General features: G+C 35.8%; 35 protein-coding genes, 5 long non-coding RNA genes and 2 other non-coding genes across 60 annotated transcripts; 20 read left to right on the top strand and 22 right to left on the bottom strand.

Annotated features, from left to right (window-relative positions):
• The first annotated feature begins 1,344 nt into the window (after positions 1-1,344).
• PHYD (phytochrome D) lies at positions 1,345-6,540 on the top strand. Its single transcript, XM_011102453.3, has 4 exons — positions 1,345-3,821; positions 3,988-4,795; positions 5,113-5,403; positions 5,911-6,540. The coding sequence occupies exons 1-4, from the start codon at positions 1,679-1,681 to the stop codon at positions 6,104-6,106; spliced, it is 3,438 nt and encodes a 1,145-aa protein (XP_011100755.2). The 5' UTR covers positions 1,345-1,678; the 3' UTR covers positions 6,107-6,540.
• LOC148786786 (uncharacterized) lies at positions 6,006-7,499 on the bottom strand. The gene is made up of 2 exons (XR_016068027.1): positions 7,347-7,499; positions 6,006-6,240 (listed from the first exon to the last, which is right to left on the bottom strand). It is a non-coding gene; the product is annotated as an uncharacterized LOC148786786 (long non-coding RNA).
• An 88-nt stretch (positions 7,500-7,587) lies between these two features.
• On the top strand, positions 7,588-13,710 carry LOC105178885 (uncharacterized). Its single transcript, XM_088886270.1, has 14 exons — positions 7,588-7,731; positions 7,966-8,537; positions 8,863-9,277; positions 9,344-10,016; positions 10,427-10,467; positions 10,848-10,916; positions 11,344-11,444; positions 11,647-11,725; positions 11,846-11,944; positions 12,051-12,119; positions 12,241-12,290; positions 12,380-12,461; positions 12,636-12,730; positions 13,138-13,710. The coding sequence occupies exons 2-14, from the start codon at positions 8,089-8,091 to the stop codon at positions 13,262-13,264; spliced, it is 2,349 nt and encodes a 782-aa protein (XP_088742396.1). The 5' UTR covers positions 7,588-7,731; positions 7,966-8,088; the 3' UTR covers positions 13,265-13,710.
• Positions 13,711-13,993: 283 nt separating this feature from the next.
• On the bottom strand, positions 13,994-15,286 carry LOC105178886 (DNA-binding enhancer protein-like protein). The gene is made up of 4 exons (XM_011102457.3): positions 15,052-15,286; positions 14,886-14,941; positions 14,338-14,404; positions 13,994-14,252 (listed from the first exon to the last, which is right to left on the bottom strand). Exons 1-4 carry the CDS (start codon positions 15,178-15,180, stop codon positions 14,172-14,174), a joined length of 333 nt encoding a protein of 110 aa, XP_011100759.1. The 5' UTR covers positions 15,181-15,286; the 3' UTR covers positions 13,994-14,171.
• A 92-nt stretch (positions 15,287-15,378) lies between these two features.
• Positions 15,379-18,112, bottom strand: LOC105178929 (Pectin lyase-like superfamily protein). The gene is given in 7 exon segments (XM_088886265.1): positions 15,379-16,003; positions 16,061-16,324; positions 16,455-16,507; positions 16,510-16,666; positions 16,911-17,073; positions 17,169-17,370; positions 18,103-18,112. Coding segments are annotated over 7 exon segments (1,035 nt in total). The 3' UTR covers positions 15,379-15,817.
• On the top strand, positions 18,106-20,029 carry LOC105178883 (Peroxidase family protein). Its single transcript, XM_011102452.3, has 3 exons — positions 18,106-18,429; positions 18,625-18,988; positions 19,532-20,029. The coding sequence occupies exons 1-3, from the start codon at positions 18,202-18,204 to the stop codon at positions 19,894-19,896; spliced, it is 957 nt and encodes a 318-aa protein (XP_011100754.2). The 5' UTR covers positions 18,106-18,201; the 3' UTR covers positions 19,897-20,029.
• Positions 20,030-22,068: 2,039 nt separating this feature from the next.
• On the top strand, positions 22,069-23,927 carry LOC105178928 (GDSL esterase/lipase At4g16230). Its single transcript, XM_011102520.3, has 5 exons — positions 22,069-22,378; positions 22,472-22,602; positions 22,848-23,093; positions 23,229-23,490; positions 23,647-23,927. The coding sequence occupies exons 1-5, from the start codon at positions 22,138-22,140 to the stop codon at positions 23,880-23,882; spliced, it is 1,116 nt and encodes a 371-aa protein (XP_011100822.2). The 5' UTR covers positions 22,069-22,137; the 3' UTR covers positions 23,883-23,927.
• A 1,112-nt stretch (positions 23,928-25,039) lies between these two features.
• Positions 25,040-27,189, top strand: ECHIA (enoyl-CoA hydratase/isomerase A). The gene is made up of 3 exons (XM_011102450.3): positions 25,040-25,523; positions 26,333-26,615; positions 26,926-27,189. Exons 1-3 carry the CDS (start codon positions 25,108-25,110, stop codon positions 27,028-27,030), a joined length of 804 nt encoding a protein of 267 aa, XP_011100752.2. The 5' UTR covers positions 25,040-25,107; the 3' UTR covers positions 27,031-27,189.
• Positions 27,190-27,518: 329 nt separating this feature from the next.
• On the bottom strand, positions 27,519-31,838 carry LOC105178881 (stachyose synthase). The gene is given in 5 exon segments (XM_011102449.3): positions 27,519-28,328; positions 28,443-28,810; positions 28,897-29,074; positions 30,097-31,271; positions 31,274-31,838. Coding segments are annotated over 5 exon segments (2,541 nt in total). The 5' UTR covers positions 31,521-31,838; the 3' UTR covers positions 27,519-27,755.
• A 1,193-nt stretch (positions 31,839-33,031) lies between these two features.
• On the top strand, positions 33,032-39,083 carry LOC105178880 (uncharacterized). The gene is made up of 16 exons (XM_011102448.3): positions 33,032-33,410; positions 33,661-33,855; positions 34,428-34,502; positions 34,592-34,759; positions 34,939-35,102; positions 35,270-35,482; positions 35,604-35,730; positions 35,904-36,092; positions 36,299-36,385; positions 36,528-36,688; positions 36,888-37,007; positions 37,773-37,998; positions 38,139-38,198; positions 38,271-38,444; positions 38,524-38,633; positions 38,784-39,083. Exons 1-16 carry the CDS (start codon positions 33,225-33,227, stop codon positions 38,947-38,949), a joined length of 2,421 nt encoding a protein of 806 aa, XP_011100750.2. The 5' UTR covers positions 33,032-33,224; the 3' UTR covers positions 38,950-39,083.
• A 537-nt stretch (positions 39,084-39,620) lies between these two features.
• LOC110013294 (uncharacterized) lies at positions 39,621-40,821 on the bottom strand. The gene is made up of 2 exons (XR_016067857.1): positions 40,539-40,821; positions 39,621-39,842 (listed from the first exon to the last, which is right to left on the bottom strand). It is a non-coding gene; the product is annotated as an uncharacterized LOC110013294 (long non-coding RNA).
• LOC148786787 (small nucleolar RNA snoR118) lies at positions 39,987-40,075 on the bottom strand. Its single transcript, XR_016062278.1, has one exon. It is a non-coding gene; the product is annotated as a small nucleolar RNA snoR118 (small nucleolar RNA).
• Positions 40,182-40,256, bottom strand: LOC148786788 (small nucleolar RNA R66). The gene has a single exon (XR_016062277.1). It is a non-coding gene; the product is annotated as a small nucleolar RNA R66 (small nucleolar RNA).
• An 883-nt stretch (positions 40,822-41,704) lies between the features above and the next one.
• Positions 41,705-42,518, top strand: LOC105178879 (Ca2+-binding protein 1). The gene has a single exon (XM_011102447.3). The coding sequence runs from the start codon at positions 41,802-41,804 to the stop codon at positions 42,258-42,260; it is 459 nt and encodes a 152-aa protein (XP_011100749.1). The 5' UTR covers positions 41,705-41,801; the 3' UTR covers positions 42,261-42,518.
• Positions 42,519-42,774: 256 nt separating this feature from the next.
• Positions 42,775-45,491, bottom strand: SLD5 (DNA replication protein-like protein). Its single transcript, XM_011102446.3, has 6 exons — positions 45,175-45,491; positions 44,273-44,395; positions 43,950-44,032; positions 43,773-43,882; positions 43,378-43,453; positions 42,775-43,298 (listed from the first exon to the last, which is right to left on the bottom strand). The coding sequence occupies exons 1-6, from the start codon at positions 45,343-45,345 to the stop codon at positions 43,199-43,201; spliced, it is 663 nt and encodes a 220-aa protein (XP_011100748.1). The 5' UTR covers positions 45,346-45,491; the 3' UTR covers positions 42,775-43,198.
• Positions 45,492-46,611: 1,120 nt separating this feature from the next.
• On the top strand, positions 46,612-47,440 carry LOC110013296 (uncharacterized). Its single transcript, XR_002288471.2, has 2 exons — positions 46,612-46,811; positions 46,945-47,440. It is a non-coding gene; the product is annotated as an uncharacterized LOC110013296 (long non-coding RNA).
• A 1,934-nt stretch (positions 47,441-49,374) lies between these two features.
• Positions 49,375-51,303, top strand: LOC110013298 (uncharacterized). Its single transcript, XM_020699480.2, has 3 exons — positions 49,375-49,704; positions 49,781-49,903; positions 50,642-51,303. The coding sequence occupies exons 1-3, from the start codon at positions 49,609-49,611 to the stop codon at positions 51,098-51,100; spliced, it is 678 nt and encodes a 225-aa protein (XP_020555139.1). The 5' UTR covers positions 49,375-49,608; the 3' UTR covers positions 51,101-51,303.
• A 3,328-nt stretch (positions 51,304-54,631) lies between these two features.
• On the top strand, positions 54,632-56,398 carry LOC105178877 (sequence-specific DNA binding transcription factor). The gene is made up of 3 exons (XM_011102445.3): positions 54,632-54,893; positions 55,251-55,873; positions 56,155-56,398. The coding sequence occupies exons 2-3, from the start codon at positions 55,307-55,309 to the stop codon at positions 56,251-56,253; spliced, it is 666 nt and encodes a 221-aa protein (XP_011100747.1). The 5' UTR covers positions 54,632-54,893; positions 55,251-55,306; the 3' UTR covers positions 56,254-56,398.
• Positions 56,399-59,772: 3,374 nt separating this feature from the next.
• On the top strand, positions 59,773-63,104 carry PFD3 (prefoldin 3). Its single transcript, XM_011102444.3, has 6 exons — positions 59,773-59,970; positions 60,753-60,810; positions 61,253-61,324; positions 62,026-62,145; positions 62,235-62,336; positions 62,750-63,104. Exons 1-6 carry the CDS (start codon positions 59,843-59,845, stop codon positions 62,828-62,830), a joined length of 561 nt encoding a protein of 186 aa, XP_011100746.2. The 5' UTR covers positions 59,773-59,842; the 3' UTR covers positions 62,831-63,104.
• A 7,415-nt stretch (positions 63,105-70,519) lies between these two features.
• On the top strand, positions 70,520-72,668 carry WRKY48 (WRKY DNA-binding protein 48). The gene is made up of 3 exons (XM_011102442.3): positions 70,520-71,172; positions 71,486-71,629; positions 71,830-72,668. Exons 1-3 carry the CDS (start codon positions 70,661-70,663, stop codon positions 72,281-72,283), a joined length of 1,110 nt encoding a protein of 369 aa, XP_011100744.3. The 5' UTR covers positions 70,520-70,660; the 3' UTR covers positions 72,284-72,668.
• Positions 72,669-74,790: 2,122 nt separating this feature from the next.
• On the bottom strand, positions 74,791-88,173 carry FCA (flowering time control protein FCA). 8 transcript variants are annotated; one of them, XM_088885707.1, is made up of 19 exons: positions 87,294-88,173; positions 86,295-86,362; positions 85,754-85,832; positions 81,877-81,959; positions 81,749-81,800; positions 81,525-81,592; positions 81,064-81,130; positions 80,673-80,752; positions 80,511-80,575; positions 80,174-80,233; positions 79,902-80,064; positions 77,940-78,020; positions 77,301-77,831; positions 76,710-76,913; positions 76,431-76,637; positions 76,313-76,351; positions 75,666-75,731; positions 75,540-75,576; positions 74,791-75,344 (listed from the first exon to the last, which is right to left on the bottom strand). In XM_088885707.1, the coding sequence occupies exons 1-19, from the start codon at positions 87,979-87,981 to the stop codon at positions 75,337-75,339; spliced, it is 2,646 nt and encodes an 881-aa protein (XP_088741833.1). In that variant the 5' UTR covers positions 87,982-88,173; the 3' UTR covers positions 74,791-75,336. The 8 variants fall into 8 exon arrangements, with proteins under 8 accessions (XP_088741833.1, XP_088741831.1, XP_088741832.1 ...); XM_088885705.1 differs by having other exon boundaries at positions 75,540-75,585; XM_088885706.1 differs by having other exon boundaries at positions 80,174-80,236.
• A 1,622-nt stretch (positions 88,174-89,795) lies between these two features.
• LOC105178872 (galactokinase) lies at positions 89,796-95,552 on the top strand. The gene is made up of 13 exons (XM_011102436.3): positions 89,796-90,256; positions 90,617-90,804; positions 91,910-91,956; positions 92,197-92,291; positions 92,405-92,487; positions 92,725-92,793; positions 93,010-93,195; positions 93,399-93,533; positions 93,718-93,852; positions 94,253-94,323; positions 94,737-94,814; positions 95,018-95,159; positions 95,241-95,552. The coding sequence occupies exons 1-13, from the start codon at positions 90,094-90,096 to the stop codon at positions 95,349-95,351; spliced, it is 1,503 nt and encodes a 500-aa protein (XP_011100738.2). The 5' UTR covers positions 89,796-90,093; the 3' UTR covers positions 95,352-95,552.
• A 1,857-nt stretch (positions 95,553-97,409) lies between these two features.
• LOC105178871 (uncharacterized) lies at positions 97,410-100,844 on the top strand. 2 transcript variants are annotated; one of them, XM_011102435.3, is made up of 4 exons: positions 97,410-97,752; positions 98,890-99,622; positions 99,833-99,995; positions 100,109-100,844. In XM_011102435.3, exons 2-4 carry the CDS (start codon positions 99,133-99,135, stop codon positions 100,146-100,148), a joined length of 693 nt encoding a protein of 230 aa, XP_011100737.2. In that variant the 5' UTR covers positions 97,410-97,752; positions 98,890-99,132; the 3' UTR covers positions 100,149-100,844. The 2 variants fall into 2 exon arrangements, with proteins under 2 accessions (XP_011100737.2, XP_011100736.2); XM_011102434.3 differs by lacking the exon at positions 97,410-97,752 and adding an exon at positions 97,892-98,466.
• Positions 100,845-101,259: 415 nt separating this feature from the next.
• LOC110013293 (uncharacterized) lies at positions 101,260-106,827 on the bottom strand. 3 transcript variants are annotated; one of them, XR_016067769.1, is made up of 4 exons: positions 106,693-106,827; positions 105,815-105,969; positions 104,296-104,355; positions 101,260-104,183 (listed from the first exon to the last, which is right to left on the bottom strand). It is a non-coding gene; the product is annotated as an uncharacterized LOC110013293 (long non-coding RNA). The 3 variants fall into 3 exon arrangements; XR_016067768.1 differs by having other exon boundaries at positions 101,260-103,934; positions 104,026-104,183; positions 104,296-105,969; XR_016067767.1 differs by having other exon boundaries at positions 104,296-105,969.
• On the top strand, positions 106,774-112,514 carry RWA2 (O-acetyltransferase family protein). The gene is made up of 16 exons (XM_088885712.1): positions 106,774-107,024; positions 107,370-107,461; positions 107,862-108,002; positions 108,073-108,129; positions 108,233-108,305; positions 109,270-109,428; positions 109,955-110,104; positions 110,196-110,451; positions 110,537-110,655; positions 110,791-110,877; positions 110,952-111,040; positions 111,148-111,210; positions 111,340-111,396; positions 111,670-111,766; positions 111,865-112,023; positions 112,235-112,514. Exons 1-16 carry the CDS (start codon positions 106,992-106,994, stop codon positions 112,238-112,240), a joined length of 1,638 nt encoding a protein of 545 aa, XP_088741838.1. The 5' UTR covers positions 106,774-106,991; the 3' UTR covers positions 112,241-112,514.
• Positions 112,515-112,993: 479 nt separating this feature from the next.
• LOC105178869 (Rab5-interacting family protein) lies at positions 112,994-115,421 on the bottom strand. Its single transcript, XM_011102432.3, has 5 exons — positions 115,282-115,421; positions 114,664-114,812; positions 114,299-114,494; positions 113,641-113,660; positions 112,994-113,309 (listed from the first exon to the last, which is right to left on the bottom strand). The coding sequence occupies exons 2-5, from the start codon at positions 114,777-114,779 to the stop codon at positions 113,279-113,281; spliced, it is 363 nt and encodes a 120-aa protein (XP_011100734.1). The 5' UTR covers positions 114,780-114,812; positions 115,282-115,421; the 3' UTR covers positions 112,994-113,278.
• Positions 115,422-115,527: 106 nt separating this feature from the next.
• Positions 115,528-118,229, top strand: LOC105178868 (Pentatricopeptide repeat (PPR) superfamily protein). The gene has a single exon (XM_011102431.3). The coding sequence runs from the start codon at positions 115,926-115,928 to the stop codon at positions 117,918-117,920; it is 1,995 nt and encodes a 664-aa protein (XP_011100733.2). The 5' UTR covers positions 115,528-115,925; the 3' UTR covers positions 117,921-118,229.
• A 201-nt stretch (positions 118,230-118,430) lies between these two features.
• On the bottom strand, positions 118,431-120,836 carry LOC105178864 (Translation elongation factor EF1B/ribosomal protein S6 family protein). Its single transcript, XM_011102422.3, has 5 exons — positions 120,413-120,836; positions 119,716-119,770; positions 119,522-119,578; positions 119,197-119,274; positions 118,431-119,019 (listed from the first exon to the last, which is right to left on the bottom strand). Exons 1-5 carry the CDS (start codon positions 120,695-120,697, stop codon positions 118,577-118,579), a joined length of 918 nt encoding a protein of 305 aa, XP_011100724.2. The 5' UTR covers positions 120,698-120,836; the 3' UTR covers positions 118,431-118,576.
• Positions 120,837-121,035: 199 nt separating this feature from the next.
• On the bottom strand, positions 121,036-126,129 carry LOC105178865 (Chaperone DnaJ-domain superfamily protein). 2 transcript variants are annotated; one of them, XM_088885711.1, is made up of 10 exons: positions 125,821-126,129; positions 124,120-124,930; positions 123,618-123,747; positions 123,042-123,496; positions 122,776-122,856; positions 122,567-122,665; positions 122,110-122,268; positions 121,865-121,951; positions 121,684-121,755; positions 121,036-121,487 (listed from the first exon to the last, which is right to left on the bottom strand). In XM_088885711.1, exons 2-10 carry the CDS (start codon positions 124,768-124,770, stop codon positions 121,176-121,178), a joined length of 2,046 nt encoding a protein of 681 aa, XP_088741837.1. In that variant the 5' UTR covers positions 124,771-124,930; positions 125,821-126,129; the 3' UTR covers positions 121,036-121,175. The 2 variants fall into 2 exon arrangements, with proteins under 2 accessions (XP_088741837.1, XP_011100725.2); XM_011102423.3 differs by having other exon boundaries at positions 124,120-125,016; positions 125,821-126,128.
• A 338-nt stretch (positions 126,130-126,467) lies between these two features.
• On the bottom strand, positions 126,468-129,122 carry LOC105178867 (beta-mannosyltransferase-like protein). Its single transcript, XM_011102429.3, has 3 exons — positions 128,961-129,122; positions 128,222-128,503; positions 126,468-126,913 (listed from the first exon to the last, which is right to left on the bottom strand). The coding sequence occupies exons 2-3, from the start codon at positions 128,399-128,401 to the stop codon at positions 126,740-126,742; spliced, it is 354 nt and encodes a 117-aa protein (XP_011100731.1). The 5' UTR covers positions 128,402-128,503; positions 128,961-129,122; the 3' UTR covers positions 126,468-126,739.
• Positions 129,123-130,476: 1,354 nt separating this feature from the next.
• LOC105178863 (agenet domain-containing protein) lies at positions 130,477-133,827 on the bottom strand. The gene is made up of 4 exons (XM_011102421.3): positions 133,055-133,827; positions 131,922-132,404; positions 131,366-131,848; positions 130,477-131,164 (listed from the first exon to the last, which is right to left on the bottom strand). The coding sequence occupies exons 1-4, from the start codon at positions 133,496-133,498 to the stop codon at positions 130,688-130,690; spliced, it is 1,887 nt and encodes a 628-aa protein (XP_011100723.2). The 5' UTR covers positions 133,499-133,827; the 3' UTR covers positions 130,477-130,687.
• A 176-nt stretch (positions 133,828-134,003) lies between these two features.
• On the bottom strand, positions 134,004-137,074 carry SCPL33 (serine carboxypeptidase-like 33). 2 transcript variants are annotated; one of them, XM_088885787.1, is made up of 10 exons: positions 136,603-137,074; positions 136,378-136,485; positions 136,134-136,229; positions 135,945-136,037; positions 135,751-135,839; positions 135,407-135,679; positions 135,142-135,302; positions 134,942-134,980; positions 134,605-134,710; positions 134,004-134,421 (listed from the first exon to the last, which is right to left on the bottom strand). In XM_088885787.1, exons 1-10 carry the CDS (start codon positions 136,883-136,885, stop codon positions 134,275-134,277), a joined length of 1,395 nt encoding a protein of 464 aa, XP_088741913.1. In that variant the 5' UTR covers positions 136,886-137,074; the 3' UTR covers positions 134,004-134,274. The 2 variants fall into 2 exon arrangements, with proteins under 2 accessions (XP_088741913.1, XP_011100722.1); XM_011102420.3 differs by having other exon boundaries at positions 134,942-135,037; positions 136,603-137,071.
• An 875-nt stretch (positions 137,075-137,949) lies between these two features.
• SFR2 (Glycosyl hydrolase superfamily protein) lies at positions 137,950-142,492 on the bottom strand. Its single transcript, XM_011102419.3, has 11 exons — positions 142,242-142,492; positions 141,333-141,684; positions 140,974-141,112; positions 140,554-140,720; positions 139,895-140,116; positions 139,507-139,663; positions 139,172-139,405; positions 138,930-139,079; positions 138,713-138,842; positions 138,333-138,554; positions 137,950-138,176 (listed from the first exon to the last, which is right to left on the bottom strand). Exons 1-10 carry the CDS (start codon positions 142,420-142,422, stop codon positions 138,358-138,360), a joined length of 1,929 nt encoding a protein of 642 aa, XP_011100721.2. The 5' UTR covers positions 142,423-142,492; the 3' UTR covers positions 137,950-138,176; positions 138,333-138,357.
• A 1,123-nt stretch (positions 142,493-143,615) lies between these two features.
• LOC105178860 (uncharacterized) lies at positions 143,616-145,000 on the top strand. The gene is made up of 2 exons (XR_849186.3): positions 143,616-143,940; positions 144,238-145,000. It is a non-coding gene; the product is annotated as an uncharacterized LOC105178860 (long non-coding RNA).
• An 11,980-nt stretch (positions 145,001-156,980) lies between these two features.
• LOC105178859 (gibberellin 2-beta-dioxygenase 4) lies at positions 156,981-159,974 on the top strand. Its single transcript, XM_011102417.3, has 3 exons — positions 156,981-157,427; positions 159,006-159,342; positions 159,532-159,974. Exons 1-3 carry the CDS (start codon positions 157,033-157,035, stop codon positions 159,808-159,810), a joined length of 1,011 nt encoding a protein of 336 aa, XP_011100719.2. The 5' UTR covers positions 156,981-157,032; the 3' UTR covers positions 159,811-159,974.
• Positions 159,975-164,563: 4,589 nt separating this feature from the next.
• On the bottom strand, positions 164,564-166,496 carry LOC105178858 (transcription factor MYB108). Its single transcript, XM_011102416.3, has 3 exons — positions 166,089-166,496; positions 165,589-165,718; positions 164,564-165,463 (listed from the first exon to the last, which is right to left on the bottom strand). The coding sequence occupies exons 1-3, from the start codon at positions 166,276-166,278 to the stop codon at positions 164,815-164,817; spliced, it is 969 nt and encodes a 322-aa protein (XP_011100718.2). The 5' UTR covers positions 166,279-166,496; the 3' UTR covers positions 164,564-164,814.
• Positions 166,497-179,038: 12,542 nt separating this feature from the next.
• Positions 179,039-196,379, top strand: UPL6 (ubiquitin protein ligase 6). Of its 2 annotated transcripts, none has more exons than XM_011102414.3 (26): positions 179,039-179,315; positions 181,229-181,326; positions 181,519-181,646; positions 181,781-181,892; positions 182,939-183,119; positions 183,849-184,025; positions 184,288-184,467; positions 184,966-185,044; positions 185,192-185,310; positions 185,407-185,711; positions 185,808-185,904; positions 186,515-186,658; positions 186,809-186,892; positions 186,974-187,060; positions 187,219-187,359; positions 187,515-187,640; positions 188,325-188,423; positions 190,356-190,423; positions 191,225-191,291; positions 192,124-192,294; positions 192,491-192,580; positions 193,306-193,386; positions 194,409-194,482; positions 195,269-195,340; positions 195,435-195,524; positions 195,761-196,379. In XM_011102414.3, the coding sequence occupies exons 1-26, from the start codon at positions 179,157-179,159 to the stop codon at positions 195,825-195,827; spliced, it is 3,096 nt and encodes a 1,031-aa protein (XP_011100716.1). In that variant the 5' UTR covers positions 179,039-179,156; the 3' UTR covers positions 195,828-196,379. The 2 variants fall into 2 exon arrangements, with proteins under 2 accessions (XP_011100716.1, XP_011100717.1); XM_011102415.3 differs by having other exon boundaries at positions 184,966-185,038.
• Positions 196,380-196,667: 288 nt separating this feature from the next.
• LOC105178854 (small ribosomal subunit protein bS1c) lies at positions 196,668-200,429 on the bottom strand. Of its 4 annotated transcripts, XR_849185.3 has the most exons (8): positions 199,950-200,429; positions 198,868-199,143; positions 198,564-198,644; positions 198,002-198,325; positions 197,815-197,925; positions 197,482-197,568; positions 196,851-197,019; positions 196,668-196,757 (listed from the first exon to the last, which is right to left on the bottom strand). XR_849185.3 is itself a non-coding variant. In XM_011102411.3 (7 exons), exons 1-7 carry the CDS (start codon positions 200,253-200,255, stop codon positions 196,918-196,920), a joined length of 1,287 nt encoding a protein of 428 aa, XP_011100713.1. In that variant the 5' UTR covers positions 200,256-200,429; the 3' UTR covers positions 196,668-196,917. The 4 variants fall into 4 exon arrangements, 3 of the variants coding, with proteins under 3 accessions (XP_011100713.1, XP_011100714.1, XP_011100715.1); XM_011102411.3 differs by having other exon boundaries at positions 196,668-197,019; XM_011102412.3 differs by having other exon boundaries at positions 196,668-197,019; positions 198,002-198,283; positions 199,950-200,423.
• Positions 200,430-200,782: 353 nt separating this feature from the next.
• On the bottom strand, positions 200,783-211,993 carry LOC105178853 (Translation elongation factor EF1A/initiation factor IF2gamma family protein). 2 transcript variants are annotated; one of them, XM_088885730.1, is made up of 19 exons: positions 211,769-211,991; positions 211,622-211,663; positions 211,342-211,416; positions 209,926-209,991; positions 209,523-209,618; positions 208,856-208,967; positions 208,061-208,106; positions 207,892-207,963; positions 206,512-206,574; positions 206,243-206,397; positions 206,093-206,157; positions 205,262-205,412; positions 204,641-204,746; positions 203,367-203,502; positions 202,724-202,788; positions 202,464-202,628; positions 202,170-202,242; positions 202,000-202,076; positions 200,783-201,191 (listed from the first exon to the last, which is right to left on the bottom strand). In XM_088885730.1, the coding sequence occupies exons 1-18, from the start codon at positions 211,800-211,802 to the stop codon at positions 202,024-202,026; spliced, it is 1,575 nt and encodes a 524-aa protein (XP_088741856.1). In that variant the 5' UTR covers positions 211,803-211,991; the 3' UTR covers positions 200,783-201,191; positions 202,000-202,023. The 2 variants fall into 2 exon arrangements, with proteins under 2 accessions (XP_088741856.1, XP_088741857.1); XM_088885731.1 differs by lacking the exon at positions 211,342-211,416 and having other exon boundaries at positions 211,769-211,993.
• Positions 211,994-216,462: 4,469 nt separating this feature from the next.
• LOC105178852 (dihydrolipoyl dehydrogenase, mitochondrial) lies at positions 216,463-219,724 on the bottom strand. Of its 2 annotated transcripts, XM_088885733.1 has the most exons (3): positions 219,234-219,374; positions 218,022-218,731; positions 216,463-217,929 (listed from the first exon to the last, which is right to left on the bottom strand). In XM_088885733.1, the coding sequence occupies exon 3, from the start codon at positions 217,906-217,908 to the stop codon at positions 216,679-216,681; it is 1,230 nt and encodes a 409-aa protein (XP_088741859.1). In that variant the 5' UTR covers positions 217,909-217,929; positions 218,022-218,731; positions 219,234-219,374; the 3' UTR covers positions 216,463-216,678. The 2 variants fall into 2 exon arrangements, with proteins under 2 accessions (XP_088741859.1, XP_011100710.1); XM_011102408.3 differs by lacking the exon at positions 218,022-218,731 and having other exon boundaries at positions 219,234-219,724.
• Positions 219,725-221,951: 2,227 nt separating this feature from the next.
• Positions 221,952-262,690, bottom strand: LOC105178851 (calcium-dependent lipid-binding family protein). The gene is given in 64 exon segments (XM_088885732.1): positions 221,952-222,653; positions 222,655-222,750; positions 222,930-223,217; positions 223,337-223,495; positions 224,037-224,393; positions 225,848-226,069; positions 226,599-226,725; positions 226,821-226,963; positions 227,041-227,218; positions 227,384-227,923; positions 228,767-228,951; positions 229,031-229,183; positions 229,833-229,919; positions 230,004-230,457; positions 231,658-231,734; positions 231,844-232,650; positions 232,749-233,258; positions 233,347-233,477; positions 233,731-233,785; positions 234,317-234,523; positions 234,625-234,894; positions 234,985-235,165; positions 235,271-235,434; positions 235,528-235,686; positions 235,804-236,122; positions 236,229-236,936; positions 237,676-237,760; positions 237,941-238,236; positions 238,626-238,729; positions 240,014-240,232; positions 240,834-241,451; positions 241,547-241,822; positions 242,414-242,557; positions 242,635-242,743; positions 243,678-243,862; positions 245,091-245,204; positions 245,288-245,419; positions 245,612-245,935; positions 246,034-246,438; positions 247,378-247,446; positions 247,632-247,772; positions 247,870-247,968; positions 248,873-248,969; positions 249,159-249,268; positions 249,352-249,579; positions 249,669-249,878; positions 249,957-250,077; positions 250,727-250,794; positions 250,915-251,010; positions 251,492-251,605; positions 252,193-252,538; positions 252,763-252,855; positions 253,201-253,356; positions 254,092-254,249; positions 255,381-255,581; positions 255,713-255,814; positions 256,095-256,212; positions 256,399-256,502; positions 257,380-257,430; positions 258,412-258,459; positions 258,573-258,665; positions 259,379-259,482; positions 260,161-260,242; positions 262,433-262,690. Coding segments are annotated over 64 exon segments (12,816 nt in total). The 5' UTR covers positions 262,448-262,690; the 3' UTR covers positions 221,952-222,449.
• Positions 262,691-268,798: 6,108 nt separating this feature from the next.
• Positions 268,799-271,410, top strand: LOC105178850 (Pectin lyase-like superfamily protein). The gene is made up of 6 exons (XM_011102405.3): positions 268,799-269,473; positions 269,622-269,789; positions 269,952-269,996; positions 270,083-270,290; positions 270,383-270,464; positions 270,719-271,410. Exons 1-6 carry the CDS (start codon positions 269,033-269,035, stop codon positions 271,218-271,220), a joined length of 1,446 nt encoding a protein of 481 aa, XP_011100707.2. The 5' UTR covers positions 268,799-269,032; the 3' UTR covers positions 271,221-271,410.
• Positions 271,411-275,122: the final 3,712 nt, after the last annotated feature.

Here is a 275,122-nt window from a genome sequence, read left to right on the forward strand (position 1 = left end):
CTCAAAAAAAAAAAAAAAAAGAAAAAAAGAAAGCTTTTTTTGATAATTTACCTTCCCTATTTAAATTCCATTAATATTCCAAAATAAATAATTGAAGGGCAAAAGATTTATTCTTTTGTTTCCTTTCATTTGCCAAGTTCTTAATACTGTATATATTCAGTCCTTAATTCTGAAAAGGGAAAAGTGTAATTTTACCGAGTTTTAATTTTGATTCTGTATAAAATAGCTTTTATAATGTAGTCCTGTAATTTATAAAAAATTACAATTTTGGTCCCATCTAACTTGAAAACCTCAATTTTAAAAGTTATGTGTCCAGTATATGTATTTTTTCTATCAAAAAGGATTAAAATTATTATTTTTTAAAGTTACGAAATTAATTCGTGGTTGACGAAAATTGGTGGGATTAATTTACATGATGAAAATGGCAAATTTCCCATTCTGAAATTCTAACACTTATTCATTCTCCAACTCCAACACAAATTGTCTATATAATTTACTGTCTATATTGACGAGAAAGTGCAAAAAACAATCTGTAAAAAAATAAGGGGTGAATTGCATTTTATGTTTTTTACGGGATTTGTTTTGCACTTTTTCATTAACAAAGGAATGTAAATTATATTTTAACCCTTTTCATTTTATTGCTGCTTTAGCAAGATTCAAACGATTAATCAAATTTACTTGAATCTCAATTCATGTTATTAATAATTACGGTGAAATTTCTTTGACATATTTAGAAAAGATTAACCGAAATCAAGAGAATGAGGAAAAGCTGAGGAATATGATGAGGTCCCAAAATTGAGTACCCTATCAACTTAAAGCATAGAATAACAAACTACTTTTTCCATTGGTCCATCTTTATAATTTTTCCACCCATTCTCTTTTTTAAGGTATCCAACAAAATCCCACAAAAATAATTAGAAAAAAAAGACACACGTAAAAGAGAAAAAGAAAAAAGAAAGATCCAAAAATTAAAATTTTCAAATATACATTAAATTGTGTTAGAAGAAAAGAGGAATAATAGAAACAAGAATACATACTCCGTATGGGAATGGGTATCCCAAAACTCTCAATTCCATGAAAACTATCCTTTCTCGCCGATGGAGAAACAAATCTCTTTATAAGGGGAAAAATTCTTTCAACAAGAAAATCAAGATATTGTCACAAAAGAAATGTCCAAAGTAAAATCTGTCAAAATTGTTGTAAAATTCAGCAAATTACAGAAACACTCTTATTAAACAATTTCTAGCTCTGTAAATATGGTAGATAAAAGACGAAATAGTATTTTGTCTCTACCTACCCTAAATAATGTAAATTTGGAGTAGTATAAATACCTCCGCTCATTTGAAAAGGAGGAGAATGATTTTTTGGGAAAAGAATTTTAATGTAAAATGTGTTGAATTGCCCTCTTAATATAAATATAATCAATTTCGTTTTTTAGCAACACCACCCATGATTCCCGATACCATGAAAATGATCTCTTCCCCAATTTCTCCAGAATTTCAGGCCAAATTTTGCTGGAAATTTGAGTGACATGGAGCTATGCTCAAACTGTTTGTGGAACAGTAATTAGCAGTCAGAGCAACACATGCAAAATAATATAACTGTTCCAAAAGTTTCCCTTTTCAGTCATCATAATACTCTTCTGGATTTCTGACCAAATTTTCTTGAATTTGGAGAAATGGCTACTTCAGGAAGCAGGAGAACTCATGCAAATGATTACTATTCCCAAGCTTTACCTGAAGTTCAAACTCAAGCTCAATCTTCAGGGACAGAGCAAATTCATAGTCAGCATCACCATGCTAACAATAATATTACCAGCATAAACAGGGGTGGTGGCGATTCCATGACCAAAGCTGTAGCGCAGTATACTCTGGATGCAAGACTTCACGCTGTTTTCGAGCAATCTGGTGAGTCTGGAAAATCCTTTGATTATTCACAGAGTATTAGGACTACTAATCAATCTGTTCCCGAGCAGCAGATCACTGCTTATTTGTCCAAAATGCAGCGTGGCGGCCGTATTCAACCCTTTGGTTGTATGATAGCCGTCGATGATTCGAGTTTTCGTGTATTAGCTTACTCCGAGAATGCCCGCGAGATGCTGGGCTTATCGCCTCAGTCGGTCCCAACTCTTCAAAGGCCGGAAATTTTGACTATCGGAACTGATGTTAGAACACTTTTCACCCCCTCCAGCTCTGTTTTGCTGGAGAGGGCATTTGGGGCGAGGGAAATTACATTGTTGAATCCAATTTGGATTCATTCAAAGAATTCAGGGAAACCCTTTTATGCAATTTTGCATAGGATAGATGTAGGGACAGTGATTGATCTAGAGCCTGCCAGGACGGAGGACCCTGCCCTTTCTATTGCTGGCGCTGTCCAGTCGCAGAAGCTTGCAGTTAGGGCTATTTCCCATTTGCAGTCACTCCCTGGTGGGGACATTAAGCTTTTGTGTGATACAGTTGTTGAGAGCGTGAGGGAGTTGACGGGGTATGATCGAGTTATGGTTTATAAGTTTCACGAGGATGAGCACGGTGAGGTTGTGGCAGAGAGCAAGAGACCAGATTTAGAGCCATATATCGGTTTGCATTACCCCAGCACGGATATTCCACAGGCTTCAAGGTTTTTCTTTAGGCAGAATAGAGTTAGGATGATAATGGACTGTCATGCTACCCCCATCAATGTCATTCAGGATGAAGCATTGATGCAGCCTCTGTGTTTAGTAGGTTCAACACTCAGGGCTCCTCATGGTTGCCATGCCCAATACATGGCAAATATGGGGTCAATTGCTTCGTTGACACTTGCTGTTATCATTAATGGAAATGATGAAGATGGCATGCGAGGAAGAAATTTAATGAGGCTATGGGGATTGGTTGTTGGCCATCACACTTCTGCTAGATACATTCCTTTCCCACTACGTTATGCTTGTGAATTCCTAATGCAGGCATTCGGTCTTCAACTGAAAATGGAATTACAATTGGCATCACAACTGTTGGGGAAACATGTTCTAAGGACACAGACTCTGTTGTGTGATATGCTGCTACGGGATTCACCCACTGGGATTGTTACACAGAGCCCTAGTATCATGGACCTTGTGAAGTGTGATGGGGCTGCACTATACTACCAAGGGAATTATCATCCTCTTGGTGTCACACCTACTGAAACACAGATAAAGGATATTGTGCAATGGTTGTTGAAGTTCCATGGGGATTCAACAGGTTTGAGTACTGATAGTCTAGCCGATGCTGGTTATCCAGGGGCAGCCACTCTAGGCGATGCGGTTTGTGGAATGGCTGTTGCATTCATCACTTCAAGAGATTTTTTGTTCTGGTTCCGGTCCCATACCGCAAAAGAGATAAAATGGGGTGGTGCAAAGCATCACCCACAGGATAAAGATGATGGTCAGAGAATGCATCCCCGTTCCTCATTCAAGGCGTTTCTCGAGGTGGTCAAGAGTCGAAGTCTGCCATGGGAGAATGCTGAAATAGATGCAATTCACTCTTTGCAGCTGATACTAAGAGATTCGTTTGGGGATGCTGATGCAGGCAATTCTAATGCAGTTGTACAGGCCCAGGTTCGGAACTTGGAGTTACAACGGATGGATGAACTCAGTTCTGTAGCCAAAGAAATGGTTAGGTTGATCGAGACAGCAACAGCTCCTATTTTTGCTGTAGATGTTGAAGGCCGCATAAACGGGTGGAATGCAAAAGTTGCAGAATTGACTGGACTATCTGTTGAGGAAGCAATGGGAAAGTCCTTGGTTCATGATCTTGTTCACAAAGAATCCGAAGAAATTGCTGATAAGCTTCTGTTTCATGCTCTGGGAGGTGTTGCCCTTCTACTTACTTTCACTGTTTCTTATGTTGATCAAGAATTGGATTCTAAATTCTTTTACTGAAAACACTATAGTTTAGAGTTAATGTCATTAGAGTAAATGACACCTAGCTTCTTTGGTTTCTCTTCATACATTATCTTATAGTGTAATCAATGCAGGTGAGGAGGATAAGAATGTTGAATTAAGGTTGAAGACCTTTGGCACTGAAACCAGTAAGAAAGATGTATATGTGGTGGTCAATGCTTGCTCTAGCAAAGACCATACAAACAATATCGTTGGCGTCTGCTTTGTTGGTCAGGATGTAACTGAGCAGAAAGTCGTGATGGACAAGTTCATCCACATTCAAGGTGATTACAAGGCAATTGTACACAGTCCCAACCCTCTGATCCCACCTATATTTGCTTCAGATGAGAACACCTATTGCTCCGAGTGGAACACTGCTATGGAAAAGCTCACCGGTTGGAGTAGAGGGGATATCATTGGGAAGATGTTAGTTGGGGAGATATTTGGAAGTTGTTGTCGGCTCAAGGGTCCAGATGCCATGACAAAGTTCATGATTGTCTTGCACAATGCAATTGGTGGCCAAGATACTGACAAGTTCCCGTTTTCTTTTTTTGACCGAGACGGTAAATATGTGCAAGCTCTTTTGACCGCGAACAAGAGAGCAAATATGGAAGGCCAGATTATAGGAGCCTTTTGCTTCATGCAGATTGCAAGTCCTGAATTGCAGCAAACTCTGACTGTCCAGAGGCAAACTGAAAAGAAGTGTGTTTCAAAGATGAAAGAGCTGGCTTATATTTGTCAGGAGCTAAGAAATCCATTAAGTGGTATCCAGTTTACTAATTCACTCTTGGAAGCCACAAATTTGACAGAAGACCAGAAACAGTTACTTGAAACCACTGCTACTTGTGAGAAGCAAATGTTAAAAATTGTAAAGGACGTTGATCTGGTAAACTTTGAGGATGGGTATGTCTTCTTTGAGTTAGAGTAATTCTATTAATACCATAACATCAATGTGCAATTTTGAAAATTCAGATAACACTAAGGATATTTTGTTTCGATAATAAGTTATGGTTGTTATAAATTCTGAAGAGATGATCAAGGATGGAGTTAACTTGGACATTTGGTAACTCATGAAGTTTGAAAAAACTGACTTTAGTCACTTTTGATACCTATAACTACCTTGTCAATACTAGAAGCTTGTTATAGTTAGCATTCTATAACAATTCTATCACTGATCTGCTGTTAATAGGATGAACTAAATTTACCTCATTGTCTGGTAGTTCAATGGAGCTTGAGAAAGTGGAATTTGTACTTGGGAGTGTAATAGATGCTGTTGTTAGTCAAGTAATGTTATTGCTGAGAGAAAGAGGTCTGCAACTGGTCCGCGATATACCAGAGGAAGTCAAGACCCTGGTTGTCTATGGTGATCAAGTTAGAATTCAACAGATCTTAGCTGATTTCTTACGGAACATGGTGCACCATGCACCATCTCCAGGTTGGGTAGAAATGCAACTTAAACCAAGTCTGAAGCAAATTTCTGACGGTATAACCGTCGCACACAATGAGTTCAGGTAAAAATATTCTCACTTTGCTTCTCTGAAATGTTAGGCATCAAGCATCTTGACTTTCCTTTTCATGAACACATGTTTGCTGTTTGTTACTTTGCTTTCTTTCAAGTAGTAGTAAAGAGTTCAAATACCTCTCTTGCTCTATTTGATGAGATTGGATCTCCTTAAATTTGTTTATAACTACTGCTGTAAATCAGTCGAGCTCAAGTGGAGCTTCTGACAATTTTAGGCTCAAACTCAAATGCGATTTGGGAAAATTGAGCCCGAGCTTGTAAAGCTTGACTACTTCCAGAGAGTTGATTATACGAGTGTTTTACGTGTCTCGTTCATTCTAAGCTCTACTTGTGTTACTCGACAAACTAGAACAGGTGCTGGTAAACTACAAGTTTGATCATTGAACTAGTCTTGTGATGTCTTCTTTGTTCCTTTTCTAACCTTGAGACACTCATCCATTTTCTATCATCAATTACATTAACTTGGTGATATAATATTGTGTGTTTGGCTTTGAAGAATTATATGCCCCGGTGAAGGTCTTCCACCCCAACTGGTCCAAGACACGTTTCACAGCAATCGATGGGTGACTCAGGAAGGCCTAGCACTAAGCATGTCCAGAAAATTTTTGAAGCTTATGAATGGAGAAGTTCAATACATCATAGAATCAGAAAGCTGCTATTTCCTTATCATTCTTGAGCTACCTATGCGTTGAACTGAACAAGACGCGTATTTAGTCACAAACAAAATTTCCAACTTGACAACAATCTTAGTGCTGGTCTCGGAGACACTTCCTATGGCCCTTACTTGGAAGGAGATATATATAGAGAATGATCTCCAGCACTCAACCTGCGAAGCCATTTATGGGTTAGTTTTGGCAGCCTAATTTTCAAATGTACATGTTGTATAAAAGCACTGAGATTGCATCAAAAACTGATACTGTCTTCATCAGAATAAACCTTAAAAAACAAAAGAGAGACAGAAAGAAGAAGAAGATGAATTTGTTGTTGTATGGGATAATTGGAAAGCATGTGTATAGTTTATTGAATGATTGGTGTCTCTTCTGGAAGTGCAGTATTGTACATACATAGAGGAGATGATGAATCTGCTAATGTTGTGTATATCTTTAAATAAAATATTGTGGTTGAATTGTTTGTAGCCGCCCATATCAAACCTACCTTACTCTCAACATTTTAATAAGAGAAAGGGCATATATTTATAATTCTTGATTCTAGATAATGGTTTGACTTAGGTAGCAATTATTTATTGGTGGCAGTGATAAGGTAATAATATGGGGTGGAGGAGTTCATGTTAAAAGTGTCAGTTGCATTTTCTTTTATTTATATTGTGTACTCAAAAACAAAGATAAATTTGCACACCATTATCCCGTACTGCATTGTGGCTCTACGTCATTCAAACAACAAGGACCCATCATTATTAATATAAATGAAGAAGAAGAAAAATGATTCTTTGTTATTAGTAATATTAATGAAGGGAAAAAAGGATTTAAACTAAAAAAAAAAAACACAAATGTATAGAATGATGGTAATTGGGTTTGGGTGATGTGGCGGAGGCATTAATATAAACAACTCCGAACAAATTGACTAATTAATAATCATTTATTAGGCTATTAATTAGGTGGCCTTAAAGACGCCTCAAATACCAAATACCAAATCCCCATTTACAAAATTAAAATTATCCCTTCAATATATTAATAACCTAATCTTTTTTTCAACTTCTAAATCAATAAATACATTAAAATAATAAACTACTACAATAATATGTATATCAGATTGGGGGTTAATAAATAATTGATGAGTTGAGGAAGGCTCAATGGGGAATTATTTCAGCTGTGAGGAGACTTGGAATCCAAAAAATATAAATTAAATGATTAATCTAAAATAGAGAAGGAGGGATGGGCAAATAGAAAAGTGGATTGGAGATAGTTTTCTTACTTTGTTTTGTGCCTTTCTGAAAGTAGCTGAACAAAATGATGGGCCACGCTCTAAAACTTATCGTGTCTGTCACAGCGCAGATTCCCTCGCACATTATCGTAAAACGATTGGCTGTTATGACACGTTTGTTTCACGCTCCAATTTTGAGAGTGGTCTTTGAATTTGTCGGTCAAATCTGTGTTTTACAGCAAATAAAATGGAGAACCGCCCCCCAAGGCAGAGCTCAGCTGAGAATGCAGACATTTTAGAGGGAGGACGGAGAGGGAGAGGCGGAGAGCGAGAGAGAGAGAGAGAGGGAGAACAATAAGTTAAAAGAGAAAACAAAGCTGAGCAGAGTGTAAATGATAGGAAAAGGCCAAAAGGGTGATGCTTAGAGCTCTCAAAGGTCGCATTTTTATTCGTTTTGGATGCACATTAGACTCATAAATCGCGTAAACACGTAGTTTATGTATAAAAAGAAAGATAAAAAATACCCTTTTTAAAAAAGGAAAGATACTAGTGATCTTAGTCATAGATCCATTCTTGAGGTATACAGGCAGGCTGATAGAAAGAAGAAAGTAAACTAGCCAAGAAATTCTTCTGATTTCGTTCGTTATTGGTTGAATTCTCTTGTTTTCAGGATTGGGGTTGTAAAGAGTGCAAGTTTGAATTTGCTGCTATGGGTGTAAGTCTTGCTGGTTGAAGTTGTTCTTTTCTTGATTTTCAAGATTCAAATTTTGAAGGGTTCTGGGAGTTTGTTCCTATGGAGAATACTACAACAGAATCAGTGCCGCCGCGGTCGAACGACCTGCCGCCAGCTGAGGAGCTGCTGAAGAAGATCCAAGAACTAGAAATAGGTCACGCCCAGTTGAAGCAAGAGATGTCTAAGCTCATCACTTCATCCACAGCTGAAATTATGGCTGCTGATCGTCATCACAAGCAGAGGTCACACTCCATTTCTCCTCAAAGAGCTCCGCGGCGGAGAGCTGGCGGCGGAAATGGCAACGTGATGGCAGCATGGAAGAAGGGCTCCGCCTCGTTTCGGCATTCCTCTCCATTGCAGAGGGAGAGTCGTAATGGGGATGCATGGGGTGGCGGCGGAGGCGGGGAGCCTGCAGCAGTTAGGTTTACGGATAAGCAGTATTTGAACATATTGCAGGCTATGGGGCAGGCAGTGCACATATTTGAGCCTAATTATCGGATCATTTACTGGTTAGTTAGTTCACTGAAGTATGCTTTCCATTTTTCGACATATACACTTTGATGCTCGTTTTCGTAAATTACATGTTCATATTTAGGTGAATTGGTAGTTTTGAATGCCTCTTCCTATTCTTGATTGAGGATACTGAGTTTATTCTGGAGCTGCATATGTAATGCATTTAATTCCAGAACATATAGATTGACACGGAGTTGTTGATGTGAGTTCATATTTCATGATTTTCTTGTTGCTAATCGGCATGAATAAAAAAAAGATTTTATTGCTTGACAAATCTTTCCAACCTTCTCTAAACTAATTGTGCGTGTTTATTTAGTGCAGGAACAGAACTGCTGAAACTCTTTATGGGTATTCTGCTGCAGAGGCTCTAGGGCAGGACGCCATTGAGCTATTAATAGATTCTCGAGATTTTGCTGTAGCTAGTAATATTGTGGATCGTGTGACAACGGGCGAGAATTGGACAGGGCAGTTTCCAGTTAAAAATAAGAGGGGAGAAAGATTTTTAGTTGTTGCAACTAATACCCCTTTCTACGATGATGATGGTACTTTAGTTGGAATTATATGCGTATCAAGTGATGCCAGACCTTTTCAAGAAGCAAATTCTGTAATGGCTGTGCCAAGGGACTTGGAAAATGATTCAAGTTTCAGCAGGCCCCGAAATATTGCTTCGGCCAAACTTGGACTTGATCCTCAGCAGCCTCTACAAGCAGCAATCGCCTCCAAAATATCAAATTTGGTAAGTGCTACTGGTGTGAGTATTTTTTCACGTGACATTTGCTAACTTCATCTTAATATCTGATAGGCTTCAAAAGTAAGCAACAAGGTTAAGTCAAAAATGAGGCATGCAGAGAACTACTCAGATCGAGAAGGTGGCAGCGGCGATAGTCATCACTCTGATCATGGTTTCTCAGATGCAGCTATGTCTGACCATAAGGAGGATGCAGCTTCAAGTGGAGCTAGTACGCCTCGTGGCGATATACATCCTTCTCCATTTGGAGTGTTTTCTGGAGGTAGCCACGAGGAAAATTCCCCTGGTAAACCATCCCGAGATTCTGGTGACGAGATTGAAGGGAAAGCTAGGATTGCTAGGATCCTTACCTCAAAGGCAGAGGCTTTGATTGGTAAGAAAGGTTTAACATGGCCATGGAAAGGAAATGAACGAGATGGAACAGAACCAAAGTCTTCCCGTTTTGCCTGGCCTTGGTTACAGAATGACCAAGAAATTGAAGTGGGACAGCAAAAGAGTGCTGCTCCCTCATTGAAATCAGAAAATCAGATTACTGAAACCAATCGAACAGCTAATAATGATGCTTCAGGATCTTGGTCCTCTTCGGTTAATGTTAACAGCACAAGCAGTGCTAGTAGTTGTGGAAGTACCAACAGTAGTGCTGTTAATAAAGTTGATATGGATACCGATTGCTTAGATTATGAAATCTTATGGGAGGACTTGACTATTGGAGAACAAATTGGGCAAGGTGAGTGTATTTCACTTTATATGTGGTTATTCCGGAATGTTAGTTTCTATGCAAATTTCCTTTTCTATAATACGGATGGATCCCTTGATATTAGGTGGCATAAAATATGGAATTTTAATTTCCGACATTTCATCAACATAGTTATCAGTAATGCTTTACATATCTTTAAAAATAAAAATGAAGATGAAACCATAGTGATGTCTTTCTTGCTATGTTTTCATGTTATAAGATTCGTGAAGGAACTGTATTAGGATCAATAAGGGAAGCAGATTTGTCTTCTATTTACGTTTGGAACTTTTTTTGGATTACAATGTTTGGATTTGAAATTTCTCTGCTGATGTTCACTGCAGTGTATTTCTCCTTATTACTCTTTGGGACCTCTTACTTAACATTTTGATATGTCTGTGCAGGTTCTTGTGGAACTGTATATCATGCTCTGTGGTATGGATCTGTATGTTCTTTAGCTCTTCTTTTAAAATGTTGCCCTATTCCCATGAAAATTGCCACTAAAACAATTCTATGCAGAAATTATTGGATACCATGTTAGTCCTCCTCCATTAGTCTTATAAACAATTTCTTCCTTGCAATAGAGTTTTTCACTAGATGGATCTAAAAGCTGTACCTCTGCAACCTTTTACTGAAAATTTGAGCGATCAAATATGGTGCTGCTTACATAACATAATTTCAAGTAGAAAGTCTTGAACCAGAAACTAATTATGAACGCACATCATACCATTTTTTCTGGGAATTTCTTCTTTCTGTACTTTTAAAAGGTCTTCATAGCAACTTCCAGTCTCCTTTTGTAATAGAATGAACCTCTATATCTTCCAGGATGTTGCAGTAAAGGTATTCTCCAAACAAGAATATTCTGATGATGTGATATTTTCCTTCAGACAGGAGGTCAGTGTGTATTATGTCTAAAATAACTCTTCCTCTGTGTTACTCATTGTACTATAGTTGATTGTGTGTGTTTGTAGATCACCTTCTACTCTAAATACCATGTACCATGTGGCAGATGTGACACTACTGTACTCATTTGTTGTTATGGAAAATATTCCTTGTGACTTTAATATAAGCTTGAATGATCTATGCTGACTCATGAATAATAAACTAGTCTTATGCTGGATGTGATTTTTTTCTCTAATTGCTTTCTGTCTTGAACTCACCAGTCTGGAGTGCTAAAGACCTTTTATTTATTTTTCTTAAAATTCATTTATCACTGAGACAAATAAGAAAAAGGAACAATGAAGAAGAAAAGAAACCTGAATAATTGGATTAATGTCAGGTGGATATGCATCTGCTTTAAGAGATCTTTTTGGTTTTGAAGGTGGCACTTATGAAAAGACTTCGACATCCAAATATTCTCCTATTCATGGGTGCAGTTACTTCTCCTCAACGTCTTTGCATTGTAACAGAGTTTCTTCCACGGTATTCTCTGCTTGTGCTATACTCTGTCCTTTTTTCTTCTTTTTTTCTAAATATGTTTTTTTTTTTTAAATGAGCTTTTGCATATACTGTATGTTAATATTTAATTCTAGTGCTGTGAACCTATCTTTATTGTTTTGGCATCCTCCCATGAGCATTTGGAATGGTGACTTGTATTCAATTTCCACTCTTTCATTTGATTCAGTGGAAGTCTGTTCCGGTTATTACAGAGGAATACACCAAAATTAGAATGGAGACGGCGCATTCACATGGCTTTGGATATAGTAAGTGCCATAAAAGTTCTCTGTTTTGTTATTCTCCTTTTGCTGCTAGTGAATTTTCACTTGGAGGAACCAAAAATTCTTATATATTTTTGTTGTGTTGTATTGCCGATATGAATACAGGCACGAGGTATGAATTATCTTCATCACTGCAATCCGCCTATTGTTCACCGTGATTTGAAGTCTTCAAATCTTCTTGTTGACAAGAACTGGACTGTCAAGGTCAGCTTACAGTCACTTTTCTGTAGCGATTGGAGTTGCCTTGTTTTGCCTTACGTGCTTTTGGAAAATGTAAATGACATTGAGAAGTATTTGTGCTCTTCAACAGGTTGGTGACTTTGGTCTCTCACGTCTTAAACATGAAACGTATTTGACAACAAAGACCGGCAAGGGAACGGTATTCAACTGTCACCCAGATTTCTTCCTCCTTATGTGCATACATTTTTTTCCAATTGATTGTGCTTAATGAGTCTCACATTTATATAATAGTGAAAACCTTCTTATTTTTGTAAATGCAGCCTCAGTGGATGGCTCCAGAGGTTCTTCGTAATGAGCCTTCAGATGAAAAGTATGGCTAAGTGAATAGTGTAATTAAATCTGGTTTAAACTGGATATATTCAATTCTACAACAGTTTGCTTCTTGTTTGAGATGATCAGGTCCGATGTGTATAGCTTCGGGGTGATACTATGGGAACTTGTAACCCAAAAGATTCCTTGGGAAAGCCTCAATTCAATGCAGGTATTACTAATTCTTTTAGAAACTTATTTAAATGGGGGTCTACTATGTATTGTGGCATGATACATGAATCACTGTAATGAGTTAATTTTCAATAAGAACAGAGGAGGGGTGGGGGGTGGCTGGTTGCAGTAATGCCTTTTATGTGCATGACCAATTTCTTTAGGATTCTTGCAGGTAATTGGAGCTGTGGGATTCATGAACCAACGCTTGGAAATACCAAAGGACGTCGATCCACAGTGGGCTTCTATTATAGAGAGCTGCTGGCATAGGTTTGTTCTTGCGTGATGCTTGCCATCCAATTGATATTGTTCTATTAGTTTTCTCCATCTAAAGAGTGAAAATTCTCAGTAATAGTTGCATCACTTATTATGTTATGTCAACCGGTGGATCATTGTATGTATGTGTCTCATGATTTTCAATGATTATGTATTTCTATTATCTGCCTTCTATGTTTGAACTACTGAAGTGAGTTTTGGAATGAATACTGTTGATTCTACAACAGTGATAGAGACTCTTGAAGTTGGGAAGTCATCTTTTGTTATACTGTTGACAACTTTTCCCAAGTCCCGACTTTAGAAACTTCCAATGTTGAAAATTCTTCCAGTACTAGAGCCATAACTTCAAGTGTACGCAGTTTAGATTAAACTGATTGTGCAAATTACATTTTGTTGAACAGCGAACCACGACGCCGCCCTTCATTCCAAGAATTAGTGGAGAAGCTAAAAGACCTACAGAGACAATATGCAATTCAATATCAAGCTGGGCGTGCTGTTGCTGGAGATGCCAGCCATAAAGAACTATAGATACAAAGGGCGTGTGCAACTTTTACTTCATCTTGCTCCTGTAATTGTCAGCAGATGACAGCCAGAGCTGATTGCAGATTGCTTGTGGTGTCGGACTGAAACATCTGGAGGCGGATACAACAGAACTCCTTTTCTGATATAAGCCAATGACGGATAACTCTTTATCTCAGAATTAGGCTATCATGGATTGAATGTGTCAAAACTCGAAAGTAGCACTCAATTGTGTGTATGTTATGGTTTCGTTGTTTGTATGTTGTCACCATTATTTAATAGGATCTAACTGTTTGAGTTCACAGACATCGTCTTGGGTCGATTTGGGCTGATAATGTTGGAGTTCCAAAGTCCAGCTGTCGAGTTCCAAATGTAAGATAGTGAAACAGTTCTCTTTTTTGAGACTTCTCATCATTTTGGATGTTGTTAGTGTGATTCCTGGTGGTTTGTCTTTACATGCTTGACGGTAGCTTTGTACAGGTCCAACCAGACAATTTCACCCATGTCCAAGGGAAACTCTCAATTTATAAGCATTTGCTTTTGTACAATTTCTGGAGTATCTAGTTCAGGGATAGGAAATAGGTCTCAAAGAACTTGAAGTATAAAACTTGCTGATTCCAATAAAACTGGTTGAGATGCTAACCCATGGATTGGCAACCACATTCTCTTTCAGACACACAGGATGTACCAAGTCAAAGATTGCAATTGGGAAGAGGGGGGAAAAAACGGAAACACGAATACAACATAATTCAAGGATTTAACAAGTGAAACAATGAAATTTGCACAGAAGCAGGTTTTTACAAGCAATACCCAAAGCTTTGAGCAAATTTTATGATGATGACCACAAATGGTGACAAATTTCTTTGCAAGCAAAGTAAAACTTTCTGTTCAGTTCTTGATGGGAAGTGGTTACTACTTAGTAGAGCAAGGATCTAATGGCCGCAACAGCATCACCTTTATGCTCCCGCAATGTTCTTTCAGCCACCTTCTTGTCCAGCTGCTCCAATATTATGGCGTTCGTGTTAAGTATAATTATCATATCAATTGAACAAACTCAAGAGTTGATAAACCAGGAACAATACCTCTAATTCATTTGCAATGATATCAACATCTGCAGCATTGATCTTAACAGCTGCCAATTCTTTCTCCCTGTTAAGAAACCAAACACCATTTCTACAGTCAGGGAACTGATATAAGCACCATAAATTTTGGGACAATGATTGAAACCATAAATTAAATAATTGAAGTAAACACCTTTACATGCTTCATCAGCCAAAAGATAAATCAATGATTTCTCAAGAGCTTCCAAACTATTTCGAATTCATAACGCTGAGACAACATTACGGTAATTGACAAGACGGCCTAAATGTAATGTAGAACCACTTCTGATACCAGTAAAACTTTGACAACCTAAGCATGGGCATATTGAACAACTACACTCTCAAAATTTAGGTTTGGCTTCAAAACTAAATTTCAATAGCTCGATCAATCTCATTTCTTCAATAACATGGACTGTCAAAATTATCCCAAACAAACCATGATTCTTGTGTACCCAGAAAATAAATTCGAACAACATAAAATCTCACTCCACACCACCATAAAGATTAGGAGATAAAAGTTAAAAACATACCTCAATCTGGCAGCTTGAATATCAGCTTCTTTTGACGCAGAAATTGAAGCCATAGCCTGAAACAAAAGAAAGCGCCGCAACAAATTAAAAAAAAAAAAAAAAAAACATTAAATGATTAGCTCACATCTCTAACTGCAAATCCTCTCGTAAAAACGAATCATCTCACCTCCTGGACTCGGGTTGAGTCGAGTTGGCGATCCTCAACCCGGTCGGTTAGCTTGTCGAGGGCTTTGCTCTGCTGCTGCAGGTCTTTGGAGTCCACCACTCTCTCCACTCCATCATCTCCTCCCTCCATTTCCTCTCTGCTGGAAGTTCAACAAGTGCTCTTGTCCAGTGCTTTGTGTGAAATTGAAAGAAATGTGGAAGCCCTAGGATTTTATTGGTTTTGGGCTTGAATGGAGTGTCGGTCCAGTTAAACTCCAAGTAAAGGCTGTCTAAATTGACAGAGCTCCAAAGGATATAGATGTAAATCTACAAATAAGATACATAACATACCCTATGTACTAAATATTAATTAATATGGTAAATAAAAAAACTGTGGAATTCGGTTGTTCTGAATCCTCTAGCTGCAGTCGATTATGTATCATAAATTAAAACTAGACTGAAAATTTTTACTAAAATTCGGCCTACATTAAAATCTTGATCATATTCCAAATTTGTAATGATGTTTGATGATTATAAATCAAGAATAATTCTATCACTTGCCCTATCCCTCTTGATAAGATCCCTATTCTAAGAACATTCCTATCTCGGATTTGGAAAGGGATAATTACTTTAGTTCAAAAATTTACAATGCTTTACACATCACCGAGCTACTGTGCTTTGTAATACTACCAAAACAAAAGATATGAAATGACGGATATTGAAAATGACTCCATCACCACTCACATACTAAAGAAAAACAAGGCCGTAGTTGGCATCAATATTGTTGATCATAATAACCATGCAAGCAGCCATTCCTTGCCTCTGATGAAATCTATGGAGACCAACGGAGCAGCTTCTTTATCACTCAGTTGTTTCGACCAGTGGGCTCGATTGTTTGAAGCTGATCCCGGTCCATAACACTTATACTCCATCAGAATTTTGATCATTGAATTAGATGGTAGTGTGTGCATTTGCTTTTCATAAAATTATTAGGAATGTATAGTTGAATATAAATGTATTATTGATCAGACAAGTTTGTCTTACTCAGTGCTGCCTGAATATCTCCAGTTTGTCCACCCATGATGGATTATACTCCTTGACAGGTATGTGTTCGCAAAGACAACCCTGGAATGTGCCCCTTTGGCTCTACCCAAATGCACGTCTCGCCCCATCCCATAAACCTTCCCCTTCACAAACACAAACCCGCTGCTTTCATCATGCCTTTCCCTGTAATGAGCTGCAATCGATCCTCCTATTTCCAACCTCCCATCACCAACCACAAATAACTCGCACTCCTGCACACACGCATACATACAATAAACATAATTATTAATCCTGAATAATTAGGACAAGATCAAGATGCCATATGTGCCACATTTAATTTCTCTTGCTGATGTTGATTCTTGATTCTTAATGGCGCCTCACATGTAAAATGGATTGGCCGTGTCCAAAGATGAAGTCTATGGAGCCTTGAATTAGCAGTTGTTGTACAAGTGCCTACCCTTGTAGTCAAAAAGAGTGTTTTGATTGCTGAAGAATGCACACTGGTAGAAGGTGGCCTTGTCTGCTCCTACAAATGCTGCTACTGATGACTTATTCTTTGCACTGTAATGGTTAATGCCGGTTGGAGCTATGTTCTGCAAAATTTCACATTCATTGAAACTATTCAGATTTTTTAATTCAGATCACAGTGATTGGGTAAAGATGAACTAAATGATGGATATTGGAAATATATAAATGTAACGTTAGCCATATATAATCAGTTGGGAATCTGTATAGAGTTTAAAATATATCAGACTGATGTAAAGTATAGTATAATTTTTCAAGGGAGAGATTTTTCAAGTTATGTCAAATTTCGTATTGAACAAAAGATAGTATAACCTTAAAGCTGATACCAAAGGCAACAAAATGTGGAGCTTCAACTTTGAAAGTGGCAGAATCATAGTCCTTAGTTGAGATGTTAGAGGAGGCAATGGATGTTCTCCCTCTTCCACTCCCTCTCATGAATATGTAAGGCTTGTTAGCAGGTATTCTAACCTTCTCTCTGCAACAAAATTCAAAACAATATTTAGACAAAAAACTGAAAAAGAATCCAAATTAAGTACTGGAGCAGGATGCCTAGGTAGCTTGATTTTCTACCTGTAGACTCCCTTTATGAGGTGAATGACAATCCAATTAGAATTCCCATCCGGGACATGATCAACGGCAGCTTGTACAGATTTGAAGTCCCCCTCTCCATTTGCATCGACTGTTATGACACGGTTCGTTCCAATTCTTTTAGTCAGAAGAGCGGAATCAATTGTATTTTTCTCAGAGAAGGCGCATGCACGGAATCCTGCTGCTGGAAGATTACTAATAATGTGACAAGAATAAATGCAGAAGTTAAATTCATGGCTCTTGCAGAACGGAGGATATAATTATAAGGTAAATTCATTTTTGTTTCTTTTCTCCAGGGATGGTACTATATATATGCAGTTGAATCTGTCTGGTAGCTTATGTTTTCATGAAGGTAAATGGTGTTAAATGCATGCAGGAGAATCAAATTATTGGCGGATTTGCATCAGCTTCTGGATGTTTGTTATGCATGCAAGTTTCTCATTTTAATTTTAGTTACCTTAATTTTGTGTAATGACTAAAATTAAGAGGGAGGTAAAAGAATAGAACTTTGTTATGGTTGATTGCTCATTCTTGGTTTTTTTTCCCTTTATTTGTGGGTTGCCTGTGCAAGAGAAGCAAATTAAGCATGTCTTTGTCGTCCCTGCACTCAAAATACTACCACTCAACTCAAGTATTTATTAAAATATCATTGGTGCCCAATTATTTAACATAATTTTAATTTTTAATATTCTCTTTTCTGTAGAAAAATTAATATTTTATTTTACAATAAAGTAAAATTCACAAAGATTTGCTTTCTATTGGTTGAATGGTACTTAGACCTGATTCAAATAAAAAATGTCTTGTCCCCACATGCACGAGACATAAGATTGGTTAGAAGTTGCTGTGTGACTGTGACAATGAATTGAGGAAATAAATGTGAACATTGGCTTCATTTAAGCTGGCATAAAATTCTAACTCGGAACCATCTAAGGATAGGTGTATCTATAAAGCCCAATTCAGGTTCTGAAGGTCATCATCATATACACTGCAGAACCAAATTGACTACAGAGAGTGGATGATGAGGAATATAGATCTGGAAATGGTTGCAGTAATTTTGTTGCTGGCTTTCAGTTTTCATGGTGAAGCAGGCGTAGGATCATCGGGCCTATCTTTCAATTTCTACGATGAATCTTGCCCACAACTGGAGAATATCGTCCGAGCAGGAGTTGGATCTCTTTTTCTCGCTGATCCTACCACCCCTGCTGCACTTCTAAGGCTCATGTTCCATGACTGCCAAGTTCAGGTACACACGATGTGTGTGTTCGTCAGTATGTGGGGTTTTCTGTGTTTATTCACTCTTCAAGAACTGGAAGATTGTTTATACCTTTCAGCACTAGGGCTACTACGATGCTTACACACTTTATCACTGTGTGTTTTATTGATTCTTGGTTGATTTTCCTAGTTAAAGAACACATTAATTTATGCATTACGTTGACAGGGCTGTGATGCCTCCATCCTTCTTGATCCAGATGCTGAAAAAACACACTATTCGGAGATAACATCATCTAAAAATTTCGGGATTCGAAAGAGGAACTCTATCAGCTTAATAAAATCAACTGTGGAAGCTGTTTGCCCCGGACAGGTTTCATGTGCGGACATCCTAGTACTTTCTGCACGCGAAGGGGTTGCCCTGTCTGGAGGACCAGGAATCAGTGTCCCTTTAGGCCGCAGGGATTCTTCCAACCCTCCAGACTTTAGATTGGCTGATACTTTAATTCCTCCAGCAGATATTGGAGTTGATGGCGTGCTCCAACTTTTCTCAGAAAACGGCATGACAGTTGAAGAAACCGTTGCCATTTTAGGTACAAAATGAAACAACATTAGAGTAAGACATGAGTACTTATGATTGATCGACGACACACATGTGTATAGTTCATACATGCAGGAGCATATACATCAGTGTTATGTAGCAATTGTGGAAACAATTAGGACTAGGCTCCATGACGTTTAAGACTGGTGCAACTCGCAACTCTTTGAATATTTAGGATTAGTCTATCAGTACTAAATTTCTCTACATGGGAATATACTCGATAATTACACCAACACGCTCTTAATTAGTATAGTCAAACATTGTAGTATAACTATAAATAAAAGCATAATAGGGTGTTACAAGTGTAATAAAATTATCACTGGTATAAGTGTTGGCTTAGTTATAGGTGAGTGGGTGTAAATGTACGTATATATGTATATCTAACGCTAACATCTTAGGTACGTCGGGTCCATAAAATGCCTCATGCACGTTTGATTGCTGTAGCAGACGGTACTTGGTAACATTATGTAAGGCACGAGCTATGTCGACCATCAACTACCAAACCAAAAACTGATGATTGCTTTTTGATTGGCAGGGGCACATACCCTCGGAATAACCCACTGTTTGAGCCTTGAGAGCCGTACAAATGCAACGAATCCAGCATTTGCAAATACACTGAAAATGAGTTGCCGTCTGCCTCTCGGCTTTGTGCAAAACGACCTCACACCACTACTCTTCGACAATCACTACTTTGTGAATTCTATGAGTGGCGGAGGAGTGTTGAGAATTGACGCAGAAATGGCTTTGGACTCGCGAACCAGAGCGTTGGTGCACAAGTTTGCTGATGACGAGGAGGCGTTTTTCCGGGCTTTTTCGTCGGCTTTTGTTAAGCTATCGTCTTCTAATGTTCTTACAGGGAATGAAGGTGTGATTAGGAGTAACTGTAAGGCAGCGTACTGAGAGGAATTGAAGAGATAGAACATGCATTAATTGAAGCAACTCCGATCCAACGCCACTTAATAACTTTTCTAATAATCATCTCATAATTATTGATCATATATATATGGTAATTATGGAATAATGATGTTACAATTATATGTATTTTCTGTGAAATTAATTGATTCCAAGTCTCGTGTAAAATTAATTTACATAATTTCATTAAAATTTAAATATATCAAGAAAAGGAGTGAAAATCTCACAAGAAAATAAATAACTTGTTGAGTGCCGTAACATGTATGTATGTCGTGACATAGACTACACCTACCCTTCATCCCTTGTTGATGCAATACAAACTAGTTAGGTACATAGCATTATCCCAAATTAAAATTAAAAACTAGCCCCCCAACAACCCACCTACTCAATCCCCTCCCCCATTCTGCCCCCCTCATAGAAGAGGGCGACGGCGAGAGAGGAGGCGACGCGGCTTTGCCCCAATTTGCGTGACATCCGTAACCCAGGCACCTCGCCCCCCTCCAGGATGGCGATGTGGAGGCAGGGCATGGTGGCGAGGGTGGGGGTGGGGGGGGGAGTGGGTCAATTTTTTTTATTTAAATTTGTATTATTTTTATTTTATGATTTAAAATTTTCTATAATATTATAATCTAATATTTTATAATTTTAAGTATTTATATTTTAAGTATAAATATTTAAATGATATATTTAAAAATGTGTAAAATTATGTATAGACACTCAGTGACGTCGTGCCACGACAACTAGCATATAAATTAATAAAATTTTATTTTTTTTCCATTTTATCCATTATGCGGTAGAAGAGAAATAAAGAAAAAATATCCAATCAATAAAAAATATTTTTTTCCGCATCATTGCTTATATGCAAGGGTTTTTTTACTGAAACGCTTAGTTGACAGTTGATTTTATTTTTAAAAAAAAATCCAGTTAACAAAAACCCTAAAATAAAAATCCTACTCTTTGTCAACATAAATAAATTTTGACCACTTTTCAAAATTCGATGACTGAAGTCTTACAATTGCCAAACAAAATTAATTCCAGGGTAATTTTTGCTACTCTTATATTTAAAGTCCTAGTATTATCACCCCCTATATACGGAGCAGTAAATGCAATTAAATTATATTTATAATATATCTACATTTATAAAATTCGAACTCATAATCTAGGTTATCAATGACAGCTCCATTTTAAGTAATATGAAATGTCAAAAACCTAAAATCAATGTACTAACATATTAAAAACACATTAACACGAAAACAGTGAGGAACAGTGATTCATGAGTGTACTAATTGATTTGTTACAACAGTGATTTGGGTCAAAATCTATACGACCTTTTTGATCGGGTGAACTGGTCATCCAAATCACTTAGGATCAAACAAGAACCTCTCACATATTAATTCATGAAATGGTATATCTGCGACCAACATAAAATCAAAGTGGGCTATTCCATGAATGGCAACGTACTACATTAAATTCCCGCATACCATTTCATCCTCTTTTCTCTGAATTTTTTAGTCTGGCAGTTGAAAACATTAAACCCTTGTCCCAATATAAAATCCCACTTATATATTATTTTCTCCAAACTCAAACACCCATTCGACCGTTTCCTGCACAAACTTCAGTAATTTCAACCAACGCTTTTATTTTTGGCACTAATTATATATCATTAATAGCATACATCAAATTTTAAAATATGGGCTCCAGAAAACTGTGTAATTTTCACGTTCTGCAGCTGATTTTGTTGAGCAGTCAGTCTTTTCGTCCATAATCTTATCTCCCATGCTGAGAACAGATCACATCAAGTCAAAAAATAGGCAACATTGGTGGCAATTTGCAAGTAACACATAAGCGACTTATGTTTTTCTAACATATAATAAAAAAAATTACAAATTACCTCCTTAACAACGATTTAGATAAGAGGGGTAATTTGCTTCATTTTTCAAATTATATGAAGTAATTTGCTAAAAGAAATTTCATAAAAAAAAGTTGCTCATTTTTCATATTACAAAAGTAACCAGGATTGAATTATCAAACTTTTTGTTAAAAAAAGAAAAAGAAAAGAAATAAACTGTATTAACTCCTTTCCCTTAGCTCATGCATTCTCTATGCTATAAAACAGTATGCTCCTCCACAGAAATTTCACTGCACAAACTCTTGGACAGAGAAAACATCATGTTTTGTGTTTCCATATAGTTCAACTGCTACAGACCATAAGTTTGTTAGATTTCTGTAATGGGAAATCTTTCATTTTGTGTTTTATGTCAATTGTTGGGTGTAGTAATACTGGTTGGCTCAAGGCTGTGTTTGGGCAAATACGTCCCAGCCAATTTTGTTTTCGGAGATTCTTTGGTTGATGCAGGCAACAACAACTACATTTTCTCTCTTTCAAAGGCAAATTTTGCCCCAAATGGGATTGACTTTGGGATGCCGACAGGCAGATTCACCAATGGCAGAACCATAGTCGACATTGTAGGCAAGTTTTCCACTTTTTTTCAGATTCTTACTCAGTTTTTGTAATAATGCATGCCATATTAATTAGTGTGGTCCGTCGTATTTGCATAAGCAGGACAGGAAATCGGTTTAATTGGCTTTACTCCCCCATATTTGGCACCAACCACAACTGGAGCAGCAATTTTACAGGGTGTGAACTATGCTTCTGGTGGAGGGGGTATCCTAAATTATACTGGAAATGTTTTTGTAAGTCCTACTCTGTGGTTAAAATTAACATAATACAAAAAGCTCCTTCGATTTTAAAAAATTATACTTGCACCCTCTACTATCATATTTTAACTACTAGAGATTCCCGCTTGCCACATTGTGTTCCAAGAAATCTCTTATAATATAACTAAATGTCAAGGACTACCAGTGTTAATTATTTTTTACTTTTATTCGACAAACTTTTGTTACATGGCCTAAAGTTCGTTTTGATTGTAAATCAACAGGGTGGAAGGATCAATCTGGACGCGCAAATAGATAATTTTGCAAATACGAGACAAGAAATAATATCAAAACTAGGTGAAGTTGAAGTCAAAAAGCTATTTGAAAATGCTGTGTTTTCAGTAACAATTGGATCAAACGATTTCATCAACAATTACCTCACACCCTACGTTTCAAAACTCGAACAAAAGCTAGTGCCCCCTGAATCCTTCGTGGGAGCCATGATTGCAAGATTTAAAATTCAACTCACGGTAAATATTTCTACAAGTTCTTCTTTTTCTTTTTATTTTATTTTATTTTTGTTGTTAAAAAATGTAAAATTTATTATTTCAATTATAAAAATGTATTGAGTAACATAATCTCATTTTTTACATAAATATCTACAGAGGCTTTACGATATGGGTGCGAGAAAAATAATAGTGGCGAATGTTGGGCCGATTGGGTGCATCCCATTTCAAAGGGACATAAATCCATCTGCAGCTGCTGGGGATGGGTGTGCTGATTTCCCCAACCAACTTGCCCAGCTATTCAACGCCCAATTGAGGGCTCTTCTCACCCAACTTGGTGCAAATCTTCACCAATCAAATTTTATTTACGCAGATGTATATCACATCGTCAATGATATTATTCAAAACTATTCCTCATATGGTATGTTTGCTTCCTCATATAATAACTCCAATTTAAATAAAATATAAGAATTCATGTGTTATCGTAGTACTTTTAGAGTTTTAAGGTCTCAATTTTACCATTTAAATAAAACTTATTATTATTATTATTTTTTGAATTGTTGGTTGGCGCGTGCAGGGTTTGGCAATGCAAATTCAGCATGTTGCAGGGTTGGTGGTAGGTTTGGCGGCCTAATCCCATGTGGTCCAACATCAAAAGTTTGTGAAGACAGATCCAAATATGTGTTTTGGGATCCTTTTCATCCTACGGATGCAGCCAATTCTATCATAGCAATGCGTTTGGTTGATGGAGACTCTGCTGATATCTGGCCCATCAATATACGACAGTTAATGAGATCAAAACCCTTGGATTAAAGCAATTCAGATCTGTTTATTTTCTCTTTGGTTATCAACACTTGAAGGAAGTACACAATTTATAACTAATTTTTTCAATGTATCTCAACATTTTCTCATATATATTGTGTATCTGTGAGTAATAGAATATGTTACATGTAAGATCCACAAGTTTTCATATCTAATTGACCAATTAATCAATAAGTGTTAAATAAATCTAATTGGTTGATAATAAATTATAGGTTGAAGTTTGAATATATTATATACAATATGGAAGGGACTAAATTGAAGTTTTATTAAATACTTGGGTCAAATTATATAAATTGAGAAATTAAGAATCAAATTACGATTTCAATAGAAGTTAAATTACAAATCAAATAAGATGTAGAAAAGTATTTAATAAATAAATAATTTAAATTACAAATCAAATAATAATTTAATATAATAAATACAAACTAAATATAATATTTTGCAAAGACACTGACAATATGCTTAACCAAAAGTTGAAAACGTTTAGGAATAAAATAAATAAATACATTTATCATACTTTTAAAGAAGATATATTTGAAAAAGGGACATGTAATTACTCATTTTATCTATAAAAACTTAAAAAGTTAATGACTTAATTTTATTATCAAATTAACAAATAATTTTTTGTATGAAAGTTCTTATATATTTATTGTACTCATTAATTACTTAATTTATACTTTTTAAAATTCGAACTAATTAATTTATTAATTATATTTTATTTTATTATAATTAAAATATAGTTATTCAAATTAAGAAAAAAATAATTGATTTTAAGATGCAAAATATTAAAAATAATCCTTTACACTACAAATATATATATATATACATATATGTAATATAAGGACTATTTTATTTAAATATTTAGTCACGAAGTAAGTTCTTATAAAAAATTTATCTCTCAAATTAAATATGGTCGAATCAAATCGATCATGAAATAAATAAAATATATTTATTATGTAATTAATTAATTTTTTATAATTATATAGCAATTCGATTTAAATTAAAAACATTTAAATCAATTATGGACACATCTGAATTTTGAGAGTGTTGTACACATTCCATAACTGAAAATACTTTTGTACACATTATTACCCATACCGTCGGTCACCGATAAGGCTTATTGCTTGACACGCATTCCAACACCTACACATACAGATTCAAACCAATATATACTATTCACAACCATGCCGTCCAGAGGAGAAAGGTACAACCCAGAATGGAAATCCCACTCCCCCCGCCGGAAAAGCTCATCTTCGTTCACCGCCAACCAAACGGCGTCGCTTACGTCATCATAAACAGGCCGAAATCCCTCAACTCCTTGACCCGGCCCATGATGGGGGACTTGGCCAAGGCAATCAAGAGCCTGGACTCAGATAATTCTGTCCGTGTTATTGTACTTTCCGGCTCGGGTCGGGCGTTCTGCTCAGGCGTTGACTTGACCGCGGCCGAGGACGTGTTTAAGGGAGACGTCAAAGATGTGGAAACCGACCCTGTTGCTCAAATGGAGCGGTGTAAGAAGCCGATAATCGGAGCTATAAATGGGTTCGCGGTGACGGCTGGATTTGAGATTGCTTTGGCTTGTGATCTTTTGGTGGCTTCAAAGGAAGCTAAGTTCATGGACACTCACGCCAGGTGGAGTTTTTTCTCCTTTGAAACCTTATACCATCGAATTCACCTATTTCTAGTAGGAATTTTATCGTGATAATGTTAATTGGTATGGGATATCGTAGGTACAACTGTCAACCCCTAGAGTATTGGATATAGAGATCTAAATCGGTTGAGTTTAGCCGATTAATATTGTTTGAGTTTGATTTGATTTTTAAGTGTGTGAATTGATCTCTTTGATCTTATTGTTGAATGAGTTGAGCTAGGGTGAGTGTTGATTGAGCTAAACACAAGTAACAATCATAAATATGCTTCTTAATGTTTGCTGTGGATATGCGAATTATTATGTTATCAAGGTGTTGGAGCTGATCTAGTTTTCTTAATTTGCTTCCGAGAAGCACAACTGTTTGCTATTGTTCTTGCATGCCTAATGAGAAGATAACATGTATTGCTTGACGATGACTTCATTAAACACATTGTTGACAATATATTATGTCTATATGAAGATAAATAACTTAGTAACTCATCTATTTGATAAATCTGCGGTTTGCTTTAGCATTTTCATGTAGTATATTGTATCATTTCACTCGTCTATTTGATAAATCTGCGGTTTGCTTTAGCATTTTCATGTGGAATATTGTATCATTCCGGGTTGCCACTGTCTTTTACAGAACTTAATAGCTTTTTCTCTTGCTGTGTGCTATAAGCATATCTCATTGGTGAAAGAGAGTACTGTGAGTTTATTTCGTATTTCAGATCCCGTAATCATCTAGAGTGCTTGTGCTTTTCTTGAATACCTCTTCTAGACCTGCCTTATTTTGGACTTGATTTATCAGGTTCGGTATATTTCCTTCGTGGGGTCTGTCTCAGAAACTTTCACGCATAATAGGGCCTAGTCGAGCTCGTGAAGTGTCTCTGACTGCAATGGCTGTAACGGCTGAGCAAGCTGAAAGGTGGGGTTTGGTTAATCATGTTGTTGAAGGAAGTGAACTTTTGAAGAAGGCCCAACAAATAGCAGAAGCTATTATCAAGAATAATCAAGACTTGGTGTTGAGGTACAAAGCAGTTATAAATGATGGATTTAAACAAGATCTTGGCCATGCACTTGATTTGGAGAAGGTAATGAGTTTTGCCCTTATTTTTGTTGCATTTTCCTTTACTACCGTTTCCACTAAACTTGCACTTTTCTGTATTGACTAACCATTTTAAGATCAGATGATGGAATTTGTTATGGTCTAAGTCTTACTGCATATGCCAGCATCCATATTTAGATCTATCAGTGTAAGAAAGGATGAGATGCATTTTGTAGATGAACTTTGTCGTCATCAGTGACAGAGAAAAGAAAGAAAATGTGTTTGGCAGCTCTGAAACAGTCAAATTAGGTTCTCCGTGTAATCTGAACGCCCCTTTCGACCTCTATGACTTTCAGGAAAGGGCTCACGAGTATTATGCGGGGATGACTAAGGAGCAGTTCAAGAAAATGCAGGAATTTATAGCAGGTCGGAACTCAAAGAAAACACAATCAAAATTGTAATTTTCATCTTCCTTTTGGTTAAATAACTTTGGTGGATAAACGTAAGGCGACAAGGAAGGAATATAGATGTTTAATATTATACTTGTTCAAAGACTTCGTACGAACTGATCTAAGTATCAAGCCATAGTTGATGATCATGATATTTTGTCTGTTCTCTGATATCGTGTTCTCTTCTCAAAATTATTCACGCTTCTTGGCCACTGTTTGAAGAGTCCTCTGTATTCAGCAGAGTCGTGATTAATAGGATTTCTTGTATGTGGTGGTCTCTGACTGTGTGGCATGATATCCGTCCACACTTCTGATAAACCACTAGTTTTTATTTACAATGAAAGAGCCTTTATGTATTACTTCATTACAAAAGAGATGCTTATCGCAAAGGCCTCCAGGTAAAGTCCGAGTTCTTGCAGAGGGACATTTTTGTCAGAATTCACGTGTTTGCATAAACGGCGAACCTACCGTAGTGAGAATCTTGAGCATGCTCTTTCCAGTTAAAATGAACAAGAAGTCGATTTTCTCACATCAAATTGTGGCAGAAAAAACTGATATACATTCAATGTTACATACATAACAAGGCAAAATTTCCGGGTTAACTGTATATATATATATATACACACACACAATTAAGCCTCACTCTTGCCATTTCTTTTAAACAAATACGTGGAAAAGAAGTTGTAATAAAAACAAAACAAACAGTATAACCAGAGATCTATACGTGCAACAAGAACTTAACTGCTGATTATTATTCGAGCATCCGATAACTCTCCTCCAGTCCAAGGCACTTCAAACTTCAGGACTCCATCACTACTCCACTCAAATTTAATCCTCTCATTATTCAACATAACCTTCACGGGCTCAACACTTGAATAAGCAAAGAATTTTCCTGCCCCCTTAATCTTTACGAGAACAGTAACAGTTTTCCCATCCAATTTGTGCTGCAGAAACTCAACAGCCCCGCCACTGTTCAGCATGTTTTCGAGCCCGACTGCAGCAAATTTGGCCTTCTTACTGATCTTGTAAACCGGCGAGATGGTAACTATTTCGAAGGTAGAGGGCTGGAGAGTTATATCTAGTTTTTCACATGCCTTCATCAGGTGGAGATTTCCTGCTTTGTGAAGGTAAATGGCAAACAGTTCGTTGTTCCTGAATTTAGCAGTGAAAGCTTTCTGTTCCCACTCAACATCGTCGGGAGACACAAAACCAGATATAGTCTTGTAGCATTCAGGATGTGCCTTGCATTTGTGTTCTTCAGGGTACCATCCAGCTCCTTGGCAGTTGAATACTCCTATTACCCCTCCAAACTGCATCGAATCCAGAAATGACGCATGTTATGGTTTGTCTTTTGACGATTTATGCTTTTAATCTAGATATGAATTTTAATAAGACATAACTATAATGTAGACTTTTCATTGTACCTTGTTTACGTTCCAAAGTTTGAGCAACGTCTTGCCATCAAAGAGAGGATTCTCAAACAGGCAATCCCTGGTTGGAAGTGCATAGTGCTGGCATCTGAGTATGGTGCCATCAGGTAGCACTAGCTTTCTCAGAAGGTCGAAATTATGTCGTCCAACTTTGTCACTAACGTACACCGGCCCCCCACAGATGGCTCGAGATCCAGCATGGAACTCAGCACATAGATGGTCTGATTGGAACATATCCCAATCAGGTTGGATGAACTGGCCCTGCCACAAGCTGTTATAACTACAATGTACCATGTGAACCCCTTGTAGCCAGTAAACTCCCATGGGGTCGCCATTAGGGTCCTCGAACCAAAAGTCATCACCTGCAAATTTGAGCCCACAAGAGTTGAGCACTTGAGTATAAGTTGTTGCAGAAAAGAAGTGAAGGAGTGGAAAAAGGAAACTTTACCAACTCTGCCCATGGATATTTGGTTTGTAGCCAGGAAGAAAAAGTCATTGCACTGCTCCATGCTAGCTATAAGCCCTGTTCCATCAAAATTTTTTCTAAGGGATTTGGTTAGACCATCGTAGTATGCCTTGGCAAGCTGTACTCTGCCTCCATGCTCCTCGCACACATACTCCAACGACTATTCATATCAAAAGCGGAAACCAAAACCAAAAACTTCAGAAGGAATCGGATGGAAAGAAATACGAAAAATGACATTAGTGCTTTGTTTTATTACTTTGATTGAAATTTATGTGTTATTGAAACTTATTAGCCAAAATTTGATGAAGGAAATGGTTTGATGTGTATATGAAATTAAATGCTGCATAAGTTTGAAATAACTTTAGTAACTTGTCGGATTTGGATCGAAAATTACGGGAACATCAGCTCATGAAATATTACCAGATGAAACTTAAGTTTGGCATGCGTAATAATAACCCGGTATGTTTGTTTATAAATATGAGCATAGAACTTAAAGAGAGTTTGTTAGATTCCTCGAGGAGTTTCTGCATTTATTGGGCCAAGGAGATGGATATAGTTGGCATTGACAAAAAACTTAGAATTTTTTGAAAAATCAGAAACATGGTAAGTTATATGTAAGACTGATCTGAGAATACATCTGTCAGATCAATCTGAGGGCTTTTAACAATGTGAATAAATGATGAATCTAAGGTTGTAAGAAGCGACCTGATTTAACTCGTATTTATAATAGTTGCAAGGCTTACCTGATAATGTTTCTACTCTGCAGTTCAGAACAAAAAAACAGGCGGCGCTTGTCTCATAAAGAGGCTTCATGCTGATGGATCTTTAACTTAAGTTGTTAGGCCCCTATTAGTAAAATGGATATTGATGATGATGCTGATAAATTTGATCCTAACAACACTACTTCTGATGTGAAAATGACATGAATCATAAAGAAGCGTATGCAATATAGTAAAGATATTCTCATCATCTAGTCTCTATGCAGTCAGTAAAGACATTGTAAACCAGCAACTTACTCGTGATGATTCCTTAACTAGATTCAGTTCAAATGAAGATATACACATAAGTAATATCTTAGAATAACATTGCCAATAATTGCAGTGGTTTTCTAAGTATGAATTAATGCATGAGCTTATGCATGTTTAGGTGATACTAGGAATCAAAAAAGATTAAGGAACTTACATGAATAACATCCACATTCACTCCAGTAATACCCACATCAGCTAGATACGAATGCATAGCCTCGTAGTAGTCTGCAGCTTGGTTAGGATCGACGAGCCCGATCCCACCTTTTTCGACCATAACGACAGCCAAATCATACATGGTTTTCTCGAGCCCAGCAGCCATCTTTGCTGGAGTCATTTTGCTGTTCAAATGAGTAGTTCCAGGCCTGACTCCTCCCCATGCTCCACACAAAGCATGCCATACATAGATGTCGTCTAAACTTGGAAATTGTTTCTTCAAGTCACTGATTAATGCCTTTAATCCCCCTCTTTCCACTCCCTCCTGCTCACTCAAATACTCGATAACGGTTGCCTCAGGGAGAGCAGAATCATCTCCTTGTGCTTCTTTGAGGGCCTTCTTTCTCTCTGCTAGCTCAATCATCTCCTTAAACATGTTGTCGTGCTTTTCTTGATCGAATTGTGGTGCATCGGGCCTTAACATGGTTCCAGCCTGATATTTGGCGAACTTCTCGTTTTCTTTGAACCGATACAATCTGCAGAGCATTTGGGAGCCAAGACCTGTCAAGTCTTTGGAGTCTTGAAAAGGGTCCTCGTGATCCATGTTAATGCTTTGCCATCCATCATCAATGATCAGAAACTTTGGGGGGATCCCGTTTTCAGCTAAGCTTTTGACTCCATGCCACACCCCAACTGGCTCCACTGTTAGATAAAATGCATCCCAAGTGCACCAACCAAATCTATCTATGATTTTTGGTGGTTTTTTCTCTTCCAACAGCCTAAACGTCCCCAAATGAACACGAACAGCTGCAAAGGCATCCCTCATGAGGTCATAAGGGTTGTTACCGATGTGCAAATAAGCACAAGAAGTGAAAGAACTGCCCTTCACTTGTGTGGAGCCACTCTCGACCGAGAGTAGAACTTCCCCGTCATTTCCAGGATGAATAGCTGACCGGAAATTCCCTTCAATCAAAGGGAGGATTAGTACATAAGAGTTGAGCTCGGGAACCTGTAGGATGACAAGTTGAGTCTCCATTTGGAGATCCGACCCGCTCGAACCAACCCACATAGTCGACCACCACGTTTTAAACCGGAAAATACTCAAGAACTTCCTGTTGCTGAACTTTCCAATGGGATTAAGTATTCTGTCAAGAGGGTCCTTCATAGAAAGGCCTAGAAAGCACCATTTTCAGCATTGGAATCAACTGACTTCTGCATGTATTCTGGAGGTGGGGAATCGTTATGAGATGAACGCGGAACAGAAGAGAAACTTGCAAGAGTTATGTTTGTAGGAACATCAGAGAGAAGGGTGATTCCATCTACAGAAATTTCTCTGTTTGGAGACAAGAAAAACCTGCAAGAGGGAACCTTTTCTTTCTGAAAATAACTGTAAATTTTTTCAAGAATCAAACTTGGAGGTGCCATCAATCAACTCTAATACAAGGAAATGAAACAAAACAATGGGACAACAATAGATGTAAGGACTAAAAGCAAGAACCAAAGTTAGATATTCCTATCAAGTATGAAAAATGTTTGATCCTTATGCGCTGTACAGAAACTTAAAATGCTGCAGAAAAGAAGAAAATGAATAATTAGTATAGAGAAGAGGAGTCAAGAATTCACTAGAAGGAAGTTGAATAAACCAAACTCCATTTGCCTGAGTATGTAATGAACAATTCTAGAACTTGATGGAGAAAGTGGTAGGTATTTATACAAGCATGGAATGTTGCCTAAGTAAGAGGGAAAATGCTACAACACAGACTGATCATGACCCTACAAATCAATTCATTAACTCATCTAAATACAGTTGTTTACTCAATTTTATTCAGTAGATTCAAATTGGGACCCAGTTGTTATCCTAGACGTGGCACGACACGATTGGGCTCAGGGGCCATTGGTCGGTACGAAAGAGAAGGGGCAAAGGAGAAATTCTTGTGTCAAACTTTGCTAAATCTGTTTAAAAGGGTACCCGTCAGCTTTGCTTTTAAAGATTGGTCGGTTTGAACACCTAATCACAAATTTAATTTTGTTCGCCATAAACTAAAAAATTAAATTTGTGATTACGGATAATATTAACTATGGAGGTGTAACTCATTTTCAAGTATAACCATAGTTATATGTGTTACAAAGACCGTTTCAATAACAATTAAATCAAAATTAATTGAGTCATTCCAAAAGTAGATCCAAATTTATTTTTTTCATTGGACTAAAATTGTAACGTTTAGGCCTGGCTGTAAAAACCCCGTTACAAATACTTTGTAACCCCCAAAAAAGTCGTACTATAAAATAACTTTTTCACTGTGTATATTTAAATAGATGAATTTGAAGTTATGTATTTTAAATTCTCGAGACTCATCGAAGTTATGCATTTCAAAATAATTCAATTTTAAATTTGAACTATGTTTTATTAATATTAATGAATTTCAATTTTTTCTAATGTGAAGTAATCTATTTTTTTTTTAAATTTAAATTTATCAATTCAAATGTAATATAATGGAATTCATTTATTATCAAATATATAAATAGATAGATAGATAAATAGATTGATAATAATGAGTAATGTATATATAGATAATAATGATCATAGAAGACTTACTCAATAGTTCCTGCAGATGCTGTCGTCAAGTGTTTGATGATGGAAAGAAACTACAACAACAAACATCATGCTCATGTTCATGTAGATATACATAATTACAGTGTAGGAGATAATAAAATTCAGATCTCAAATCTTACTTAAAATTGGGCCAAAATAAACTGAATCTAAAGCCCAATTCGCTGAATGAATTTGGGCTGTAGACTTTAAATCCAAACCAAAATCCAATCCTCCAGCAAGCATGAGTTTTGGGCCTACCCACATAAACTTTTGGGTTAATAATTTAACAATAATGGGACCAGCCCATATTCAACCGAAGCAGACAAAAGTAACCAAAAATTACCAGGCTAGGCTAGACTGTCTTCCTGGAATTCTGCTCACTTCTCTCTCAGTCAATCTACTATCTCCGAGTGAAAACGATTATACAGCAAGGTTTCAAACTTTCAATTCAAAACATGAAATAGGAGTTCGAAGAAGCACAAATTACACGAATATTTGTTGGAATTTTGTTCCATTTTTCATTTTTTTGGTGAAGCATGAAACGGAGGATTACAATCTCCTACTGTTTGTTAGGAATTTTACTCTGCTTGATATCCGTGGAATCTGCGCCACAGGCGTATCGCAGAGACCCGGGACATCCCACCTGGCACCATGGGGCATTTCATGATGTCAAGGATTCCGTTCGATCTGATGTTCGTCAAATGCTCCACTCTCGAGCTGAGGTACCATTTCTACTATTATTTTCCCCTGAGAGTGTTTTTTTTTGGTTGAAAAATTGTTGTGTTTGTTGAGTTTTTGATTTATGCTTATGTTTGTCTTCTGTAGCACATTAATTTTTGTGGGTGTGCATGTGTTAGTTTATTCTCTATGTTCATATTATTTGCATTTTATGTGTATATACATGTTAAGCCTGTTTCTATGGTAAAACATATCTCCCTTGTTTGATTTCTTACATCCTTGCCTCTCTTGCAGGTTCCGTTTCAAGTCCCTCTTGAAGTAAATGTGGTCCTTATTGGCTTCAATGGTGATGGTGGCTATAGGTATAGTGTAGATTCTCAAAAGTTGGAGGAATTTTTGAGAGTTGGCTTTCCAACTCACAGACCTTCATGCTTAGAGACTGGTCAGCCTCTTGATATTGAGCATCATGTTGTCTTTAATGCATTCCCGGTAAGCCTCTTCAATTTCTTCTTGGCCATATATCTGCCCCTTGCTTGATGTTGTTATAAATCCAAGGCTTTCATGTCATTGTGTTATTGTTCCCTATCAGCGTATCCTACCAAGAGGGAAATAATACAATGTCAAGCTAGTCATATTGAATATCCCTCTTTCTCTCTTGTTATGAATATATATGTTGGTACAATTATATCCCAGTTACATGAGTAAGAGTAATGCAGGATTAGGTTAAGGAATCAATCTTGCAAATAATGTGGTTAGTTTCCGTGAAAGAAGCCAATATCTTAGATACAACTAATGATGTAGTTTCTATAACAAGGAATTGCCTCTTTGGTGGGTAATTTAAAATGAATGGACACAACCCTTGCCCAAGTAATCTGTTTACACTTTAGCAAATCGCACCCCTATGAAATAGAATCAATAGTGCCGTGATAATAAAAACTTAAGTTGACTGCTATACACTAAAGCTAGATGTCACCAGCAAGTAACATGTTTAGGAAAAAGTATGGGTTGATAGCTTATCCTGTTGACATCTTTGCCATGATCTTCTTCACTTCCTACTACAGGCGGGACAGCCAGAATTGATAGCATTGGAGAAAACAATTAAAGCTGCCATGGTTCCAGCTGGCACTGCTAGAGAGGTGACACTATATGAATATTTTGGCTAACCATGAAGGGTTCATTTTTTCTGGAGTTCATGTGTTATTCTCATTAACTTTATAGCTTACAGGTAGACTTTGGAAGGGAAGTTCCTCTGTTTGAGGTGGAAGCAACCTCTGTTGAAGCAGAATTTGAGAAGCTTTATTCTTACCTATTTGACGTAGAACATGAGGGGTACCCTGTTGAAGAAATGGACAGACCTAGGCCAACTGCTATTTTTGTGATTAATTTTGACAAGGTCAGTTGTGTATATCTTGACATTTCTAAGCTTTAAGCTCAGAAGTTAATGAATGCAAATGCTGTTTCCTGTATGGCTTTTGAGGATTTAAGTTTGTACTCTCAAAAACTGCTTGTAGTAGGTAGGTTTTCTTGGAATCTTGCAGTACTGAACACCAAATGTTTTCTACTTCTTTACAGGTACGGATAGATCCTAGAAACAAGGAGCTTGATCTTGATAGTTTAATGTATGGAAGAATCACACCTCTAAATGATGAAGATATGAAGAAGCAAGAGGGGGATTACATATATCGATACCGGTACAATGGTGGAGGCGCATCTCAGGTTTGGCTTGGATCTGGCAGGTACATGAAATCAGTCATATGTCAGAAGGAACTCTGGTCAAGTTAATTTGACTAGTAATTGAATTACTTTTTTCTATTTTCCAGGAAAATAGCTTTTTACTTTTCATTTAGTTCCTTCCATTTCTGTCTTTTAAAAAATTCTGATGTTCCCTGATCTCGATACCCAGGTTTGTTGTGATTGACCTCTCAGCTGGGCCTTGTACGTATGGGAAGATTGAAACTGAAGAAGGAAGTGTCAATCCCAAAACACTACCTCGATTGCAAAATGTGTTGTTTCCTAGATCAGGGGGTGGTGAGCAGTCTGCCCATGATACTTTTGTTGGCCAACTTGGTGCTATCATTGCAACTACAGTGGAGCATGTTATAGCCCCAGATGTTAGGTAAGCTCTTCTTATGCCCATTATACAAGAGCCCCAGATAGATAATGCTATGGTTTTGGTTGTTCGGATGGATGTTTCTCACCTCTTTCTTCAAGTGATATTTTTCATCTCTTTGAACCAGGTATGAAACGGTTGATATGACTACTAGGTTACTTGTACCTATTATTGTCCTTCAGAATCATAATAGGTACAGTATCATGATGAAAGGCCACAATTACAGCATAGATATTGAAGCAATTGAAGCTGAGGTGAGAATTCACCGATTTTCATTCGTGGTTTGTGGTTTCTTTGTTATAGATATAAGTTGGTAGGCCAACCAGAACTCTGGAATTTTCGATTCTTGGATTGTTGTTTTATTCTGGGAAGTTGGGCATATACCTTAGCGGTCGCATAGTTATTGTGCTATGCTTGATTATCTCAGGTTAAGAAGATGGTTCACCAAGGACAGGATGTAGTAATTATTGGGGGTACACATGCACTGCATCGTCATGAGAAGTTGGCCATTGCAGTCTCAAAAGCAATGAGGAGTCATTCCCTTCAAGAGACCAAGAAGGATGGACGTTTTCATGTTCATACAAAGACATATCTGGATGGTGCCATTCTTAAGGAGGTAGATTGAAGGATTTTATGTCTTGCTCTAGGTTATCTGTCAAATTGATTGGAAATGGACCACCGCTTGTGTTTGATTTTGATAAGATATTGGAAAACAGTAATACTTTAAGTGACAACCTTCTTAATTCATCTCAATTAATCTCTCAATTAAGATTTTTGAATGAAATGGATCTCGCTTTGATTTATATAGCCCCCTAATTGCAGGAGATGGAGCGATCTGCTGATGTGCTTGCAGCGGGTTTGCTTGAGATGTCTGACCCAACCCTTTCAAGTAAATTTTTCCTTCGCCAGGTAGGTTTTCCTGCTTATTTATTGTACATTCAAGGATCTGGGTGGCAACTATTGTTAAGTTTTGCGGGCATCTATGTTTGTGGTACACATTATTTCTCCTCCTTTTCCATCTACGTGCTTCTGAATGTTAGTTTCTTACCAGACCTGGATGGATGACTCTGATGGAACTGGTGATTCTATCTTAAAGCATAAACCTCTTTGGGAATCTTATGGTTCAAAGCGTCGAAAGGATAAGAGGAGGAAGTCAGAAAAGAAGAAACAAGGAGACTTCTACCGAACCTATGGAACTAGGGTTGTTCCAGTGTGAGCAAATTCATCCTCTTCTAATTTCATGAATGATTTACATGATAAATCCTTAATTAATCAGTATACTCACTCGATAAAAAAACATATTCTTCTGTGATTGATGATGCACTACAAGTTCCTTCTTGCAGTTATGCTTTTATTATACCATTGATTAATGTTTTTAGTGTAACAGATTAATGACATTTCCATCTTGCAGCTTTGTTTTATCACTGGCTGATGTGGATGAACACCTTATGATGGAAGATGATAGTCTTGTATGGACAAGTAATGATGTCGTTATTGTGCTTCAGCATCAAAGTGAGAAAATACCTCTTAGGTAAGCATGCTGGCAAAACTTTACGAGTTTATTCTTCATTATTTGGTGTTTAGCCACGATTCTTTGCAGTTGTGGAACATAATATGAAAACAGATCTGTATCTCTCCAGCATCTTTATGGTCTGCTTTTGTACTCTGTGGATGTCTGGTTAATATCCTCAAAAGGGTCCTGTTCTAAGCATCAGCTGTTCAAATTTCTTCCGCAACTCCAAGGCTCGAGTTTATGTTTCTTAACCACAAGAAATTGTTCTTTTACCAGCATAATGACCGTTTACTGCGACTTATGCACAGCACTGCATGTTTGCATTCCCAGCAAAATAGAGCTGCCTCTGATTTCTCTCTAACTAATCTCGTATTTCCCTCGGCATTCATCCGATCTTGAGTATCAATGTTGATTAATCCTGTACCTGTTGTCTATGCTGCTCGATGTTAAATGCGTGCAAACTGTGTAATGTGCATTAGTGGTAATTCTGTGAGTGCAATGATAATCTTAGCTGGCCCTTTTCTTGCATCATTTTGTATGAATATGGATTTTTCTTTCTTGGTGTGATCTTTTCCTTTTGAATTTTGTTTATTAAATATGCCTGTTAATATTGTTTCTATTTCCTGTAAAGTTATCATTTCCTGTTTAACCTTCTTATTTATGGCATCTATGGAGTCTGGGTTGAGGCCTCGGCCATATCATTGTATGTGATGCATTTTTCTCTCTCTTTTTTTTGTTGATATAAGAATGATCTGATTGAATGTCCTTTCCTTGGTTGGACAGTTATGTTTCTGAGTTGGAGAGAAGACATGCTATACCTTCACTAGCTCAGAGGCATATATTGGCCGGGTTGGCATCTGTTGTAGGTGGATTGAGTGCACCATATGAGAAAGCTTCTCATGTTCATGAGAGACCTGTGGTGAATTGGCTCTTGGCGGCTGGTTGTCATCCATTTGGACCATTTTCAAACACTTCTCAAATTAGTCAAATGCTACGGGATGTAGCATTGGTGAACCTCACTCTCTCTTCTTCTCTCCCCTCTTTTGCTCCTTTTTTACCCCTGAAAGCTGCATGCTGTTATCAAAGGCTCAAGCAAAGAGCTGACAGATTTCCGACAACTGAATTTTTTTTATGGACTTAATTCTGCAGAGGAACACAATATATGCTCGCGTGGACTCAGCCCTTCACAGAATTCGAGATACATCAGAGGTGATTTCATTTATCATTCAGCCAAGTTTGCCTTCCTGGATTTTGTACCTACAAACTTGATATCTTTGCCAGGCAGTTCAAGCTTTTGCTGCAGAACACCTGAAAACTCCACTAGGGGAACCAGTGAAGGGTAGAAAGAATAAGTCAAGCACTGAGCTCTGGCTGGAGAAGTTTTACAAGAAGAAAACCAACTTGCCAGAACCATTCCCACACGAGTTAGTTGAACGATTAGAAAAATATTTGGATGTAAGTCTTTTCTTCAGTTATAAATACAGTGACCAGTTCTAGCAAATTTCATTGATGAATATTATCCCTTTACTTCCAGAGCATCGAAGAGCAGCTTGTAGACCTGTCTTCCTTACTATATGATCATCGTCTGCAAGAGGCACACTTAAACAGTTCAGACATTCTTCAAAGCTCCATTTTCACAAAGCAGTACGTTTTCTTTTACTCATTGATTTTGCTTGCTACGAGACCATTTTTCTTTCTTTTTTTTTTTTTCTCTGTTTTGTGGAAACCTTTTGAGCCTCTTCTTTTCGAACTCTGGGAATCTTGTCATCCATTTTCTTGACATCTAATGTACAGGTATGTGGATCATGTTTTGACCAGCGAGAGGGAGAAGATGAAATGCTGCAGTATTGAATACAAATTCCCCACACACTCTACCCAGAATTACATCTACGCAGGAATTCTTTTAGCTGGTTTCTTTGTTTATTTTGTTGTGATCTTTTTTGCATCTCCTGTGCGCTGATATCATGAACTCCTTTCTCTGCTCTGTAGGTGCATTGGTATGTAAAAATCTTTTAAGTTTTGACACAAGGGAGAAAATTTTTAAACATAAACAGAAACCATCCTTTAATCTTTAGTTATTTGAATTCTTGGAAATCATGGGACTTTCATAGTTTCGGACCTGTGCTGCCCTGCCCATTCATATTCCCGGCTCCAAGGTTGAATATTTATGGGATTGAACGGACTGTTGTGTTCAAATTCATAGGTCTGTCTGTGTTGCAAGAGTTTTTCATGTAAGTGGGTTTGGGAGCTCGTCCCGCGTCCCTACAAATTGAATCATGTTCAGCAATTTGGGCAATTGTCAGTACACTGATGATGTCGGCCGTCTATTATTCTGTTTGATGTGGAAAGTAATCACACGTGTTGGAAATTGAGCTTCGGTCTAGTAAGGGAATATGAGACACGTACATGTATTGCGGCTTCAGTATATATACTACACAACGGGAAGTTCATATGCTTGTTTGTTTGTTTTTCCTTATTTTTCAGTTGTTTTATGTTGAGCATGTTATTGTACCAAACATTGATCAATCAATCAGGTAACCACGACCGCATTATAATTGTTAGAGGAGGTCCACCTGAAAGAAAAGTTGGGGGGGGGGGGGGGGGGGGGGTTATATTCAATTTACAATCAAGTGCTTTTAAATATCTTCTTTATTTATCAAAAAGAAGAAAGTGTCTCCTACATATTTCAAAGCCTATAACTATAAGCAATTGGTTAGCGACGAGGAATTGATTATTAAATCCCTGCTCTATAGAGTGCAGTAACTTGTCCAGTAGCTCCCAAGTACATATTGCACACATCAGAACCAGAAAAGTGCAGCTGCCTTGAATGATTATAATCTTTATAGCATTTGCCTGCAATGACCATTAATTCTCTTTAACTATAGTACCTAATTTGGTGAAAATCAAATCGGAAACCACATAAAAGAAATTTAATCTTGACAACTGTGAGGACTATATCCAACAACAGAATTAACACAGAAAATGTGAGAGGGATTAAGATCAGATATAGCTTTCTAGGCTGCATTGTCCATCAATACCGCAGTTTGGATATAAACTACTCAGAGCCCAGTGCGATCATCATCTCCAACCCCGTAACTCCAATTTCATCAACAAAAAAAATATTTCCAAATCAAAATATATAAAATAAAAAACGAGTTTTAATCCAAAAATAATAGTGGTAGGGGTATCCTTATCCTCAGCAGAAAATGCTTATAATTGTCATCAAATTAGACAATCAGGTCTCAAAGATTCCATGCCATCATTGGAATATTAGCAGAAACTCACCAAAATCCAATTGTTTTTTTTTTTTTTGCAGAAACAGTAATCGTAAATGAAGAGAAACGAAGTAAATAAGCTGGAGTAGAATTTAGCAGGAATATTATTCACTGCGCCTGTCTTGAAACTAAAGCGAAGCGACTCAACTCTCCCGCATAAATTTCTGCCTCCGTCGTATATACCAACAGCGAACTGTGTGTACATATGATGGAGAAATCCTAATTATGATAATTCGACAAGGATTCCACATCAAGAGGCAAATTTTGATCAAACCTGAAATTCATTGATAAATTCAGAGATTGTGATTGTGTGGGCGGTGAGAGAGAAGAAGCGAAGGACAAGTAGGGGCAGCGTTGGGTTTGATTTAAATAGCTGAAGTTTTAGGAAATTAGGGTTTTCAACAACTAATTTGGTTGTTGGGTATGGGCTCTTCGTTAGTGGGCTTTTATTTGGTTGAGCTGTGAATGAGTCCAAGTCCAACCCAGGAGCTCCACTCGAAATGTCCTTTTTGTCCCTGCTGCTGATAATGATTTTAATTTGCTATTGTCACTTGTAAGGGCATAAACAGTCAATTTTGAATTTTTACTTATTAATTTTTTTACTAAAAAGTAACAAAGTTAGTATAATATTAAAATAATTTTAAGTTACTAAACTTATTAATATTCATCAAACAAGAATAAAAAAGATCATGTGTCAATATCTCAAATAAAATGAGTATCGTTCATTTACTATATAGAGTGCAGTGTAAATTAAATAATTTTAAATTACTAAAAAGGGAATTATAATCTAAATATACTTGAAACACGTATCAAGTCTTGAACTAGAATCTCTTCTCCTCCTCAACCAAAAGAAAAACAAAGTGTATTTATACTACACAATGCAATTAGGTAGATAAATGATAGATGAAGCCCATTTTATGTATTATTATATTGATATTTATGTCATAAAAGGAAGGAAGAAATTCCCTGCAAAGATGGACCACAAATATTAATATTCATGGATTTTATGCCTATAAAGAATATACCTTTCTTCTTCTCAAATATTCCCTCCATTTCTATCCACAAACTACGCCAATGCCCTATATATATATGGAAAAACTTTATGTTCAAATAAATTATAAAATACAGTTCAAATATTTTTCCCCATATACAGTAGCAAGTCAAATATTAGAATAAAAGAAGTCATGTGAGGCAGCCACCCAATCCTCGCAATTCCAACCATTGCTGCTGGATACTGGACACCCATTCATTATGTGAGGGTTCCATTCTATTCTCGCATGGCGTCATCACATACGCATACGCGCCTATCAATCAAAGATATATACGTTTCCAACCATAAACAATAACAATTACAAGACTTGCTGCCCAAACTCTTTAAAATCGGGATGGGCCCCCAAGAACCCAGGACGACGTCCACGCTCCATCTATATATATACATCCCCCCCCCCCCCCCGATATTCTCATACACACACTATCGCATTTCCATTTTCTCTATAACCCCCAAGTTTCTCCTCTGCACATTTACCCCCACCCAAAAATGTGCCCAACCGGAACTTCATTCCAAACCGTGTCCACATCCAATTTACGCTCCGCATTCCAAGTCCTGGACGTGGATGGCGATGGAAAAATCAGCTACGACGACCTACGGGCCTTCTACGGGGGATTTTCGGGCCCGGAGACGTCTTCGGAGGACGTAATTGGGTCTATGATATCGGTGGCCGATTCGAACAAGAATGGGTACGTGGAATATGAAGAATTTGAGAAGGTTTTGAATGGTAGGAAGAAGAATGGGAAGATTGGTGTGATGGAGGACGCGTTTCGGGTTATGGACAAAGATGGGGACGGAAAGGTAGGCCATGAGGACTTGAAGAGTTATTTGAATTGGGCTGGATTTGAGGCCTGTGATGAGGATGTGAAGGCCATGATCAGATTGGGCGGTGGGGATGAAAATGGAGGTGTTACTTTTGAGGGTCTGCTCAAGATTTTGGCCGTTTGATTTTCACTTCTCATGGATGATGATAAACTAGGAAGATTTCTTCTTTTTCCCTTTTGCTTTGTAGTATTCATTCTCGGTCGGTGTACTAGAAAATTCGAAATAGCAGTGTACTGTCATTTGCTGGAACTTTTGTCTGCATACTCGACCTCTTTTTCTTTTTTGTTTAAAAATTGTTGAACAATGTTTCGTGGCTTGATTTGGGGGCCTGAGAACCCAAAGAACATTTCTCTGAAAATTATTCCGTGTTTTGTAGTGTAATTTCTCTCAGACATTATTTTTTCGCATTAGCTGACTTCGTTGTATCCGAGTGCCATTTTTACGTTATTGTTTTGATCTCATCGTAGTGGAAGACTCCAGAATGTTTTGAGTGTCAGCCAAATATGACAAACAAATGTTTCGGTTCTTCACGGCTTTTGGTATGTGTAAAGGGTTAGCTAAATACTAGCACGAGTTGTTTGACAATAAGGTACATACAATATGAAAGATATATGGAACAAGAAAATAAAAAAGTCCATACGGGTCAAAGGTAGTCGTCTTGTTCATCAAGAAACTGCCCTACCTACCTTGTAATTAATTTAAGCATCATTGGGGCCATAAGAAACACGAGGAAATTGATGGATATCAAGGTTGCAAGGGATGCTGCACAAATGCTCTCATATAATCAACTTATATGAACCTACCACGTTCTAATCTCATGCGCAATCATAGAGCCATGCTTGAGAAGTGAGAACTAATGGACTACTAGGTGAGACGGTGGAAATTCAACAGAAAACAAATGCCTAATATACTTCCATTTTAGGTGGTGCAGCACACAGTGAAAAAGAACTTGATGTTTGTTATAAGATCTTTCCGCCACAACAAGCACAAGTCACAACATCATGTATACGCTGCAATAACTTGAGGGCATTCATTTTCAGACACCAGCAGCTTTAAAGCAGTCAGACTAGATCAATTTGCCCACTCTCCACGAGTGGCTTTATAGACTTGTATGGTAGAGCATATAAATCATCAGCCTCAATGTTAACAGGCTCCTCCCCCCTACAATATGATCAAAATATTAGCAAATGTTTAAGCAAACAACTATTGACTTTGAGAAAGTTGCTATTTGGTGAATTACCCGTCATCAAGCTGGAAGGCTCCTAAATATCTCTTGCTTCTGCAGACAACATAGATGTCCAGCTGTGGCTCTGGAACTGACATAAATTGGGACAAGAAAGTTAGCATTTCATATGGCGCCATGCAAAGAGCTAGACTAATTTTCGTCAAAAGGCATTCATAGAATGTCAAGAAGATATATGCCATAAAAGAGGTTGCAATCATGTTCTTATTTTAACAAGATGGTTACGTTCTCCCTGAACCTAAATCTCAATTAGCTGGGTGAATTTTCTCTTTGTTGCCTTTTCATGTCCTATTCCATTACTTTTCCGCTCATTGGCATTTCCATGTTATATTTAGTTTTTATATCATCATTTGTACCCAAAACCATTTTCCTCTTGTAAGTAATCAACTCACTCATGTCGTCGTCTTCACTTGCCGCAGATTGCCTTAAATGAGATTGGTATTGATCTGGCAATTTTGAGAGTGCAGATTGTTCTAGGTGATGTTTCAGGTCTCCAGCACACCTGTACTTAAAAGTTAAAAAGAGTGCTTTTACATACAACATCAATTGCAAAGAATGAAAGGACTCACCTCCGGGCGAACTTTTGTTCCTGTTTAGAAAGCCGGTTCCATAGTTCCACAGTTTTCTCTACGTGGAAAACATATTTTTCAATCTGCCACAACATTGATCACAAGTGAAAACCAAAGTTAGTTAGAAGCTTCTCAGAACTTGGGAAGTGTAAGTCAGATAACTCTTCCATTGGAAGAATTTTGACATCTATGAGCATTTCCTCCACCAATAGAAGTTCAGATTCAATAAAAAAGCATCAAGCTCCAGCAATAAAATTCAAATAAGAATAAACCATAAAAGAATAGCCCCAGCATGAGCCGCCAAACGACTAGCACATGGTTACCTTTTGAAGACGAGTGCGGAGATATGATCTTAACAGGAACATGGTCCTATCCAAGTCCATCTGGTAAAGGGACACCGTGAGTGGATCAACACCATTTTTGTTAAACTCGTCCACCATCTCTTCCTAAAACATAGAAGTAAGGTGACAAATTTGTCAATACAGACTACATCCAATGTGTACATGATGGTGACATTAACCTGTAGCTCATCACAATTCAGTAGAAATTGATTCCATTTCTGTCATATCCAAGTAGGTCCAATTTTCCCAAGAAAATAATAGCTCTGTAAAAGGTTTTTAGACATCAACTACAAAAGTATTCAATATACTATCACACTTTTGACCACACATCATAAGATAACAGTTTCGAATATTAACTTAGGTGGAATGAAGTTAAGGGAGAGGACCTATGTTGCTTATTCCAGGTATGTATTATAAGTAGGTTTCTCGGGCTGAGACAAGAATCCCAAGGAGACCCTTCATATATGTATTGCATAAACAAGAGCTCCAGCCTTCACACTCAACATAATCAACAGGCGACCGAGTTGCACGGTTGGTAAGACATTCATTTTTTCCATCTACAAATTAAAACATTTCAGCAGCAACAACTTCCACATAATAGTCAGGTTTCAGCACACTACATCCTCTCATATATAATACTCACAATGAAAGCTCAGCCCATTAGTAACAGAACCATAAACAATCATGAAATCCCTTTAACTATTTGTAGAGGAAGGAAAAAAAATACAGAGAAAAAGTGGCCGTAGTTTCAGATTCATCGATTAGTTACATAAACAATAGTATCTGCAAAGTATCATGATATAAAATAGATAAGACTCCCAGCAAAAAGGACACATCCAGTTGAAAGATTATTAGGAGATGGATTATTAAGAAAGTTGCTCAACCATCAGTTGGATCTGCTGGCGGGACCTCTGAACTAAATCAGCATCGAATTTGAGAATCTCCGGCGCCGCCTTCTCGTTCCGCCACGCGCTCTTCAACAGCTCCGCATCAGTCGTCGACATCAACGACTCGTATTCGTCCGCAGCAGAGCTTTCCCCAGCACCTGAATCCATGGGTTTATCCCTTCTTTGTGGTTCGCTTGATTGTGGAGAAGTAAAAGAGTTTTTTCTTCCTTATTTTTTTTTCCTCTTTTCCCGGCTATTTTGAGTGGAATGGGGTGAGAGGATAAAGAAAATGGCGCCAAAATGTTGATGATCTACACCGTCCGATCAAGCGGTAGGACGACGAGCGGCTCATGTATATTAGGCTGCGTTTGGATCCAAGTAATTTAGTCGGACGGCAGGATACAATTTGGGCCTATATGGCCCAAACCTTGTCCATCTTATTCGGCCCAAATCAGCCAACTTTACCGTACAGCTAAGAAATCGCCGACTTAAAGACATTACTATTAAAGTTGAATACGACCAAAAAAAAATCATTTATAAATTCTATAAGTAATCATCTCATATTGATTGCAATTTGCAAACAATAATTTGAGCAATTATACGCTTGAAAGGTTTCCTTTCACTAGCGAGGCTCTTTTCAAAATAAATTTATGATGAGATTCATAATAAATTAATACGGATATATAATATTTTACATGACGGAACATCGATCAAGTCGCAAACAGTATAAATATGTATATAAGCACAGTACTTCCTTTAACAAAAATCCATTATTGTTCTGGACATAATTTAAGGTCCAAAAAGTAAGTTCCCATCGTGTGCTAACCTGGACACTAAAACATGTATGTCTACCACCAACCAGCAAAAGAGTAGTCGTAAAAGCACCCAACAAGCAGCATATCTCTCTTCACACTGTACATATAATTGTACTTTTTCTCTTCATATTTTAATGATATATAAAATTAAATTATCTAATTTCATTTATTTACTTATTAGTATAGAACAATATTTAGAATTTCAATTAATATAGAAAAAAATCAGTCCATATTGATGGTGTTTATTAAATAAAGTGAATTATGTGCATATTTTGAAGTATATAATATATATAATTAATTATTGCAGTACTATTAGCTAATTAAAGTAAAAAAAAAGTATTATTATATATGTGTAGTTAATTAATAAAATTGATAATGATGATGAATATATACTTTAAGTCCAACATTTCCAAGTCCTCCACTGTCTTGGTGTTTTTTAATTTGCAAAATTTAAAAAGAAAGGTAATAAAATAATTGAAAAAAACGACCAATAATGAATAATTATTGGTCTAAAGAGTTTGGTGGAGAAGCATAATAGATTAATTAACAACCAAAAAGAAGGGTTAGCAACTTAGCATAATTACATAAACATGTCATTAATTATATATTGTGTGGAGGGGAAACCATGAAAGATGCTTCCCTTCATCTTCCTTAATGTGATCAATACGTGTCTATTACTTTATTATTTTATTCTTAATCTCGTTAATGTTTTTTCATTCCATTTCCACTATATATACCCCCCACTTGCCAACCCTTTTTCTTACACATAACTACTATATACTTACCAATTCTCATTCTTATAACATATATCCCTACCTGGTAATTAATATCTATATTTACAAACGTGTGGATACCTGTATATATAAGTTTGCTATAATACGTAATTATTGACATTTTATTCTGGAAATTTTTTAACTTTTTTATTTAACAACTCTAATGATGTTTTTTTCAGGTAATGAAGACTTGTGTTGTTCTCCTTTTTGCCTCTCTACTGATTGTCGGATTTATGGGTGAAGCCCATGCAAAAATCTCTAACCGTAGGCTACTTGGTCCTGAAGTGAACCGTAACGTTCCTGGAGGACCAAATGCCTGTTATCATTGCCTCGCTGGGGGGAAAATTCGCTCTCCTAACGCACCAGACCAAGTTCATGCTGACTCTGAAATCAAATTTGATCACAGCTCGTTCCGCCACTAGGTGTGTGCTATACTGCTAGCTCATCCTATACTCAGTGTGTGTTTCTCGATCGCACTTGTGATTCGTGTATATTGTGTAAGGACGAGGAGGTTGAGGTGTGTGGTTTGCTTGGAAATTACTAGGTACGTGTATAATGTGAAACCAACATGGGTTTCACGATTTCAGGAGTTTTGTGATTGTCTAAGTTGGTCATGTGCGTGTTTGTGTGTAGTAATTAAATGAAGGTTTTAAATAAAGCGTGGTTTGATGAGCATATATGTTACACTGGAACGATGAAGTGGAGGAGAATCATCAGAAGAAAATATTCATTAATCGCTTTTGTGTTTGCTTTTTGAATTATGTGAATCACGCGGGCAGGCACTGCCAGCGTCGGAATACAATATAAAATGACCAACTTTCTCAATAACATAAGAGAGAGAATAAACCTGGTGAGTAGGGGGGAGAGCTCTAGGCTCTAGCCTTTTTACCAGGATCTGTGTTGCTAATTCCACGAATATAATTGGCTGCAAACTTTTGTGCATGAGCTTGGAATTTTCTCAAAATCAGCAATCTATCTCCCATCAACAAACTGCCCAACATTTCATTCATATCAACCACCACCTCAACCCTCAAACAAACCAACAATACCAATTCTGATTACATCCACCTCCATTCAAATTTATTATTTGTACCTATTTTTTATAATTTTATCCTATATTTCTTAATTTTGTTTTCAATAGATAAATATATCATTTTGTTAATCAAAATCCACCCAATTTATTGATATTATAAATAAAAATTCTTATTTAGCTCCAATTTACTTATTCCAAGTCACAATTTTTTTTTTACCAAACGACTCTTATACATTATTCACACACTAATGTATGTAAGAAGTTTCATTTTCATCTTTATAAAAGGTAGTTTGATCACGAAAAAAATTATTTGACCTGTAATAAATTAAGTGTCCCTCAATATGATTTTTTTATTTAATCTTTTTGTTAAATTTCATTAATTTTGATTAATGTATGGATCTATTTGTTGATTTTTATCAAAATATAGAGGGTTTATATGTAATTACACAAAACGTTAGAAATGGTGGTGTAATTATCCTTTATGATTAATGATGTCTTATATATAACTTTATCCAGGCGTAATCATTAAAATAATAATTTAATAAATTGAATTAATAATAAAGCAAATTGATATAATTATTTTTTTGTATTAATAAAGTAGATAAATATAGTGAGAGTGGAATAATTCAAAGTTATGAAATGAAACTTTACTATACAACACAGAAGTGTAGCAGTAAGAGATGAAGTGGAATTGGAAGAAGCGACAAAAGTTACCTGTACTTTATATTATTTGTCACCTTCCTTGTGTGCAGTTGGAGTTGGAGCGTATTGGTTTTGGGAACTTCACCATATATAGTAAAGTCACTCATCGGGTGAGTGGGCAGTCCAATGCTTAGCACTAACTACTCAAAGTGGAGCACTTAATTTCCCCTAATTGTGTACCCATCAATCCCCTAATTATGATTAAAATTCCTACTTTGATGCTCATAACCATATGAGTAGCAGCAAGCTCCTCAAAATTTTGCCTAATCACTATATTATTATTATTATTATATGACTAATTATTCAACTTAAACTATAGATTAAATGTAATAAATTTTTTTATGGAATTATTTTCTAGTTGATCGAAATTTCCCATTTTTTTTTTTCAATGTTGGATTTTCTATTCTAAATATAATTCAATTTTTTAGTTCATTAAATGTATATTTTTCTTTTTAAAAAGTTAAATTGAATAATTTTGTTTTTCATATTCAGGTCGTGTATATATTAACTTGAATAGCATATGAAATTATATCTGAGTCCAACTTTTCTTGACTATGTATTGTCTAATTAATTTTTCATAAAAATATAGGGTTAATTACACTAATACTTCTATAAAAATACAAAATTATATATTTAATTAAAAAAATTAAAATTATATTTACAGTTCCTTTGAAAATTCGCTATTTACATTTAATATTATTTCATTAGAAAACTGTTGATATAAACAATAAAATAAGATCAATTTCTAATTTTACTCTCAATTTAACATTCTTGTATAATAATTTTATACTTAAAAAGAGAAAAATATAATAATGTTCATGACATTAATACAAACCTCAAGAACTAATCTAACTGCAGTTACAGTGTTCATCTTGTTTCTACAACAAGAAAAGTCAAAGTACGGGTTTAAGTTCATACAAAGCGTTTATAGTTGAATTGGAGAAGCGAAATTAAACTTCTTTACTATAAAAGTGTGGAAGAAACGATTTTGGTTGAAACTGTACAACATTGCTGCGATTGATACAGGAGCTGACTTGACCCGGGAAATATCAAATATAAATATATTCTCGGCATATTTCAAATTTCCCGCTCAATACACACAGCAAAAATGAGAGATTTTCAACTTCAAACGCCACAGAGAGATCAATCTTCTGGAAATCGCCGATTGAAATCCACTTCCGAGAACAATAGAAATCTGCGCAAGGTACGGTTTCAATCCATTTGGCGTACTGCATAACCGTTGAGATATTTTAATTTCTGACCTGGAAAATTGTTGTTAGGTCACTAAAAAGAGTTTGAATCCGGCATTTAAAGCCGTTTCAGAAGAGGATATTGCGGTTTTGGAGTCTCTGAAGGAATTCTCTGAGGTTCCTGATGATAATCCGTTTGCCGAATCTGCTGAGGTAGTGTGATTGATATTTTACTTTCATTTTTGTTTTTTCAACTAGGAGGAATATTCATTTGGCTTATTTGTGATTGGACATGATTTGTTTCCTTTTATCAGCTAAGCACGCAGAACTTGTTTGTATGAAGTATTATTTTTGGTGTCACTGGATATATATACAGTAATTCTTCAAATACAACTTTGTTATCTTATTTTATCTTTTAGTTTGTTTCAGATATAAAATTCTCTATTGAGTTTTATTTTGGCCTTAAGGTTTTTGCCGATACAGAATTTTTTGTTTTCAATTTTGGTAATTTTCCAATTCATTCCCGCTTCCTTGTAACCTTTAGGAGCGAAAGTTCATAAAATATACAGCAAAATCTGTGATGATGCATTATCTGGTTGCTCTTAGATTGCTCTGGTGTATTAAAGACTTTTATCATTTTATATGCGTGACAAGGAATAATGTCATTCATTTGTCAACACCAGGAAAACTCTTATGCACTAGTGACTAACTTGCTGGACGTAATAAGTTCATCTAATCAGTCTGCGAGCAGGAAGCTCAAACAACCCTGATTGTCAAGTTATCATACTGCACTGTTTGGATAATTTCAATATAATAGTTCGTTGATCCTTGATATTCATTGGGAAGAATAAGAAAATTTTCACTATGCTGCAGAACACAATAGTTTCATTTGGATAATTAAATGTTTTTCCAACTGATTTCACAAGTTTGATAGTCTCGTTCTCTTTCCAGAACTTTATTATTTCAGTAAATCCAGTGGAACCACATTCATCAGAAACAGCTGCTATCTCAGATATTACTTCTCCATCATTATCCTCCTCCTCTGTAGTTACTTCAGACGCGCATGTAACCATCAGTGCCATGCAGAACAAAGGTAAAATTCCTGTAGTAGATTCTTCCAAGAAGATGGAACCTATTGAGGCAGAGGTGGTAATAAAACATCTGAGGGAAGCTAGAATTCAGGTCTTGAATTCAAAAGACGTGGGGCCTTCAAAGAAGCTTCTGGATGCTCTGATAAATATCATCATTGAAGAGTTTTATGGTGGTCTATATGATGAGAAGGAATGGCTTGATAAATTTCTATCAAACAAAGCTAATCTGGTTTTCCTGAGTTTAATGCTGGGGATATTTGCCATAATTATGTGTGGATTCTTACATTATGGATTTCTCACGGGACCAACGCCAACTTGATGTTCTACTTTTGGATATGTATACTCTTCCACTTACAGCTCATTGTTACCCCTTCTCCTTTAGCTGGGTTTTCCTAAGTTTTGGGCTGGGACTGGAGCCCACCATAACAACTAATCTTTGAATTGCTGCCTTACAGAGGATATGCGTGTATACATCTTTTGATGATAACTAAAAATTATGGCATGGGCACGATGTTATGTAAATTCTGATTTGTTGTGAAAAACTGAGTTTTCTGTTTTGCTTGAAATAGGTATTGTTTATATGCTTGTGTTAGTTGCCCCCACCCCTAGGTTGTCTATATGGATAGATGACCAATCTCTGCTCTGGACCATGTTCAAGATTACAATACTGCTAAGCATTTATTAAAAGTTCATTTCTTAAATGGAAAGGCTGTTAAGGATCATCTTGAATTTTCATGTGATGGCAACTCATCCATTCAAGTCCTGCAGAGGGTTAGCTTGTTCAGTATAATCCTTGATCATTTCTCATTTCTCATTTGTTTTTGTGAGAGTTTATTCCTTCTCAAAACCTCGCAAAGATGAACAGCCCTTTATATAAATTGAGTTTAGGAGTTCGGCTAGAAAAGTCCTTACATGGAGCTTTTTACTGCATCCTGTCTTTCTGTGTCAGGTATAGCTAAATTCTTTTTCTATATCATGAAACTATGTTCCTCTAAACTGTAATATGATTCTGTGTTTAGAATTAATAGGCTCTGCATGCTTGAAATTGCCTGATATCTTTAAACGAGGTTCTTTCACATAACTGTTGCCTTATATACTGTTTCTTTCATATATCCCCGAGCTAACAAAGAGGAGTTTATGTGCACTATGTTGGTAGGAATCCATCTGTTCATATGCATGAAGTCTGAGCTCACTACACTACAAATGCTCCAGGCTGTCTAGAAACAACTCTGTTAGCATGCCATAAAGAGTTTAGCCATATCTGATCAGATACACTTTGATCATTGTACAGCAACTTATAATTATTGTCTTGTCATAGTTTGCCTATTGTGGTGCTACATTCTTAATATTGCTAGAGTCCATCATATTGTACCTTTTTTTCTTTTTTTTGATTTCCTAAGATAAGGATTAATTGTCAATATCTAAAATAATGTAATGGGAACAAAATATACTGAACTAATGATTTCATTGATCTGTTTTTAAATGCATTATATGTGTCCGCATCCAAGAAAATAAACAGTGTTAAAAATTAAATAAGGTTCAAAATATATTGCCATTCTCACACTTGCCAAGCACTTTTGCTTTCTTCCTGACTTCTTCTTGGTAATCTGAAATGTTGGAGTTTAGTTGCTTTTGTTTTTTTGCCCCTTCTCATTGGGCCCTGGTATATTAGGTGGCTGCACCTTTAAAAGCAACTTGACCCCAATTTAAAAACCTCTATTTGAGACAATTATTGAACAAATTACATATTTTTCTGGATGTAGACCTGGTTCAGAGCTTGGGTGGACTGGATTTTCCCCTTATTTTTCCCAAATCACGCTGTCTACTCAAACTAAAACATGTGCTGTAACAGGAACCATATACTCTATAATATTCCCAAATCACGCTGTCTGCTCAAACTAAAACTTAATATCTAGATGGCTACATATTTTATGATCTCCCACCTCAATTATCAGGTGTGATTAGTGAAAGATTTCCACCAGTAGGTGATTTCCGATTCCCAGCCATCAAGTAACCACATCAAATTTATTAAGAAGGTAACCTGTGACTTCTACTTGTCGAAAATTCTGTCAGAGATAAGAAACTGACAATTCGCTGTTACCAACTCAGTCAATGGGATGAAATAGGACAAATGGAGATGGAGTTAGATACAGATTTGGACATGATTCAACCATTGATCAACAAAACATATGTTGCATTAAGCTCTAATCTGAAAGCTTCTTAATTCTTTGATGGTGTCTCTTGGTAAGGGGGCAGAAACTTGTGGCTTATGATGATCTCTGCAAGTGTTCACACATTTTTATGCAATTCTGAATGTTATAATGTAGCGCACATGGTACCATGATCTTCTTGAGAATTTGGATTGGGCTTATGATTAGAGTGCCTTGTTTCAGGTTTGGCCAACTCATAATTACATAGCCATTTGGAAATATCTTCTATCAATAACTGTTTGAGTCAAATTATTTGTTTAATTCTTTTCTTGCATAGCCTTCACTTTGATTGAAAAAGAAAAGCTCCTCAGTAGGCTCCTTCAGCTGTTACCCTACATATTTTGGCTGTACTACTTTTCTTTTTTTTTTTTTCCCCAAAATTTTCAGTGGTAATATAAGAAAATTAGATATAAACAATCCAGCTATTCCAATATTATTCTAACCTCATTATTAATTAAGAGAATTTTAGAACTATTTTATTACTCCATCTGTCTACTTTTATAAAGTAAATTGCCATATTTGTTAAAAAAAAGAAAAAAGAGATCCCAAGAGTCTGCTGATATTATTGTAAAATTCATCATATTAATTAATGTGAATAATCCATTGTGAGCCTCTTAAGGTACAGCTAATCTAAGCTTAAAATAAAGTAATTAGTGATTACAGCAAAGCATGTGCCCCAAGAAGATGGAAGTGACAAATAATGAGAGTGTTGCTCAAAGTGGGGAGCCTTTGGTTTGCATCTACAAATTGCCATCGGAGCCTGCACTTAGCTGTAATGCTTAGGGATCAAAAAACAGAGTAGGTGACAGAGAATAGAGATAAAAACCACATGCATTGTCTTTTGGGTTTTATCATTTTTCTTGTTTTATAAGAAGAAAATTGTGCATAATCATTGATCATGAATTCAATTAATGATTGCACGGAAGGAGAAGAAGAAATTATGGAGGGCCCTGATAGCAGTCAGTTCTTGTTTAGTGGAAATCCCTTGCACCCAATCCTAGTATATATCATTATAAATTGTCAATCATCATATCATATGAGAATAATTTGTGTATTAGAGAGAAATATTTTTCATTTTGAAGAATGGATGGAAGACAATTAGAAACATGTGAATTTTGAGGTTTTGGGAAGCATTTTGGAGTTTGTTTGAGTGATGATTATGTTGTCAAATATTATATGGATTTGGATTTTGTTGGAAATGGGATTAAAAAGAAAATGAGTGGGTTCAAAACTTATATGTTTTTGCCTTTTAAGGTAGGGAAAGCAAAAGCAATAAGGGAGTGAGAAGTTGTAAAAAAGGACAGTAACGGGGACAGAAAGCGCACATGAGAAGGGGGCCTGGACAAGTGCGCGGGCCATGCTAACCACATGGGCCGAAACCCAAATTTCATATTGTCGCATACAAGAAAAATAAAAACTATATTATAACTGTGTTGGATTCAGCCTAAGCCTATCGTCTCTTTCTTCAATTTAAGAATTACTTACATAAATCATTAATAAGGAAATAATTACTTCACCACTAAGTTAGGAGGTTCATTACCATTTTATAATATTTTAAGAAATAATAAGCAGTATGATATGAATAAATAAATAAGCTGATTTATTTATTGTATGTCACAAACACAGACTCACCCGCAGGCAGATAAAGATTCATTCAATATTGAAACGACAGGCTCAGGGCTGGGGTTGGGTTGAGTTTTCCCCGTGATTCCTATAAAGCTTCCTCCTCTTCCAGTCCCACCATTTCTCCTCCACCCCTACCTTATAATAACCCCCCTCCCACCTCACAACTTCGTTTCCATTTCTTTATTTTGATACATAGATAGATACGCATGCCTCTGAATATCGCTGCTGAATCCATCCCAACGTAAGGCCCAGCAATCGCTTATCAAGCTTCTTCAGGTGATCATCCATTTCATCATTTTCGATTATTTTAAAGCTACTTCACAAGTTTTATTTGCCAATTGATTTTCTTTTTCCGCAATTCATTTGATTTGTTTCTCTCTTGTCTTCCCATTCACCATCCGCTTCTTATTTGTCCTTATGAAATTTATCTTGTTTGGTTAAATCTATTTATTGGTATTCGTCTGTTACCTGGAATCTCATGTTTATCTCAGGCTTAATCATCATTTATTGATAGTTGATAGTTGATAGTTGTCAGTCATTAATTTTGTATCGCCTTTTGGTACTAGCTTTGAATCTACTCGGTACTTCTTCTGATTCTAACTCATAAATTTATATATTTCATTGTATCTGCAGCTCCAAATTTGCGAACCGATTATTCGTTTATAAATCTAGGTAAAAATAAGAGAAAGATGACGTCATCCCTGTTATCATCAAATCCAGCAGTGAATTCCGACAGATCATCCACCAGGAGGAAGAAGAAGAGGAAAATCCAAAACCAAGCAGAAAATCTCCAACACAATTCTCCACTTCAATGGAAATCTGAGGCTCAGGAGCAAATTTACTCATCGAAACTGCTTCAAGCGCTGCGGCAAGTCCGGGCCAGCAGTGCCTCATCCGGAGCTCAGACATCGGCTCCAAAGCGAGTGCGAGATGCCGCGTATAGAATTTTAGCCGCCACGGCGAAAGGCCGGTCGAGATGGAGCAGAGCCATACTCACGAACCGGCTCAAGCTTAAGTTTATGAAGAAAAATAACATCGTGAAACGAGAACGGAAGCTTATGACAGTAATAACCACGGGAAACAGCCGGATGCAGAAGAAATCGAAGGTGAGTGTTTTGCGATTGAAATCCAAGGGTTTACCGGCAGTTCAGCGCAAAGCGCGCGTCCTGAGTAGGTTGATTCCCGGTTGCCGGAAACATCCATTGCCAGTGGTTTTGGAGGAGGCGACTGATTATATAGCCGCACTCGAAATGCAGGTAACATACATATGCACAGACACATACGAAAAATTCCATGAGTTAGTTAGTTCTGTTAATGTGATAATAATTGTGGGCACTATTTTGCATAATTTAACTTATTAACAACTTGAATAAATTTGAGGCGATTGCTATTTGTCTGATTAGTTAAGTAATTAAAACCTCACATTTATGCCTTTGTTCTTATTTCATATGATGTTATGAAACTTTTTTTTATGATTTTTCTATTTGTATAATTAATATGAAAACTGCTGATAATAATCCTGGTTTCGCTATTGCAGGTGAGAGCCATGAGTGCCTTGGCCGAGCTGCTTTCTGCTTCTGGCTCTTCTTCTAGTGGAGCTGGTCAACTCAGCTCAAGTAGAATGCCCCCTAGCTAATATGGGTTATTCTTTTTTTTTTTTTTTTTTTCTTTTCTCCTTTTAATGATTCAGATATTCTCCCACCTTATGAATATCCTAATGTGAATTATATTTTCTAATTTCCTTTTTCTTTAGAAAATGAAAGTTTGTGGTGGGTTTTGTATCTTAAGAATAATTATGAATGGGAGATGATTAGGAGGAAATAATGTGGGTTAGGTGCAAGGAATCGAGGTCACAATCTTCTTTATTCACGTGGTTGCAACTTTAAAATTTTGCAATGGGGTCCTTTAGAATAATTGAGTTTCGAATCTTTGCCCTTTTATTGTATACAACGCTTTAACTTAACCCCAATAAGCTAATAGGAGGAGAGTAGCTGCTGTTGATTTCATATTGTGATAAAAGGAAGTGAAAGGCTGGCATGTGGTTTGTTACTTTAGGAATTATTGTCCCAGTCCAGTGCATCCACTCTTTTGATTCAAGCGTTCGCACATGGTGTGTTGATCGATGCTGCGTAACATGTGGTATGTTGATGCCAAGTTATATGACCAAAAACGAAATTGACTGTAGTATAATATCCATTTGGAGAAGTTTATATTCCCATTATAATCTTGCATGTAGTTCCTATTCAAGAATTTGGAGGATCTCTCTTTGCGTTCTGGGGTTGCAAATAATATTGATAGGGGGGGTTGGGTTTTGGCTTGTGAAAATTCTAGCATCAATTAAGAAACCAGCTTTTTATGCCACTCCACCTTATCATAAGCCAGAAAAAGTTAGAGAAGAGTAATGAAAATGACACATGTCTCCGGACATTATTGACCTCTAGATACATGAATGCTTGGGTTTTTGTCTGAGTTACTGAAAGAGCATAATTCTTAGAGATGGCATGGCAGGAATAGGATAGTTAAATTTGTGGCCTTAAAATTGCTATATGGCAGTACCAAGAGTGGTAACAGCTCCTTTCCTTCATTACCCTATTTTGGGGAGTACTACTACTGTTAACACAAGAGAAGAGAGGAGACTTTATGGGCTTCTATAACCGTCGGATCACTCATTACTGATTTGTTCACGTCATTTTTTGAGATGTATCATCAACTGTCCGTCATTTCATTTATATATTTATTTTTTATTTTGAATGTCCAAAATTCTAACAAGCTTCAAGTTTTATCACAATTTTATATAAATGTAGTAGTGGTAGGAGAGGAGGGAGAAGGACAAATTGTCCCCCATCATCTGTGCCAGATTCATTCGATGTGGAGTGATGTTGATTTCATCACTATACTCGATTGGATTTATGGGTCGGGTACATAATTTTGAGTAGCAACAGTGATGATTGAGTAAAGGACCACCTACATGAAAATGGGAGCACGTAATAGGGAGGGCTCTAAAGTCAGACAAATCATGACACACAACACTTGCACTTGCACTTGCACACACCACAGTCCATTAATTCAATTAGACCTCTCAATGCACCAAATTAAATACCAGAAAACATGTACGTTCACCAGTACCCATGCCATCCCCCTCCCCTCACTAATTCTAGTAACAACTCATCATTTTCATTTTCTGGTTTTGACATTCATGAATTTATTGTGCAGAAAAAGCTAAGCGTTTTGCTGTAAGGACACTTAATTATGTCGCAACCTTTAATTTAGTTGCTGGCAGGCACATGTTGGTAGTACGTAATTGGTGGTCAAAAAAAGAAAGAGGGCATACCATACTATCCTACCAAGTACCAACCAAATTGTGTCTCTCCTCCTCTTCCTCTTTAGGCTGCACAAACAAATTATTCAAAACTATTATTAGATGTTTGTTTAAGATATTGTGCACTACACTCTTCCCTAATATATACCCAACTTACATCTACTAATGAAGAAAGAGAGCATGATTTCCTTTATCTTTGTTGTTGAGACTCGATTTTGAATCGTCTCTATTTTAATAAGAAGAATCGAACTCAAATATATAATTGTATTGCAATGATTATATATTAAATAATAATTTATGGAACTTGATTGAATAAACATACTAACAATTTTAAAAGTGTAATTTTATATCCACTATTGAACACACAATATTGGTTCTTTTAGGGGGTTGTTTCTCAAATATTAGATTATATATAATTAAAAATCCTGTCCTTAATTTAAAAACCTAGAAGCCAGCCATAATAGCTTCTTGATCACAAAAGCTTAAGATAAGACAGCATCACTAAACCTGTCCTTTAAATCTTAATATCCCCCACTTGACATGCATCATCTTATCTTATTAGCTTAATCATCACATCTAATTCAACATATATACATTAACAATATTAATTATACCTAAGTGGGAACTATAAATATAAATATAAGTGGTTTGGTCCAATCAAAAAGTGGCAAGGCACATGGGCACTCCACCAAATTGGGTCCCAATCCCATTTCATAAAATTAAAGTTTTGACAGTTTCAAACAAGTGCGAATTAAATTCCAGTTAGCAGAAACTATAAGAAATGTGTCGCAAAAGAGGAATATGGGCTCCACCCACCATCAATTCTATGGTGGCTGCCATGTGCTAAATGCACCTACACTAACACACCACTGCTTCAAATTCATGTTGTGAAACTCAGATCCTTCATTAAATTAAAATAGTAAGTGGATTATAAGGTAGAAGGGATGACAGAAATATAAATATATATTAAATTAGACATACATTAGTATATATATAAAAATGGATTTGTGAGTTAATTGATAAGGTTGGTTATTTCATAATTAATAGCAGATGATGAGAGTGGCGTGCACTTAGCATGATGATTTGATTGGGTTTCTTAATTAAGTATGTGGGATTATGATAGAGCAGCATGGAGATGGGCATGAGATGACTTGTATTGTTAGCAAAAGGGATCCTGTTATCATCTTGTCTCAAATACCTGCACCCTGCAACATATCAATGAACAATAACTCATATCAATCACTTTGATTTTACATTTTGGAACTATTCATTCTTCTTCTTCTTCAATTCCCATCCCTCAAAATCTACTAAAAACACATCAGTTCATCCTACACTAAATGATTATGGCTACATTACAAATATTTTTTATATTTTTGTAAAATTATAGATACACACTTTGAGGGATATTAATTTAATATACTTTAACAAGTATTTGTGTAAAAAAGTTTCTCACTGAATAGGAGTGTACTTCTAATTACAATTACAATATCAAGAAATGAACTTGTAATATATATAATGATTTATTCCATACTTTCTATAACTTAATATATTTTAAGATTGACACCACTAAGTAACAACTATACTGTACTCCATTCTTTATTTTTTAATTCTAAAATATAATATATAATACATATTTCTTTTCTGAAGAAACTATAGAAGATTATAATCTTTATACTTAAGCATCAATAATAATCAGCCCGCTGTAATTGTAATGGGCCATTAGTCTTTCAAGCCCATTAAGAAACCAGCCAATGGTAAAATTGAGGCCCACAAAGATAATAATCAGCCCATAACAGAAACCGGAGCCCATAAAGAACGAACAAGGAAAATGGAGGCTGCACGTTGACCCTGCTTCGTCCTTGTCTTCCGACACACACAGACACACAGTGGAAGAACTCAGGCAGAAATGTCTACGTCGGCTACAGTGACGGGGAGAAGGGGAATTCCTGCGGCAGCGTTTGTCGAAGATGTGCAGACTTACCTCTCTCAGTTGAATCTCGACGTAAACTCCGGTCTCGCTTTTCTACAGGAGAGGTATTTACGATTTTATCCTTCTATTGATACGTATCTCTAGTTTTGCGGTGTGTATAATATGTTCCGCTATTTAGATCACCTTTTTTGTTGGCGTATATTATGCAGTGTGTGTGTTGTGCTTTTGTTATCATTGGGCAAGCTTGGTTTTTCGGATTGATGTTTACACCAGGAAGTTGATTTTTGTTTTCTGTTTGCATGTATAAATGTAGCCGTATTGCTGTTGACTGTCAATTAGTTCACTATTCGAATGCAATGTTGAGTAGTTTAGCTTATACATAACAACTACACGAATAATTATAGAGAAATACTAGTAATGCTTTACTGTTTTAAATCAATGTTGTAATTTTGTACAAATTGGAGTCCAATGATTTGGTTTTGGTGGAACTTCTTGTTCTAGTAACTGTAATGCTGGCACTGACTTGAACTCTAGCACTGTGACCACTATTATTTTCATTGGAAAGGATCATCTAACTAAACCGATGAAGTGGAAGAGATCCAATTGAATGGAATAGAGAGTTAGAGAAATGGGTTTATCCATCCTTGTCTTTTTAAAATACAGAAGAAAGCTCTTTTAAGGAAATGCAATAAGGTCAATAAGTAAGGTCTTCTGAGCCATGCCATATAAACTGAAAGTTTCTCGAGCTCTTCAGCAACTTAACAAAAAACTTGTGGTGTATTTGGTTGCCAAAATCCTCTGCAAGAAGTCTTATTATTGTTTGCGTTGTTAACTTCATTGCATTCGCCTTTTACCAATTCTGTTTGGGGCACAAAAACTTTGACAGACTTCAGCAGTACAGGGTTGTGGAGATGAAACTTCTTGCGCAGCAGAGAGATCTTCAGGTGTGCCAACTTTTTGTTGACTTGTGTGCGTCAAGTTTGTATATTTCCTTGAAGCAAGTAACTGAATTCTGAGTTGTTGTAATATCCATTCACAAATAAATCTGATTGGCAAAATGAACTGGTTATTGCATTTCCTTTTCTAACAGATCTATTGCAATTTAACTTCTGGCTTGAGCTTTTGCTGTCGTCTAGTAGTAGAGTAGCTGGTATTTGTTACTACTAAAAGTAAGAAGTTGCCTAGTAGCCAAAGCTCATGCATATATAGGAATCTTACTTTCTGCCAAGTCTCGAAGTTGTGAATATGCAATTAATTTCCCATTATTTGAAACTATGAAGCTGTAGCTGGATGCTGCCTGATCATTCTTGTGGTGCTACTTTGCCGTCACTAACATCTACTTTTCATATAAATTTGATGGTGCATTTATGCGTTGTTACACAACAGGCAAAAATTCCCGACATTGAGAAGTGCTTAGACGTTGTTGCAACTTTGCACGCTAAGAAGGGTACTGGTGAGGTTCGTTTTTCATCTTTTAACTGCTTCTTGGAGGATTTTGTATTTTTCTGGTTTTGAAATTTTGGTGTAGACGAATATATATTACGAATAACAATACAAACAAGGTGCATCAATAAATGTTAGGTAACCTGCATCCTCGTCATGGAAATATACTTACACTTTTTTCCAAGTAAATATGACTTTCTCCTTGATGTCTCACATAAGTTGCATACTGCAAATAGTCGACCTTGGGCTGGCTTATGTTCTATCATTTTGAAGCTTTTCTCAGATACTGACGCTTGAATAAGTATGTCTTGGGAAGCAGTGACCTTCAAATGGATCGGGATTCAACTAATAAATGAGCATTATGATAAGACTATCTTTTGTTTCAATTTTTCTGGTTTACCAGTTGAGTTTGAATCCTCCTAACCACTATTCTTGAGTTTCGTTTACCATGTTCTTATTTTAATATATGATGTTGTGTTCTATGTCCACTAGTGCCTGTTAGTATTCGTAGCTCGTTGTATCACTCCCCTCCCACTTTGGTTGGGGAAAGGTTTCTGAATCCCCTTAGATAGCGTGGTTCTCTTCCCCGTAGTAATTGGTGTACTAGGGGTAGACCGTGCTGTTTGTGCTTCACGACCATTTTGTGATTATGATCATAGCTGTCTGCTCTTGATATTTTCAGATGTTTGTGTTCTTTACCTTGATATTGGTTGCAGCCAATAATCGCTGATTTTGAAGTGTCTGAGGGCATTTATTCACGGGCTCGTGTTGAAGACATGCGTTCAGTTTGTCTATGGCTTGGAGCAAATGTCATGCTAGAATATTCATGTGAAGAGGTAATTAATTACCCATTGTCAGCCGAGGCCTTGAACTTGGAATTCTCTTCAGCACATGCCTTTGAGATATATATTTTGAAATAGTGCAGGCAACTACCCTTCTTCAAAAGAATTTGGAGAATGCAAAAGCAAGTTTAGAAGTTCTTGTTGCTGATCTACAATTTCTGAGGGATCAAGTGACGATTACACAGGTAATTAGTTTATAATATCTTTTAGTATTTCTGGGAACATGTAGAGGGAAATCAGGAACTTAGGTTGGTTACTCAGTAACTGGTAGCATATTCTTTTCGACACATCCTGAGCAATTCCAACGGATGCATTTTTCTCACCATAAATATTAATATTGCACTTCACTTGTTAAAATTCACATCCGTTGTTCTTTTGTCTGTTTCTGTTTTGTTATTATTTCTTTGCAGTTCAATTCTGTGGTATTGGTCCACATAATCAACATGAAATGAGTCTTAACCAAAGTTTTAATTCAGTGTTAGAGAAATGATGGTATACAACATGCCTGTGTATAATAGATCATTGCAGGCCACTTTGCTTGGAGTTTAGATGATATTTATTTAGCCTTTATATTTGTCGTTGCTGGTCATTTTGCCAGGTTACTATTGCTCGAGTATATAATTGGGATGTACATCAACGTAGACTTCGGCAAGGTTCTCCTGCTGCTTCTGAGTCGTGAGATTCTTGATGGGGCTGAGGTTCCTGGTCTAGACTATGCCTGAGGTCTTCCTTCTGATCTCTTTTTTCCCAATTATCTTTATCAACATAACTCTGGAAAAGTCATTTGAGCTTCTATGCCAAATTTTGTTAATTTCAGAATATCTCTGTCCAACTAAGAAAAAGAATATATACTTAGTCCTGTTTGATTCTCAACAATAGTTACCATTCTCTGTTGTAAGTAACATGATGGAATCTTAGCATCTTGATCTGTATGAATGATTTTTCGTCCTCTCGTTGCTGTCTGATTCTTTCACACTAACATTCCAGTTTTAATAGCTGTACCATAGACCACTGAAGTTGAGACTTTTTGCTGAATGTTGAATGTATCTAACTAAACATTAGAATGAGCAGACTTGTCACAATGTCTATTAATTCGTGGTCACTTGTGATTCATATCGATAGTTGTATCTTTCAAGAAAAGTAGGCACTTGGATCTTTCAAGTATTACTTGAGGCTGGCTTTCATAGGGATAGGAGCTTATGTTATAGGCATGATACAAGACTTAGGTTCTCAGTGGGATGAACCTTGACATAGTCTTCAACAGCCGGGTAAAACCGTCTTCACTTTTTGACGTTGAAACTCTTCAAAGCTTGATTCTTGACTACAGGAACGATTACACTATTGAAAGATGAACCCAAGTTTGAACATGTTGGTTGTGCATGTTGGCATAAGATTACACATCTATCTCAGAGTTTCTTGACTAAGTGTGTGTCGGTCATACCCAGAGGACACCCAACTGTGTTGTATAACGCGGTGCCTCGATATTTGGTAACTTTGCCAGTGTGTGTTGAATCTTGAGGCATTATGAAAGATTGGAACCGAGTTCAAATTAAACCCTGATGGAAGTGTGAAATCTTGAGATGGATAAAGGTGCAATGGACACGGGTCGATCTGACGTCATTATGGCATTCAGGGGTTTATGTGGTGAAAACTGAACACTGAACACCACCATCCCTACAATGTCGTGGCTGGTAAATCCCCACCCCCCTAAAACTGACCACTGAATCTTTGGACACTTGCATGGTGGGTTTCCTTAATTTTCGCTATAGAGATTTGGATTTGATACTTGCACAGTAAATTCCAAATGCACAAGCAAAATACAATAAAAGGAAGGCGTTTAATATTAAAATTGTAAACAAGGCAGAAGAAGGGCATAATTTTAGATGGATAGGGCAGGGAAGGGAATGGGGCCGTGTTGACATAGAAATGCGTTCTACTTGGGTTTCTAAAAGCGTGTTGACAGTTGAATGGAACTGGACTTGTTCACATCATTCTTGAAAACTCGTCTACTATATATATATATGAAATAATGTATAAAAAGAAGAGGGGAAGGAAGGCCTCTACACTGTACACTGTACAGCGTACTCGAAATGTTTTTGGGACCAAGTTAAAAAAAAAAAAAAAGGTAAAGAGAGATGCACCAAAAAAAGAATAAATATATTATAGAGAGGCGTACACGCAACACGAGGCTGATTTTGTCTTCTTTTGTCTGACGCGTTAACCCCTTCAAAATCAAATATATTTTTTTCTCTTTTTATATTAATAAAATGAAACAAAAAGCTGTTGACTTTGACCTTTGATCATGTGCTGACACAGTTTAGACCATATTTATTTATTATTAAAAAAAGAAGAAAGAGAGAGATGAATGTTTTTGAGGGATAATGGGCGCAATCATCGGGTGAGTGTTCAAACTTGTAGAGGGATTTCAGGTCAACCTTTCTCCTTCAAATCATACCCTTTCTTGCTTGCTTGCTTGATAATATACATGTACATATATGTGGTATGAAGAATACCACGAATTGAAGTCCTTCTTCTTCCTTGAATTTGATACTGTCTACTAGCTAGAACAAAAAACATTTATAATAATAATCTTTAAACCTACCTACATAGAAAGCGTTAATATTACATATATAAAAATATTATTTTACAGAGAGAGAGAGAGAGAGAGATTGATGTAGAGTAAAAATCAATTAAAATTGTGTCATAGAAATTGTTGTTTACTAAAATTGAGGGTTTTCAAGTGTCAAAAGTCAAACAATTAGTTTTTGGTGATCGAGGAAAAATATTTGTTCCCTATCCCTCCATTATTCTTTAACACATCTAAATAATATTTGGTATGGGGGTGGAATAAATAGTAGTTGTGGGAGGAATGTGTCCACTTATATTTCTTTATAACTGCATCTGCATGCCCTAACCTACACATTATTATTTTAGCAACCATCACTATGAGAAACCATATCTAGACATCATGAGAAGAATAATGCATTTTGCGTTTTATTGTATATTAAATTAAAATCAAAAAAGGAATACGATGAAGCGAGTGATCAGTCAGAAAACACTAACACATTTTTTAGGAAAGCAACATTTGAACTACATTTGGGATTGTTATTTGTTTTGCATCTAAATGAATTAGAGAGACTTATTCTTGATTAATATTTTTTTGTAGCAACAATTAAATCCATCATATATATGGAATTAAGTTATATATACAACAATTGTGATGAAATGGAAATAAAAGAATTGAGATGGAGATGGATTGGTCCATGTGAAAGTTAGGAAGATGATATTGGATCATCCTAGCTACTACCTACTACTCTATAACCCTATAAATATATACTCCCTATATTAATATATTTATAACAATTAATATATATATTAATGAATAGTCAAATATATGTAGGAATATTTTTTCAAAATTTAATTTGTTTTTTGACCTTAATTGATCCATCTTCTTCTTTTAAATATAAACTCCATAATTAGGTGTGTAATTAATTAATATATATAGAAACTTGAAGTTAAACCAACACATGATTAATTGACCTTATACCTGATTGCTCAATTATTTAACGTTTTAATATGTCAGTAAATTGATAGATTATGGTGTGAAACAATATATATGTAATTATAGGCCATACTCTTTTTGTAGTTAGAATGGGAAAAGAAAATTAATATGTAGTTATTACGTACCAAAAAGGGATATATAGTTAATATTTTTAAAGTTGATAATATTATTAATAGTTGAATATGTTAGTGAGCATATATATATATATATGGATAATTAGCGTAAAACATATATAGGCAATGGTTATAATTAAATCCGTATGCTTGATTTTTCTTCTTCTATCAAATATATATTAACCTAAATTTGAGCATAGAAATAAATAATAGTCAACTTGGTTAATTCGGTGAAAAGTAAAAAACTAAATATTTAATTAGTTTTAGTCATTAATTAATATTGATTATCGATCATCAATTCCCTACTCGTGTTTATTAATTATTTTCATAAACAATATTATTATTAGTGTGTACATGCACTACTTATATAATTTCAGCACGTATAGAGAATAAGACATTGATTAAGGTATGATTATCATAATTCTAGTTTTGATTAGGTAAAAGAGCATCAGTTTGATGTTAACACATTCATTTTTATCTTGCAAATATTGAGATCCATGTGGAGCTACTAATTCTTATAATGAATCCAAACCCACCTACAAATACATGCAACATATATATATATATATATATTTCTATCCTTCTTATACCACCAAAAGAATAAAATATTTTTAAAAATAATTAAAATTATAATTTATAGTCTGCATGAATTTTTTGGTCAGTGCACCATGCACAAAAAATTAAACAAAATTTAAACAAGACTAACATATTGAATTACTTATCGAACGAGCTTTAAAATCAAAGGGTATTTATATTATTTATAATTATGTCAAAAATTTAGAGAATTCGTTAGAATTTATCCTATTTAAATATTAGTATTTTGTTTATGAATATTACCATGAAGTTTCTGGTGTTAGTGTATAGTAATTGCAACAAAGACTTCTGTTAAAAGATTAATCTATGAGAAAATAAAGTATATATATATATATATAAAAAAAGGCAGACGACGCACACATATATATATATATATATATATTGTTTTTGGTTGGTCAAAATTAGTGAAAAGGAAGAAAGAAGAATTATTAATTATGACAAGAAGCAAGTGTTGAGATTGATGTAGAGAGTATGTCAACCCCCCAAATAGATACAAAAATGGTGACAATATATCTACCTTAGACTTTTTCTCTCATTAATTCAAGACCTCCACCATGCATTTATATGCCTGCGCTAACCTTTTCCAAACCTATAGTTTTGTTATATGATATGTTTGTGATCTGATTGGTGTTTCTTAAGTAAAGTAGCGTCTATATTGATTTTGCATAAGACTCATAATTTTGCATTGCTATGGAAATAAGATCTTAAGGTTATTAGCTCTTTGTCTGTAATTAATGTGGAATCAGATTTGGATGAATCAAATAAATCACAGAGCAAATGTACCGCACATGCCATGTAATTGGTTACTTCCTCTAAATTGTACACCAATCACACGACAAATATATTGCACTTATCATATGGTGGTTCAAATTTGCCAAACTAGGTCCGTGTTAGAATTTTTCATATATATATATATATATATATATATATATACACACACAATAAATCATTTATTAATTATATGACAATCACTCCTAGTAGGGCGAAATACTTTTTTTTAGTCCAATAACACAAGGGTAGAATTTGTGTTGGTACCACACTACTGCAGCTGTTGTTTTTAGTCCCATAAAACTTATAATTATGCATTTTTAGCCCCAAAAAGCAGCGTGTATTGTGGTTTTGAGACTAAAAAGTTCCAAATCATATTTTTTGGGAACTAAAAAGACGTGATTTTTGAATTTTATGGGACTAAAAGTGTCACCTGTCATAGTTGTGGTACCAAAAAAAATTCTACCCTTATTTTATGGGATGAAAAAAGTATTTTCCCCCTTCTAGTAGTATTTAAAAGAAACTAGCATATTTGAAACAAAATTAGACTTGAAAATTTTTCAAATACAATGAGTATACCCCTTCTCGACATTATTATATATCCACCACAAATTTCGACGAATCTCGCTCTAACTTTATTGTTTTAATTTACAACATGAGATTTATAAATGTAATTAATACATAATTAATTGAAAGTGTTGGGAGTGGAATTTAATAATTAGAGAAATAGGAGGAGCTCGAAAAGTGTGAAACGCTAAAAAAAAGAAAGAAATATTAACGTGTAATGTAAGAAAACATAATTAATAATTTAGAGAGGGAAAGCGCGTTAAATTGCATGTGACCATGTCGCCCAGATTATGCTAATCAAAAACTAGTCTTTTATCTATAAATTGCTGTGATCTAACATCACATGCAACAGGCTTTACTGGTTGTACTCTGACGCTTGCGGCGGTGGTACCTTCATCCGACATAAATTGCTGGTGATGGCTACGGAGACCTGGGCCGTGTATCGCGCTTCTTTGTTTAAAATTTCCTATGTTTCAACTAAATTAAATATAAATACATAAGTATTTGTAATTAAATTAATTATAGGGATAATTGTACTTATAATCTCATCTTCTCAAATTTAATATAATTGTACATATATATATTATTTGATTTAAAAAATTACATTTAGTTTTCAACAAATACATTCATTTATTTGCAAAATTCATGAAATTTATTGATATCACAAGAAAAAGTGAAATAAAAATATATATTTGTACCCAATTGATGTACTTAGACTTATTATAGGTCAAATAAATCTTATCAAATCAAACTGTGTGCCCTTAAAAGAGTGAAGATGTACCTCTCTCTTTACGTATATTAACGTGTGAAGATGGATGTAAATTTGAAAGGGAGGAGAAGGAGATGGAGATGTAGAATTTAGTGGGGTGAATGGTGTGTGCATAATGGAGAAATATATATGTAGGAGATGAATTATTTAGGTGAGAATGATTTGAAACAGATGCTGCTCAGAAAATGTCCAAATGTTTAATCATAATTTGTTGGATGCATTGCCTTGTCTGTGCTGCAATTATAACATTTGGATCACACTTGACACTACTGCTACTACTACTACTACTCTTTTCATCATTGCATCCTGCTGCTGCTGCTGCTGCTGTAAGGACGAGCAATATATATATGTATAATGTATTATGTAGGTAGTCCGTGTCTGGACCATAAATACGTACATATTCCTCTTCCCATATTTACATGTATATGTTTTGATGAGATTAATATATGATTTGATGGGTGCAACTACCAAATTTGGGACCCTTTCTCTTTCCAGTGATTAATATATCTATCACAATTATTATTATAACTTGTCTAATTAATCATGCTTCCTACCTCTATATATATCATCCAACCATTAATTATCGCTTATAAAGGTGAGGGCCCTTTCCCCATCTATACACCATGCATTGCATGCCCCTAACTTTACCAACTAATAAATCATGCACACAATTTTAATTACTAATTACAACCTAATTATTAATATGATTAGTCTCAAATCAAATCCACGCACATTAATTATCAAGGAAACTTTCTTTTTCATTTCTTTATATATATATATATATATATATATATATGGAAACTATTAGCTAGTGATGAGCCCAAATAACAAAGAACCTTTAAATCAGAGAAGAAGGAGAGGATATTTTCTATTCTGATGGATTTCACCAAAAAATCCCATGAGAGATTTATAGGGGGAGGCCATTGATAATTACAGTAAGAGAAAGAAACGGCGAAGGGGAAAAACTAGAAAAGAGAAGTCGGCGGCGAAGATTTAAGAGAGGAGAGGGAGATGGAGACGACGAGGTGAGAGAGTAAGGGAGGGTTAGATTAGGGTTATATCTGCAGAAAATAAGAAATTTTTCTTCAATAATTGCTCAAAAGTTCTTTGTGAACTTAGTTTTTTAGTGGAAAAACTTGAGCGGTTGTTGTGATTGAGCCTTGTGGCTATTTTGAGTGACTGGGTCTGGGTGGTGAGTTTTGGGTTCAAACAACCGGTATAGTAGTTGTCGGTCTTGGTGGTTTTTTTTTTTTTTTTTCTATTCTTGTTCTTTATTTACTGTTTGATATTATTATCTACTTCTATAATTATATTTTATTACTTAGATCTGTATATTCTTTTAAGTTTTTTGTAATATAGTTCCTGTTAATATTCTTTTAATTTTTAGGTCTATAATATGAAGGTTTTTTTGCAACCCACTATTGTCTGTAATAATTGAGTTAAAGTTTAACTTCTGGGTTCATCATTTGAGGATTTTCACCCAACATATATGATTTATTATACTATTTAATATGTTCAAACGATTATTTCAATAAATCGATAATTCAAGACAACTAATGTATTCAAATGAGAGTAAAAAAAAATAATTATAGTAATAATTATTAAGAAAGGTAGAGAGATGTGTGTGAGTGGAAATTACAAAGTTTAAGTTTGAAAAATGGAAAAGAATAGGAAAAAACAAAACAGTGGTTGGGAAAAAGGTAAAAAGGAAGAAACAAATTCCCATGCACTTACGATGGAGCAGCCATTCACACCCGAGAGGGTTGCCGGTCCTATGAAAATGTCGCCGGTCCTATAGCCATTTAATGCCAACAGGCAACAGTCAGTCCCCCATCTATATATTGCCTCCCCGTTTATGTTTTCTTACCAACTGCCCACCGGCATTTCCCGGTCAACTCATCACAAAAAGCCTCTACCTCTATTCATAAAAAATGGGATAAGATGAAATATATAGAAGAAAACAAAAAACAGTAGGCGGGGCCAAGCTGTTGTCCAAAAACCACCCAAGAAAAAGCACCTTGTGAAACTCTCTCTTCATTTCATTCACACTTCAAAACCCCAAACACCAAATCTCTTCTCTCTCTCTCTCTCTCTCTACACCATCGAATGAAGAATCTATGCTTTTAATCAAAACCCATGGAGCACAAGAGAAAAGAGTCCACAAAAACACAGAATTCACTCGAAAACACAGCATTCTCGAATCAGATGATGATTCCTGCTGAAAGCAGCTTTTCCATTTCCATGCTCTCCACCAACACCGACACCAGCTTGTTTGACATCTCATGTGCAGAATTTTTAGCTGATCATCACAAAAGCTCTTGTGGATTCATAGACATGTTGAGCGTCCAAGATTTTAATTTCCCTTCTTCTACATTTGATGATTTCCTTCAAAATATTACATCCCATTTAATTCCCCTAGAACCACCGCAGCAGCAACTCTCGTCGCACCCACTCCCTTCGCCGCCCTCCACCCTGCCGGAATATTCTGAGGTGGTCAACACCCCCGCAACACCAAACTCTTCTTCTATCTCTTCTTCTTCAACTGAGGCCGCTCCAAATGATGATTTTAAGAAGAATAAAACTACTGTTGAAGAAGAGGAGGAGGAAGAAGGAGAAGAAGAAGATAATCAAGAAAAGACTAAGAAACAGTAAGCTTTTTATATATCTTTTTTGTCTTTTCTCTTCATTTTATTTTATAAGGGCCATCATCATATTACCTTTTTGTTTATTTTTTTCCTCTTATCCAAGGTTTGCGCCGTAGGTAATAATATTATTATATGGAAAATCTTTATCAAAGATATGAATAGATCTTGGGGTTAATGGGGTCTCTGTTATGCATGATCTGATTACTGTAAGAAAAATCCAGAGGATTTGATGCTTCATCATCTTTTTTCTTTTTCTATATGTTGTTGTCCTGAGCAAGAAATTAAAGTTGGTGTTTTAATCTGTATACGAGTTTAGGTTGAAACCCAAAAAGAAGAACCAAAAGAGGCAAAGAGAGCCAAGATTTGCTTTCATGACAAAGAGTGAGGTTGATCACTTGGATGACGGTTATAGATGGAGAAAGTACGGCCAGAAAGCTGTGAAGAACAGCCCCTTTCCAAGGTATTCTTTTCACACTACTGATCACATATATACATGTATGTATATGTTTTCCTTCTCTAGCTAATTAATTGATTACTTGTTTGTGATCAAAGGACGTTGCTTAATTAATTTATCTAGAGTTATATATATATATATATATATATATGATCATGGAGACTTATTGGTTGCTTTAAAAGATATCTTGTTTCTTTGTGTGATAGGAGCTATTATCGTTGCACTAGTACAGCATGTGGTGTGAAAAAAAGAGTTGAAAGATCTTCTGAGGATCCATCCATTGTTGTCACAACCTATGAAGGTACACATACACATCCCTGTCCCATTACTCCACGTGGCAGCTTTGGAGTTATGCCGGAAGCCACCACATTCGGTGGTCTTGGTGGCGGAGTAGGAGCGACAGGTGTTAATTCATCCCATTTTGTCATGCCTCATCAAATGCTTCAGTATCAGCAGCAACATCAGCAAGAACCCTATTTTCAGAACTTGTCAGCACCGCTCATGAATTTGAACACTGCCACTAAAAATCCTACCTTTCCTCCACCATTTCAATTAGAAAGACCCTTTTGCCCCTCTCCATCTTCTGTAGCAAGAGATCATGGTCTTCTTCAAGACATGCTGCCATCTAAGATGTTAAAGGAACCAAAGGATGAAGAGTAGAAATTACAAGGGTTTTTGAAGTAATTAATTAATTTTGCCATAGCTAGCTACCTTTATATATATATATATATATATATAATTAGTATGTTTTTTTAATTATATATATATGTATGGTGTTCTTTACTGACTCATGATCAATGTGAAGTAATTGGGGTTCTCTCTAATTTATAAATGAACCCATGCACTTGGATCATAGTTAATTACTTAAGACTCCTTAATTAATTTCTATATATATTTGTGTATGATGGATGCATGTAAAATCCAGTACTAGTATAGTTAGGTGCAGATGATGAAGGGTCGACTAGCTACCTCTTTTAATCTATGTTCTTTTGTTATTTGTTGTACTAAAATTTTATCTACCAATAGTGACAGAGAAATTAATGGATATTTTGTCTCCCTTTCTTGAGTGATATATATTCCCTTAACAACTTTTGATATATTCTTGTAATTTCTATTAAGTGCATGCAAGTGATGATCATGTGCATTACTCTTTTTGTGTGTGATTTAGGGTTAGGGTTTTCTTGCTTGGTTATATATATATATATTATTATAGGGTTGTAGTGGCTTTAATTCTAGTTGTTTGTTGGAGTGAATGCATGTAATATATATACATATCTCTGAGTGTAGAGAAGAGGAAGCTATGCATGTAACGGGATTGGTGGTTGATGTTGGATTAAGTGAAAACACAGGATGCTTCCATGTACGTACGTGGTTGGATGTGAACACTTTTCCACCATCTTCCGCATGCATAATTAGCTACCAATACCATCCTCACCCGTAACCAAAACTCATCTAAACTACTACTCCAATCACTTAATAATCCAAACATCAACCTGATCTTTCTTTACAGCTAGCCTGATCACAAGTAAGGGTGAGATTTCTAGCCTCATTGAAGGGTCTGAAAACAATTATCAATATCATATCATATCGCGATTGAATAAGAAGCTGGATGATATTGATTCTTGGAGATGCGAGCTGATGAAGTAATGAGGTCCACGCAAAGTTTGGATATCGCAATTTCAGTGATAATTATTCAAGGGTAAAGATGGATTCTGCAGGTTGAAAATTCCATAGGCTTCTTGTTGGTTTCTTGGGTTTAAGAGATAGGAAGACGCTTGTATATGCGTATATTATATATATATATATATATATATATATAGGGGTTTATTCTCCTAGTTGTTCGACTATTGCACCAGCCATGATTTGAAATTTTCATTTTCATCAAAACTATATATAAAAAAGTTTCTATATTTTTTGTTGTATGAAAATACAAATATATGATGCTTTATTTTTCTTGATTTTCCTACCAAATTTTTAGTATTTAATATGTTTAGCTACAAACAAGACTTTAATCCATGACACCAAACCTTACTGGAACGAGAGTTAAAGCAAACATTTTTTGACGTGCCTTTTTTATTCAAAACGTAAAAGGCACGTACATCGCATGTTAATCAGTAGTAGAGGTGTAAAGATTGCAAGTAACTATGTTAGGATCCAAACCAGAATTTATGTAACTTTTCGTCATCTCTAATATGGTTAATTTCAACTTTTGTCCAGTAAATAATAAACAGCTTGTCAGTAAATTAATCTAGTAACCATATGCATACTTTTAAGGTAATGAAATTAAACTTTCCAATGCTTAAACTATGAATTATAATTATACATATCCGGTTGTAGAGATTGTTTATTGCTGTAAGAGAAGGCTCTTCCAAATACTATTTATTATTTAGGATAAATTACAATCTCCTGAAATTTGATATAATTATAAATTCTTCCTCGTTATTTGATAAATACAAATACCCCTAATGTTCGATAAAATTATATAACGCTTGTATAGAGGTATGAAATTATCAACTTTGCTCTTACTGTATTTTTTTATTTTTTCTTTAGAAAAATAAAAATTTACAAAAAGAAAATCAAACCAGATGGATGAAAAATTTTTAAAAATTATCATAAAAAATAATTTTTTTAAAAAACTAAATAAATTTTTAATTTTTAATTCAGGAGTGCATCTTGATCAATCAACATAAAAAATTAATAAAAACCTAACAGATGGAATTAATTGTTAGACGATCGTTAAAATCAAATAACTTTTCAAATGAAGGAGTATTCGTAATTATACCAATCTCAAGAAAAGTCGTTTTAATTTACCCTATTATTTACAAATGAAACCAACATGTCGAACGAATTTTAATGGCAGCCCAAAACACAGTAGTATTGTATAAAAGTCTAATCATTATTCTATAGTTGAATTGAGTTGAGCAAAATCAGGTTTTGGAGTATATATATATATATATATATATAGCCTAATATACTTATTTGGAATGAAATGTTCTGTTTCTTGGGGCTTGTGAATCAATTCAACTTAATAATCCTCAAGATGAAGCATAAGCAATGCTAAGCACATTTAGGGAGCTAATCGCAGTTCAAAAATCATAAAGAACAACCAAGTGTTCCAGCATACGCTCCTGGATTTTCATGCCTTATGTCATTCATGCACTGAGATATCATGAACAAACCACATTGGTACATACGTCATTCACCTCAGCCTAAACTGGTATGATACAAGACGCAGTGGTGCAGTTTACAGAGCTATTGTCCCTCAAAGGCCTCAACCTTGTTCCAGGGGCAAGTGTTCAAATTATGCTTCCACTACCTGCTAAATACCCTATCCAGCAGGAGCTTAGTCTGTCTCTACCCATACCATCAAGTTCCTCTTGAATATAAAGAATATCCATTGCTAGCTCAGAATCTACTATTAACCCATCTGTATATCAAGATAAGTAAATCCAGAACTGAGAGCAAATACAACAGCACCACTCCTAGTAACCTAAAAGAGAAAAGCTCTGAGTTTATAACATTAGATCATGTAACACTAGAATTCTTTAATGGCAGCACATCCCATAACCACGAAGCCAACACTGAGAAAAGGTCCAGAATGAATCTGCTTATGTCCGGTACTTGATCACTCTCTTCTTTCCCAACTCCATCTCTCAATGTACTTTAGCTTACCCGCTTGAATGCAGCAAGTAACTTCTATTGGCTAATCTGGATCAGGTTCCTGCAGATAAAGCAAAAATAAATGTTTGCTGGGAAAACAAAACAAAACATCAATCCAAGAAATTCACCAAACTTCGGTATTGGATATAAAGATAACATGATTCTTTTTTCTTTATCTTTATATTAGTATCCAAAAACACTTTAAAGAACGAAAGACCGGGCAAGAATAGTCCTTCCAATTAACAAAAGCAGGAACCTGAATTTTTAGTCTTCCACATCCATTCCTGAGATGCCTGGACACCCTATGAAACAGGATATAAGACATTGCAAAGTAAGAGTATGAAAACCAGCAATAAATAAATGTAAATTTCCCAACTCTAACCTGCTGATATCGAGCTGGATCATTAACCGAACCAGTGCCTGCAGGTATTTGTGCATAGCCAAGTTCCTGATCCAAAAGTCAAGAATTTATAAATCAGCTTTAGTTTTAAAAAATTGGGCAATTACAAACCCGCCAAGCTCTGAAACACGCAGAGTTTGGCATGTAATACAAAGGCAGGTAGCAACCACAAGAAGGATCTCAAACCTCATATCACATATCTTATGCTAGCAAACCATAATGTTGCAACATTTGTGAAGCAATCATTTATGCTTATTAAAGCTCAAGCGCCCACAATGAAGTAGAGAGACAATGCAATACACAGAAAAGGACGATAATCAAAGATATAAAACATAGAACACCAAAAGATGCCACCTGCCTTAGTAAATCATTTTAAATGGTTCAAGAATTGGGCTAGTGACCCATATGCATTCATGCTATAGTACAAAGGTACAGGTGCATCTTGTATACTTTTTAAGCCCTAAAAGGATACAGTTCTCAGAATAAATATCAAAAGCAAACACAAAGTTCAGCTTGATAGCAAATATGATGAGGGAGATTCTCAGTTTAGTTAAGACACATTGGTTTCAAAGAAGCAAATTATTTCCAAACAACTAGACCGAAATAATAAATTATCTGGTCATTTATACCTTAGCACCTTGTTTGGCAGAAAGTCCAGGAACCTGATACTGAAATATTTAACACATAGTGTAAGGAATGCAACTGTAAAATTTCAAACGTCAAGCATGAATGCATAACAAAACTGACCGAAGATTGAGATGTCTGCTGCAATGGCTTGGTCTGGTTGTGAAGCTGTGCATGATGTGGAACTTGAGGGTGTATTTGCATCTGAGGAGTCTGTTGTATGGATGGTCCTGGTGGGTGAGACTGAACTTGGGAATGTTGGTTAGGCGGCTTCTGTTGTTGCTGTTGCTGATGCCGTTCATATAGTGTCAACTCTTCAGGTTTCTCCCACTGCGGTAACCAAATGATAATAAGAAGGCATATACTTCTGAATAAATCATGTATAGATGATAAGACATTTACCTTGCTTTCACCAGTCAAGCTGTTATAGTAGTACTTGTATCCATCAGGAGACATATGCTCAGTCCAATTACAGTTAACCGGAGCAACAGCAGGACCCATGGCTTGGGCAGTGGGTGAGGCAGAAGTAGTACTAGCTAAATCTCCTGCTGGCTGCATCCCAGGGGTATTGGCTATAGGCTGTGACAAAGTTCCAGCCCAAGGAGACTGGCCAAACAAAAACAGTTTCTTTATGATAAGCACCCCATTACTACAGCAAAATTAAGTGGTAACAGGAAAATGGGGCATAACAGTTTTAACTGTCAAATACACTGGCAAAAGTTGAATTCTAAGTAATGCTGTTGGTGAGTCATAGAATCGTATACGTTGTACATTCATTTACTAAAAGATCTCCTTATATCTCAAAATCAGGCAAATGGGCTTTATACTATAGACTACATTACCCCGACTCAATAACATTTACAATGTGGATGGCAAATGCCAAATTCAACATATGTGCCAATGTTTGACCAAAATGTGGTACTGAAATTTCCTTCCAACACAACACTGCTAAAGAATAACCCTGAATTATTTTCAAGTTTCAAATATTGATACCTGCTGTTTAGCAGCTAGTGGACCCTGTTGAGCTGCTAAATTCTGATTTGCTGGTTGTAGCTGCTGCATCTGCTGTTGCAGCTGATTCAAGGCTTGTTGTGATGACTGGAATGTAGCCTGTAGTGTTTGTTTCTGTTGTGACAGCATTTGAGCCAACTGTGATGGTGATTGGGAAAGAGGTTGAAGCTGCTGAGCAGGGGGTTGTTGATTTGCCATCCCAGGACCTTGTCCAGGAGCAGTTGATGCATTATGCTGCACTTGAGTCTGGGGAACCGACAGCTGACCATTCTGTCCTGGTAACTGTGACAATGGAGTCTGACTATAAGGAGCTTGGCTAGCAGCGTAAGGTGTCTGCACTTGACCAGGTTGTATGTGTGACCCCTGCAAGTTTTGAACATTGGAGAAAGATGCTGCATTTAATGGCTGCGAGTGCAAGGAAGATGGCAAATGCTGTGGTGACTGAAAAGGTTTCTGTACAGGTGATATTTTTGAGCCAAATGATGGCACTAGTGACAAAGACTGGTTATAATTCTGGCATGAAAATTCATCAAAAACAAAGAACGGAAAGAACGAAAGGAATCAGCTCAGTTTTTCAGAATATCAGTCACATTCACAGTAAACCTACATTTTTCCACTTACCAGCTGTGAAATAGTAGCAGAAGAAACAGTAGGTCCAGGAAGTGAACCATCAGCATTGCCAGGAAGGCCTCCAATAGGACCCTGAGAGTTGACAAGAAAATATAAGAAATCCTTGGAAGTGGCAAGAAAACAGCCATGCTCCATATACAATTCCAAAATTTCTTAAAGGAAACAAACACCAACATGCCAATATAATAAATGCACAAACTGTGAAACACTTATAATACGCTGTGGTTCCAACGTCTGCTTACTACTAGTATTCTTTAGACATAATTAAGTTTAAAGAGCAGCAAACATATGGAAATAATGCATCCAGAAAAAAAAGCAAGCCCATACTGAAACCACAGAAATTTTTGGACACAATAAAAAATGGGCTAAAATGCTTAACCCCGCCCCCCTCCCGCCCCCATGTTTCTTAAACGTAGCTCAATCGCCCCTCTCCATTAAATCTTAACTAACATCGTTAATTTTTATTATAAAATGACCATTATACCCTTAATATATATTATTTCTTATTTAAATGACTCTTGGATCATCTTTGATCAAATAGATCGTTAGATCTAATCAATTAATCTCAACCATTAGATTTTAAAAAAAATGAAACGTCTAGATTCAACAAATTATTTAACTTATATTATATATAAATAATTTAAAATTAAAAACATATATTATTATTTTATATATGAAAAAAACTAACTACCCTACCCCACCCCCACCCCCACCCCGCCGGCGGCTCAAATCTTTAAACCGTCGGATCTCTGCAAATGCTTTACCAAAATGAGTGAGGCTGCTCTCGTTAGAATCGTCTTGAAGAGACGAGTCTGATGATGGTTGTCTAAGACCGAGATTCATCCGGATGGCAACGAATCGACGACAAACAAGTTTGGCGGTCATGAGCCCAGTCTCTCCAGTTGGCGAAAACTCAAATTGAAGGTATGAAAATATTCCTCTTGAAGAGAGGATTCGAATGGTACCGCTGGCAATCGAAAACTGTCGGTACTCTAAGTTCCGGCGAAAAGGGGGCGAAAAATGCATTTTATCCTTAATTTTAATGAACTTATTTATTGATTGTAGTTACTTTTATTTTTTTTAATTAACTTAATTATTAGATATTTAATTATAATTTTGTTTGATATATATATTGGATATCTTTTTTCTTTTAAATATATACAATACTAATTTAAATATAAATATCATTTATAAAAAATAATATAATTAATAAAATATTTAACCTAAATACTAATTAAAATTTAGTATATTATTTAAAATTATTTTTTAAAATTAATATATAAAATATTTTTTATAAATTTAGTATATTATTTAAAAATATTCATTTTTCTTTTAAATACACCCATTAAAAATATTTAACCTAAATTTGAAAAATAAAATTTAGTATATTAAAATTATTTTTTATAAAATTTAGGACATTTTTATTTTTTTTTGTACTTTATATTTATAAATATATTTTTAAGAAATTTTGAAATAAAAAAATAATGTATATAAATATGTATAAAAAATATATTTTTATCTTTTTGGTATTCTTAAAAATTTTTGAAATAAAAAACAATAAGGTATAATTTTTATAATGTAATAAATTTATATATAATTTATTTAATAATTTAGTCATAATGGCAAAAAAAATGCACACAAAAACAAGGCAAAAAAAACCTTATTTTATTATGTAGACATATAAACGGTATTTTAGTCCAAATAACATAAAACATTGACCAAAACAGCAGAAACAGACAACCAAGCGCACCACCCTTGCGTTCATATCACTTCCCCTCAATTGTTAACACAACGGGGGTTTTTTGCTATTTCCAAAACACAAGGGGGTTTTAGCTTTTTCAACAAAACACGGGGAGATAAAATGCATTTTAGCCTAAAAAATGTCACATTCTAGCATGCTGTTGCGACCAAGAAGATTCGCTATATAAAATGCTCAGGAAAAAAGGTAATTACTGGAGCTGAGGAGACAGCCATATGTCCAGATCGAGCAGGAAACTGACTACCAAAACCATGATTGCCAACATGAGAATCCGGCCCTAGGTTTTGCGGGCTCACCGGAGGCCAGGAATTAGAAGGAATGGGGCCACTAAGTGGCATACCACGATCTGGCACTGCCCTATATTTGAGTATAATATAAAAAAGGTCAAGATCAATATCAGAAAACCAGAAAATTTAAATGCTAAAAGTTCAACAATATCAACTAGAAACTAATCATAAGCATTTACCTGATCCCAGGGGCAGAAAAACGAGGACCGAAACCAGGTCCACCAAAAGTGGGACCCCCTCTACTATAGGATAAAAAGAAAATTGAATGAGATGCACAAAGTCACTAAGGCATCAGGATCTTAATACATAAAACAGCCAGAAATCATAATTAAGGGTCTACCAGATATCACACCTAAGCAAAATGCGAAATAAAACATTTCTTTCAGACCACAACATGTTTCATGAGCATGGATGAGTAAGCACCCAGAACGATAAGATAAACCCGAAAAATCAAACAAGTCACCATGCGATCTGAAAAAGTAAAAGAACAAAAAACTAGAGTTTGTGCAAAGCTACCTCGACTCCCCAGGCCTGGGCCTTTTAGGATCAGCAAATCTAACAGTTAATGGCTGATCACAACCCTGCGATTAAAGAACCAGAGGACATACAAATTGATCATAATTGATTATAATAGGGAATCGAAATCAGAGCACCATTAAGAAGATGAAAAAAGCTTACTCTCATAGTATATGTTCCATTAAGTGCATTTATGGCTGCTTGTGCCATCTCTCTTTGAGAGTACTTGACAAATCCACATCCTTCAAACGTTTGTACCATGAATTAGGGGGGGGAGAGAGAGAGATAGATAGATAGATAGATAGATATAGAGAGAGACAGAAATAGAAAATGTCAAATCTGAAATGTCAGTGCCAGCCATAGGTCATACATCCCATCATTAGGGCACCATAGTAAAGTAACATAAAGGACAAGGATTTTCTTCCCCTCTTTATGGACTCTAGCCATGAGTTAGTCTTGTTCTTGAATTGGGGAAGATACCTAAAGTGGCTGCCTTCTCAAGTATTTATTAGAAAATCAAAACATGGCCACAGAAAAATGAAAGGGCACGTACCACGGCTCTGCTTCATTTCATCACGCATAAGATAGACATCTTCCACCCTACCATAAGGGGAGAAAATCTGGAGGAGATAAACCAGTAGAACCAGTCATTCAGATTGTTCCTTCAAGTGAAATTCTGCTCTCCCAAAATAATAGTAATAGTGTACAAATATTATTATGAGGAACTTGATTCAAAAGATAACCCAAAAGAAATGATGGCAAAATTACACTATTGTGTGTTATTAGATTTCTTGATCAAATGTAGTGATCAAGGACTAAAGAATCATAAAGCAGAAAACCTAGACTCCATCATCAAACAAAAGAATAGGGAAATAAAATATGCATGTGAATAGGAAGTTCCTTCGTCCCAAAACCCTCATAACATCAAGCGTTCTATGTAATCATAGAAGGTAGATATCAACAAGGTTATGTTTTAAAACAACAAAGAGAGGGGCTTCGAGCAACAGAACATACTTCTTCAACCTCCTTCTCAGTTGCTTGTTTGTTCAATGACCCAACAAACAACTTGTATTCAGTTGCACCTGCAATCAGGTAAAAGACCAGAAAAAAGATATAAAAAAAAAACTAGTACACCACATATTACAGACATATCTCACAGCAGAGAGTTGATGGCAAGAAGAATATTTCACAAAGGAATTATCTAAGCATAAAAAAAGAACAAAAATATCACAAAATACCAAGTCGTTCTCGCTCTCCATCCGCATATCTGACTTGGATAGGACCCACTCCCTGTGTAACTCATAAATAAATAAGAAATATGGGAGGCCAAGTTATCAGCAGAAGAAAACTGAGCAGAAAGATATACCCCTGGTAATGTATACTGGTTATGCAGTGCTCTAATGGCTCTATCAGCCTCTTCAGAAGAAGCATACTTAATGAAACAGCATCCTGCGTAGGCCAAAAGTTGGTATCCAGATTTTATCAAGATATTCTACCTTCACCCCAAGTTAAAACACAGTTGCAGTAACAGTAAATCTCAAAATAAATCATTTTGGGTACAGACTGAAGCTCAAAGTTCTAATTTAGTCTAGGTGCATCATGTGTATGTAGATGCAGTCAACGGATTGAGACACAAAACCACAGCACTCCAAGGTCCACACTTCACATGTTAAACAACCAACATCTTCGGAACACCAAAGAAGAAGGCACTTTGGCTGCCGACCTTACATCTTTACGTAGCTTAAGACCAGATACGGAGACCAGAATGGAAGTTAACCACAGCAAAAAATTACCTTAACCACCACAAAAAATTATAGTGCCTCCACAATATTTAATGTTCTAAATTCTACCTTAATCATCAACAAAAATTAAAGTGCCACCACAATACTGAATGATCTCAAATTCAACAATCATAACAAGATAACTTTGTATACAACTAGTCAACCACACACCAAGGGCCTCAATACTATTAATTTGTCAGAGAACATTATCATTAGGATAGAAGAACCATAGAAAGGGAAAGATTCAAAAATAATAATCGAAAAGTGATACTATTATATTATATATAGGCAAAAACAAGAAAAAATTAAAGCGCAATCCAGGCCAGAGCCTTCAGCTTAGGCACCAAATTGATTGATCTCAGGAAAATATAAGATTGTCCAATGTAATGTCGACAGCAAATCAATTGATGGACAGGACTACTTGCCTGCCATATCTCACATAAATCCATGAGCATCCACAACAAAAGGATCAGAACATATAATATTTATCATGGCACATTGGCCATTGTAGACTATGATTGCACTGACAACTTCTGACAAGCAACTTTTAGAAATACTAGCAAATTAACTTCTACCACTACACCACCAACAAGAACGTCTGGAACAGTTTCAAGAAATAATGCCCATGCGCCCTAACTGAAAGAAAATGGCATCACTCAATTGTATACACTAAGTATTAGACAGATTTATCTTTCTTATAATTTTAGAATCACTCTGCATAAGCCAATAAACCAAGTCATCTAGTAGAAAAGAATTCAGAAATATGCCATGCCTGGGCCGTAGCACAAAGAGCACACCATATGTATCAAATCACATACCAGAGGAATGCTGGTGAGCTAAGAAGAAAATAGAATAATCATTGTAATCCAACCAACCCAATGTACATAATGCAAGAAAAATATAATCACCAAATGGACATTGATAATATATGGAATCATAGCGAAACACAAAAAAACCACATAACTCATAGCATATGTCTGAACAAAAGAAATCCATTCATTCACCACAAGAGTCGCCTGAAACAGTTCGAAATGCCATGAAAACTACTTGGGAACACGAACCCTCGTATCTCCCATACCCCACAAGAGGAAACGAACAAGAAAACTATGAAGGCAATCCATGCAACAGAAAAACTAATATAAACAATGAAACCATAGATGATTAATTGATGAAGAAAAACTAAATAACAGCGTTAAGCAAACAGTGAAATATCAAGTAAAGAGGAGTGCCAGCATAAGTTGGATATTAACCGGCTATAAGCTCACAACTACAACAAGTGCCTATCCAACAAGGCATACAGAAACCTTTTTCTGCAGGGGCAAAAAGTATCCATCGCCTTTCTCTGATCACATGGATATTAAAGGGTAATGAAAATGAATCAATGGACCCACTCCTGGATTCCAACAAAAATTCAAAGAAGCAATTCCCATCTATAAAATATGCTAGGTATAGAACTAGCCAGAGTGTCTGCATTCTTACATACACAACAGGATCAAAGGATAGGGGGGAGATGATAAATTCAGTCACAGTTGAAACTGACAAGAAAAAGTAAAATTAGTAAATCCAAGGTTTTCCATCAATATTTAAGAAGTGCTCTTGCAAAACCAAGCATCGGCTGTCAACAATCCGTAATATGAAAAATGAAATGCAGAAGAAAACATCCAACCACATGTTCCCTTAGTAACTCCAAAGACAGAAGAGTGGAATTTCAAGCACATAAAAGATCTCCAAATTGAGATTAGAACATGTCATGTATAAAACTATTTAGCTTGATCTCCCATCATACGCAAGCTGTTGCATCATGGAGCATAAATTATATAATAGACGATAAATCAACATTATAACAAAATTAAGTAACTGTCTAGATCAATATATCAAAATATATCCGGAGTCGCTGAATGCACAACTCTAGATCTACTAATTATAGTTCCATGTTCCTCGAAACTTTTAGCATTGCGATGAACCCAAATTAGCCAGCTCACATGCACGTGAACTCATACCCAAAACTCCTACATACACATCTTCCGCAGCATGACAAGAAGAAAGAAGTAAAGAGAACAACCTCTCGACATATTGGCTTTTGCCTCAAAAATGTAGATATCATCCAGACATCCAAATAGCCATCCATTATTCTACCAGTATAGCTCAGATCACATCCAATCAACAAATCAAAAGGTTGCAGCTCATCTTCACTTGAGCACATGGTTTTGAACATAAAATGCATCAAAGCAAAGAGCCAAATCTATTACTAATGACTCGTGTGAAACCAGGAAGCTAGTAAAACAGATAACACGGAATCTTGATTATCTAAAGTTCCAGCAACCTATGTAACATCCACAAGATATGTATGGCATTGAGATTAAACATAGTACAGATGAGTCAGTCCATTACCAAGCATAATTTTAGGCTAAACCAAACAATATATATCAGCAAGAGCGTCAATAGGATAACACGGTAGCACACTGTCTCACAGAAAATTGGTCCAAGGATCAAAGAACAACCTCGCCTGTATTGATTAACTAGTCAGTTCAAATCACAATCTAGAGCGATTTATAACGCTGATAGGCATGTCCCACAACACAGAAGTTAAGCGGTAACTGTACTCCATACACCATTTTCCAAGCAAACAAGTACGTGATTTTGATAAAGTACCAGAGTTTGGCAGGTAATAGTAGAAACAGCACAACTTTGCCACAACCCATTGAAGAATGAGTTAAATTGCTCAGACATATAAAAAGAGGAATTAGTGCTATGCTGGAGCGAAATGCAAAGCGTATTGTTTCCAACATAAGTTAAACCACACTCCAACACCAATTATGTCCATCACTTCCTAACGACTCAATGCTCTATAATTATGTTTACAATTGGCATGATCCAACCAACTACATTCAAGTGATGGATATATCACACATGGATTAGCACCCACAAGGCAATAAACAATTCAATCTCATCAAATAGCTTGGAGATGAAGATGAGATAACTAGTAGTTTAAACTCATATCAGCCCATTTGACTGATCATTCCATAACATTTCCAAAATCTAACCCCAGCTTATGAAGAACCAAGTCATTCAAAGACATCCAAGAAGGTGAAAAAACGACTGATTTACAAAGAATATTCTAAAGCCGTTCATGAGAACTTAACATCGTATTGCTGTCTCCCTTGTACAACAACAGATTTTCTGGCACAACTTAGTGGAAAGAAAAATAAATGCTGTCCTAGACTAGGCCACAACTCAAGAGGGTACGTAAACGCGAAATCTATTTTTTGCTGATCACTATACATGGATCAATTTATAGAATGTCTTCTTCTTGGATGATGGAGTATGAACAGAAAAGATGAGGGCGAATGAACAACTGACGAGAAACATAAGGTTAACATTGGCTTCCTTCAGCACCCCAAAGGACCTGAAAAGAAATTTACATAAAACATATAATTGCGTAAGACGCAGCACAGCACATACCTTGTTGTTGTCCAGTTCTCTTATCCTTGATCAAAGCAACTTCTAGAACGCGTCCATGTTTGTCAAATAGGGGTCGTATCTAGAATCATCAGACCAAAATATCAAGCTAGAATACACAGTAAAAAAGATTAGCAAACTTAGATTAACACATTGGATAAACTGGAAGTGTATGCTATTACAATAAAAACTTGAACATCCACTGTTTCTTCAATGGGATAAGTTTATGCAAGCTTGATTTATCATATCAAAAGAGAAGCCTTTACTATTACGAAAGTAAATTGAAAACATCAACTAAGTTGTCTTCCAAACTGGATAAACCCCTGGAAATGTTATAAATACACTACTACAAAAACCAAGATATTGATCTGCTCATCAATAAAACAACAGAATCAGTTCTTCCTAGGAACTGAAGGAATGGTGCTATACAGAATTTTCATGAAACAGAAACATAGGACATAATCATAATGCAAAAAAATCCTTAAAAAATCACTGCTGGAGCTTGAATTAAGCACTTTCAGGGAGAGATTTTGCTCCAACTTACATCTTCTTCAGTTGCTGTCCTTGGTACAGATCCAACAAAAAGTTTGGCAAAACTAGCTCCTTCTCTGTCTGGAGAAAAGTGAAAGAATAGTGATAAATGGAACTAATCTATGACCAGTAGGTGGCAGCAAACCAAGAGCGATAAGTTAGAAAGCCATGCAACAAGAGTATATGGATACAAAGTAGCTTAAAAATATATCACCACTTGAAAAGTTCTAAAGCATTCATAATAATACAAACAGGTCACAAAAAATAGATATCATCAAGAATCAAAATGACAATGAAAATATGAAAAGAGTTCTAAAAGGTGAGAGAATAAAAGCTGGAACCTCATGATATCCAATTAAACTTCACTGCCAAAAATTAGTCGATGTTCCCAAATATTAAAGAAACGGATCTTCAAAAAGTTCAAGGCTAGTATTAAGCTTAACAGCACCCTGTTACTTAATTTATCTTTCAGCTCAACGCTTCCGGAAATCAAACTTATTCTGTACTTCAATATCATACCCGTTGTATTCTACCATTATGAAATGATCCAACAGTAATTTCAAATTATTGTCTTAATTCCACTAAATAAAAGAAAACAAGCTACAGCAGAAGCCACTTAGTTTCTAGACATAATTGGCAGTACTGTTATTTCAATAAGTTCCAATACAAACAACTAGGCAGACAACATCTTATGAAAACAAACAAAATCCAGCAATATCCATATTGGACTTATTTACAAAACGCAACAAGTACTATCTATATCAATTCCAATAAAAACAACTAGCCCACATATCTGATAAAAACAAACCATAAAATCCAGCAGTAAGCCATAGTTAACTTATTTACAAAATACTGCAAGTAATTATGGTATATAAAATAAACTTTAGAAATAAAGTCAGAGTCTCATGCTAATTTTAACAACTCACTGGACATGAAAGTATCATCAAATGTAAAACAAATTCAAAATTTTAAGCTAGAACATAGTAAAACATCAAAAATCCATAAAAGATACCTGGGGATCTTTCTCTACTGGAGAAAGGGTACCCTCGCTTCTGGCCTGTCAGAGGAGGTGGTGGCATGTGGTAATTATCCAAACCAAACCGTCCACCATCACTGCCAGTACCGCTCATCGGTCGATATCCTCCACCCTCCCTGCCTCCACCACCAATCCGGCCAAACCCTCCACCATCACCGCCTCCGCCACCCAATGGCAGAAACCCTCCACCATCACCGCCGCCGCCTGATGGCCTAAACCCTCCTCCATCCCTAACTCCACCACCCATCGCCGGAAATCCATCACCATCCATCGGTCGAAGCCCCCCTCCACCTCGAAACCCTCTTCCACCACTGCCTCCCACCGGTCCAAACGCCTCCCCACCAACCGTGGGTCGAAACCCTCCCATTCCATCACCAATTGGTCTCAACCCTCCGCCTCCATCACCACCAGGTGGCGGAGGGTAGCTCGGGGGACTATCAAAAGGCCTGTGGTTTTCCCTTCCACCACCGCTACCCGAGAATCCGCTGCGATAGCTACGGGGACTGTTGCGCCCTCCTTCCCCACCTCGGTAATTGTCCTGGCGGTGGTGGTGGAACGGAGGGGCGGCCCCGCGGGAGTGCCTGCCGCTTGAATTATAGTGATGGGGGTCTTCGCTGCTGTTGCTGTATCTATCGCCGCCTCTATGCCTATCGAACTTATCCATGGAAGTACAAAATCGGAATAAACCCTAACCCTTCTATCCTAAAGAATTGAAGACGAAGATTTGTAAAGAGGAACGGGTGAGTGAGCGAGCTCCGCAGCAAACCCAATAATAATGAAAATGATTGCCCGTGCCGGTGAGGATTATCTATGCATCCCACGCAACGACACCGTTTAACTCCATCCCGCTTTCTGAAATCATAATTGTTGTTTATGAGAACATCAAGTCGTGAATTACTAATTTATCCTTGGAAGAAAATACTACCAAAAAGAATTAACTTAATGGGCTGCAACAAGCACGTGTTTATCGGGCCGTATGTCAGCCCAGTAACATAATTAGCTGATTCGACAAGGCCCAACATCCTAGAAAATGGGCTCTGAAAGAGATATTTAAATTTGATCTGGATGTAGAATAATAGCCAAGAAATAGTTTTTGGTCAGGGAATCTGCAAAGGTACTTTAGGTAGATTTGTTTTTTGGAAGTGGGAACAGACAGACGCCTGCATAAAAGTGAAACGACAAAAGAGAATGCCTAAATTATTCATTGAAAAAGTGTAATTGCCTCTTCAGACCTCGGAATCTTCACTTTTACATGAACACGAGATGACTGAACAATGGCAGAGCAGAGTTTCTGAGTTTGTGTTAGTGTTAGGTGGAATAAAGAAAATGGGATGAAGCATGTGATTGTGGGGTGTGGGTGTGTGTTGTTTCATTGGATCTAATGCATGTTCTTGGTTGGTTAATTTTCTCCAACACATCAGATTCAGAATCCCAGTACGATGATGATATTGTTGTTGGTTGTTAGCTATGTGATGATGCAGTAGATCTATTTTCTTGGCATTTTCAATTTTTCATGACTATCTGTGTATGTTTTCTTAATTAGAACGGGTCATGATTCGTGAATTTGTGCAGTTAGGTGAAATTTAGTTTTCAGATAATAAATGTTGTCCTCGCATCAATTCGAGTGTAAATAATTTACAAAAGATGCGATCAAAAAATTTTGACGGATATAATAAAATCTTTTAAATTTGAATACTCTTAATATATTATTTTAATTGCGAGATTTAATGCAGGGATGTGTCCAAAATTAAAAATTCAAAATGATCAAACAAGATTTTACATTTATATATTAAAATTGCTAGTTTGGATTTATATTAGCACGTTGACGGAAGACATTAAAATAACTGAAGGATCAATATATACTAGAAAATCAAAATTTTTATATACTTGAAAGAAAAAATAATAGAGTTTTGCCCCTCTTAGATCCGTCAGTGATTTAATGAGTTATAAAAAAAATTCTTAGTTTTTTCTTCATTTTAATTCTTACCGATCGACCCAACAAAAATTATTTTAAAGGACCTAACTGTTTGTGTTTTTATTTCAATTTTCAACTTTAAGTGAAAATTTTATATGTTTTTAAGTTTGTATTAGATTGCATGTTAAATAAAATTGTATTTGGGTTAGTTTGTGAAATTTCATAATGAATTATGGTATCAAATTAATATATTTTGAATGACAATATATATAAATAAATATATTGTTACTTTAATTACTATTTACAAAACTGAAACAACACAAACAATAACGCCCTAACTTTGTGGAGACAATCATATTCATCTCAAATTTTAGTATAGAAGGTGGTAAAATATCAGTAGGTTTTCTACACAATCAGCTGCTTCTAATACTACGAGCCATGAATCCATCCACAAAATTTGACCTTTTTCATTAATTTTGATATGTATAATTACATCTTTGAAGTAGATACTTAATACTTACATGAATCTACATTATTTTTTACTGTGTCAAGAAAAAACTTGAGTGTCTGAAGGAAGAGTAGAAAACTGTTGAGGTTTGAAGATCCATGAGAAATCAATGATTACCCAGAACTTTAGGAAAATCCCACAAATTCATCATCCAGAAAAATTTTATGGTTTCCCTTTTATCCCAAAAAAGTTGACAACTTTTTGCAAAAAGAAATACTCTCACTCCCTATTATCACTATAAGACGCCTGCTAAACTCCAAAATCTACGACTCTGCCTCTCTATATCACCCCCCCCCCCCCAACCACTCCGGCGCAGGAATATCCCAAAAGAAAAACAGTTGATCGGTGAATCAATGGCCAGACATGAGGAGTTGCCGGTTCCCATTTTCACTTCGCTTGAACCCGTTTATGGAACTGGGTCACAGCTGGAGGAAGCTGAGCTGCGATTCAACAAGTTGAAATCCAAATTTATTGACTTCTTTGGCCAGCCTCCTGATATTTACGCCCGATCTCCAGGTGATTACACATGCACATCTTACGTACTTAATTTATCAATGTTGTGGTTTGATCTACACAGTCAAGTATCCGATGATTGTGCTTGAATGCAGATTATGGTTTTGGTGGGATTTTGAGTAGTTAGAGTGAGGTTTAATGTAGGCGTGTTCTCTTGGTTGATGATTGCTGGCTAATATTTGGGCATTTTCTAATTCTTTTTGGTGGGGGTGTTTTTGATGTGGAGATTTTTGTGTGCTTTTGATAGTATAATGAAACGCATGGTTTATCAAGGTTAATTATATTTGCGATTTGATTTAGGAATCACGTGTTCTTGAAGATTGTGAATTGAAAGTTTAAGTCCTCTGGACGTGTTCTATGCAGGGAGGGTAAATTTGATTGGAGAGCACATAGACTATGAAGGTTACTCTGTGTTACCAATGGCCATCAGGCAAGATACCATTGTGGCGATACGAAAACGTGATGCAGGCGAGGGGGAGAAAGTGCTTCGGATTGCAAACGTTAACAGCGAGAAGTATACTTTGTGTACTTACCCTGCAGATCCTGATCAGGTATTATGATATTTGATCTATTTGTCTGTTGTGTGTCTTTATGTTATCTGTTACGCCAATAGCAGGAGCTGTTGCACCTGTACTCTGTATCAGGGATACGGTATTTAGGTCTTTGCGTGCGTACTTGTCTGATTATGAAGCGGAATAGTGAAAAATACTCTATGTGATTATTCCCCTGATCCTGGTTAGTGGTACTGATGTTTCCTCTGTGTGTGGCTGTTCACCTGTGGAGAATGAATTCTTATTTTCTTTACATATCATGTATTTATGTTGTTTGGGTTCAACTTATAGACTTTCAAAATTGATTTTTTTTTTGTGTGCTGACACATGTATGTTTTAGTTTTAGGTGAAAACTTAGAGCTTGTTTGGTTGTGTTTTCAATGAGATTTTTTCCACTTTTTACTATTTGGGTAGGTGGAAATTTGTTTGGTCAAGTCATTTTTAGTGAGAATGCATTCCTATTATAATTCTCAATTTCAAATTTATATAAGTCACATGGGCTTGTCATAGTTGTCTTTCTGTCACATCAAAAATATATATATCTATATCTAACATTCTCACACCTATATACCTATATTTGGAAACAACTAATCCGGACATATTCTCAATTTTCGCACAAAAATCAATAAAGCATTTCTACACATTTCCAATTTTTGGAAACTGAAAATGAAAATGAAAACACAACCAAACGGGCTCTTAGTTTCTTTGCATTACTTCAATTTCTTGTACTTTATCTATTATGACTTTTGAAATGGGAAGTTTGGCTAATATCGCCTATTGATTCTTGTTCATATTGAGATTTAAGATGGAACTCTCTCTACATGATTTGGATCAGTCAAAGTATTTCCAATGGATCTACATAAAAATTTAGAGTTTCTATTTTTTATCATGGGAATAGATGTCATATTGATATGAAATGCATTTCATGAATGCAAGCTGATAAAGACTAGTGTTTAATTATATTAAACAAAGCTATGGGCCAAACTGTATATAGAAGAAATTTTCCTTTGTGGATAGAAAATTGAACTAGGGCAACTTGTTGTATTCATACGTCAATCTTTTTGTCGACAATAGCTTTTTGAAAGAGACCAATGTTGTTTTGCAGGAAATTGATTTGAAGAATCATAGATGGGGTCACTATTTTATCTGTGGGTAAGATGCGTTTTATATTTCTTGAAGTGGCTTTCGAATTGATTTCGAATATGCATATGTTGGATTTTCTAGTATCATAAATGCTCCTTGCCAAAGGGCAAAGTGCTGTTCATTGTTTTAATCCATGGTATTACTTAAGGCAGATTTGGGTGATCTGCTTCATGATGGAATATACTAGTGCAAAGTTATGTACACAACATTAATATGGTTTTCTAACCTTTTTCGTATTTTATCTCGCAGGTACAAAGGTTTCTATGAGTATGCCAAATCAAAGGGAATAGATGTAGGTGAAGCAGTTGGACTCGATGTCGTTGTTGATGGTATTGTTCCAACAGGTATGTTGTCCTGTATAATAGGTGTTTGAGTCTAACCTGAGGTATCAGTGAAGAGGAGGACACTGATTAATATTGTAATTGATACTTGAATCATGTCTTTCCTTCTCATGTAGGATCTGGTTTGTCAAGTTCTGCTGCATTTGTTTGCTCGTCAACAATAGCCATAATGGCAGCATTTGGCGTCAACTTTCCAAAGGTATTGCGCATTGTGATACTTTGCTTCAGCTTTTTCTTATTTCCTTTTTCTTTTGTTAAGCCTCACATCAATCAAATCCAAATCACTGCCAACACTAAAATATTACTGTGTTCGCGTCTATGCTCATTGGTGTCTTTTGCAAAGGAGTAAGGAATGGAAATAATTGATCTTGATTCTTCCTTATCACTTTTTCTTTTTTTGTTTTAATTAGTAACTCTTTAAATTTTAAATTTTCAGAAAGAACTTGCTCAACTTACTTGTGAATGTGAAAGACACATCGGAACACAATCTGGTGGAATGGACCAGGTAATTGAATTCATTCCTCGAAAGTATACCTTTGTCATATGGCTCTCTCTTTCTCCCAGCGTGCAAAGAATTTAGGAACAAATTTGGTCTCTTCCATTCATGCTCAGCATGCTTTTCATTCAGTAGTTTCTACTTCTTGCACTTTCTTGGCATGTACATATGGTATTTCTCTCCAATACTTGTAGCCTCCAAGAAATTTCATTGCTTCCTTAACAGGCTATCTCTGTGATGGCTCAATCTGGATTTGCTGCACTCATTGATTTCAACCCTATCCGGGGTACGGAGGTGCAACTCCCTGCTGGGGGAACATTCATTATAGCTCATTCACTGGCTGAATCTCAGAAAGCAGTTACTGCAGCAACTAATTACAATAACAGGGTTGTCGAATGCCGTTTAGCTTCTGTGAGTTACTTGGCTATTGATTCTTGGAGTAATCTGAGCAAGCTTCTATATTCCATGTATTTTATGCGATATTTGTACCTGGTCCTTTTCTTTTCCTGTGTTTTGGGATGATTGATCGTGTTGCACAGAATTTTCAAATTATATTATTGCATTTTCCCTTTGTGACACTATCTGCTGTATAGACTAATTTTTCGGGCATGCAGATTGTATTGGGCATAAAGCTCGGAATGAAGCCTGAGGAAGCCATAGAAAAAGTCAAGACACTTTCTGATGTTGAAGGATCGTGTGTGTCTTTTGCTGGTAAACATAACTCATCAGATCCAGTTCTGGCTGTCAAGGTAACATTCTTTATCAGAAAATTTTGTTGCACAATCCAAAATTTCTTCTTGCTATATTGCCATACCAGTGCTTTTTTTACGTCATCCAGTGGCTATCCTCATAGTACATTACATATCCAGTGCCTAGATTTGAATTTATGGTTTCTTGTCAATATTGCGTTTTGATGGTTGATCGTGTCATTAGGAATTTTTGAAAGAAGAACCTTACAGTGCCGAAGACATTGAGCAAATCACCAATGCAAAGCTGGAAACTATTTTTGCCAATTCTCCTTCTTCCTTGGATGTGCTGAAAGCTGCCAAGAACTTTAAGCTGCACCAGGTAAATTTGCAACTCTCTTAAGTGTCTAATTCTGTCATTTTGCCTTCTTTCATTAGATTGTCAACACATTGTGCTAGTTATTTCCGTTTTTCTTCTTGATGCATGACCATTTTGTTTCCTAGTGTTAAAGATATATCTCTGCCATTGTGTATTCCAGGCTAGTAGAAACACCTGGTGGTCGGTGTCCATGTCAGATTGTTTTCTTATTGAATCCTGATTTTTATCTTCCAGAATAAATTTAGAGGAGGATAAAAATGATTTGTGATATATAATTAGTCCATTCAGTTTGGTTGCCTGAAATGTTTATTGTCCCCTGCACTCTCTGGATAAAATTAGCAAACGTCTCTTTATCATTCTTTTACAGTCTCTTTTGTAACATTCTAGTAAATTATTTTTTCAGAGAGCTGCTCATGTCTACTCTGAGGCCAAACGTGTGTATGCTTTCAAAGATACCGTATCATCTAAATTAAGGTCAGTTAAGATATTGATATGCCTAAGTTGTTTTTTTAAATTTTACACTATGGCATCACCAGAATTGGTGAGAGATAAAGAAACATATCATCAGACTTCAGCTACTACGGGAGAGATTGTGAAAAATCTGATTCAGAGCGGTCTTCCTTTTCTTTTTCTTTTTTTTTTTTTTGGGTGTGGAGCAAGAAGAAGATAAAACACCTCAAAAGAACCCAAATGAAGATTGAAACTGGTGCTTTCCTAAGAGTATTTCTTCATCTTTACAAGATTTTCTAATATGTCGATCCAGAATCTGTTCTGGTTTTTGGGTTCTGTCCTGTCATTATAATGCCATTTTTGGGTACCCGCAGATCTTTAATGCCCAAAAGTTTGTCAAAGTTTGAAATCACTAACCTCTGGAATTCTTCTTACAGTGAGGAAGACATGCTGAAGAAGCTTGGGGACCTCATGAACGACAGCCACTACAGCTGCAGTGTCTTGTACGAGTGCAGGTACATATCCAGCTCACATTTTGTGAATTATGGAGAATTGAACTGTTGTTTTTAGTCTTTATTGGAATCTTTGAGTTGCTTCTTATTCTGATTTGCAAATATATAGATGCATTTCTGCCAACCCCTCCTTTCTGTTTAGCAAATTTTCAATCTCAAGTAAAATCAGAACTTGTTATTCGCCTAATCCAAACTTGTATTATCAGCTGTCCTGAATTAGAAGAGCTTGTAAAGATTTGCCGGAATAATGGTGCTCTTGGGGCAAGGCTCACAGGAGCTGGATGGGGTGGTTGTGCCGTTGCTCTTGTGAAGGAAAACACTGTTCCTCAGTTCATCCTCAACTTGAAGGTTAGCCTCTTTTTACGCAAAATCACCATAACTTCCAAAACTGTAATTGGATATCTAATGCTGTCCTTTACTGTGTTGTAGGAGCAATTTTTCCAAGCAAGAATCGACAAGGGTGTGATCAATAAGAACGATCTCGGGCTATACATTTTTGCATCTAAGCCATCAAGTGGTGCTGCCATCATCAAATTTTAACTGCTGCCCACTAGTATCGGCTGCTTTTCTTCATCTTGATCCGAGAGGATCACTTTTACATTTCCTAGCTGAAAATAAATAACTAATTGGTCCGTGCAAATCTGAACCAATTTATGAAACCGGGATCGATCATTCTGCAATGTTTTATTTTACCAATGTCGAATGCAGCCGTGAAGAAGCATCATGGCATTTTTGTTACTACACTCCTGCCAAATCTCATTACATACTGTTGGCTCTTAAGTTGAACTAACTTAATGTCATGAACTTATACCCCAACTGGGTGTGGGTGTGGGTGTGGGTGTGGGTGTGGGTGTGGGTGTGGCGATGGACGCCCACCACTTTAATTGACATGACATGTTACGTGAGTAGTGAGCGTATCCTATAATCGAAGAGATGGGTCCAATCAGCTCCCTACCTACGAAGCATGAATGAGCCTTCTTTAATTTCCAAGACATTGCACATCTGCAACAATGGTTTTTGTCACGACACTTTGGTTCTGCAAATGTAAGAACAAGATCATATGAGAATTCTTATATTCTTATCAACTATTTATTTGAGTTGTCTTGCAGCACAACTCTCATAATCACCTTTAAATGCGTCTACTCTGATTTTTGACAACTCAAGTTAATGTGATACAATAATCAATATCCTGAAATTTTTTCAACTCGGATATTTGATAAAAATCAAGTTTGTCAAAATCAATTACGTATCGTTACTTTACCTACAAGTCTAAGAATTTGCAAAATGCATTTACTAAGTTTTTTTTATTTATTTTAAAAAGAGAAAAAGAATATGAAAGTTTAATTCCATGATGGTAATTAAGTTAGAAAATGGATGCCATAATTCTATAAAAAATAAAAAAATACTCCCTCCTAGACCTAATTATTGTATTCACTAATTAGCCGCCCACGTACGTCAAAAGACTTGAAACAAGTAAAAATATACATAAAAATATGAAAGTAATTACAATATTAAAGAGTTTTACAAAGTAAATTAAATTGAAAGATTGAAGCCCTAGGGTCCCAACACAATCCTATCTCATCATCAACACTCAAGCGACGATCCTTAAACAATTCCACACACACCAATACATAATCACCGTTAGGTAGCATTTCAATGTAAAACCCTTCATTTCTGTACCTCTTGGGTTTATTGTTTATCTTTTGATCTGTGACGTCCCAAAGCACGACCTTAACCTTGTGTCCTAATATCACATGATTGGCCATACAGATGTTCCAATACCTAAAAACGTGCTCAAACATGTCTGAAAATGAGACGATAAGCTTCCCGGCCATTACTTCTTGGTGGGTTAGGAGTTTCTTGATTTGCCATGGACTTTGAGATGGAGGAGGGTAAATGTCCCGTATCTCAATTAGAGCTCGAGTAATTTGATACTGGTTGGTGTTGGCGTTATGACGACCTTGTTCTTCTGCCTTAGATAGGATGAAACTGTGGTAGAAAGCTTTCTTCATGGTGGGGGGACATTAAACCAATTCTGAATCAAAATCCTTCTGATTAATTATATATATATTTGCATGTATGTATGTGTCTGTAATGTTTTAATTGTGTATATAATTACTGGAATGTGTTGGAATATATATTGGGCTCTGAAAATCTCATGTTTAAGGTAAATTGGGATTGCATATCAATTATTATATTTGATGTGATCTCTTTTCTTTTGGCAAAAATGAGTTTCTTTTCGAAGAGTTTAGGCACAGAAAATAGTGATTTCTTTATAGTGAGATCATTAATAAAGAATAGATCTCTCTTATAGAGAAACAAATACATATTCATATGTATAATTTAGAACTCTTGACATGATGAGTTATGGTAATAATATGGATGAAGAAGCCGGCGAACAAGGGGCGGAGCGGTAGACTTTGAAGATGGGCAGGCCAAGTGTGCGTCGGTGGGAAAATTAGATTAGCAACAAATAAAAGAAAAGACAAGAAATAGAGGCACGACTGTGGAGGCAAGTATCGCGCTTTCAGTGCCAATAGGCTGTCGCTTTCAAACTAACTTCATAAACTACTCTTACATACGATGTGCATTCCACTCATTTAAACAATCGCCAAAATTCATTAAACCTCAACCTTCCTTCTTGTTCTGTCTCCATCCAAATGCCCAAATCCTCGTGCCCATTTGCTTCTTTCTCTCTCTCTTACACATACAAACACATGACTAAAGTTTGATGAGAGAGAGGGGGGGATAAGACTTGAGAAACGAGAAAGATTGAATCTTGATCAGCCCACGTAAGTTTTTTTCTTCTATGTTGTCGAAATGGCAGTGGCAGCTACACAAGAGGGGTAGACAGGAGAAAAATTGAGTTTTAGATTCAGAATCTTGAGGATTTGTTGTTGACAATCTGGGCTTTCATTGGGTCGAGGATTTGTCTCAAAAGGTACTTCTCTTTTTCAAGTGATTTTCTACTTATGTATGTTTGTGGAGTATCGGAATGAGTTGAACGTGTCGGGAAATTCTTACATCCTTCTTGGGACGGTAAAAACTCACAAAAGATTTTAATTTGATATGATGGATAGAATGCGAATATGGAGTAATTAAAGTATTTTGGTATGATCTAATACCCGGAAAAAGATACCATTTTTAACTGTCATAAAAAGACAATACCACCTCTCGCCTCTCAAGACTCTTCCACCTTCCACGCAGCTACCCTCCGCCCCCAAAAACCGACCCCATCCTTCTTTCTCATATTCTCTTCTCTCTGAGCCCGCCTCTCGCCGCCATCAGCGGCCCACGCTGCAGCAACCACCACCACCCTTTTCCTTTATATCTTTCTCTCCCCATGGTTCCCATTTCATTCTCTCTCTTTTCTCCCAACACCAAGAAGGAAGCAGTTCTCAATCCTCTATCAGTTTTTGGCTTCAATTCTTGGAAGAAAGATAATTTTGAATTCTTCACCATTAAATCTCTTCTCGCCTCATAAAAATCTCAACTTTCTTCAATCTTGTGCACTTTCACCCTTCACTTCTGCCGAATTTGATCAACCTCCGGTGGCTTGATTTTAGTGAGTGAGTAGGTCTTATCCGGAAGCTCTCATCCTAAGCTTTCAGTGGCTGTCAGGATCATTGCATTTCGATTTTTGTACGACTTTAAGGTGAGGAAAAAAATCGAAATTTTCAAGCTTTCTTTGATTTCAACTATCTTTTGTCAAACATTTTTGAAATTTCAGATAATTATCTGAGGGGGGTGCGGGGGAAGTGCCTTTACATGAATTTGGTGATTCTTTTCTCTGCTAATGGAAATGGTTGACTACTATTTTGTTCTCTTTACCCATATTAATAATTGGATTTTGTAGCCTGTTTTTGTTCTTTTCTCTGCCGATAAGCAATTATTTGAAGAATCAAAATATCGTATTCATTGTCTTTACTATCATTGTTGTATAGTGGCTTCTCATTGTAAATTAATTTCATTATCTACCGAGCCTGCATTTTTATTTTCTGTGCAAAGGGAAGAAGGCTGTTCTTGGAATGACTAATCATATTTCTCATTTGTTTTACTTCCTTTCTGATGCACGCAGGTTTGACTTGCAAAACTTCTGGGCTTAGGCTGAAGAATTGAATTCTGAGCACTAACTTTTTGCAGTTGGGCCTAGAATCTGGTGCTGTACAAGTAGTTGGTTTTACTGGTTTTATGAAGGATGTGGGAAGTGAATCGAGTTTGTCATTTCTTTATTAGATTCTAGTGGAACGGTGTTTTGTGTTAAAGTTCACGTTTAGCTTTGCAGTATAGAGACTTACTAAGGCTTAGGAGCTTCAGGAGTATGGACGGCATGCTAGTAAAAGAAAGAGACACCGTCATTGATATTGAGAGCTGTCTATGCGCAAGCAAAGAAGTAGGAAATCCTGCCTGTTCAGATGATAAAAGTGGAAATACAGATTCCTTTGTTGTGTGTGGTGTGCCGATAAGTGCACATGAAATTGTCAAGGCTGAAAAAACAGTGTGTGTTTCCAGTAAACCAAAAGATGCTGATGAGCTTTCTTCGGAATCAGGAAAGAACAGTAAGAGGGAAAAGCGCAAGGCAATGAGTGCTAAGAAGCCTCCTAAACCTCCACGGCCTCCAAGAGGGTTGTCACTGGATGCAGCTGACCAAAAACTGATCAAAGAGATTTCCGAACTTGCCATGATGAAACGTGCTAGGATTGAACGAATTAAGGCTTTGAAGAAAATGAAAGCAGCAAAGGCATCATCGAGCGGAAACCTGATAGCTATGTTTTTCACCATTATCTTTTGCATTGTCGTCCTTCTTCAAGGTATATTTCGTCACTGAATTCTGAACTTCAGTCAGCATATATTGATCATGAGTTTTGAAGCTCCATGGGCTCATTTTGCTAGGAAATGTAGAATAGATTTGGCAGTAACCAGCCTCAATTTCTGTTAAAAGCTTGCATACTTCCTCCATAACTTGGATAAATGAAAGGGCTTGCTCATAATTTTCTGACTGGAAAATGATGTCTGGTTAGGTTGCCACTCCTGGGGAATTTCTCCTAGGACTAGATCAGCCACTCCTATTCCCGGTACACTGGAGCCAAATGGAGTAGGGGCAGCAGGAAATATTGTTGTGGTACAGGACCAGCTGAACTTGTCAGCCATTGGTGTACCATTAACCAGTGTTGAATCTCCAAGGTATGTTCTTGTCTTGATTTCCTTTTACTTTGTCGTAAGAGAGTATTCTCTTTGGAGAACGATGTTGTTCTTACAGGTTGTCAAGATAATAGAGCATTTCTTGATTTTTGCAGTCAAACGGAACTGGTTCCTGGTTCAGATAGCAAGGGTTAAGCGCGTTAACACCAAGTTCTTTTTTGGAAAGAGGGGTGTGAGACACATTTTCATGTTCATGTGAGTTCATGCTTGTAACACAGCGTAATACTGTATAGGAAGTCTTCATGGTTTGCTTTGGAGCTTGTTCAGTGCTGGCCACTTTAGACCAGTAATTTTGCCGACATACCTTTGTACAGTGAAACTAAAAGCAAAATTCTTAATAAATGTATTTGCTGCCGATGCACAGCTGCTATGGGATCAGGATGGTTTTGCTTCCAATCAGAGCTTCTGCGGTGTTTGTAAACTGTAGCTCTGTTTGTGGGTTGGAATGCCTATGAGCTCTCTGAGATGAAGTTTGTTGAATTGCGTCGGGACCATAGATCATAAATCAGTCGTTGGGATCATAGTCATTGGATCAAATACAGTAGTCGGTTGTGGTCATAGATTAGTCGTTGAATCACATACAATATCCGGTTGTGGTCATAGATCAGTCGTTGGATCACATACAATAGCTGGTTGTGGGCTCGTGTGAATCGATCAATGAGCCACCACAAGCAAGAAATATCATTTCTTCTGGTGTTGGTGCCGATCTTGAGCTACCTATAATGTTACAACCCCCAAAATATTCAAGTTATAGTTGTTATACGCGCGCGCGTGTGTGTATATATATAGCAGTGAATTATGGGTGTCTAAATGAAGTGATTTTTAGTTGGATTTTCTGGCCCAATTGAGTTTAGATTTGTGGGTTTTCAATTGTTACAATTAGGTGTATGTAAGGTGTTGGGGGATTAGTGCAAATAATGACAGTACCCACCCATCACATGCGCTAATTATTTTCATTATATTTCGTAATTAATGGTCACAGTCCCATCCCATGTGCTACTGTGAATTCCAGCCTATTAATGGCAAGTCCTTGAGTTTTGAATTTTTTGACCCTGCAATGACAATTTTATATATATTATTGTTTAAAGCTGCTACATTCAAATCGGAATAGGAATCAGGTGGGCGATGATTAAATGGGTGAATGGTGATGATCTACATTATTTTTTATGTTAAAACTCCACAATTTCTACCAACACTTACATATAATAGAGTTTGTGGGACTCTACATCTAATCTATCTGCAAAAATTTCAGAAAATAATAATCTTTGATTCTTTAAAACTAAATCTTAAGTAACTAAAACAAATAACCAAATAAAAGACGATTAAAAATCTAATACCAAAAAAATACATTAAAAAAGTAGTACTCCTACCTATATATCCTTATCCTAATCCTAATCCTATACATACCAATATGAATATGAATGATTCATAAAGTACAACCACAAAATATGAAGAAATAACAAAGCATGGTAGCCAAAGCTAAGTACTCCACCGCTGACACTACACCCCATAACACCTCCTCCATCCATACACTCCATCCACCCCTGGAGAAGTAGGAGAAATGGAGTTCCGGCCACCGGAATATGGATGAAAGTACTGTGGAAAGACCAAATTCCGGCCACCTGAAAGCTGACCAGTACCAGCTCAATCCTAGGCACATCCCTTGAGACAAGGGGCCGGCCGGGCTTTGCTCCTCTGATTCTGCAGCTGGATTTAACTACTTTCCGGCACTATATGGTATGAAGAAAATATTCCATGGGAGAGGGCTGTTGATGGTGAGAGAGAGCAATTATATATATGCATATCTTGGATATATGATGATTCTGACGTACTTGTGATTGTGATTTTTAAGTAAAATTTTAGTGGTGATAAGGCTTGGTAACACGCAAATACACGTGGGCCGTAGCTGACTTTGTCAATCAATTAAGCCCATGTTTACTGTTTAAGTGTCAAAATATTAATTTGTGATTGACTACATATTTAATAACTGTTTATTAACTTAGGATAGATTCAATAATCCAAGTATTTTGTATTTACTTGTTTTATATTATTTAAGTGATTGGAAACTACAATTACAATTTTAACTTCAAATAAAATAAAATTGATGTCAAATCAATCTAATCCCTCATTTCCCATTCACCTTCTCTCCCTGTTTTCATTTTGTGCTCCAGCCTCCAGGTTTGCTCAAAATATGTTGAATTCAAAAGATGCATGATGTTGAATGATTAAAAGTATCCAAATTTCTTTATCTAAAAACATTTAATTATTTTTGTACATTTCTATGATTTTCTGAATATGATTCTCAAAGCCTGGAAGCATCACACATTTAGATTGATATAGCCAGAAGCCAATTCAAGAAATCATAAAATCAATACCAATTGATATATATCAGTTAGAATGAAAGCAGCAAAATACATCTCTTTTCCCAAGCCATCATCAGCACAATTGTAAACCAATTGAATCATCAAACAATAGAAACAATCTTAGACAACCATGATGGTATCACAAGGAAGACAACTGTTGGTTATCAACTCCAGCAATAAAGCTCAGAAATCAACTTCAATCAAACTATTACAAAAAAAATAAATGGGTTTGATACTCTTACACAATTATTCAACAAGATAAGAATAAAAAATAAAAATAATTATAGATCTATATAAGTACAAACAGATTTATATTGTAAATAATATAGCAGTTAAAGGAATAAGAAAAGATAGAAGATCTTAGTTTCAGAAAGCCAGATTCGGATACTGTAAACCCAAACGCCACAAAGGCCTGCAACCCAACTCATAGTTGCTTAAAACATAGAAATACAAAAGCACATATCAACTCAGGATCGTTATCAACCACAAAGGTTAGTTCACTAAGAATTTTTAATTGGGAGCCCATAGGAGATATTAGAGTATAAGATTTCAGGTCTAGTTTGAACCAGAATGAAATCGAATATTTAAGGGACTAGCCATTAATAGCCAGAAGGGATGATCGAGAAAAGAGGCGGTGGAGGGAGAAACGAGAAATGACGGAAGAGAAACCAAGACCAGGGACAGAAGGAGATAGAAGACGAAGAATCTAAGCTTCGGGAATTAGGGCTAGGATTTTTACTAAGAGCGAGAGAGGCATCATATTTAAAGAGGTGGTACCGGATCAGACTGGTGGCCAAGTAAGGGAAGTGGGCTTGGATAGTTGATATGGGCCGGGAAGCTAAGTAGGCCGAGATGTTTTAGCCATCCAGTGCGATGGGCTTTAGGCCTCAGGCAAATTTGGGCCACACAATTTTTACAACAACCATCATCAGAAGCAAAAACAACCCATGATGACGACAACATTTCATCTATCCCTCATCTCTAATTCCTGAGGAAATCGGAGATGCTTCCCTTTAGGCGTCGATAAACCTTTCAAATGCAACATCCCACAACTAGGTGAAGAAGCATCCATGAGTGGTGATTCACATGCATCATCACTGCCACACACTTGCTCCTCGTCTTGAATCTCATCATCGTTGCTGTAAATAAACTAAATGTGTTTGCCCTTAAACTTTGGCCCCTCCTTCACATTATTCTTGTTGATTCCTTTATAAAGCTTGTCAAGCAGGTCAACATTATGTTCACCAAATTCATGCCCTTCTTATTCTTCATATTGATAATAATTGTCATCACATTCTTCCTCGGGACAGTTCTCTCCCTCTTCTTCTTCATCGTCATCCCTAGTGCTGCTGTTATCCACCGGAATAGACCAAATCGACGAGTCGTCATCATCAGTCTAGGGTTTCTCTTTGCTACTCTCTATGTCTCTGTAGACTACTCTTTAATAAGTCACCACGAAGAGCACTCATATGAATCAGATTTCTCAGAGAAATCCAGCAACAGAGACCTTGCGATCAAATTCTCAAACTCAACTCTCTTGTTTCTTATCAGCAAACATCTAAAATCAAGAAAAAGGGATCAACATTGTACGCTCAAAACTCCAATAACAGAATCATTATACATTCACAAAGTTTCATTCTTTTCTTTACCAAGAAAGACCAGGAGTCAAACTCGATTAGGTGTCTACGATCTCATTCCCTTGAGATGGGGAGCACGATCTCCCTACGATGGAGTAGCCGGAGGTGGTTGTGAAGAACCAGCTCCCGCAGCAATGTTAGTAGGTAAAGTGCCTTTCTTAGCACGAGCTCTGTTAACAATTCAAGCATTTATTATGATATGATCTGCAAAGAGGTGTCAGATGAATATTATATACATAAGTAGAAGAGGGAGAAAACAACAAGCTAGTAAAAGACCATCACCTAACGAACCTCGGACTTGGAGAAGTGCTGGAGACAGATCAACCAACTTCAGGATGCTCTCTGTCAAAAAGCTTATCAGCCTTGTACCAATAAAGGGTGACACTATTAATTACATCGTCATCTAGCCCCCCCCCCCATAAGTCTCGGGTGCTTTAAATCACCCCATGCGCAGGGAAAAAAGCTAGTTTTAACCAGATGGGGGACGAATAAAAAAGAACTTATCCTTCTAGAGGCCTACATTGGATTTAATTTTATCTAAGAACCTACAGTTTGACCTAGAGGTAAGATAGAAAAATCCCCGTTCACCAGACCTCTTCGAGGTCGTGAATTTATAAAGGGATCAGAAGTTATCAAAATTGGGTTCAAGTTGACGATAGTGCATGACTAATATAAACGCAAGTATATGGCGAATTCTAGTTGCATCGGACACACCTCCAATTGGCTTAATATTTTGGATACAGGTTGAGGGAGGGGAAAACGGAGACCTGCCTCTAGGTGAGCAATGGATAAGGGACAGAACCCTTCAGGAGGATGATGCATTCTATCAAAAGATCGAGTCAGGAGTATATCAAAATCTCTAGGGATATAATATTTTTCTCTAATCACTCTAGAGGCAATGTTCAGAGTACTAACGGTCCTATCCCATGAGTCCCTAGACATCATAACTTCATATTATTCAAGGGTATTATTTGTGGGACTCATAATTTCTATATCAGTTTCTACCCTAGGAGGAATACTAGAAGGACCTATCTTAGCAAGGGGTTGGGGCGAGGTCACGGATGACCGTGAAGAATGGGAGTCGTAGCTAGACTCTGAGCTTGAACTAAAATTATGAGACATGAGGAAAATTTAAAGGAGATTGAGAAAGAGTACCTAGTGAAAGAGTATACGGAAGCCCAACTGATCGCACTTCGAAAAGCAGCTCACAAGAATAAAGTGAAGAACAAGTCAAATGACAAGTGTATATATGCGGTAGATCATGAAAAGGGGTGCCCAAAGGGACAGTTGGATGTAGAGTACTCTAAATGGATCCTATGGCCCAAAATAAGCGACTATTCAAATTCTCTTAGTGCATAATCATACACTAAGAAGAATTGAGAAAGTAATGATGGGGGATTAAGAGTACTACCATGAAAAAAGGCAAAAATATCCCTGAAACAATTCAAAACTACAAGATTACCCAAAGATATGAGATCTATGGGTCAGTATATCGGGTCGGTTTCGGGTCACAATCCAGATCCTTGACCCGACCAAAAAATCTTGCCCACTAAGACAGTCGGGTCGGGTCACGTGTTATGATCGAGATTTGCAACTCGACCCGAAACCCATATTTATAGACTGTTGATCAAGATGATGTCATTGAGTTACGATGGCGACACGTGGCAGAATACGAGTGGACCTCTCAGGCATGCTTAGGGACCCACTGGGGCATTATAAATACCTTGCGTTTAATCCATCTATGGTAAGATATTTTATTACACTATAACTCACTTTAGATCACTTTGAGATCGCATTTTACCTTCTTTTCGATCTCGAATACCTCACTGTCTTAAGCATCAGAGAGTTTTAGATGGGGGCCACTCAATGAGCTTAACGATCTGCTTTCTTTTCTCAGGTCCGCTACCCTTCTGAGGAAGCAAGGTGACCAATAATCTGCGACCCTGATCAAACAAGCTGGCCAAAAAATATGTAAACAAGTTATTATATGAGATTATGAGGGATATCACTCTTTATCACAAGAAGTAAATATGACCTAACTATAAATATCCATTAATACTCCCTTATTTTTTCATTAATTCTATTTTATTTTAATTATAATTAAGTGGAATAACATGAAAAATTCCTCAGGTCCTGCTTCTTTTGACCAGAAAATTGGTATGTACGATTAATATAGTATTGTTGATGTGAATTAGTACATGTATAATATTCAAACCAACTACACGGAACAACATAGATGCAATATTAAATAAATCCCAGTTGTAAGTTTGAGTTATCTTGTACTAATTGTGATTTATCACTCAATTTAAAATAAAAAATTTATGAGAAATCCCAGTTGTAAGGTCCTGTTTCCAAAATTTTGATACAAACTTTAATAATTACACCTAACCCCACAACCATCAGAATAAATATTAAATACTCAAGGATCACAATAAATAAATAATTAGATAAAATAAGCAAAATGGTTATTGAAAAAATACATCCAAAGGAGTACACGGCTACGCTTCTTCCTAGTGATTGTCACAGTCGCTGCCGCTGCCGACACAAAATTCCATCTTCCCCATCAAAACCAATAAATTTCTTTTTATTTCGGGCTATGAATATTTTGCTGCATAGGGCCCAGAACATATGGGCCCGAATATAGAATATTTGGAAATAGAGAAAGTAAATAAAACGCACCCGATCACTCACACGCTGAAGCTGAATTGTGATCTGCCAACCACCTGAAGTATACTCCTCTGCTGCTGCTGCTGGCTGCTGCCGCTTTGTTTGTTTAATAATTATTATTTAATATAGACACCGAATCTAACTACACGCCTAGAATATAGCACTTCTTATCCCACCGCCAATTGCTCTTTTATCCATTTTCACTCAGATCTGTGTTGTTTTTACCTTCGATTCTATTTCATCTCCTTTTTCCCGCGCCATTGTTGAGTTTGTAATGCTCGTTGAGTCGTTGTGAAGTGACTGCCGAGAAAATGGTGATCTACGGACCGTTAACGCCTGGTCAGGTTAGTCGATTGTTACTTGTTCCTTTAAGTGTGCACATGCGTGGGAATTTTATGCGAGATTTGAGCTTTTTTTTTTCGATATTATCGGATGTGATTGTAGTTTGGCAAGTGTTTTGGTAGTGTTTGAGTGGCATAATGGGAGGATTTTGTGAGTTATGCAGTTGATCTGAAGATTTTTAGTTGGAAGTAGATGTGGTGAAATGCTTGTGATGTAAATGTGAAATTTTTATGTGAATTTTGCGTTTTTTTTTAAAAAATATTTCCGTATTTTCATGCTTTTGTGTCTTCACTATTGAAATATAAGCTTCATGATCTTTTATTTATTTCTTAATTTTTCCAATGCAGGTGGCATTTTTCCTTGGAATAGTTCCAGTATTTGCTGCTTGGTTATACTCCGAGTATTTGGAGTACAGGAAAAATTCTTCATTTTCCAAGCAGTAAGTTGAAAGAACACTGTCACTTTGATCTGATTTTAATGCATTAGTAAATGCACAATGACACTTGGAACGTTATTTGAGAAGAATATTAATCTGGTGCGCATGTCTATTGGAAAATATTCATGAGATAATAACGGAGTTGCATTTGCTGAATATATTGAAAAGATTAGGTCTGTCTCTGCAATGGTTATTGAATCATCATTAGTGAAACTTTGATATGTAGAAGACAAATACTTAATTCACGGACTTTAATGAGTTAGTGTGCTGTTAGGTGACTTCTGAATGATCTTGAGACAAGATTATACATGCCTTTTCTTTGCATTACTACTTGAAAATGGATATACAGTTCCCTGTATGTTGCCTGCTTTTGAGTTGCTCGCCCTAAATTTCCATACTTCAGTGGCAGGAATTCTGATAGCAAGTTGGTTGAGTTAGCTGGAACAGTTAAAGAAGATGACAGAGCTGTTCTTTTGGAAGGAGGTGGCCTCCAATCGGCCTCTCCTAGAGAGCGGAATTCATCCGTAACATCCCATGTCATTAGGTTTGTGAAAATTGTACTATACTTTCATGGATTGATAAAGTAGCTGACTGTGAATTCACTATCTAATCAGGTTTCTTACGTTGGATGAGTCCTTCTTGCTGGAAAATCGATTGACTTTGAGAGCTATGTAAGCATGCAGTTTCAACTTCTGAGCTATAGATATTCTGATTAAAGATGAGATTTTTAAATTTCTTTTCTTCATTCTTATTCTTTTAGCTTATCTCCTGCAGATCTGAGTTTGGTGCCCTTTTAGTCTACTTTTACATATGTGATCGCACAAATCTTCTTGGTGAATCAAAAAAGGTTTGGATGTGATTATCTTTTTTTCTCTTTCTTTTTTAATGCATATCTTCACCCGTTTTTGGCAGTAGGACCACACATTCAGTCATTTGTTTTGTGTGGATTATGTGAATGATATAAGGGAATTGGTATCTCATATATGAAGGATACAACAAAGAACAATAACCATCTAATTATGTATTCGCTATCTTTGGACATATAATCAAGCAAAGGTACGGGAAACACAAAAAATTTCAGGGAAATATGAAAATAAAGGAAAATGCTTGACAAATTGACAAGTTAATGGATCTTTGGTTCACAGTGATTCTATCTGCAATGTTGTTGACACATAGAGGTTCCTGTTTTCTTCTGCATTCCCTCAGTCCACCATCTCATGAGTCCCGTGGGGATATTTAGCAGCTTGTAACTCATACCTGATAACCTGGAACCATGTGGACAATTTAGCAGCTCGAAACTCATACCTGATTTTATCGGATCATGTGGGCAGTTTAGCAGCTTGCAACTCATAGCTGAGTTTCTAGGATCGTGCTTGAAAACCCAAATTCATGTGTTGTTTTGATAATGTGTTTATAGGGTAAGTGATTTCCACAACAAATGTTATTACTGCATCCAAACTACACTGGGTATTACCACCAACATACAAGCACGGAAACAATTCTCCAGCTTGGATTTGCATAAAATGAAGGATTCCTGAGTGAATTCACAAGAATACAAACATATCTTCCCTGCATGGCTCTTCTCAAGTGATCCGTTTTTTCCCGACTTGCATTGGTTCTTTTTGGGATGTGTAATGAAATGGAGAGCTTAAGATTTTTTCCTCCTGTTTTACTGGTTTAAATGATCTTAACCTGCAATGACACTGTACATGATGCTTTACATTTTATCTGCTCTTGTATGCTAATTCATTTGATAGGTTTATGTATTTGTTGATAAGCTTTTCCAACGAAATTGTCATTTGTGTTGGCAGAGTTATAACCGGGATCTGTTCTTGTTCCTGTACTTCCTTCTCATCATAGTTTCAGCAATTACTTCTTTCAAGATACATAATGACAAGTCACCATTCTCTGGGAAGTCAATAATGTATCTAAACAGGCATCAAACTGAGGAGTGGAAAGGTTGGATGCAGGTAATTTTCTGACAAATCATTTGTATTTCCATCTTTAATTTTGATTGGTGAACTACTGTGTTTACTTCTAGGAGTGTCTTTACCCTTACAATTTGACGATATAGGGAGCACTTTATCATATTTAGATTGTTGTAACCATTTCAACGGGTTGTGAGTAGAACTATAATTAAATGAAATGATTTTGATTTATGTTCAGTTATGCATTGTATAGCTTGGGAGCCTTGTTATTATTCATTCTGTTTGGATATCTTGCCAAATAACAAGGAATGCTCCCTCAAACAAATAGAAAGCAATGGAAAATTTGTCATTTTATACGTATGCGGTTATTGCTTCTGCAAGCTTAGAGGCCATTCAATCTTTTAGGGGTTCTTGTCCACTAAAAAATGAGTATGCTTTCAGTTCCCAGAATAAATTTCAGCTGGATGTATTCAGCTGTTTTTTGGTGACATTTTGCACATACCTAGTACTTTCATGGCATGTTCAGGCTGGAATAAACAGTTTCGATTATTTATCCCTGTATGTGCAGGTCTTATTTCTTATGTATCACTACTTCGCTGCCACAGAGATCTACAATGCCATAAGGGTCTTCATTGCTGCATATGTGTGGATGACAGGATTTGGGAATTTCTCATATTATTACATTCGCAAGGATTTTAGCCTTGCTAGGTTTATGCAGGTATGATTTCTTTCGCAAATGTTTTCAGTAATTTCCTTTGTCGAACTCTTGGATTCTAAATTGATTCTGAGAGATCGAGATTGGCTGACAGATGATGTGGCGGCTTAATTTCTTGGTGTTCTTTTGCTGCGTTGTGCTTAATAACAATTACATGCTATACTACATATGCCCCATGCACACTCTCTTCACACTGATGGTGTATGGGGCCCTTGGTATTTTCAACAAGTATAATGACCGGGGAACTGTTATAGCTGCAAAATTTCTAGCTTGCTTCTTGGTGGTCATTCTTATATGGGAAGTGCCCGGGGTATTTGACCTGTTCTGGGGTCCCTTCACTTTCCTGCTAGGTTAGTCACTAGCTGTACTACGAACTTTGTGCCTTCTGAGTGTGAATATATGTCTCACTCTGAACATGAGAAATATGTGTTTCAGGTTACACTGACCCAGCCTCAAAAGTCAAATTTCCGCTTTTGCATGAATGGCATTTCCGCTCAGGCCTTGATCGATATATTTGGATAATTGGGATGATATATGCATATTACCATCCAACGGTAAGTTTTTGGTCCATTGCCCACTCTTGGGTTTGTACGCCGGATACTGGGCAGTCAGTATTTGTCTTTTCTATCCATTTTGGAGTTTATCTTGTTGATCTTTTGCCATTTTGAGCCGTTAGAATGGTTTTTCAGGTGGAGAGATGGATGGAAAAATTGGAAGAAGCTGAAACAAAGCGCCGGATATCAATCAAAACTATTATTATTATAATTTCTTTGACGGTATGCATTGCTCTCTCAGCATGTTCTTGAACATATGAAGTTCATGTTACAGTGTAAACAATTTTTTGATTCAGATTGGGTATCTATGGGTGGAATTCATATACAAGCTTCCGAAGATTACTTACAACAAGTATCATCCTTATACATCATGGATTCCGATAACGTATGCACATTCTCCAGACTCTTTATTATTCATACACTAGATATGTTGCAAGTGCTCTGGGAAGTTAATGTTGATCAGGATTCTTCTTTCTGGTTTCTGCTCATCAGCGTATACATATGCTTGCGAAATGTGACCCAGCATTTCCGCTGCTACACATTGACACTTTTTGCGTAAGTATCAATGCAGTGATAAGATTATCACATCAAAGCAGTTCGATGAAGAATATAATTTGGATTCCCCCCCCCCCCCCCCCAAATAAGATCACTCAACCAGACAGTTGACTTTTTTTTTATCAACAGGTGGCTTGGTAAAGTCACTTTGGAGACTTATATCTCACAGATCCATATATGGTTAAGGTATGAATGTATCAACTGTGTATGTATATTCTCAGTAATCATCTGAATTCTATTGGAACATACATATGCAGGACTACAGAGGACAAAGGCAAATTTAGAAACTTGATAGAATCATGCTTCTCTTGTTTACTTGATCACCGATAATATATTTACTTATTTCATAAAAATTGTAGAGGTAATTATAAATGCCAGAAATATGGTTCTAAGCTGTTCAAAACTGTACATTTACCCCTGGGTTATGAAAAATAATAATTTTGAACTGGAGCAATGCAGGTCCGGTGTGCCAGATGGTCAACCAAAGCTCTTGCTTTCCTTGATTCCTAATTATCCACTGTTAAACTTCATGCTCACTACGTCCATATACATTGCGGTACTGTCTCTTCCATGCCCTTCTTTCTGTTAAGTCTAATTTTTGCAGTGTAAGCTAATGCATGAACTGATAAAGGATTGATCTGCTGAACCTTGCAGGTATCTTGTAGGCTTTTTGAATTGACAAATACATTGAAATCCACATTTGTGCCAACTAAGGACAATAAACGTCTGGGACATAACTTAGCTGCAGCTGTGGTGATAGCAGGGATTTTATATATCTTGGCAGTCATATTAGTCAAAGTTCCTCAAGTGATGGTAAGTCTTCACCCAGATTCCTGTTATATCTTTTAGCCTGCCTGATTATTGGCTACTTCACCATTCTTGATAGCGCCATTAATGTTTACTTTTATAGCTGCTTCAAAATCAAGAACATGCACTCTAATCAATAATGTAATATTCTGCCCCTGTGAGATTTCACTCCGATTATTTGTTATTTGTCTAACTACTGGTATATGTGAAATTGCAGGTGTGAATTTTTCGACGGTTATAACGAAACAAGACTACCAATATGGTCCATGCAACAGAAGGTTTCTTGATGCAGTATAGACACCTAACCGATCATCAAATCAAGCAATTTTTAAATTGTTGGCTTTGGCGTACGGGAGTTTCTCTTAAATTGTATAGTTATAGTTGGGCTGTTTAAGCCATTATTGCCAATAGTTTCGGTTTTCCGATTATAAAAAACCTAGCAATTGAGGTATAGGATAATAATTTGGTTGATAATTATTTTGAGCCATTTCAGACTATTCTGTTTAGTATCATTGAGTGTCAGCGTAGAAACTGCTGCTTAATAGATGAATGGTAGAAGAATTTTTGGTTGATCTTGAGAAAATAAAACCCATAATACAAATTGTCAATTCTTGCCAATAAAAAAGGGAGTTGTGGACTCTCGTCCTTTTAGGGTAAGGGTGCATTTGAATTGATGGCTTTAGAGTTAAAAGGAAGAATTTGGGGAAAAAATTAAATTACTCGAGTTGAAAATAATTTAAAATTCATCAATATTAAATAAAACATAGTTTAAAATTAGAATGAAAAGATTAGAAATATAACTTGTCCAAACAAATTAAATATCAATAATTTCAAATTGTCAGATAACTTCAGGTCAGGGTTTAATGGTTAAATCCAGTTATTTTAAGCAACCACAAAGTTATATACATTCTTGGCTCTCACACACGCCCTGAGAGAAATGTATACAATCAACCATTACAGAGATGTGCTCTGTATCTAAGAATAAACACGAGAGACAATTCATCAAGACGCTGAAGTACATAAGCATTCTCTGATGGAAAAATTAAGTTAACAGCTGATGCTATTTCTGCAGACCAGCACTCTTACACTGCTAAGAAAACTTAAAAATCATAATGAGCATAAAGCAATGTTAATGATTTAATGGTGAACATTGTGAAATCAAAACTGAGTCCTCTTTCTTTGCTCCAGTGCTTTCATGTGCAAGTTCATGTACCATTTCATTGCAGGCAGCAACTTAGCACAAATCTTCATTCCACATTCTTCAGAAAATATGCACGATGTCATAGGCAAATCTATTCCGATGTCAAGGAAAGGGTGCAATATCTGGTACAAATGAGAGAATTTCTAAGCACAATGCTACTTGAGAAAAGAAGAAAAAAAAAGGTAGACGTATCCTTGTCCTTGGTGCTGCCAACAGAAAGCACCAGTTTAGCAATCAAATGCTACAATTAGTTAGCAGGCTAATGGCTGCAAAAGATTTCTGTTAGTTTCGGACACAAACATAAAGGTATCAAGGCTTAGTTTGTTTACGTTCTTTAAAGTTCTAATTAATTTTTGAGAAAAAGGAATAGAGAAAAATTCGACAGTTGTCTAAACACAAAGAAATTTAGAGAATAAGGATACGTCCAGAATAGCACGAACGACTGCAAGAGATAAAATAGCCACAATTAGAGATATATTATGGTGAAAATGTGAAAAGAATCATAATGAATATCAATAAAATAGGAAAATACATGCACCACAAAGATTTTTATATTCTTGTAAACTGTATAAAATGGTCAAGATAATACAATTTAGGGAATCAGCAATCTTTTACCACAAGTAACAAATGTAATACTTATGCTATGACAACTTCTGAGAAAGATCTACTGGAACCAGTTTGTACTGCTTCAATACTATACCAATCCCATAGAGAGGCAAAAGCAACGATAAAGCTGGCATCTTCTGCTACATTATCGTAAGATTCATAACAATCCCACTCGCATTTTTTTCCATACACTACCAATACCAATGTAACTACCACAGATCATATTACAAGTCTATGTTTGGAAGAACTAACAACCAGTCTTTCCTAGATCATTCACGGAGAGATGAATAAAATACTTCAACATGAACCGACGATCTTATACTGCAACTGCTTTATTATGGAGGGAAGCCATGTATTTTCCCACATGAACTAGTTTGCTGAAAGTGCATATCACAAGAATGCAGTTATGTATAAACAGTCAAGACATTTCAGCTTGGAAGTTAATCAGCCAAGAAATATTGAAAAGGTACATACCAGAAGTCCACCTAAAATGCCATCAAGAACAATCCGGTTCCAGCTATCGAAATAAGAATGAACAGCAAACCCTGTCTTGGCAGCAAGTCCTACAGTTGTAATTGCCATGACAAGGAAATAGAAGATGAATCCCATCAGGCCAGTGAATCCCAAAATTCCGGCAATTACTCCACCTATAATAGACATGAACGTGCGGCTGAAACAGAAGAAGTGACCATGTCTCAGTATGTTTCCAAGCCGACATTTTTATTAAAGAAAAGAGTAATAACTTGTCATCAAAGTTACATAATGTAACTCTTTAGTAAATTAGGCACTGCACAATTGCAATTCTGTGAAATGACAAAACAGTAAGGCAATAATCAAACCTATAATTAATAACTCTCGTGTTGTTTTGCATGTTTTCGACATTGAAAGTCGGTATCTCATCCAAGGCATCACTTGATTTCTTTTTGTGCGGATTTGAATCTTCATGGACTGCCATGGCTTTCTATTCTTCCAATTCTCGGCAACAATTCTGAAGGACAATAGGAAAAGAGAGAAAGACAATTAATTGATAACAAATGTATTTAGAACAAGCAAGCACGGTACATAACAAATCTACAAAACCATAAAACTGCAATCCCATCAGGAGACATTTAAATGTCAATAAGATTACAAAGACTTGCACAGTGAAAGACCCAAAAAAGTTAATAACAATAATACAATGCAGCAAGTATTTCGATTTATTCAGCCACAAGTAGATGCAAAATTCAAGTAATTTTTTACCAACCCACAATAAAGATCTCAGCTTTCAAGTGGGTCATGAAATCACAAACCATTAAAAACCAGTGATACAAAAAAATCATGCGAAAATAAAAAGAATTCAGAAGTTGAACAGATCTGCATAAAAGGCAGTAGCTTTTGAACATCACAAATTAATCTTCTGAAAACTACAACGGATAAACGTAAAGGCATCAGTATACATATTAAGGCAAAGCAAGTACCTCAGCAGCTTAGGGAGACGAGAAAGATCGGTCAGCTCTGGGTGAAATTTTCCGCTTCGTAAAACACCCCTGATTCAGAGATATACGGGTTAACATGTTTTTTAATTAAAACCAAATTTGGGTTGACCCGAATTATGTTGGACCCAAATATTTAGGCCCAATAGGTGGCCCATTTAAACCCCTATTGATTTTGGGCCTGAAGCCCATAAGACCTGTTCAGTTCATCAACCAAGATAGAGCTGCGCACAAAAGCAAGAAAAATTTTCAAGTAAACAGAAAATTAAGAAGGGGGCCTAATTTGTTTACTCCAATTCAACTTTTTTCCTTTTTGAGGTAATTTCTGACTATTTTCGTTTATTTTATAGCTGAAAGATTGATCTTTTGCTTTCTTTTTGGCCAAAGATTGTATCTTTTGGTTTCCTCTCTCTCTTTGACAGTTTAAATTTGTAGTATGCTTGCAAACGCAACTGCAATTGAGCTGAATCGCACTTCTTAGAAACCCTCAGAGATTTATCCTTTATTTTTTCAGTTTCTTGGACCTTTTCTTCTTTTTGGCCAGAGAATTCGATTATAGTATTTGAATTGTTATTGAGTTTGTCACAATTTTACTCTTTTTAGTTCTAATTTTGTATGTTCTAGCAATAATGTATTTGAAGGAGGGGTGCTCTTTATTGTTAAAAGTGCATAAGCCTTCAATCCCGTTTGTACTTAGCACAAACCCAAAGCTTGATTTTCAGCCGCAGAGTGAACAGAATGATAAAGGTAAAGTTTTTATTGAAGAATCTGAAGTGTTGAAGAGATTGGAAAATGAAAATGATATTGCGGTAGCAGTGGAGTACTTTAAATCCATATCTAATTCAAGCTCTTTTAAGCACACCCCTTTAACATATGGCATGATGATCGAAAAACTGGGGCACAGAGGTGAGATGGATGCTGTGCAATACCTTTTGCAACAGATGAAGTTGGAAGGTATTAGTTGTTCAGAAGATTTATTTATTAGTGTGATCAAGTCTTACAGTTGTGTTGGGGCGGCTGAGCAGGCACTGAAAACGTTTTATAGGATTCGTGAATTTGGTTGTGTTCCGACAGTCAGGATATATAACCATCTATTGGATGCATTGCTTAGTGAGGATAGGTTTCATATGATCAATCCACTATATGTTAATATGAAGAAAGATGGGTTAGAGCCAAATGTGTATACGTATAATATTCTGTTGAAGGCACTGTGCAAGAATAATAGCTTGGCTGGGGCTCGTCGGTTGCTTGGGGAGATGTCGAACAAGGGATGTGAACCTGATAATGTAAGTTATACAACTATTATATCGTTTTTGTGTAAATATGGTAAGGTGAAAGAGGCAAGAGATTTGGTTTTGAAATTCATACCGAGTGTGCCTGTGTATAACGCATTGATTAATGGATACTGTCGAGAAGGAAAGACCAATGAAGCTTTGGAGTTACTGGATGAGATGATGGAAAGGGAAGTTACTCCTAATGTCATTACATACACTATGATTTTGAATACTCTATCTGATTCAGGTAACATTGAGCTCTCTCATGCCATCTTGGCCAAAATGTTTGTGCGAGGATGTAATCCAAATACCCACACATTTACTTCCTTGATAAAGGGGCTATCCTTGAAAGGTAGATTACGGGAAGCTCTTGATGTGTTGATTCAAATGTTCAGTGATGGGATTTTACCAAATGAAGTCACATATAACACGCTAATTCATGGCCTCTGCTTGGCTGGTAATATGAATGAGGCTTTGTCTATTCTTAAGAAGATGGAGGCAAATGGCTGCCTTCCAAATATAACAACCTATAGTACCCTCATTGATGGTTTTGCTAAGTCAGGGGATTTGATTGGCGCGACTGAGATATGGAACAAGATGATATCTCTTGGTTGTCGTCCAAATGTGGTTGCATACACGTGCATGATAGACGCACTCTGTAGAAATTCCATGTTCAACCAAGCTTATGATCTAATTGGAACCATGGTAACAGATAAGTGCCCACCAAATACAGTTACATTCAATGTCTTTATCAAGGGTTTATGTGAGAAAGGTAGAGTTGATTGGGCTATGGGTTTGTTTGATGAGATGGAAAAATATGGGTGTCCGCCTGATATTACCACGTATAACGAAATGTTGGATGTTCTATACAAAGTTAACAACAATAAACGTGCATTTGAGCTCATCAGCGACATTGAGCAAAGGGGAATCAAGTTTAATTTAGTAACCTACAACACTATTACACATGGTCTGTGTTCATGTGGGAAGCTAGAGGAGGCAGAGAAGCTTGTTGGGAGAATGATAATCCAGGGAGTCGAGCCTGATACTTTTACACTAAACATGCTAATTCATGCTTACTCTAAGTGTGGCAAGGTTGGGTCTGCCATGCAACTTCTGAAGTCGATGAGCAAGGTAAGCTTGCGCCCTGACATAGTTGCTTACAACAGCCTTATATGTGGGATGAGTGAGCAGATAGATTTAGAAGCAGCCAGCGTTTATCTTCATAGAATGATAAGAGAAGGAATCATCCCGAATATTTCGCTGTGGAATTTCTTGGTCCGGAGTTTGGTGAGCAAGATTGGGTATGCTGGAGCAGTGAACCATATGAATGTTTTGTTGGCAAGTAAGTAAATATGATTATATGAAAAGGTTATAAAAGTCTCCAGCTCTGTTATAGCCCAAGGCTGACTAACAAAGGAATATATCAGGACACCTTTGCTGACCACAGGGGATGCAAATTTTTTGACTAGGATCTTGTTAATGGACCTTCCTCAAGTAGTTGTTGCCTGGATGGCATGTTAATCCAGAGTCCAAGATGCAGCCATTGATTATTCAATGGCGTTTGTAGATGATAATCTGCAGTTGTGTGCCCATTACACTAGTGCTGTAGTGATTCTGTTGTTCTTACACTTAGCCGAAGGCTGCTTATTTCTCTTTTCACCTTTCTTTTCTTCTCCTTGTACATATGTCCTGGGGTTTGGGCTTCCTGGATGACGCCATGGATACAATATGAATTCCACATAATTTACAAGCACGTTTTAATATGATTTCAGTTAAATAAGAATAGTTTGTCGATGCACTTCACTCAGTCAATATTCATTTTTCTAAATCAAATGGTTGCCTGAATGCAACAACCGAAACTGAGATCTAATTCCTTTGTAATTACTTGAGGAGAACTCAACATAAAAAGAAACTGTTTTCCTATAACCAGCTATCTATCGCAGGAACAACTGGATGTTACAAGCCGAACCATACATTAAAAGTTTCACTAACATGCGTACAAGAAACTATCGTCCTACTTTCTCAGCTTTTTGCTTATTTCTTCCAAGATTATCACTCATCTCTAAATCACCTGCATCATCATCAACATAGATAATACCTCCATCATCCTTGTATGCATCACCCTCATCATCCCATTCTTCATCATCATACTCATCATAATCTATATCCTCCTCCTTGCCATCATCATCCATATCAGCACGTAACGTGTGGAACTCAGGAGGTGGAGGACAATCTTCAGTCTCCGCCTTGTCCCGCTTCATTACAAGGTGTCGTATGACCCTCTCGTCTCTGTCTAGAATGCTCTTGAAGTCGTTAATCCATTTGGCTTCCAGCTCAAAGTTCATTAGGATATAGTGAGCACTCTTTGCCTTCTGTATCTTGTACGCTAGCCTACGTATACCCCAGTCGCTGAATCTCCATATCTTGCCCTTCTTTTCCCTCAAGAAATCTATATAAAAGTTTAATAATAAATGAGAAAACATCGCAAAAGAATTGGAATGTCCTATAGCTTCACGCTATAGTGAAAACAAGGAGATTAGTGACAAAGAAGAGAGGGAATTAGAATTACAGCTACTATTACCAAATGCAGAAAGTCAGATTTTTTACATAACCCAGCAAAAATCACCTTGAACTTTGTTGTTGACTTTCTCAACCTCCTCCTTGTAATCCTCATGAATTAAATATACCACTTCATAGTGTCGCACTGACCGGAAAAAAGGGAAAAAAATTAATCATTCGAGCCCATTCCATTCAGCAGCAAAGATAAATAACGACTTGTAGGAACTTTTTGGGTCTGACATGGTTGATGCCAAATGTTTTTCTTTGATTGTAATCAAGTGCACATTAGCCTAAGGTTTCAACTATCACTCCCTCCCAAATGTAAACAGTCTGTTCACATTTTCATTACAATAAGCACAAAGAAAATAAGAAATAGTAATGCAAATTCTTACTTCGATCAAAATCCATATCACTTTCAAGCTGCAGATTCAAAGCCTCAAAGAGTTCGCCTGCAAAGAAAAGTTCGATCTCATAGCTTTAGTTTCCATATACCATGTTTCGTTCCCTCTTCTTTGTTAAACAGATACACTATAAAGCAAACACCAAATAGAATGAAAAGGGAAAAAGAAAAATAATAAGAACTCACGTTCTTCTGCATCTGCAAAGGCTGGCATAAGCCTACCATCTTCCTCAACCTCCCTCTGCCGCAACAATCGACAAATCAGCCAAAACCAATTGGGAAAATGTGGAATAAGGACAAGTTGATTATATATTCTTCTTTAGACACAAGAAATCATCAACACTTTTAACAACTTAAGCCTCTATGCATAAAAATCTTAAGGAATAAGAAACAAAATCCACGTTCTATTACTGAATCACTGAGAACTGAGGTTCCCATGTTTACAAATTGGTTCAATTAAAAATACTCCCACAGCTGATGACCTTCTCCAGTCCCCACCATAAGCATATTCGTAGCTACGAAAATCCCCTACCGATAGCTCTTCTCCTTGGTATACTAATATAAAAGAGCAACCATATTTAAAGAAAAAGAATATTCAAAGAACTCAACTTTAAACAAAATGAAAACTAACATTTGCTTCTGAACTTGTCTGTGGGTAGACAGAAAAACAGAACATACAAATGAATTCTTGAAACGAACACAAGAGATGCGCATGCTGTCTTTTCCATATTACAAATATAAAAAAAAAGCACCATTACTACAATCAATACGAGAAAACAAAAGAACCCAACATTAAAACAAACCAAAAACAGAAACCCCGAAACACCAAACAATTGTGCGCTCGCGCGCGCGATTAATCTATAAAAGCAACTAAAAGAATAACCTCTTTGAGAAGCACGGCTTCAGGAAAAGGGCCCGTGGCTTCATCAGGCTTGGGAACGAAGTTATGGCTGTCTCCTTTTTTCTTTTTACTGTTGTTCTTATCTTCTTTCTTGGCAGCAGTCACTACAACTGAATTGTTCCTGAACCTCAATTTCTGTGAAAAGAATGGTAACAAGCAAGAAAATGATGACGAAAAATAAGGGCATCTGCGTCCATTATCTGATCCCCAGAAGTAATTTCTGCTGTTCAATGCGAATTGAGGAGATTTCAGTGCGATGGCTTCCATTACACTGTTCTCTGGAGCAGTAGTAGATAGGAGAGAAGGATTTAAGGGGAGAAGGGATTTTTGGGCAATTTGAAGAATCTATTGGGGCTGTTAGGGTATTTAAGCTCCGTACACTCCCAAGTCATGGAACTCTCCTCTTGCATTTAGTTTCCCTAATATAGTAACGAATAATTCTGTTGTTATCTGTTGGGCTGCAAAAAAGACAATACTCTCCTCACAACAAAATGTTAATTACTTTATGGGAGTTCATTTCATGCCCATCTTGTGGGCAAATCCGTCCACGGGACGATTTTTAGGCAAAATGCTGTACAATCTCTTGATTGATGCGAGCTCAAGAGTAAGAATTCAATTCATCTCACTAGGAAGTAGGTAGGTATACAATTAACTTGGCCTTGTGTTGTGTTTAGTACACCTCTATTTGGCCTACAAATAAGAAATGTAAAGTATTTTGGATTGGTGGGCAAGAGAGCAAATATAATCACCATTGCTTCTTTCCCTTTTTCTTTTTCTTGCTACTAGCACTGCTGCTGCTGCTGCCGCCACTGTTCTTGGGGCTAAACCCGGTAGGACTCTCGGATGTACTGCCTTGAAAAGTCTCAAACATCCCACTTTGGACTGCGTTTTGTAACCATTCCAAGAATTCCTCCTCCGTCATTGTCTCTTCCATCTTAGGTGCTGGAATCCCACCCTTTTGTCCTGAATTAGTTGCCTTCCCATGGCCGTTCTTTGAGGTGACGCTTGTGTTCACATGAAAGGTTGGCTTGTGAGTATTGACAGGACATCTCAGTCCCTGTGTTTGGAAAAAGCAAAAGAAATGAGTCAACTTCAAACCGTCAGATAGTTACTATACAGATAGACTGCCCAATTACATCAAACAAGAGTGTGCTTCAGACCTTCAGTTTCCATCTAGAAAAGACTTGCTTTTCATGATCACATGGAAAGTGCAAGTAATGATTTGAGGTGCTGGCAGAGAAGAAAACTATTACCTGACAAATGTACCACTCAGTTGCATCATACACCTTGCCATCAGCACACACATACGCAGAGGGAGCTCCAACCTGAATATATTATTACTAAAGAAGTTGGTAGCAATATATGAAGGTAGTAAGAAACTTTTATCAGCTGCATGGTTTTGAGAGAACTGCAGCATCATCCTATGCTCCATACCTGCTGGAGTAATCCAAAGAGAAAGGGTTGTGAGGACTGCTCGACCCATCCATCCCCATCCTTGGCCTGATGGAAATCTTTGCATTCCTTCAATATAGCATCAGCAAATAGCAGAATCAGAATCCAGAGAAGATTTACTTCTGTTGAAATCAACAAAAGAGGCTAATACAAAACAGACCAGGTTTCTTTAGTGACTTACACATTGATGGCATAAATTTGTTTATGTTAAAAGGAGGGTGAAGTACCTGACACCATCTTGCTCTTGATTTTGATTTTTTAGTACAAACCCATAAATGAAAAAAGCCACACTTTTTGCATGCAATTCGTCTAGATTCTCCCAGTAGGTCCTCACTGTCAGCTTCTGTACGAGTAAAGCTGGACTTAAAGAAGCCATGCCCCTTATTCTGCAATGAATACAAAGCAAAGCCTAAGCCAAGTACAATTCTAAGTGTCCTGTTTAATCTGCTATTTAAGTTGGAATAGCAAGCAATTCCGTCAAACCAAAAATGATTACAAAGTAAAGCAAATTGCCATCAGAGTCTTATCCTGTACACTATAAGAATGTGAAACGATAACGTTCACCAGGGGTTTGGTTACTGCCTTAACAATATCACAAAAAGTGCATTTCTCTAATGGAAGTGCAAGCAAGAAAATAGCCATGGAAGTTCTATCCTGAAAAGGAGAAATAGGTAAGGCTCAAACCTCATGGGAAGTATTCTGGAATTTACGGAAATAATTCAGCAGCTCTTCTCTTCTCAACTCATCATCATATTCTTTGCGCTTGAAGGAATCTAGCAAAACCTGTGGAAACAATTGCATCTCAAATTCAAGAATCACAATTTAAAACATTTTAAATTAACCTGATCTGGAAAGAAAATAAAGGATGAACGAAAGATACCAAGAGAAAGTACCTCATAAGCATTCTGAAGCTTCTTGAAAGCTTCAGCAGCCTTTTCATTGCCCATATTTTTATCAGGATGAACAAGCATTGCCTGACAACCAAAAAGAATTGGTCAACTGGAAAAACTTCTACTTCTTTTATGCAGTCTTAAGTTATCATGTCTATAGGTTGTTAAGCACTGACTGATACTGGCCAGCAAGCACATCTACTCCTTAACTTCTTAGGTAATTATTACTATGATTACAAGCAATCATATCAAGCTAAGCAGACATTCACCTTTTTCCTATACTCCTTCTTGATAACTGAGACATCAATATTTTCAAATCGGGACAAGCCCAGTGCTGCATAATGATCTGTACAGTTCAACAACCTAACAACTTCATCTTCAGATGTCATTTCAGAATCAGATCCACTAGTTGAAGGCGCTCCTGCGCTACGATCAGCCCGTATGCCAGTAGCATCAGTGTCAGTGGGAGAATAATGTACTGACTCATTAGGAAAAGAGGATGGCTGCCCTTGAACTCCAGCTGCTTGTTCTGTGGAGCTGTTTGGTGTTCTTTGCTCATTTATTATGTTCCTCAAGAGAAATAACAGAGCATCACTTGATATAAATGATAAGTTTAACCCCAAAACTAAACCACGCCATCCAACATAATTCCATGCACAATATATGGAATATGCACTTGCAATAAAGAGTGCAAGGCGATCATGAGTAGTTGTGAATGCCAATCCTGCATTTTCACGAACCGCCAATCTCAGTGTCAATATTACTTGAATTTCAAATCTTCCACATAAGAAAACAAGATGACATTTAGACGATAAAGAAAACTACTCATTCCAGAAAATAGTCACCTCCAAGGAAGATAATAAACCCCGTTGTCAAAAAGCTCCCATAAAACCATAGGAAAATCAATCCAACAATGCCGGTCAGTACAACTGTGAGTGTCAGCCCAAGAAATAGTCCAACTGCAGCAGCTACAGCCTGCATAATCCATGACATACAGATAAGAGACACAAAACAAAGGTACATTCATCAACAAGAGAACCTAGGGAATCTTGCTGCATCCTCAGAGCATAATTCTGGGCCACTTATTACACCATAAAATTGGAGTTCATTACAATATGACAGATATATCTGTTGGTTAATACCATCAATTCAAAATGATCCAAGTTAATTTTCATTAGTGAAAGGGAAGCTATATGCCTAAAAAATCTCAGAACATCAGAGCATGTGGGGCTATAAACTCCAGAAATAACTCTGCAAGGTTGCATGGTGTACTTCTGTAATTGTAGCTCTACTACAGCAGGAGAAATGTATAGGCAATCCATTTAAGATAACGTGCAAATGACATACCAGGGCAAGTAGAAACTTTGCAATCCCAACCATGGCAATTACTGAAAGAACACTACACCATACAACCGAGAAAAATGATGTTGTTCCCATTCGCAGAAAGGAATCAATGCCCCTTAAAGCACAGTCCAACCAGACCATAAACAAAAGAAGCAGTATATTCCCAATATGCACAATCCACCTGAATATGATAGGTTGTGCACGTTGGATCTTCATTCGGACATGATCACGGGCCTTTAGTGTCTTAGATTTTAGGGCGACAAAGGTAGGTTTATGTCTCACTACCCAGTCGGCAGAGGACCTTGCTACAGAAAGGGCTGCAGTCCTTAAGTATTTAAAAACCACTGTCTCAGGGAACTCCGCTTTTCCCAACCCTTCTTCTGTATCCGGGGTATCAGATAAGTTCCCAAAAATGTTCATATTATTTAAAATAGGAACATGAGGCAAGTCGCTTCTATCTTCTATATTTGAAGCTTCAGCTGTGGATATATTGCTCTTGTCTACTTCAGTATCACCATTACATGGCACCACTTTGGCCTTAACTGTCTCATCCATACTTTTTCTCTCTCTTCTTTGAGACTTCCTAGACTTTTTCTTACTTTTTTTCCCATCTTGGACATGATCCATGTCACTGATGCTCTTTGTGGAAGACATAGAATGGCTATCATTTGGAAGATCTTTGCCCAAATCCACCTCTTTGTCATTCACATGATCTCTATCTTTAGTAGTCAAAGGTGAAGGAGGAGGATCTGAAAGTCCTCTTTTATGGGTTGGTGACTGCTGATCTAACCCATTCTTTTGTTGGTTTCCTTTCCTAGCCATTAAGCGTAAGATGTCTCAGTTATAGGCAAGTTGGGAATTCAATTTAGCTCATTGCCAATGGCATCGTTGAAGATAAAACTGTCACAATAATAATGAGAAAAGTTAATATATACCAATGGGCGTACGTAGAGTAACTGAAGGAAAGTAGAAATATACACACACGAAATAGCACTTAAGTTGATAGCTAAATTTAACAGAAAAGAGAGAAGCTGGCCAAATAGGTAAAAACTAAATTGTAAGGAAAAAGGGCGACCAAAGGATCAGCTAATGTTAACCCTCAATTGGAAATTTGCCTAGGAATGTACAGTAAGTGCATGTTAAAACTCTATCCAGAAAAAGATGAAGAACCTGTGATGCAGAGCTGAATGTACTTCAAATAAATATGGAAGCATAGTAGCTTCATCATCTTAAAAGCCATAAAATTCCAATTTCTTCAAGTTCGGCCTGAATTATGATTAGTGAATAACAAGCAGAAAATGAGATTAAAAATAATAATGGGAAATTAATTAATGAGAACAAAGCATAATAAAAAATTAATCATTCTGAACACATGTTTTTCCCTTTTATAACTGCAATTTTATCCATTAATTTGATACGGCCATGAGGTAAGAATGCTCAAGATGATTGCATGAGCAGAATTCCAAAGTTGAATAAAGCTTTTCTGAGTTCCATATCCTTGAAGCCCATTCATTTTTAGGGGGTTCATCTTTAACCAAAAAACCCTAAAGCCGCAGAAAAGATGAAACAAACTACAATGGAAAAAATTACATGCTTGAATCATTATAAAACCATGTAATAAGGCCCAAAGATAAGAAAAAAATCGCTGAAACGCAACAAAAAGAGAGAAATTTTTTAGAAATAATAAAACTAAACGGAACTTACCAGATAAAGATGCTGCGGAGAGGTTGCGATAACACAGATGAGCAACAAAACTAGGGAAAGAGAAAAAAACAAGAAAAAGATTACGATAAAAATTGAATAGAAACGCAGCAGTAAAGATAGATAGGCGCAGTCTCTGCCCCTCTCTCTCTCTCTCTCTCTCTCGCTAATTCTCTTCCTTCCCAAGGACGACAGGAACAGTCGGCCACAGCAAACACGGCTGGCAAATCAGCCAGTCAAGCCAAAATTGTTCATAGTACAGAAACAACAGTGTAGACTTGGTGTTAGTTTTTCCATTTTGCTCCCCAAAATTTGATTAATATCACTTTTACCCCAATTTTAATGATGGAAACGTGCTTTTTTCACCGTGTACCTGGGCATTCGGCTTATCATATAAATAAATCCGTTATTTTCCAAAAGGAAATTCATTCCTTTCAATATATATATACTGAAAGTTTCTAAAGGAAATATTTTGATTTAAAGATTGTAAAAAGTGAAATATGGGCCGATCAAATAGTTGTTTTTAAGTAACTTTATAATTTACAATAAATCCATCGTATTACAATGGCATAATTGTTTATAGAGCTCTCAAATCTTCATTGCTCTTAATGAAGCTAAACCCCTCACGTTCGTCCACGGCAACACCCGACTTTGAACATCAATAAAACAAAACAATGTATTTATAGGCTTTTATGACATGAGATGATAGTGTTTGAAAAAAATGAAGTGTGTGTTGAGAATATCATGCCTCTGGAGGACAATCTTTTTGATAACATGTATGGTTAAGAGTCATAAGTCCCTATTCTTGTTCTCCTCCAATTGACACGCAGCTCATCATCATTCTCAATTCGTCCTTCACACAAATTGATTGGAAATCAGCAAAAGCCAGTATCAGAATTCAGAAATCTGAATGTTGGACGTCTCATTTCTTCGCCTTTGCGAACCTGAGGCACCGATACTTCTCTCCACTAACAGTTATTTCAAGAGCTCCATCTTGATTGTCTTGATTTGATGCAGTTCCCATCAGCACACTCTTTTCTTTCTCAAGATTTTCTCTCTCCATCTTTAACCTTGCTTCTTGCCGAGCAATCTCTGCCTGAAAACAAGTAACCTAGATGTAAGAAACATTAGGAGAAGATGCAGCAAGATAAGCAGGAAGGGGTGTTAAGAGGACTGCTGCTAAAAGTTCAAAACAAGGTCAGCCATTGACAAAGTTTATCTTCATTAAATGTTGTCGAATTTTGTTGGAGGCACCAATAACATGCTGGAGTCAATATCTATGATTTAGAACAACTGGAAAAACGGACTAAATGGGTCTTGCAGACATGAGGAACACTCAACACTAGGAAACAGGAACTGTGTGGAGTATTACTAACCATATCCAATCAAGCTACATATAATAACTGACAAACACCCGAATAGCCAAAAGAAATGGAAAGCCATGTCCCCCTCAGGCAATATGTATTTTGCAAAGATGCCTTGAAAAATATGAACTTTATTGCAATTTAAATAGTTGCATTTTCTAGAACCAACCACTATTTTCCTAGAGCTGATAAAAGCAACAGAAAACAAATAACCTTTTCACCCTTGCTAGACAAAGATGAAACCTCGTCTATCTAATCTGTCTTGTTTGGAGAGGGAAGAAGGCATCATGACTGGAAAATAATGGTGATATCTCCATACTTGGTCTAAAGTTGGTTCTTTGCCTATCCATCAATACTAACTCCTTATAAAACCTGCATCACCACTCATAAACATACTATATCCTGTTTAAAAACCAACAAACCAATATACATATCAACTGACAAGTAGCTCACAGTATTTGGGATTGACAACCATTACTCTTTCAGCTCGCCAGAAATTATATAGCAATGAACCTCATGAGCTTACACCACAGCAGGCATAAATATTGGAAAGTTGTTTCAACAAAAAGGCAAATTTAAATGAAATCCGTGAAGCAGCAACCTTTGTTGCAGAATTAATGCTACGTGAGATCCAAGAAATAAACAGAGCAGGATGCTAAGGAGTGACATGATAAACAGGAAAAGAAATACAAGTTGCTTTCCCAGCACTAAACATAAAATATCTTCCATAAATTTCAATTTATCAAATCAAGACTGAATTCAGAATAATCGTTTTGTTTCTTTCTTGGGTTAGGGGTGGGAGGGCGGGGGGAGGGTACATCATCTAGGAAAATTTTTTGCAGAGTCTCTAAAAGATATAAAACTAAAAAGCCTTGTAGATCAAAGAAGCAGGTTGAACACAATAAGTTACCAGCGGTTAGAATCTCTAACAAGTTAATATTTAGAAAATGTGTGTAGTTCTAGTGATTTGGTGTATTCACAAAAACCTAGCTACCCAAGAGATACATTTCCACTTTCCCAAATGAGGGTGAATCGAGTACCTCACGACGGGAGAGCTCAGCCTTCCAGGCAGCTTCGCGCTCCGCAACTTCACGTTCACGCTCCTCAATGTAACTCTGCATCTCCCTTTCCTTCATAATCCTATCTTGTATGTCTGCATCCAGAGCCTCCTTCAGCTCCTGCACAAACTTATCTACAACTGCTTTTATCCTAAGAGACATCCAAATAGACCCTTTCCTCTCAACAGATGAATTGATATTTTCTTGCTACGCCTAAATTGCAGTTCTCACTCTTCACTCTTCTCCCACCAACACCACAAACACCTGCAGCACAAATATTCCATTTATTTTCTGTTACCAAAAGAATTAATACTGGGACCATTTTTCGTTACTTTATTTGCTTATGCTTCACAAAAAAGAAAGTTTATTGGATATTCTACAAACCTAGATGTCAAATTTCAAAAGAAAAAAAAAGTAAAAAAGAAAATTGCAGCAATGAATTAACTGGTTTCAACGAACAGAGTGCATGTTTCCAGAACACAAAAGAATATACGTGGTCCAAAATTCATCTGCGTCAAGGATTCTTGAACTCAAAAACCCAAAGGATTCATTTTCCTTCTTGTCCTTTTGTTCGGACTGGAAACGAATAAAAAGGAGACCCCATGTGATGGATTGTATATGCAAACAATTTCAAGCATTTAGAACTCGAAGAGAAGCACAATCAGATCACAAACAGAGAAAAATTATACAGAGAAGGACAGGAATAGATAAAAGAACCTACCTTCTAAATATTGGCAGAGTAAAGATAGTTGGATTGCCAGAAGGTCACAGAACACAGACGGGCTGCGAGTTTGTGTATGTGGAGAGAAGAGAGAGAGAGAGAGAGAGAGAGAGAGAGAGTTGGAACTCAAGTCCACAAACCACAAAGCCCACCAAAAATTGCTTCTTGTTCTTTACTAGCAATTTGCAATCGCTTTAGCTTTATTTTATTTCCTTTCTTTTTGTCACTATTTTTATGGGTTTTGGGTGTTTTTTCTTCTCTCCTCTTTTCTCTTTTCTTTTTTCTTTTTTCTTTTTTCTTTTTTCTTTTTTATTTTTTCTTTTTTCTTCATAAACATTACAAAAAGAAAATAACAAACCTATTCAGCAATTAGGCCATAAAATCGGAAACAGAATCTGAAAACTGGAAATCCAAAGATAAATTCTGGCATTCGTTTTCTCTTTTTTTTTTTGGTTTTCGGATTTAATAGAACTTGAAATCTGGTTTTATTGTACAGCTATTGAAAATTGTCCAAAAGGATCACATGATTAGCTTTTAATCTTAACTAAAATGGTTGTTGGATGTGCCCTTCTTGGGATTAAGAAAATGGCCCTGGGGTTTGACCAAATTTGTTAATGTCTCAAGCCCAAGATTGAGGCTCCCTATTTTCTAATATTCAAAATTTTTAGGGATGTAAGGACACTATTGTAAGGCAATGCTCTGTCTGTGTTTGAGATACGGTTTTTGTTAACTGTATGAATCCTGCTTTATTCTTAGATTTAACAGCATGAGCATGACCTTTCGCTCTTGCGCCCGGAAAGAGTTGACAGAATTAGATAATCTGATGAAGCAACAACCATGACACTACCACCCATCTTGTGGAAAAACGGTTACCTGCATATTTCTGCTATATGAGCCAATTATACTGTTATCTATATATCACACATCAGAAATTACGTCCAAGTCTAAACAAATAATAAGCAGATACAAGAATCTATTCTTGGATTGAAATCCACGAGTGTGCAAAACTTATATGCTTATGAGTCAAAAGAGGCAAGCAACAAATGACATAGAAACACATAATATAGTTAGGTAAGTGATCCTTAGCTGTTGGAACCTACATATGGGAGGCATACACATGCTTCACATCCATATACAAGAAACTGCTACCTTGGAGGAACATCTTAGTATTAGTTTGTCTCAGAAATACCAGCAACAGGATGGTTGGCAACCATCGGATTTTTTTGGCAACATTAAAGTATCCTTGGTAAACACTATAGCATCATCTTACAACATAAAAAGGCAAAGATACGAGCTAGGACTGCCTATCTGTTCAATTCTGATTTGAGCATGACTTGTGATCATGCAAAGAAGAAAAAGATTATTGGTTCTGAATAAGCATATATGTCCGTGTATTAAATAGTACATACCAAAAAACAAAAGAAAGTATTTGTGAAATTGCTATAAACACAGTAAAAACAGATCATAAGAAAGTATAGATGGATAATATTAGATACAGAAATTCATGCATAAACCCTTTCCGGAAGCTGACAGATGACTGACTTTCTTTGTAGAATCAACATTATGTGGGAATTTCATTCTCAAATTAAAAGCAGCAATAATCCAAAAACATGGGCCCGTGATTGGTTCAGGGGTTTTGTGTGGTCAATATGCTCTTACGATTATACATGATAACTTCAGATTATGATAAATTTATGACAATGGCTACATCCGAAAGACATAGCCTTTTAGCGAGAAACCCACTGCCCACGAATCCAATCTTGATGAGGCCTCAATTCAGAATGCTGAAATTCCAATGTCTCAGTTGTAGAATTGAAATAAACTAAGTACTTTCTGCCCTTGAGGACTTTGCAGATCTGACCAACCCACCACCCGTCGTTGTACCAAGCATCAACTTCTTCAAATTGCTTAAACCGATCTTTTCTTTGAACTACAGGAGGGCATGGCCTTATGCATAGAGCATCAGCTTCTTCTTTGTGCAGTTGGGTACCATCATCAGTTTTCAGAGTCTGGTATTCTACCAAATACTTGCTGCTTCCTATTGATTTCGCAATAGCAGCTGGGTACCAAGAACCCCTGTAGCCTTGTTCATCACTTTTTACCTCTACCTTCATTCCATTTATCAAATTTGGATCCAATCCCAGTCCGTCATTCTCTCCTTTATACTTCCCTAGCTTGTTCTTCACTAGCAACTTCGACTTTCTCTGCATTTCAGAAAATCATAAATCAACACATGTAAAAAAGGATGGTCTGGCAACCCAGATAAGATCTGAAAATTGTGTGTGCTTGTGTACATCTTCCTAGAGTAGAAGCATCCATCCCCATGGTTGCAAGACTTGAAGGGTGCTTACTGAAGCAAAGTTGGTGTTAAAAATAATTTAACAAAAATATCATCTAAGTCATACCCTGAATGCAACAATCCATTTGCCACCAATCCATTCTTGATGAGGCCTTAGATTAAAATGTTTGAGTATAAGTTCCTCATTTGTAGTCCAGAAATATACTGCATATTTTAGACCATCAAGAACTTTGGAAACAAGGCCAACCCACCATCCATCATTATACCATGCATCAACTTCCTCAAGCATTTTGAAACGGTCAACCCGTACAATTTTAGGGGGACAAGGCCTAATATATGAAGCAAATGCCTTTTCTCGAAGCAGATCCGACTCATCATCTGTTTTAAGTGTCTGGTACTCAACCAAATACTTGTCACGGCATAAGGAGCACACTATTACAGCAGTATACCAAGAACCCTGGTAACCTTCTTCATCACTTTTGACCTCCACCATCATTCCATCTCTGAATGTTGGCTCTGATGCCTTCCCACTATGTTTCCTTTTCAATTTCACTTTATTGGACTTCAAGCTCACATCAGCTAAATTTACCTGCAATAAATATGTTAAAAATTAAAGATAGAGAAATACATCAAATGCAAGCAAGAAAAACAGAAGCACATACCTTAGGGACCACAACCCATTTACCATCAGTCCATTCTTGATGAGGCCTCAACTTACAATGTTCAAAAACCATCTTTTCATCCGTGTTTGTAAATTGAACCATGTACTTACAACCATTGGAAACTTGGACAATGTGACCTTCCCACCAACCATCATTATACCAAGCATCAACACGTTCGAGATAGTCAAAAGGTTTAACCCGTTGAATAGAAGGAGGACAATGTTTGATGCATGAAATATCTACTTCTTCTTTGAGAAGTTCAGTCTTGTTCTCCGTTCTCAATGTTCGGTACTCCACCAAGAACTTGTCATTTGCCAGTGGTTTAACAATAACTGCAGTAAACCAAGAACCCTGAAAACCTTCCTCATCACTTTTTACCTCCACCAACATCCCCTCATTGAATTGCATCCCAGATGCTTTTCCACTGCACTTTATTCTAAGTATCAACCCCCTTGATTTCACCTCTGATTCAGATGACTTGTTCTGCAAGTTTAGATATCTTAAAATTAAACACACACGAAAATCAAGAGAATAACCAGAATCACCTACCAAAATGTCAGAAGTTTTATCAGCTCAAGATGATAGGTCAATTGAGACAGTTGGCGCGAGGTTGACGCTTGTATCGTCAATCACCAACTCACCACAAGGAAAAGATGGTTAAAACATTCATTCTTTATCTTTTTTACTTTTTTTCCTTTTACGTATTGACAGGAATTACAGGTTCAGAAAAAATTGAGAAATGTCTTCCTATAAATTAAAGTGTCATGCGCGTAATTGTTTGCATAAACAACTCTTGAAATTATCAGTTAAGTTGTTTTGCTAATTAATCAAGATGCTCAAACAAGAACATCGTATAAAATGCTGAAAGCATCTTTGTTTTGCTGTCTGTCTTTAAGATAAGACAAATGCTTCTTCCTGTTGTTTATAGTATTATCAGGGCAAAAACGTGCAATAGTGATTGCGGTAAATCAACATGCACATGCAGATGAAAAGACCAACAGTTAAATTACATTTAGCTCCAGCTTCCGATGAGTAGATAAAAACATCAACATTTAGTCATTAAAATAAACCAGTCATAACCAAACAAGAACTTAAAATCGATATAGGCGCGCCCCACCTACAAGGACACACACCTGAAGCACTTCTTCCAGTCGAAAAGGGGGGGACCACGAACCATCAGCCCACTCCCTAACCGCTCTCAACTCCCACTGCTCCATTTCAGCAAGAGAACCCTTTTGCCCCTCACCCTCAAACGACACAGCATACCTCGACTTCTCTAATATCGCCGCAACTGTGGCCTTTCTCCACCCCTTCTTCTCTCTACAAAAACCCTCCACAATCTCCCCAACCTTAAAGTACCTGTGCAGCTCCAGCGGTGGTGCCGGCCTGACGTCAACGGGACTGACGTACTCCCTCCTCAATGGTGACATTGAGCCCTCCATCTCGCTTAAGGTGTCAAATTGTACGTAAGTTTGGTTGAGGGAGGAGCGGAGGAAGGTGGAGGGGTACCATACAACGTCGCCAATTTGCTTCCTCACCTCGATTTTTTCGCCTTTCTTGAGTGACTTTTGCGGCATCGTAAGCCTGCGTTTGTGTGTGTGTGTTGTGTGAGGGGATGCAAGGACGAGTGAGCCCTAAAGAGAGAGAGAGAGAGGGAGAGGGTGAGAGGTGGCAGTGGCGGGAGAAGAAGGTGGTGCCCGTACTGACAGCGTAGGGTGAAAATTGTGTTTTCCTTGTGTGTAAAAATGCGAGGGTCAGTGAAATCGGAGAGAATTGCAGAGGAAGTGATGGGATTGGGGAACATTCATTTGGTCTTAAATGTAGTATTTTTTGTGATTTGGAGAAAAAATAATTTTATTTTATCGATTTAAATTCTTTTACTAATTTTCACATCATGTAAATTTTTTATAAGAATAATTTTAGTCATAATTAAATTAATTCAATAACATGGTGCACACGCTAGTATATATATATATATATATGTGGGGGGGGGGGGGGGGGGGAATTTATACGTACTTCCATCACTTACGTGGATTGGATTATGTAGAGAAGACGTACAATTTTCCAATGATAAGCAAATGATTATACGGAACCAGAACCCAAAAATGGACATTCAATATTTAAGCACTAAAAGAAGTAAAGAGTATGGATACAATGATACACCAAGTCCAGAAAATAACACAAAGAAAAGTAGTAGTGGAGATAGGCGTCAGAAAGACATGTTGAAGTTGTTTTCACCACTTATTTGATCCTCAAAAACCTTATTCTACCAATATATTTGTATGTTTAATGTACTTCTGTGTTTAAATCTTGTCACCACCTACGTTTCTCAGAAGCAGTAACAACAAGAGCTTCATCTGTGGGTAGGAAGAGGTTCACCAGACAAGTAAGAATGAATGAGGGCCAATGCCTCATTAGGCTTGTTGAGGGGCACAAGATGACCTGCCCCTCTCACCGTCACCAAGGTCAATCCTTCATACTCCACTAGCCTCCCTCCTACCTGCAACTTCACAAGAAACTGCATTATTCCTTTTTTTTATAATCATAATGTGTGATTGGAAGAGTAGCACCGCATGATTTTTCAAACTCTGAAGCTTTTCTTGTGACATGCCTAATTTTCAGGGGTGTTTATGGTTAACTCATATTCATAATGTTGGTTAGTTTAGGGAGGTGATGGAGTAACCTGATTCTTGTAGTACCAAGATGTCCATGGAGTCTTGAGAGGCAGTTCAAGAGCTTCAATGCAGTATCTTGAACCAATGACCGGGACTCTACCATCTGCGTCTCCACTGTTACAGAAGCATTCCAGAACAATTAGCACAAAAGAAAACTTCAGCACAGAATATTAACAGAAACCGGACTAGTGAAACTTTTGTGAACAAGCTATCTTTTTTCAAGAAATCAAAGTTTGAGATACGGACATTTCCCTACAGAGCGATTGTATGTAACTTTCTAATAATTTGTTACAAGATGGCCTACAAAGTAACAGAAATAGGTGTAGAGAAAATTGAACGTGGTACCTATACATCCAAATCTTTAGGCCTTCTTTGATGAGTTTCCTGTATATTGGCAAGACGGAGAAGACAGTATAATTGTATGATCTGAATACTGAATCACTGCAATAATAAATTTAGACAGACAAGAAAGTTAATTATTAGACAATTCTAATGACCGAGAGATTATATTGCAATTGCAAATGAAATATAATCTAACAGCTTACTTGCAGACTGTCCATCTTACGGTGCCACTTAGCCCTCTAGAATTTATATGTAAGGCTTTCTGAACATCCATCCTGTTGAAATAACCTTCAGCATATGTCGAGTAGCAGGGATCATATCCTCCCGGGACCAGTTTCATTCTTCTGAACCCATGACTTTGTGCCTACTTTTTTTGTTATTTTTCAAAAAAAAAATATATGTTTAACAATGTGGTAAAAGAAAAGGAAAATGAGGAAAAAGAGAAGTTGTTCTTGGTATAGGGAGTGCCTTGGTGTTTGAGAAATCATTTTCACTGGCAATACCAGCAGAAGTATTCTTAAGAAGACATGAAGGGGCATAGATGTTATAGATGTCAATCTCCTTGTATCGATCAAACACTGTTGTCATGGCATCAACACATGCAGTGGACCAGTTCTCGAGCTTGAAATTACATGCTCTTCTGGCCTTTTTGTAGTCTTGATCTGATACAACTGAATGGCTCCAAGCATACTCAAGTAATCCTTTATAATCAAAATAATCGTTCGTTTCAGGATTTCCCACCTGCAAACCATTTAAATGATTATTTATTTTTTGTAATTAACTGCTCAAGTCAGTAGTTGGTAGAAACTTACTATGAACCCTTTGAGATTAATATATGGATACTTCTCTCTCTTCTTATTCCTTTCATGCACAAGTTCAGCCACCTGAGGCACATAATGACCTACAAACAACAGAGATTCCCTGCGCCTATTGAGATGACAGATTAAGAAAATGAACAGAAAAATGGTTTGGTGCAAGAAAATGATCTATTTGAAGCTCTGATAACCTGCATAGCTTTCTCCTGAAATGAAAAATTCATGATCCTTGAATTGTGGGAACCTTTTCAGCCATCTTACCAAGAAGTTGTAGGTATCCTCAGCTGGAAAAAAGTAAAGCTAAAATAATTATACAAGTTACAAGGAATTATTATTAGTAGTAAATAGAAAGATCTACACTTGTATGGACATTGAATTACCTACAAATCTGTCGTCTATATCGTCAAAATCAGAAGATGTGTTGGTGTATGAGAATCCAACACCAATTGGAGATTCAACAAACAGCAAATTTGCTTCTGCAGGACAAATTCTTGAAAATTAACATAGTAACTATTAAATACTAGTCATTCTTTCTGTTTTCTTGATTATATACTTCCATTTTTCTGTTGCATTAACCAAACTAAAACAGATCTTAAAATCAGATTCAGGGAAAAAAACTGAGACCTTTATTCCAAGAATGAGGATTAAATTCAAGAGCAGCCCCCTTTTTAGCAACTCTCAGAGGGCCCAACTCCACAGCTGCTCCATATCCAATTGATGAGCAACCAGGCCCTTCAACACACACCAAAAACAGAACTCAACATTAAACCCAAAAAAGAAGAAAATACGAACTTTGTGACAACACAAAAATTGTGCAAATTATGAAAAGAAGTGAATACGTATATATACCTCCATTGAGCCAAAGGAGTAGAGGCTTCTTATTTGGTTGAGATTGAGCCTGAAAGAACCAGTAGAAGAGGGCCCTCCCATGAGCTTCATTAACTGTGATGTATCCTGAGAATTGTGATATAGTTGGTGTGGATGGTTGGTGGGGTAGTTTCATTATTCTATCATTTTCATATTCCTCAGAGAGTTTCAGATTTGCTGCTGCATTAATGCTTGTATTCAATGCTACAACAAAATAAAATATAAATAACAAGATTTTGTTTGGAAGTAGACTTTCAGCAGCCATGTTTTTTCTACTTCACTTCATCAGTGTTTTTCAGTGTGGGACAGTGTGTATATGTGTGCGTCCGCTCGTAAAAAGATAAGAGTAAGGAGTGATGTGATATAAGCAGAGGAATCCCAGAATATAAGATGTTCTTGGCTTACTTTTTTCTCAGAAAAGAACATGGAGATGACTCATGCTACAAAGGTACTGTTTTGGGGAAACAACTGAAGATAAGACAATATATATTATTGGGACTTTGTTTATCACTTGTTTAATTTTTTTTACAAAATTTGAGTGAATTAAGACCAATTCTTAATTTACTATTAGTTGTATCATTAATTTTTGTTGACGTTAAGTTCTTAACGAATTTTATAAGATCCCCTTAACATTCATTTCAAAACACTTTTGGAGAAAGATGAATATGAAACCAAGATGGAGAATTCAAAAGGCTTATCCTGAACAATGATGGGGTTGTGTTAAAATAATAATTGTTGGTGGACGACGAGCCTACCGTGATCACTAGTATCATCACTTCACTTGTCTTGTGACATATATTTATTTCTCCACAATAGTTAACTAAAGAAATAGGTTTGTCGTTTTCTTGGTGGATATTAAATAAGTTGGTCATGATGCAACAAATTAATGGGGATGGATGATTTTCAGCCACTCCTGCTTGATTCAATGATACAAGTCTCGACACATTTGATCCATTCAAGAATTCAATAAATAAATTGATTACGATAGTAAAAAACAAGTGAAAATCATCTCCCCATAAATAAATTGTCTTACTTTTTGTTTTCTTTTTCTTCTTGTTTTCTGCTTATTACACTTTCTACAGTTTAGCCTTCACAACCATCTCCCCATGAAAACGAACATTCAAACAGCAAATTGAGACTTTTCTGTTTCTAAACCGAGGAAGCATCAAAGTCGTTAGTCCAAAAAGCCTTCATTTGATGCCCCTTTCATGGCATTTGCACTCATTTTAGTACCTTCTGTTCTATTTTGCCCAATTCTGGTTAAATGAAGAGTTTCCTTTGATAAGACCATTTCCAGTGGACTAACACCAGCAGCAGGACAAAACCACAGGCAGCAACCCATCAACCTTTTATCCGCAATCCAAGTATTTACATAAAAGCCAAAAGAATCAAGTATGACAAGTAAAATTGGTATTTAAAAAAAAAAAATGGATGACATTTAGGATAGCAACGTGGTTGCAGAGTCCAATGAGATGGATGAGAAAACACTAGCTCCGGCACTGCAAATATGCTATATTAACAACTTGATTCCCAGTTGATGAGAAACTGTGCGTATCCTGGAAGACATAAAATCTGCATTTCAGGCTGATATTGTTAAGAAAAGTAATAGTTATGTATGATGATAATCAAAAACAGCAGCAGGAAACAAATGAAGATGTAATTCTAAAGGTTGGGAAAGAGTGGGAAGAAGTTACAGAAGCAGATAAGATTACGTTGTGAGTCTTTTTGTATCTAGAATCAAACACTTGACATAAGAGGCTCAAGAACCAAATCTTCAGAATCTGAATTGGGATTTGTTTTCTTTCTGAGGGAGAAAGGCCGGAGTAGATATCGTGAAAACCGACTCAATGGGTCCTGCAAACCTTCCATTTCATAGTGTCCAAACCGCCAGTCTCGTACAACATAAGGTCGCAGAATTGGTTTGTCAAGGCCTCCTGAAGAAAGGAGAATTTTCAGAAAAATGAATGTTACCACAAGCATGAAGTGACATACATGACGTGCCCAAAATATAAGGACAAAGCTGAGAGAGGCATTTCATAAACATTTTCCCTGTACTTTGGTGGGAGAAAAGTGTAAACAATGGTGAACTGACCAGCATACATCAGACCATGTTTGTTAACTGCCCTGTAAAATGGCCTTGTTTTTCCTTCTTTAGCAGCTGTTTGAAGTTCATTCCATGCTCGTGCTCTATCTGTCCGTGTTATTTTACCTGACGTTACAACCTGTAAGTAGGACATCAGTGACTTCATTGCTTACAATAACCCAATTATCAATTATCCTCATGACAAGAAGCAGCAAACAACTAATACCTCTTTAAACAAATGATATGACGGGCGTGGAATTCGTGCAAGATTATTTAAACGATCAACTGCTACCAACCCAAACTTTGGACCATACCCATCAGCCCATTCCCAGTTATCAGATATGGTCCAGAACAGGTAACCAATGATGGGTACACCCTAAATGTCACAAAAAATGCAGGCCTATCTTAGCTCTTGAATGAAAAATTATGATTATATATACACACATATATATAAGTTTAGTTCGAAACCATGGTCATTGCTGCATGAGTTGCCAATAGATGTTCCAACATGTATGGGCGCCTGATCAGATCTGTCTCATCGGATACACCATTTTCAGTAATAATAAATGGTACGCCTAAATGTTTATATCTTTCATGAAAATGTAGTAGTACACGGTACAAGCCATCAGGATACACCCCACGCCCGGATTCACTATACTCATCAGTATCCACCAGCTTCAATCCGGCACCAGAAACCACTTCCTGTGCAAATAATTGAAATTTAAACAAAATAAATTGTCAAGATCAGCCAAGATTTACAAAACCGTTTTTTCCTTTTTATTTTGATTAAAAGAGTAGAAAACCTGTCCATAGTAGTTTATTCCGATGTAGTCCAATTTTTCAGAAATACTATCCATAAAAGGAAATAGTGTCAGCGAATTAGCTACTGATACAGCAGCAATGTCAAAAAGTCCGTATGGCCGCATGAAAGAGACATGGTGTGCGACTCCAACAATTGCACTGAAACAAAACCAAAACAAGGCAAATTAATAACTCCAGTCATAAGTTTGAAATAAACAAAATCTTGTTTTATTCATAACTCAACAATGAATAAAGATTTTGGTATTGGATCACGAAGATCACATACTTCCCCAAGAATTCATGACATGACCTAAAACCCTCAATCATGCAATTGACATTTCAGTCACCACCAATTTGCGAACACACAGAAAGTATTATATAAAAGATAACCTTTTCTCATGGATATAATCATAAGCCTTTGAATGTGCTATTGCCATCAAATGCATAGCCTGATTGAAGACACCAGTAGGCAAAGCAGAAGTGGCAGCCTCGAGCATGTCAGGATTACCACCAGGCCAAGCACCAGCACAGTAAGTGAGCATACAGAAAACATGAGGTTCATTAAAAGTTACCCAGTAATCCACCAGATCAGATACACAGTCGACAACAACTCTGCACAATAGAGGAGCAGTGTAAACAATAATTTTAATTTTGACAAAATGGCAAACCAAATCCTGCTCCTGCTCTTTGAAACACACTTATACCGACACCATTAACACCATTTAAGCAATAAGGAATTTGGAAAATACAGGAACTGCAACTGGAATATCCTATGTTATATCTAATAAGATACGTGTGTCAAACACTGAGATTCATCTAAGTGCTGGTGTCTTAAAAACTAAACATTATGCGCTTAAATTAATGACATCGTTTGCCAAGAGTCTACTTGAGCCTCAACTTGATGGCCTATGTTGATCTATCTTTATTAGACTAGGATTTAAAGGTGCATCATACCAATTAATGACAAAAAGTTTTTATGTGATCAGAAGCTCATTATAACTAGTGACTTAGTGATAAAGCCAAACGTTAATGACTTAACAAAGCTGAACCTGGTAAATTCCATAAAATATTCCACAGTCTTCTCCAGCTTCCATCCTCCGTATTCTGCTGCCCATGGTGGCAAAGAATGATGGAACAGTGTCAGCATTACTTTCATCCCATATGAGTGAACTCTGTTGATGATCCATTTATATCGCTCCAATGCTGCAAAGTTAACCTAGAGAAAATAGATGGATAAATCAGTTCCTTTATGTCGAGAAGATGTGCAGGTATCACATTGAAAGCAACTGCTAATCTCGCCAAAACTCAAATTGCTAAGCGTGCGTATGGCATACGGCTTTTAGACACACGAGCAAAGTACAATATCAGACATCATAATGGATGTTTTATGACGTTGGCATAATGTCTATAGTCTATTCTGCACAGAATCATGTGGTCAGAGTTCCACTAATTCCAAAATCCATACTTACAGCTGCACTAGGACCATTTATGGGCTCCTCAGGCATGACCCTTGTCCAATCTATTCCCATGCGAAAAACTTGAACACCAGTATCTTTAGCCAATTTGAGCTCTGTATCAGGATCAGACCAAAATCTCAATCTCTCCTCCCTGAAAATGTATTAAAATGCATTTGCTCTTAGATTGCATTTTCCAGAAGAAAATTACAGGTTCATGACCGACATTCTTAAACCCAGAGATTTCATGCTTATCGAATATCTCAGAGAAGGCTTTTACTGGCTTCATAAAGCTAGAATTATACAGCCCCGTGAAACTGCATTCAGCACTTATAATTCTAAAATGGCTTCCGAGATATGCATGTGGCTCTTACGGGTGTGGAACATTATGCCAGGAGGCAACCGTATGATGGCATTCTTCACCCGAGTTTGGTTCTTCAATTTCTTCATATTTCTCAAATCCTCGGATTTTTGCTTCCATTGCTATCCTGAGTTGTTTCTTTCTCTTCATGCTCTTATTGGCTTCTTTATCTGGCATTCCGGCCAGCTGAGCGCCACCATCTCCCGCGGCGGAAGCCATAACTGCATCAGCCGGTTGAGTGCCTTTTTGAGACTCTGGTTGATCACAGGGATTTTGTTCTGCAAACTGAAGCCAGGCATCATTGAGCCGGTCCTCGACGTGTGCTGGTGCTGTTGCTAATCCAAAAAAGAAGCCTTTTTCTTCTTCTACAGGAAATCACAAATGGATCAAATGACATGAATGTGGATGAAGTTGATGTCCCGCAGGGACAAGGGCATATATGTTCAAGCTGAAGTATAATTTATATTCTACTATTTCCAGCTTCATTACAGTCATAAACTGCACGTATTCACGATCAGATGCACCTAAGGAAAATCATATGGCTATCTGTATTTCTCATTGTATCTCCCCCAAATCTTTACGAGCAGTGCCACCTTCAACTCAAGCTACTATTACAAGTTACAGCTGATTCCGTTTACCATAAAGTTTCACCATAGCCAGCTCAAGTGCCAAAACCAACAACAGTTTGCTCAAAATGATATTCAATCATAGACTGCGGCTATTCCTATTCAAAAATATGCCATTGTTAATGAGTTATTCAAATAATTTGAACCAACGAAATGGTTCTTGAGTTGACGACGACAAGTTAATAGCAGAAACAAATACACGAGGTACATATGTGGACGAAATTCCCAAATATTTGAAAAGAGACAGTAAAGGAAAAGAAAAACCGGGAAACGTAGAAATAAAAAGTAAAGAATACCTGAAGTAGGATTGACGTTGAATTGAGCAAGAATATCAGCAGAGTCGTGGATTGGAGATTTAAAGGGAGACAAATGCTTCCGTTTATAGCGTGAGAAGGAGAAAACATTGGCGGCGACGGTGACGGAGAAGAGAGCACCGGCGAGTTTGGTGGCGGTTACAAGTAAGGTGGCGAATGTCATTATTGTGGGAGGTGAGGAGAGGGGCCACGTGGAGGACAGGCAGTGGTAGGCGGATATTGAGGTTGAGGGTAGAAAAGAAGTAGAAGAGGAGGAGGGGAGTAGGGGTTGGGTTGAAAGTGGAGCCCAAGTCCAAAGTTGGGCTTGGGCCAAGATGAATAGATGTTTGTTTGGTGGTCCAAATAATGATTACAAGAGTAGGAGGAGTGAAGTGGCAGTGATACATCATTTTCAGAATAAATTCTCAATTGCCGTTTAAGTCGCCTTTTCAGCTCCCATCCAAAATGTCCATACTCCTTTCTCTTTTCCTCTCTTCTTCTGCTTCTATTTAATGCTTTTCACTACTCAAAATATATATCTATTTTTTTTATAATAATTAGGGAAAATTTTGGAAATTGGGATTGCAAGGGAGTTAGAGTTGGGCAAGTGTGGAGTTGTCAATTTTATTGGGAAGCAGCCATTAATATATATATATACATATATATTAGGGTTATAAGTCCGTATGGGGGGGTTTGGTCGTACTTTGTTTCATGAGAAACTCTATATAGTCTGAAGCTGTAGGAACAATGGAATGGAGGACCACAGAGAGAGAGAGAGAGAGAGAGACAGACTGTTGCAATTAATTAATACAAGGCATATAACTTTGAAAGCAGTGAAAACAGCCCCATCTCCTACCTACCTACCTACTTCAATACAAGTAGTATATATGTAATAAATTGGTAATTCAACTCCCATGAAGAATCATTATTAGTTGATGAGAGACAAAAAAGATGGTAATGAGAGGCCCCTTTCACATTAAAACCCCCTACCCCACCACATTAATTAATTATTCATATTCCATTCAACTCCTTTTTTTCTTTTTACATCAAAGTAAATTGTAATTATTGTAGAGCATATGGACAATGACAATTATGGTAATGGCCGGCATTCAAAACCCAATACAATAGAAAAATAGTTGCCGGCCCAGAACCAAAGTTTGACTGTGTGTGTGTGTGTGTCTTAGGAAAATGTGAAATGAAAATGAATTCCCAGGACCACACCCTAATTATATATTCTATTAATTCCATAAATTATGAAGCATGTCAGTCACTACACTACACAATGCCTGCTTAATTAACCTACACTACATCATCATTAATATAATTGTGAATTAAAACTAGTTATATATAGTGGGAGATGGGAGATGGGAGGTGGGAGGAGGTTAGGTTTGTTGGTTTTTACTGCGGTGGGGCGGGGCGTCCACGTGCTTACTACGTAGTTATTAACATTCTTTCTGGGCCTTCATATTGTAGCTGTGACAGTCAGGTCCGTAAGGACACCCCACTGCCTGTGCCTGTCCATAAAATCCCCCCCTTCTCTCCTCCTTACCTTTCTTCATAATTCCTTTTTCTCTATCTCATTCTCACCACCATCAATCTCTCTCTCTCTCTCTCTCTCCTTGTATTCATCTAGTATTTCCCATGGTAGACAGAGAAAAGATTGCAAAGCAGAAAGTAACCCTGGAATTTTCACAACTACTAGGTATGCACAACACACACTCAGAGCAACTTAAACATATATATATATATATAGAGAGAGAGAGAGAGAAGACATATATGCTTCCATATTTACTAGTATTGTTCCGTTTCTCAAGTTTTTGCAACTACGTACTTTCTTATATGCATCACCTTTTTCTTGCAAGTTTTATGTATATATGCATTAGCACACAATATATATATATGTATAATTATTAGGGGTTGATTTGTATTTTGAGTTAGGGTTGGTGGGTTCATATTCATCTCATTTATAAATTAAAACATGTGTTGGTGGATGGTGCAGGGTATGAGTTTGATGAAATCACTGACTTTGATGGGCTTACAAAGGGAGGACAAGAGGAGAAAATCTTGGTTCATATAATTTGTATGATGAAGATTAATGGGCAATCGGTTTATACTTGTTCACCCTAGTTCACTGGGTGCTATCCTACCTGAGCTTTTTTTTCTTTTTATTTTTATTTTTTGACTTGTTGCCTTTTATTTTTCTCTCTTTGATTGTTTTCTTGACCTTGTAAGACCTTTTCTTGACCTTGTAAGACCCCATTTGTTGTGGTCTTTTCCTATTTTTTATGTGGTTTTGGATGCCACACCGGAGTATTTTGGTGTTGGCCTCATCTACTTTTTTTCTTCGTTCCCGTCCAACTCACGTTCTCCTTCCTTGTCTATCCCTCCTGAGCTATTCAAATTTACAAGTGTTTCTATGTGGATCAGTATTGTCATCAAGAAACACCTTTGGGAAACTTGACTCTTTATTTGTTTTTTGGTTGTAATAAATTGGGATTAGTGTTAGAAATGTAATAAAAAAGAAAAGGTGGTGTTTGTAATTGGATATATATATTATGTGATTGAGTAAAAGCTGGACAGTGTATATTCTTGTGGTAGGGCCATGAATTTGAATTGTATTAGATGGGCAGATAGCCAAATATAGAGATGGTGTGGGGGTTGAGTCCCTGAGTTTGGTTGTTTTATATGTTGTTGGGGTGAAAAGTAGTATGAGAATAAATATTCTTGCAGTGATGTGTGGAAAGAGTTTTTTTATCTCGTGACTGCTTGCACTCCATGTACAACCAATTACCATATACACTGTATTATTGGATGTGGATCCATCTTCTTCTTCCCCCTCCATCCCATTAATATATATATATATATATATTCTCACTCCTTTTAGTTAAAATCCTTTTGATTGGACACAATGGAATGAGCTTTTTTTTTATTTTATTTTTTTTAATAATAAAAACCACCTAGAGGTGGGGGAACTTTTCGGAGTCCCCAATCCTTCTATATTAAAATTCATAAAATAGTTACAGCGGGGAGAGCTACCTCCCTTGAATTTCTAGCAAAGCCATAAACAAGGAGTACTACTCCCTTACAAATAGAGCAACAATGAACAAAGAGTACTACTCCTTATCAACAATGGAATGAGCTTATTAATTAAAGTTTTTTTAACTATCTACTAATTAAGCTTGAATATTTTTGTACTAACGAGTTGCAAAAAGTATATGATATGTGTTTTACAATCTTGAACATGATGAATGGGAATGTTTTTTGAGTTTGATGACCCCTTTAATTATAACCTCCTTTGGACTGCTAATTCTTGATTACATATATTAGTCATAATTAAAATGTTGAAGAAATGAAAATATATAAGTGAGTGTTAATTTGAGAGAAAAGAAATGGTAATTAAATAGAAAACACAATGATGCAGCATAGATAGAGCATTCATTTCCAAGTTTGTGGTATTTGATGTGACAGAGTGAAAGAAAAAAAGAAAAATCCAATTAGAAAGAGAGAAGCATATTATATATTTAGAATAAATAAAAAGTGCAAAGGACAAAGGGGGTAGAGTTGAACTCCAGAAAAACAGGGTCAATAAATTGTACCCAAAAAAATGAGCTGTCCCAAGACTGAAATCAAAAGGTGTTTCTGAAAATAGTGGGGGTGGGGGGCCTGTTACTGTGTTCACACTTAATTCCATTACTAATAATATTGTTTCAATTCTGACCATTTTTCTGAAATAAAATCACAAGTAGAGTTTGAAAAATTGAGGTTTGTAGACCTTGAAACAACAACAACAATTTTAATGGAGAGTAGTGCAGAGGTTAATGATGGTGTCTTCAATTCCAAGTTGCAAGGGTAGAAAGACAAGTTTCTTTATGTGTATAATTAATTACTTGGACAGAATGAAACAGATGAAGAAAGTAATTGAAATACTCATCGCTCATGGGCCGGGGATATATACAGAATCCTTTAGCCCAAAAGTTAGATACTGGGCTGGCTCCGACACCCATTATTCTTAACTCTCACGAAAACACACATTGGATTACATATGCAACAAACATCATTATTAGTATTCCCAAGATGTCACACCATTCCATATATCATCAATGACACATATCCCTTTTTATATAATAATACGTTGCCTTCAAATATTATTAGTAAAATTACGTATATCATACCATTTTTTTTTTATTTTAATAACATCTATCCCTAGAATCAAAGATTAAATCAACATACATACTGTACCATCACCAAATAATTAGAATAGGTGGAGCAGGGCAGGGCCTAGTTTCTATTTAAAGAAATAAACCTCATCATGATTTACAATTCTTGAAAATAAATGAATGGGATTTGCAATCATAGGATGCTTTTAATTATGCAAACAATAATGGATGCATGTCAGCCGGATGTATAGCCATCATGCCTAAATCAATTAATACTCATAATATTGTGCTGCATAATTCTAATTAACCTTTCCTCCATCTATTATTAAGTGATTGTGAATTGTTTCTTCATGATTTGGGACAATGACAATAAGAAGCAAATATAAAATGGAAATCTTCACTAATTTATTTTTATTTAATTTTTTTATATTTGTACAAGTTTAAGATGATAAATCTATTTAATTATAATTTGAATTCATTTACGTATTATAGAAAATCTAACATTTATAGTCATCTTTGAAAAAGATATTAGATGGTTACAGATATACACACACAAAAAAAGAACAAAGTGTGTGGAAGTGATAAATTTTAAATTTTAAGACCCACTCAAATTATATATAATTAATGATGTAAATTTTAGTCCAAGATATATATATATATATATATATATATATATAGGTGTGCATGGTAGCTATAGATGCAGATATTAGCATAAGGTAAGTAGGATTTTATTACCCTACATTTAACCGCGAGGTAGCTATTAGTGAGTGTCATTTTCTAAGTTAATAGGTACAGTCATAATGTCATCTAACCTATATAGTCAATGCCTACATACCCCTCTTTTAATATATATATATATAGCACATAATATAATTATGCATTTTATGCTCATCATCCTGGACATGTATCTACTTTTAATATATATAAATATTTTTTTCTCTATTTTAATAGTTATTATAAATTTGTACTATATATATATATATATTAATTCTTTTATTGTTGATTATTTATATTAGAATGATCCAAAATTAAAAAAGAAAAGAAATACATAATCATATATCTAGCATATATATATATAGATATTTTTGCATTCAATTATTGAAAGCAAGCTAGGTAGCTAGTCCCACAAATTCTAAATTTCATATATAAAATCCATCTGTGGAGTACTATTTGTTGAAAATTATGAAATGAAACATCACAATCAAACACTATTATATATCTTGAAAATGATGTTAAGTTGAGACACTATTTTAGTCTTTGATATAAATTCATGAAATTATTGGTAATTAATTTCAACATAAATTTGAAATAATAATTTTTATAAGTCATCAACTTTATTTGATAAGCTAATTAATTAAATCGATGGAGCCCGCTAGACATAACATAAAGAATTAAATTATCTGGAGAATATTTCCCCAAATATTGATTAAGTAATATTCCGCAAATCAAATGGAGAATGAGAATCATATATATATATAGGGATGAATTTAAGGTGGTAATAGTGAAAAAATCAGTATGGTTCAGGACTTGACAAGAATGCAACGCAAGTATAAAAATAAATATATTTAAATTTTAAATCGAAAGGAACCAGTTCCTTAATCCCGGGCGTTTGGCACTCAACAAGCATAACACAAGTTTAAAATAAAACAACCGACTATTGTAATATAGGGTGACAGAAATTTAATCACGAAATTTTACCTTTCTGATTTGAAGACTTTCTTCAAACTTTTCTCCTCCAACCGTATGCACGCTCAAAGATCAACGAGATCTCCTCCACGTGGAACACACATTACACTGAAGGTGGTCTACATCAAACTTTGCTAGATGTAGCGTGTATGTAATATAAGAAACTTGATTATACTATTAACTTAGTATATCAAACTCAAGAGGACTTCACTCTAACTTAAAATTAGTTCAAGAAGAACAATAATAGAGAAAAAAAGAGGGAGAAGAGAGTTGTCAAGATGATAAGTGTGAAGAAGAAGTAGTGTTGTCTTTGGTATTGTATACAAAATGATATATATATATATATATAACACTATACACACACAAACACACACAAGAGATATTTCATGTACTTATTGTATGTATACCACTACAAAAACAGGCGAGCTATTTGGCCATCTTGGGACGGTAATGACGTCTTCTACCTTTTTTTGGGATTATAAGTTTGGAATAGCCACACTGTTCTAAGATGAGTTCCATACACTAATTCTGTTTCAAACACCGTTCCAAAGTAGTAATCGTAAATAATTGAAACTCTATTTAGAATACTATATTAGAATTAGAACGTTCTTGAGTCAACTGTTCCTATATGTGTTGCAATGGATGTAAATGACAGTTCAAAAATGTATTTTAAAATAAGGTACAATTTGAAACAATTTTGGAACACACTTAATCAATTATACGAAAAACCATTCCAAATTATTAGTTTTATTTAAGAAGTTATGTGTTTCTAAAAGTGTTCCAAAACTCAGTACACATTGGAACGATTTTTTGTATCATTTCTTTAGTGTTATTGAAACCGTTCTAAATGAAATACAACGACTATATTTCAACAGTCAGAATATAAATTAACAATTATTTTTTAACGGCTAAATATGTGTTTCTGTACCCGTTCCTAAAAGAGCTCCAAAGACCATCCTTAAATATGTCCACAAATTGCTCGTTCAGTTCCCGATTATGATATCTCAACATCTGAGATCCTGATTAATTTCAAATTTAAATGTATAACAATATTTCCATATGTGAACATATCTAGCGATTGATCTAAAATCAAATAGTCTGATGGACAGTTGCATCATTTTTAACATCATGAATTGTGCATCAGATCTGATATCTCAGCATCCATATAACAAAAATATCTTAAACTTGTTGAATGTAGTCTTTTCTAGATTTGATAATATTCAACGGTCTGATTAAAATTTTAACGGTCTTATTACGCGATCCAATACAACAGTATAAGATGCTATTTACATCTATGTAAGACTAATAATTTTATATATATACATATACACGTGATCTCTTGAACATTTATGAATTAATTTATAGCATTATACATTTTCAATGCTCTTAATTAATTGTTGGTCTACTTTTTTCTGATCAATAACATGTCTGTGACGATTTTTTCTATATTTTTTATTTTTCTGAATTTTTTGAAAAAATAATTTTGAGACACAATTAGGAACAGTTTGTAATAATTAGGAACGATCTCGTTTCAAAACAAAACGATATCGATTTGTTTTTTTGGGGACGGTCGTCGGGAACGGTTAAACTATAGGGACGATTTTTTAAATAATGCTCGTCAACAGAAAAGGTGTCGTTTTTATTACTGGGAACGATGTTAGGAACGATTTTTTTTTTTTAAATTGCCCGTTCCAAAGCTCGCTCCAAAAATCAATATATATACAACTTTTAACAGATTTTTTCCTTTCTCCCTCCCTCACTCTCCTCAGTCGATTGCCTCACCTGGTACTCAGCTTCACCGCCATGCAGAGGTAAGTGGAATCAAACGGCTGTTGTTGTTTTTTTTTTTTTTGACACCCCACTTTTCTCTTTGATACCCGCTCCCCCCTCCACCATTTTACTTTTTCTTTTCTTTTTTTTTACCACACTTTTATTCTATTTTTGCCCCCATTTTGGTATAAAAATAAACCCCTGGTTTTTTTAAACAAAATTTCAGCTAGTTTTCGCAAAAAAATTCGGCTGTTTTTTTATATTGAATTTTGGTTTTTTGAAAAAAAATTCTGAATTTTTTTTGAAAAATTTAATTTCGTCTAAATAAATTTCTGAAAATATTTTTTTTTAATTTTTTGTAATTTCCTAATTTTCTATAATATTTTAATTTTTCTAATTTTCTGTAAATTTTTTTATAATTTTTAAATATTTTCTGTAAATTTTTGGTAAAATTGGAAGATTTTTTTTAAAAATTGGAATATTTTTTTAAAAATTTAATTTTTGAAAAATTGGAAGATTTTTTTTTTAATTTTAAAAGTTTTCTATCAATTTTTTTTATTTTTAAAAATTTCTGCAATTTATGTACAATTTAAATGAGTAATTTATGCAATTTATGTGCAATTTAATTGAGTAATTTATGCAATTTATGTATAATTTATTGAGTGATTTATACAATTTATTTTTAATTTATTGTGTAATTCATGGAATTTATGTAAAAAAAATTGATCAATTTCACCAATATTTATTTTACATAATAAATATAAATAATCACAGAAATTGGAACAATATTAATAATTTTTTTACATAATAATGACATTAATAAAGTTTTTTTGATCAATTTCCACAAGATTAATATTTTTACATAATATATAAATAATAAAAAGAATTGGAATAATATTTGCATTAATAAATTTTTACATAATAATCACATTAATAAAAAAATTTTGATCAATTTTACCAATATTAATATTTTTACATAATAAATATAAATAATCGCAAAAATTGGAACAATATTTTCATTAATAAACTTTTACATAATAATCACATTAGTAAATTTTTTTTGACCAATTTTTTCAATATTAATATTTTTACATAATAAATGTAAATAATCACAAAACTTGGAACAATATTCCAATTAATAGATGTTTACATAATAATGTCAATAATAAAAAATCTTAGACCAATTTGCTCAATACTAATATTTTTGCATAATAATCACAAAAATTAGTATATTTTTTTTTATTTTCATATTAATGTCAATAATCAGAAAATTTAGACTAGTACTTCTCAATAATTTGTTTGAATAATGTCTACTAGTATGCTGCTAGTACAGCATGGTCGACGGCGTGGTTGTGGTTGTGGCTTGCCATTTCCACCAGTATCGTCAGATGCTTTCCAGGTTGGGGAAGCAGTTCTTCAACCTCCCACACCACCTGATACGACCGCACCGTTCCCCGCCTCGTAGACTCCACATAATGTTGGAACATCTGCAGTTGCACAGGTTATTGATGACACGTTACAACAGCTTGCCACCACAGCGGGTGCTCCACTACCACCATCAGGCCCCCCACCATCATCGCGTGGTAAATTTGTTTACCTATTTTTTTTTAGTATTAATTATTTTAACTTGAAAATGTGTAATATAACATGTTCTTTAAGGACCGACTGCTGGTTCCACGAGTACATCAATGCAGGTGCGAGGACATTTGCCCCACCCATGGCCGTGTTTGAGGCACGTGCCATCAGAGCACCAGCATTTATGGGTTGAGAGCATGAAGATAATAAAATTTAAATTAATTTAATTTTACGTAATAATCTAATTATGTAATAAATTTTACAAATATTTTGTTTTTTTTTTTTCTGCAGATGACCTACTGGTGCGACTATAACGGTGAATCCATGTTTCGGGTCTTCCACATATGCGCTGGCAAGTACATTCGAAAGACCTTTTTTGTGGCCGGATCCAGCCTGGTCAGGCCACTCTCGCTGCCCAACGAGGTGTGGGGAGAGCTCCAGACATACTGGGCCAGTGAGAACTTCCAGCATGAGTTCTCGAAGAATAAGGTCAATCGGAAGGCAAATTACACTGCATCCTCGATTGTGTACCAGGGGGAGAGGGTCTTCTTCAGTCGGCATGCACAAGAAGAAGTTGGTAAGTAAATACGATGATTTATCTTTATTTTTTAAAATCGATACTAACTATTTTTCCTTCTACAGGAGAAAGAGCTCGATCGGCTACCCAAACAAATGGAATTATTTGAGTGACGCTACAAGAAAAAAGAGGTTGGCGGCTGGAGTGGGCCAAGGGCGCTGGGGATGGCGGTAAGTACCTAAATTATTATTATTATATTTTTTAATAATTAAATTCTTCATTAAAAGTACTAACAAATTTGTTTGTTTTGCAAGAGACGTTTCAGAAGATGATGGAGGATCGTCAGCCTCAGCCCATGGTCGAGGATCACGATGTCCTTGTCGAATCAGAGGCTTCGATGGCAATGACGAAGCAATAGATCTGGCTGGCTGTAGTAGGGGGCAAGAACAAGGGCCGAGGATTTTGCCTTGATTTTGAGGTCCACGTCTCCAACTGCACATTCACATCACCATCGCCACCCCAACTGACACCACCACTGCCACTGCTAATCCCGGCCATGGAAAACCGTATCAGTCGCCTCAAGCTCATGATGGCCATAATGAGGGAGATGCGGGCCTCCTCCTCAACCGCAACACTACCTCCAGCGTACCCCCTCGAATGAGGACGACATGGACATCACTAACGAGGAGGAGTTAGATTAGATTTTTATATTTTTATAATTAAATATTTTTTGCATTGATATACTTTTTTTAATTATTCATGTTTTATAATATTTATTAATTTTTATTATTTTATATTTATTCAATTAATTAAATCTATCCAATTGACACTTAATTCAAAAGCACCAGTCACCATGTGTGGCCGTCTAGTAATACTTATGTCATATTAGAGAATAGATGAAAATGGCGTGAACTTTAAGGCTACCGAGTGTCATGCGGGTACTGTCCTTTCATCGGCCATCTCCCGGTCTTAGCTAGGGCATGGAATTGGTCATCGGTTCTCATCCTGGACTAAACATCTATGCTTAATATTTTGATTATGTTTCTCTACTTGATCAACATAAAAGAACACGTTCTTATTTGATCACCCCCCGTGGCCATAGACTCCCGGAGCACAATATACATCAGAACGCATAGGAGATCGGTGTCAACATCTCGATAAGCGACGGATCCTCTCTTGGAATCAATCTTCATACACGTTCTAACTGCACTGGAACAAGACTTATAATAACCAAATCAGAACATGGTCATCTTTCACTAGGCCCTAGATACAGTCGTCCCATATTGACTGCATGGATCCTCAAGATTGTGGACTAAATCTACTATTGGAGTTGAGGAGTTCAAGTCATATCGACTAAACCTTAAGGGATTCCATATGACGACTTCGCGCGAGTCAGTTCAGTCGGCTTGACAACCTTATATAGACGTCATACGTCTATCGTCTATGAAACACGACACCCATCTTATGGACGCAATAGTTAGTGCAAGTCTCAATAGAACCCTCGATGTCCATTCTTAGGGCTCTCGACTTGAAATATTTCAGATTCAACCCCTGAAAGTTGGTTTCATGGTTGCCATCAAATACACAACCCAACTTCATTGGTTGATTAGTGATCTGTGGGCTTTGTTGCAATGTATGAAAATTACAAAAATAAGAACAACAAAGTAAGGTCAAATGAATACTTACTCTTATTAATTTAATTTAATATTACAAAATAAAAAAAATTATTTAAATAGATTACAAAATAGCTAATTTAATTAACTTGTTTATCACCTATTTCAAAAAAATAATAGTTGTACTTGCAGGTGCAGTGGACAATTATGAGTTGTGGGCATCCAAATTAAGGTATATATATATATATAGGTATAACTACCAACAAATATGCCTTAATTATTAGGAAAGAAACATGGGACACTACTACTACTACTAGAACATTAAAACATGGTTATATATATATATATATAATGTCACACTTGCTAATTATACGTACTATAATAACGAACCACTTAATTTTCCACCATTCATTCAACTCTTCTACGTACCATATATATATATATATATATATATATATATATTTAGGGTTGAATGCAATTTAATCTTATATAATATGTAAAATGAGCAAATACCTCCCTATAAAAAAAGAATTAGTAAATTATCTCTTTGTGTTTCAAAAAATAAAGCAAATTACCCCATTTATGATTTTAGATATGGGGTAATTTACTTCTTTTTTTAAAATACAGGAAGTAATTTGTTATTTTATTTTTCACAAAAATATTTTTTTACTCAATTTTCAAATCACAATGGGGGAAATTGCATTTTCCCCCATATATATATATATATATATAGATATATGCCTAACTCCTACTCCAGTCTCCAATTATTTCACAACTACGTCATCTTTTTTGTTTGAAAAATAAAGAATATTGAGCCATAACTGATAATACAATTGAGAGAATGTGACAGTTGAAGGAAGCAACCAGATTTATTTTTTTTTTTCCTGTCTTTGGTCCTCATACCCTACAAACAAATAAAAAGAAAATCAAAGGAGTATGGGCTGATTGTTGTAGAATGGAGTGATGAACAACTGTTGGAGTATTAGGGCATTGGGGGAGAGGACCCTTCCCTCCCTCCTACCTTTTTCCTGTTTTTGTTTCTTTTCTCCTCGTTTATTCAAATTCTTCTTTGTGGAACCCTTTTTCCTTTCCACCATATATATCTACTTCTACTTAATATCACCGACGCACACTTGACACCCCCCCCCCCCCTCCACACACATATATATCTATATGCTAAATTGTATCCGTCTCCTCTAAAATTTGATATAATTACAAATGCAATTTCATTGTTTGAAAAATTATAAAATTCTCGTAATTTTTGATAAAATTATGTAATCCCTGAACGAATGTATGAAATTGTCAACTTTGCCCTTACAATATTATTTTACTTTTTAAAAAAATCAGACGAGGTGGATGAAAAAATTAAGAAAAAAACTATTTACTTAACCCATAAAAAAAATAAAAAATATATAAACTAATAATTTTTAATTTACAAGAGCATTTTTATCAGTTAATCACAAAAAATTGATGAAAATCGACCGATTAGGCTAATTGTTAAATAATCATTAAAATCAATAGGGTAGTGGTAATTTTTCAAACATGAGAGGTATTCGTAATTATGTCAAACCTCAAAAGAAATTTACCCTATATATGTATATAGAAATGCTAAAATTACGAGGAATATATATATATAATTTTTAAATTGAACATATCTATTATCTATTTTGTATTATTATTTATATTTGACCTCAATTGTTCAATTGCAACTAAAATTATTTAATTATCTAAAAAAAGTCTAATTGGTTGGTTTAACTTTAGAAAGAATTAATTTGTTGAAAAAATATCAGTTAACAAAGAAACTAAATTCATAAAATTATTTTGCATGAAAATCTAATTGATTGATTTAATTTTTCCAAATATTCTGATAAAAAATTCAACGATCAAACTAAATTTATATAAATTTTATAATTATTTTTAATTGTAGATAATTACATCTCCAATCGTGCAAGAAGTTAAAGAAGCATAAAGCTCACATTGATCTAGAATGTTATTTCAAAATATTTGATAAATGTTTTTAAATTTAGACATTTAATAAATGAGTAGTTATTCTTGATGTTTGAGGTTTAATTTCTAAACTATTTTTTAATATAATTTTGTATTTATTGTTGAAGTTTTCATTCAAATCTCAAACTCCATAGCTAATAAATTAGAGAAGATCACTCGTCTTGATATGTACATTTTTAAAAAAAATAAAAAATTATTAAGTATTTCATAAGAATGTTTGTTTTTATTATAGATAATTACATGTCCATTTATGCAATAAAATAATTGATCTGAAACACTAATTAATTGTTTTTTTTTCCTTTATCAGTTATTGTAATATATGAGTTTATGAAATATGTATATAGAAATTTGATGTGGATCCTCCACTAACTTTCATTTTTAATTATTTCGTTCAATAATTATGTTAATTAATATATTTGCTTAACATTTGATTTTTATATTAATTAAAAAATTATTTTTCTTTTGAGAGGATATTAATTAAAGATTTGTATTGATAACTTCCTATCTAGGTATTAATTATTTCGTTATAATAAGTTATTTGATAAGTTTCCTAAAATTCACTTTTTCCTTTTTCTCTTTAAAAATAATTCGTGAAAAGTTAGCATAAGATTGAAAATTATGTTGTAAAATAAGATTATATAATTAAAAAAATATATAATATTGACTACACAGTAGTATAAAACTATTATTTTATGTTACACCCAACAAATAGTAAAGTCAATAAGACATAACAATTAATCAAATTTAATTTTATTGGAGTATCTCTTTCATTCCTATTTTGATGATTTCAAATTTTTGTAAATTCAATTGATATTGATGCATATAATTTAAAGAAAAAATTAAATTATATTAAAAAAATATAAGTAATTAATTAGGTAGATGAGAGGGAAATACAAAATTAAAAGATTGGAATGGTGTTAATGGTATGAAAGCATAAATGAATTAATTATATATATGAGATATGATGTTTTCTAAGCATGTCATCAATTATTGATTCACTTGATTGATGCTACATATGTATTATGTACAATCAACACTAGTCAACAACAAACCCCAATTATTGATTCATTTTCAATCATAACTAATTAATTCCCCCCTATCAATAATATATATATATATATATGAAGGTCATTTTGGATATTTGTTTGGGGCAAATTAATGAAGCTCATCATATATAGCATGAGAATCCAAAATGAAACGAATTTGTAAGCTGAAAGATAATTGGTAAGATAATGAGGCGTGTGTGTGGATGAAAGATGACATTCAGCCAAAAAGTCAACCTTCTTGACTCATGACATAAACTTGTTAGTTTGAAACTCCTCATTCACCCATCCCATAATTCCCATTCCCACCAAAAATAACAAGAATATAATTAAAACACATATATAATACTCTCTCTCTCTCTCTCTCTGTATATATATATATATTGCTACCTTTCTTCAGAAAAACAAACAACCAAAAGCATATAGATGGTTGTGGGTTTGAGAATGGAGGAGAAAATAAGAGATGACTTTCAACTCCCCATAATAGACCTTCTCTCATCAAAATCAAACCGCTCAGCAACCTCAAAACAGATTGTCAAAGCTTGTGAAGAATACGGTTTCTTCAAAGTGATCAACCATGGCGTCCCACACCACATTATTACCCAGATGGAAGAAGAAGCCCACAAGTTTTTCTCCAAACCCCTGTCCGAGAAGCAGCGGGCGGGGCCCGCCAACCCATATGGTTATGGATGCAAGAACATTGGGTTGAAGGGTGACATGGGAGAAGTCGAATATCTTCTTCTCCAGACAAACCCTCATTTCATCACTTCTCTACTCCACAACTCTAATAAATATATTTCTCAAGATTCAAACAACTTCAGGTACACGCACACACACTCCTCATCATCACTCATTAATATATATTCTCCACCTCTATCCATCCTCATACGCACGTTGCAACACATATCATCATATCTATTACAATAATCTAATTAAATGTGCATATGATATGATAGAGTACGTACATAAATTAATAATATAAGATGCAAATCAGGTTTTAGTATTTATGTACATATATATGTATATATTTGTTTGTAGCTAGCTTGGTCCAGATGGTCTTGCTTCTCTCTCTCTCTCTCTCTCTCTTCTCAATTAGTTATTGAAAGAATCATGAGGAATTTTGTTGGGAGGTATACAAATTAAGGTTTTGATATGTATCATCAATAATTTGCATGTAGGGCGTTGGACAAACTGGTGTATACAATATGGGGACCCAAGCTATAAGGATATATAGGGCAGCCATGTGTTTTTCCAACTACGTACTCTTTTAGATTAAGGGCGCCCACTTTCTTATATATATGGTACTAAAATTTGGTTGCATGGTGGATATATATTTATATTTATATACATATATATATAGATATAGATATGTTATATATGGTTGGTGTGTATGTAGAAGGGGGACATATACAGATACATTAGATAGATCATAGTGAAATTGTTGGACAGACAGTGGCTGCAGGGGTAGGAAGATTGTTTCAGGAATCCACATCTGCACTCCTACCTCCTTGTATTTTTCATTGAAGTTCCACTACCACATTTTGATATATCAATTGTTTCCCGTTTCGATCCTCCACATATATATCCTTAATTGTCAATTTCAACCTAGGTAGGCGAGGATTGATGGATAGATGGACGATCACGTCCGGGGTGTTTTTTCTATTAATATTTCGAAAAATATTACAACATTATAGTTCAAAGTTTTTCTCAAACTCCAACTTGGATCAGCTTAATTGTGTACTTGTTACCCACTTGGAAGATAAGTAGGGAACCAAAGTAGATGATATTAATTTGGTGGAGACTATGTGGACCGAAAAATTGATTTTGGTTCGATTTAAAAGGATAATGAAAAAGTGGATTAGGATAATAGGATACACTGGGAAAGAGGAAAGTGGTGTAGGTGTGTGAGTAGCCGGTACGGTGTATGAGAGTGGGAAGGTACTTAATCCAAGTGAGAATTGAGAGAAAGATGGATGGATAGATATGATGATGCAGTGGGACTGTGGGTGTGGGAGTGGCAGTGGCAGTGGGTGGCGTACTCTTTTTAACAATTAGAAGAAGAAGAAGAAGAAGATGAGAGAGAGAGAGAGAGAGAGAGAGAGAGAGAGAGAGAGAGAGTGGAGGAGCAATCAAATCAGAAAAAACTTGCCAGATGTGGGGGATAACCTATGTCACCATTTTTTACCAAAACAAGCACATTGCACACTGCACTCTCCCTCCCATCTCTCAAATCTACTTCCATTTCCCAAAGTTGATTATCATCAGAATTAAATCCAGACCATCAGTTGACTAGCAATGAAATGGAGTGTGTGTGTATATATATATCTATATATCGATGTCTGAGATTAAAAATCAAAATAAAAAAGATGGGTGTTGATTGATGGGAATTGGCATGGCAGGTGTGCAGTGATTGGTTATGTGGAAGCAGTTAGGGAGCTGGCATGTGAAGTACTGGATTTGATTGGAGAAGGGTTGGGTGGGGCATACCCACCCTCCTCCCAGTTCACAGGGCTAATCAGGGACGTTGAGAGCGACTGTGTGCTGAGGCTAAATCACTACCCACCCTGCGATGATGTTAGGATTGGGTTTGGGGAGCACACAGACCCTCAGATGCTGACGCTGCTGAGATCCAACGGGGTAGAGGGACTTGAAATATCGTTGGAGGAAGGGGTGTGGGTCCCAGTGAAGCCACACCCAGAGTCAGCCTTCTGTGTCAACGTGGGTGACGTGTTGAAGGTAAGTGAAAGATAGTAGTACCCTTGGTTTCTTTGTTTTAAATTAAACAATGGGGTTGGGGTTGGGGTTGAGTGAGGGATATGCTGAAACTGAAACTGAAAAGTAATGTCTACCCATTGAACTCAAACATCAAAAAGAGAGAGAGTGATTCAGTTGAGTACACTAATTCTGAATTTGTGATGTGATCAGGTAATGACTAATGAGAGGTTTGTGAGCGTAAAACACAGAGTGGTGATGAAGTCGTACAAGGCGAGAAGGTCAATGGCATACTTTGCAGCTCCACCATTGGATGCCACAATAACATGCAACACCCACTCCCACAATAATCCAAATCCAAATCCAATATATAGAAGCTTTACTTGGGGAGAGTACAAGAAGGCTACATATAGTTGTAGATTAGGGGATGTTGCAGCCCGTCTTAATCATTTCAAAATGCCTCTATCACCTCTCCCTCTCCCAGAGGATTAGCTAGTTGCAGTAGTAGTAGTAGTAGTAGTGATGCAGATTTTGTGTATGATGTAGCAGTAGCAGTATGATCCTATCCCTATTGTTCTCTATTGCTTTTTCATTTTCATGTTTTACTACTAAACTTATCTAACTTATGATCATTACATCACCCTCCTCTCTTTCACATCTTCATTTATTCGAGCAAAACCATCATTTCATTTCATTTCATATATGAGAATCAGAAAACAAGTGTGCGTGAGGTGGAACAACAGACCACCCTTCCAACCCACAACACTACATACCTCATCTTTTCTACATTTTCTTTTATAATGCATTTATTATTCAACAAAATTAAATAATCATTTTATTTTCACTAATGCCTAAATTTAAAACAAAAGGGCCGGCTGGTGCCTTCATTTCGACTTCTACAAACAATCACACTTATTTACTCTACTCCCTCCTCCAATTTAATTACATATAACTACACTCCCTTCATTTTAGACTTGATGTAATTATACCTAAACCTTTGTAGTTTAAAACATTACCTCTAACACCCTTTTAAATTTCTTTCATTTTAACAAATAAGTCCATTGATTGAAAAAAAAAATTAAATTTGTTGATATTAACAAAAAAACTGAATAAAAATTTATATTTACACTCGAGTAACTAATTACTGACTTATTGTAGGTGAAATATTTTTTTTTTTTCAAACTAAACTACTTTTATAATGGTAAAGATATATATATCTTTACATGCATTAATACGTGAAGACGTGTGAGGGTGATTTGATACAAAAAGATTTATTTAACCTGCAATAAGTCAAGTAATAAATTAATCGACAATTAATATAGATTTTCTTATAATTTTTTGTTAATATCTACAAATTTAATAAATTTTAACTAACACAAGTACTAATTTGTTAGAGGGAAATAATTAATGATACCAAGCATTACTGCCACCATATTCCACGACTTATTCACAATAACTATATCTTCTCTTTCACCCCCTGCTTAATTTTAAGTAGTTTATATTAAAAAATTTAATTATTTATAAAATCTCATGTCCAGTCAAGTCAACAGATTAATTAGGGTGCTAATTCTGATTACATTACCCCTATTACTAATATAATCTTGTTCTGGAATGTCAAAATAAAGTTCCTAAGACGACTGACTAGCGTGTCCATTAATTAATAATTAGATTCGTGATTAGAAACAAAATCTAGATTTTCTTAGCCGTTGAACCATCCACTAATTAAGTAAAACTGTTGACTCTATTACTGTGTAATTAAACCCCATTATCAATGTTGATTATGATAATGAGCCTTTGACCTTGAGTTTTTAAGAGTTTGAAATGCAGACACGATGTGTTTGGGCTGGATCCGCAAATTGACCCCCTCTTTCTCTCTTTTTCTTTTTCAAAAAAAAAAAAAATAAAGAATTGAAGAGAAATGTTTGACTAAATAAGTTGTGGTACTAGATTTTGAATCAAACAAGACTGATTTCTTAATTGAGAAGTCAATCCATGTTTAAATTAATTATAATGCAACTTCCCAAATTATTTAGCTAATTTAGCATATGTAGTTCAAACCCTCCTAAACTAATTAAGGAGGATTGGGCATCTTACCACTAAAACCAGCTTCCAAGTTGTCATTGCACACTATATATATGTACGTCTCCACAAATCTTTTTTTTTCTCTTTAAGGAATTTTCATTTAAGTCACATCTTGATCCCTCATTTTCATCAGGAAAAGCAAATGCCTGTTTAGGTAGAAAAAAGATGTAAATTATTATTGAAGATAAGATATGATCGTCAATGAACTATCAACATTCATACCGAAAATGTAATTGATTAGACTCCTTACCAGTCTTCATTTATCCTCAAATAGTGAGAATATGTAATTAATTGATGGGAATAGTCAATTATCTGCAGTATTGATCTTGTATTTTTTTAATACAAAAAACAATTATTCAAATTGGATATCAAAACGTACAGTGTATAAATGAATTGTATAATTATATCTTAAAGATTAGAATTGATATATGCAACAATTTCATAAATTATTTTATAGAGTATATAAAGCTTCTCTTGAAATTTTGTCATAAATGTAAATACATTCTTACTATTTGAAAAAAATACAAATATTTTTTACAATGAATGATTAATTATTTAATAAATATTTTGTATAATAGAGTGTCAAGAAAAAATGTATATTAGATGATTGAAAGGGTTGGCATTAGCAATAGGAGCAAGTCTGCATGTATTTGATTGACAGTAACCATCCACTTTTGAGATGCAGATGTCACGTGTTACTGTTCAAAAGTCTCAAGGGCTGCTGAAATTCAGACTCCATTTCTACTCTATCCCTACCATAAATCAGGACTTGAAAACAATTTAAATGTCGCAAGTAAGAAAAATCAACTGGACATGTACACAAGTGGTGGAAATGGAAGCCAGTTGCACATTCATTGTGTTGATGGATACACACATCATACATTGCCGTTCCTTACGTGTATGTATACGTTTTGTACATGTCATCATTAATCAGGTGCCTATTCTTATCACATTTTTTACTTGACATCATTTCAACATTAATTTACTCCTACTTTTTCATTTTTTATATCCTCATACCCCTTTTTTCTTAATTCTTCAATTTTTTGCATCCATATTTTTATTTACCTCATAATTTTGATTCATGTTATGCACGATTAAATATTTTTTATAACACATCGCGCTATAAAAATATCCTTTACATGAATAACATTAGTACCAGATTGGACTTCATTTGCACAATTCTTTTAATTGAATAATGTAAAGGTATTCAATCCTGATACGTATTTTATTACAATACAAATTTCAAATGAAACTTTGAATCGAATATATCACTTATGAGATATTAATGGGTTATGATCTAAGGCAAACTCAATTTAGTTGGGGCAAGTTATAAAAGTTGGAAATTGATGTTGTAGACTCGACTAATATTAAGTTGTAATATAAATAAATGAAAATAAGTTTGTCCAAAATGGATGGTATTGGTATAGCTTATCGAGTAATTTAAATTGGAAGAGGATATATATATATATATATATAGGAAATGAAGAAATAGGGGGGGAGGGAGAATTTAACATTAGAAGCTTTCTGAATTTCAAGAGTTGCGGCTTTGAGTGCTTCCGTCTAGGAACCCCAAACTCCAAACATATTTTCCTTTTTCGTATTAATAATTAAATAGGTGTACACGTGGACGCTCCTCAACACCTCTTTCTTTGGGGCCACTTCTGCTGGTTTCTCTCAAAAAGGCACGCGGCCTACAAAGATTCCCGCCGCCACCTCCTCTTTTGTCTTCCCCTTTCTCTCTCTCTCTCTATATTTCTCTATGTATCTACAATATCATTATATATCTATCTTCTTTTATTTCTATTGGTCTTCAACCATTTCACCACGTTTTTTAATCTTATCCCCATACCATTATATATGCCGTCTAATTTAATCTCTATAATATACAATGATTCATAAGAATTAACTTTTGCGTTTTTTAATTTGTTGTACGATTTTATTATTATTATTTAAAATTTCAACTATAATTAAAAACCTCTTAACAATGAGTTATCTTTTAATAAATTCCGTTGATTTTAGGGTAGAATTTTATAGTCGATCCGATTCATCAAATCAAAGTATTTTCACTTAAATTTCTGTTCATTAAAAGATTATTTGGCAACCCTGGAATTTGTACTAGATTGTTCATTAAATGGGGGGGGGGGGGGGGGGCTAGGCTAACTAGATTGTTCTATAGTATGTAAATACAAATTTTGAAATATTGACACTGCTATATGTATGTAATTGGGTATATAGGTTGAATTTAGATAATGCATGATGATATTCCAGTTTATAAAAGTATTGAATGATTAAATATATAAGAGGTAATTAAGACTAAAATCAGTACGTAATATACATATTCTAAAACTCCCATCAAAGCTCATTTATGAAATAGATAGAATTTTATCTACTTAATTTGTATCAATAACAAGTTATTGGCGGTATGTATAACATAACCAAATAATTAATGATCATCAGCAACATATAACAATAATAAATAAGATAACTTATTCAAATTATAAACAACTTAAAGTGGCATACTGTGGATTAATGCAATATAAAGCTTAACTTATATAATTAAATAACCCCAACTTCAATCTCTCTCTCTCTCTCTATATATATATATTAAATAATCCAATATGGTAGCAAGACACACAGACACAGACAGACAAAAGGAAATTGTATAGTTAATGGGATCCGTACAAATAATTAGAGACAATGGAAAGCAAAAAAGAGGTTTTTGGATAGATATAGGATGAAGTTGTAAGGCACTCATCACGTGCCACTTCAATATATATAACATCATCATCGTGATAAGATCAAGAGATTAATTAATTTGTTATATATATATATATAATAAAATTCAGAATATTCCATCTCCCTAATTAATATCATTGCAGCTCCATTACTTTTTGTTTTTTTGTTTTTGGGTAATTATAATATGTAGAAAGGACATTGGGTGGGAGTGGGTTTTGAGGCCCCAAATCCAATGCTTGCTGCTCTGTTACCAAAATTCCACAACTCATATACAAAACATTAAAATATAACAAGCAACAATGACGTTTAGTAGAACCAATTATGCAAACTAACTCACAACATCCATTTTTTTAATTATATATATATATAACACCTTAATTATTTTATTTATTAATTAATTTCTTTCAAGTGAATTAATATATAATCATATAATAATATCTTTCAAGACTTAATTACTGAATTCCAAAGAATAAGATGATCAAGTTACATTTCTTCTTGATTTCTCCCTCAAACTACAAATTACGGAAACAAAAAGAAATGAATACAACCATAAACTTTAAAATCTGTCCCTCTCCACAAATTCTACCAATTATAAATTTATATTTCTAGCGCTAGCTAGGGTTTTTTATCTTCTTGATTATTATTAATTTTAATTATGTTCATTAATATAAAACTCATCTAAGCATTGCTGTTGAATTGCTGCTGCTGCTGCTGTAAGAACCACATGTCATCAACATTCCACAAACTGTCCAATCCATCATCTGCACCGTCCATCCACTCACTGTTTTGCTCCATGAATTCCAACCCTTGGCTAAAGTAGCCTGCTGTAGTGGGGCTGGTTAAAGATTGATCACCATAACTATAAGACATATTCTGATTCCCCGGAAAATAATCTTGATTATTGTTGACTACTGGATAGTTGTTGTAACACTCCGTCAGCTCAGAAACCGGCGTCCCCAAAGAGTCTGAGGATGCGGCGGCGCTCGAGTTTTCCGGCGTCAATGTATTGGGCTGCCCCAGTGTATTAATTGTAGATGAGCCCATGTCAAGAGTAGTTGTGCTGTTTTGATTGTTGAAGAGGTAAGCACTAGTGTTGGTGGAAGAGGAGGCCACCGCAGCCGTGGTACCTCCACCAGAGGAGGAGGCGGCGGCAGCTTGGATTCTCTCAACTAATCTTGGCATCCAAAGGTAACGCATGGTGTCCTTGAATTGCTTGCTGTTGACGTCACATTTGAGCTGCTTAGCATGCTTTTGGACCCGTGTCCGCCAGTAATTCTTGATCTCATTGTCAGTTCTACCAGGCAAATGTTGAGCTATTTTCGACCACCTATATATATAATAAACATGAACAAATGAATATATAACTCTTTATATATATATATATATATCCATGGATAGCTAGGATTGATGAATATTATTTCTACAAGTTAGTATAAATTTATAATGAATTACCTATTGCCCCAACGAGAATGGAGTTCAAGAATCAAGAGCTGTTCTTCAAGAGTGATATTTCCACGACGAACGTCTGGACGCAAATAGTTCAACCATCTCAATCTGCAGCTCTTCCCAGTTCTCTTGAGGCCTGTACATAATACATGAGCTTGTAATCATTTCATCACACCCACAACACACAACTGTTAAAAAAATTTGCAAGTGCTGCTGAATAAAGGAAGAAGAAGTGGGGTTTTAATTAATTGGTAAAGTTTCACACGTAAATTCCTCAATCGACTTTATGCTTTTATCAGATGATGACTATTGTATTCTTTTCTTGTACTGACACTTAACCACATCATCTTAATTATGTATGTATATATCTTGGAAAGAAGGAAAATTTTGCTTCTCTTTACATACATAAGATTAATGAAATCTTTTATAAATTAATGATCAGATATGGATCATTTGCAGGATTATATATATTAACAATTAAAAGTAATATTTAGATAGGTGGGTACCAGCAGATCGAGCAAGAGAGTTCCAGCGACCTTCTCCATGATGAGCTATGTAGTTGATGAGGGTGAAGTCTTCATCAACAGTCCACGGCCCTCTTCTGATGTCCGTCAATTCCTCCTCTTGATCATCACTCATGTAATTCATTCTTGAAACTAGTTTATTAGCATCCTGATGATGATGATGATGATCCATCTCTCTATTTTTCTTTCTCCTTTTGTAATTCTTCTACAACACCTTAAATAAGTAAAAAGAAGAAGAAGAAGAAGAAGGAGAAGGAAAGGTGTGATTGATTGACAGGATGGAGATTAAAAGTTGATGATGGATGGATTGGAGATATTGTTTTTGGGAGAGAGAGATGAGATGAAAGGATGTTGAGAGGAGTGGGGTTGGATTAGTACAAGAGGATAAAGAAGGAGGGGCTTTATATAGATGCAAATAATTAAGAGATGGAGATTTCAAATAAATAAATAAAAAGATGGGATGTGAGAGAAGGGAAGTGGCACAAACCCACAATACTCACTTCATTATTTGCTCTTAATTGTTAATTAATTAAGCACACACGCTTATTTAACTTAACTATTATTATATTAATATTATAGTTAACCGAGTGAGGGCTTCAACTTTGACACTTTGACTTGGCTCATTTCCCTCCCTGGAAAATGATTTTCTTTTTACTATTTATATTTCACTTCCTTCTTTCTTTTTTTTTTTTATCAATCAACTTGTCTTGGAATTTTGACTTAGTCACTTGTTTCGGCCCAAAATTATAATTTTAGTCCCACATAATAAGGGGTTTAATATTTTTTTGTTCTCTATTATATGGAATATTTTCAAAATTCAACACACATTTGATCCTATGTTTTACAAGATTTTTAAAATAGTTTCAAAATTAAGAAAACTCAACACTTTTAGTCCCATAAATCACGTTAAGCATATGACTAACTGTGTCTAATTTTATAATTTTTGAATCTTTTTGAAAATTTCATAAAATAAATGACTAGTCAACTAGATATGTTAAATTTTTTTAATTTTAGAACCATTTTGAAAGTCCTTTAAAATAGAGGACAAAAATATTGAACCTCCTATCGTATGAGACTAAAGTGTAATTTTACTCTTGCCACAGTATTGTGTTGCAAAATTCCTCTAGAATGCACTGTGTTAATAAAATAATTTTGTACATTTATCGGACGTTTGGTTAAATTTATTTAAAGAAATATAATATAATTTCAAAATTTTAAATAAAAATATGGTAAATTAATTTATTAAATATTTGAATAAAATAAAATCATGAAATTATATATTTGTTGCATATTTTGTAGATAGAGCGTGATATTTAAGAAGAATAATATATATAAAATATGAGGATATAATGCAAACATGGACTAAGTACTAAGCTACATAATGTATGAGGGAGGGGATAACTATATTAATTAACACAATTAATTGTAGCCAACGCCCTCCATTTCATTTCAATGGTACTTCAATTAACTGTATAGTTCATCTACTCTACTTAATTGCACGATTCTATATAAAAATTAAGATCCCATGCAAGAATATAATTACATCTAGCTAGGAATGCAACTTACAATAAGAAGACAACAGTTGCTTGTTTATTTTGAACAAAGATATTATTAACTTGAACAATTTCTTGCCTCATAATTCCCTGCTTTTGGCTATGAAATTTAGTTTAGTTGGCGAAACTGAGACCTCATGACCTAATTAGAGATTAAGGGTTCCAATCATGCTATGTGAGTTTGATGTTGTTTCTACTGCATAGTAAATATTGTGTACTGCTACGTTAAAAATTTACTACAATTTAAATTTATAGTGATTAATGTAATGTAATATAATGAAAACTATTATTACAAAATATATATATATATATGATATAATGGAACATGAATAATCATTAATTTATGTATATGGTACGGATCATAATCTGTGACGGATTATTCCTGTTTTAAAATTGAATCTCTATGGTTGTGTTGAATTTGTTTTCTACAGTCATAAATACAAAGAAGCCCCTTTTTAGCGTATTAATTAATGATTATTCGTTGAGCAATAGCCGAAAGGGTGAAATTAAACAAGGTATATATATATATACTAATCTTCTTCGGTTTTCCCTATATACATATATTAATTAAGTAATAAATTAATTCTTACTTGTAGCCAGCTACAATTTTAGAATCTGTCCCTATAAAGTAGTTAGAATTACTCTTGGGTTGAATTTTTCATACTAATTTAATGATAATTCTTTAATTTGCTAACACATATTAATCTATATATATATATATATATATAGCCTTTTCAAGTGGAAGATATATTATTAAATATATATGAAATAAAAATTTCACGTGCTTAACACCTTAAGTAAACTATAGCTAGCAACAACCCTCCCAATTGATTAAATACATATATATATATATATATATATATCTTTTATTTCCCTTAATTTGATTGCTTAAAGATAAGATAGAAATGGATAATCGCATCGATACGAAACCTCAAAAATAATTTAGATGTGCAATGAAATAATAATTGAGATCGATTTTCCTTATATATATAATAAGGATATTCCTACTAAATATTTTGCATGTGATCCCAAAAAGACGATACCTAAGAAATTCTCAATCCATACATAGATGAGGATGTAATCAGGTCTGAAATTGTCTCTGTTGTAATTAATTATCAAACTTTCCACCATTTTAATTTCTCAAGCTTCTACCAATATTTAAGCCTAATTAGCTCCTCCATTTAAATTAATTATAGTTTATCAATTACAATTTAATTATGGTGCGTTTTTTACTTATATGGAAAAATATACGCATTTACTTTCACGAAAATGAATTTGATTCTCCCACATAAAGCTAATTATTTTGGCCCTCGATCGAATTTTCATTGTGAAAGATAACTCATTAAATTAGTCATCACACTAGAAAAAAAATTATTATTGACTATGGTTAAAACTAGTCGTGATAAATGATTATTATAAATTATGATTTAACAAAATTGTGTCATCATATGTTGTCCTATGTATGTACCGTATTTTGTGTTAGCTGGGGAACATCTTTTCTATCTCTAGAAATATTCTCTAATGGAGTAAGGTGTTTCATGTGACTCTATATATAAAGACCCATTAATTAATTATGCCACTTTGATCGCCAAATCTTGTTCACTTTCATCATATTAGTGCATTATTAAATAGAGATATATATGAAAGATTTAATGATGTGAGGCAAATAAATAGCGAGAGTAAAATTAGTAAGATTGAGTCGTAAACAATATAAAAATCGAATATAATTGTATATATATAGAGAAGCATCTATTGAATTTGGCACACCATAGATACTTACCTATAATTATATCATTCATTTGGATTACATTCCTTCAATCATTATTATCTCTAAAGTCATTTCAATTAGATTCATATTCTTTCAATTTTTTTTTTCTTTTTGTTAGTATCTTCCCATACTTCATCCATATATATATATATATATATATATATGTATATGTTACACACAATATTGTGATACATAATAATTAAGTAGTGCAATTCGATTCAGATGGCCCCATTTTATATATATTCGCCACGCAGCAAATCATACTTAAAAGAAAGAAACAACTTTTATTTTTTATGTGTTACATTGTTTAATGATTCGAAATGAATTATGGATTATTAATAATGATTGAGATATGTGGAGAAGATATTTGATGGTAAGAATCAACCCAAATACCAATATTCCACATTTGTAAAATATTAAATCTAACTCCAAAATCGAATATGTATAATTATTCTCCCTTTATTATGTTAATTTTGTTTAAGTCTCAATATTATGGAAAGATTAGTATAGATTGTAGTGAATTAAACGTGGATGGATGAACCCATTAATCAAAGTTGATGATGATGAAGAATTAGGAGGTAGGACGCCCCTAGACAGTGTGAAAAGAGATTAATTAACATGTATAGAACAAAAAGCAAAAAGAATGAATTAGAATGATGATGGTTTTTCTAGAGGGATTCCAATTTCCACACATTAATTCTATATATAATATAAATATTTAAATAATAAAATGGGTGGGGGTGGGGGTGGGGGTGGGGTTTACTCCCCAAATGGAGACTTGGGGAGAATGGAGGGTGAAAAGCAACACAACAACAACACACATATATATATGCGCATGTACACGTGCCCCATCACCTCAACGAATCCTTTTCTTCCAAGACTCAAACTCTCATCTCTTTAACCATTCATCATCACTCTTTCTTTCTAATTCGACTATTTTCATTATCTGGCACCCTATAACACCTACCTCTCCCTCTCCCTCTTTTTTTATTTTGCAATTTCGGATTTTACTGTTACAATCTGTCTTCAAACTTGTCCATTTTCATGGAATTGAATGAAAAAATGTGTTTGAATTTGGTTGGCTATACACAAAATTAATTTAATTAAAAGATTAGTTGAAAATGATGATGGAATTGGAGGGTAATAATCATTGACTGAGAGTAGGGCAATAAAATTCTTCCAATATCAGTAACATCATTAACAGTGTTACCCATTCATTAATATAATTCAGGATGAAGAATTGATGATGAAGACCCCATCCCCATCCACACCCACATTTTTCAAGCAGACTTCATTTTGTCACTTAGTTCCTTGGAATAAATAAATTAAAAAACTAATCATCATCATTTCAATTAGTAGCATATATAGATATATATATGCAGAATTAACAAGACTATTAATTATATATATCTGTTCCAGAATGGGGCGTTTACCGATCCCTTTTATAATTTCAGTACATTAATTAAAGAATAGAAATAATTAATTGATGATAGAATTAACAAGAAGAAGAATTGAATTGAATTAAGGGCAGTCGTCGTTGTTTAAATAGATTCGTAGAGAGCGACGGACAATGCATATATGTAGTCTTTTTTTTTTTTTTGAGAGTGAAATGCATATATATATATATATGTGTGTGTGTGTGTGTGTGTGTGTGTGTGTGTGTGTTGTTTGTCAAAAAGACGATGGCCGTCTCATGATCTTGTTTGTGCTGGTTTTTGGGCTTTTGACATTTCCCCAATTGGACAATTAATTTACATCACCATCATCAACCCCTCCCTCACACTTCATCTCTCTAATTTTCTACCTACTACGTACTACTGCCCACACACTAACCCATCTTCTCTTACATCCACTACTATACATATAACTCTTAATCAACTCATTCATGACATATATACCTTCAAATTCATTATATATATACACTCATTCGAACTAATTAAATACATCAATTTCTTAATTCACATCCAATTTATTTATATTTATTCAACTAATTAAAACTTTGCATGCATGGATCGATCCATTAATCAAATATTGTAGGATCGATTTCAAAAACTTTCCTATCAGTGCTTCAACACTTGAAGATGCACACTAGATCAAGTACGAGGAATGAGATCTCCAAGGCCTAGGAGAACTTGAAGGGATCTCCGAACACGCGCCCCAAGAGGAAATTCGACTCATATGCTACCAGAAACTATCCAACCCAGAATCAAGATTCCGAATATTAGCTAGCACAACTCGAAAAAAGACCCCAAGATCATTTAGATCGGTTCCTAGCAAAAGCAAATTTACTAGACATTAGCGATCCCGCGTACTGTAAGATCTTTCGGATGACCCTAGCTGGAAAAGTCATGACCAGGTTCAACCAACTGTCTAATGGAACGATAGACAGTTTTGAGCAACTATCTGAACGTTTTTTTGCACCACTTCGAGATTAGCAAGAGATATCCTAAAACGGTATCATACTTGTTCACTGTGATCGAATGAGAGCACGAGAGCTTGCAAGACTACGTGCAAAGGTTCTCTGAGGTTGTTTTGGAGGTCCCTCATGTTAACCCAGAGCTTCTAGCAAGTATTATGCAACAAAACTTGCGTTGGGGAAGGTTTCGTGAATCTATAGTCGAAAAACCCCCAGCCACACCGGACGAATTGTTAGTACGACCGAGAAATACATCTGAATTGAGAAAACATCAGGCATAAGAATCGAAACCCCCTCTAAGTGGAGAGCTGAAAAGGAAGGTCATTCCAAGCAACACACGCAACCCCTCTAACCTGATATACCCAATTGAACGCTCCTCGAGTAAAGATTCTTGCCGTAGCAGAACAACAGGGGATAGTCCAGTGGCCACTCGCATAAGGGAGAATCCAAAGAGGATGAAGTCGGACAAATATTTTCTTTTTCATAAAAACTGCTGTCATAGAATCAAAGATTGCTTCGATTTGAAAGATGAGATAGAGAAATTGATCCAACGAGGATATTTGAAGGAGTACATAGATTGCAACAACCAACCTCAGGAAGGCAGCTCAAGACCTCCCCGAGAGGGGCAGGCGAGAGAGACAAGGCAAAATAAACTAAAACCCAAGATAACCTTCCAACCGCCAGAGTTATCTGGATGATATCTAGGGACCAGCAAGAGGAGATTCGGTTCGAGTGAGGAAAGTCGTGCCTAGAGCTATAAAAAATATTACACACAACCAATTTGGGCCAGAGATGATTGATGGATGAGGAAACATCGGGACGCTAGATGTCAAGTAGGAAGGCCCATACTTGAAAATATACTAATGATATTCAGAAATTGAGGGGCTGTTGATGGAGGAGAAACGAATCTCGTCATAAAAGGAAAAATTATTCCAATAAGGAAAGAAAGATATTGCCATCAAAGGAAGGTCTAAAGTCAAACTTGCCAAAATCGTTGTAATTCAGCAAATTCTAGCCATATAAAAGGAGTAGGTAAAGGACGAAATAGTATTTTGCCTTTACCTACCTTAAATAGCGTAATCTTGAAGTAGTATAAAAGCCTCTCCTCATTTGAGAAGTAAGAGGATGATTTTTTTGGTGAGAAGAATTTCAACGTGAAGTGTGTTGAATTACATCTCTATAATACAATCTAATTGATCTCGCTTTTCAACGACACAAAAATCAAATTAAAGTTGATGCCTTTATATTAGCACGTACGTATGTACTGATCTAGCTCGTCCATAGATAAGTTTGAAGTGTTTTTCTTAAAAAGCAATTTTATGTACCAAAGTTAATTTAATTAATATAAAGTGAAAACATATTTTCACACTAGATCATCCAACTCCTCCTACTAGAATTAAGTAAGTAATTAATACTCTTGAGTTAATTATTCTCCTGCATGTCCTATATATATATATATATATATATATATGTAGCGTCTTTGACCCAAACTTAGACTGCTAGCTAGCTAGCTGTTGCTGCATTATTGTATATATCTTATCGTATATATATAAAGATACTACTATTAATTTTTGACTGCGAAACGCATGCGTATGTATGTGTAGAAGCATTTCCATGTCCATTCATTATTATATATTGTTGTTATTGTGTAGTATACGTTAGGTACATATACAAAATTTGTAGTGGATCTCTCCATCTTAATCAACCTCCAAATACCACCATTCCATGCCAAATTACTATATATTTATATATTCTTCTACATATATAGTACGCTATGTTTCTGTGAATATTTACCCAACTAATTAAGTATTTGTCGTCTAAAATTGAAAATTTGGTGATGTTTCATACATAAAATAGTCAAAAATCATAGACGTATATATGTTCCTGTACGTGGATGCCTCACCAATTTCAACTTCTCTATTAATTAATGCGTATGTGTGTGTGTGTCTCTCTCTCTCTCTCTATATATATATATATACAGTAAAACCTCTATAAATTAATAACCTTGGGACCATGAAATTTTATTAATTTAGAGAGATATTAAATTATCGATAAATTAATATTTTATTAATTAAAAGAGAGACTTTTTAAATTCAGCAAATTTAGTACATATGTATTGAAAATAAATAAATTCATATATGTTTCATTGATTATATTCATGCAACAATGAACTATTATATTCATAGACACATGTATCAATTCATTGAAATTACTTAAATATACATGTTTATATTAATTCATTGCACTTAAATAACTATTATAACCAATTAAATATATTCATGCATGATGAATGAAACATATACTACATAAATCTCAATATGATAATAAAATAGTTCATAACACCCAACCATGTCTTCTCATCTAAAAGGCATCGCAAAATCATCCATGAATGATCAAATGCGTAAAGCATTACAAATTTCATATTTTAGTAAATTATCATAATATTTATAATTGTAATATTTATGAATTATTAATTTAGAGTTTTAATGGGACCTAATATTTATAAAGGAATTTTCTGAAAAATTATTATTTTATTATCTTATCGAATTTGATGATTTTTTACAAAGGCCCAAGTCGGGACCGGAGGATTTTATTATTTTAGAGAGTTTATTAATTTATAGAGTATTAATTTATAGAGGTTTTACTGTATATATATATATGTATGTATGAATATTGTTTTCGTGTGTAAGAAATTAAAGTCCATCTAATTAATTAATTAGCAAGAATTAGAATTTTGGAACAAACAAGAGCTGCCAATCTTTTAATTTCAACTTCACAGCGCATATAATTAATTAATTACCACAGGTTAAAGTGATAACTCCGACACTTGAAGAAATTTAACATTATAAACAGTAGTTATTAATCACGATTATGTAATAGTTGTTGGCAATAATTTTTGTGAGTGTGGCCAAAACATTTACTATGGCTCATAATCATAAAAAAAATTAATTGTCATAATAAATCATTTAAAAATTTAGATTGATTTTGATTTTGTAGCCAATAATAAATTTGATTCTAGCGTGAATTACAAACCCATGAAAGTGGTAAAGAGTAGTGTAATTATAAGGAAAGTAGAGTGCAGTTAAACTGAATAAGGAAAAGGCAAAAAGAAGAAGCTTCTTTGCAGGAAATTATATTATATTATATAATTTACCAAGATTTGAATAAGAGATGATGATATTATAGAAATTGGGTCCGGTTTTGATGAAAAACTCAAGTAGCTAGCTGGGTGCAACCCATTTCTTAAATGTAGTATGATAATTGATATGATGTTCCCTCCGCAGCTATGTATGAAAAAACATTCGTCAAAAGCATATACCAAAATATTATTTTTATATATTATAATGACTTGCTTTAATTTGAAGTTTATGTTGGCCTCCTTCTCCTTATTTTCATTATTTAGCCCTTCTCTAATTAATTAATTAGGGTTTATGTTGTTGAATCATCTTCTGCAAACTTTTAGTTATATTTTCAATCCACTTAATTTTGTTTTAAGTATTGATTTCTTTAAAATACAGTTAGTACCAATTTATTAGACTTCAAATTGAGCAGATGCCTACCAATTAAGGAAGATGATGTTAGTAGCTCAGCAACATTTTAATTAGTAATGTAAATAAATGGCTACCAATCAAAAAAATATATAAAGTTATGGTCTATATATATTTAGATGATGATTTGGATTAGGCAAAGCTCATTTTTTCGACATTTGGAATGAAGAGAGGAGGAGGGGACCAGTAAGCCACTTCTTATCATGGCTTCCACCATTTGAATTGATCCATCATTTTCTAGTAATTATACAATACATATACGTATGATGTCGTTATTAATATAGGTGTGTGGTCGGATGTCAATCAAAAGATATCATGAGTAATACCTTGCAATTCAGTGACAACAATATTAGTTCAAATGTGACTAACACACACACATGTCGATCATATATATGATTGATTGTTCTATCTTACTTTATATAGTATTGGTTGGTGATATGATATTTCATGATTTCCAAATATATATACTTAATAGGGTAAAACTAATATTAATAAATTCTAATACTCCAACTTTAATTTTTGTATTATGTATGTATTTATACATGAGATTGTGATAGTACAATAACTTAAAAAAAAATTGATAGGTACGTAGTGATTGAGTTTGGGTGATGAAATATATAGCTAAAACAGTAGTACAGTATAAGGAAAATTAAGCAAGAGAAGAAAGAGAGATGTTGATAGGGAAGAATGGAAGAAATTTGAAGTTGAAAGAGAGGCAAAGGATCCAGATTCATTGGATATATACTCAGATTCAGATGTGAAGTCCACCCTTTGAAACCATGTCTCATTTTTCTTTTTTTACAAGGAAACCACGTCTCATTAATCACATGTTCTTTCCACATATATATTAATAACAATTACTTCATACAAACAATTATTTAATGTTGCAATTTATCACCAGTTCCTTACAAATTATGCTGTAACAAGTACTTAATATAAGTTCCTTTTCCTCTTTTTTTTTTTTTTTTTCAAGTAAAGGGTGTGGGTCATTAACGATCAAAAGCCTCTCATGGACTAACAGTACAATATTCAGGATTTGCTAATGAATTTGATGGTCTTTTTCGGTTAATTACTGAAAAGGATTTAATTAGTAAACTGCCCAATTTGAGCACATCAACATTAATATGTTGCTTGTGAGTTGAGTATGAGAAGACTAATGAGTGATGACTCCAATCCTACTTACAGCTAAATATATGATGAGATGCTGATGAGTACCTTAATTCCGTACTTAGTAGCTATATAGGACCCTATTTACTTATGACAGTAATTTCCATAGGAAACTTTATATATATATATATATGATGCGTATTAAAAATTTGGCCACACCATAAAGATTAAAAGATCTTTAAATTTTTTTTAAAATTATCAGAGAACTAGCCCTGCAAAATAGAAGTTAGTACTCCATTGCTTGAGTAAGTAATGGTTTAAAAAAGAAAATAAAAGGAAAAAATTTGAATTAAAGTAAGATAAGAGTGAAATATTATGTGAAGGGGGCAGCTCGAGCCCTAAGTCTTGTGGCCTCCCATCTATTATCTGGGTAGTGCCTCTCTTTGAGCCATCGGATAATGGAGGTCCTCCAATCTTCCGAGGAGGATATAACTTGAATATGAATTGGAGCTCTTTGCTTGGGGAGGTACTGTATGGTAATATGTCTCGTCCTAGAATCTTCTAGAGCACTAGCTAATTTGGAGAAGCAATCAACTTTAATGTTTTCTTCCTTTGGAATTTGGACAATTTGAAAATTTTCAAATTTTGTTTTTAATTCTACTATCTGTTGTAGATATTGGATCATATTTTCGTCCTTGGCTTCGTATGAGCCCTCCACTTGTTGGACTATTAGCTCCCAATCTAAATAAGTTATTAAGTGTCTGGTTCCTACTTCATGCGCCATCCTGAGCCCCATACGAGTGTTTCGTATTCGGCCTCATTGCTGGAGGCCTTAAAACCGAACTTGACAGCTAATTCTAGATCATCTCTTTGGGGTGAAGAGCAGACTATGCCCGCACCACTGCCTTAGAATCGTGGATGATCCGTCTACGTGCAATAACCATTTTTCGGCTTAAGGGGTGCCTTCTTTAGACGTCCCTACTATTTCGGAGAGGAAGTCTGCTAAGGCTTGGGCCTTGATGGTGGTTCGAGGTAGATAAGAGATATCGTACTCACTTAATTCTACCGCCCATTTTACCAATCGTCTTGCCTTACCCAGCGTTTGTTTCAGAGGCAGGTTAGTTTTCACTCCAATAGAATGTGAAAGGAAATATGGATGTAGCTTTCTAGCAATGATCCAGTGTAAGGACCATTTTTTCTATAAGGGTCTAGCACCCTTCCATTTTATTGAGCACTTTACTGATATAATAGATCGGCATTTGTTTTCCATTATCTTCACGAATGAGGACGAAACTGATCGCTTAGGGGGTGGCCGATAGATACACATAAACAGTATCCTTTGGAGATGGCTTCACTAGTAGAGTGTGTTCCGCTAAATATCGCTTGAGTTCTTCAAAAGCTTGTTGACACGAACTGTCCCAATTGAAATTTTTCGCCTTTCAAAGGACTTTAAAAAAGGGTACGCTTTTTTCTGTCCACTTGGAAATAAAACGACTAAGTGTTGCGACCCTCCGAATTAACCTTTGTTGGAAGAGTAGGGCTGAGCTATGGGAAGCCTTGTATTAGGCTTCCTTCTTGAGTCGAGCTTGGTATATTGCGCTTCGTTGTTGGGCTGCCCTCGTCATGGGCATGTGGGCCTGAGTTGGGCTGTAAATCTCTCATTGGGCCAAGTGCTTTTGGGTATACATCAAATATATAACATTTGGAATAATTAATATTGTATAATTAAATTATTAATAATTTGCTCGTGTGTGTCATATATATATATATACAAGAATATTAATTATAGTGGTGATGAATACTATTTCGTTAATCTTCAAACTGAGACAATAACAACTCGGTATCGCAAGAGCAGAATATAAATTATATGGTCATATTTGTATTATAGTAACCTAATAGAATATTTATCACATATTCCAACATGTAGTCAAAGATAGATGAGGCAGGTGAAAGTTTTGGTTCAAATTCATGAGCCTCATAGATTAATCTGTTGGCAAAACCCCAAAAACATTCACTAATCACAATTAATATATATATATATATATGTTAAGGTGATTGATAATTGCATTTGAATTGTATAAACCATTAATCACGTTATTCATGATTCACCTAAAGAGACGAGAAGAAGAGATAAAAGAAAGGCAAGTGTTTAACAATTCATTTGGACTATGTATTGGGCTTTGGGTGACTGGTGACTGGTGACTGGACTCCACATTCTTCATCTCATCAAACCCATTGTTACTACTAACCCAAACTTCTTCAATAAACCAAACCAAATTATATTATATTTGATCATTTGAGTATTATAGTAGTGATGATGATGCCATTGCCATTCATTTTGATGACCAGAAACAAAACAACAACAACAACAAGTTTCAAGTTTTTTAATTAATATAAATCTTCTCTTTTTAAAAAGAAAAAAGAAAAAGACAAAACATCACTAGTTTTATTTATTATAATATGTATGTATGTATGCGAGTTTGTGTTTTCTTTTTCTTTTTCTTTTTTTTTGTGTATATATATATATATATATTTCCCACTGTTAAAACACTTTTTCCCCTCATTTCCTTTCTTTCTTCTCTTGTCCAAATTTCTTCACCAACTGTTTCTTCCTCCTCAATTTGGCTTCTCAATTCATTCCAATCCAATACAAACAACATGTTCTTCACCGGTGATCCATCCACCCGGAAACGGGTGGATTTAGGTGGTCGGAGCTCCAAAGAGCGAGACCGCCAGAAGCTTCTTGAGCAGACCCGATTGGAAAGGAACCGACGCCTCTGGTTGCGCCAGCAGAACGCCGCTGCTCTCAAGATTCAGGTTTCTTCTTCTTCTTGCCCCCGCCCCCTTGTTTTTGGAATTCCTGAATTTTCTGTTTATGAATTTGATTCATCGTTTTTTTATGGATGGTTAAGTTGAATATCAGCACGACTTGTGAATGTGTTTTCTTTGGTGAATTTTGTGCGAGAATGTGGTATTTTGATCCTTTTCATTAATGAACTGGTAGAATATTAGAAGCCAGTCTTGACTACACCGGGTTGAAGGAAAAAACAAAAAAGAATAAATGAGTGGAGGAAGATGTTAATTTCATGAAATGTCCTCTTCATATTACTGTTATAGCTTTGAACTGGGGTTTGGATTTAAGCAACTTCGACTTCTTTTATTTTTCTCAAGTAATCTGGAGCTGCTTCGTCAATTATCAAGTTCAATGCAGTATGCCAGAGGAAAAATTAATGAGCAAAATGACAATTAATTGCCGAGAAATATTAATCTTTATACTCAAAGCAACTGTTTAGCTGTTTGCTCCAAAGAAAAGAGTGGAACAAGGAGTTGTTAGGTTAAAGATAGTTTTCCCATTGTTTTCAAGTACTTTAATTTCAAGCAGACTTTAAGCAACTATTACATAGTTTTGTTCTCAAGAAATTTGGGATTCACATGTGAACTGAAAACAATATCATTCAAATTTAAATGAAGTTTCACTAAGCTGCATTTCCATAACCTCAATCTCTTGAAGCCAGACACAATATATAAAAGAAAATTGTTCATCGCCTGTGGATGCCGGGTCTGTAAGTCATTTTGATATCTTACAGGAAATTCTTTTAAAAGTATCGGCAGGCATGTGCATTTGGCTCTTTCATTTAGCATTAAAAGTTGTTCTGGTACTGGCTAATATGACATATGTGAACTACTAACCAGCTGTGTCCCAAAAGGTTTTAGTTTTTTGTTGCTCAGTGTGTTTGATAAAATATGCTGTCTACAAGCAACCATTTGCTACCATCATGGAGGTTCTATTATTGCAGTACCAAGTGATGTAATTTTTTGGGAAAGAATATATTTGTGTGCTTGGGCAACGATGCAATTAGCGGGTTCTAGTGAGGTGCGCTGGTCGTTGGGAATTTCTGGAGGCCTCCCTCTAACTTTAGTAAAGCCCTACCAGAATTTTATTTCTAAAAAAAAAAGTGTTAGTGAGAAACAGGACTTATAATTATGTAATATAACACAAATTAGACCTAACTTTGCTTTTCCTTTTTTTTTTCTTTTTTGTTTTTAAGTAAATCTCTATAGGAATTTACACCAACTGACATAAAAATTGCTACAAGGTTAATGTTCTTGTCTGAGCACTCATTTTTAACCATGTCACCTGCAGTAAAATTGAGCTATTGCTTTCTAATGTATGCTACCACCTGCTTGTGTTCAATTATAAGTTTATATAGATATCAGTTGTTATCTTTGTCAAAATACTAGATACTTTGTAACATGCATAGTACAAAGGAAGGTGGATAAGGAAAATATATTGTAGCTACTCAATGTTGTTCTGTCATGTTCTTTAATTTTAGTTTTGTGACATTAAACTATGAATGCGAAGAGCAGACATGAGAAAATAACCAATAAAGTGTGCATGTCTCTCTATTGAGGATTCTATAGGTTGTTCCGTCCTCTTTTTACGCTTTGGTGAACATTGTGGTTTCATAGTCTGACTTCTATTGGTGGAGTCCTCATCCATGAAACAGATCCTGTTCAAGATTTTTGAAGTTCTTTTCTGCGACTATATTGAGGATATTGTTCGTTTAATGGTTGAGTTTATCTTATTATATCTTATTCTTCTGTCTTGGGTTTTAATCTGAGTATATGTTTGGTAGAAGGTCATTATTCTTTGAAATGTGTTTGTGAGATGCTGAAACATCAAATTTTCTTCTAGACTATACATCTTGACTAATTACTAATCATTGCAGAAATGCTTCAGAGGAAGAAGGGTTGTGGAGGCTGAACGCGGCAAAATTCGTGAAAAATTTTTCTTGACCTATGGGCAGTATTGTCAAGATGTCAATAGGTGCAGAATTTATTATGAGTTAGCTGAAGTTTTCCTATATTTTAGGTTCTGCATATGGTTTTACCTATCACTGTATCACCTGCTATTCTATTTTCAGTTGTATCATCACCTGATCATTTACTATCTCTTGCTCCGCTGATGGATGCATCCCATATTGATCTCATAATTTCACCTTATGATGCTCCTATTCAGGCAGTGCTTTGGCCCAGATTCTGATTTTCTGTACCAGCTGCTTTTCTTCTTTAACCCTAGATATGTGTCTGATTTTTCTGCACTTGTTGAGACCTGCCGATTGCTTCTTGAATTTGTTCATGATAATGGTGAGTTTCCTTGGTCACCGCCACATGTACTTGTAATGTTTTCATTGCAGATATTGGATACGCGATTTTTGTTATGAACAACATGGACTTTGATTTGTTATGGCTTTTCATGGTTGCTCTACCTTTTGCAACAGGTGATGTGGTGAGCCTCTTTGCAGGCATGGATTACTCATCCAAGCGTGGTCTGGTGGAATACAGGATTAAGAATCTTGCCTATGCTTGCGTTCGTGCGATCTATGAGAATAGGTCCTTTTTTAAGGGGCCTTTTAATTCTTTTGTATCGTACTTCACATCAACTCTTTCTATTTTGCATGATCTAAAAGCCTCCCAAATTCTCATCCTTTTATATGAAGTATTATTTAAGTCAGACTCATACATGAAGTTGTCCATACTTTTATATGATTTATTACTGAAATCAATTGAAAGTTAATATCTTTCAGCCATGTGATTTTAAAATCACATTTTCATTTCTTGTGTGACCATCCTAAGAATTCCCATGGACAGCTCTTAAAGGTTTTCATGAATAAATGTTCTTTTTTATTTTCCCATGGGCATCTAGTTGCCTCAGAAATGGAAACTGAGTCCATGCCTTAGCTGAGAAAATTAGCGGTTAACCATTGTTACTTAAATGTTTGTTTCCCTTTCTTGTTTATATTATTAAATTTTGTGGGGTATATCTATTTTTATAGTTCATTCCTGGTTAGAGTGCCATGAATTCGTTATTCTGTTGGTCAAAGTTTTCATGTGGAATTTAGATATATGCATGTCTTTCTAGAGAGATTTATTGTTCAATTTGGAGTAACTTCAATTTTTTGTTCCATGTTTGTAGTAACTAAACTGTGGTAATGGTTTCTGCTCTCTGTTTGCCTTGACTTTTTATTACTGTCTTCCTACAATTTAGCTGGATACAGTTTAATTCTTTCATTGAGTCTTTGACCGTTTGACAGGCCTGTTGAGCATAGCATTATACTGGGCTTACCATCTCCCTAAGGAGTCATGAATTTGCCTAATGTAAACAATAGAAGGACTGCTTTCAGGCCATAAATCTGAAAATGCTTGGTTTCCCTCACTTGTTTCAATAACAGTATAAATATCAAACACATTTTGTGAGAACCAGTAGCAATTTGCATCTGCTGATCATCTCACTTAACTCATGATAATGTACTGCTTTCTGCCCAGATATATTTGATATTCATCCATGGGGATGAATAAGCAAGAATAGGATAAGCCACTCTTCTATTCAACTGTAAGCTTATCATTTTTAAGTAATCAGTGTAGCTTTTGCTTTGCAGGAACCAATTGAAAGATCAGTTATTTTTGGCGCCTGAGAAGTCCAATCGATCAGCAGATGTCTTGCTAGAGGCAATAATTTTGTTGATTGATCTAAAGCTTCCTTGGGCTTGTAATACAGTCTGCTATTTGTCACAAAGGAATATGTACTCCATGTTCAGAGAAATAATCTTGATGGGGAAGGTACTCTTCCACTCAGATAGATGATTCTCTTCTATATATGATTACATGTAATGCAGAAACTTTTGGCATATCCTTTTTGGCCATTACTGCTTCCCTATTATACAACTCTAGTTGCTTGATGGTTTTGCTTCTTATAATCTATTTTGTCCTAGTTTCTTGTATAGCATATGTATAGTACACAAGTTTGTGAGTCAATTTTGGCAATTCCTTCCATACTGTGGTGTTCTCATTTTCATGTATTTTATGTTCGGGGACTGAAAATAGTGGTTGCCTTCTAAATATTCTATTAGCTCCTTTTATTGTAATATGAAATTTGAGGGGCTTGTATGGAGGAAAATAGTTGTTAAAGCTGCTGTTGCAGTTACTTCAATTTTAATGAGAGTGAAGTTGCACTAGAGAAAATTGTCTTGTTGACGTTCTCGAAGTAAAAGGATCTCCTCTATATCTAAGACAAAGAGTAGTCAGATTGAATTTGTAGAGTCTTACTTTCCATGAAATTGTGCACGTTTCAGTAGGCACAGAATGCTATGTTGTCATCTCATCGACTGTTTCGCTGAGGAATTGGAACTCAATTTTACTTCGTTGTACAAAGTCCATCCAAGCGTAACATGAATAGGTTTAAGTTTCTTCAGTGGGTCTCAAAAGAGACACAATAGTTATTTTTCATACAGTTGCCTTGTTTTCTTTCATCGCATTAAGAACAGAAATAACACGTTTTAATTTGTCTAGAAACATCTCCAAGGTTCTACTGGGACTACCTCTTCATTGGAGCGCGTTCTTGCTGTTATTATTTCTCATGTGGATCAAACATCTTGCACTTGTTCAAATAGTGATCCGCGATCGGGCTTTTCATCCCAGATCCTTATAATCCCTTTCTTGTGGAGGCTGTTTCCACACCTGAAAGAGGTAGTTTGCCCTTTCATTCCTGTTATAAGTCATCATTATTATCCTTGTTCATGTCTATATGTTCTAGTGTTAATCTCTAGAACATATTTTTTCTGAACCTAACCCCGTCCAATCTATGCTATATAGTCGGTCTCTGCCGACTGTATATGATTGTGAACCCAACATTGTATAGCGTTGTCTATAGCTGCAGCAGAATTTTTATCACATTCATTATGCTAGTATTTTATGATGACTGTTTCACTAAATTTAATTTCACATCCAGATATTTGCTGCACCACGGTTGAGTCAACATTATGTTCATCAGATGGCATTATGTGTGAAAGATCATACCAATGTTCTGCCTGCTGATATATCTATTGATTTTCCGAGTTACGCCTGCCTTCTAGGAAACCTATTGGAAGCGGCTGGGGTTGCTATCACTCAGCCTGGTTCATTTGCATGGGTAAAGGAACTTTCTTTCTACTTTGTGGGCAATCCTACCTTTCCACCTCAATACTCACAGTCTATAGATATTTCACAGTTCATAAATGCTGTTGCCTACTATCTAACTGTAGCATTTGATTCTCGCTAATTATTGCAATAATTTATTTGGTTAGATGGATTCTAAATATTCTTTCCGATGCACATGGAACTGACTTATGAATTTCCTTTTATGCTTTGACTTTGTAATCATTTCCCTTGATTGCGACAAATTCTGAGTTGTTGGCCGCAACCTGAAAGCGGTTATGTCTCGGATGGCAATCCTAATGAATTTGTATTCTCTTCTTAACTAACCATAGTACTGGTCAAACTGCTATGAATTCTGTTCCCCTGATTTGCATTTTTTTTATGATTGCTATCATATCCTTTCATTGTTTTACCATATTTTGTTTTCTAAAATTACGATTAACTTATTCATTTGGTTCTGAAAATAGTCACTTTGTGATTTCTGTTTCATCAGGCTATGGACTTTGCTACTGTTGCAACATTTTTGTTGCAAGCACTTCCTCCTCTCCAAACATCAAATCAAGGAGGTAAAGGTGTGTCCTATTTATATATTACAATTTCACTTGTACTTTTTAATAATTTAGCCATCTTCTGCTTTGTTGGGCTGTTCAGTTAGTTTAGATATTTTTTATAAGTCAGCTGTCTCTTTCAACCTGTTTGCTCTATACAACCTACATCAGATTCTACAATGGGTGAAGATGAAATGCTCGTTGGTGATGAGCTAACAGAAATAGTTTTAAATAGGGATTTGGAACAACAGATTTTCAGTGCTCTAGATCCACGCTTTCTTCTCCAATTGGTATGCACCCTTCTGTTGTCATTGCTCCATCTTATGCATTGTCAAATGCAACAATTTTTCCCTTGACTAAACAATCTTTTTATTTTTCTTGAGCAGACAAATGTGCTACTCGGGGGCATTTCGCCGATGGTTGGTTCACATAAAGGCAGGGCTAATGACGACGAAGTGGCTGCTGTTGGTGCAGTGTGTTCTTTTCTGCACGTGACTTTCAACATTTTGCCTCTTGAGCGAATTATGACCGTACTAGCCTATAGGACAGAACTAGTTCCCATTCTATGGAACTTTATGAAGAGATGCCATGAAAATGATATGTGGTCTTCCTTGTCTGAGCAATCAGCTTATCTGCCTGTGGATACTCCTGGTTGGCTATTACCATTATCAGTTTTTTGCCCTGTTTATAAGTAAGTAATTTGTACCTTCTGAGTCTCGTACTTTTCATGCCTTGTGGTAGCTGACTCATAATTCAAGCTGAGTGTGTCTTGCTCTTCCTGGATCAGGCACATGCTAATGATTGTTGATAATGAGGAGTTTTATGAACAGGAGAAGCCACTGTCACTGGTGGACATCAGATTGTTGATTGTCATCTTAAGACAGGTAGTCATACTATGTGATTCCTTTGATTAATTGAAGCTTTAAAGAAGGTTTAGCATGGAAGCTTAAAGTATTACCGATAACGTGGTCATTTTCTGACCAAAGACAGCGACATATAGCAACAATCTAGGACATAACTTTATGTACTGCGTCACTTTGACACAATGTAGAGTTGCAAATGCATATTAACTTGTGAAGATAAGAAAGGAGGTAAACACCTCCATGAGTGCAGTATCTTCCATATTCTAGATGCTGTGAGACTTGCAAGAGGGACTAACAGCAACTAAGCTGTTCTTCTAATTCGGTGAAGGCTTTGGGAAAAATGACTATGAAAGACCTAATATATGGCATTGAATTTAGGTTTTGATCTATGCAAGTGGAAGCTGTAATGTTCATTTAGTCAGTCTGAATGGTATACCTCTATTCTATGCCAAGCCCTCAAAATCTCTCTCATACATCTAACAAATGTAAAGTAGGTCAATGCAATAATAACAGCCCACAGTAGCTTAGGAAAACGAATCATGTAGAGTCCAGGTGGTTGTGTCATTTCTGGTGCTTTAATATTCTTATTTTATGAACGTTGTGCAACTCATGGATTTGCATCTTTGTGTAGGCCTTGTGGCAGATTCTTTGGCTCAATCCTGTGGCAACACCTAATTTCTCAAAGTCTGCAGATGGTCCTTCTGCTATGAAGAGGCACCCAATAGAATTTCTTCAACACAGGGTTTGCGTGGTTGCATCTGAGCTCATGTCGCAGGTACATGAGGTCATGTTCTAGAAGGTTTATGCATCTGAAAGTTCTCTAGATGTGCTATTTGAGTATTTTCATTTGTTTCCTCTCATCCTTAATAATGTCAAGGTGGGATATGATGCTCCATTCTTGGTCTAACATAGAAACTGTTTATAGTTGCAAGATTGGAACAACAGACGAGAGTTTACCTCCCCTAATGACTTCAATGCTGATGGTGCCAGTGATTTATTTATGTCACAGGTAATAGTTCTGTTTGCACTGTTGGCATCCAAAAAAACCAGTATTTAGTGATTGACCATTACTATATTTTACCTTTCCCAGGCAATGACAGAGAATACAAGAGCAAATGACATTCTAAAACAAGCTCCTTTCTTGGTTCCATTTACAAGCAGAGCTAAAATATTTAACGTGAGTGCTTAACTTGGTGACACTGAAATGTTCTTGGTAGCTTCCAAGTACCTTAATTCTGAGATGTAGTAAAATCGTATGTGAACCATTTGAATATGGATGTTAGCCACTTACAATTTTCTTAACGCATTAGTGAATAGTAAAATTGAACTTTGCAGTCACAGCTAGCAACTATGAAAGAAAGAAATAGTGCTCATGCTATTTTTACGAGAAACAGATTCAAAATAAGACGGGATCACATTTTGGAGGATGCTTTCAGTCAACTGAATGCATTAGCTGAAGAAGATCTCCGGGGAGTGGTGAATCTCTCGCTCTGATCTTTTACTGTTTCTTTTCTTCACATATATGCTTGCTCGAACTTTTAATGTCTTTGCTTCATATGTATAACAATGTTAGTTTGAAGAAGTTTCTATCCTTCTAGCTAATTTTGCTGTGTCTGCTTAAATGCATCCAGATTCGCATAACATTTGTTAATGAATTTGGAGTCGAGGAGGCTGGTATTGATGGTGGAGGAATTTTCAAAGATTTCATGGAAAACATTACTCGAGCCGCATTTGATGTTCAGTATGGACTATTTAAGGTTGTGATGATGTACGATGGTTAATACATGCACTTTCACATATTGCATCTTCTTTCATATGCTCTGTGTGCTATTAATTTGTCAATTGCTTGAACACATTCATTTTACTTAAATAATATAACCTAATAACAAAACGCAGCCTAAGAATATGTATTTCTTTGAACTAAGAGTTTGAGAACCTCTTCTCTATCTTAAGTTGAATCCTGTATCTTTCTATTTCAATATTTTAGATCTATGCTTCTCCTGGCTTTACAAAGACTTATCGCATGAGAAAGCGGCTATAGGTCTGCAACCTTAACAAGATAAACAGTCTAAGAAATGTTATGTCAATTTGAATCATCAAAGCCTAGAATTGTTGGATCTACTACCACTGGCTAGCACCAAAATCCAGTTCACTAGTATATGAAATTGTTACGTGGTTGTGTTCTATCTCTCTGCTCTACCAAAGATTATTAACTAAATGGTAAATAAGATTACTGATTTTGTACTTGTATTCATTAAAACTATAGACTGCACAGAAGCTTCAACCAGTAGGTTTCACTTACCAATTTTAGTTGCAGCATACTTGTTTTGTTACTTTGATTGCTCAAGTTTTCATCATGTTGATTGTATAACATTATAGTTTCCTGTTTTTTGGTGGTATCTTCTAATTATTATCATAATTGGCTGGTTTAACATGTCTAGGAAACTGCGGATCACCTCCTCTATCCAAACCCTGGATCTGGATTGATACATGAACAGCATCTTCAGTTTTTTCACTTTCTTGGGACTATTCTTGCAAAGGTATTGATCCTTGATTTATTCACAAAAATGTCTGATATTTTCTGAATATTGCCTGTTACTGCGTTCTTAGCCTTCATTTAGTTTGTTAAGAAGTGGGCTCGAAAGTGGGTTTTCCTGATCATGAAGGTTGTGAATTTGCATTTTCCGGATTGGGTATTTACCTCTTTTATAAATATGCTCAATCCCTTTAAGCAGTTTTTGATAGTTCATTTAACATGCAATTTATGAAACTGCTTTCTCGATTAGAAGAGTAGAACTGATGCCCATTTAATGAGATGAGTTTTTTTTTTCTTGGGGCCCATTTGACGAGGTTGTTTGTGTGGAGATTGGATTTGCACTTAGCTGTTTATGTGTAGCTCAGTTGAATCATATAACATAACTAGTTGCTATAGTCTTTTTTTGGTCATAAGAAAAAGGTTCTTTGTAGTTGCATACACCACAGTTAAGTTATGATGTCTCTGACAGTTGAAGAACATCCTAATGATTGCAATTGATCTTTTTGTGCTGTCAAATTACATTGCTATGTTTCCCTGGCAACACAATGGAGATGCATTTTTCTTCTTCCTTTTCTTTTCTTCTTTTTTTTTTTTTTTTAATCTTGATGGGTGTCGATTCTACCAAAAATAATTCCTACGAACACTTTTGTAGATGTGTGAGTAGGGTTGAATCCACAGAGATTGGTTTTAAATTAATTCCTTCAAAAATGAAAATAATTAGGGGGAGTTTTGATTGTGAAGAAGAACAAAACTAAAAAGCTAATAAAATTAGAAGAGATAAATATAAGAGAAGAGTATTCCAGTTAAAAACAGGATCACGCTTAATTTCACGGTTGATCATAGATGCAAAGATAACAATTATTCTTGATAGATAAATTGGTTATGGTCATTGGTACGACTTAACGACCTCACCTTTCCTTACCTTGTGGATAGTCAAGGAACGTCCATTGACTAAATCCCTAATCAATAAACAACCTTGCGAACGTTCTCAAGATTTAATTTACCGACAGTATTAAGAACTAGAAAGGCCCAATTCTAACCAATAAATTCCTACGAGGATTTATCTAAGTTAGATTGTGCATTCCCCACAACATAATCGAAAACTTCTACATAATCAATTGTGTTGTGTTACCACTAGTTATCGAACTAAACAAACAATTACGGGTTTGGAAGTTCAATTGGCTAGGCAAATATTCTTGACAATAAATCAGATTATTTGTAATAAAAACACAGAGAACAACACAAATACCAATATGAATAAAAGTAGAAAGCATAAATTAGATCTCACAACTCGTTGGATTTAAGCGATCACCAAGTCTTCAACTAGAATGAGAGAACTAGCTAGACATGCTAATGGAAGAATGCATAAAAAGCAAAATAAGAAAATATTATAAAAACGTAGAGAAATAGAAGAGTTCAAAAGTTGTCTCTTAAAGTGAATTACATCACCTATTTATAATAGCTAGATACCTAGTTCTACTAGGATTAGAAGTAGATTCCTAGTTGAACTAAAAGACTTATAGAGATAAAATTATAATCCTAGTTAAACTCTTCCTTCATCAGAGGTAGTCCAAGCAGCTCCAAACTCTTGCCAAAAATTGAGTTTGAGTCTTGTTTGAATTTTCATTTTGGTGTTTTTCTTCATTTTCCATTTCTTTTGTCCTAATGCTGCAAAATAATATTTAATTAGGAGCATTTGATCACAAAATAGGCCAAAATATTACATGAAATAAGCACAAAATGCGATCCTATCAAATCTGCAAAGGCCGTTGTTTCTGCATTTTTATGTACGGGAGAATCATTTTCTGAATGACAAGCTGCTCGTCGATTCTCATAAGGATGCAAGTTTCTTTACAGTTTATGGCTCTATGTGCTTTAAACTTTGGAACCCTCACTGTGTTTTAGTGTTTTAGTAATCTGGGATTTGTTTATGTAGGCAATGTTTGAAGGGATTTTGGTTGATATTCCTTTTGCAACATTTTTCTTGAGCAAATTGAAGCAAAAGTAAGTGCTGCTTCTTATTGTTTTCCTATAATTTTGGTGCTTCCTTGTGTTTTAAATTTTAATAGCTAGATTTGAGTTCTAAAATTGTGACAATATGTATTGCATGAGTAGACACTTTTTCCAGACAAAGTTCAAGAAAAGTGAAAACTGAAGTAAAATAGAACATTTGTAATTGACATTTGGGTCTATTAACCAAGCAGCTTGGTGTCTCACTCAATATCATGTACTATGCACTATAATTTTTGAAAAATCTCTGCATGTCTTATGCTGTTATGTTTCTGTCAGAAAGCTGTACAGTTTCTTTGCTCTCAATCTCAGCCCAATGGTAGTCCATTCCTTTTGGGTTGTATGTATGTTGTGTATATGGACGGTGTAAATCTCTTGTTGCCTGTTTTTTAGCACTCAAGATTGTAGCCCTCCATTTATACGAGGATGAGACTTTTCTGAGCACAAGATGAAAATTGTAAGTGGCATATTTGGAGGAAGGAAATGCACGTTTCGAACGTATGGACGCCTAAATTTAGCCTAATAGGATTTTTGTTAATGAAAAAAGGAATATGTTCGTTAGTGAGTCCAACTCTGTAAATCTGGGCCTCTGCTGAATTGTGCTTGAAAAACTATAAATGTAGATCTTAGCCTTTAGAAATTGTGCTTAAATTGGTGATTCCTGCTGAATTGTGTTGTATTCATTTCTTTAGATTTGGATTCTTTATGTTGCTGTCTTTTTATATCACATTACTTTTTACTTTGATTGGCTGCCCACCTGACTGAACTGTGGCAATTTGCATATATACTGCTCAGGTATAACTACTTGAATGATTTGCCCTCCTTGGACCCAGAATTGTATCGCCATCTGATTTTCCTAAAGGTAAATTTTCTTGATTCCTTCATGTTTACCTTAATGTTTTAGCACCCTGGTTAAAACTTGTGTTTCCTTTGCTCTTCTAGACACGAAATAAAGATATTCTATTTCTGTTTTACCTGCGCCAGTTACTGATCTTTTCAGCTTATCTTTCTACCTTCTATTCATTACTTTCTGATAATATTAAGGTCATCTGTGGACTATTTGTCTCTCTCTCTCCATCACATGGAAAAACTCGTCATATATTTTTCTGGCACTAAGTATTTCAAGACAATGCTGCAAATGTGAAATTATGAAGCCATACTGGCTTCCTTAAGTATAAGATTATGGTAACAAAGATACAGGTGGTAAGATCCTTGTGGTCTTTCACTAGTGGACAGGTTTGCTAATTGAAGTGGAACTTCTGTTTAAAACGATGTGGGGTAGTTACATGTACTTGTATGTAGAACTAAAAAAGGATGGAAGTATCATAAATATATTGACTAAACGGAGAGTAAAATAGAGGTTTACTTAAGATTCTCTTGGAAAGTTAAGTATGAATTTTCATGTTGCTCAATTTCAGTTTTATTGGAATGCAAAATGTGAAATGGGAGTCAGCTCCCTTGGTTTTTTGAAGTTGCCAACAACCCAATTGAGGATGACTTAAAATGCTATTTTGGTTAACAATTAATGAAACTGTGAACTCGGACTGTATGACCATCTGTCAGTTCTAAATTACATCGTTTGATGGGAAGTAGATTTCATTAAACTTGTGTATGCCTGTTTTGCTCACAAATTGAATGTTCATCCAATTGACATTTGCTTTTAATTTCATGAGTTTCTGCATGATAACTTGCAGCATTATGGGGGTGACATTTCTGAATTAGAGCTGTATTTCGTAATTGTTAACAATGAATATGGGGAGCAAACAGAAGAAGAGCTGCTTCCAGGAGGAAAAAACATTCGAGTCACAAATGAGAATGTCATTACATTCATTCATTTGGTTGCCAACCATCGATTGAACTTTCAGGTAGTAAAACCTTCTCATATTTGGTTATCGGCTAATTTTTCAAGTCCATCCTATCCCCTTGCATCAAGCAATCAAAGAGGGAACAAAGTTACCAAAATTCATAAACAAGTCATCCTTGCAAGAAAAATAAAGATCAATCTAATCGGTACGTGTTTCTAGCTCTTGTAAATCTTGATAGTTTATTGCTTAACTGCAGATACGTCAACAAAGTTCTCACTTTTTGAGAGGGTTTCAGCAGCTGATTCAGAAAGATTGGATTGACATGTTTAACGAGCATGAACTTCAGGTACTTGAGAATATATTATTTGGAAATCTGGGTTTATGATTGGCTTATATGCTTTGTTTTAATTTATCTTTCTGCTAGCAAAAATCTGGATAAACTTGTTCCTTGGACAACACTGCTGAACATAAAGCTTTTAGTGTTGATATCTCACATGTATATCCATTATTAAGAATCAAATGCTTCAATATCTTTCCCTTGTGCAACTGTGAACCTGAGTGGCTACACCTCTTTAGGGATCCCAGGAGTGTTGGTTTGGCCATACAAATAACATTCTTTTTCCAATTAGGAGCAACTTAAAAAGAACAAATATTAAGAACATATTTAGAACATTAATCATGGTATTGCTAGTGATTGTCTCAAACCGGATTTCTATGATGTATTTATGCTTATGTTTATATAAGTACCACATAAAATAACAAACTATTCACATTTATTTATCGTTTTACTCGGAAAAGTAATGAGCTTGGAGTTACGGTTGTAGAATGACTGACCAAGGTAAAAGATAAACCAAAAATGAGGTACTGATATGAACCAAGAAGTTTCAACTTTACCTGAATAGCACCAAAATGAAGATTGAACTGTATATCTGTCCCTGCAGTGACTTGGATATGCATCTTTACTGGTGTATTTAACCATAAAAAGTTCTCTTTATGCCATATTGATTCAAAGCTGTATCCTTGGTTGAAACGATATTTTGTTGCTAAATCTCTTGTTGTCTTCCGTCCTAGCTTCTAATATCTGGATCAGTGGATGGATTTGATGTCGATGATCTTCGTGCTCATACTAATTATACAGGTGGCTACCATGAGGTAAGCTCTTATGCTTTTGCCTCAAATAGTTTGTTTCTCACCTTATGTTTACGTTGAACATTTCCACTGGGAAAACAAATGATTACTTCTGTTTCTGGTGAAGATGAGATGGTGCATTCTTTTGTCTACTTTATTTGACAACAATCTCTTCCTTTTTTTCAGTTTCTTTTCTCCGTACTCTGCATATTCTTATTTGTGAAGATTTGGGTTGGTGCATTTATGACAACAATTTTGGATTAAATCAAACCTCAACATGGGTAACTGCAGGCATGGTGCTTTTATATAGTGCAGAATTGAGTTTTTGTGACAAAGGTTGTGGCCCTCTGAAGGAGGATTTCAAGAAAGAAACAACACATTATATCTCCATCTTAGAATTATTGATCCAGTGCCTCAAATTGGTTCTTTGAAAAATAATTGTCCCAGATGAAAAGAATAATTGAACAGAGCAATCATGATTATAGTCCTAGTAAAGCATCAGAATCAGTTTCATCTCCAATTCACGTAGCAGAGAAACTTATTCTCCTACCATTCACTACTCATAACTTGCTTGTTATTCTGGTTTCGGTCATTGGGCTTTTCCAGCATCTCAGTCATTGCTTAGTTGGATTAACTTGGTTCTTCTTTTACTTAACTTTGTAAATTGAATCAAATCCATTTTTTGAAGTATGTAGTGATCACAAACAAGTTACTCTTTTTCTCTCTATAGTTCTCCCCTTGCTTAAAATAGCCACAGCCACCACAACCTGAAATTTCAGACTGAATTGCAACTTGAGGAATATGGCTGGTTTGATTAATTCCCCGCAAGGTTCTGGTGGAACATCAAGTGTGATTTTATCTAACTTGTGATGTAAACTTGTATCAATTTTTTTTTTTAAGATGGGTGTCCTGCATCTGGATGTTTTCTGGTGCCTGTCATTTTTATCGAAGTCCCCGGTTTTATACTCCTCCCCCGATACTATGGACAGTGATAGCCATCTTTATTCTTTTCTATTCATATGACTCACTAGCAATTATTTTGGCAGGATCACTATGTCATTGAGATGTTCTGGGAAGTTATTCAGAACCTTAGCTTGGAAAACAAGAGGAAATTTTTGAAGTATGCCTTACAATCTCTTTTGCTTTTAAGTAATATTTAATTTTTGGGATTCTGCTATTTGGCCATATTCTGCAGAAGCAACCAAAGTTTGGACTCTTATTGCCTTGGACTCTTAGCTGCAGTATATCTTATCTATCCTAATTCTTGTTTTTTGATCCAACGTACAAGTGCACAATTTGTTATCATTTAAACTTTCTTTCTATGTTTGCCTGTCCTTATTGCTTTGTCTAAATAATCTGGAGTTGGTGATTCATTCTTTCTTCTTGTATGATGGCCTGAAATGTATTATGGCGCAGATGCTTCTGGTATATTTCTTCTTTTGTCCTATCATCTTCTTCTGTTTATATTTCCCTTCCATTTTTTGCCATAGTTTGTACAAAGTACGTGTTTGGATCCAGGATTTGGATATAAAGATTTAGGATTTAAAATCCAGTGATGAGTGATGTAATGTAAAGGAATATCAAGGATTATTAGTTCCTAGAACTTTTGACCAACAATGTCGGTTCAAATTCGAAATTTAAAGATTAATGCTTGGCTAGAGGTTGCTGGGAAGATTCTCTTGGATAACCAAATACTATAATTGTTCGACTAATTACAGTTCCTATTATTGGTTTCTGCTAGCCGAAAAGAAATATTGCCTCAGATTCTTATCACACCTCTAATCCTCAATTCAAACTCATTTGTCATGCTCTCAATCATGTGGAAGCACACTCAAGCCAATACTTTGACCTCCTCTATCCATATTTTGGTTTTGAAAAAATTGTTAATTCTTATTTCCGCTCTCAGATTTGCAACTGGATGTTCTCGTGGGCCTCTGCTAGGATTTAAGTATTTGGAGCCTACTTTCTGCATCCAGAGGTAAATCTGCAACTGGTGCTTCAAATAGTTGATGCTAATTAGTCTTATTCAAGCGGTATCCGGTATTGGTCAAATACTCCCCTTTGTCTAACAGGACTGCTGGTAATGCATCCGAAGAAGCTCTTGACCGGTTGCCAACATCTGCCACTTGCATGAATCTTCTTAAACTACCTCCTTACCGAAGGTTTGTACAAATTCAGCTACACATCTGCAAAGTAGGTGATTCTAATTTTAGGAAATTGTTCCTGGTGAAAACATCCAAAATGAGTAGTATTTCTAGATTGTTGTCTTCAGCTCCTCCAGATTATTTATCATTACAAATAATATTCTGATGCTCTCATACTACTATTACGTGAATATTATGTGAGCTATTTCAGCAATGCTAATTTAACTACTGAGATTGGTATCATTTTCACACAGCAAACAGCAAATGGAGCAGAAATTACTGTACGCCATAAATTCTGATGCTGGTTTCGACTTAAGTTGATTAAGGCGAATTATTGTCCAGCAAAGATTGCTTTTCAAGTGCTGCCCGGAGCAAAACCCTCGACTGCCAGGCTCTGGTTCCAGTTGGAAGGCCAATTCCTATCCTTCAAGTTTTTCTGGAGCGACTCAACCTTACTCCCTTGCTTTCAATGTGATGAATTTTTAAGAACAGGTGTGTTAAGGGTCCGATCAAGCACTCTTGTGTTCAATAGAAACATTTGAAGGAGTCAAAAATTAGCAGGTGGAGTGCACCATAAAGAAAGACCATGTAGATATTATCACACAAGTACTTTCTAGACTGGCTGTATATATGCTGCGGCATCTCTGTATATTATCCCTGTAGTCAAGAACAAGCAGGGCACGCAAGTGGTCTTGTTTGTCAACTATTTTGGTTGTAGTTAACTTCATATTGTATAATTCAGAGTTAGTAACACATCCAGCCATAGCATAAATTGATTTTGGTTAGTGATTGGGGATTTATTGATTCTTGCTTTACATAAAGACAATTTATGTTACAGTCAGCACGTTATATAATCATTCCACGTTTGCTTGATTTTGTTCATTTATTAGTTAAATCTTTTGAATTTGATGATCGAGTATGTACATCACTGTCTTGCAGTTATATTTTTCGATGTGCAAGCCAAATTGACTTATATCTATGCAAACCCTTAAATTAAATAATGATGCGTTAAGTTCAGGAACGCAGTATTGTTCATCTCCTAGTTTGTGTGTGCACTCTTGGTTCAAGCTTTGTCTATATATTGCAAAGTGGTTCAATATTTAAGGAAAAGATGACAAGTGTTCAGTTAAGTAAAACGAAGATGTAAACAAACTGCTGAGATGTGATAACAACGTATTTGATATACCAAGCTCGGGCAGTTATCTTCTCTCTCTTTGGTCTTCTAGGATTGGCAAAAACATTCCCACGGTGCTGTAAAAGAAAAGAAAAGCGCCAGATATAGACATTGAGATGAACAATGCAGAACTCAGAGATCCATCTCGAAAAAACAAGGATAAGTCCTACACAGCTGAAAGGTCCAAAACACTCTGCCAAACCGCTGGGATACAAAAGTAGAGAATATGCAGCTTCTTCAATCTTCAGCTGGTGGGATATCACTTAAATCCAGACCGTCTGCCGGCAGGTCAGAAGTCAGGGGTCCTAGGATCCCTTCTGAGCTCAGTGTCAATCCACTCTGGAAGGAGGAGACAGGAGGGAGAAATATCAGTTCCAGCAATGAATTAACTAAACAAATAATTCCTTAGGACTATGAAACCAATCTAATCTATTCCAATAAAAGTGAATCTGGAAAAAATAATTCTTCATGAGTATTGCTGGAATTCGATGTCTCAAAAAACTGATCGATGCAGGCAGTCTGTCGACATTGTGAAGCTAGACCACGGCTTATGCTGAACTCATCCCTCAGTGTTATAGTACATGGTGCTCACTTCCTGAGCAGTATGACCTTTGTCTGTTTCTTATTTTACAGAAGTCCTTTAAAAGCAAGTTACAAATGCCTGTCTTGTGATAACTTTTCGTTTCTAATGCATAGAGACAGACCCTTTAGGCTTATTATTAGAGGGGGGAAGGGTATGAATATAGCAAAACATTTTGTTCAAACTAATCAAAATGCAGAACCTCAAATATGAAGAATTACCTCAGGTTGGAATCTTAGAATATCAGCACGAGCCATGGCTTCTGCTTGAGCTATTCTTTGCCTGAAAGTCTGAGCCATCTCTTCTGCCTGTCAGAAGAAAATACATAAATGTCATATGCACACTAGTGACACACAGGGGCGATCAACAAGCACACAAAGAAGGGTAACAAATCAGGTGACATTTCAAAATACTCATTCATAAGGTCTGGCAGCATCACAATCCATATTGAATATCTATTTTATTTTGATAGGCACAACCAAAACCAGGTTTAATGGAGCTTCAAACAAAATATGAGCAAGGCAATAGGATTTTGAGATGCATCCATGTCTTACCTTTTCAAAAACTAGCTTGGGATTCCGAATCATGTCACCAGGAGTGGGCTCTAACTTCTTAGTAGAGAGGCTCACTCGGCCTCTCTCACGATCATGGCTTAGAATCATAACCTAAAGCAAGATTTGGCAGAGATGAGTACAAATTCTCTATGATTGAGCACAAGTAGATAACTGTGAGGAAATGCACCTTTAAAGTATCACCAGGCTGAAGAACTGTGGCAATATCTGAGACACGATCGTGGCTGATCTGGCTGACATGCAAAAGGCCATTAATTCCACCAATGTCAATAAAGGCACCATATGGTTTCAAGCTCTGAACAGTTCCAATTACAACAGAACCGATTCCAAGCTGTGCCTGACTGTCAGCCATGGCCTTGCGATTACTGAGAACTAGTCTGGATTGTTCCTCATCAACCTCCACAAATTTAAGAGGAAGTTCTTTTTCCAGAAGCTCCTCTGCAGTTGATTTCTGAAACAAATTCACTAGACCTCTTGATAGCCTTCTAATTAACTATAACTTGAACAGAAAATAATTGTGAGACAAACACTCGCTCTAGTGAATACAGAGAGGTAAAATAAAAGCCATCAGAAGGGGTCAAAAACCCAAGCTCTAAAGCAACTCTATGGTACCAGCACATGTATCACACTGAATCCATAAATTCATGTAGTAATCTAGAACCATCACCTAAACATTAGAATAATTTAGCATCAGAGGAAGACTCATGAGCATGCAAAGACACAGAACCAACCATCGAGATTTGTGAAAATGGTACAAAACCACGAAGGCCCTCTACCATTGCCACCACTCCACCTTTGTTTGCTCCAACTATCTGTGTATTGACAAAGAAACTTTCAAGTCAAAAATCACATTTTAATACAAGAACCTTTAAATTTGAACTCAGACAATACACTTACATGCTGCTAAGGAGGAAGGCTATCCTAGAAAACACACTTGCAAATAGGGATTATATGGAAATGGAGGTAAATAAGTTATGATTTATGCCCCAACTAGAACACTAGGCAAATAATAGATCTAGTTTGACCAAATCCTACCTTACCCTTGACAACAACATCTTCAGCTTGAAGTTGTCTACACCGTTCCCAGGCAAGGTCATATTGGATTGAGCGCAGGCTCACATTCAAACTATCATCAGCTTCGTTCTCCCCAACAATTACAAATTCTTCACGTAAACCAGGAACTATACCAGCCTCTTCCACATGTTTGATACTGTGGATGGATGCCTCTCTTAGAGACAAGTATGCCGATGATTTTGCATTTATGTCAACTAGTGCTCCATTTGCATCTGTATAGAAAACTGTTCCTTTGACCTACAAAGGAAAAATGAAGAGAAATCATGTAATGATAGTACCTTCCTTTCTCTTATCATGACCAAGGAGAACTACTTCACGGACACCAAAAATGAATATCTTATTGTTAAACCAAACACATTGAAACATATAGTTCCATCTAATAATGAGTAAGCAGTGACTTCCATGCTAAGAAAAAGAAACGCAAAAGGAAATTTTCCATCTCCACAGTAAATCCTTTTGGTGTTTAGTTCCACATACAAACTGAAGAAATGGTCCTCCATCTTTGAACAAATTCTTAAGGTTGTTCTACTGCAATATTTTGTGTCTGTTGAAATGGAAGAAGCCCTTCTTCTAGTAGTTCCTGTTTCTCAATTTAACCATATTCCTGATTCTGCCAAATTGCACTAAAAGACTCTGTAACCGACCTCATCAGCCAAAACACTCCACTAGATATGCCATTCCTGAACAAAGAAATCAAACCCGGAGAAACAATTCATCATTTCACAATATAATAATCAACCGATCGTAATATACCAAAATCCCAAGCAAAAACACAAACAGAAAGAATACTGAAAGAAATCCCAAAAACATGAGAATTTAGACTATCCCCTTTACAGGAGACAAAACCTTTCTATTGCTCGCCCACATAATTCACCCCATACCTCGGCCCTCTTAAGACTACCAGTATCGACATTTTGCTGAGTTACCCCACAAATTTGGCTGCGAAGATAATACTTGTAAACACAAAATTCCAACTAGAAAGTGCAAACGAACACACTGGAACAAGACACTCCACATAACTAAATAGGTTCATCCTGGCTCACCTTGGTACCAAGTTCAGAGTTGAAGTCATATTTATCGAGAGCAGCATAAAAGTCTTCAACGGTGAAGGCCACGCCCTCCATAGGGTCTGTGCGGCACCTTTCATAAGCCTCCTCAAACATCTCCTTAAGCCTCATTCTCTCTCTTGTTTGTGCATTTGCTATAGCAACCGCAGCTGCTGATATTACACTTGTCTTTTTTGGCAGCGACGGCGGATAATGATTTTGATTCTTCTTCGAGGTAGAAAATTTATTGTCATTCAATGGTGGGCACTTCAGCCCACGAAATTGCTGTGCAAACGATGCCATCTTCTATTCTTCCTCGTATTATCAGAAACTCCACACACACACACAGTGGTGAAGTGTGGGTCTGGCTAAACAAATAGTAGTATGCTAGAAGTGTGGGTCTGGCTAAACAAATAGTAGTCTGGGTTAGATGCGAAGATACAAGACAGAAACAGAGAGCAGGGGAAGGGGAAGGTTCAGTACGGCAGCTATTGGGTTTCAAATTCAGTTAGTGGGCTCTCATGGGCCGGGGCCATACTTTTGATTTGTAATTGAATTTGATAGCCATATTAACATTACATTACATTATAGCCCCCCCATAGCCCAAGAGAGATCCCAATTTTAGAACTTCAAAACTTCCCCTTATTTTTGCAGTGGTTGTTGATTTTATCAATGGCCTTTGAAATTTATGTCCTTTCTGTACAACCTCCTCATTCGTATTTCTAAATACTATTTCTAATTGTCCTCAAATATTTCTCTCGAAACTAGTTGCTTTACCAACACAACATGCCCAACATAGTCTTTACCAGTGAATAAAGCTTCCACCAACATGCGTCTGAGTGATTTCTTTCCATTAAACAGAAAATGGTGGAACAACTCTGTGCCAAGTACAATTACCAGGTTAACACATTTTTCTATCCGTCAACTGTATATTGTTGTTCTGCTAAAACAACCACCTACCAACACAAATAAATTGTGCAGGCATATCGACCAGGTATAACCACCTCTCAATCATATACACCTCAGTTTAGGACAACCCGCATTATATTTGACAAGACTTGGGAAAATCTCAACAAAGCTTCATATAGAAAGCTACAAATAATGGCAAACTACTCCGTAAGGGCAACATGATGACAATCACGACTCTGTATACTGATCAACCTGCCATTCCAATAAAAGTAGCTCATGCTTTCATTTTGATTGCTGAGGTAGAACGTTGGAATGAGTTGCCCACCTTACCTGCAACAGCAAAGTATATGTCAGCATTGCATCAAACAACGGAACAGTCCAGTAGGACATACCATATGCTCTTTAATGTCTCAAGCACACAAGTCACATTGGTGTGCTAGAGAAAACACTATTTAGAGGGGCAGCATGATCAAGCGTCCAACAAAAACTTAAATACAATGTTCCACATTCGTCAGAGATACATGAGATTTCACCCCATTTGGCTCCTCAAAGGTCACAAATAAATTCAAGGCCTTTTGAACATTATTTATCCTGATCATGAGTTTGTAGGATTGACAGGGAACCGAAATCTAATGCAATCGCAGGACGGTGCTTACATCCTCACAAAAGACAGAGGAGAGAGAGAGGACGTAAGTTAGAACACAACAAAAATCTTTACAATCCTCTCAAATTATATAAGCAGTTACACAAATCTGATAACATAGAGGAAGCACATGAGTTAGGCAACACAGCCATTCTCGCCTGTCTATCTTGAGATACAAAGTCCAAAACCCTTAACAGCATACAAGTGGCAATACACAGCCATTCTCGCCTGTCTATCTTGAGATACAAAGTCCAAAACCCTTAACAGCATACAAGTGGCAATAGCAGTACTTAGTATCACTAGAAAACAATTGATATACCTAATGCCTAGTAGGTATTGACAATAGTGCAATACCTTGATTATTGAAAGAAGTGGAAGTGTTCAAGCTTCTAACAAAAAGGAAATATCATAACTCAGTCCAATGCACTGAATCAATAATCACAAAATCAGAGGAGACGGTAAAATTTCACGTGGAATCCAAGTCAAGAAACTCACATCTCATGGACAAACTGTTACAAACTATTCACTTGCAGTAGGGAGATCAGTCACCATTCCCACAGCAACAGTTTTCCCTGGCAAAAACGAAAATCATGGGCATCTAATTTAGAAGGCTGAGAAAAGCACAAGCTACTAAGTATGATTAATAATGTAAATGTTATTCTAACCTTCAGTACGAAGAGTGAATCGTCCAAGCTGTGCAAAATCAGAGAACTTCTCAACGCATATCAAGTTATTTACCTGTGAAGCATAATATATCAGCAGAACTAACGTCATGAACATGCCATCAGATTAACACTATAATTAGCTAGAGCAATTGCATAGAATTATTCAAATTGTATGGTTTTCAATGAGTCATCCATATCACTGCAAGACTGACAAGATCAACTACAGTAGAGCGATTTACAGAAAAAAGTGAAAGTAATTGTAATCATAGACACAAAAATGTGTATTTAACTGACCTGAACACGGCATACAACAACAGCACCTTTCTTAACAAAGAGAGGTTTCTTTTTCATAGTTTTTTTGGTTTTTGGATCAATCTGCAGCATCAGTTCAACAATTTCACATTCCTCCACTACTGCATGGATGTGTAGAACAGCCTTGTAACCAGCACAAAAGATTGCCTGAAAAGGTAACAGACTGGATTAACATTTTTCCCAAATGAGTAGCCAAAAACAAGGAATGAACAAACAGAAATTCATCAGAATAAAAAACATACATTATCAATTGTGTCCAGAATCTGTAAGCGGGCAACAAACTCAGAAACAGCATGTATTGGTTTTGCTGCACATAAAATAACATTTTAGGTCATGAAAAAAGAGTATCAAAACCTGAAATGTAGAAACAAGCTAACAATTATATAATTCAGCTACAGATGCTTTTGGAAGGCTGTGCAGTTAAAAACTTGGTATCTCTTAAATGACACTAATCACCATTAGGGAAAACCAAACTTCGAAAGTTCCTCACCTCTTCAATGCAACACATTATTCTTTATTCAATAGATTTATGAAAAAAGACTGAATTCAAGCACTGAAAGCATGCCAAAGCAACAAGTTCTAACATACCCTGAAAATTCATCACCAACCTTTTCTTATAATTCAAATTAAATCGCATATAGTAGGTCAGATAATTTAAATTTCAAAGCTCGGAACCTTTAAAGAAATTAAAGTTTTGATTAAAAAGGTTTCATGGTCTTTTCAGTGACAGTAAGTCATTGCAAGTGCCAGTACATTAACAAATCCGCACAAACCAAACATAGGAATGCAGCATAAGAACAACAAAGAAACCTTCACAGGCCCTAGTACTTTCTTTAAAGGATAGATAGAAGGAGAGAACGAAGGAGCTCCTCCCAAAATACCTACCAACACTACACATAACAAAACCAGCTATGATATCCTCCTCCTCAATCCCAGACACCCTTACTCGCAAGTTTTCACCAGGTCCTGCACGCCTTACTTTGTCTTCATCACAGTAGATGCCAAGGACCTTCACAGGTACCTGAATATTAGCAGAATGTAATATTTATGTCAATGTCCTTTTACAAACTATCAGAAAAATAAATTAACCTGCTTAAATAGAAAATCATAAACCTGACATACAGCAAAATGCCACTAACGGTTTAAGTATTATACCATTTAAGTCTTTAATGTTCCGTGATTTACAGTACGTCAATTTCAAATTATGTTTCACTTTGTCCCTTCAAGTCAAATTATCATGAAAATCTACTGGCAAAACTATCAATACATCATTAAGAAAATATCAGATACAATATTTTAGTCGGACATCAAGGTCATGAAGTTTTATAGAATTAAGTACTTATGATAAAATTATGAAAAAAAGAATTGTAGGAAACTTCAAACATCATAAATTTATTAAAATAAAATTTGATACATAAAAAAGATGTTTTAAATAATGAAAAAGCTCCCATAATCAAAGCCCTATCAAGATTCACTCTGCGGCTTATCAGATTACTTTGAAACATTTTAGAACATTAAATATACATTAAAAATTCTGAAAATTTTTAAGAATCAATAGGAACATATAGTAAATCACACCAATTTATAAGAGAAAAGTTAATTCAGTAAATTAGTCAAAATACTCTGAAAGCTGAGTTTAACTACAACCTTGACCCAAACTGTAAAATCACCTTCCAGAGTATCTTTAACTAATTTAATGTCTCAATTTTATCTAAGGACTTCAACTGTAGATCAATTTGAACTGTTCATTTTCAAAAGATCTCTAGAATTTTTTACATATATTTATTTGTATAAATTCCATTGAAATAAGCTATTAACGGAAAAACTCATCAGAACAATTCTCCAGTTGCAAAAATGTTTACACTATCCAAACAATATCTTTTTAAAATTAATTACTGTAATAAATACAAGGTATTAGCAGTCTGTTAAAAAGTTTCATAACATTGTTTTGTGTATTTGCTTGTATAAAATTTTATGAACTTACCTGCCAATTACAATACTAGATTTCATAACTTGTACCTGTTAACTTTTTAACCTTAAATTTCAATTAGAAAGGACCTGATGTGATGTAAAGCTCAAATTTAAGGACCATAAGTGGCATTTACCCTCTGCCATATTAGAAAATAGTAAATTAGACTTGACAAGGACCAAAAGAGCACCTTATTTGGCATGACGAGCAAACTATCACCTTCACGAACACTCCCAGATTCTATTTTTCCCATGACAACAGTTCCCATGTCTTTAAACTTGTCAATAATAGGCATTCTACAGAAACAAGTAGATAAATTAGGCTTGATCAAACTTCCAAGTAAATCAAGAAAGAGGGGAAAGAATCTCAAGTTTACTGACAAAGTAAAGATAAGGGTTCTACTATCCAGAGAGACTAACTAAATGTTCCGTAAACAGCAAAAGTTGACAGGTTCCAGTAATGTCTTAAAAATACAGCACTGAAGATAACAAGGAAAAGGGTTACAACTTTACATATCATAATGAATGAGATAAAAGATGATATAAATAACAGTGTTGCATCCACAGAATGACGAAACAATTGCTACATAGCAAACTGCATTTTTCATAGGCAACCAGAACAGAATAAGCAACCACCAAACAGGCTATGAGTTGATACAACAATAACCAGGATGAAAATAGACCTGCTGTCCAAAGGTCCGTCATACATGACAGCAAAGGTCACAAAGAGTTTTTAGAATATATGGTATACGCAATTGTCCGGTGAGACCAAGATAAAAGAAGCCAAAACCAGAATAAATAAAGATCTCTACCTGAATGGACCCTTTGGATCACGCAGTGGAACTTCAATAGCATCAAGCGCTTCAAAAAGGCATGGACCATTCCACCATGGGCATACACTTTTCTCCACTCTGGTTTTCATATTTGTCCCCAGAAGACCAGATATCGGAAGAAACTGAACATCTGAAAAGATATAATGCCCGCACGGCAAGCCAAAAAAGGGAAAAAGAAAAACTTAAGGACAAGAAGTGACCAGCAAACACATAACAGAACCAGAACTTTCTTTAGACCCCATCATGAAACGTAAAAGGAAAATAAAGATGATTCTTTATTACACAAGTTTCATTTAAGAAAACAAGAAATTCGCATCAGTGTCTAAGGGTCTGATCATATTAGACAGTACCTTTAACGCCCGAATATGCACATACCTGCTTCTTATGGAAAAGTTCACATAGGCATAACAAAAATACAAAATTGTCCCGTATTCTACTGAAAAAATGTCCATTTAGGATTTAACATTTCTACGTACTTTTTACAGAAAGTAACTTTTTCCTGCTTCCATTCAGACAAAGGAGGATGAGGATCTGAAGAATACAAATAAAAAGTGTACCTTAGTGTTAAGCAAGAGCAAACTAGCGCGAGAAAGAATTTATTTCCTAAAAGTTCATAATTGTTTTGTGAATATGCTTTTTGGGAGAAAGAGACAAACATATATTTCTGCCTAAGTGCCTCTAGAGTGACATATGATTCGTCATAATCAAGCAATTAAGTAAAATAAACTGAATGAATCCAAGTGAGAAGCATCCAAAAGTAAACAGAAATGACATTGAACATATCAATAATTTGTTCAAAGACGACGTTACCTTTTTTCACATTATAACCTGAAGACTTCAGAAATGATACCATTTTCGACTCAATCTCATCAAATCTGCAGTTGTTATAAGGGTACCACACAATGAGAAGATGAAATCCATATTAAACAGATGCCCATAAAAAATCACATTAGAAAGCACCTTTCTTTTGACCATTTAACAGTTGGCTCATCCATTTTGTTCACAACAACCAGAAGCTTAGAGACTCCCAATGTCTTAGCTAGTTGCACATGTTCACGTGTCTGTCCACCTCTCTCATAACCTGTTTCAAATTCTCCCTTCCGAGCAGAAATTACCTGGAGCAAAGTCGAAAGGTGGGAATAAAATTTGTGATATAGGGACAACAAACAATCAGAAATTTCATATTCATAATTCACTTTCAACTTCCAAAACATCGATGCAGTACTTACAAGTACACCTATATCTGCTTGTGATGCCCCACTGATCATGTTAGGTACATAGCTTTTGTGACCCTGGAGAAGCAGAACCCAAAGACACAAAAACAAGCAATGGTAATCCATAAGAAGGCAGTATGCAGATTACCTGAACTTAAAGGAATTATTGACAAATAACATGAGCACATTCTACATGGATCCATCAAAACAATAGGGCAAAAATGGAAGTTCAATAATTATGTAATTCAACGGAGTATAGCTTTAAAAACTTAATTTTAATCATCTTTTGATTAAACGAGTAAATAGTACGGGAAAAAAGGAATATTCTCAAAGGTGTTTTTCAAATTTTGAAGTTACTATATGAATAACTAACAAAAAATAAGCTTGCATACAGCTACAAGCTTATTTTGACATAATTGATGTTTATGCTTGAGTATATAATTTATTCTGCAAGTTTCTTGGGTAAAAAATATGTAAAAGAAATACTAATGTATATAAACAAGAAGTGCAACAACTTATGTAAAATACAAAAGGAAGTTATTGTTAGATAAAGGAGTATAACTTTATGTATGATTCTTAAAAATACACGAGAAAAAACAAACAATTATATTAAGTGCTCTTAAATAATATAAAGTATAAAATATGACATCTTTTATATACCTATTAACCCATAAGAAATCAACAAGGCTACACTTTCCTTCACTTGGGTTCAATTAATCTCATTTCATCACTAATGCAATGAGCATCTCCAACAAACACAGATATTTTAAATTCTGATGTAGGACTTCAGAATGATTCGTGATAAAGATATTAACATCAAATCAGTTATAGAAATCACATCCAAGAGCTGATCAAGTTTCAAGACTCATGCTTTTATAGTCTCTACCAGATTTCAGCCTTCAAGACAAAGAGTATCATCGAGCATACCAAAAATCAAACACAAATATTCATAAGAATCAAGTCGGCCCAAATCAGGGTACAAATCTAGAGAAAGCACCAAGTTAGAGACCACAAAGTGAACTAAGAACAAAGACACTCAAAAAAGAAGAGTAAACGTGCAGCAGCATAAACATAGAACTTGAACGGCAAGTCAAACATCTGGCCGATAGAGCCCAACATCAACAATAAAATGTAAACATCGCCTTATACTTTACTAATAAAGTTTTCCCCCAAAACCCTGTCAACTCAGACCCTGTTCTAGCCGCCCATAAGTTTTGGAAAAGTAAAAACGAAATGGGAAAAAAATGGAACGAGGACTTCATCGTGTGGACAAACTAAGCTTTTGATTCAAAAAGATGAATGCAAATAAACATGTTAAAAAATAATAATAATAAAAATGAAATAGGTCAAAAGAATACTGAAGCTGAAAAAATTAAATATATAAACAGTGGTTACCGGGGCATCCAATATAGTAAATCTGGTCGTTTCTGTTTCAAAGTGCGCTCTTCCTACTTCAACTGTTTTTCCCTGCAATATGATTCATACACACTTACCCTGCAAAGAAAGGCATTTGAAGAAAAAAAAACACAGACCATTAACCAAACAACTACAAACGGATAAGTACCTTAGCCCTCTCCTCTTCATTTGTGTCCATGATATAAGCCATATACCTAGTTTTTCAAGAAAACCATAAGTAGGAAGCCGGTATTATTAGCGCTGATCAAGCAATTTATTTCAGTACAGTTAATGACATCAAACCGAATACAGATTGACAACATCCAAACATCAGAGATGAAAACAGCAGCAAAGAATGAGCTCAAATATTTTGTCCTGCATAATCTAGATCACAAATCACATTAATTCAACTACAATATCAGGTAGATACAGAAAGACTAATCAGGCAAGGAAGCAGGGACTAGAACAACAGGGTAGGCTGCAAACTAGGGACATGTTTGAATCCAAGAGTTCTATACCTCTCCAACACGTGAAATCTGAAACCTCATCCAACCAACTAGAGAAAAGAGGACATTTTCATAACTTGGTAACAGATGGAAAAAAGTTGGAATATCAAAGTACATGTAATTGAATAAGTGATATCAATCTAGCAGCTACAAAAGAATCGCTGTGACCTTTACCATATAGCCCAAAGTGCATGTAGCCAAGCACAGCTCTCTTTTAATCATAATAGATTTCAATTATAAGAGTAATTCCGACAAGGACTATAAAAGATAAATGGAACTCATGATTGATAAATACAATTTCAACTATAGTCTATAAGGTACAAATTCCCACCGTTATGCAATGGCCATAAGTCACTAAGCAATGCTTTTTAATCAAGTAATGCCTAGCAGAAATTCTAATATCAAGCTCACATGAACCCTTACCACTGGTTAATAACACCATGAAAAGAAGCACTCACCAACTCTCTCTACTTTTATCTTTAGCTTCTTTTTCATACTTTTGGATGGTTCGCTCATCAACCTGACCACTGAGAAATAATGTTTGCCCTCCAATTGTCGACTTCCCAGCATCTGCACACCATATAAAGAACAATCCTTTAAGTTAGAAACACTGAAAGTCTCTGAAGTCAGAGCGCATGAGCAGAAAGATTCAGAGAGTGAAGTTCTAATAATGCCACTTTCCCCATTTACTGTATTATGCTCTTTTAAGAGTGGGAAAGTAAGAAAAAGGCTATGATTATGGAACAATGAAAAATGAAAAAAAAAGGCATCCACTATTTATAAGATAGAGCATGTCTAAGGTAACAACTAACTAGGCGTGCTAAAATCCAGTAACACAAAAGTCACAATCATATCCAACTGAAATATTAGAGACTGAGATAGAGACTCCCTCCACCACATCTGGTCTTGTGTATCCTTTCTGAATGTTCATAAATATCATCCTATTTTCCTAAACTATACTTTCCAAATGTAATCTTATGTAAAGAAATGATGTGACTTGCCAATTTAAATTATTTAATAACAGAAAAACATCCCAGTTTCCATAAAATTTAACACGAATCAAAGGGGCACTCAATTTTGGACAGAGAGGCTAAAGAAACTGAGGGATTAAGGAAATGCCCTTACCAACATGACCAATAAATACAACATTCAAGTGTCGCTTCTTTTGATCCTCCACCTCATCTTCAAGATCATCTGGAGGAGGGGCTTCCTTTTCTTTGACTGAACAAACAAGATAAAAACATAAAACCATAAGCACAAACTTATAGGAGATAGAAACATTCCATAAGCAACCTGGAATATATACATATATATATGTGAAAGGTCAGTAATTTCTTAATATCTGAGGCCATCCCTCAACTCACGGAATACAATCCCAATTCCTAAGAATAAAATAAAAATAAATAATTAAAAAAAAAAACAGAAATACAATATTGAAATTTATCATTATCTTCTAGCCACATACAGTTAAGGACAAAAAAGTTGATGACTTTGTATGTTCAATAAAGTTCTCCTTGGAATGGCATACCTTCTACAACAACTTCTGGCTCGTCTTGCACTGGTTTGGAGTTAGGATGTGCCACATCCGTCAAGCCTGAAGTCATCAGCAAGGTAATATTTTTCAATGTCACTTGGCATAAATAATTTACTAATATGACAAAAATGTATTACCTAATTCAATCAATTATAAATGAAGGTGAATACATGCATGAAGGAGAAAGCAAGGATATGAGAGAGAAACTTCCATACAAAATCTAAAGCAATTCCTTCATTTTGTTTATCATCATATTCCTTGCACCAACATACTTGCAAAATAAGTCCTCATGCAGTCATGCTGCATAAAGATATGAAATACACATCTTGAATTCTAAAACATATCATAATATAGCTTCATTATCAGCCGTAACTTTTCTCATTTCCTTAATAACTAAGTATTATCAACTTTATGAAGTGAGTGCATTACACATTAACCATTATTTGGTTTACCAGAGGTAATAGAAATATAAAAGGCCATAAATATGTTGAGCCACATTATTGAGTATTTCTTCATCAAAATAGTGCAGATGATTGAGGTCAGATATAGTTTCATTCCAACAACTATCTTCTTTAAAATGTAAAATGAAGAAGATGAACAAAACAACATAGAAAATAAATCTAGCGGCCCTCTACTAGCAAACTCTAAAGCACAGGCCACCATATTACACATAAGGAGGCACTAAAGTTAAAAAAAGTTTTCATTCTCCTATCATACTGATGCTTCAATATTCTCTTTGCTACTTGTGAGTGAAAATACTCACATTGCACTAAATCACTAAGCTATATGGCAGGCATAAGAGAACTTCCGTTCAAGTTACCCAAAGACATCTTTTTACTCCTGACCGATGTGTTCCCCATCTCAATGCAGCTTAATCGTCTCTCAAAATCTCAAGCTTACATAATGTTCCTTTTTGGATTAGATCAACGTGTTGTAAACACTAGACACCAATCTATTAACCTAATTATCAAGCCAACCATCATCACTATCACTCAGGTAAAGCTAGGAAGTTTAGATGTTTCCTTTCTCAACTTTCAAGAGGAAAATGTAATATGAACTTTGGTGTGCACTCAAGTAATTCATGGAAAGTGCTAATATGGTATGCATTGAAGTAATCCATGAGAGCAGTTCCACACAAGGCATAAACAACAGCATAAAAAAAAGGTCAGCCCTAGTTCATAAGAGTTTAGACACCCGGTCCATGAAGCCATTATTAAATTACACCACAACCCAAGTGAGATTAGTGTTGTATCTTAAGAAGAAAAACATATTTGTAGTGAAGTAACAAGTTTTAACACAAGGAGGCAATCAACCAAGCATCCTAGCAGACAATTCCCAAACAAAAATGCTGGAAAGTAGATTTTCCTCAACCTATAAACTATTAAGCGCATCATATTTAATGCTACCCACCTACATCCGTTTCATCAGAATTGATAACTACGTCAGGCTTCCCATCGTCTGCATTAGCCGTGACACCATCTTCAGCTATCATTCAACAAAAACCCACAACCCAAAAATATCGAGTATCACGATACTATATTCCAGGAACAAAAGAAGAACACATAATAGTACATAATACAATAAATGAACAGAAAATGCTAATAACAAAGAACTTGTTGTCCTAAAGATAGGTCATACTTATAATAGAAATAACCACCAAAGAGAAAAAGCAAATCAAAGAACAATATACCAGATGAATCAAGCTGCAAGGCCTTGATATCCTCCTCAATATCTAAAAATTCAGAAAAATAAAAAACAAACGAAGTCAAATTCCGCACCCAGGACGCATTAAAATCATGACAAAAAACAAAGGGGGAAATGAGGAACGGTGTCAGACCCGGGCGAGGAAGCGTCTGGTCCAATTCCGACATGGCCCGTAAAACTAACACAAAATCACAATCGAACAAAAGAGTGTGCTAGATTAGATTCAGACGTTGTAATAGAGAATAGGAGCGGTGGAGTAGAGATCTTTGGTGGATGATGAAGGCTCTAGACGATGGGTAAGGCGCAAGCAACCTGGGAGCGCCGGGGCAGTAGTAGGGTTTTTTGACCAAAAGGCCTATCTTTACTTTTTGGCCCATAATTACAAGGGCCAAAGCCCAGTAATTATATGGAATAGCGCATTAGTTGACGGGATGGGCTTTCTGAAAGATAGGAATAAAAGTGCATATATCTAAATTCAAGATAAATTAGAAAAATTCTTGAGCGGACCAAAGTATGATCGAACCAAATTATTTACAGAGCAAGTATGATATACGTACGATAATTATATTGTAATTGTCATATAATTTATTATTTTGATAGTGTAATATTCATATTCGTACATGAATAAAATATTAAGAACGGCAATGAATGAATACTGTGTATATTTACAAGCTTAACACCACTTGTTGATTAACATATATTTAAGATATTGCCACAACAAATTGTAATTACAGCAAACATTAGTATCTTGGTTGTGCATATATAATGGTGTACTGTGCAACATTTTTCATGCTGCTGCTACTTTGTTTGACATAACCACAATGATGCCAAAAAGACTCGTCCTATCATTGTTGACATATTTGATAAAAGCAGGCAGGTTTGTTGAGGGCAAGGGAGGCCAACTTTTTATTGTCACCAGATTTTGACACTGTTCCCCCATTCAGTATGAGCATTGATTGCTTCAGAATACTGCACTTCACATAACTGGTATGGAAGTAGTATTTTTATTTGGCAGAGGCATTTCAACTTTTCATTTTCTTGTTTTAGTTTCTTCGCTTCAAAAGCTGGTCGCTGAAATTGCTATTGACATCGCTGCTGCTGATGCTGTCTTTTGCTTCTTCCAAGTAATTATAGATAAATGCATAATATACCCAACGATTCTCAAACTTCTCTCTTAGCTGATGATTTCTTGTTCTTTCAAGTGATCAGAGCATCCTGGCAGTTGAGTCCATGCAGGCCGCTGCCATTTCTAAAGCGACTTCTCCCTACGATCAAATTTCAGAATCTTTCAGCACAAAGGATTTTTCATTTTCTGGCAGATATCATTGATAAGGTCATTTGCTGCCGATTATAGACATGAGAAAATAAACAAGTACAAACTTTTGTTTAGAAGTAGAAGCAAAGAACACTTTCATATTGCTTTCTGTAACTTTGAAAGTTGCTCCTGGTGCTTGTAGTGCCATATCTTATGTAGTATTTTCATGATGTCTTGGTATAGTGGGAGAGAAAAGCGTATTAAAGTCATGATCTGGGAAAATGGGGCTAATCTCTATAGCTTAATCTTTACGATTCTTTCCCATAAAACAACTTTTTCCACTTTGCACTAACTATCAACCATTGATGCCATCATGACATGTCAAGCCAAATTTATGATATAGTCCGTTTCTATGATATCTGATAAGTGCAATTCACCTTTTTATTTTATCAGGTTTTAAACCTGTAAACATAGCAATTCGTTATTCCAAGTCATATCTTCGACAAATAATAAAGGAAGCTCAAGACCATCCAATTTGCATTTTCTTCCTAAATCTCATCAAACATTGGGTAAATATTAGCCAGCAGGAAATGAGCAGTGTCTCCCAGATAGATGGTCACTAATAACCAAAACGACACTGCAAAGGCATTCCAACTTGCCGTTCCCTTCCCTGAGCCATGTTGGTTCAGCCCTTGCAAAGTTGTGTCTACAAGCAATTGGCTCATTTAGTGCAGCTGCTGTATATCTGCCTACACTTGCATAATCACCACCTTTAAAGTACTGGTTTGCAATGTTAATGTAATATAAGGCACTGTCGTAATTCACAGCACATGATTTGTATCGTTCTTTCAGTCCCTTATCTCTTGTTCTTAGAGACGAGAAGAGTATCATGTTTTTCGTTGCTTTAGCACTGGATTTGCTCAAGTCCATTGAGACTTCCCCAAGTTCAAGAGGAGAAGAGGCCTTACGAGCTCTACCATTTGATTTTAGAATCTGCAAGCACAGTTTCGGAGTTGTTGTTCTTTTGCAGACATCAGAGATCAAGTCATTTGATGTTTTTGCACGGACCCGCAGGAATGTTATATTGCAAAGTATGAAGAAGAACAATATGAATGGCTTAATTAGAGCAAAGGGCAATTCCATCTTGATTTCATCTACTCTGAAGCTTTGGTCGTCTTTTGTTATGTTTGGCTTGCCAGTCAATGCGTATCCAAGAGTTTTAAAGATTGGCAAATAGCTATTATGAAGTTTGACCAAAAATTGATAAGCTGAAGTTTGCAAACATATATATACAATTATTTCCCCAGGCATTCCACGCAAGATTCATCACATTGAAGGCGGAAAATTATTTCATTTCTGAACCATGTGATACATTGGGTATGTAAATAAGTATTAGTTGTTTTGGTTTAAATGATCAGAAATAACGGTTATGATGCTGCAAATATCTTTAAACTTCTGGTTGGCTCCTCTAAGTTGATCTGGCTCACTTGGTTGTTGCGCAAAATTCTGATCACAGTGAAGAGGGCGAATGGCGATAGCCACTGCCTTTGCGTACAGGGAGCTATAATTGCCAGAGTTGAGCAAAGCCTCCCACTCTCTGACCCCTCTAATGGCCTCAACATAGTCCTTCAAGCATGACCGAAACCGCTGTCTGGTCTTTCGCTTCCTTTCAACCTTAAATAGCATGATGATCAGCTTAAAAGTTTCTGTAGCAGTTAGTAATGTTGGTTTGAGAGAGATTTTGGCTAGGTCTCTAAGAGTTGCACCGGCAACACGACCACCTGGACTTAATATCAGATGACACAGAGGAACATTAGTTGTTTGTGAACAAATTGTTGTGATCAAGTCTGATGGTGTTGGGTCTGGTGTTGCGTTAGCCAGACATCCTAACATTACAAAGAGGAGAGGAAATAACAGAGAAAGTAGCATTCTCCCCATTTTACTGCAACTGGAGAGGTGGTTTGGGGGGTAATGGAGGACTTATATTGCAGATAGATTATCAGGAAACTAGTACAATCATGGATTTTTTCAAGTAATTCTTAATCAATCTGGTGCAGTTTGTGAATGAATTTAGTGAAAATTGGAAGAAGATAAACAGATTCGTGTAATGACAAGAATTTTCATTATATACACTTGACTTGTAAGGGGATCTTTAGTTTTCGATTTCATTGCTCGAATCTGTTTTCTATGCGTTACAAAATGGGTTATTGTTTTAGTGAGTGAGATCATCAGTCATATTAACTTAGAATTAGATTAAAACTAGATAATGGTTAATGAATATCTCTAACTTGAATTCATAGATTATTAAGAGTTAATTATACTGACTTCCCTACCAATATGAAAATATTCAAATTTCCCACTCTTATTATGAAAATTACATAAAACTTCTTCTTCAAATATATTCACCTTACAAATTGTCCCTTCTATTTAGATGATCTCATGAAAAAAAGGAAAAATGCATACTACCCCCTGTAAAAAAATGTCCGTCTGTGTAAAAAGAAAAATATCTATTTTGCATATTTTGTTGAAGTTATAATTATTTTATAGTAAGCAATAAAATAAAACTTATATATTATTTAAATGTTAAAGATATTGAGGCAAATTTCACTAATTTAGCCAATTTTATTATGTGAAGTAAAAATTTAAACAACTCTAATTCTAATGTATTTTAATTCTATTCTATACGTAACAAATATTGAACACATAAGTATTTTTTAAATTATTCAAGAAAAACATTTTCCTCCTTTTTATTTTCAAGTAAAGCAAATAAAACAAAATACTTTTAATAATTTCATACTAAGCAAAACAATTAATTGAAAAGAAAAAAACAAATAAAGACGGAAATAAAATTAGAAAAATGATTATCATCTTGCTCAACCCTTTTTTTCCTTGACGCACTATTCCCGTCTTCCCCCAACCAAACCCCGATCACCAGTGCGCCACATTGCGTTCACCAACAGCCCGCCCTCAAGCACTGCCCCTTCCCCAAATAACTCCTCTGCTCGAATCCGTATTTCCTACAACCATAAAGAAATCAGAATTCATTGCAGACGCCCCAATCGGAGCTTTGACCCCGCAACGGCGGTGGCGCTTACAATCAATTGTCATCAAAGAGTCTTGGTGGATGGTGATAGATACTGGAGAGGAGAGTGGTGGTGCGATCGTGAATTACTGGTAACAGAGTGGTGATGGTTAGGATAGGGAAGAAAATTAGGGAAACAGCGGAAGAAAGAGAAAGTTGGGGTGAGGATTGAGGAACGTGGTGGAAAAATAAATATTTGAAAAAGAAAATACTTGAGGATATTTTGATCCACTTCTATTTTCAATTTTATTGAATCATTTCTAATTTCATATATATATATATAAGGGGAAAATGACTATTTAAACACCTACCGTTACATATGATTAATACCTGCTAGTCAAAACAAGCAATTTGTAATTTTAATGGTGAGAAAGGAAAATTTGTATATTCCTATAGTATCAAGGTCAGTATAATTAACCCTATTATTATTACCAGGATTAATGTAGGAATAGCCTACTCAAAACCACCTACACCAAAAACCACCCAAGAGTTTTGGTATCAACCTAATTTCTTATTACTCACATTATCATGAGAAGAGCATTTCATTCAAGTACAGCAATATTTTCCCAAATGGAATGGGAAGAAAAGAAGGGAGATCTTTGTTCAACCACTCGATCATTTTGAGCAAGGCAGGAATTGATGCAAAAACTATGCTAGGTTTTGGTCAAAAACTAATCCCAACTCATTAAATAACATAAGGTATTTCCTAAATGTGAATGGGCTTGTCATATGTAGCCATGGCAGCCTCCTTCACTGCCTCACTCATAGTTGGATGAGCATGGCATGTGCGAGCAATGTCCTCACTTGATGCTCCATATTGCAGAGCCAAAACAGCCTCATGGATGAGCTCTCCTGCATTTGGTGCCATTATGTGGACACCCAAAATCTTGTCGGTCTCCTTCTCAGCTAGTATCTTCACCACCCCCTCAGCATCATCAATTGCCTTTGCCCTGCTGTTTGCCAAGAAAGGGAACTTACCCACACGATAATCAACTCCAAGTGTTTTCACCTGCTCCTCAGTTTTGCCTACAGATGCCACCTCAGGGTGTGTGTAAACAACCCCAGGAACCAAATCATAGTCCACATGGCCTTCCTTGCCAGCAATATATTCAACGCATGCAACACCATCCTCCTCAGCCTTGTGAGCCAACATTGGTCCGGGAATAACATCACCAATGGCATATACGCCGGGTACATTTGTGGCAAACCGTTCATTTACCAAGATCCGACCAGCTTTGTCAGTTTGAACTCCTATCTTATCCAATTCAAGTCCAGCAGTAAATGGAACTCTACCGGCAGAAACAAGAACAACATCAGCCTCAAGACTGGTCTGGTCACCGCCAGCTGCTGGTTCAAGGGTCAGCTTCACGCCATTCCCCGTGGTGTCGACAGACACAACCTTAGTTTTAAGAATGAATTTCATCTTCTGCTTCTCGAGGGAACGTTGAAATTGTTTCCGGACTTCCCCATCCATGGTTGGAACAATGTCTGGGCCAAACTCAACAACAGTAACTTCTGACCCTAGCCTGCCCCAGACAGAACCCATCTCAAGACCAATATAGCCAGCACCTATAACAACTAGTCTCTTTGGAACCTCTTTCAACGCTAAAGCCCCAGTAGATGACACTATTCTTTCTTCATCAATGGTTATACCCGGCAGACTTTTTACATCAGATCCAGTAGCAATAATGATATTCTTCCCTTTCACAATTGTGCTACCTCCTTCCAAAGTATCAACTGAAACTTCAGAAGGAGAAAGGAACTTGCCATACCCCTTGACATAGTTTACTTTGTTCTTCTTGAATAGACCCTCAATACCTTTAGTCAAGTTACCCACAGCTTTATCTTTTTGACCCATCATGGCTGGTAGATCAACCTCAACCGACGCAAGCTTTACACCATGATTGGCAAATGTATGCTTCGCTTCATGATACATATGCGATGAATGAAGCAATGCCTGACAAAATGGATAAGAATGTAGAGATTGAGCACAAATTAAAACATGATATCCTGAGTGCCATTCCATTAAACAAGTTCAAAAAATCTCACCAGACAAACGCATCGCCGATCAAGGAAAGCTCACAATTGGTAACAGTCCACCGAAACAATACAGTACATGACGTCATAAACTCCCTCCATCGAAAGGAGGAAATATATATTACTATTTGAATTTGTTCAAAACATTCACATGGACGAATTAGATTGACAAATAGATAAATTGGTCACCTACTACTACATCTATTTCAGATAAGATTTAGGGGTCTTTATTACAATATTGGATTAGATATTGAAGCAAGACAACAAGTTAAAGATCCAAGGAAGCAAGGCCATTAGTTAGAACTCCATTATATTACAGACCTCTCAAGTTTGCAGATATACATTATACGTAACGTTGAGTGGCAGTCAAACCGTCCCACAAATTTAATGAACTTTAGAAAGTTAAAGAGAAAACCCAGGAAATGCAATTTGCTTGTTCTTTTTACTTATTGTTATATTTATCCTATCAAATAAGTGAACACTGAGAACCTCTGTTGATGGAGGAAATGCATAACCATCTTTTGTTACAATCTATGGAACGCCACTAACTAGTACCCAGAAGTTTATCAAGGGAGATGACCTGAGACAAGCTAACAAAGTAGAGAAGAGCTTTCAGTGTCAGTTCTATGAAAATGTGGCTATAGTGCCACAAAAACCTTACTTAAGTTTTATGGTACCTCAAGTCTCCCTTCTTGGCTCAACTGCCTGCCAACACTCCCACCCTATAACAAACCAAGAGTAACCAAATTTTGCAAGATGCTAAAATGGTAACAAACCAATTATGAATCTTAAGGTCAACGCTTCTCGAAAGATATATGATGTTCAATAGCTTATATAATAAGCACAGCTGAATTCCACTATCTCAAATGGAACATCAGCTAGATGAAATTCTGCAGTTAAAAATGCCCTTTATGGTACCACCAAAAGGAAATATAGCTTTCACTTACTATTCACCAAACGAAAATTTTCGTTGACAACGATTTCGATTCGAAGAAGCATTTCAATTAGACGAGACATAATGCCGGGACCAATTAAGTAATAAGTAATGAAAAATCCTCAAAACAGCAGCTCATACTAGTGCATGTATTATGATTAAGTCAGAATCATGGATAGTTATAGGAAATCAATTAATAAAAAGAAAAGCACAAATTCAAAACCAAATCAAAATATAAAAGAAAAGAATGGGAGATGTAGAAAAATAGGGGAAAGACGTTTTGGTGATACCTTGGAAGGGATGCAACCAACGTTGAGGCAGGTGCCGCCGAGGGTACCGCGCTTCTCGATGCACGTAGTCTTGAGGCCGAGCTGCGCGGCTTTGATGGCGGCGACGTAACCACCGGGACCGCCGCCTATGACGACGACGTCGTTGTTATCGGATCCGGAAGCGAATCCCCTGGCGAGAATCCGCGTGCGGGTGGAGAGATGGTTGGAGGACGATGAGAAGAGAGTGGTGGCTCTTCGCCGAGCAATAGTGGCCATAGCCATTTGATGTGAGGGAGAGGGAGAGGATGTGTGGGTTTTGAGGGATATGAGGGTTTGTTAATTAGGTGGAATTGAGTTGTTAATAATTCAAGGAAAATTCTTAATCCTGTAGGAGAATCGGAGATGATGTGGTTGTCGTTGATGTAATCAATTTTCTAATCACCAATTTTAACTTTTTTAATTAATAAAAGAAGAGAAATTTATTCCTCCCCGAAAAGCAAAACCCAATTACAACAATCTATCATTATATATCTGCCTCTGCCTCTGCCTCTGCCTCTGCATGCCCGTGGATTTGGATCACCACTCACCTCTCTACCACTCATATCCCATCATCAACATATAACCAAACCTTCATCATGTAAATGGAACATGAGACACCAAATTAAACTACAGAATCAGACCTGGGTAAGGTCTCTGCCACCATTGAACATGCCAACACATTCACCACATCTGCATCTAATCTTCCCATGCCAAATTGTGTGGCTAAAAGATCACGAGTCATCTTGGAGAGTGCTGCTCCCCTCCATGATAAAACCATGCACCACTTCTTCCAAATAACAATCTAGCTCCCTCTTGGGGGGCCGCCCATCTGTTTCACCATGAACAAACTGCTTATATTCTTCCAAACAATCACCACCCAAAGCTAGCAATCTCCTGCAGAAGCTCTTCTTCTGGTTCAGAGTTTTACTTGCTCAAGAGCTACTCTTCTCCAGTTAGCCATCATAAAGTCTGTTGAGAGATCTAAAACTGTGCACACATGTGAGGTTCCAGACTTAGGTACTGTACTTTGAGGAAGAAAATTCAACATACTTCATTTTATATCGAGGATCCAGGACTGTGACAATTGAAACACCAGGAGCATGTTCTCCCAGTACTTGCGAAAAATTTTCAGCTTTCTTTGAGCTGTGATTCTGTCGAATTTATCTGAATTCATGGCTTCTTCAATCAAACCTGCTTGAGACAGTTGAAGATTATGTAGGTATATGTGCCTGCACCTTGATGCTTGTGTCTCAAGTAGAACGTCTGCTGCATTATGTACTGTGCGATTCTACAAACTTTCTCCCATCAGTAGATGGGATATCAAAACCCTTGTAACAGTCATGTAAGTATTCTCCCTTGACCTTAAACTGCAGTGCTCCTGGAGAGTGCCGAACGTGACATCCAGTGATGTCTTTCCAGGGAAGACTAAAAGGCAATTTTATTAGGCCTTGTTTACTAAGTCGGAAATGACGGGATATCCGCGTTAATCGGGCAATACCCACTGTTTACTTTCCATTTGCGTAGCCCGGGATGAAATGGCAAGGCCCGGTAGTGGGCTGGACTTGACCCCTCTTCTGAATCCGGGCTAGGGGGGTGGGATTCAAATCCCATCCATTTATCCCACTTCTCGCGCTTGCTCATTTTACATTTTTATCCTATCAAATGCTGTCAAGACCATCGAACACAAAGTATCTGCACAAGAAAATACCTGAAATAACTGAATATCCAGTTGAAGACTTGTTTTATCTAGTAAATGATTCATGATTATCATAAGGGTATCAGTGCAGCAGTCACCGACATGAGGCTGGACACCTTGTCTTGGATTTCCAAGTCAGAGGGGTATTTTAGAATAATACTTTCAGGAAGACTGTTAGGAGAAGAATCCAGAGCAGGAGTAACACCAAGAATGTAAGTTCTGAGTTTCCGGTTTTCATCAATAAAGTGAGCTTTACACAGATAGTAAAAATCACATTATTATGTTTATAATGTGTAAAATACAACAGTGTAATACATACATAAAATCAACTGCGGAATACAGTTACAATTCCCATCCCCCATCTCCCCTCCCCCCTCTCCCTCACTTTTGTATATTAACACCTAGGTACCAAAATCCCAACAGCATCTGCCACATCCCAATACATTCAAACAAAATTTTGGATTTTCAGGTCTACCACAAACTTGAGGTACAACAACTGCACAATCATCACTTATTATTAAGAACCACCCACCCTCAACTTCAGACGTAATTCTCTTGAATTTTGTATATCTGATCTCCTTCGTTCCAATGTCTTGAATGCCCAAGTACTTGATTCAACTGAAGCAATTTGAAACTCATTTTAGTTTTTGGTCTTTGTGGTAACATCCAAATCCTTACTACAAAATATAAACAAAAAAAAAGAAAAGACAACAAAATAGTGATCATTGCTATGCTGCTCAAATATAAAGATATATCCTGAAAGCAAACATGTAAGAGCTATTTTTCATTCAGTGGCGAGGTCAGCTGGCTCTGCATTTGATATTAACAAAGCCACCCTACCCTAATTCAGTCAGAATTCCGAAGAGAAAAAGTGAACAGGAATTTCCATATGGCACTAAGAATAGAAAGCGGTTCCAGCTAAATTGGCAATATATTTCTGTGCTTGCTAAATCTATTTACCAAATTGGAACTGCGGTCAGAAAGGCCAACCAAGCCTAGCAACATTCTGCAACAAAATGAATATATACCAATGATATTCTGATAATTATTTACATGAGACGGACAACAGTACATTTTAGGAAAACTTGACTTAAATATATACAGGAATGTTCCATCTTCCCAAAAAAGCATGAGATGCTTGATATGCACCAACACATATAGATTCTTGAATCGTCTTAAGAAGCATAGGGTTCTGGATGACAACTCTACATCACAGCAGAAAAGCATGAAGAGAATCAAATTAACAGTTGGCCAGAGTGCAACTTGCTTTGCTGCTATATGATTTCAGGAAACAACCGTTTCCTTCTCCACAGGACTTGAGATGAGCACAATTTCTTTGCAGCTGTCCAGTGTTTCTTGAGGTCTTTCATTTAGGCTTTCTTGGCACCTAAGGACAGGCACAGCACCACAGTACTCATGGCCATTGGCCTGTATTCTGACTTCTACGCTTTTGAGTGAAATCCTTGTGCAAAACTGATGTAATTCCATAACAAAACTGTTCCTTATTTTGTTTTCCGAAGCTGAAGTGGGGATAATTGAGGTTGAAGAAAATGAGCCAGCCGATATCTTAGCTTGCAGACGGCTTCACCTATTGGATCGCATATCCCTCGTCCTGTTAGCGACCTTTGAGCATGCTCTATAGCAGCAGTTACTTTGCCATAATGATCATTATTCACTGCACCAAGAGTTGAATTTAGTGATAAAGGCATCTGGTAGGGTGGGTGACAACATGTATCCTCCTTTAGGAATTACAGCATCAATTGCAGGAGAATAGGGCTTCCTCACTTTCCTCTTTAGTAAGCCCTGGAACCACACAGCCAAAGTAAATCTATAAGAAATTACACCAAAAAGCCCTTCGCAAGTTTAGAAAATCCAAGTACCTCAATGATCTAATATTCTGCTCATTTTAGTACGTAGGAAAAAGACCAGAAGAACAAGAGAAGCATTAAGTGTAAGAAGAATTATCAGAAACAAAACCGAACCATTGACTGTGTTGGCCCATAAGTAGATCTTGCTTGTTCGATTGAAGAATAAACCTCGAATGCTTGACCAGAATCACGTTCACACTTTATCTTGCGAGTTTGATCCTTCGCATCTAATGATTTACTCTGTAAATATAGAACAACTCGTGAAGGTGGAGCATTAGGCTGATCTTTCTTCCCATGAATGAGTTCCATTGTCACTAAGTCATCCCACACGACATCCCAAAGCACTGAACACGGATCTCTGGCGGGGTTGAATTTTTTCTGTCCAATGAGGTTGGATGGTTGCTGAAACAAGATATTGCAACATTCTGAGTTTCAATACCAGTAAAAGGTTGACAGGGAGAATTTGATATATATCCTTTTCAATAAGGAATCAGAAGCACAGGTTGGCACTCATAACTCACTTGCAACAGTATAACTCTTCGATGAGTGATCACAAGGATTCTGCCTTTGGGAAGTGGGAAATGGTCCTCATAGGCATCTGTTAAGGCAAACTTCCCTCGTACTTTGAAAAGATCAACCTGAACAAAAAATGATCCGCATTCTGCTAATTGCAGCATCACCTTCATCATGGCAAAGAGGGTGCGTAAGATTCATATTACGGATCAACTTTAAGCAAGTATGCCCAAGGGATGAAGGAAAATAAAGCTTAAAACAACCAGGTAATTAAACCCCAACAACGAAAATCAAATAGAATTATTTATTACACCAGACAATAAAATGCAGGCCTTAAAACCTTTCCCATTATAGTTATCAGAGGAGGTAGCATATGTGGGACTATAATGTCTTGCTTTAAGTCCAACAAAACTGCGTGCATTATCTACTTTACATAGTTGATTGCTGATAGTTGTTAATGACTGATTCATTTCTTACATTGTTGATGATTAGAATTCCTGATGTTAAGATAAGTGTAAGAGTTCACAAAGAACAAAGAATTTGATTCAGTTAAGAACAAAAGTAAGGAGTTAAAAGGCATCTGATGCACAATGGACATCAGATCCATGGATGATCCTGATCACAATCATCCTGGTTGTAGGACACCTCGACCAGCCAACATGGCACAAATATTCTGGGGAGCATTGCATAGAGCACAAGAGAGTGTACCTGTCCCTGTGCTTTATACTCATCATACGGCCTAAGCAAATTATCACCACTAATAGCTCGGGGTAGCCTCCGGCGAAGGAGTTGATCTTCCGAAGCAATAGCTGATGCTATCTTCATTCTCATTGCATTAGCACCTTCTGTAGTTTTTGACAAAAGTTCTAAAACACCACTAACAGGTTGAGCGGCAGCACCTATCAACCCCTTCCCAACACCCTGCACAAAGCCCTCAACACCGGATGCTTTTGCACCCTCAAGGGGCTTGGTTAAAATGCCAGTGACTCCCCGGAACAGGCCTTTAGCTAAGGCCCCTCCTCCTTCTCGAATTACATCACCCAAGTCCTCCACACCTTTGTTGTCCTGCAAGGAATAGGTAAACATAAGTTGAAGGAAAACTTGATGCATAACTCAACAAATACTGTATGCACATACAGAAAAGAAGACTGCATGCTAGGATCACATATCCAAGGGCATGCACTATTGCCTAATCAGTGTGAAGATCATGAGAGGTTAACAAGCATGCAGCTAACAACGATGCTAAAACAACGGCATTTGATTTCATCATTTGAAGCTTGATTAAAACTTTACTTTATTCATCTCAAAGGGACACTTGCATTTAGGTAGAATCAGCTAATTAGCAATCAACATGTCAAGGTGCGGCCAGACAGTGCCACAGGTAAAGGCACCCACCGCACACCTTTTTGTGCCTTCAACTAGAGAAACCTCAAATTGTCCCATAGAAGGAAAGAAATCGAGAGACTGCACACAATACAACAAAATCGTCACCTATCAATAAATGTCCCTTAAAACTTATTTGGTACTTCTATTTGACACCCATTCTGAGGCTTTGTTTGGTTCAGTGACAGGAAACGGGAAGTTAAAAGGGGAGGAGGAGTGAAAGGGGAAGGAGAGAGGTAAAAAATAATCATTTTCTTTTTGGTATGATGGAAAGGCAAGTAAATCTTAAATACTTTAGTTGTACCAAATACTTACGGAAGGAAAGTCTAAATTTATGTACTTCTACCAACTAATCCTTTTCTCATCATTTTGTACTAGAAATTACACAAGTCATTAAAGTAATTTTAAATTATTAAAAATTAAACCTGAAAACTGGTTAATAAAAATATGCATCAAACAATAACAATAATGAAATATTTTTTCAGTGCCAACATCTCAAATAAAGGAGTTCTTTTACTAGTAAAATAATTCAATATTACATTATTACCTATAGTAAATAAAAATAAAAATGGGTATTTTTTTATCTTTTCAGTCCTATACTTCCACCTTTCTGCCCACTTTTGAACGGAAACAAATTTAGGCTCTCAAGGTGCTTTATATACATCTAGTTTTACTTCCCCTTCCTTTATTCTCCCCAACCAAACATGAGACTTTTTCTTATACTTCTCTTTTACTTTAATTTTTTTTATGCATTCATTTTCACCCGAACCAAACAAGCTCTAAGTCTGCAATTTTTCAGCACTTTCACCACATAAGCCAGGCATTTCATGGTTCAACGCTAAAGAGTAGTATGAATATTATCTGGAAGGTTCAATTCCATGGTCAGCAAACAAGTAAAGCATTTATGGTTGACATGTAACGAGAAAATCTGAAATATTTTCTGTTGTCCAAAGTTCTAATTAAGCACTTAGTCACACAAACAATGGGAACAATAATTTGAAATGTCCAATAATTTTCTATTAGCAGCATAATTAGGCATCTTGTTAGATGAAGGTATTGAGTTGATCAACACTTCTGAACTGACAGTCAGGATCAAAATATCTAAGAACGTTTGTTGAATGGAAAAATTTTCTAACCTGTCTTTGCCGACTTTGTATGAATTTCTTGTCCATGGACAACGCAGCAACACCTTTGCTCATATGTCCAAGAGCACTACTTGCATTGCCCAAAATATCAACACCCGAAAGCAGCTGCAGGGGCTGACTGAGAATGTCCTTTTTTATGTTTGAGAGAGCATTCCAGACTAGAACACTATGTCTCATAGACACATTTTCCTGAAATCTCTGATTTATACGGACCTGATAAAACAGCATAGGAAATACTACATTAACATTTCTTCGACATCACCAAGATATGAAAATACAGAAGACCATCTGTTATTTATCAGTCAATTTGGGATCTCAAATAGTTTGATTCCTATAATTTAATAGCTACTGCAAGCATAATGTTTTGAAACTACAAAATGACGTCACCTAATGTAGAGGAAACTTAAAAGAAAAGGAATTAGAATGGAGGGAGTAAAAATACTTCCTGAGTATATGAAAAATATCAGAGTACTTGCATACAAGATCTCGGTTGACACATAGCTAGAAAGAGAGAACTAAGTAACTGTAGTACAATGATTATTATATTTTGTCTTAGTAAACTACCAAGGACATTTGGGGGAATGTAAATTATCAATGGACTAGACAGTCCTCTGGTTTGCTAACACATACTTTCCTAGCCCAACCAAAATATTTAATTGGTCAAAGCCTTCAGATGTAAAAATATATATCAACAACAGTGTCAGATCAACATTATGGAAGAACTAAAGGAGCCCATGCTTACTGGCATATTTTCAGTATTCCCCAGAGCAGTCATTAAGCTCGCCCAAAATCCAAGGACACCCACTGGGCGTTGAGTTGGGGACATAACCATGGTTACTTTGAAACGAACTTCTGAGATACTGAGAACACTGCCAATAAAAAGTACTATAATTCGACCCACATTCTTAGAAGCAAATGCAGAAACACATATATAAATGATCGCAGAAGATAATGCTTCACATACCCAATTTGAATAATGGGATCAACTGAAACCGAAGTGTTCTGAGTATCAAAGATCCTGCTTATATTAGCCTGCTGGATCAGGGCATGAAGCCGCCAAATTATTGGTTCGTGAATATTAATCAAAAAGGCAGTATTTTCAGGTCCCTGGCACAACATTTTTCAATCATCTTTTAGCATCACAAATAAAAAGTTTTAAGTAAAATATACTTCACCATACTCACTTGCAAACCTATGTAAGGATATATACACAAATCTAAAGCTCCACTAGATTGTTGAGTCACAGAAAGCTTCAAAATATAATCAGTATCCTCGCCAACTCTTTGTGGCCGGAAGAGAACTGGCATTGGAGTTAGAGGCAACTGATTATCCAACTGAATTCCCCCCATTCTTATTTTAAACCTGATTAATGAAATCCAGTATTAGCACAAGCATATAGAAAAGATATGATCAAATGTAAAGGGAAAACAAAGACAATCTAAACTATAGTTAAAGCTAATTGTTAGAGAAAATCTAATACACAAGTAAAAGTGGGCCCAGCCTAGAGTCTGTGACCAAGAATTTTACCGACTAATTCCAGAGTCTAGTCCTGTGGAATATGACAGCAGAAAATTTCGCAGGGATAAATATAATATCTCTTCAGGTGTATGATCAACAATGGACAACCCAAGCTCCGCAACTTCAAGGATCAGATGAAATTCGCAACCTGAGACGGATGTTGACGGCCGAAGCTGGGACTTACTTTCGGAGATTTGTTGTACAGATGAAAGACTTCGATCTAAAAGTGTAGTTACGTCAGTTTCTGGCGTCCAATCGCTCATTTTAACAACATTTACTTTCTCTTCCCTGATGACAGTGACTCGTAGACCTCTCCTAGGTTCTCCTCCAGCAGCCTGGATGGGCTGATGATCTTTAATCTCATCAATATCGTACTTCTGTGATGTCTTGGGATCATTTCCATCTATTAATAGTTCCAAATATCGTTCTCTGCCAAGATCTTCCCATGAAAAAGAAGCGGCAGCATTAGGAAGTAGAGACTTCCAAGAGTCCTCAGAACCATCGACTTGCCGAAATTTTATTGGTAGGTAGAAAGAGCGGTTTTCAATCCTATAGAAGAGGTGTATTAGAAATATAGAATGTAGAGTAACAAGAACAGGAAGTTCAGCTCAATGCTCAGTTTAGGTAACAGACTTTGGCAGACGGACAAATAAATCAGAAACCTTTATTTACCTTTGTAAACATGAACAACTTTAAAGGATAAATAAACCGTTATTTGAGTTACTTACTATTGTCAATGTGTAGCTTTGGTTGACAATAAAGTATCATGAATGTTAGTCAACACATCATTAAAGATCCTATTTATGTTTATAGGATCAGCATTATTAAGGGAAGAAAACAGACACACCGCCACTACAGCATTTTCTGTTAAATGAATTAATAAATCCAGAACATTATAAATCGATCATCTTTTTGAATAAAAGATAAAAGAAAACATGCACACATGAAAGTTTCGTTCCTAGTAATTACATACCCCCCCCCCCCCCCGTCACAACATTGTCACTTCTACTTCCTTTCTGGGATCTCCCATAATAAGGCCCCATCCCCTGAAATGGATGCTTTTTCCCCCTTCAAAAGTACCTCACTTAAAATAAATCATCAGACACAACTTATTCTAATCCACTAATTTTAAGGCAATAATGTAAACATACATAAATCTTCACCTTTTCAGCTCTCATCTAAAAGTCATTCTCTTAAAAAATAGGACAGAGGAAGTATATACTAGTTGCCACACTACAAAATGATTTTACACAAGGAACAAGCTGAGTAGACATAAATCTCACAACCCTAACAAAGAAACAGATGGATAACATAGATATTCTAAAACTGAGATGCATCACTTCTAGGTGACATCAATTAGTTACTCTCAAAGATGTATGATTCAACTATCACCTGTAAGGCCTTGAAAACGAATCAGGACGGAATATAACTTCATAGCCTGAGGTCTTTGTCCCACCTCTTACTCTAACCGAAAGATTCATTTGATCACTTCCTAGCTCACTGCTCAAGCATATGGACATTTGACCTTCAGAACCAATCGCGAACGGTTTGCTCCACTGATACCCGTCCATCCGCAACTTAACCAAGAAGGATAGATAAAGTCAGTCACCTATCTTAGGGAGTATGTTTATAGAGGATATGGCTGGTTGCACAGACCTTAAGCAACTCGGCTTTTCCAGACTGCCATCCAAAATGTTTGGGAGGTTCAGTAGGATGAAGCCATTCTAGCGATTGAGTATCACATTGCTGCAGGCATATGCTACTCCCAACTCTGTTAACAAACATTGTGTGCGGTTGGAAATGTATCACCTGGACATACAGAGGAATTGAGATTCAAACATATGCTTATGATCTCTTGCAAACAAAAGCACATATTAGATAGGAATCTCATACACAAGAGATGTAGGAAAAGATGAGAGTTTTTTCTCCGAAGATCCCATCCGCGGAAGATTTCAGTTTATGATATCAGCTAGTAGGTTCCTCACTGAAGACTATATTTGTAATTTTGTACAGCAATTATATTTACACACCTCATGTTTGAATTTAAGCATCACCACAAGCACAGGAATTCATAAATTTAAGTCTAAAACATGGTTTCCATGGGGAAGTTCCCCCAGAAATTTAGCAAACAGTAGTGCAAGGTCAAAATAGAACTTCTCTTCCATTGTTGTTGCTTGTGCCACATTCTGTAAAGTCTGTCCACATAATAGGGAAACTATAGAACTGGATCAGTAATTTCCAAAACCAAAGGCAAGGCTATGTAAGTTTATATGACAGCACTGCAATTTGAGGCTCCTCATATTTATAGAAATGTATCATATTAAATGCAGATTTGCATGACCCTAGAAAGAATTCAATCAGAGAAAGGGCTCAAGAAGACAAGGAAAGTTTGAAATACAAATGAAACAAAATTGTAAAATGTGGGTATATCTCTTAATTCAGATGACGAGACTTTTACCTTTGTTCTGTCTGAAGTCATCTGCAGCACAGCTGAAAGCTTGTAGTAATTTCCATCAGAGCGGAATGCCCTCACATCAACTCTTTGCTGAGGAGTCAATTTAGTAAGTATTTATAATACTTAAATTTAAAAATTCTCAGATTACAAAGACTACATGTTATATTCATTTACCTTTTTCTCCAACTCAAGAAGTGGTACCCCAGGACTGAAATTCTCAGAATTCCGAATGGCAACAGCAATACCCACCCTTGGGGACAGATACGTATCATTCCGTGATGAAAACAGCATAACACCACCACGGCCAATGTAGTCTTGTGGAGAAAGCATACTTGGTATCGGACTAGTATCCTCAATAGCTTCCAGTACTTGAATGTTTTTCCTCATACCAACCTGTCTCCCGACCACTGAGGTTGAAGGATATCTGGATGCTGATTTTTCAGATTTAACGGCTTGGGAGATCAAAAGAGAATCCATATCCGCACCTTCCAACGGTTCAATTTCCACCACTCTATATGCCAATGGGAGGAAGGAATTATTACTTATCCAGTAAGGAACAAAAAACCTTATTGTTTTTTGGGCTGCTGCAGATCCTCCCAAGTCGCGCTCAATACTGACCCTTAACCTTCTGCAAATCACGAACAAATAAATGAAAAGAGAAATAATTAGATCACCTAATCTAGCATTATTAATGCAGGCATATTATCCTTTTGGTTTTTCACAAAGAAAAGATTTTTCTTGCACAATAAAGAATGAAAAACATTCATGACTATGCTCATCATTCTAGGCACTGATAACTGGTAGCTAAAAATTAGGGTTGATAAATCACGGCGTAGTTATCCGAAAAACAAACATGTGCACAATGTGAAACTGATAACTTGGTATAAATCAAGGGGTTCCTTCAATTTCATACAAAACCTAGACATTGTCAGCGGCACAGCCAGATCTGTTATTAATTGCATCATGGATCCCATCATGAGTGCACTTCGTCTGCTCGGGAGCAATTAAAAAACTGCTGGCAATAGCATCGCCCACTGGGCAGTTGTGGCCGGCTAATTGCACCTCCTTTTTGTTCAATCACTTTATGAAGAAAATTAAAATGCGGCCACTGTCACAGTAGTTAACATACCATTTCAATCTCTCTCTTCCTTTAACCCCCCCCCCCCCCCCCGGGGACAATGAACCACAGAAGATTGTTATCCACTCAAATTCTCGGCCAAAATCAAATACTAAATTATCATTGACATTTTGCTCTCTTGAAACAATTTTATATATGATTCATATACATAGCTAATAAAGTTTCCTTTCAGTCAACACAGTATACAGTCTAGAACTGAATTATCAGTAAATAAAGAAAAATCAGAAGTCCTGGTACAAATCATATAGTTGGATACTTTGCTTAAAAGATGGTTTTTTGAAGGTAAGAATACCGAAATCCATCAAAGCCTGTCTCTGTTGTATCAAATGCAAACACCACATGCTGGTAAATAACTACTCAATGATGCTCTTAACTTACAAATTATAAGTATCCACTAAGGGCAGGCCCCTCTCCGCTGAATAAAGTAATTTAGAATGCAATTGGAACAGACAAAGAGCACACATGCATACCCAATTTCGCATTAAATACTGATGAATTAAGACAAACAATCCAACTGTACAAATTGTTCGAGTCCCCCCAGGTTGGGGGGGGGGGGGGGGGTTTCTTCCTTAAAAAGAAAAAGAGAAAACCCAACTGTATGAATTTCCGAAACTAACTGCACAAGGGCAGTATACATCCAGAAGAAGAAATCACTGAAACATATTTATGAAGACTTCTAAGCCTATTTACCTTTTCCTCTGCTGGTGAAGCATCCAAAATGAGGAAACATGATTACCGCATGATATATCCAAGATAAGAACAGGGTCCTGGTTTATCAAGTGACAGAAAGATGACATCAACAATTAATAACATTTCTAATGGTTTCGTGCACAACAAAGGGAACACTCGCATGCAACTCAAATTGAAAGAGATTACCTTTTCCATGACCCAACCACCCTGAACAAATAACATTACATATATCGGATTCCGTATGTCAGCACAGTATATGTGTACAGTCCCACGGGATGAAACAAGACCATGCTGTCTTTCTACGTTTTTACCATCTCTCAGCCTTTCCCAGATTTTGAATTCTGCAGAACAAGGAAGTCTGTTCTCCAACCTCAACGGGGAGCTGGCTGATATTTTCCAATCATATACAGGGGTATTAAGATCTGTATGAAGAACTGTTGCATCTGTGCCAATGGAGAGCCAAAATAATCTACCACTAGATCCAGGGCAACACCAAAGAAGATCCTTCTTCTCTAGCTGATCTAGCCTCAGTGGAGAAATTCCGGTCTTAGTTTCATGCTTCAGGCTACTTTGACGAGCAAGTAAACCTTGGTCTACAGATAATGCGTCCTTCTCGACAGAAACTGGACGGCCCCAAGCATAAGAAGTTTGAGAATTATCACTGGATGGACGAATTCGTAGACACTGTCTAGAGTCCTTGGATAAGCTTCTCCATGGTAAAACTGTAGAGCAACCTGGAAACAGAGTAATGTCAAGAAAACTTTGCTTTGGTTTCGACCAGTGATCAAGCTCTTGCCTTGTGCGCGTCCAGCGCCTTCGACGGACAGCATCACGAGCTGACTTCATTCCTGACTTTGGAGAAGTCGGAGGCCATCTTAAGCTTTGAAAGTCAGGGCCATAAGCCCAACCATCAGTATCAACAAACTGAGATTTGTCAACTGTCCACGTTGACGCCCACGTCCATCCAGGGGGAAGAGGAGGTTCAAAGAATTCCTTTAAGAGAAGCAGGAACAAAGCAATAAAAATATTATCAAATTTAAAAGCAAGAGAAAAACCAGATTCTTTTAAACATTTAAAAGAAATAGACTCACTTTAGATGAATATGAGAAATCCCTAGTACTCCAACGCCCTGGCTCCTTATCAGGAGAACCATATTCATTCTTACCCCAACCAGAGGCTGGATGATATTGTTGATTCTCGAAAATCTCTTCGACGACTATGTTATTACTGCTTATCCCAGAAGAAACATCATTACCATTAATCACCGAGATATGGCATATAGAAATGTCCAATTTAATATCTGAGTCATTTATAGCGGTAGAAAAGCCCCTGAAAACTGCATGCTTCTTGCCATTTTTCATTGAAACCTCTAAAGCCACAAAATCATCTTCCAGTTTCCTCGTAATGACTGATAGAGGGAGTAATGAACGAAAACCATGCCAGGGACCATCAGGGCCAAGTGCAACCCAGAAACCCATATCCCCATCTAACTCATTCTCATCTCCCCGTTTATTGTCTACATCAGTAACCATGCTTTTCTCAACGTAAGAAGTAGATACAAAAAGGCAACAACGAGAATGCATTTCATCATTATCTTGCCCCTGAAAAGAATATGGCAAGGACACAAGAAAGTTATGGTATTAAACACATCCTTCAAAAGATAAAAACAGAAAAACACTTTCCACCTACCCTTCCTTTTAGGGGATAAGATGCAATACCCTGAACATTGGTTGTTTGATGGATCATTTTAACAGAAGCAATCTTTTTCAACATGCTTGTTCCATGTCCAACAGAAAATGAACAAGCACCCACAACCTCGCCTAATATTAACCAAACAGCAGGTGTCAGATCATCACAGGCTAAATTAACACAATTTGTACTCTAGCAACACATATATGGAAAAAATTAAAATCTCATTAGGTTAAGCTATCTGCATAAAATTATAAATCCTCCAAAAGTTCGTTTATATACAACAGATGAAATAAGTCAGATTCCACCGGTTCTGAGTTGAAGAGGCAAAAGAAAGAAAGAAATAGTGTGGATGTGCCAGCCAATGGGCTATTTGGCTGATACCTTTACCAGCCTTTGCAGCAAGATTTGTAACTTCCACCTCCAACTTAGCCGTTCCCTAACAGCAAGTACACAGAAACCTCATTTCAGACAAACATAATACCATAGAGCATTCAGCCTAGAAAAAGTTTATATAATTAGTCAGACTATATAAGGGTTAAAATAAAGATACAGAATTTGAAGTAATATTTTTGGATTCATCGGAATTTACACATTACATTGCCAGAGGTGAGGACAGCATATTATATAATACAAACTGATAAAACTATTAAAAAATACCACTTTTTCATTCTATCACGTCTTTTCATGCAAAACTATCACAAAATATCCTAATCCAAACACGTTTTTCATTCCATCACGTCTTTTTACAGAAAAAGATATTACAGAACATCCTATTTCAAAAACATTTTCATTCTATCACGTCTTTTCATAATAAAAACTATCATAAAACATACTACCCAAACAAATTCACATATTCACATTTCTCATGCGAAACCCAACACAAAAACAAAAATTCACTTGAGAATACTAAAAATTGAAAACTGAGAATGAAAACAAAATCAAACAAGGCCTCATGAGCATCCCATACCTTACGAGTAACTTCAAAAATGAAAAGTTCGTTCCATTTAGCTGTGCCTTCATTCGAATCATTTACTTTAGTAGTCAATGGTTGAACACACTTTGTTCTCGCACTTTGAGGAAAAAGCTTCTGGGGACTAGCTTCCTGATTCTCTACAAGCAAGCGCAAAGCACAGAAAAATCGATGACTGTTTCCATCATCAAGAAGAGGTAAACCCTGTACAGAAATGGGACAACAATTTAGAACTTCAATACGTTTACTTATCCTCAAGAAAAGAGTGACAAAGCTGTTGATAATGAAGGTTTACGAATAACAACCTTTGCTTCAAGTATTTGAATTCCAACGTAACATCGAGGTTCCCTTGAGTCATCCGAAACATTTAATCTGTCAGAATACCTTGGAGGTGGTATCCACAAGGCAGCAAAATCATCATGGTGCAGTGAACTGGCGGTATCAAAATCGTCCTGAGTTTTCTTCAGGTATATATCACACCCAAGTTTATTTTCCACTGTCACAGTTTGAAAATCATCTTCATCCAAAGCCAGATGGGTTGAATTTTGGTCAGATGCATCAGGACCCGAAGCTTCCTGCGAAGTTAACAAGTTGTTAAGAAGAGGGACAAACAAGAATAAGAGCATGGGGAGAGTATGATGGGAAAAATTAGCACATCATTTAACCTGAAACAATCTCATTGCTTTTTCTTCAAGTTCCCTCTGCTTTCTCCATGAATCTATGGTTTGTGCTAAGGTATCAACATTTGCAGCACTCAGATTCACATTCAAAATACTGGTAGCAGCAATTCGCATTCTTTTGGCTACCCTTACCGGTTGGCTTAAGTTGGTATCATATGTTTCAAGCCTTCCAAGTAGAAGAATAATTATTTAGTCCAGTCAGCTCGCAAATGGATTCGTTATCCAGTATAATAAGAAAAGGAATAAGTGTTCAATCACCTAAAGTTCTTACTTAAATATTCCATCAAATGGCTCAACAAGTGGCTCCCATGCTTCTAAATGAATATTAAAAGTTGATGCGGCAAAGGAAGAAATCAACACTGCGTTCATCGCCTCAACTCGACCATGTGTGGCCAGCTTGATGTTAGTAATTGTAGCATCAAAGAGTGGAGTCATCTGGAAAGAAAACACATACAAAATCAAGATACAAAACAAGCTCAAGAAATATTGACCACTGAGAAGGCAAATATTAATCAGCAAGGTGCAAACCATTCCACACAAGCTATCCAAAATAGTCAGAGAAAAACATCTTATTTTCATCTCAGCTGTTATGTTATCCCGTGTCTTTGGCTTCACTGTATCACCAATAGCAAATGCTAATCTGCTAGATGGCTTTTTCAGGTCAGAACGAGCAAGAAATGTGCAAGCCTGCATAAATAACGAAGCACACTGAAGGTCAAGAAAAATATGCCTTTACAGAAAAAAATTGGAAACTAAAATGGTGAATAAAAGAACTGCAGTTGATTTGAATTCCTACAACTTAACCTGATTCTCAACTTTCCAAATACTCCAAGAATGAGATGCCTTTGAACTTGATGATCTCGAGATGGGCATCTCAGCTATGTTAGCTTGGCTAACTAAATCCATTCTTGGGCAGCAAATAGAATCCAATGGAGGTGCTTCATCGTGTTGTGTTACTATACATCCCAAAGACGCATAACCAGCAGGGGCAATAGGGTACCAGAAGAATGCTTCCTCTGGGCCTTTCTTCACAATATGCGCAACTTTTGTAAATTGTACAGGTTTTGCAGAAATTTCAGGGTCATTAGCCTTGAAAATTACGCCTAATGGAGGAGGTTCCAATCTGGATGCAGCATTACCAAAAAGCAAGATAAGTTCTATAAAAGCAGAAACTGCGCTACAAAATTCATAACACTGACAAAGAATACATAGACAGAAGAAGATCTAACCCTTCAGTTATGCAGTCACCCAGTATGGCATATCCAAGGCGAGGTATAGGTCTCCATATTGAAAATGGTCGGCGAATATCACCACCTCTGTCCCACCAAATTCTCTCAAAGTTTGGGGTTGACATGTAAAATGAGCTTGCTTTAGAAATTGATCTTAAAACATCCCAACCAGATGAAGTTGCACCCCTGTTGCTTGTCTGAGGGCATGCATTTTCCTGTTCGCTGTTAAAATCCAATACAGATTCATCCAATAAAGATTGTCGCTGGCTAGAGTTCCAAAGAAGAAGATGATTCAGGTCAAAGCAACAGTCTTTGGAAGGGCAGCCAGCTGATGGATGGGCATAAAATGACCTCACACAGTTGTCTAGTCGCCAAATGCTAAATCCAGATTCAAATAAATGATTAGCAGACGTATGCAGTAGGCATTCTGAATATGTTGTGGATGTCACCAGGTCAGAACGAATACAATGAACAACATGATTTGGAGGTGGTAGACTTCCCACATGTGCGACACATCCTACTGCCAAGTAACCAGGAGGTGCAACAGGTAACCAAAGAGCACAGTCACTGTCACTATCTGAAGGAACTTCTCGAGTCTGTTGTCCCCTAATACTCGAAAGAGAACCAATGAGCTTGAAACCAAGAGGCTTCCGCACACGACCATATGTGTTACTCACAGCCAGGACTGTCTGTGAAGGAGGATTTGGCCTGAGAATTATGAAAACAAACCAATCAATACATACGTCAACACTGCCAATCAACAGCAAGACGTAACAGCTAAAAGAATACATTAGTGAAAGTAACACGGGAGACTGTCATTGGAAAACAGTTTAAACAAAGCAAAATCAGAAAGAAACAAGAAATAGGATATACAGTATTTGAATTTGACAGATGAAAGTTTGACAAAGTTTAATGTCACAAAATCTAAACGTCATAACAAAAGTTATCCCAACTGCATAGTGGTTAGCCTAGAGTGTACATGCAAGAGTGGAAGTCCTACCGAGACGCAAGACAAAGAGATTAACATACAGACAGAGAGAGAAGCAAGACAAAGTTTAAAATACAAAATAGCTTCCTAGATGTCCCTACCGAAATTCATTCAACTGCAGAAGGAATACGGAAGAAAAAAGCCTAAATAATGTGGCTAACACTATTGCCAAGTCCAAGGAAACATTATAAAGATGGAAGCGAGGTTTTGGTAATTTCAAAATGCAGGGGAGGTCATTGTAGTTCAAATAGTTGAAGTTCAACACTCTACAGCAAATAATGGAAATCACCTGCTCCCTCAATATATCTGTTATTCATCCCATTCATCTTTGAAGTGAACATATTTGTATAAGGTCACCACGCAAACAAAGACAGTACAGTGATTACCTCTCAACATGCTCCTGTATAAGAAAACTTCAAATAACCACAAGCAATAATGCAATTTATATTTCTCAATTACCTTGATGTTACACAATCACCCAAAATTACATAGTTTGACGGAGCTCTAGGCCTCCAAAATGTCAGGTTGTTGAGACATTCATCCTCTGTGAACAAATAGTACAATAACCAACATTAGTCTGACTAAAGGGGAAAATTTAGTCTTTTCACTGTTCTTTTTTATCTCTTTTCATTTTCCAGCAGCTAGTGGGTGCAGAAAGTACAGAGAAGCAACTCATAAGAGGCAAAAAGTTCCCAAAAATAAACTCAGAGAAGAAAACAGACACCTTTTGGAGACACCCATATTCGATCAAAATTTGTACAAGGCGACAGGGGGTCAGCATTTCCCAATTGCAGTGCTGTAGATGCCTGACTTTGAAGATTAAGTAAAAGGGAAATAACACTCAAAGAAAGATGAGCATATATATCGGTAGACATCAGTGATATGTTTGTTTTATCTTTCACAGAAGTATATCCCCCAGATACATCCACTGGGTCAAGGACAACAAGACCAGAACCAGCCTCTAGAGTTAGATCCTTGAGAAGGCCCCGTATCCATCTATCATCTTCTTTTGACGCATACCTATTGGAAAATCAAAGAAAGAAGTAATACTTGTTGTCCAGCATCAGATAGAAAGGAACAAATACGACGACTAATCTTTAAAGCGTAAGGATCTCTCAAACTGGAATATCCTTCGATTTCCATAGTAAACAATTAAATCAATCCATAAAAAATAAACACCATCGCGGAAATTATTGTATAAGAATACCTGTATATATCCATAGCAAATGCCAAACCACCAAACACGGGGAACACATTAAGAAAGCAAAACTTATTATCATAAAGTAGTGATTAAAAAAGTTTTATTATCATAGGATTCCAGAAATACATGCAATACCACCAAATCAAAAAACTTCCCTTCAACAATACAATAAGATGATGACCACACTATACATAAAGCTAAGACTCACATGAAGCTGAAATCAGTTTTTGCACGCAGAAGCTTTTCACCCTGCATAGAATCGTCCAGGAAAGACTTACTGCTGTCATAGAAGGTGAATTCAGGAGAAACAACCTATAACAGAAAAATAAACCACATAAGCATACAGACAAGACAAAAAGAACTTTGACAACCAAATTAATCTTCACACACTGAAAGAGCAAACAATATTCCTAACTGCAGGTATTAAACCTGTAACTTCCTGAAAATTTAATTACTCAACATTGCAAAATAACGAAATAGTGTATATAATAAGCATAATCTATTTCAATGAAGGCAAAATGTGAGTCTAGTTTGATAAAATTCAATCCCAGAACAAACCCAGCCTGCACTCAAGAAACAAACAGAGAGTGCAGTATAGACATTTCAATAGCTTGTTAAAAGTTATGCCAATAGCTTCATGGAATGCACTAAGAATCAATTTGATATTTCTCCATTAAATTAAGGTGAAACCATCATATGTTAATAAGTTTGAGTAAAGAACAAAGAGTCAGATGCTTCTAAGAGATATATAAGCACAAGAACTATTAATTACTAAACTGTTCCCCATTCTTATTCTTAATAGCATAAACATTTGAACATGAAGTTAAGTGGCATATATGGGCCAAACGGAACAGCAAATCCTGCAAACACCATAGAGGTGCTTCATTCTGGGGTCAAAAGAAAAAAAAAGCTAGGTGCAGGATCCCACGATAGCGCACAACATTAAACTGGAAGTACTCCAGTATTCAGTAGCACGCAACTAACTGAAACAAAAGGCCAAGTTGTTACAAGGATAATAGTCAAGCCCAAACACGCAAAACAAAGACTCAAATTGTAGACAAGAGGGGGAAGCATGAATCGAACATAATATGGTAAACAAAAATAAAGTCCTCCCACAGACATTATCCTGTATAAGGGTCCTCAGGTGTACAATTCTACCAAGTCTCATCATTATGTAACACACAGAGCAAACATAAGTTTTCCTGAAGCTATTGACTGGTTTAGGAGTTATTATCAATTAAGTTTTGTATGCTCCCAACTGAAAAGAGAATTTTTATGCTTCAAAATTGTCGTCTGATGATAATGTACTTTGAGAAGCAGAAACCTAGAAAACAGGATAAGAGCTTGCACTTAGCAGCCAACCTATATCTCGGAGACATCAGTTATTCAAAACATCAAACTAGAATCAGAACCGACCTAACATTCATTTCCTTTGTCTGTAAGTAGTAAAATTTATTGATCCACTAAAAGAAACTGCATAGAAGTAAGCACAATAAGCTGCAAGTAATGAAAGAGAAAATATAAGCAAGTGAACAGAATACAAGGACAGTCTACTTTGTATCAGACAATAAATCACCAGAGATGAAGATAATCTACCTGGGCTTCAAAACTGAAACTTGGCATTTTACTTGATTCACATTGAACTGGGCCAGAAGCATCTGAAGTGTGCGACATTTCTTCCAAGTGATCTGAGTCTTTCCAGTTTCTATTCAGATAATTATCATCCTGGAAGGAAATTTCAACACCATCTTCTCGGGAAACTGAATAGCAACTATCATAGCTCAAATATGTATATTTCCTCAAAAGTAAGCCATTCTACAGAAATCAAATAAGAAAGTAAGGTCAGTTCCTAGAAGCAGGAAAAAGATTGTTGGTTTTGACAAGAGGTAAAGTCGCCCAAAGCTGACATACTGAGAGCACACAGATTTCTAAAACTACAGTCATTGAGGATTTGAAACCACTCCAATGTCATTGGAGTTAGGAACAAAGAACACATGTAGAGCAGAAGAGCATGCTACTAAAAGAAGAATTATGCGAATTGTCAAAAGATAGCTTAAAAATCCTATTGTCAGTAATATATTCAAAATACAGATACCGGAAGCTAGGACATTAGGAGAAAACACTTCTATCCCGAATAAATATATGCAACAAACAATTCAAAATAGAACGAGAGATAGCATCCAAAGCCTTTTGTCAGCAATATATCCCAAATATATGAAACAGATATATGCAACAAACAATTCAAAATAGTACGAAAGATGGCTATCAGAGCCTTTTTCATCAATGTATTCCAAATACAGATCCCTGAAGCTAGTAACATTAGGGGCAGACACTTCTACCCAAAATAAATATATGTAGCAAACAATTCAAAATAGAAGGGGGGAAGAAAAAGAAGAGGAAGCAGTTAGAAAAGTACCTCAATTTTTACATTCACAAACCTCAACCTCTTACCCCGCCCTATGATAATGATGGGCCCCGCTCCCGATGAATGCAACTCTTTCACTTCTTTCTCATTGGACAGACAGATAGTCTTCCCACAGCCATCATATATGTATTCATCAATTCCTACAGCATCCGCTATGAGTTGGCAACTTGGAGATAGATGCACTACGTCTTCTATTTGTTTATATAGAGGAGCAGAAAGAACTATGCTATTCTTCCTCGAAATTGGATCATTCTTGGGATCCATCATTTCATCCCTGCCAGTTATGGTTCCCAAGGCTGGCACAAAAAATTCACAGACAGCCAGAATAAAATCAGGAACAACAAGGACACGAGGTTGCTGCACCCGAACTACAAATGATTGTGATGAGAGTCGCCATCTTCCATCCATTAAAAACATCGTTGAATTTGGTAAATCTAAATTTTGTTCAGAGGACATTTGCTTTGGGACATCAGTACATGACCCAAGCATCAGCCTCATTTCGGCTTTTGTATTGGGACGAATGTCTAAAATTGAGAACTTAGGTATTGTAATATACAAGTCAGCTTCTGATAATGATGTCATCCGGTATTTCACCCAAAGACCTTCAAGCTGCAAGAAACCAATTCAGCAGCAAGCATGAATTCTTACACTGTGTAAAGCACAGACACAAACACACACACGAACAACATTCACAAATTACTCACAATAACATGAGCCAAAGGGAAATCCTGATCAGCCCCATAGCACAGCTCTAGCAATGCATAGTCAACTTCAACGGCCACTATCGTAACAGTGCGCGACAAAAGCACCTGACTGTTCATGTTTACCTTATCAGCCAGCAATCTTATCGTATCTTTTGCAGAAGATTTGCTACTGCGGAAACTGGGAGGAAGAGTTGGTTGTTCACACAAGTTCATGTAGAAACAATCAAGAATCACATTATACTCCTTATCGGACATCACAGCATGCAACAAACCCACCTGTACCACAGGAAAAAGAATAATGAAATCATGTAAGTATATAAAATGTATGGTTGATAAAAGATCAGCGGCTACTACAACAAAATGAGATATAAAGGACAGGAATAAAAACTGGCTTCAAGTCCAGTACCGATATATATATAAATGTATATAGTAATTGGTTTAAGAAAACCTTAGTTTCTTTACCTCACTGCAGTGTTCTACTGCACCAACTTACCCGACCTCCAAATCACTACCCTCTCCCCCAAGCTTAACATCCTAGACTACTTCTAGAATTTATATGCAAAGCATTTAAGTTAACCCTAAACAACCCAATGCAATGACTCCTTCACTACTACATTAGATCTATAGACATAGTGGAGGTACAAAGCTAATTACAGTAAAGGATGTATCGTCTAAAAAACAACAGACCACATGGGGAGCACAGAAGAGGGCAGAGCCTGAAATTAAATCAAGATGAGCACAATAAGTAAGCTAGAGATCAAACAGCCTCTTACCACATGCTTTGGTGCAAGAAACAGGAAGCATATGAGGATGAACATAAATAACAGCAAAGAAGCAGAATAAGAAGTATTGTAACACAAAATTTACTTTAACTTCCAAAGACAGCGTTGGGACTTTGCGAAAGACATCTCTTAAACTGCGCCTAACATAAAAATGAACTTCTCTTCCTTCACGTATCATTGGTTTACCGATGGAGCCATTGATTCCAACTGCCAAATTGATTCCCAAAATCTGCATTTACACTGATAGAATCAGAATAAAGACTGAGCTTGAGACACAATTCTAAAACTAGAAACAGAAATAACAACCTCCGCATCAAGAACATCAAGATGAACAGCTGAAGGATCCTTCTCTGGACATCCATACCAACTGAATGCATTTCTGATCCGTAGATGGCCCAGATCAAGTTGCATGAAACTGTAGAACAGATACAATAACATAAGACTTTACTTAAGCAAGCAGGGGTTTCTTGAAGGGAAATATTTAACTATCACTTTTACATCTCACAAGAAAAGACAAAACAAGTTCAAGTAAAAAGAAAACAAAAAGAATATAGGGTAGCATATAAAGCCTCGCCTACCAGATATCCGTAGTATTTCAATCTAAAGAAAAATGGATAGAGTAGACAACTGTAAAGATAGAGTAAACCAGCTCTCCATTTATGATTCAAAATAAAGATTAAATGGAGAAAAATGGTTACTACACTAGTACACTTCATGACATATCTCAAAGTTGGGGGGGAAGTACTTTTAAGAACTCAAAACACTTCTAAAAACTAACTGTCTTAATACACGGATTTTGAAATTTGAGCAGTCAGGTAAGCAGGAATAGAGAAAGGCAGAAAAGAACACTTGGGAAGATCGAAGATCCATTTTGTTAACCAAAGACTAGGAAGATTAGTCCTTATAATTCATCAGAACATAGGTTAGCTCACTCTTCAGTAGAATGTTGAGAACAAATATCAGGGGTAAAATAGGACAATGAGAACCAAAATAGACCAAATTGCTACAAATAACAGCGAATTTGTACATCAGAGAGCAGGAAGGCGAGGCCTTAAAATCCATATACGGCATGGGTTACTTCAAATTCGAGTTATGAATAAGTGCTACGAGTAAACTACACTAAACCAAAGCGCTACCAATAAAAGTTCTAGTCGAACTTGATTGGAACCAGCTACAATAAGTAATGCTCAGGATCACCACCACTCATAATGATTTCCAGTTTCAAGAGGCAGAATTCTGAAAGAAATTCAGAAGGTTACAGAATGCCATGCATAGTAATTCTCCAATTTATCTTCACAGAATAAAAGTACAGCTAAAGTCAAGCAGATAAAAGGAGAACACAAACTAACTCGTTGCTCAGTGAATTTCGTGGAACTACTATTATGGGAGTGTCCAGTGAAAGGTCCAGTTTTACAGCAGATGCCCCATCAACCTCGTATTTCTGGATCAGCCATTCTATCCCTCCAACTTTATCAACAAGTTTAATTGCTTCTTCAGTATGTGGGGTGGCAAGCTCCATGAAGTACGCACTTACCTGCAGGATGCAGATTATTTAACATGCATCAAAGAATATCACGAGTCTTGATAACAATTATGTTAGTCAGAAAAAAAATGAGACTTCTAAAATTATAAAGAGAGAATGCAGATCCTGTATAAAGTTAAGTAGCCTAAGTAGACCAGAAATCTTGATCTTGGAATTGACTGTGAATGGCTTTCTCCCACAGATTTAGGATTAGTTACACACGGCCATCCAAATATTTTTACTCTTAGATGCAATTTGTCCTCGGTGAGGGAGAAAGGAAGCTATACCAGCAAACCAGCTGTCACTCTAAACATAGCGACTTTGTACACTTATCAGTACCAACTAAACAAAACTCAGACTAGTAAAATGAGCATAGTTCATAGCATCGGCAGTTGAGGCCTCTTTCGACTTCACAGTGATAGAGGGACATGTGCACAGGAAGGTCTGATCCCTCTCCCTCAGGCAGAAATTCACTAGGTAAGTATTTCGAACTTTTTTACCCATTAACTCCAGAGAACCAAGCAACATCCTATGTTGGGGTTCATATATAGATGAAACATACATCTGTTCAGCTAAACATAAACATAAGTACATAAACAATTCCCTACAGAAATTAGGCAGAAGATTTCAAAAAAGTAGCAGATGTGACTTTTATATACAACTTTTTGTGTTCTTGGTGACTGATACCCCAGCAAAACTCGTGCATTTGGTGTTGGTCAACCCAATCCTGTAATTCATGCCACCTCCTGATTTAATTTAGGTTTTAACTTATGTCTATTGCCAGTAATAGAAAATGATAGCAATCTCTTGGCATTTGTCTGTGATAAATAATGGGATAAATGAAATATAGCAACTAATATACATGCACAACGAATTGATGCCAAATTACACTCAGTAATGCACTTATATTGTAACACAGCATGAGCAATAAAAGAATAGCACATTGATTGCAAATATTACACTTAATAACCCAACTGTTCTCTTGAAAATGACACCTGTATTAGCCCAATTTCTTCAATATCAGAGTAATCAGAGCTACTGACAAAAATAAAAGTAAACAACAGAATATAAGGCAAATATTAAACACTGTCGGAATGAGTTTCGGCTGTATTACAGTTCATTGATGTTGCAAGCTCGAGTAACAACTATAAAAGCTTTGCATGACATGAAGAAATTGAACAGACCAGCATATACTGTTTGCACACTGTAACAATATAGAAATATAGAGCCAAAAATGTACCTCCTGGACGAATCTGTAAAGAAAAACAATGCGAACAGCAGAAAGCCGGCCACTCAAACTATAATCATATCCTTCATAATCATCATCTTCAATGCTGTAGGAATTGAATGTAAACTGGAGAAGGCCAAAGGTTAACAGATAGTAGTTGGAAACAATGTAAGAGCAAAAAGGTTTTTCTGTGCAAAATTATTAATTACCTGTATTAGGGATTCAGCTTCTTGGTTCCGCAAATCACAAAGCCAACCCCAACAGTGATCAGACCCAAGTGACAGATCACGCAGTCTAAAGTTTCCTAAAGTACCCTCGATAGAAATTGAACTTGGATGAATCTGAATAAAGTAAAAACTTGCTTATGATGATTATTCGGTGACTCAGAAACTAAAAGGGACAAAGGACAATAACTCAATTTGAAATATGCATAATTGCAACTCATTCAGTAAAAAATAAACATATACATACACACACAAACACAGCTATAGGATCTCTTGATGCATCCAAAACTAGAGAAGGATTTATAGTACCTTAATATCCAAAAGAAAACTTTCTTGCACGAACATGGCAAGTTGAGCACCATCCTCCTTATTAAGAAACATGGTAACGCTATCAACATTCATGTTCAAATGAAAAACGACACGACCTTTCCCATACCCCAGTAATCCCGTGACGCCTGACGCATGTCCATGTTCTTCAGTCTTGTCTTTGTTTCCTGGAGTGTCTTCATCAGGACTTTCATTTGTACCACTAACCCCTCTATCTGCAGAGCTTAGGTCAAAACCAAAGTTGATCAAAGCAACAAGAGTAGGCCGGTTGCAATAGAATTCCAATTTCGACATCTGAATACTCATCTGAAAAGTTCACAACATAATTCAGAAACCAAAATGTAGAGGATTTAATATCAAAGTATCTAATTCTTTTCTTCCACATTTCTCCCTCAGATGGTTACCTGTGTATCTATACCATCATAATCAGGAGAACCAGGATTCCTTGTCAAGAATGTAACAGACACAAAATCAGAATCATCAGAGCTCATTGCCTCATAGAAGACATCATTGGAAATACTTTTTACCCTAGAGAGATCCTTCTCATGGATTTCAGCAGTGTCATGCAAAGTCAAGAAATCAGGCAAAGCATCTGTGAAGATATCATCCTCATCAACTGTTACTTCAAACAGGTCCTTCTCTTGAGGTTCTAAAATATTAGGGGAGCTAGGAGAATGCTGATCCATGGACACTGAACGAGCTAAATACTGTGAGTGTGTAGTCACAGATCCCCGAAGTTCATCCATAATTTTCAAAGAATTGAGCTTCATTTTTAAGGTCAAGTCACTTGTACAACTAGAGACATGGACCTGGCGACAATTGGAAAAACAATATTAAGACAAGAACGAAAAATGTCTCTACGAGAAGAAGAAACATGATATTTTCCAAGAAGTTGGTAAATTTGAAAAAATATGAAGTCATGAACATGGCAGTTACCCCTGTTCTATGTGCTGATTGGCATGTAAAAGCATACACCAAAAAGTTATCTTCTTGTGAGTGAAGATAATCAAACAGAGTGCGTTAGATCAGAGTACACAGTACAGAAAATAAATAAATCAACCAGCATTTACCAAACAGTTAACTTCATATAGGACTTCTAAGAGTACAAATGAAGCAAACATCAAGGAGCTAATGTATAAACAGACACATTTTAAATAAGGGATGCTTCTCAAAGTGGAAAACAGAAATAAACTGGAATTTATGATTCTAATTAGAAATGTACAATATCCTAACATGATTATAGCTGTTCTTCAATCAACCAAATGAGTATTTTGAAGCCTCCATGCACATGGAGGCATGTCACTGGAGAATAACAATGTCCTTTGAAGTGCTAATCAGAAATCATGCATTCATGAAAAAATGATGATTCAGTCCAGTGTTAATGCTTTAGAAAATAGCTTAACAGACCCATTAATGAAAACACTGTACCAACTGTTAAGGATGAAGACAAGTATCATCTTACTCATTATCAACTGTGCATTCTAAAGAAAGAAAGCAATGTGAACGCTACAGAAGACCATGCGTGGTGCATCGTTCCAGATGGCAACTCAGTTGGTATTGTATCAATGTGCTGTCTGCTGTGTATTTTAAACATTATAGATCCCTTTCTCTTACTTAATTTCCCATATTTCTCATTAAAGAACACACACTTCCAGTAAGTTGATAAGAATCTGCAACGCAGCTTAAGCTTCATGTAAAACTCATGCTCCAGGCTGAACAAAATTCAGCTTAGTGTTACACAAACAAACCTTCCCTCCACCAGCAAGAACTTCGAGGATGAGCTTCTCATGTGTCCTCTCATGCTCCTCATCTCCAAGCTGAAAATAGAGAATAAAAGAAAATAACAAGAAGTTATGGTAAAATGACAATTTTCAGGTAGGCCAAACGAAAAACAACGTCCAAGTTCAAGGAAATAGAAGCCCAGAGTAACTATTTGCAATTAAGAAGGCAGTAAAGTTACATAAGTACATCTAAAAACAAGCAATTTAGGATACCCACTGACCTTTCCATATAATGACAATTTAGTTTCTACCACTGTTCCATTGACAACAAGATCAGCTGCTCTTGCATTATTGGCCCGAGATTCAGCAAACTCTAGTTGATCATCTCTTAGTTCATCAAGTATATTAACTGAAGGAGGGGCCTTCATCCAAATAAACAGACAGTAACATTACATAATGGGTACTTCTGTTGTCAGGTGAGAGATTTCATTAACAAAGGCAATGATTTTGATGTCTTACAGAAGCTCGGTATGTACTTTGTACAAGTGCCCTCAACCAAGTTGACTTATCCTCCTCACTTCGAAACTCCAGTATCAGAGTACTAAAAGACCCCAGAGCCTTGTTTGCAAAAGAAAAAATAGTATAAGAAAAGAGAGGATATTATTTGCTTAATAAGTTCTAACATAACAAAAGGCATGATATAAGGATCACACTGATAAAGATATAAAATAGAAATTTCCAGTTTATAATATCTTCCATCACACAAAGAACAGTACTTCTCAATCTTAAATTTAGTAAAAGTAACTCCCATTCACAAAATGGAAGGATGATATGATGTAACTGATCACAATTCCGCACCACATTACCAACAGCACTCATACACATAAAAGAACTCACCAATGATGGGTATAAAAGATTTCCAAAAGAAACAGTTTATACAAGAACTTTGTTAGTCAGAATACTTAACAGCAATTTCTCAGGAACTAACAAATGAAGCTGCACACCCAAGGGAAAGGAAACACTAACTTTTTACGAGGAAAGGTGGTGGAAAAGAATATATAGTTGTAGCATGTGCATCAAGGTAGAAAACAATAAAAAATAGCGAAATGTGCATCCTAAACATAACATGCTTTAGCAAATCAAAATATTTCCTCCCTGTCATTATCATTAAAGTCTCACGTTACTCTTTCCAACAGATTAGTTCTTGTCTTTTTTCTTTCAAAGAAATAGCAAGTTTCTTACCTTCCATACATAAGAATCTTCTTTTCTGCTTTATAACAACAGACTCTTCACCTCTTTCTCTATGAGTAAAGAAAACATAGTAACCATACAACCCAGTACAACAATTCCCACAAAATGCCAGAAGCCATCTACGCTCCACACCAGTCAATCCCCCAAGAAGATTAAAAATATTGACACATTTTTTAAGGCAAAAAAATTAATAAGGTGCAATTAAAGGACAGTCATTGCTTAAGGATGTTAGAAAAGTGCTGTTTTTCTAATGTCACTGGAAATCACCAACCTTTTTTATATCCATGCCTCTGGTGCTCAAAGCAATACAAAATGGCGAACCACCAACATTTGTTGGAGGAACATCATATACTTGTTTACCAGCCATGCTGCAGAACCAGAATTGGACAGGATAAAAAAGGATCATATTAGATCAAACATTTTCCCAATCTGAAAACAGGCAATAAGATCAAATTACTATAAAACCCGTGAATGTGCCGATGGTTCACCCAATTTTATTCAAGGAGGAGGAATCATAATAATATAGACAAAAAGAATGGAGAAATGAAATGGTAGACCTTGAGCAACGTTGATAGCTCCGCGAAGATTCAGATTCCAACACATAAAGGATTAATCCAGATAAGACAAGAAAACATGGTTGCCAGGCAGCAATTGAATAGCCAATTCCCTGCATAAAAATAATATAACAAACTGATTCACAGCACTAGCAACTAACTAGCACATCACATAGATTTCAAGGTATTAACATACCTTCCAAACAAGAATTCTGGCCTCAGTTGCCAGATCTAGGGGACTCCAGGGGACACGACCAGTTTGAGAGTTTTCTATTGTATGTTGCTCATCATTAGGTGTTGCACCATTGAATAAATTCAGCAATTCATTAAGCCTGAAATATCTGTCAGGAGAAAAGTGTATTCCAAGGCTTGGGATTTGGACAGATATGCGCGTTGATGGATGGCTTGGATGAGGTACCTTAATCTTAGTGGCCAAAAATTGTACATTAATATAATGATTTAAGACCCCAAAAAACACTTAAAAAGAATGATAAACCAATTCATGAAATATACCTGATCGACAATTACAGACATTCCACACCTATCGATAAGAGAATAGAATTTGTCAGCAACTTCAGAATTGGGAGCAATAGGAGGTTGGGATGCCCAATTGAAAGACTGATTCTCAGAACTAGAAGCTGTAAAGAATGCCGCAATATCCCTTCCAGTAATATGAAAAGTAGAATACAGACTGTGCCCATGGTCGTGGAATTGACCATCCTCCTGTTATGCAGATAAAATTAGTTGACTGAATCTAGAATGTCATATGAGCAAATGTGAAATGAATAGAAATCAACCTACCCTTGTTTGTAAAGTGAAATGACCGAAATCTAATAGAAGAAGGCTGTCATTTCCAGTGGAGGTTGAAGATCTTATAGGAACTCTAACTTTGGGAGCATCAAGATCAATGTCAAGAGCAAATCTGATGATATCAAGAATAAAGCATCAAGTTTCTCTAGAATTCAAACCATCTTAACAAATAATTTATGTTACCATACAGGCCTCGAAAATTGATTTCCATCAAAATTGATGTATTATTTATGATATGTATTAGCAAATTCAAGAACACATGAACTATGCCTATCCAATCTTTTTACACACCAGAAAAATTACAAACAATCTGTGCAGATCCAGAGAATTGACAGGAAGAGAGAGATAGAGAGAGACACCTGGCCCAAGGACAAGAACTTAAATCTGAATTCATTCATATAACAAACTAATAAAGCTTCAGTGCCCCTATGCACATTACAAATGCAGGCTAAGAAGTAGTTTAAGTAAAAAAAATTCAGCTTGAAGTACTATGGTCAAAAGGAAAATTATAGCAAGAGATCCGGAACTGCGACTATCTGAATTTGGAATCCATATCTGAAATTCTGGCCAATTAACTACGTTCATTTCAAAATCTTTCTTTTAGTAAATGTACTGTGCTTCATGCAACCAGAGTAACATTTGGAAAATTCCCATACAACTTAAAAAGATAACAAAGACTAATTGAAGTTATATAAATTGAGCTAATGCATCACATGAATAACAAAGGTGATTCTTCCAGTTAATAAATATTAGAAGTTAACCTGCTCTGTTCTTCTAAGACCATTTGAAATTGCTCCTGAGCTCTCCGGGTCACTTCTTCAATTTTATGCTGTCCATTATATTAATATTCAAAATTTAGCTTCCAACAGCAAAAATGATATTTGAAGTGATCAGTCTACTAAAGGATAAGTTCCTCAAAGCAAAGCTTGTGAATTATGAAAGATCCTACCTGCAAAGCAGTTGCAGTTTCCAACGCAAGAGTAGGACTAACAGCACTGCTTCTCTTCACGAAATGTAGAAAGCGATTATAACTTTCCACAAGAACCTATAAATTGAGTGCCAAGAGGGGAAGAGAGGTTACAAGAGAATCTGAATAATAACTGCAGTAAAGAATAATGAAGGATGGAACATGGGATAAGACTTCAGCATAGATGAATTAATGGAATTCCTTTATCGATAAATACAACAATGTACTACAAGAAATAATCAATCCAGAGGAGCCACAGATACAGAATCATTATCCATCTCCAATATTCAGGCCGGAACAAAATAACACTGAGGCATAATAAACCCTAATTTATTAAAAAGGAAAATGAAGCGAGCATAAATTTTCAGCAAAAGCTTATCCATCATTTTCATTTTGTGATGCAACAAACAATATAAACTGTTCACATGTGTTGCTTTTCAGTACCTATCCAAAAAATTGTTCTTCTACATCGCAATAAGTAACAAAAGGCAGGAAGGTGGTAACAAACAAGTTGATCCAGGATCAAGCACATATTGAAGAGAAATACTTAGCAAACTACCGTAACATGACAAGTCGAAATTGTTGCTGACAGCCGCCAATCTACATTTTCTCCAGCTGGAGAATGAACGAAACTAGCTTGCAATGCATTCACCTTCTGCTCATTGGAGACACTCTGTGGCCAAAAGTGAAATCAGCAAATACCCGACAAAATTGAATGAACTCCAACCGTAGTCCCAAGTAAGAAAAGTGAAGGATTTTTAGCCACCCGTAGGACTAGACAAAATAAAATGATATACAATCTACAAATTGAATTAAGAATCTAGTTTCTAAAGATACAAAACAGAGTACCACAGAACAAATGCAGGGATACTGTTACAAAGTAGTGGCCGGGACACATGACATTTTGGCATATGCTTTATGGCTGATATATGGTGTTGAGTCCATTTGGATCCAGATATGTTTAGTGATGTACAGCAAAACTTTATTTCAATTTAACCAAGATCTTTATAATTCATTTATTTCCCTCCATGCCAGCTTGTTTTGGTTTGGGTGCATTTCATGTAACCGGCTTGCATAGTCTTGGAATAAGGGTGTCCAAATAATTAAAAAACACATTCTACACATCATTTGGATGTCAACTGTATTGGTGGGTTACTGAAGCACAAACAAGGAGAAAATCATTGCAGATTTCCAAAACACAGAGGCAATAAGTATGTTGGTTGGCCAAAAGCTCAATTACAAAAGTACAAGAGGACAAACCTGGGCAAGAGATCCTTCAGGAGAAGAAAATCCATAATATTGCAACGTTACATCACATTGGGTGCTCCGATGTTTAAGCTTAGTGGAAACATTAAGATTTTCAAATCTACCACAAACGATCTCAGTATCATTAATATTAACAATCCTAGCAGCTGCTTTACTGATAGATACAACTATCATATAGTGTATCATGTTCACACCCTTTCCAGCGTGAGCCAAATCCTCATCTGGCTGGTAGCTTAGCAGCTTATTGACCGCTTCCCATTCCTCCTTAGTCAATCTCTCTTCCACTGACCGAGATACATTCGAAGTGTCAATTGCAGAGTCGTCATCGGAAGTGCTTCGCCTGCTTGACAAGACCCAATTAATACTAAAAGCATCCATTGACAACAAATAAGCAAGTGTTTAAGATGTGATTTGTGATGCATATAACTTCTGAAGCTAATGCATTTACAGTTGCTTTAACAATATATGAAGAAATTAAGCAAAATCTCCTAACAATTCATGGAAGGGAAGTACAGCAGGAGGTAATACTAGATGAAAGAAAATGATTGACTAAAATGAACAGACCATCTCAAGGAAAACCAGCTGCCTTTTCTTAGCATTCTCTGCTCGGCTGCTTCCTTCGACTTTACTGATTCAACCTTTGCATGGGCAAGAAACCTAAATAACAATCAGCAGAAGAGATTATCACTCAACTTCACAATGATAATGATAGAAAAGAGTGTCAACATCCAAAACCAGCCAAGGAAACCCAACCTAAAAGTTCAAACAAAACTGAATGTACAGATCTCAGATGTATACAAACCATCACATGAAATAATCAAAAGCAAGCAGAAAACATTATGGACCAAACTTAATATAGAGGATATAACAATATCTCTGATCAATATGAGGATTTACATGAGCACGAAAAACATAGAGCACTCTTCCAATCATTTTTTTCTTCTATACATTTGTAAACATATTTGTGGTAAAAACCACTGTTCAGTGAACTTCTAAATATACCTCCATAGTAAAATAACTTTGGGATCCAGGTCTTTTTCAATGTCTCTTATTTCAGAATTATCTACATTTAACCGCTGCAAAGAATCAGCATATAATTGCACATATCGTCTACGAAGATGACATAAATGCTGGATTTGCTCCCAAGAGAACCGGTAGCTGCAGGGATATAAAAACAAGATAAATTAGTTCTAGGAAAACAGAATATTGACTGAATGGAGTATTAGATCGGATGACAACATGAAGGTGCGGAATGACTAACTAGTATTCCTAGTATATATCCATTATAATAGTGAGGACAAGAAGAAATCTGGTAGTTCCAAAATTAAGTACTTAACATCTAGGTGGACATAAAAATACTGAAACTGGATTCTCGATTTATATATGCCCTAACAGACAACCATCGAGTTATCAAACAAATAATATTTCATAAAGTCATTTCATTTTCACAAATATACTGGCAAATTTTTAACTATTACTGCATGAAATAGTTATTATAGTAGCCTTCAGCATAACTAGACATGCTTTGCTTGAAACTTTAGAACCTAGGTTTTTCAATTTTACTGCCATACTACATTGTTAAATCTTTTTTGTTATAAAACGCATTAATTGCATAGCATCTCCTAATCCCAGCATGCATGCACACACGTGCAAGTAAACATACCAATGTCCATAAAACATTTATGCTTTTTTAAGTCCATACCGATTTAAATAAAATACAGTCCCTTAAAATGTTGGACTCAGTTTACATGAGACTCTACTCTGTCAGATATTACTCTTAAATGTTACCAACTGAAACGCATAACATAAACATTGCATATTTTCAGTTTTAAGTGTTGGACGTCACTTTCAGATATCATAGTCGATTATTTTGCATTTCTAAAACAAAATTACCACATCTTCTTCTGCTGCAACCCAGCTTGAGCAGCATAACGCCACCATAAGGCGGCACCCCCTGAAACTGGTAGTCCGGGTCTTAAATGATAGACTTCGACATGTTTCCTGTAAGTCGATATGACCTCCACAAGTTTAATCCAGTCATGATACTGAGCCTGAAACAAAGAGCAGATAGTTTAAATGCTTGTTACATTTTGAAACTGGACAGAAATATCAAACAAGTCCCCCAAAATGTCTTTAAAACATTGATGACTTTTCTGTTCATGCTAGGCAAAACAAGGATGGTGAGGAAGAAGAGAAAGTTGGTTCATGAGTAGAGTGGCAAGGAGGTGCTCAAAAATTGTAAGAATGTGAGAGTGCAATGTTTATTAAACAAGATTGTCCCTGGCACAGACAGCAGCGGTGGCAGAGGAAGTAGAAAATCTTTTGCTTGAACACATCCTTAGCTTTTATAGGTAGAGATGACTTAATATCCATAAACAAATATAGGTAAGATCTTTGTCTCACCCTATCTTCAATTTGCTCTACCATCAAGAAAATGTGACATACATAGATGTATATATAATAAAACACAAATATAGAGGCTATCCAAGTAAGCACATGTATGGACATATTTGGATAGCCTCTTTGAATTTTATTTTGCCACGCAAGAATTTTTTCTTTTTATTGTTTATTTCAGTTTTGACAAGTATATGATTTATTTTTATCCAAAAGATTTACAAACTTGTTTATAAATTTCGTTAGTAATATAATTTAAAATTTATTTTGATATATAATAATACTTATATATTTTTATATCTATTGATCACTTTAATTTGGAATCTTGAATAATTTACCATCACTCATTTTATTTTAAAGTTTGACTCATTTATAATTTTTATTTATTTGTTCACCTTTTCCACACATATTCCTATTTGCTTTGGCTGCCATGTTAGAGATGCCTCTTTGAATTTTATTTTGCTACTTAAAAAAGTATATTGTTTAATTTTATCCAAAAGATTCACTCATTTTAGGTAAATTAGTTAGGAAAAAAAATTAGGTTTGATCTTTATATGCAATATACATTTGTATTTTTATACTTATTAATTACTTACATTTTAAATTTTAGATTATTTATTGTTTCATATTTTTCAATTTTACAATTTAAGTTATTCCTAATTCTATTTATTTATTCTTTTAAAAATATAATCCTCTGTGCCTTGGCATGGGGTGATAACTAGATAAGTATAAACAATCGTAAACATACCATGCAGAACCTTGAAACAATATGAAGTCAAGATTCATACCTCTGTAATTGTCAAAGAAACATCAGGGATGACAAGAGAAGCCTTCTCAAAAGGTACACTTGAATCATTTCTTTCCTGGTTTCCTAGACGATGGTATTTAAGAACACCGTTGATTGGCGAAACTAAGTAGCGTCGGTCTTGAGCCCAGGGGGACGCCCGGCTGCTACCTTTTGAAGATTCATTAATGCCATCTTCAAAGATCTAAATAACAACATAAACAAAGATATAAGGAAAATAAATAAAACGCGACACTAACTCCCAGAAATAGGTCATTTTGTTAACGCAATTCAAAGAGAGAACAAGAGATGAATAGCTTCAAAAAAACAATGTACCTCAATCCATTCCCGAGGGCTAAGATCCTCCCATCTCTTATCCAACTGCCAGGGACCACGATTGGAATCATGATACATAGCAAGCCTTTCAAGTTGCAATGACTATAACAGAACCACAAAGAAGGCAAAAGAAAAATTAGGATTTTCAGCACCGGTGATACTCAAGGATACTCTTATACTTACTCAAACAAGGGAAATCCAGGACATTTAAAAGCTATCGTGAAGAGGAATATCGTAATTTCACGATGGTATTCTCTGTATTCAGACGTGTGAAATTCACATTAACTTTATCTTTAGTACCACTCTACAGGTAAAACTTATCTTCACTTAAGCGGACAAATCCAAAAGAAGACTATGTCACAAGGAATAATACAAAGCATACCTTTCGCAATTTATCTAAAGCACCACTTGTATCGAACGTTTCATTTCCCTGCTCATCCATGGTAACAGCAGCAAGCTTCGCAAGGGTAATGCCACAACAAAATGGATGTCCTGGATTGCTGAGATTAAACATATTGAGAGATATGAGAAAGCAAAAGCCCATATATCATAACCCAGAGACAGACAAAATCATGCTTAATCACTTCGGCAAACAGTTCATAGATTTAAAAAGGGATAGTAACATCAAGTACAGAAATCAATTGAACTCATAAAAAGGAATTGTGTCGACTCAAGTATAGACCAACCTCAAGGAATCTTCGTATCTGATATGAACATTGCTAATAGAAATCTTGAGGTTGCCGATAATTGTAGCAATTAGTGAACCCAGCCAAGAATTTCCAGCTGGTGGCTGCAAAAAGTCGCAAATTTATTGTAAAAATTATAGGTGAAACTGCACAAAGATATACATGCATGGAACTATTTGATAATCTTAGAACTATAACACTTAGACACAAAGCAGAACTCGAAGACCTCAACAAGAAAAGAGTATTTGGCGAACTATACAACAATTGCAAAACAAAAAGTAATGCAGTCAATTGCCAGAAGACAGTTTTTCTGTTTGCAAGCACTGAGAATCTTTGTATGTTATCCATCATTTAACTAACAAAGGATCATGCAGTTAACTGCCATGAGATATATCTTCAGTTAACAAGCATTAATCATTTTTTTAATCATTTACCAATCATATAATATCAAGTACATAAATATGTAATTAACGGATTTAAGAACCCTGTCTTCATATTTTTCCTTTATTCTCCTGTTATTCCATCTCTGTATGCAAACCAAATTTAAAGTGGGCCATTCTCCAGTTATCAAGACTCTGACTCATTAAAGAATGATGAGTGTAATAGACTTACTGAATGCTATCTAAAAATCTCAAAAGAAGCAATTGACAAGGAAAGAAGAGCAAAGAAAAGTGAAAACGATAAGAGAAGCCCCTACCTTGGGATAAAGAAATGATAGAGCTAATAAATTATACCCTTTTATCCAACTCCCCTAAGAAAATTTCATTCTTGAATTATACATGTCGAAAGAAACAGAACACCGCTGAAAGAATAACTGCAAAACATTCGGCCATACCCCAGGGACATACAGAGTACTCCAGTATTGATCTAACACAACAGTGATGTAGCAGGATGGCAGGGAACTTAAGCAACCACACAAAGTCCAAATGGAATAAATATAATTCTAAACGCAAAGAAAAAAATACAGTGTGAAGTGCATACATTTCCTGGCTTTGATCTTGATATTGCTTCTAGTGTTGCTGATTCTGCTTCCTGAATTTTGAGAAAACAACATCAATTACATAGAGAAAGACACAGAAGATAAGAAAATAATCATTACAAAGATTGAGCTGCTCTTATGCAAACATTAAGTTGTTTGAGAAATAATATAAGGGTGTGTTGAAATTCTTTTGAGCTCCAAGAAAGCCCTTTTACAACAGAAACAATTCTGAAGAGCATGTAATCAAAGTCTTCAAATTTTAAATATAAATCTGGACTGTTCAAGTGTGTGAGAGGGAAATTCAGTAATTTGGGAGGATATGTATCCATAATATCTTGCAGAACGTTTCAATTCATTAAGATGACAAGAGTAAACAGAAAGGAGCAAAATACAGAACACATAGATCAACAGAACAGTTCTCTCCATCGACATAGTGCTCGCCATAATCGCACCATGTTCAAGCAGTCTAAGCTTTAGTTCATTACAACAAAACAGGCACCCAGTAAACAAGAAAATCTATTTACGATGGTACACTTAAAAACTTGACTATTTTGAGATCCAGATTAACCATGTTGCACTAGCAAATGTCAAGCGATCCATCTGCGCATGTATCAAAAAGACAATGAGCAAATACAATCACCTGATTCTCTATATATTGTACCCAAAAAGATATCACTAAGACAATTAGGTAACACCAGTGGCTATAAATATCTTTACTGTAAAAGGGAATTATCTTGGGAACGGTGATGTAATTAGGAACTGGGTCATGGAAGCTGAAAGTAGTTCACAAGATAAAAAGAACTTTAAGATTCCAACTTTGTAATTCGGAAGAGAGAAAAGATGAAAAGATGAGAGAGATTAAAGAACAAATAAAATGTCCACCAGGGCTCCAATCATCAAGATTAAAGCATAAAGATTCTAAGAGAAGATGTTTGCATAATCGTATTTCAGTTTGTTAGTCCACCATGTGTTTACTAAGACAAAATGGATCTATTCAAGCACACACCAAAAAAATATATCAAGAATTTACTCACATCAATTTGTTGTAGTTTGGCCTCAAAAAGCTTTTCCCGGTCTTCTTCCTTATAGAGAAGAAATAAGAATTGCATTAGAGGAAAAGTTTTAGTGTACTGGGAATAAATCATGCATTGTTCTATTTATTTTTCAAGAGGGATTGGCATGAAATGATTCAAACCTTCGGAGACATTCCATCAGTTGCAGTTGCAAGAATGAACACTTGATCAATAAGAACAATGACCGGCTCCTTACCAAGACTTTTCCAAGGTACCTTAAATTAAAACAAGAGAGTTCAAGAGATTATCTTTATGCAGCGTTCATCAAAACCGTAAAATAAAAAGCGGTACCTAAATTTTGGTTCAGCCAATTATGAAAAACAAAGAAGAAGCAGTTTGTTAGTCCATCATGTGACTGCTCTTAGTATTGTAGTTGGCAAATCCCTCTCTTACATAGAAAAAAAAGGGGTTGAAAACTTGAAATTCTCGTTTCACAAAGATTTATTTCTTCATTTGTTCTAAGTTTAATGTCACTTTGATTAATATATCAAGGATAGTCCACGTCATACACCAAGCATGCTCCATATATTCATGAAGGCTGTTCAACTTACATTAAATAACATGAAATCCAGAAGTTTACTGATATAAGTCACGTTATAAGACTTGAGTATTAAGTTGAATAGGAACTCATAACGTAACATGCAGAAGCAATGATATAAACCTATCGTATATGATTTGAGTTTAAACCAAGATATCATGTAAACACAACAGGGATAACCAATTGCCTCTAATTTCCAAAACTGGGAATCAACTTCTCCAAGATGATGAAGAAGATCCCTGTACCTAACCAGAGATGGGAAAGAAACAGACCATTTTTCAGATCAACTTCAGTTAACAACTCGGCCTAAATTGACATGCTTTTAGGTGACTGTATCCTCAGGGTTATTCATGAATGGCAGATAGCAAGAGAGCAACCAAACAAAGTTACCTTCAAGGTTATGGTACCAAGGAAACCAGCTTTAACAGTAACAGGAAGCTTCAATGCGTTCAATGCCTCCGCCTTTAATTTCAAGTCTTTGAGAACCACATCACCTAGAGAAAACATCAGAATATATCAAATGCCAGTGCAATATCACAGTCTTAGGCCCTATAAAGATACCAAAGCAAACAAAAGCTCCAAGAGAATTAATACATCTAGAAACTAATTAATGCCATAAAATAAAGAATAAATTAGCAAATATTTGACAGTATTAGCAAGCAACATATTTCACCGCATATCACATGACGCTAACATCATTAAAAAGGTAGCACTACCAAGCAATTTCTCTTCATGCAGCCACATAGAAATCAGTAGAAATTTAATATAAAAATTTCCTCGTAGAAATTTAATATAAAAATTTCCTCCACTCCCTAAATCTTATTAATTTTATTCTTGAAGGTCCCTTGTAGTTCTTGGAAAATTTTTCCAATTCAACATCTCAGTTCAATTTCATTGATGAGCTCTTTTTCAGCATTAAAAAAAACAAATGAGAGAGGCAAAATGTTCCCTAAATTATGGAGAGCAGGAAAAATAGATTTTTATTACCACAATGAAAATCTTCTAGTCTTGTGTCCTAACTCAAAAATCAACTTCTTTAACTTAATCATCAAACATGAACCAGCTTACCAGCAAATAAGTCAGTACAACTATCACAAAATGATACAAAAAGCTAAAGATGACTGAGATATCATACAACATACAAGGTAAAATATGCAAAGTTCCAAACATACCTTTCCACACACTGATTCGCAAGGCCTCTGCCGACAGCCCATGGACATACTCACCCAAATATTTTCGAAGCAAATGCAAAACCTAGAAGAAAATCAATCAAGAGACTGATAAATCAACACAGTTTGAGGAATCACTTAAAGGCACTTCACCCAGAATGACCAGAAGTCAGGAAAGACTTGGTCTTGAAACAAGGTTTCTTAAACTATGATATGTGAGATGATGAGATCCTCGAAAAGTTGGTGGAGAAAACCTTGGAATCATGATAGTTAAGGAGATTGGTCAAGCTAAAACAAATTACAAAAATTAAGTTTTTCTACTTCTCTACTTAGAAGACCATCAATGCACGTCTTATAGCCATGCCATCATCATAAGAGATCTAGCATCACTAACATACCAATTCATGTAACCTTCGGAAAACCATATTTTATACCTACATTATTGCAATTGGTGCCAGTATGAGAGAATTGGATATTTTCTCATGAAGCGAATAGGTTCTTTCAAAAATCATTGTCACAATTCACAAAAGACTTTTCCTAGTGGAAGTAGTGGAGATTTGCTTTCACATTTACATTTGCAAGAGTTTTCTACATCCTGAATAAATACAAAAAAATTAACACACAGTTCACTCTTTAATCTTTCCTAAAAGAAAGAGAAATGAAGTTCATATGTAAATGTTACTTTAAGTTGAAGCATAATTCATCTGGGCTTTGATGATCTCATCCGCATCTCTTGCTTTTTCTTTTGTTCTTCTGATAAAAAACTTTAGTATTGAGAAACATGAGAAAATTGTACAACTGCGGATGAGGAACTGAGGATTTCATTTCACTTCTAAAAGACATGCATAGATGGCCAGATAGATAGATATTTAGGGGCCTTCACCCCTCCCTTAATTTTATATTTGAAATGCAATCAAGTAAGAAAAAAGTAGGATAACTATGGCTAGGAAACATCATCAACTATCTCAGATATTGCAAAATTAGCAGAGTTGTATTCACTTTTCTAACAAATTTGATTGATTCCATTTACAGAGCATAACCCATTATTAAAGTTAGCTGTACAAAATTTACTAGAACTTTAATGCTTTCAGGAGCTACCTACAAGCCAACACAAAGATCAACATTACATTGAACTCACCATCCTCAAGCAATATACGAATGAATTTCTACTTTTGGTCCAACCGTCCAAGCAACTTGACCAAATAATGTGTGTCGGACTTCCTCTAAACATTGAGCAAATGAACAACATTTCCACTTCATTATGATTATCTGCCCTCTTGCAATTGCATAAACACTTAGCTGGCTCCACTCAAATACTCGATTAAAACATTTATCATAAGTGTTACACAGATGCCTGAATTACAATTATACTATTGCCCCACCAACAACCCTCCAACTGATGGTCCAAAGCCTCAAGAATAGGAATTAGCAAGAGAGCAAAATCCCTAAAGGAAAATTTATCATGCAGGGAAAAGTACTGTTCATTTGCTAGCAAACCGCTTAACCATTGCCAAAGGGAACCGGTGCATTTTCTAATTACCCTCCTCCAGGAGTCAACCTTTCATCTGCCTTCATCCTTCATCAAACCATTGGTTTTTTTGTTTGCTATCAATCGCACTGAGCCAGGTAGATTCATCAAGCACTTATAGTGACACGTACTACTTCTAAGATTTGTTTGTATACAAGAGATCATTCATATATTACTTAGGTGTACTATGACTATAATCCTTCCAAAATATATACCCAGGACAAAAGCAAACACTAAAATATGCATTTCATCCTAAAGACGCCTGTGTCTTGTGATATGCTAAGTGCTATTCATTTTCCTTTACCTTCTTAAGTCTACATTTAAGTATTCCTTTCATACATACGTACAAATTTCTGTCCCGATTTACACATCGTAATCTAGTCCCATTTAAGCACACCAAATGCAATAAAGATTCAACAAAAAAAAAAAATCTGATATTCTTAAGATTCCATTGAAACGTGTAAACGTAATAAAATCACAAGTAAATTAAACTTGCGCTTATTCCCAATTTTAGAGCACAGAAAATTCTATCTCAATAAAAACAATTGAGCAACTCATAAACCTTCATTCGCACATGTCCTCGTAATAAAATTACCAACAAACTAATAATTTCCATGTATTTGCGTCATATAAGAGTTTCTTCAAGGGGTCAGGAAAAAAAAAAACAAATAACGAAGGGGGCTAAATTTTACAGGTCCAAACAATAACTACAAAATGAACAAAAATTTGAGCCAAATAAAAACTTACGTGGGCTTCGAACATGGTGAAATATCAACCGCCGATCGCTTCAATCGACGAGTTTCACAATTTAATTTGAGCAAAATCTAATGATCGCCGACGAAATACGGCCATTGATTAGCACACAGCAAATAGCCGATGATTGAAATAATCAATTTCTATTAGCTATGATTTGAAATGGGTGAAGAATTAGAGAGGAGTTTTCGTGTGTGTGTGTGCGCGCGCGCGTGAGGGACGGTGGTGGGGTCTCCAGGTGCTGTGACTTGTAAGCATAGAGCCGGTCCTTTTTGGAAACATTTGCGGATTGCAGGGCAACGGGTCCGGTCGGGTCGAAACCGGTAATCAGGGCTGGAGTTGGGCTGGATACTTGTGGGCCAATAAGGCTCTGGTCATTTATTGGGAATGGAATGTTTTTAACTACTTAGACCTGTTTCAGTACCAGATCCAATCCAAATCATAAATTCTCAAGAGGCCTTCATCTTTTATTTTATGACTACTAACCCATACTGATATAAGAAATAAAAAACAAAACAAAAAAAAAATCATTCATAATTTTAAACTATTAATTATACCCTTAATTATTATTATAATTATTTGTTTATTTTAATTAATTCACGTTATTTTTTAACTTCCAATATACTATTATCGCTTGCTTTACTTTTAATTATATGTTGATTTTTTTTTTAAATCTATATTGTATCTATTTGATTATATGAGCATAAGAATTGTGCACAAAGATAGCTAGTAAATCAATCACTGAGAGGGTAATTTACTTTATTTTAAAATTGATGAGGAGATGCACCCTAGAAATATTAGATTGGGTTCACAAACAAAATAGGTCAGTCTAACTGGCACATCAGCAAGGAGGAAAGACTCACAGACTTACCTTCTGTTTTACTCATAGTAAGACACATCATCCTAAAAGATCTCCATGTGGTTCTTAGTAAATTGATGGCAAATGAGTTAGAAATCCACGGATAATTAATTTTTGAATTTTCAAACAGACATGGCAAGACTTTTCCACTTATTGTATCTCAGTCAAATTAATTTCATATAACGAAAGCCAACTCAAAGGGCTTTCAATTAGCGTAGGACTCTCCTTAACAACCCTCTTATATCCTACTATATACACATTTATTAATAGAGGTCTTGTGCAGTCATTTGGTAAAATCAACTATCATTCTCAACCCTCACTTATTCTCAATATCTTCACTCGATTTTTAATTTATTATGAACTTACATTTCGTACTTCATACCAAAATATATTACTTTATTATCATATTTTATCATTATTCTCACTTTAATTCAAATTCGTTTTTAATTTCTTTGCTGAACTGTTACCAACTTAAGCATCGGAGCGTAAACTTTTGTTTTGTAGAGTTAGTCCCCATTGATCTTAAATTTTTTTTTTAAGATCCTTTAACTTTGTCGTATGATAAAAAATTTGATACGCATCGTTGCTTATTCATAATATTACATGTGGTTGCATATATTTTTTCCCTCTAAATATTATTTTAAAATAGTTAATTTACAAGTTGATGTGGTTAATAAAATGCCATTGTCATGATCGTACATACTAAGCTAGATTTGAGTTGAATATACATATATATATATCCTAATAATCGACTTCACACGTAGTGATGCTAATTAACCCTAATGTTTTATTATACATATGTAGACCAAATCAAATAATTAATGTAAGGGAAGTGAGAGGCCTTAATTAATGGTGCAAAAATAACTTGAAGTTAGTTTGTTTGCTAAAATGTGATACTGCACTGGAAAAACACATCTTCAAACTTTTGGTTTCTAGCAACTTAAAATTAGAAAATAGCAATTAAAACTAGTAAACAAAAGTGTTGTTTGGAGAGCTGGTAAGGGCGAAGGTGCAATTGTTGGGGTGCGGCAGGGTAGGTCTTGAGTACTTCCGCCGACAACTTGTGATCGAAAACACCCCGTAACAGAAACCACATGCCAAATAGCCCCACATTTTATGGTACGAAGAGAATTATTGTCAAGTTTGAAGGTTTTGAGATATAATTACAAGACCACTGCAGACTGCAACAGTGTAAAACCGATCACACGTAAATAACATCAGTAAGTAAAATTAACCAATATTATTTGTTGTTCACAAGCACAATATATTTATACATATAATTTAGGATATGATGATGTGCATTACGAAAATGAAGAGTTAAAGCACCAAGGAGATGCTTTTACGTACTGCATGCGCCTAATTATGTATTAATTATTATTAATTAGCGGTGAACCTCAACCTCAAGATCTCCAACCCGTGATTACACTTTTTTAAGACATGGAAAATTGATACAATTTGTTATGATGATGAGGCAGGTGGCAGGAGGAGCAACATTCCAAACCTGGCCACACCCACACGTGCCTCCAAAGTAAAATGGCTGTTGCACATCTCTTTAACCACTTGGTCTTGTTGTTGTTGTGCTCCTCTCCGAATCTATATCACAAACATGAATCAGATATCACTTACTTGGTTTTCTTGTTGTTGTGCTTCACGTCGAACCCATATTACAAACATGAATCAGATATCACTTACTTGATCTTGTTGTTGTTGTGTTCATCTCCGAACCCAAATCACAAATATGAATCAGACATCACTTACTTAGTCTTCTTGTTGTTGTGCTCCTCTCCAAATCCAAGTTACAAACATGATTCGAATCCAAACATGAATCAGACATTACTTACTTAATCTTCTTGTTGTTGTGCTTATCTCTGAACTCAAATCACAAACATAAATCAGACATCTATTGAGCATAAAAAAGCCATTTAAATTAAGTTCATTAATTCTTCAATTAGTATTGCATTTTATAAATTGGGTGAGACATTAGGATTTTCAATGAAATAACATAATAATTTATTGACAATATCACCCCTAGAGTCGCGTCGCGTCACGTCACAACAATATTGTACTAATAATTATATACATATGCTTAAAAGTCTCATCATCAACTCATTCATCCTCTCGTGACCGCATACACGTGACAGGTTAAGACAACATTGTCATGCATACAACAACTATTGCAAGCTCTTTCACATCCAATTAACATGTATATGAATCAAATCAAAAATCATATTCCAATCGCTCTTGCAATTCAGTTCATATACATATATGATTAAGCTGGTTTCTTTATTCTTGATATTATGCATAGATTAAATTACATCAAGCTTTCAATTATGTTTAATATAATTATAAATACTTTTTTATTATTTTACTTATCTTATAATTAATTTATATCCGATCAAATCTAATTTGAGTTAGAATTACCCATCAACTGATTTACTACACCTCTATAAATTCTTACGTGTTCAGATTAAAAACTATCGATCCTTGTGGAGAAGAATTGGGAGTGGTGAATAATGAAGCGTTCATCCAACAAACTCACGGCCGTTATTGAAGGACTCGTAAAGGTATTATGTAGAGGTTTCTTTCTTGTCAATGTTAATTTATTGGATGTTATTTAGTTTGTTTTAGTGACTGGAATAAAAAATAACTATTGACTATAATTTTAATCATTAGAATTAAAAATTATTTATCATAATTTTTATTGACCACGATTCAATAAAATCGATGCAAAAACATAAAAAATTTTCATCAAGAAAAAGTCTTTTGCCGTGTCTAATAGCTATGGTAAAAATATTTACCATAACTTTTAGCCACAATTGCAGATATCACGGCCGTAGTCAACGACTATTTGCTACAGTTATTGAGAACGATGAACATCAACTTTTTCTTCACTAACAGTTTTGAAGACAATTATTTTTATTATTTTATAATTTATTGCACTGCGTATTGGTGTTTCATGTTCATATCTTTAGTTTATCCTAAAAATATCACATCCACATTCTATATAAACTTGTACATTTTTTTAATATACAAATACATCAAAATTCCCACCATTTTAATACATAAACTCCTGGTCATTTCAAGTAGCAAGTCGTGCTTTACTTTTCTCTATTATAAAAATATAATGACTCGTACATAAGCCAAGCCATCCTAATGTTAATCCTCCATCTTATGACTTATCAAAATAGTAGTAGGTACCGTAACAAGGTTGTAATTGTTAGAATTTTAAGTACGAAATAAATGAAAAAAAAAAAAAAGAAGAAGAATGATGAGTTACAAATAGGAGTGTAAATGAGTCAAACTCAAATCGAGCTCGAGCCTTGAATTTTCAACAAATTTTGTTATTATAAATAAATATTAAATATTAAATATTATTATATTAATTATAAAAAATATTGAACATATAGTACAATATTTAATTTATTATTATAAACATAAACTACTAATTAGTTAAGTAATGATATAATAAGTAAAGTCTCAAAATCATATACACATCAAATTATTAAAATACTTGCATATAATTTTGTGTAGTTATTAGTATCAATAAAATAAATAAACGTAAATTATTTTTTAAAAGTGGTTTATCTCATTATATACAAAAAAAAAAGATAAATATTTTAAACCAAAGTAGAAAAATATTGATTGATCTCATTATATATATAAATAATAAATTAACAATTAAATTATTTAAAAATTATTCAACCATCATAATCATCATCATCTCATCATTATTATTATTATTATTGTCTTTAGATTAATTCACGAGAATAACCAGATTTTAATATTAGTTTATACTATGTATCTTGCTATAAATATACACTCACAAATAGATATAAAAAATTACAAGTTAATTGTTAGGACTTGTTAATTTAAAAAAAGTATAAGAGATTACAAATGAATATTGAGATCTTACATATTCTAATTTAACATAAAATTTATGTGTGTCATATTAAGTAATTCTTTACAAAAAAAAATTACTAAATTGTTGATTAAGCTTGTTCTGTATAGAGATTAAATATATAAATAAAAGTGCCATAATGTACTATTATCTAAAATTATAATATATGATATTGATTAATAATTATAATATATGGTTAATTTCGAATATAAAACTGATATAGTATTAAATATGGAGTTAAATATATAAAAATTTGAAAAAAAGCTCGCGAGCTTATGAAGATAACATTTTGAACTCGAACTTCAAATCGAGCCTTGGTGAGGCGTCTCGATCAACTCATTTGTCATCCCTAAACCCATATAAAGTTTATAAGTTACAAACTTTATATGGGTTGTTAAAAGAAAAAAGAAATAGAATAGAGTAGTGTGAATACATGTATATATATATATATATATGTAAATTATAAAATGAGATTAGATTGGAAGTACCCGTGAATGATTTAATGGGATCCATGGTTGTCGTGAAGCTGCTACATGCTTCCTACTTCCATGGCCACAACTCGCTACACAACAACAAACACTCACGAGACTCTACAATCTTTTCGCTTTTACACCAAACCATTAGTTTCGCTTATTCCTCATCACATTAAATTGCCTCATTTCCGTTTTTTCATTTTCATTTTCACACCCAACCTCAAACACCTACACATTCATTATATCTATAGGTAGATGTATATTTCATCAATTGCATTATTAGACTTGTACTGTAACTGAATTTTCTTAATAATAGCAAGAAAGGTTGTTGCGGAACAATTACTGGTTCTAAACTATGTTCAACAAGGAATCACATGAAAATTTGGTGTAACTATGTATGTATGTATTGAATAATTTGATGAGCTTGTGAAATATAACAGTAAGATATATATATATATATATATATATATGCGTGTGTGTAAATTTTATGAATTTACAGCTGGCTTCTCCAGCAGTTAGCACACAGGGAAAAGAAGACTACACTATACAGTGCTTATTTAGAAATATGAGTAGATGGTAGAAATTAGATAATAGTAGCGTCCAATGCGATGCTGCAGTACACTAATTTGAAGAATGATGGAAATGCAGTTGTTAAAGCAAAATATGCAGTTGCTCTCCTCCATGTCTTTTTAACTCTCTCTCACATTTATTGCACAGGAAAGCGCCAAAGAGACGTCTGGTCTGGTCGCACATGTGTTTGAGGTTTGAAGAGAACCTGAAACGTGGATCATGGAGAGGCCGCGGTTCTCAAGAAAAGCAGCTCACACTCACAGCTTCTTCCCCTATAGATTATAGGCTCTATAGCATCTCATATTCACATGAGAGTATGTTGCAAATAATTTGGCCAAATACACATATATCTATATTATAATTTTCATGTGTACCCCACTAAACAACAGAAACAAAATTTGTGAGAAAGAAATTCCAGAAAAAGAACAAAACTTTGGGCTTAAACAATAGTCCCTTCTCATTGGAAAAAGTGATGCATGGATCAATGTACAGTCGACGCGTGTTGGTTTCTTTCTTTGCCCTCCGTGAACCTAAATATGTTTTTCCAAGTATAAATCAGACTCAGACTCCCAGCATCTACTTCCAGCATTAGCATATGGTTTCTTCCCACCGCCACTGAACCACTTTCTTTCACCTCTCTCAACTGTCAACTTCTCCTTCACCTTTCTTGATTCTTCCCACCACAACAATTCCTTTTTGCCATCTGTCACAAATTTTCTGGAGAAAGTCATCATCCATCCATCATTGCTGCTTCACTTCACATTCTTGTTTCTTGAATCAATTTCTTGTTCCCAATGGGAATTTTACACACCTTATCCTTGTTATTTATCACAACACCACTACTCTTATTATTACTTGAAGAAAATGTTAGTAATGTGGAAGCAAGGCATCATCATCATTTTGGGAAGAAGCAAAAGATTAAAAATTCACCCAAACTCTCCCCTGCTTATTCTCCTGCCCCTGCCCCTTCCCCTCGCTATCCTCCCTCCATTCCTTCTGACCCCAGCTATGGCCCCACTCCAACCGACTACAATTCGACCAGAAACTGCATTTTCGATGTCACAGATTTTGGGGCAATTGGAGATGGAGCCACTGACGACACTGCCGCCTTCAGGTCTGCTTGGAAGGCTGCGTGTCAAGTGGAAAACGGTGTAGTTTTCGCTCCTTCTGACCTCGTTTTCATGATCACTTCTACAATTTTTTCTGGGCCCTGTCAGCCGGGACTTGTCTTGCAGGTAACCATTATTATTATTATTACTATTATTAATCTTCTAATTCAACAATGTAGTGCATATTGAGCAAGAGGAATTCACTACTACTAGTAAGTACTAGTAATTATTTATGGTTCATTAATTAATAGTTGAGCGTGCGTGATGTGTGCAGGTGGATGGGGTGCTAATGCCGCCTGACGGACCGGATTGCTGGCCCAAATCAGATAGCAATAAGCAGTGGCTTGTGTTTTATCGGCTGGATGACATGACTTTGACTGGCACTGGAACCATTGAAGGGAACGGCCAGAAGTGGTGGGATCTCCCCTGCAAACCTCACAGGGTAAATCTTGCCTTCCACTAACAATTCATCCATATATATACCTATCTGTATAGCATACATCTATCTATCTATACGAAAAAAATAAAATATTTCCTTGGTATAAGAATTCATTAGTTGGTTATTTAGCTGACACTATAGCTATGCAACCATATGTGATTTCAGGGTCCCAATGGATCAACATTGCCCGGACCATGTGACAGTCCTGCGGTGGGTCAAAACATTTTGATGCCTCCCGGTCCTTTTTTTTTTTTTTGTTTAATTAATTAATAAAGTGACATGCTTTCCCTTTACAGCTTATTCGATTTTTTATGAGCTCCAACTTGGTGGTGAGTGGTTTGCGCATTCAAAACAGCCCCCAATTCCACATGAAATTTGATGGCTGCCAAGGCGTACTGATCGACAAGCTATCCATCTCGTCGCCTAAGTTGAGCCCCAATACAGATGGAATTCACATTGAGAACACAAAATCTGTTGGCATATACAATTCTGTTATAGGCAATGGTACGTGCGACGCGAGAGCAACTCAAACTCGAAATGACACGAATTAATTTGGAACTGCATTTTTCACTACAAATGGTTTATTTATGGAACAGGGGATGATTGCATTTCAATAGGAACAGGTTGCTCAGATGTCGATATAGAAGCCGTCACTTGTGGGCCTAGTCACGGGATCAGGTATGTGGTGTTTCCCTCGCCAATTTGCAGTTCATTAAAATTGAGACATGTACAATACCCAACTTGCTCACTTCATTTCCTTCTTTTACTCTCATTCATTCTTACAAAATTGAGTCTTCTGGAAACAAGATTTGGCACCATCTCATTATATCTTCATAATTAGTTTATGTTTATATGATTAATAATTTTCACCTAATAGTTTCAGAAGGCTCAACTCATTTGAACTTTTTCTCTGTATATATATATATGCACAGCATAGGGAGCCTCGGCGTTCAACATTCCCATGCATGTGTTTCCAACATAACAGTGCGCAACGCATTTATAAGGGACTCAGACAACGGACTGAGGATCAAGACGTGGCAAGGTGGGACGGGGTCGGTGACTGGGATATCCTTTGAGAACATTCAGATGGAAAATGTGAGAAACTGTGTCATCATCGATCAGTACTATTGCTTGACAAAGGCGTGTCGCAATGAAACCTCAGCAGTTTACCTGTCCGATGTGACCTACAGAAACATAAAGGGCACCTATGATGTGAGGAGCCCTCCAATACACTTTGCATGTAGTGACACCGTTGCCTGCACAAATATTACAATGTCGGAAGTAGAGCTTTTACCATATGAAGGTGTATTGGTAGACGACCCTTTTTGTTGGAATGCATATGGCCTACAGGAGACTCTCACTATACCTCCAATCGACTGTTTGCAAGATGGGATGCCCCTGTCCCTGGCTGAGAATTCCTCATATGCCTGCTAGAATACTTGGATTCAGACTTTTGGTATTTATAATAATATAGTATACTATAATGTATTAGCCAGCCAGCAGTATACTGTATAGTTAATATTGGTGATTTTGTTCGATTCTGCTAGTATTTTAAGGGTTGCACGGTTAGGATTCATGTCATCATTCATCCCTTTGAGATATGTTACTTTCCCTTATCGTGTGATGTGATCATATATTAGATGATATATATATATATATATATATATGTAGGCACATCTTCGGTGCTGCTACGCAATAATAATATAGACTTCTCTTTACATATATAGGGTTAAATTCATTTTGACCCATGTGATATATCAAAATATCAAAAATTCCTCTATTAAATTTTTAATATAAAAATTCACCCCATGGTACGTATAAATAATCACATCGCTACCTGATCAATTTGAGTCTATTTTTTTATAAACAATGACTAAAATATCCCCGTGTTAGGCTCCTACTCTGAAGACACTTGAGCTATAAATGACATATGAGTCGAACTATAAGAAACATGCATACAAGTAGTAGAAGATGCAGCACAAGAACATATGTAATCATTCATCCACATGGGTTTAGAGGCTGTTCTAGATGAACGTCTTCGAACATGTGTACGAGGATATGAAACAGGAAGAGAATCTGTAGAAGAAGGCACTATAGGAGAGGGTATCGGAGCAGTAGGAGAAGAAATATCTGTAGAAGAGGCTGTGTTAGCAACTGATGAAGGAAGGGAAGTAGACCCAATATTTGTGGCAATGGATTGTAAAGAAAACGTATCCTCATGAAATACAACGTCTCTAGATTCAAACAAGAGATTGTTTTCAATATCAAATACCTTATATACCTTTTTCAGTGAACTACAACCCAAGAAAAGACATTTGTAAGCACGTTGGTCAAATTTTTCTTTGTTTGGGGCTACGTTGGACGCAAAACAAAGACATCCAAAGACCTTTAAAGGAGTATAAGAGGGTGGTTTATGGTATAAGAGTTCAAAAAGAGTTTTCCAATTGAGAAGTGGTGTGAGAAATCTATTTATAATTGTTAATTGTTAAATCTAAAATTATTTATAATCAATTAAAACATATATTTAACTGCAATAATTATTATTATAATTATTCTTAATTAGTTAAAATATTTAATTATTATAAATATTTAAAATCTTCCTAATTAACTAAAATATATTTCATTAATATAATTAAAATTAATTAAAAAATGAAGAAAAAAAGAAAAAACTGAAGAGATTTTCTCCCATTTTTCGTCGAAAACTTGTTTCTAAGTTTTCGATTTCCGTCCCGACGAGTTTTTGACAGCCAATGGTTCCATTCCAATCCTATCTTCAAAAAAACTATTTTCATACCTTCAATTTGAGTTTTGGTCAATCGGAGAGATTGGGCTCAAGCCACTACCGCTGAACATGTTTGTTGTTGATTTGTCACCGTCCGATTGAATCTCAGTGTCAAACCACCACCATCGGACTCCTTCATTTAGGACAATTCTTAAAAGACCAGCATCACTGATTTTGGTAAATCATTTGCGGAGATACGATTGTTTTAAGAGTTGGTGCCCGCGATGGAGATGGTGTAGGGTGGGGGCAGCGGGGGGTAAGGGGGTGGGGTAGTTAGTTTTTTTTTTTATGTATAATAAAAATATATTTTTTAATTTTAAATTATTTATATATAATATAAGTTAAATAATTTGTTGAATTTATACCTTTCATTTTTTGAGAATATAACGGTTGAGATTAATTGATTAGATATAACGATTAATATTTGATCAAAAAAGATTCAACAGTTATTAAAATTAGAAATAATATATATTAAGTAAGAGTATAACGATCATTTTTTATAAAAAAAATTAGTATTGTTAGTTAGATTTAACGGAGATGGGGCGATTAAAATGAGTTTTACAAAACACATGGGAGATTTAGCCTATTTTTAGAATAGAAAGGGGTTTTAGCTGACTTTTTAAAATAAAGAGAGGTTTTATGCATTTTGTCCGAAAACTGTTATATATTTGAGAAGGATAAGAAAGATGGGAAAGACTTTGATGTTCTGGAATGGTGGAAAGTTTATGTCTTGAAGTGTAAGATTTTATCAATAAGTGCAAGAAATATTATAGTTATCCCGATCACCACTATTGTTTCTGAGGCTACATTTAGTGCAGGAATTAGAGTTATAAACAAATATCGTACATCATTGACTTCAAACACGGTTCAAGTATTGATGTGCGGAGGAGATTGGCTGAGAAAGCGCTCTAGAGCAATGAAAAAATATTTGGTAAGTTCTTTTATATTTTAAAAGTTTTAAAAAATCACTATTGTTTTTAATTTATTTAAGTGTATTGAATATTATTTTGATTTGCAAAGTGACAAAAAAATAATATATGTAAATTTGTCTCTTGATTGTGATCTGCTAAATGTACCTTCGTGTAACTCAACTGCTGAAAATTATCTCGATTGTTTCTTTTAAATTGCATCATGTTGTGACAAATTTTTTAGATGACTTAATATGGTGGATTTGAGGTTTGAGACTGGAAGTTGGAGGTTTGAGCTTAGATACTTCAATTGGTATTGATATCAAATTACATGGTAACTTTCTTATCTTTTTTGTTGGGTTTGTTAACTTTCTAGCAAACCATATGGATAATCTTATGCTATTCTCATTCACTTGCAAAGAGATACATACACATTGGTTAAATTGTGTTATACGGTTCTAATTTAGTTTATTCTCATTTATTTTATGTAGATTTGAGATGAAAGCAACAAGAACGATTTCATGGACTCTTGTTATACTTTTGAATAAACATGGGTTTGAAAAGTCTTTTGAGTTTTGATAAATGTAACTAATTTACTTTTATTTAAATGGTTGATTGATGTATAGGCAAATTTAATCTTTATGTATTGTGGTTTTTATTTAGTTTTATGAATTTGATAAAGCTTGTTTGTTTTTGTAAATGGTTAGTTGATTAACAATAAATTTTTATATAAATGTGTTCAGAATTACAATTCAAAACAGAGTATTACAAGCTCGAGCTCTGATGACATGTGAAATAATTACAGAAACTGAGTCCAAAAGCAAGATATCCATGGAGGAAAACTGTGTAATTGCATCCTTTCTCGGAAGAAATTGAAGCATGGAATTTACAGAGAAGAAAAGCTACTTATAGAGACAAAGGGAAAAATCTGCTAACTAACTAAAACTACTGTAATTGCTCTAATATAACTAATCTGCCAACTAAGCGTCCAACAAAGCACTACTAACAGAAAACGTTGGAAGACACGCTCAGAGATGGAACAGAGTAACAATGATTCAACTTGGTTCTACTACGGATATAATTTTTAGAGTCAACAATTAATTTTGATGGTTTTGACACAACCCATCAACTATTCAATCTAAATATTTGTATATAAAGACGAGTAATTAGATCTCATTTTTCAAATAGACATATTTTACAAAAATTAGATCAAAAGTGTATTTGTTCGTGTTTTTCTGAAAAAATGTGCAATATTTCTTCAATTGTTTTTTCTTTTATCTAAGTCAATTTAATACATTTATTCATTCGTCAAGAAAAACCAATTCCCATTTGATTCTCTAGTTAATAATTTCCTTTGTTTTTTTTATTTAAAAAATAAAATAAAATATTCATAATTAATCTTTATTTTGTAATAATTCAAGTTACCATTAGTAGAATAATTGTAATAGTATATCTATTTTAGAGAAACAAACAATAAGACTTTTTTTGTTCTAGAAATTTTGCTCCACATTATCGATAAGAATTTTCCATGCTATTAAATGCATATTTAAAAAAAGCTGAATTTAACCCTTTTTATTATTGTTATTATCATTATTAGCGATAATTACACTCCAATTTCTTGATATTTGGTGTAATTACACGTAAAC

This window comes from Sesamum indicum, linkage group LG10, assembly GCF_026168435.1.
Source record: "Sesamum indicum cultivar Baizhima isolate 11 linkage group LG10, ASM2616843v1, whole genome shotgun sequence".
Taxonomy (NCBI): Eukaryota; Viridiplantae; Streptophyta; class Magnoliopsida; order Lamiales; family Pedaliaceae; genus Sesamum; species Sesamum indicum.

Coding starts and splice junctions, on each gene's coding strand:
- PHYD (XM_011102453.3), top strand. CDS start 1,679: ATGGCTACTTCAGGAAGCAGGAGAACTCATGCAAATGATTACTATTCC. Junction 3,822..3,987: donor TCTGTTTCATGCTCTGGGAG/GTGTTGCCCTTC, acceptor TAATCAATGCAG/GTGAGGAGGATAAGAATGTT. Junction 4,796..5,112: donor CTGGTAAACTTTGAGGATGG/GTATGTCTTCTT, acceptor ATTGTCTGGTAG/TTCAATGGAGCTTGAGAAAG.
- LOC105178885 (XM_088886270.1), top strand. CDS start 8,089: ATGGAGAATACTACAACAGAATCAGTGCCGCCGCGGTCGAACGACCTG. Junction 11,726..11,845: donor TTCACATGGCTTTGGATATA/GTAAGTGCCATA, acceptor ATATGAATACAG/GCACGAGGTATGAATTATCT. Junction 12,120..12,240: donor CAAAGACCGGCAAGGGAACG/GTATTCAACTGT, acceptor TTGTAAATGCAG/CCTCAGTGGATGGCTCCAGA.
- LOC105178886 (XM_011102457.3), bottom strand. CDS start 15,180: ATGGAGGGAGGAGATGATGGAGTGGAGAGAGTGGTGGACTCCAAAGAC. Junction 14,405..14,885: donor ATTCAAGCTGCCAGATTGAG/GTATGTTTTTAA, acceptor GTTTCTTAACAG/GGAGAAAGAATTGGCAGCTG. Junction 14,253..14,337: donor TCATTGCAAATGAATTAGAG/GTATTGTTCCTG, acceptor ATATTGGAGCAG/CTGGACAAGAAGGTGGCTGA.
- LOC105178883 (XM_011102452.3), top strand. CDS start 18,202: ATGATGAGGAATATAGATCTGGAAATGGTTGCAGTAATTTTGTTGCTG. Junction 18,430..18,624: donor TCCATGACTGCCAAGTTCAG/GTACACACGATG, acceptor TTACGTTGACAG/GGCTGTGATGCCTCCATCCT. Junction 18,989..19,531: donor AGAAACCGTTGCCATTTTAG/GTACAAAATGAA, acceptor TTTGATTGGCAG/GGGCACATACCCTCGGAATA.
- LOC105178928 (XM_011102520.3), top strand. CDS start 22,138: ATGGGAAATCTTTCATTTTGTGTTTTATGTCAATTGTTGGGTGTAGTA. Junction 23,094..23,228: donor GATTTAAAATTCAACTCACG/GTAAATATTTCT, acceptor AAATATCTACAG/AGGCTTTACGATATGGGTGC. Junction 23,491..23,646: donor TCAAAACTATTCCTCATATG/GTATGTTTGCTT, acceptor TGGCGCGTGCAG/GGTTTGGCAATGCAAATTCA.
- ECHIA (XM_011102450.3), top strand. CDS start 25,108: ATGGAAATCCCACTCCCCCCGCCGGAAAAGCTCATCTTCGTTCACCGC. Junction 25,524..26,332: donor TTCATGGACACTCACGCCAG/GTGGAGTTTTTT, acceptor TTGATTTATCAG/GTTCGGTATATTTCCTTCGT. Junction 26,616..26,925: donor ATGCACTTGATTTGGAGAAG/GTAATGAGTTTT, acceptor TATGACTTTCAG/GAAAGGGCTCACGAGTATTA.
- LOC105178880 (XM_011102448.3), top strand. CDS start 33,225: ATGAAACGGAGGATTACAATCTCCTACTGTTTGTTAGGAATTTTACTC. Junction 33,411..33,660: donor TGCTCCACTCTCGAGCTGAG/GTACCATTTCTA, acceptor CCTCTCTTGCAG/GTTCCGTTTCAAGTCCCTCT. Junction 37,999..38,138: donor TGCTACGGGATGTAGCATTG/GTGAACCTCACT, acceptor TTAATTCTGCAG/AGGAACACAATATATGCTCG.
- LOC105178879 (XM_011102447.3), top strand. CDS start 41,802: ATGTGCCCAACCGGAACTTCATTCCAAACCGTGTCCACATCCAATTTA.
- SLD5 (XM_011102446.3), bottom strand. CDS start 45,345: ATGGATTCAGGTGCTGGGGAAAGCTCTGCTGCGGACGAATACGAGTCG. Junction 44,033..44,272: donor TCCGCACTCGTCTTCAAAAG/GTAACCATGTGC, acceptor ATGTTGTGGCAG/ATTGAAAAATATGTTTTCCA. Junction 43,299..43,377: donor GCCTTCCAGCTTGATGACGG/GTAATTCACCAA, acceptor ATCATATTGTAG/GGGGGAGGAGCCTGTTAACA.
- LOC110013298 (XM_020699480.2), top strand. CDS start 49,609: ATGAGAGATTTTCAACTTCAAACGCCACAGAGAGATCAATCTTCTGGA. Junction 49,705..49,780: donor ACAATAGAAATCTGCGCAAG/GTACGGTTTCAA, acceptor AATTGTTGTTAG/GTCACTAAAAAGAGTTTGAA. Junction 49,904..50,641: donor CGTTTGCCGAATCTGCTGAG/GTAGTGTGATTG, acceptor TTCTCTTTCCAG/AACTTTATTATTTCAGTAAA.
- LOC105178877 (XM_011102445.3), top strand. CDS start 55,307: ATGACGTCATCCCTGTTATCATCAAATCCAGCAGTGAATTCCGACAGA. Junction 55,874..56,154: donor TAGCCGCACTCGAAATGCAG/GTAACATACATA, acceptor TCGCTATTGCAG/GTGAGAGCCATGAGTGCCTT.
- PFD3 (XM_011102444.3), top strand. CDS start 59,843: ATGTCTACGTCGGCTACAGTGACGGGGAGAAGGGGAATTCCTGCGGCA. Junction 59,971..60,752: donor CTCGCTTTTCTACAGGAGAG/GTATTTACGATT, acceptor AAACTTTGACAG/ACTTCAGCAGTACAGGGTTG. Junction 61,325..62,025: donor CTAAGAAGGGTACTGGTGAG/GTTCGTTTTTCA, acceptor TATTGGTTGCAG/CCAATAATCGCTGATTTTGA.
- WRKY48 (XM_011102442.3), top strand. CDS start 70,661: ATGGAGCACAAGAGAAAAGAGTCCACAAAAACACAGAATTCACTCGAA. Junction 71,173..71,485: donor CAAGAAAAGACTAAGAAACA/GTAAGCTTTTTA, acceptor ATACGAGTTTAG/GTTGAAACCCAAAAAGAAGA. Junction 71,630..71,829: donor AAGAACAGCCCCTTTCCAAG/GTATTCTTTTCA, acceptor TTTGTGTGATAG/GAGCTATTATCGTTGCACTA.
- FCA (XM_088885704.1), bottom strand. CDS start 87,981: ATGGATAAGTTCGATAGGCATAGAGGCGGCGATAGATACAGCAACAGC. Junction 81,593..81,748: donor TGGAGAGCGAGAACGACTTG/GTATTTTGTGAT, acceptor ACCTGATTGCAG/GTGCAACTGAATACAAGTTG. Junction 80,576..80,672: donor ATGGAACATATACTATGAGA/GTAAGCTTTTTT, acceptor CTTTAATCGCAG/GGTTGTGATCAGCCATTAAC.
- LOC105178872 (XM_011102436.3), top strand. CDS start 90,094: ATGGCCAGACATGAGGAGTTGCCGGTTCCCATTTTCACTTCGCTTGAA. Junction 92,794..93,009: donor AATCTGGTGGAATGGACCAG/GTAATTGAATTC, acceptor CTTCCTTAACAG/GCTATCTCTGTGATGGCTCA. Junction 95,160..95,240: donor AGTTCATCCTCAACTTGAAG/GTTAGCCTCTTT, acceptor ACTGTGTTGTAG/GAGCAATTTTTCCAAGCAAG.
- LOC105178871 (XM_011102435.3), top strand. CDS start 99,133: ATGGACGGCATGCTAGTAAAAGAAAGAGACACCGTCATTGATATTGAG. Junction 99,623..99,832: donor CATTGTCGTCCTTCTTCAAG/GTATATTTCGTC, acceptor ATGTCTGGTTAG/GTTGCCACTCCTGGGGAATT. Junction 99,996..100,108: donor ACCAGTGTTGAATCTCCAAG/GTATGTTCTTGT, acceptor TGATTTTTGCAG/TCAAACGGAACTGGTTCCTG.
- RWA2 (XM_088885712.1), top strand. CDS start 106,992: ATGGTGATCTACGGACCGTTAACGCCTGGTCAG. Junction 109,429..109,954: donor AGTGGAAAGGTTGGATGCAG/GTAATTTTCTGA, acceptor CTGTATGTGCAG/GTCTTATTTCTTATGTATCA. Junction 111,041..111,147: donor ACATCATGGATTCCGATAAC/GTATGCACATTC, acceptor TCTGCTCATCAG/CGTATACATATGCTTGCGAA.
- LOC105178869 (XM_011102432.3), bottom strand. CDS start 114,779: ATGGCAGTCCATGAAGATTCAAATCCGCACAAAAAGAAATCAAGTGAT. Junction 113,661..114,298: donor GCATTTTAGGTGGACTTCTG/GTATGTACCTTT, acceptor TATCTCTTGCAG/TCGTTCGTGCTATTCTGGAC. Junction 113,310..113,640: donor TCGTTCGTGCTATTCTGGAC/GTATCCTTATTC, acceptor ACATCGGAATAG/ATTTGCCTATGACATCGTGC.
- LOC105178868 (XM_011102431.3), top strand. CDS start 115,926: ATGTATTTGAAGGAGGGGTGCTCTTTATTGTTAAAAGTGCATAAGCCT.
- LOC105178864 (XM_011102422.3), bottom strand. CDS start 120,697: ATGGAAGCCATCGCACTGAAATCTCCTCAATTCGCATTGAACAGCAGA. Junction 119,275..119,521: donor TGATATGGATTTTGATCGAA/GTAAGAATTTGC, acceptor TTTTCCGGTCAG/TGCGACACTATGAAGTGGTA. Junction 119,020..119,196: donor AGTCAACAACAAAGTTCAAG/GTGATTTTTGCT, acceptor ACTTTTATATAG/ATTTCTTGAGGGAAAAGAAG.
- LOC105178865 (XM_011102423.3), bottom strand. CDS start 124,938: ATGGCTAGGAAAGGAAACCAACAAAAGAATGGGTTAGATCAGCAGTCA. Junction 121,756..121,864: donor TCTTTGGATTACTCCAGCAG/GTATGGAGCATA, acceptor TAATATATTCAG/GTTGGAGCTCCCTCTGCGTA. Junction 121,488..121,683: donor CTGAGTGGTACATTTGTCAG/GTAATAGTTTTC, acceptor TTCCAAACACAG/GGACTGAGATGTCCTGTCAA.
- LOC105178867 (XM_011102429.3), bottom strand. CDS start 128,401: ATGTCTCTTAGGATAAAAGCAGTTGTAGATAAGTTTGTGCAGGAGCTG. Junction 126,914..128,221: donor CTGAGCTCTCCCGTCGTGAG/GTACTCGATTCA, acceptor ACTTGTTTTCAG/GCAGAGATTGCTCGGCAAGA.
- LOC105178863 (XM_011102421.3), bottom strand. CDS start 133,498: ATGCCGCAAAAGTCACTCAAGAAAGGCGAAAAAATCGAGGTGAGGAAG. Junction 132,405..133,054: donor GACTGGAAGAAGTGCTTCAG/GTGTGTGTCCTT, acceptor CTAAACTTGCAG/AACAAGTCATCTGAATCAGA. Junction 131,849..131,921: donor AATGGGTTGTGGTCCCTAAG/GTATGTGCTTCT, acceptor TATTTATTGCAG/GTAAATTTAGCTGATGTGAG.
- SCPL33 (XM_011102420.3), bottom strand. CDS start 136,885: ATGGCTGCTGAAAGTCTACTTCCAAACAAAATCTTGTTATTTATATTT. Junction 135,303..135,406: donor ATGATTTCTCAAACACCAAG/GCACTCCCTATA, acceptor CAAAAAAAGTAG/GCACAAAGTCATGGGTTCAG. Junction 134,711..134,941: donor CTAAAGATTTGGATGTATAG/GTACCACGTTCA, acceptor CTTCTGTAACAG/TGGAGACGCAGATGGTAGAG.
- SFR2 (XM_011102419.3), bottom strand. CDS start 142,422: ATGACATTCGCCACCTTACTTGTAACCGCCACCAAACTCGCCGGTGCT. Junction 141,113..141,332: donor TGGCATAATGTTCCACACCC/GTAAGAGCCACA, acceptor ATACATTTTCAG/GGAGGAGAGATTGAGATTTT. Junction 140,721..140,973: donor TAAATGGTCCTAGTGCAGCT/GTAAGTATGGAT, acceptor TATTTTCTCTAG/GTTAACTTTGCAGCATTGGA.
- LOC105178859 (XM_011102417.3), top strand. CDS start 157,033: ATGGTTGTGGGTTTGAGAATGGAGGAGAAAATAAGAGATGACTTTCAA. Junction 157,428..159,005: donor CAAGATTCAAACAACTTCAG/GTACACGCACAC, acceptor TTGGCATGGCAG/GTGTGCAGTGATTGGTTATG. Junction 159,343..159,531: donor ACGTGGGTGACGTGTTGAAG/GTAAGTGAAAGA, acceptor TGATGTGATCAG/GTAATGACTAATGAGAGGTT.
- LOC105178858 (XM_011102416.3), bottom strand. CDS start 166,278: ATGGATCATCATCATCATCATCAGGATGCTAATAAACTAGTTTCAAGA. Junction 165,719..166,088: donor CTCTCTTGCTCGATCTGCTG/GTACCCACCTAT, acceptor TATTATGTACAG/GCCTCAAGAGAACTGGGAAG. Junction 165,464..165,588: donor CATTCTCGTTGGGGCAATAG/GTAATTCATTAT, acceptor TTATATATATAG/GTGGTCGAAAATAGCTCAAC.
- UPL6 (XM_011102414.3), top strand. CDS start 179,157: ATGTTCTTCACCGGTGATCCATCCACCCGGAAACGGGTGGATTTAGGT. Junction 187,360..187,514: donor AAGAAGATCTCCGGGGAGTG/GTGAATCTCTCG, acceptor AAATGCATCCAG/ATTCGCATAACATTTGTTAA. Junction 191,292..192,123: donor GCCATCTGATTTTCCTAAAG/GTAAATTTTCTT, acceptor GATAACTTGCAG/CATTATGGGGGTGACATTTC.
- LOC105178854 (XM_011102411.3), bottom strand. CDS start 200,255: ATGGCATCGTTTGCACAGCAATTTCGTGGGCTGAAGTGCCCACCATTG. Junction 199,144..199,949: donor ACTCTGAACTTGGTACCAAG/GTGAGCCAGGAT, acceptor TTTCCTTTGTAG/GTCAAAGGAACAGTTTTCTA. Junction 198,645..198,867: donor ATGTTGTTGTCAAGGGTAAG/GTAGGATTTGGT, acceptor GTCAATACACAG/ATAGTTGGAGCAAACAAAGG.
- LOC105178853 (XM_088885730.1), bottom strand. CDS start 211,802: ATGTCGGAATTGGACCAGACGCTTCCTCGCCCGG. Junction 208,968..209,522: donor TGTATTTATTGGTCATGTTG/GTAAGGGCATTT, acceptor TATGGTGTGCAG/ATGCTGGGAAGTCGACAATT. Junction 202,629..202,723: donor TTCTGGACACAATTGATAAT/GTATGTTTTTTA, acceptor TTACCTTTTCAG/GCAATCTTTTGTGCTGGTTA.
- LOC105178852 (XM_011102408.3), bottom strand. CDS start 219,494: ATGGCTATGGCCACTATTGCTCGGCGAAGAGCCACCACTCTCTTCTCA. Junction 217,930..219,233: donor TTGGTTGCATCCCTTCCAAG/GTATCACCAAAA, acceptor CCATTTTGTCAG/GCATTGCTTCATTCATCGCA.
- LOC105178850 (XM_011102405.3), top strand. CDS start 269,033: ATGGGAATTTTACACACCTTATCCTTGTTATTTATCACAACACCACTA. Junction 269,474..269,621: donor AGCCGGGACTTGTCTTGCAG/GTAACCATTATT, acceptor TGATGTGTGCAG/GTGGATGGGGTGCTAATGCC. Junction 270,291..270,382: donor CAATTCTGTTATAGGCAATG/GTACGTGCGACG, acceptor TTTATGGAACAG/GGGATGATTGCATTTCAATA.